The sequence below is a fragment of the Passer domesticus genome, chromosome 7, assembly GCF_036417665.1.
Source record: "Passer domesticus isolate bPasDom1 chromosome 7, bPasDom1.hap1, whole genome shotgun sequence".
Classification (NCBI taxonomy): Eukaryota; Metazoa; Chordata; class Aves; order Passeriformes; family Passeridae; genus Passer; species Passer domesticus.
The window spans coordinates 47778334-48011062 of record NC_087480.1 but is presented as its reverse complement, the minus strand read 5'-3'; the positions used below and the strand labels follow the sequence as shown (position 1 = coordinate 48011062).

Genomic DNA, 232729 nt, shown 5'->3' with positions numbered 1-232729 from the left:
GGAAAGAAATATCTATGGAGTGTGTGACTGTGCAAAGGTACTGAACTTAGCACAGAGCTCTACCCAAACTAATTAGTCTTCTGAAATGCAAGCATGATTAGCCCACAAACAGCAGTGTGTTAGTAATTGGAGCTGGCATCCATACACATCTCATACACAGTGCAGGAATTACTGTGCTGCCACAGTGTCACCAGGGCAGGTACCAATTTACTGAAGGTTACGGAAGTTGTAGGAAGGGATAGAGTTAAGCCCTTATATTCTAGTTGTGAGGATATCCCATATCTTCATGGAGCACTTTAGGGAGAGTGTCTTTCTTGTCACAATGCAGATACTGCAGCAGTAGACTAAAGCAGGCATTTGAAGATTGAAAAATATGAAGTTTAATAACTGTAGGTGCTCTGCTAAAATGAGAGAATTGCTTACAAGCTGTTTAGGCAATGACCAGCAAGTCCATGTCCAACAAAAGCTACCAAAAGATGGTTCTGATGTTTTCGGAAAAGTGGGAAATGCCCAAATGTGAAACCTGAAGATATTTTGACAAAACCAATGAAACTGTCCATCAATGCTTTCAGAATACTTCCCCCCCAAAATGAACTCAGGTATTTAGGAGTAAATAAGTGGCTTTAGAAGGCAGGAATTGCTAATTCCTAAAGAGTCCAGTATTGGAAGAAAGCCTGAGTACAGTCTGTTGGAGATGTTTTACAGAGAGCACATACACCAATCAGAGATAAGGGACTGAGATTTTTTCCTTGCATTGTGTACAAAATTCTCCACTGGTGTAGGATATAGTCTCCTCTATGTACACAGGTCTGTAGGTGAAATATAGAGGAAAAGCTCATTTCAGGCTTAGTTTGCTGTAAATTAAAGGGCTCCTGTGAGCTTTGGTGAGGGCTGAACAGCCCTGGTAGCCTACTGATAGTCTCTCTTTACTCATGCAGCTGACATCATAGCCAGGGATTTATACGTGATGGCTTTAAAAAGCAAATTGGGCAGGATTGGCCTCATCTTGTATTTTGTGGCATGCTTCAAATTTTACAAGAGGCTGACATGGGCTTTCTGATTGTTACAACATACCAAGAATATATTGCAACTCAGAAAACAGAAGAGCAAATGTAAAACTTGTCAGGACTTGTGCTGGCTGTGTCTGTGCTGTGTACACACCTTGTCTGGGATTTCAGAACCAAAGGTATTATTCACGGTTAAAAATTTTGGTACTGGTGTCCACATAATATCATCAGTATTGATTGGAATAGCTGAACTGGGTCTCATTCTACCTTGAAAGCTGAGGGGGCTTAAAAGCTGATGTTGTGAAATGGATCTTTGGTCTGGGCTTTAGCCAGGTACTCCAGTCCTGTGAAGTTGAAGGAGAACAGCACTAGGCTACTTCTTCCTGCTTGCATTTTAGAAGGCCCAAGAATTCACCATTTCAGTGTTGTAGACAGGCACTTATGAGTCCACAAAGTTGAAAGACTTTTGAAGCAAATGTTTTTTATTCAAAACCCACCATATTACTTCTCTGACTCAAGTTTCTGGCAGGAGTCCCATAAGTAATCTTTATGCTTCCACCTAGAATGAACAGGCATAAATATTCCCATATGTATTCAGTGTAAAATACTTGAGCATAGATTTTCAGTTCCCCAAAAATGTAGATGAAATTGTCAATGGAAGGTAGTGAAGCTGTGTGAAATTCTGCAGTGCAACATGGTACCTTTTAATCCCTCTTTCAGAATTTGTGAAGTTTCTCTACCTTACCATGCAACTCCACATGAGACTTAGAGCAAAAGGATTTAGTGTTTAAATGCCTTATCAGTAGTTATATTTGGGCTTCCCCTTTGAATCCCAATTCAAAGCTGGTCTTTCAGAGGGTCAGGTAGTCACCTGGTCTGAAATAAATACTTCTGGGAAAGGGAATAGGGCTACGAAGCCCCATGAGCCATAAATAAAGTTCTGGAATCCTGTGCAATGAGAACTCTCATGAGAGTTTGTACCCTATAAGAGGTGATGGCAAATTAGTCACTGGCACTATGGCTGCAAGTCCTGTCTGAACAAGGAGTGCAGAATTAGGCTGCCTTATTTTCCATGGACTGCCAAAGGTATGTATTTACTCAGGCTCACAGTACTGAGTCCTGTGAGGCTGGTGTAGAATCCCTCTATCTCAGACCTCCTTGAAACTGTTTTAGTTTTTTTCTTCCATTTCATTCATCTCAAGAATTTATGAACTGATGAAAATCCTTGCTTAAACTCGGCCTGCAGCCCAATCCTGATTCATTTTCTTTAAGCAGAATTTCTGGGTGTTTGTTCTAATATAATGGGCTGTAACAAATTAATCACACAGCTATTAATGGAAGTACAAGGCAGTACACTGCAAGCTTTTTAGTTTGGCCATGCAAATTTGTGTTTGGTGAGGATGCAAAGAACATCGGTCAAGCTGACAGACAGCCTCAGTTGTCTTCTGTGCTGCTGCCCTTACCATTGAGCCGTGACATGGAGCATTCAGGGTGGCATCTGGGCGGGAGAAACCCCTCCAAGCTGGGTAACTTGATGAATTCTGTACCTTAGCTGAGAGAATGGCAAGAAAATGTACCATGAAGGCAAACACTGAGCTACTGTATGAATGTTACGCCTTTTAAAAATAGTTTCCTGCCAGAAGTGAACGACAGAAAATACATTAGCATGGGGAGCTTACGTGCAATTAATAATCTAAACTTTGTCCTCCTGACAGCACAGAATTGTTTTATAAATTTTTAAATACATGAAATAGATGTTTGACATGAGCAATTAAGGAAAGCTATTTGGAATTACAAAATTAATTAATGCCTTAAAATGTCTTTTCACAGTTAGAGACAGAAGCAAAAGTACTGGAAATAGAGTAATGAAGGAGGAAATTGTTAGAGAAACATTTGAAACAAGAAATCTTCCAGTTTTTCTTCTGAATTAAATTGCTTTTAATTTTAGATGCTCAACAGTGATTTTTGTATACATTGGGAGTCTCACAAAACCAGGGAGGTTTTGTATGTTAGAAGTCTTGAAAATGTTCAAATCCCCTTTTTGGAGGTATTGGGGAGTTATGTTTTATCTATCATTGGAAAAGGGAAGTGCATGTGTCACTGAGGCTTAATTTCATGTTTCCCCACATCAACCTTTATACGCCTTCCAATGGGAAAAGCATTGGTTTTTCTCCATTGGGAGTATTGAGCATTTAGGAGAATTTCTAGGTCTCTAATCCTCTTCCTTGTGCAGGGAAACTGTTCATTATTTTCAGTTTAATGCCTCCATATTGTTGATCATAAACTTCCCTTACAAAGGTGAGTGTCATTGTCTGTTTACCTGGGAGAATGTGCAGCACAGAAATGGGGGATGATTCATCCACATCATCTTAGTGATCTGGTGATTGAGGCTGCTGTTTTCCTGATGGCTTGTGCCTTAATCATATCCTCCTGTAAAGGCTGGCTCAGACATGACCTCTCAAGGGCTCTGCTCACATTTTATATTAATAACAAGAAGAAAAAATTACTTTAGATAGAATTCTTTCTCACTTGTTGGAATGAAAAGAGACCCTAATATTACTTTATAATTTTCCCAAACTTTCATTTTGCTCTGTTGTTTTGTTTAGCACCACTTGTGAGAAGGTCTGGCAGCCACTCAAGAGAATACAGAAATAGACTGAGTCCAACCTGGATCAGGTCAGACATATTTTTGCCCTGTGCAAATAGAATCACTGCTGGCATCAACTTAGTAAGGATTTTCTTTTCTTTGTCAATTCAAAGCTTTCTAGATATTTAGATTTTAATATTGAGATTTTTTTTACATCTTTAGATTTTAATATTAAGATACTTAGGGAGGCAAGAGTATTTCACTCCAAAGCAGTATACAGTGACTAGTGCATCAGGTGAAGCTACCATGGCTACCCCAAGGCTTTTGCAAGTCACCCGTGGCTGACCTCAGGCCAGTCCTGCCTCGAGCTGCTGCACTGCTCACAACCACAGCCTGAAGTTTCCCTGCCCCACGTGTGCCACAGGAGACCTTCTCTTAGAAGAGCAGATTCTTCTTTCCTCCAGCTTCCCAGACAGGCTCAAACCCTGCCAATATTCCTGAGCAAGAAGGTAAGAGGTTCTAGGCTATGGGTGATGGGAAATTGCTGATTAGAAAGCCAAAATCCCCAGCTGTCAGGGTGCAGCAGGAACCCGGTGGTTCCAGCTGCAATCCCAACTGGGGCCATTAGGTAGCATGTGTTCACTAATGTGCTGAGAGGTTTGGAGAAATCACTGGTAACAAGGGCAGGACCTAAAGCTTTTCAATTGTTATGTAAATCCTGTAAAAAAGTGTAGATCACACATATTTTTTTTTCCTCTCCTTTTCTTAATTATATAATTTAAAGACATGCCTAAGGATAAATAGTGTTCAGCTAAATTTGGCATAAATAAGGAGACTGTTTAGAGGTGAGGGGGAGGCTTTCTGTGTTAGTTCTTAGATAAGTGTGATAGGCTAGATTGGAAACTTACTGTCTTTAAAGCATTGTACAGTTGGCTGGAGAGCTATTTAAGATTTGGTGCCAAATGACTTTTCAGCAGGTGTGCAGGAAGCTTCATTGAATTCTCAGAGTGACTTTGATTGCTGTGTGTGAGACTTGCCTAGAGAGCAGCTCTCCCTAGACTGCACACTGCCAGACACCTTTTGGCCCAAAGCCCCTCTTCTAGCCCTGTTGCTTCTCTGGCTGCAGAGGACTGGAGCAGTGGCATTCGTGTCTGTACTCCACTGAACTGCTCTCAGCTTATGCAAAATCCTGTACATTTTGAAGCTAACCTTTATTTGCTCTAGTTTAAAAGAACACTGATATCTCTTCTTTGCACTTGCAAGGGACAGCATTACCAGTCTGAGTCCAGCAGACCTTTTAAATGTGCCCTTGTGAGTGGGATAGTTGTACCTCCAGCTTATGGGTATTTGTAAGGTGGAATTAAATGCTAGCTGCCTTGCAGCAGTAACTATCTGAAGAAAAAATAAATGGAGAACAGTGTTAGGCTAGCCAGTCTGGCCCTGCTGCCAGGTGCTGAGTCAATGGTGATTACTGTAGTTTGTCATCCAATCAGTTCTGCAGCAAATATCAGTAACAAATATGCTAATTATACTTTTTAATCCTCACAGTAGGATCCTGAACAATGGTGTCCTGCCTTAAACGTACATCTGAAAGGATCAGGCAGGATTCTTTGTCAAATGTATGGGCTCAGGGAAGGGAATCTTGGACTGGGGAGTTGGGAGTTTGATTGCCTCCCTTAGTGTTTTGTGTGCTTTTGATGTGAACCTCACACTTGTCCTTGCTTAGTGTGCATTGGTTTGTGTCATTGTGTTCTTAGTAGGTGGTCCAGGTTCCTTTATTGTGAAATGAAAGTGGGAGATGTTTCCTAGGAAAACACCTGGAATGTGCTATCCTATAATATTGGATTTTCAGCACCAGTTCTTTGGCTCTGTACATCTCTCCCTTTGTGCTACACTTGTGTAGACTGGAGGTCAGAGACACCAAAGCAATGAAAACTCTTCTGAAAGTCTCACAGCATTCTGAGCTTAGCTGAAGGTTTTTACCTGAGTTTTTAAGTCATTCTTGTAAGGATGCTGCTTTAAGAAAAATCACAACTTCTGCTTGTCTCACAAGCCTTGGCCTTCTGCACATAGGCAAACACCACATCACTTCAGAAGGTTGCAAGTGTCTGCCCTTCTTGCTCTTTGTCCCAGCCTTTTATCCCCTCATGTTGCTGCACTGCCCCTGTGTGCCCTCTGCTCCCTTTGGTGGTCGGTCAGTGCCCCTGGGCACTCCATGGCTCATTGCTGCCAGTGCTGCCCACCTGCTGCTCACAGCTGTGCCTATTCCACAAACTGTGTACCTACAGGGAGATGTGACTACGTGTATCTTAAAACCAAACACACTCGGGCTCAGAGAACCTGTGAGAGCAGAGCCCTGGCACTGCCTGTGTGAGACAAGCAGCAGCTGGCAGCCTGTGTTCTGCTGAGAGCAGAGTTGGTCCTTGTCACCACATTCCCATCCATGGGGCAGAACATGGCTGGGGCATGGTCCCAGAAAAGGTGAGACATAGGGTAACAAATGCTCTTAATATTACTAAATTCTGTGACCTTCCTTCCAGTGCTTGTACCTGCATAAATGGTGAACAGCAGCATTGCTTATGTTAGGCCCACGGCCGTGTTTCACTTCACGAAAATAATTTATGGCAATCCCTAGCTATTACAATGATAAATGGCAATCAAATAGTTTCATGGTGAAGAATCTGTCAGCAAACTAGGAAAAGGGTGAGCCAGGGAGGCTACAGCTGGATAGAGCTGAACCTGTGTGCCTGTGTGAATGTAGGACAAGGAAACTCACCTTATTTTATTCAAAAGACATAAGTAGGAAAAGCCCACTCTTACACCCTTCCTGACATGATTGTGTCTCTCAGGTCCCCTTAGGTAAACACTTCAGTGCAGTGCTGACAGTGGTGCCCCCCTCTGCTGCAGTGGAGGCTGGTCCCTGTGCAGGGTCAGTGCGGGGGCAGCCAGGACGAGCGGAGCTGGAGAACAGCTGTGCTCTCCCTTCACTCCTACCCAGCTCCTCGGGTGGGTGTCACCTGTCCCCCAGTTTCTTTGACAGCAGTAAGTGCTTTTTGTTCCAGTGATGCAGAAATGATCTGTAAGGCTTATTTCTTGGCCTGGCAAATCTGTTTTGAGGGCTGGTGACAGCTGCCATGCTTTTCTTCAGGAAGCCTGAATCTTTGCCACCAGGATTAGGAAGTAAAAGCTCTGTTTTGATTTAGTTTCTCTGCATTTGCTGTTCTGGTGGGCTGTCGCCTCTGGTGTGACAGGAATGGGGAACCAGTACCAGCTCCAGAGGGAGATGCTGCTCTGGGGTCAGAGGTCCAGGCTGAGCTGAGGGGTCATGGGGAGACTGTCCCATGGCCAGTGACACACCTCTGACTACTGCATGCAACCAGGAAAATCAGGTTGTGGATCTTTTTTGTCACAGTCCCTTCAGCAGCCCTTTGGAAAGGTTGAAGGTGGCGCTTGGCCGATGCCCTGGGGTCTTGCTGCATGAGGTGGCCCTCCACAGGGAGGCCAAGTGTCTCGTGTGAGGAAAGCCTGGCCAGGCTCCCAGGGAGGCGTGTGGCACAGGAGGCCCTGGAGTTCAGAAATGACAGCTCATAAAACTTGATACTGTGTGACTGATACAGATAATTGAATAAAGAATTAGCAGGACTCCACTCTGGAGACAGCTGCTCCAGCTGGGCACGCCTGGCTGAGCATGGTTGTTGCAGCATGGATGTGGGTGTTTCCTTACTGCTGAGAGTGGAGGGAAGCTGTGATTGTCATCTTGTTACAGCTCTGCTGTCAGATCCCAGAGGGGAAAAATCCAACCTGGCATTATTAGAAATCACAGTATGACTGGAAACTCCACAGGTTGGAGCCTACCTGCACTGAGAACAGAGGCTTGAGGTGTTTCACCTCAGAAGATGTGTCTGTCATCAATACCTTTCCTTATCAAAGATCAGTGCTTTACCAAAAACTGTGCCTAAAATCTAGAGTAACACTGCAAAACCAGGTCATTGAATGCAGGAGTAAAAGGCAGAGCAAAAATATTATCTAATGATCCTGCCCTCTGCTTATCCTCCTGCACCAAACACGTGTGTTTGCCCATGGAATTTCCTAGTCAGGAACAGTAGCCAAGAGATAGGTTTGACAGACATCCTGCCTTGAAATGACATACATTCTGCAGCAGAAAAAACCAGCAATTTTACTGTGCTCATATTTAAGATGAAGAATGCTTTAGTCTGTCCTACAAGTCTCACTTCAATTTTTAAGGGAAGAGACAGAAAGGTGCCTAACTAACCTAGTTAAATCCAACCTCAAAAGATCATTGTAAAGAGAACATCCCGGAGTATCTTTCCTGATTCTCCTCCCATCCCACTGTGGAAAGCCATGTGGTACTTCAGCTGCCAGCTGGGCTTAAACCATGACAGCTTGACAACACAGCCAGAGAGCAGACAAAATGAACTATGGCTCAAAAGCAGTGCTGGCTTGATGCAAGAGTAAATAATGGTCAACTCTTTTGATCACAGTTGCCTTAGTAGTGGGAAGTGCTGAGAGAACTCTTCCATGTCCCAGGGTTCAGACACTTGCACACTGGTGCATGCATGTGCTGAAGTCAGGCTTTCACTCTATGAGGGGCAACTGAAACACATTGTTAGATACCTTATTCCTTGGACAGCAACAAAGCTGATGGGCATTCCTGAAGATGAAGGCAGCCTATTTCAGAGCATAAAGGATAATCAGGTACTCTTTGAGACAGTCTGTGTTCACTTGGTGCTATGGTTCCAGTTTACATCAATAAATACCAGAATACTCTGATCATTTCTGTGACTGTCTCCTGTCTCAGCTCACTAATGAGTAGTTTCATAATGTACTGCCTTCTAACCATCCTTCATGACCAATGATAGGAAAAAATTACTGATGATATTCTCCACTACCTTCTGCTTAGCCTTTTTATAACAGTGCATTTAGGAGTGAGGCTGTGTTCTGAACCAGTGTTCAGTAACATAGCAGCAGGCTGGCTGCTCTGTCTCCTTGGCTATCTTCTCCCTTGGGTTCTTCTCTTAAGACATCACAGCAAATTTGTTTCAAAGTAATTGTGTTGAGCATTAACAGTAAACAACTTAAGGAAAATCACACAAGTTCAGGAAGTTTTCTTTAGCTGTTTTGTACAGAAATACTCTTGTTTTAGCATTTCATGGACCCTCCTCAGGCACACAGTTGACAAATTTCCAAGTCCATTTACTTTAAGTGACCAAAGCATCCCTACCAAAGAATATTTAATGCTTTGTCTGACCTTCCTTACAGAATCCAAGAACTGGCAAATGCCAGTTTTCCTTGCAAGGCACTCTTGAAAACCATCTTGATAGATTTCAGCCTGCTTACCTTTATGCATAGAATGTAGAGAAATGCTACTGCAGCTCTTACAATCCAGCACCCATGCTAATTAAGTAGAATGACACCTAAAACTTTTTTTTTTTTCCATGAGGTGTGGTGTCTAATCTCCCTGGCTGAACACTGTAAGATATATTCTGCTTCTGAAAGCTCAAGTTCAAAACCAGAGACATTCTCAATAGGCTCAGGTTTCTGAACAGTTTTTTTGTGTGTGCTTTTCATTAAGTTGGCTATCTGTTCTTGTTCTATCTGTGCTGAAACAATAAAACAAGTACAAAGTGGAATACTTGCTTTCTTCCCATGATCTTAATGTCTGCTGGAAGGCTTCCCTTAGCTCTGAAAGAGATTTTTTGCTTGCTACAATCATGTTATTCAGGTTCACATTACAGGAATCTATGACTAAGCAAGTACCCAGGAAATTCTTCCAAGTGGTTTGTACACTATATTTCAAGTTCCTCTACATATCATATATATGTGTAAAATGGAGTGTACAACACACTTTCTTCTTAAAAGCACAGACATTCTCTCCTGCAAAAAGACTGCTTTTTTTCCCTTCTTAAAAGATAGGAGTCGTAGATGGACAGTTCAAGTTCCAAATCAGTCATGCATGCTTGCTGCTTTTATTTGTCCTTTCATTAACTCTGAAGATTTGGCACAACAAGAGCATTATATAAGATTAAGTAATTCTTACATAAGTCTGAGTGAATGCCTTTCATGAAGTACTGGGTACTTATCATGGCTATAAGTAAAAATGAATCACTTCCTTTTTAAACTGGAGCTTTCAACCTTGTATTCTGTGTGGTTAATTGCCACAAACCAAAATAACCTTTTGAGCTCTATGAATTTTCACAGCTGCAGACTGGAGGAAAAAACCTCTCACCAATAAATAGAAACTTAAGAATTTCCAAAAGAAATTATTCCCCACTCTAATTGCCTCTTTTAGCAAAAGCCCAGCTCATTTATGCCAGAATGTTAAATGTTCCTAACAGGTCTGTAGAGCCAAGAACCTAAGTATCATCTAAAGGACAGAATGAGAAAGAATAAAAGCAGGACAGTATGAATCCCACACTTTAGAGCAGCACAGAGCACAGCCAACAGGTCAGGAAGTGTAGGTAATTAGCTTTTGCTAAAAGCTGCAGACTGAGTAGGATCAGGGCTCAGCAGCCCAGTAACAGAATCAGGGAGAACTCTGACCATGCCCCTGTCTATAGGGAATTACAGGAATGTACCTTGTGCAAGCTTTCAAACTATGGGAATATGAATCCAAGGCCAGATTAGTATGTGGAATAGGAATCAGCTAATCAGGAACCTAGGAGGAAATTGGGAGAAAGGCTTATTTCCAGTGTCCTTAATAGAAATACTTGAGAACCAGTACTGGAAAAGGTCAAAAGCTGCAGAAACAGCACTGGGACTCTGTTGTAAAACTGTTATGCTGGAGGAGAAATTCTTTGGCCTGTCATCCTTCTCCACTCTGGGAAGGTCATCTCCTGGTACAAGAATGAGTTCCTTGCTTCTCTAAAAGACAAGTAAGAGCAGCCAGGACGGATCTGGTGTAGGAAGACAAAATCTGTGAAGTACTGGGTGGGCAGTAGGAAGACATGGAAATAAAAGGGAGGCTGAAGGTCAGAAAACCACTGGCTGTCATGTTAAGGAGGAGGCAGAAAGAAATAAGGAAAGCAAAGAGAAGTATTTGATAGATATCAAATGAAGCAAACAATCTCACTGAGGAATGGTAAAGAGAACCTAAAGCTGGAGAGAAGAACCAGGTTAAAAATATTCTGCTAAAACAATGTGCTAAGTCATCAGTACAGAAACTGTTGGCAAACACAAGAATGGCAAGTCCTGGATATAGTCAGTATATTAAAAGACCAGTGGATGGCAGCATATTTTTACTACCAGGTTACAGGGTTGTCATGCCACGTGTTTTGGTTGTAGCTCATCTACTGATTAACACATCATGTGTCCCACGAAAAAAATCCATGTTTGACTCTGATAAGTCAGCACAAGCTGCAAAGATTTGTGCTTGTTACGTGCAGATCGTGCTTCTCCCAGACAGTGGTGACCACTATTGTAGCTGTCTCACACTGAGTCACCTGGAAGATCAGGAGCATATTCACAAGAATAGGAGTCAGCTGCACACAATCTCTATGAGTTTAGAAGAACATTTTGGGAATAAAAACTCCAAATGCTATGCCTGAATAATAACCTTAGGGCATTACTTCTGATAGTTCAGTGTGGTCTCAGTCCCAGGTTTACTGTTCTGCTATGAATCTGATGATTTCTTCTCAAAAGCTGGGAATAAAGTCTGTAAATTACTGAGAACTTTTTTGAGATATAAATTATATATGAACACAAAAACTGTGCACCACTTCAGGTCATAGCATAACACCCATCCAACCCAAATCTGGTGACCATAAAGTAATTACAACAAACACTGATTTACTAATTAGACTTAAAAAAAAAAATACATTATTCTTGATTACCATATTTATTGACTCTTACGTGGAAAAAACCCAACAAGTCTTAATGGATTTGACTCATTACCATACATACTGTCTGTATTCCCTGTTCACATAAATTTCAACTGAGAAAGAAAAATATACATTTTAAAAGAACAGTTTCTAAATTAATTTCATAAACAAACTTCCAATAAACTTCTGAAAGTTGGAAGGAAAGCTTTTTCAAGAGTTATAGCTCATGTTTTCTGAAGCAAAACACTTGATGTAAAGCACACATGACATCTGACTTCATACACCTCAGAGGTTTTCTATGTAGTCTTCACTAAAGTGTACTTAATAAATGTTTTGCAGTATCAGAGCATGAGTTCCTCCATCAGCTTTCAAACCTGTGAATTAGGTACTCACTGTAAACAAAGCTTCTACAAAAGGACAGTTCAAATACAAATAAAAAAGGGCATTAGTAGCCAAGTTTCTTTGGGAGATAGATTGCATTTGGTTCTAACTTCCTTAAGAAAGAGCAGCAGACAAAAAGCATGGTAATCATTTCTATTATTTGAAGTTCTTCAGTTTTAGGAGCATTTGTAAAAACAGACCTGATTATAACAAACTGAGATTTGCATAATTAACTTTGAAACAAAGCATTCTTAATGATAAATGCATTAAGAGCTGAAATAATAATGTTAAGACAAGCTATTGTTTGTCAACTTGTCAGATATGTGTGCTGAAGCTTCCCTTCTAATTACAAGATGTAGTACAGCACAACAGATATTTTAAAACTAACACATATGCTGGAATGTTTCTTCAATTGTAGTGCACTTCATCTGGGAAGATTACCATGACAAAATATGAAAAGGAAAGAGGACAGAAAGCAATGATTTATAGACGTTCTAATTTTTCACTTAGAAATTCTTCCACACTATCTGTATTCCACTTGAGGATGCTCAGTTCTTCTGCAATGTTCCCACTGTCGTCCAGCAGCTTTAGTACAGGGTCAGAACCACGCACATACTGGGGGGAAAGAAGAAAAGTCAGTTACCTTGGCTGGCAAATGCATTCCCCATACTAACACTGCCCCTGCTCTCAAGTGATTTAAATCAGTTCAGGCTTCTGACTTGCATTTAATGTCAGAGAGAGGAAAGTGGAGGAACAACTCAAATGAAGGGGGGTGGAGGTGGGTGTCAGAAACCCCTCCTCATTCTCCTTGGTGCCCCACAGCAGTTAATGGCTGTGCAGAGGGGCACGGCCATTGGCCTGGCTTTGAAGGAGGGTTTTTTTACTCCAACTGTTTTAAGTTACCAAAGCTAGATTTTTGATGATGAATTATTTTTCTTATATGATCAACAGCCTTTTTACCGTTTGAGAAATTCTGGGTCACTAACAGGTCGAAGTTCTACTATCAATTTCTAATGTTATCACATTCTTTCTTGCTGTGTTGTATCTGTGCCTACGATGCTTTGCTGGTAACATAATTTTCAGCACTTCTCAAACTCACTAAGTTCCAAATGAGGTAATAAGCAAATAAAAGCTTTTAACAGTATCAGAAAGCTCTGACCATTGAAGTTTATGGAAAGATTTCCCCAGTTAGCTGAGCTAACCTAGTTGGTTTTACTTAATAAAGCTAGTGGCACCTCTATCAAGTTTTCCAAAAGTCCTGTGAAATAAACAGATTCATTTGCACTTTTTTTTCCTGGTAATACTTGATACCAGTTGTAGCCTAGATTGCTTTGATGTCCAATAAATCTACAGAGTTAAAAAAAAAAGAAACAGACGTCCAGAAGGAGAGAAAGCTTTTGAAAGAAACTGGAGAACACGGAGACATGAATGTGTGAGACAGACAGAGGAAATCTGTTTTACATAGAATCTGCTGCTGAGAAGACAAATCATTTACTGCAGCCATGCATAGCTATGAAGTGATTCCAGATGGTGCCATTTGGGCAACAGAGATGGCAGGCACAAGATGTGAGAATCAAGATGGGTATCTTTGAAGTACACTTGAAGTTCACACAGGATTTTAGGAAGAAGGTGAAGTCTTAGATTAGATCCTGAAACCAGAGAATTGTTGGAGCTTAAGGCAGTGCAGTTTATGCAACTTTGCATATATGCAAGTCATAAGAAACACCATTCAGTATATGCCTTTTTATAAAGCTGGATGTCTGAAGTATATAGAGAAAAAACAGCACAGTAGAACACAGCAAGAGAATTCTGAGAGGGAGAAGAAAAATCCAAGAATCACTGAATGTATGGAAATGGCAGCTCCCTAAGAAAACTAGGGGAGAATAAAACAGGAGAAACTATGACAGAATAGCTTCAGTAAATCCAAGATATCTATAAACTAACAACATAATATAAACATTTCTCAGATTCTTTTCCTATCTGCTATAATAATAATAATAGTAATTTTTCTTGGATTAAAACCAACCAAACAACAATAAAATAAACCAGAACCTCACCACCACCAAAGAATTAGTACCAACAGTTACTGAGCAGTAAATAAATCAACATTACTAGCAGGAACTTGTAAAAGATTCACACTGGCAATGCAAATATATGTCCTCTACTAAAGGATTACTTGATCAGCAAATAGGGAACAATCCACAGAACTGTCTCCACCAAACACAGTTCTTCTTAACATTGCAAACAAAAAAAGTTAGGCTACTACTTACCTTGATTTGCAGCCCCCTGAAGAGTTTTGGCTTATCACTCCTGACAAAAGCTACAGTTTGGAGAAAAGAAAGAAAATTAAATTCTTCTCTACTTGCGTAAAGTAGATTTATGTCAAATTAGTATTCCCCAATTTTTTTAAAATTATGCTTTAAAAGATATTTTAAGGTTAAAATCTTAGTACCTTCACAAAATTAATAATACTAAACTTACTATGCCAAAGGAACACCTATTTTTGCTAGCAATCCAAACAGGAATTCTGTCTGCTTGGAATTTCCTTGAATTAGTGCAACTGTGTAAGGCAGTTTATCTGCAGGCACAACTGACAGCCTTCAGCAGACTGGCCCATCTGCTGCTGCACAGCACATGTGAGGAAAGCGTAGGAGCGACCAGAATCTGGCTGAGGATCAGCTCTGGGAGGGAGGCTGAGTGTGACTCCCATCTCATCAGCACTCCCACTGCAGCCCTGCGGGGCCAGGCACGCAGCAAGCTGTGGGAGAGGTGTTATTCTGGTGAACCAGACGGTCAGTCTTGTCTTGCAGAGATTCTGAGATTATGTATTGAAAACCAGCAAGAAAACCAAGGTAGAAAACAGGAAGAGAAGCTCGGATTTCCTCTTCTCCTGACACTCCTGACGGCAGTCGGTGTCAAGGCTCCATGGAGAGAAGGCAGGCCTGAGGAGGGCTGCTGCACCCCTCAGCTGCAGCACCTCTCAGCAGGTATTCACAGCAGCACATCCCTACAGCATAACCCAGGCCTTGCATTAACCTTAACTCTGAAAATATGAACTATTTCAGGACAAAGTGTGAGCATAATCCCCTACTTCCTAGCACTTCACCTTAATGAATGTCTGAATTCTAGAAATATTTAAAATTTATTTAGAAAATAACAGTTCTCATTCTTCCTTTTCACATGCTAAATTTAGTATTTATATTGACATTAAGTGGATTCAGGATGCTCCTGTAGTATGTCAGTAGCATTTCCCCAAGGATGAACCCTGTCAGTACAGACTGACTCCTACAAGGGTGCCAGCTGCATGTTAAAGCTGCTTTTTCAAGGTTAGACAACAATGAATCTCTCACAAATTGCAGTGCATCCAGCTGGTGCATGGAGATGAGTGCAACCTCAGGACTAATGTTTCATACTGCTTGACAAAGTGTAGTGCTTTCCTCAGTAATTGCAGAGATATCCCCTGGCATCTTTGTACTTTGTACTTTATCTTTACATTACTGCAGACAGCTACCCTAACACTCTCTCAGCATGGTTATCCAGACTGGCACTTACTTTTTTCCCCTCTTTCACTGAGCTCCCAGTACAGATAAAAAACATATACACTGCTTGCTGCACCAACTAATAAACAATATAAACAAGTTAAAAAAATACCAATGGCCCATGGAGCTGCCAGATGTACCAGGCCCCTGAAGAAAATGAGTTGTCTCATTCAAATTGTCTTTATTCCTTCTACAGACTATGCACTGATGCCATTGTAAGCTGTGTATAACAATTTCCAATAGCACAAAATAACCAGTACTTGCTCATGTACTGCAGTTCGATTCTGATTTAAACTCTGATGTATTTTCAACTTCAGTGTTTCCCATGCCCTTGTCACATGTTGTCTTGGTTGTCATCACAAGTAATGTGCAAAAAAGCAAGCAAAGATATTTCTCATTATTTGTTAAGTCCACAGACTGTTGAAGTGTTTCTGGAGGAATTTTTCCATATTTTTCTTCAACTTAAATCTAAAGCTGAAATCAGTCTCTAGGGCTTTTTATGAAAAGAAGGTTGTAAGAAGCAGTCAGTACAGTGGGTAACTAATTGCAAAATGGTAAGAGAGCATAGTAAAAATGGATAAAGTTTCTGAAGCAAATGTGAACTCTGTAACTTGATTGTAATAAAAAATTGCCTTTGGGAGGGACCTCAGGTTACAGCACTTCAAGCTTGTAACAGGTGTGAGGATTTGTTACTTGAGTGATAGATGAAAGCTTATTTGGACATGAGAGGCTGTTCACTGGTTGCAGTGTTGGACTGAACAAGCTCACATACAGTAGAAACAGCATTAGGTGGAAGAAGAAAGTATTCTATAGGCAGCATTACATTCTGCCACATAAAAAGTAGCTATTACACACTTGTATCAATGTCAAATGTCTAAGTTTTCTGACAGCTGAAGCACTACAGAATGCTTTTCCTGAAATTTTAGACAGCTGGAACAAAATTAGTTTCTGTTATAGCATATTTATTTCTAATGCTGATCACAGTGACTTTCTGCATCACTCACTTGAATTTGCAATGCAACAAAGAAAAACACTCAATGTACAAATAACTTAATTTGTATATTCTGAATTTCGGAAACTAAAACGAGAAACCCGAATACTGACATGCATTAAAAACACAGATTATTCCATCAAACGCTTTTTTTTTTCTTTCCCCAAAATCAGTCCTTGAGTTGAATTAGTAACCTTTGAAATGATGAAGTTAGGAAGTCAGATGCAACTACAGTGCACATTTAGGGACATATCACTGCTTGCTTATCATGGGATGTGGTGCATATGCTCCACCTTTGCATCGCTCCAACAGGTTCCCCTCTATACCCTGACATCAACATTGCTTCTTATGGTTGTATCTCTGATTAGTACTTGCACATCATCTATACACCATTATTTAGTAGTTTGGTGTTCAATACTAAATCCTATTCAAGCTATCTCCCCATTTTCTTCTCTCTGTAGCAGCTTTAGAAATCACACACCCAGAGAAACAAACCTTTCTCTAACCTCTCTGTGGATGAGCAGGAGAGGCATTTTCCACCATGACGTCTGTAAGATGAAGCCTGAGCTCGGTGCCATGACACCGTGTTGGGTGAATTAAACCCCAGACCAGAAGTCAGAGCTGTTCTCCAGACAGCTTTGCAAAACCACTTCACCTGATGCTCCAGTAAGTGATGAGCAGTACCACAGCCCTTCTGTTGGAAGGCACTCCTGAGGTGATCTGAAGAGCAGACAGGACTGCCCCACAATCAATCAGCTACAACTACAGGGTCAGAGAAGGATCAAGTGTGTACCAGCATTTTAAAGCCTGGCCCCCACTGAACAGTGCTTTCAAAGCCCTAAAAGCAGCCTTTACCTACGAACACAACAGACTGGAGAACTCACTGCTATTGTTATAATGTCCATTTGTTTAGATACAAAACATAGAGGTGTAATAAGAAAGTCTGTGAAAACTAGTTTGTTGGAGTTAAATCCCAGATCCCTAAGTGGAGACTGTAAGAATCCAAGAATCACTGTGGCCAAAAGGGCAAGTCTGTTTATATGCCCAGACCTGCACTATTCTCTGAGGTGCAACAAGACACAGCATAAAAGAACTTCCTGACCCAAAATGGACATGAAACATATCCCCAAGAAGAACAAACAGTTGTTCTGAGTTAACTTGAATAAACAGAAAGCAAGTGTAATGTTACTTCAGATAAGCTAAAGGGTAGTCTGCTTGCTTGGCCATGAATTATTAGACACAAGCCATTTGAAAGTAAGAAATTTTACTGGAGACACAAGTTAGTGCATAATGTTGCAAAATTTTACCTAAAAAAGGCACAAAGAACTTGATTATACAGACATGACAATTTTGTACCTGAAATTAACTTGAATTAAAAAACATTTTACTGAAGCATTGCCAATTATCAAGTGTTAAATCCATGAAAAAGAAAAGAAACCAAAACAAAAGGTAGAGTAAGTAGGGCCATTTTATGAAGACAGGAAATTCCAACATTTAATAATGACACCAGTAGTAAAGCATTGCTAAAACCATTGGCAATATTTGCTAGAAATGTGAATATGTAAATTACTGGGCAAGACAAAAGCACATGTCCCCAAAACTGCCTTCCCTCAGACAGTTTTGGGGACGAATACATGCTCTGCAGTTTTGAAGATGGTATGAGTCTGCTTCAAACCATGAAAGCTGAGCAAAAAGACTGAACTACAGCACACAACAAACAGTTATTTACATTTTAATGACTCGGTACCTTTTGGACACCTCAGTTTGAGACAAAAATTTAAATTTAAGAATTCATATGGCACATCAAAAACTACTATTTGTAGTCTCTTAATCAAGTTACAATGCAGATGTCCAAGGTTTTACAAAAAGCACCACATGCTTCAGAAATGAACCCAAGACAGTGCTCCAGTCAAGCCTAAAGAAGAAACTTCAAAAAATCCCAAAGACAGAGTACTCTGTATAAGCAGTTGGGCAAGAGACATTTCTAAATCAGAAGGGAAGTATTGTTTTAATTTGTGTGTCATCTATTTGCAAAATATTATGATAAAGCAATGCATGTCTCCCACTTCAATATCCAAATTTCTTAGCAAGAGTTTTAGTAATGATTTTATCTGTGCAAGGTTTGTATAATTTTCTAACTTTCTTTTGTCAGCACTTATGAATTGCAGATTAAAATAATTAGGAAATGAGTGATCTTGCCTCATACAATACAATCCCATAAGAAATTATATTTTAGTAGCTAAAAGAATTCCCTTACCACTTGGAGAAGTTGGGTGATGTAATAGTGCTGATTGTCTGTCAAGTCAGAGGATTTAATGTAGCTGCACACAGCATGAGTGCAAGGACTAAGGACCTTTTTTCTAGAACAGATTTGCTGTGAACACACCCATTTCTTAACTCACAAGGAGAGGCGAGAATTAGTTTATTGAAAAAAAGAAAGAATGGAGAGAAATATGAAAGGAATGTTCAATGAAAAAAACCAGTCTGATTCAGTTTTTTAAACAAACTGGAGAGAATGTAGGAGTCTAAACACCCATCTCCTATCTCATGGTGAACAGAACACAGCTGCCACTGAAAAGTCAACTTAAAACAAATACACAAGATTAATCACTGACCCAACTAATTCATTATTCTGTTCCAGAGCCTCAGTTTTACGGATGTCTGCCAAAAACTGTCGTTGTGTTACCTGGTATATTAAGGTATTGCTTCATCTATGAATTTGTCACTTAGATTTTTAATATTCTACTTTGATGAAGTGCTTTTAAATGACAAATATTTAAGAAGAGTTTTATACAGAACAATTTCAAAATATATGTAATGTAGGAATTAATATTCCAGTACAGCATTTATAATAAAGCACTTTATTTTTAAGGGAAACTTATCAGTAAGAATATTTCAGTACTGAATTTAAAGGAGGCATACAGAAATGTGGTCTGTTATCAGACTTACCACAGACTGTATCTGGAAAACCTAGCAGACATCTTTGCCCACATTCACAAATGCCAAATTTAGTAGTTTGGTGTGACACTACAAACAATAACATCCAGTTCAAGCTGAGATAACTTGCTGAAGTCCAGACTTTTCCATCCTCTTGCTGAGGACTAGATTTTTATCATCACTTCTCACTCCTTTGCCTTCCTAGTATATACAAATATATTCCATATGTAATGATTCTCACATTTCAGGCACACAGGTGGACTGAGCAACTGTTTTTAGCTAAAGATTATATAACCAGTAATTTTGAAAGAAACTTTGACAGAGAAAGACTGAGCAACCCACAGCTTCTTCCAACTGTGTAACTTTTACAAACCTTTATTAATTCAACTTATTTCAATCCTTAACTATTTTAATACGTGAATCTTGTAATAAAAAATTCAACCACAACAAAAAAACCCCAAGAAAACAACACTGGTTATCCCTTAACCAAATATAACATAATCCAGATGTAGCCTGAGACACATCAAGTCTGTGGGACTAAGCCAAGTGACAAAACAATTTACACAGGTAGTTAGAGGTCAAGACTTCACAGTTATTAATCTCGGAATACAGTAGTAACATACACTAATCCATGTAATTCTAATATGTACAAAGTCTTGCAATTAACAATGCCATTTTGTGTATATTCTGGGGAGAAAAACCAAACTCATCTAAACAAACTCTAACAAAACCCTCACAGAAGCTATGGGAAAGGATGCAGTTATTTGTGATGAGACACTGTCAGTGTCAGGCTACACAGCTGAATGAAGCCTACAAAGACAATGCTTCAAAAGCAGCAGTATGACCTTAAGGCAACCTAACTTCCATAGCAAATGTCCAAGTGAAAAGCTGAAAAAAAACCACTTCTTGAATGTAAATGTCTTAAGATGGAGACATTAAATATGTTTCTGTTAGAAGTTAAAATAAAGGAGAAAATCTGGGTATGCTGAGATTAATACTAGTGTGAAGACAAATACCAGCTGAAAGAATATATTCTAGTGCTTTTAAAAAATTAGAAGTATGCTTTTAATACAGATCCCATCTTCCAACCTTTCTAATACCCTAGCTGTAAATTTGGTTAAGTTTAAATTGAGTAGCTGCAGAAATTGGTGATGAAAACACAAAAAAGAAATTTAAGTGCACTACTCAGTCCTTTTTTAATTCTTACTGTACCAATCAAAACTGGTGGTCAAAACAGAGATCCTTTTAAAAAAACAATGAAATGTATCCAGCCACTTTAAAAAGTAACCTATATGATAAATGGAGTGTAAATATTTGAGGAGGTTTAGATAACCAATAACTGAAAGGGAAAAACAACTAGTTACAATTTTCAAGTTTTTCCTTTCGCACCATTCCAGGTCTTTGGAACATGTTTCAAAGTGTGCACACAGCAGGAATTGAAGGTCCCCTTCAAGGACCCACACGTGAAGATAACTGAGGACACCGTGCAGGCTGGAGTCAGGCTAACAGGTTAACCTTTTCCTTCAAACCTATGGCTCAAATGAGCACTTTCATGTTACAAATCCAGAACCATAAAGCAGCTGAGTGCATGGGTAACAACAGTAGAGGAGGTTTTTAGTTTGCTAAATTGGAATGGTCATGGAGGTAATCCGGACTCCTGCCTAACGAAGTTATCTCCTCACACCTCTCAAGTATGACAAGTCATTTAAAGAATTCTCATTTGGACATTTTATACAGTGGAAAAGAGAAAAGAGCTTTGCTCTGGCCTTGTCATTCAACTCAACTGTGTGGGCAGAGGTGGCAGGAAAGGATATAATGCAGTACAACTTATGTAAATTGTAACCTGTTTTAAAACCTTTTTTTCACACTTTGTCAGCCAGGCTTCAAACAGGGAGGTATTAATACTTCCCAGAGTAGATGGAGACATACTGTTTGTGCAATTTTAAATTCTAAACCTAGATTAGTACTTATGTCTATGTCCAAAGTACTGCATTAGGGAGTATGGTATTAGGGTCCTCATTACATGAAAAAAACCCACAATAAACCATAGCACTGCTATCATCTAAGCTCTTCCCTACTTTATAAGAAAAGTCCAATTTGAAATTTCTCACAGACTTTTTTCCTGCAGCTTCCTCCCATCAGACACTGATGGTACTGATTTTCCTTTTCCTCTACTGTATTCCATTCCTGTTAGTTGACTGTCATTATCCACTGATAAAACAATTATATGGCAGGATCTGTGAAAATAAAATCATTCCATAAGTGCACAATATACTTTCATCTATCAATTACTGGAGACCGGTTCTATGAGTTTCAGGTCAATGCAACCAATAATATACTGAATTTATGACTAGTAATGTACTTAAAAGTACCTTTTGTCATTCAGCTGTGACAGTATTTCATATTTGAAGGAATACTAGTGGCTTTACTTACCCTGGACTTGAGGGAACCTTCCCAATTTTCATCCACATACTTCTAGGACAGCTCCTGGATAAAGCTGTAGTAATAAACAGAAGCTCTTAATGACAAAAGTAATCAAAATTATTAGTTTATTTATAGTGTGTCATCTGTGGAACTATTTTTCTCTGAGGAGACAGTATGTTACTCTGTTGATGCTAATTACAAATAAGATCCTAGACAGAATCCCAGTTCCAGACCTGTCTCTGATTATGCAACAACTGACCATTCACTCACGGTACATGATAATTTTCATTCATTATACTAAAAATGTAAAAACATAAAAAACAATCATTTGAGATATACTGTTGGTGTAAGCAAAGTTTCATTTAAAAATGCAACTAGACATGTTACAACAGGAATTATGGGTTAGTAATAGGAAAACTATTCCTTCCTTCCCAAAGATACTAACAAAATCTCATTAAATGAAATTTTAGTTTCCACTTTAAACCTAACTTGGACAGTCAAATACTTGTAATAAAGATAAGGCAGTAATTTTAAATTTCCCATTTGGGCTACTGGTTGATTTTAGTTCATTGTGTTTACAGAAAGAGGACAGATCACATTAACAGGCCTTAGGTGAAGTAATATGTACAGGCTGAGCTAACTTTGATACTTGCACTTAGATGTCAATCACTTCTGTCAGCTATGCAAGATATTCAGATTCAGTCTCCTTAAAATATAAGTCAAATTTTATATAGTATCTATAAAAACTGTTCACCTAATTATCTTGTATACTGTCGTATTTTTAGACTATCTTGTGATTCTTTTTGCAACATGTAAATGATTCTATAGTTCGGTGAATCTTAAATAAATTGACAACATATTTTCCAGCTACTAAAATAGAACTTCATACTCCAAAGTAAGGCATTTTAATATTACACATAGTGTATATACTATAGATACATAATACTGTATACCAAATCACATTCTTCTAAGCCTTAAACCCCACTGTTATAGATTAGCAGACAGAATGAGTTTAACAATTTTTAATTTAATTCATTACCTTTCAAAGACAATTAAAACCTCTGCTTGCATGTTCTTTTAGACAGAGTTTTCATAACAAATGTGCAAGTCTGACTAATGAAAATATAACCTTACTGAAATTACATAAATTCATGTTTCACTCAAAATATGAACTGTGAACACAAGTAATTAAAACTAACCTTCGTGAACCATCTGAAAAAGCAAACCACACATGACACAACAGAAATCTCCAAGACAATTTTATTAACATTCCGTCACCTCTTGCATGGAGGCATTATAGACAGCCAAAAATACATGTTCATTTCTGAGTAGTCAAATTCTGATTCAGGGCCAACTCAGTATTTGCTTCAATACTATGAATTAGAACATAACAAATACTCTAATCATTTGCAGGGAAATTACAACTTCTCTCTTGGCATGAACTAATCAATAATCATTACTTCCATGGGAACCTGAAAAGAGAATGCTACACTGCATTATCTGTTCAGAACAGCATCTCAGAAATTTGCCTAGCTACAGATACATTTTCAACTAAACATTGTATTTAAGATAAAAACCTAAGATTTGACTGTTAAAACTCAGAAATATTATGAAACAATACTCAAGAGATCATAAATACTAGACTTTTTAAAAGCTTTTTCACCACCCAACTCAAGGTTTTAATTAAAAAAGGCAGTGATAAACAGCTCAGATACTAGCTTGCATAATTAAAATTTCTCTGGAATTAAAACATGAAGTAATTATGAAGATGGAGGAAACATGGCACAGGGTTCATAAACTTCACTTACCTTGTCTCTTTTATAAAAAAAAATTCAACAGTTCTATCAGCAATCCTAGATTTAGATATTCCTTTGCATATTCATTAATCCACTGAACATTTATTCTGACACTAATTGTTATCTGCATTTTTCTATCAAGAAGTCAGTAAAAAGTACAAAGGAATAAATAGCCTTCTATCTAGTTAATTAACTATTTTATGTAAGTCTATCACAAGCTAAGTACACTCAAATTTAGGACAACAGTAAAATAAACATTTTTGAAGTCTTATTACTGCAAATTATTCTTGGTCTTTTTCCTTCCAAACACGAACAAAATCACTGTAGAAATCTAAAACATGTAGACAATTTGTAATACCTCACTATTCCCAGCTTGTAACTCCTGACCAATATCTTATAGAAATTTAACACAGAAGACAGCTCCATAATTGATGTCTAAATTGAATTTGTAATTCTGCCATAATTGAAACCCAAATGTTCTCAGACAAAAAGGTTTAGATTCATGCTGGGAATAACAGCTGCTTTCTCGATGGCTAGACCAGAAAAAAAGAAGAATCAACTGGCTTCATTTATAACTCTAAACAAAGGTGTCTTTTGCAAAAAACCCAGGTTTATTTGCATCACTTAGCCCACCACAAAAGCCTAGTTGTTAATATCTACCATCTCATTGTGTCCAGAGCAGATGTTCTCCAAATTTCCTTGTGAAGGCAGTCACTGTGTTCAAGTATTAATAAGAATGACATGTATCACATGGAGGCACACAAACATCTCGAGTCAGTTCATTACACAATGCTTAACTCATGAGTTAGTTCATTTTAAAGTAATGCTTCACTTGTTTTAGTGCTCATGAAAGTGAGTTTAGTACTAGAAGCAATGAAATAAAGACATTCTAAACTATTACTGGTGTCCATGTTAACATCCAAAACAAGTGCTGATTCATGTCTGCATCTATAAAAAGAACTTAGCTTTTTTTATAACATTCTAACAGCATGTTTTCTAAAGCTACTGTGACAATATCTGAACTTCTCTCTCATCTTTTCCAAAGCATCAACTTGAGTTCAGTTTATTTCAAAGGCTTTTGGAAAGCATCTGAAATTCTTGTAACAGTCCATACTGTTGCAATCAGGACGACTCTTCACAAATGAAAAGAGCCAAATCACATTATTGGTCACTCTGCTTTCATTATGAAGGAGAGTGCTAATTATATCAGAATAACACCTTTTTGCTTAAGGATTGTGTTAGTTAAAATACGCATTGTAAAACGAAGGAACTTTAACTTATATCAAAGAAAACATTTCACCTGCTATTAGGAAGTGAATTGAAGCAATTTCTGCAAGACACAATTCCAGCAGTGCTTCATTTATGCATTGATATGGTATTGTTATCACAGTTACTCATGGTGAAGACTCCAGAAGAAAAGTGACATTCCTGCTACATAACCATTAATGTTTACAACCAAATAGGAATTCAGACCAAACTGAACTGCAAAAAGTGGTATTGAACAGAGATTACTCCTTGATTGTAATAAAATTCTGTTAGATCAAAGGTGACAAAAAAGTTAAATAAAATACAACAAGTTATACCTAATTATACTTCTATGACATTTATCTTTTGCCCACTGCTTTTTTCTAATTATTAATTCCAGGTGACCCTGCCTGACACAGGTTACAAAGTGTCATTCAGGCTGGATCTGTACAGCTGTTTGTAATCAGCTGACAGTACCAGCATATCTTAAAACATGGAATTAAATAGGCTGTTAAGGCAGAGCCACAAAAGGGGCAATAGCTACTTCATGGTACCCAGATTGTCTCCAATATGTGCATGCTGTCCTCTCCTAATATCAAACAGTTTCAAAAATATAGTTAAGTTCAGAGAATAAGCAGAAAAGCAAACTTAAAACTACAGCTAAACCTCTAGAAGTTTCACTTGCCTCAGGTACAAGATTATCTTCCACTAAATACTTAGCAACAACTCTTTTTCCAATGTAAGCACTGTTTTTATGAAATTTCACTGCAATTCTGATTTCATATCATGATATAAGCAGATCTGCAGAAGACAGCTCCTCATCTCCTATTGATTTCAAAAACCTTCAGGAAAAATATGGATGTTATTATTCTTAGTGGCCAAAGTTCCTTAGTATATGCAAAATGGTACTGTTGAAAAATAGGGTAAATTATCTCTTATGAAAGCATACAACTTAATTTTTACTATGTTCCATCCACACACACAGAAAGAAAAACAGGTTAATTAGTATTTGTTCTTCCGAGAAATTTACAACAAAAAGAGATTTTGCTGAAGGTTTCTTTTGCTTTTTTCCTAAACTCTTCTAACTAGCAGTTCATTTGTGACTTCCACTAGAAAACTTCTAGTTTAGTCTTCTAAAATAGAAACCTTCCAAAGAATTCACACTGTGATACAAACTATAAAATACTTTCTATGGGAGAGAAGGCACTTATATGGACAGCTCGAGGTTTTCAAAATCCCTCTTGTCTTTGCTTTTCCTGGAGGCAGAACATGAGTAAGAATCTGTGGGTTAACAGGGAGCAGTCAGAAAGCCTCACTTACAGGAACATCATGAATTACTGCTCTATAATACAGCAAGCCAAGAAAGTCATTGCTACACACACACATCATTCTGAACAGATGTCATCAGTAAATTTAGCAACAAAGCAACTTCTACCACTGACAGCTCATTATCCTGTGAAGGGAGATGCCTAACTCTAAACAAGAGTGTGGAAACAGAGTCTAACAGTCAAAAACCACTTATGTGAATCACTGCTACTCCCGTGATTAGTGATATGTATTACAGGCAAACTGTTCTGAACAAAGCTGAGCAGAATCTAAGCTCTCATTTTTTTGTGGGGAAGGAAATTCTGACTGAGTGTAAGGGTGAAAAAAAAAATCACAATGATGGTGTTTAAGCACCGAGGAATTTACCAAGGAAGACTGTATAATCTGCATTCTTGGAGATCCTCAGAACTTTGAGGTCACTTTGAGTAGGAGATTCAAAGGAGACTTTTTATTCTGTACATACAAAATATAGCTGTGCATTGCTATTACACTCTTCAGCATAAAGGAAATGTGCCATCCACCACTACCTCTGGTGTCAAATGATACCCTCATTGAAGGATTCTATAAACATTTATGCTGTTTAAATCCAGTAAACACCGAAAAGCTCCAAACCAGCTTCTGCTCCTGGCAGCCTGTTTTTATTAGCTTTGGTCTCTGCAACGTTTGGTGTAAGTTCATGTGAGCAAGAGATCTGGCACAAGGGTGAGAGAGGGAGAAAATGGAGAAGCTGAGCAACCACCAACTTTAGACCTCTGGAGTAGTCACTTGGATCAGGTGGTGTGAATACCCAGTTTGAGTGGAATGGAGAAGGGTGGCAGAGAAAGGGCTCCTATGTACAGGCTCTCACTTGGACCTAGTCAGAATTATGCAAGCAGAAGAGCACAGACAGAAAGTTAACAGGTCAGGTTTCAATTCTGGACTACAACCATCTGATTCTATCTACTTACCTCTAGAAGGAGAATCCCTGCACATCTCTTTTATTCTCCAGTCTGTGCTTTTGTTAAAAAATAAAGCATCTTAGAGTTGCAAAGAAAACAGCAAGAACAGATCTCATGAGATATTTATTTGACCTTGCACATTTCATTAACTTTCACTTTTTTGAAGTTTCTTCAACAAATGTAGAGTCAAATGCCAGTGCTTTATTTAGATGAAGGTCAGCCTTAATTAGCTAAAGCTATTCCACTGACCAGCACAGATGCACATCAACAACTGAAACTCACATTTAGCAAATTCACATTTATAGTTTCTCTAAGCATTTTTTTTTCACTGATAAGATCAGATAGAGCTTTTCAATGGGTAAGGCTTACCCTATTACAGACAGATAATGTATTTTATCTTAGTTTATCTGACAGAGATGAACACTTGGTGAATCTGAACCAAACAAAAGGCAGTAAATTTCTGTCTTAGGCATTGACTAGTTAGCTGCACCTTCCTTATCTAGGACTACTTCTTGTCAACATTAATTTTCATTGCCAATAACATCATGTACAGAGGGAAGGGAAAGAGTGTACACGGTACAGTTCTTGAAAAGGACATCCATTGCAGCACTTTTAATACAAGGAATGGTTGTGAATAATATTTTGAAGCAACAGTACTGGTAAAGACTTTCTCAATTAGAGAGAAGAGTATCATCTCAGGCCCCCTAAGTTCCACATCAATATAGCCCATAAAATCATTCCTGTATGAACTATATGGGACACTTAGTTAAAAGCAAACTTTGAAAGGAGATCATATGACATATAAGTCTTAATTAGAAAGTTCTGATTATTTACTTGAATGTTAAATGAAATATGCTGTCATTGGATCACACTATTGTTGAAGTCACATTTGCTAGAAAACCAATGAATTTGGACCATTTTTGTGTAACATGTTAGAAATAAGGAACTTACAGTTTACAGTTAGGTAAAAACACAATTTGATTTTTTACAAAGTATCAAAGAGACTTTACAGTACACACCAAAAGACAGAAAAAGATGTGGGTTTTGAGAAACAGCTAGAAGAAGTAAACTAAAATTCTAATTAATTTCTGTAAGTATTGATATGACTCAGACTTTACATCTCTTTGAGATGTCAATGAATTCTAAGTAGCTCTCTGTTTTTAACCACTGAGTTAAAAACCAGAAGTTCCAAAGAGAGTGGACCTATTCATGTTAAGAGCCTCTGGCAGAACAAGAAAGCAGTCAACAGCAATTTGAGTGTAGCACTCTAATTAGTGTAATGAAAAGAAAAAAAAAATAAACCTGAAAAATGAATGTAAATTGGGTCACACAGGAGTTACCAGAAGCATTAGAAGCACTTCAAGTTATTCTACTTCCAGCAATTATTGTGAGTTTTATAAACTAACTTTTGAGTTTTAAAAAGTAAGTCTGAGCAAGAATGTCACCTTATTCCTCCTTATCATTCATGAGAGCACATTTAAGAATAATACACATGTAAAAGGGTGGAGTTTTAAGAAAACTTTCAATTTGTTTTTTTTTGTTTTTTTTTTTTAAGAGAAGAAGCACACAGTCATTACAACTGGTGTTATGTTTTCTAAATCACCAAACACTTTAACATTACAATATGACAAATACCTCACAGCAGAAATTTAAAATGCTGAAGTTCAACACATATTAGTGAGCAAAATATATTTTTCAAAGCTCCATTTAGATATATTGATAACTTTTATGGGTTGTAGCAATGCTGCACAGTGCAACTATAAAATTTAATGTATTGCAAAATTTATCATCACAGACTTGATTTTTAAAATCAATTTGGATTTTGACACGCATACATTGCTGAGATAAATCTAAGATTATAATATACAATTAATGGAATATGCTCACAGCTATGTCTGAAATGATCACACAGCCTATGTGAAGCTGCAGATGGAGTGCAGCTATTTTCAGCTACTGCAAAATATGGACAATCTCTCCTGCTACTACAATTTCACGCACAGTTAGCTTCACCTCCATTTCATCCTTCTCTGTTTTACACACCAGCAGTACTCTGCATCTGACAGACTGAGGCTTAAAACTTGCAGCTGTCTAAAGCAAAACTGTTTAAGCTGGCTTCTGAATTAGTGTCAGACTGCATACAAAATCTCTAGAGGAGGAAAAAATAACCAAAACAATTTTCATTTTACCCACAGTCCAATTATGAAGTAATTAAAATATTTCACTGGACAGGTGTCAGCAGAAGTTCAGAACAAGACAAATTTTGTGTAACAAGAATATCTCACAGCTATTTTCCACAATGTCAATTCACAAACTACTGGACCAATAACAAGAGCAGGATTAATAAATACACTTCTTTCAAGGCTATGAAACAGTTCAAATCTGTAAACATCTCATGTGAGGTTGCACTGATACTATGCAGCATGAAATATTTTTAGGCCTGAGGATATTTCACAGACCATTTGTGAAAAGCAGCAATTATGTAAAAATTCTCAGATAGATGTGCTATTACCTTTAATTTTAAATTCTCATTTAGAACTCGGGCACAAGTCATGCAATAAACTAACTCTTGCTTTCCCTATTTCTAGTATTTGCCACATGACTGCAAAGACAATAAAATTAAAATCCTGAAGCATGTCCAGGAACTCCAGTAGCTGCCAAGCCTGCTTGTAGCACAGACAAGCAAGGGGCTGTGTCCCTCCTGGGAGGCAGCAGTGGCTCTGGCAAGGAGCTGTGTCACACACTGGGATGGTGGCTCAGAGGAGGGCGAGTCCTGCCTGGGGGAGGTTCCAGCACAGAGTCACAGCTTCAGCAAAACCCAGAGCAGCCCTGCTCCGGAGCTCAGCAACACGCCAGGCTGCCAGTCACACAGCCAAACATCTTACACTGAGATGCAGGTTTTCAGAGTAAGATGAAAAAATCTACGAGCAAGAGGGTAGGAAAAAGAAGCCTTCAAGAACTTTCAATGTTCATTCACTCTTTGCTCTCAAATTTTCATTAGAAAGAAGATTTCTAATGTGGTAACAGGAGAAAAAAAACTGGGAAAAGGAAAAACTATAGCAAAAGGCAGCATTCAGTTTTCATAGTCTGCATACCTAGCATGAAAATTCTTGTTTAGCAAGAACTACTAAAAATTATATTGTTAACTTTTATGTAATAGTAAAAGCTCAAGCTCAATTACAGACATCTGTTACAAACAGCACTATGTTAAAACACGAGTCAATTCAAAATGTGACAATTCTGAATACAATCTGTTAAGATAATTTTAACAGTCTCCAAACACTAATTTTCCACTGGCTAGTCTTCAAGAGAAGTTACTGAGTATGAGCTTAAAAAAAAGGTAAAACCTCCAATCACCAAATGTGAAATATACATTTCTAAGCAGTAGTACCAGTATAAAAAAACTCCACTTTCTGAAAGAGCATTAATAAGAAATAAAGAAATAAGAAAATTAGAAATGATGCTATAAGAAATCATAATGTTAGAACAATCCAATATTTCCATTCATACAATGGAAAGCCTGCATTCAAACTCAGATATGAAACTGTAAAGAAAATGCTATCATAATCACTCCCATATTTCAAGCTGATGCTTACCATATTAGCTCCAAAACTCAAACATAATTTGTATTACATTTCTTCAGAAATATCACAGAAATAAGGAAAGATAAAGTAATAATCAAAATCTACATTGTCCACATTTACTACAAAGCCCAACCCCAAGTGGGTAAAACACAAACAGATTAAAAAAACAACTTACAAGATACAATTTCTTGCTTCCTGTGAATATACAAGGAAATCTGCTCCACTATGAAGGCATTTGTCAAACACCCTTGAGACACTGTCCAGCTCTGTGCTACTTATTTTACTTCATTGATCATGACTAAAAAAGTTTCAGACTAATAACGTTTACAATGTGAAGTCCTGACAGCAAAATGGCATTTGCTTATCCTCACACAGAAAGTGTAATTATCCACACAATGAAATCTAGGTCTGATTCAGGAAATTAGGAAGACTCTCTATTAATTTAATTTCTGTTATTTGATCTGAATTTTATTAATACAATGTTCACAGTACAAACTAACTTACATCCTTAAGTATGTTAGTGACAAATCGTTAAGACATTTTTTCAGAAGTTACATTGACAGAAATGTAACATAGTTCCTCTAGCTTATTTTCCCATCAAATAAGAAAAGAAATTGTCCTGCTCCATAAGTTCTTTTACTACATGTTATGCACAGAGGCAAAACTCCAAGAATATTACCTGAGCAAATTAAAGCATCCTCTCTACACAAGGACACAAATCCTTGCTGCTGCTGCCAGCACAACTGGTACTGAGCGTGCTGGAGACCCTTTCTATTCTGCCACTCCCTGTTACATTTCATTAGACTTTATTCTGAAACCTCAGGTTTTGTGTTTGCATATGTACAGATATGTACATACTTATATATATCTGTATACACATGTAAAAGAACTGGAGCTTTCCCCAGAGACAAGCTTTCCTTTATAAGGTTCAGATATTTAGCAAAGAAAAAGCCTTAGGTATCAAGTCCCATAAGGATTGTATTGAAATATTACTTTGTTAATGCATAAAATTTACAACTTAAAGTCTGTCAATATTAGGAAGCTACTAATTAAAATATGAATTCTCTGCCAATCTCAAACATATGCTACTTGATACTTAATATATTGTACCTAACACTGTAATCAGTGGTTTTATTAAAAATTAAAGGCAGACTTTCTTTTTTAAATATTAGGCTGAATTTAATTGACAGGAAAAACCTGCTAGATTTCCTCATTAATTTCATTATGTCAGTTATTTCACTATCTCCTAGCCATTAAAAATAATTTCAGCACCTCTCATCCTTGAAACCTCTACTTTCTTGATGATTAATTTGTCTTTGCTACATTCTGGAACACTTATATTGACACATATTAGAAAACATGTATTCTTTTCAAGAACTCTAAACATTCTTCATTGATAACATACCTTAAGGAACACAGGTATTTATTTACTGCAGAGAAAGGAAATGTTTTGCCTTAAACAGCTCAAAGCACAGTGTGAGCTCTTAGAGAGATGCCAGCAGTCTCCCTGCTGCAGGATGGAACAGGGCAGTCCTGCTTCCACCAGGTTTGGCACTCCAGGAGCTGCCCTGGAGGCTGCAGCACCTCTGGCTGCCCAGGACTGAACTCAGCTCTCCTGGCCATTGTGCTACGGGCCAGTGACCAAGGAGCTGTCATCAAGCACCACTCTCCTTATCCTCCTCTTCTGCCCTCTTCCAATCCCATGGATCTTCCTTTTGAAAGAAGCTGGAAATAGTTCCCAAATATGGCCACACAACACCAGAGAAGGGCTGCCAAAGAACCAAAGACTCCCCTATGGTACAGGGACATTATTTCACAGCAGTATGGCAACTCTGCAAACCTAGACCCTGGAGATGTGCATTGGGCTAGGAATAACTGCTGCATTTTCCTCTTGAGATGATAACCCAGATTCTCATGCATTTTTTTAAAATGAAAAGTTTCACAAACATGACATGTTAAATTATTCCACAAGGGATTTGGTGTAAAACTCACCTTCCTGGTTTCCAGCTGAGCTTCTTCTTGGCAGCACTCCCTGCAGAAGGGATCCAGCTGATTCAGATTGAACTGCCCAAGAAGGTTGCAAGAACTGCACAGCAAGTTACTGGAGAATCCCAGCTCTCTGCAAGCTTCTGATGACAACTGTGCTCCATAAACACTTACCTGAAAGTCAATACAATGTTACACTTAGTATTAATTTCTTTTTAAAATATGGTTTTAAATGCTGTAAAGATTAGAAAGAACAAGTTAGTCTCTTGTGACTGGTTTACAGTAATGCCTAAATGGTCAGCCCAAGGGTTCAAAACATCACCCTGCTGAGGAGGGTCTTAACCTACCAGGGAATTCCAGACACTCGTCACATGTACGTTTCAAGGTATCAGACCTGCCAAAATTAATTTATACACACTTCTGATAGCTCTACTGCTTTCCTATTGCTAAATTCAAATTAAGAAGGAAACCCAAGGGTAATGAATCAGCTGAAATCATGGTTACAGCCTTCCAAAGCCTCCTCTTGAAAGACAGTTCCAGAAAGTTTTGGATCACTGAAAACACTCATGGAAAGTAATGCAACAGCTAAGGTCAGGAAAAACAACCAGAAAGTGATGAAATTAAGCAAAGTGCTCAACAAGACATACAGGTAGGATTTTAATTTCATGTTTGCATTGATGTTACAGGAAAATTGCACATACTATTAAGTGGAAGTGCAGATAAAACCCTGCAATTCTGATTTATCAGCAACACTTTACAACAGGCCATTCAATTACATGGCTTCTATGTAAAACACCAGCTCTGCTTTTTATGGGCAGCAAAAATAATGCAACCAATCACAACACTTAAACGATATTTGGGTTTTGTTCTCATAGAATCACTAAGGTTGGAAAAGTCCTCTGAGATCATCACTGAGTCCAATCACTAACTCAGCACTGCAGTGATCAGCCCCAAACCTTGTCCCAAGTGCCACATCCCTGTGCCTTTTGAACGCTCCCAGGGGTGGTGATTCCACCACTTCCCTGGGCAGCCCATTCCTGACCACCTTTTCAGTGAAGAAATTATTCCTAATATCCTATCTAAACCTCCCCTTGTGCAAGCTGAAGCCATTTCCTCTTGTCCCATCACTTGCTCCTTGGCAGAAAAGGCTGACCCCCACCTAGCTATGCTCTCCTTTGAGGCAGTTGTAGAGACTGATGAGCTCCCCTGAGCCTCCTTTTTCTCCTGAATGAGCTCCCTCAGCTGCTCCTCACAGAACCTGTGCTCCAGACCTTTCCCCAGCTCCACTGACCTTCTCTGGGCTCACTCCAGCCCCTCAGTGTCTTTCTTGGAGCAAATTCACATTCCCACTTTTCTACACATGGATATCTCACACCTTGGCTAAAACCTTCCCTTCCAGCTGCCTGCTTTGGAGGGGAAAAAGTGAGAGAGGAAATGAAGAACGGAGAGACAGAAGGTGGCTTTCCCAGCTGCTTTTCAGCCTGGGTAAAAAACCCCAGGCAAAACCTCCTACAGCCCAAGCACTCAGCACTGTGCTCAGAGCTGAGTGACAGCACCAGCAAACTCGAGTGGATGGAACCAGGCCAGGACTCAGAAGAGCTGTGCTGGGCCAAACAGAGAACTACAGAAGAAAAACTCAGTTTGTCATTCAGCAAAACCTCTCCTCACATTCACCTGCCACCTAACCCATGCAGCACACCCAAGTCAGGCAGAGACAAAACCCATTTCCTCTGCTGAAGTGGCCAACTGCAGCTGAAGGAAAGACATGTCACTTTTGTGACAGAAAACATCATGGACTGAGGATTGGGAGAAAATACATTAGGTGCCTCATTGTTCTATTTCTCTGTATCTGCTAAAAAGTAAGAGTTAGAGCATGAACAGAGAAGTATAATACACAAAAAAGTTACTGTGAAATCACTATTTTATCAGGCAGAAAGCAATTCTTCTTCTTCCTACAGGGCACTGAGGCAAGCAAAACTGGAACCCTGTTCTCCTGGAATAATTTAGCCTTTTTTATCCTTTTAAGGATATTTACTAAGGCATTTAGTTCTCAAAGTATTTAGTATTTACCCTTTTCACTCTCCTGACACCCTGGCCCACAGATCCCCGAACCATCCGGGAGTGCAAGGCCAGTGCTCTCCTGAGGATTTATTTTGGGTTGTGTGTGTGAGAAAGAACCAACCAACACTAACAGTGTGTGAAAGCCAGCAAAGGCTCCATTGCATGATAATTCCTCACTCAGGTGGTTTTGGTTACAGAGCAAGCTCAAAACACCTTGAGAATAAAAGCACAGAGAGATAAAGGAAAAAATATAGATAAGAAAGTCTCTATCCCGAATATTTTCACTCAATTTTTAGTATCTTAACTATCATATTTTCCTGAAACAATAAACCACTAATCACAATAAATGTCTCTGATTGGGACTGGAAAAAAACCCTCAGACTCCAGAAAGCAAATTCCCATCAGAACATGATAACTTCAGACACTTAGTAAGTGATGGGCCTCATTTCATCAGTGTTTTCTCCTTAACAGCTTTGGCTCCAAATACACGCTACACTGCTCTGTTTTCACACAAGATAATTTACTGTACTAAAAAAAAAAAAAAAAAAAAAAAAAAAAAAAAAAAAGGCAGCAGCAATATAAACCAATATAAACTGTTTAGGAAAGAAGGCAGAAGTAGAGACCAATCTCCGACATGGAAAGCAAAAGAGGCGGCCACGGCCGCAGGAGCGGGAGGAGACGCCCGCGCCTCCCGCCCCGGGACACGTCTTACGCCGCCTTCCCCGCCCTCACACCCGCTCCCTCTCTCAGGAAGTGCAGCCGCGCTCAGCCCCGGGCGCGAAGGCGCCGGTCCGGCTCTCACCGCCTGCAGCCCCAGGAGCCAGCAGAGCCAGCGCCGCCCCAGCGCGCCCAGCTCGGCCGCCGCCGCCATCTTGGTGCCGGAGCGCCCCTGCCAGCGCCGCCGGGGGCCGCGGAAGGACCTCACCGTGGCGGGTGACCGACACACCGCCTGATGCGGGAGAGCAGAGACTTGCTCCCAGCCCCGGCACTGCAAGCAGAAACTGCTAACCCAGAATATCTACTGGAATTCTAGAGCAAAGACATTCTAGTCTGTTCAGTGCAGTGCTTCGCAGCGGGGCTGGAGGAACTGCTGTTCCCCAACGCTGGTCCGGCATTGCGGAAACAACCCCGAATAAAGCCCTTTCCCCTTCCTCGGGAACTGCCAACCGGCACATCGGCCCCCAGCCCGGTGACTGACAGCCGGCCCGACCAATAGCATTGCGCGTTCCTCACGGGCAGCGGTGCCTGTGCCCAAGGAGGCTGGGCGGGACTTCAGGCAGCGCCTCCAATCAGGAAGGGACGCATGTAGGCGGGACATGGCCCCGCTCCGGCGGCTCAGCGCGGCGGGGGGGGCGGAGCGATTCCCGCGCCGGGCCAATCGTTCCGCGCGAGGGGCGGGGCCGCGGCAGCACCGCCCAATGGCGGGGGCGCGGGGCGGGGCGCAGCGCGGGGCCCGGCGGCGGCGGCGGCGGCAGGGGCGGGGGCGGGCGCGCGGCCGGGCATTCGGTTGCCGAGCAGCGCGCGCAGGGCGGGCGGGGCGCGGCGGGGGCCGGGCCGCGCGGGCGGGGCGGGCGCGCTGCGGGCCGCGCGCGGCGATGTGAGAGCGGCGGCGCCGGGCCCTGTCCGCGCCCCCGGCCGCGCTCCCTGCGTCCCTCCTCGCCCGCGCCGTCCCCGCGGCTCCCGCCGGCCCCCGCGGGCCGGGCCCCGCGTTATGTCGTGATCCCGGGCGGGCGGCGCTGCTGCTGCTGCTCATGGGGCTGCTCAGGATTATGCTGCCGCCCAAGTTGCAGCTGCTGGCGGTGCTGGTCTTCGGGGTGGCCGTGCTGTTCCTGGAGAACCAGATCCAGAAGCTGGAGGAGTCCCGCGGCAAGCTGGGTGAGCGGCGGCGGGCGCGGCCGGGCGGGGGGCGGCGGCGCGCTGGGGGAGCGCGGCCGGGCCGGGGCAGCCCCGGGGCCGGGCTGTGCCGTGCCCCCGGGGCCGGGCTCTGCCGTGCCCCCGGGGCCGGGCTCTGCCGAGCCCCCGCGCCGCGGGACCCGGCCGCTCCGCAGGAGGGGCTGTCCGCGCTGCCCTGGCCGCGGAGCGCGTTTGTTTGTTCTGCCAGCTCAGGCGGCTGCGGGAGGTCAGGGCTGGGAGCGCAGCGTGTCTGTGTGTCCGCAGGGGCTCTGTCGGAGGCGCGCTGCTCACGGCCCCGGGCACGGCGGCCGGCCTGCCCGGGCTCCTCCGGCACCTGGCGGGGGAGCGGAGCAGCAGCCGTGTGCCCAGGCTGAGGCGGCTGCTGCTGCTGCTGCAGCGAATTACCATCTTCTTCACATCCGATCTCTAATTCAGACGTGTTATTAACGCTCGGCACTGTAATGGAAAGCACGGTGTAAAGAAAAGAAAGCTAAAGATGCTGCTCTTAATGACAGATGGGTAATTCGTTTACCTCTCATTTAATGTGGGATGTTGTTTTCTCCGTTCACTGAGTGTAGTTAGTGATTTCCTACACTGTCACTGAGCTGTAACTTCAATGAATAGCAGTGAACTAGAAATCTCTTGTGTAAAATTTCTTGTACTTTTCCTGCCTTAAAAGGAGCTTTTTAGAGTAATATCTGCCTAGCGGGTAACATCTTACTACTTTGTTATCCATAAGGCTGCAGAACTTGTAAAGATTTTACATTGCTTAATTAAGGGTCTCCTGGATGTGAAAAAACACCATTCTCGACGTGGTTTGTGGTGCCTAGGAGTTGTGAAATCAGTGCACTGAGACTTCTGGTGTGTACAAGATAAGGAACTGGTTTGCAAACATTGTGGATTTTTGCTTTCTTCTATTATTTGACTATACTGAAATATTTACATTATTAACAATAGTTAATAGTGTAAATTTAAATTTGTAGGGAGAAAAGTGCACATTGGGTTCCTTCTGGTGTTAACAGTAGAAGTGGATTTGACTGACACGGGAAGTTTAACAATGAGTTTTTAACAGAGTCCACATAACTTAATGTTGAGCTGTATGAATGCCATTGGGATTTTACTTCACAGCATTTCTTTTCCACTCCACTCTCTGAACTGCATATTAGTGATTAGGACCCTGGAAATGGCAGTGGTTGACTGCTTGAGTTGAGGGAGCCCCTTACTCTGCATACTTTTCAACTGAAAGTTCTTACCAGTTATAATCGAGGCATTTTTTGCAGGGTCTCAATAACTGTAAACAAACATTTGAAGAAGAAACTGAGTGAAATTGGAAGGTAAAGCAAGCAAGTGTTGCCATTGTGCTGAAGGTTCATTGGTACTTTGTATACACCTGCTTTAAAGTGGTTCATAGCCATGGCTTCAATGCTTCTGTTGCTGACAGTGTGTGTTACTTCAGGGAAATCTACCTCCTGGCATTTAAGGAGTAACATAATGTGTGTGACAATAAAGAATTTTGCGGGTAAAACTTCTCCCTCCCGAATATATACGGAATGGATATGTTTAACTTACATATTTAGAGGATTAAAACACCCAAACTGCTTTGGGACAAGAATCTAATTACTATCCTCTGTGATTTTATTTCTTGAGGAGAAGGGAAAACTATTGTGAAGTTTCTTGAAAGTAACATGGAAAGATTTGCTTTGTGTACAGCTTACTAGTGGCTCTCCAAAACCCATGGAAGGAAGGGGAAAAGGACTTTTTGCAGCAGCTTTGAACTCAGATTCCAGTTTTTAGTGTGAGAGCTCTTTTTTTAAAAAGCTTCTAGCTGTCTGAATTTCTCCCTTATCACATGTTTGGTATGTATTTTATGACTAGCAAATATTAAGATTTCATTATGGCTTTTTTTTTACCATCACGATTGGTTAGAATTCCACTGAGCTGCATTATGGAAAATGGTTTTCTCCAGAACAAAGTAATTAATTGGCCTAATGGACTTGAATGCAAGTTTTCCTCCCTGCCCCCTAAAAGAATGGTGTGGGTGTGTGTGGATTGACATTATGATTTGAGGGTAAGGACAAAGTAGCTCTTTTGGTCTTTCAGGTGTGTTTCAGTGGGTGCTCTATGTCAGAAGTCTTGTTACACCGTGTTTGGGGACTGGGTTCTGAGCTGTGCCGTGTGTTTCCATTGATACATCATCTGATAAACTGTCATCGTGGAAATTTCTTGTTAAGGAAGAGCTAAGCATTGGCTAGGAAAACCAAAAATTACTTCAGATTTGATAGCAGAATAATTGTGCAGTCTTACCAGCAGTTCTGGAAATGTTCAACTGTACTTTCAACAGAAAGGGCTTTATCAAAATCCTTCACATATGAGCAACTCCAAATTCTGTAGTGAACAGCTGGGGGCCTTAATGTCAGTTTAATAACTTGGAATATCTTGCCTGTAAAGTGAAATTGGAGTGTGTTTCTGGATGAAAAAAGAATGGGAACTTCTTTTTTGTCTGTAAGACTTTACATGAGTAAACTTGGTCACTCTGGCAGACTTATTTGAGAAGTAGAGGACATATAAGCAAATGACCATCACAAATGCTGCTGCTGCTTTTTGTGACAAAATTGCTATGATCCTTTAAAAGGGTATTTATAAACCTGTGGGCTTTTTCATATGAAAAATAACTTCCTAATTAAAAAAGGTAAATAAAAATATTAACTTCTTTGCAGCTCTGTACAAGTAGTTTGTAGTGGTGAGATCACAAGCAGAGTGTGCACAATTGGAAATATGTGAGATTTCTACCTACAGCTATTAATCTTTCATATTATTTTCAGGTTTACATGCTAAATGAGCATGCTCTCCATACTAAGCTGTCCTTAACTGCCAGTGAGAACTTTAACATTTTTATTTAAGCCTGGTGTAGGTATTTGCCCATTAGCTCTAGGAATGCACAGCCCTAATAGAGAATATTGCACATGAAATACTGCAGTGCATGTTGAGGTTTCACTGTTGTTCCTGGAACAGAAGAACAGAAATAATGTCTGGCTGCCCCTTTTGTTTTATTTTTTTTACAGAGTGCAGCTCTCTCTTTGGTATAAATTGACCTAGAATTTTACATGTTCCGTGTGCACCATGCCATCTCCTGCATTGTCATTAGTATTTGTGGTGAGTTGGATCAAAAAAATTATCCAGCTGGATAATTAGGGAAGATAGGGATTCATCCCTATCTTCTCTTCCCTCCCCAATATTTTGTAATCTATTTGTGGGGAGAAGGAAGAGGGAAGTTATTATGTGTTCTAGTTCTTCTGTTTAAATAATAGTGTTTTACAGCACCAAGCACCAGGAGCACTTCAGGTTTGGCCAGGGAAGTGGGAGAAGACAGTGTCTTCTTTGAGGATAGGAGATGGAGAAGGGTTGCTCTTTGGTGGGGGGGGGGGGGAATGAAACAATAATGCTGCTTTAGTGATGTTTCCATATTGCATTGGAAAAAGGCTTTATCTGAGAAACAGAATATACCATAATAGGGAATGCAAGGATTGAACCTGCTTCAGATCATGTTGAAAATCTTCATAGCTGTAATGTGGGAGTGTTTCCTCTGTTAAGTGATAAACAAAATAATGGCTCATATCTGTTAATTCAGCACTTTGAATTCAGAGTATAGAAATCTGTCATTTAAAAGAAATCCTTAATATTTTACATTTTCCTTTTTTTTTTTTTTGGTGTAAAAATACTTAAATAATTTGAAAGGCTAAGGCTCTTTTCATTAGCCCAGGAAAGAAAATTTAATTGATGATTTATTGCCAGATTAACAAAAAAAATTAAGGTAGTTCCCTAGCATATGTGACCCTTACTGGGGTGGTATCTTTCTAAGTACTGTGTGCCTAATAAACCACTGTTCCCTTGAAGCTAAAGGATTTAACTTCCCAATGATTAAGTCTTATGCTTTATGGACATAAAAGACTTTGGGATGATGAAATGATAGGCATTTCATGTTTCCTTTATTTAGAAATAAAAAATCTCCTGTTGGTAGGCCTGCCTGTTGCATGTTGTTAGAAAATCCCTCAGAAAATGTATTAAGTTGTCAGTTCTAGTATAGCACGCATGGTCCCTTAGCATATTGTTAGCTTTGTAATTGAGCATTTATAAAGAGGGACACAGAACATTATAAAGAGGAGTTTGTGATTGTTGGCAGGTCTGGCTACACACAGCTATGCAAATAATTTTCTAAATTTTTTTTTTAAAATATGGCCCTGTTACGCAGTAGTCATTATTTGCTGCTGAATAGCCCAAGGCATTCCTTCAGAAGATGTTTTATTGTATACTGGGTTTTCTGAAACAATTGTAATGCTGCTCCCTTAGTCTATCCCCATCCAGTGGAACTTTCTTCCACTTTGTCTTGCTGGTTTTATCACACTTTTTCACTTGGTTCCCTCTTACTGTTCCCTTTTACCATGCCTCCGGTTGTCCCAGATGGTTTCAGAATAAATTTTAAACTACTTTCATACTACAATTGCACTTCCCACTGAAAACTGTGTTACTGAGCAATTGTATAAATTTTGTTCTGCTTTTTATTTATGTTGTTGTTTGTGGGTTTTATATTTTTTTATAGCTTTTTGGGGAATAAATGTTGCAGCTGTTGGCATTCTATGTTCTATTTTCTGTGAAATTGGTAATGTGTGAACTTTGACTAGTGCAGAACTGTGCACATTCCCAACCACACATCAAGGCAGCTCAGACTTGCTGATGGGATCTGTGACTTGATCTCACCCCCTTTTGCTGGTACCCCAGCAGCTGGTTCTAACAGTGGAAATAAGAGGCACAACTTTCTAAAATATCTTTCCCCTTCTGAAAGGCTGCGTGTGAGAAACTATAATACTGTTGAATCTACTTTGCAGGCATTGTGCTTTTAGTGAAATAACTTGGAAATCTGGTGATCTGGCAGGGGGATATTTTTGTTAGAGATATTTTGAGGGCAGTTGTGAGAGATTAAGTGGACTTGAGAAAAAAGATAAAGTACCTCCAGCCATGGGCAGTGGATGAAGTAATCACCAGGTAAGGCACTCAGTCTTGCTGGGTTCTCCATTGAAAAAGGCCAAATTTGGGCCAGTACATATCTTTGTTACTTAGTGAGGCACAAATTTAAGCTGAAGAGCACATAGACCTACAATACCATTCTCCATGGAAATCCTGGCAAAGAGACATGTTTGCAGTCACCTCTTTAGGACAGAAAAGGCTTGTGGGACTGTCAAAGGAATGTGGGTACTGTGTTCTTCTTCATTGTGAATTAATGCAATATTAAAAATTGGTAAGGATAGCTCTGAGTTCAAGGCTGGCAACTTCAGGAGAAAGTGTTCAAAGGAGTTCTGCATGCTGTTCTTTCATATCATTGTTTTTTTACTTGGGGAGATAGATTGGATTATTTTAATAATGACATACCTGTCAGGTTTGTCTACTGTGCTTGCATTCTAAAAGGAAAAGTGGTAACACTACTGGAAATTAGAAAAAACCCTACATTTAATGCCTTTATTTACTCTGTGCTAAAGCAACTAAAACAACAGCATTATGGCATAATGGCATGCCAGTGCTCACTTTGTTTTTCTTGTCTATTTTCTACTTCTGATCATGGCAAAAGTAAGTAAAATTTTCATGTCTGCAATATACCTTTGAAATCCAGTGATTGGAAGTTCCTATGTCTTTTTCTTAGCTCTCACTGGAGGCTAGTGTGTATATATATACTGCTTGTAAAGGAGACCTTGTAAACTTGTAGACCTTGGGTTTAATACAACAGATGAAACCATTGCTTTCCAGTTTATTGTGGTTGCCAGGGGAAGTTAAGGATGCCCCATCCCTTGGAGTGTTTAAGGACAGGATGGACACCTCCCTAAGCAACGTGCTCTAGTGAAAGGTGCCTCTGCCCATGGAGGGATGTTGGAACTGAATGATCTTTGAAGTCCCTTCCAACCCAAGCCATTCTGTGGTTTTATATACGTGTGAAGTTGTGGATAGATAGAAGGTAGGAGACTAGAGATAGTGGTGAAAGTAATTTCACCCCTAAAGAGTTACAGCTCTGCTAATTATCAAGCATTAAGAACAAGCCTGCCCTTAATAGGCCACAGCTGGATCCAATTAAGAGGGGTATTATAAAAGAGCAGGTTGGTTGGTCCAGAGGTGAGATGGAGTTTGTTGGTTGTGCTGAGAAGAAGAAAGAGTCAGTGCTGAGAGGAGCTGCCCCTGAGTTATCTCCAAGAAGGTACGAAACCTTTACAATAAGATGACAACATGGAGTGACAGAAATTGTAGAAATTGTTTTTCTTCCATATTTCAGAAGACTGACATGTTTGAACCTGGATTTTTTTGTATTTGCATGGCTTTGTATTGCCCCTGGGTGTTGAAGTTCGGGGCATTTGAGCAGTTCATGAAGAAGTAATTTCCATATCTACTGACTGGCAACCATGAGTCACTCACTGGCCAGACTGGTCTTGTCCTCTAATAATGAGCATCTTCTCTCAAGTTCTTGCTTCTCCTTAGGAAATAGATGGCTTTTGCATATGGAATCCTCCATGTATTATCACTTCAATGGATCGCAAGACAGTCTTTTTGTGTAACTCTGTGCAATCTGTAGTTTTTGTCACTTATCTAAAATGTATTTAAACCTTGTCAAAGCAGTATTAAAATAGTGGTAAGAGCTTTGCTTGAAATCTGTTTATGTATCTGAAATACTAGCCTGGCAAGCATAATGAGAGTTCCATGCTGTAGAAAAATAGCTGAACTAGTACGTGTATTTGCATTATTTTTTCAATTGGAAATAAAAGATAAAAGACTGAGTGAAAGGACTCTGGTGTTGAGAGAAGTATCTGAAATTTGGCCAGCTGGTTGCAGCCTTTCATAAATATGTACAGACTTAGCTGCAATCTGGGGAATAGGCAGTATCTTTTTCAAACCCTCAGCTTCATGTGGTCCTCAAGCCCATCCATTGTGCTGGAATTGGCCACTCCCCTGAAAACCTGTGGCTCTGTGAAGTTGTTGTGTTCAAAGCCCAGCATCTCGAGAACAGTGGCGTTCAGAGAAGTCTTCACCCTCTTAGGAGAGAAAGGCAAACCTCTTTCCTTGCTGGAAGTGGCCCAGCTGGTTCTTTACTCACACCCCAGCTCCTTGCCACTTGACCTTTTGTGTTCTGGAGAACTCAAGTCCCTCCATTTGGCATTGCTATCGCTAACTGCCTTTATCAAAATAACTTCAAATGCTGCTCATAGTTGGTATGCCCAGGCACTTCCCTAAAGATACCAAGTGTCAATACTCATGGAAGCTTTGCTGTGGCACAGATTTGTGTGGCTCTGTGTTGGGAATATGCTGACAACCAGGACATCAGTGTTACTGCAGGATGTGCCTGTGAGTGTCAAGGACTGGCTTCATATTGATTGTCTGCTTGTTACCAAGGGATGATTTCATGGCTATAGGTAAACTTTTTATGGCTGTAAATTCAGAGCATACTTTTACCATACAGGTAGTGTTTGCAGATGTGTCCGCAGAGAACCCAACTGCGTCCACATGTCTTTTTACTGTCTCTAGTATTCAGCATATTATTGCTGTCCTTACTTTGCAATATCCTTGTGTCATGATGGTTTCAATAACATTACTGCTGTAATAATTATTTAAGTTTTCTGGTACTGGTAAAATGCATCATGAGTGCATTAAGTCTTTCACCAGGGCATTGAAAGCATAAATAAGATAATTAATTTACAAGAAGTATTTGGAAATAACCTTTCTATAACTTTGGCCCAGTCTTTGTCTTTCTTCTTCATGTCCACTTTCTCTATCTGGTTAGAGTTTAAAATGACAGCTGACATCCTTTTTTTTCATCAGTTTGCTGTTTAATTCTGAATACTGATTTGTGTTGAAACATATGTAAAACTTAAGTGCTGTTTTGATAAAACAGCTTTTGATGATTTTGAAGTGTTTATGCAAACCTTGTGCATAATTGCTGTAAAGCTGTAAAGAGTGTGGGGATGGGTTCTTAGGTTCCTTAAATTAAAACGCATATATCCTTCATTTACTTCTGTAGTGGCTTTTCTCTCAGATGATCTTATTTTCTTCTTTTTTTCTAATATATATATAAATACATAAGTGAGAGAGAGTATGAAGTATACACACTTATCATACATATAATCCTATGAAGTATAAATATGATCTATGTATATATTCCTCACCCTCATTGTCTATATTTTCTGATGTTGTAATGTAGAACTGATCTTTCTTGCACAGCAGATCGAAAGGCAGTAGCATTTCATGTCACTTTGAAAAAGGTGCAAAAAGACAAGCAATTGGGCAGACGTTATGCTTATGCATCTCGCTTTCTGCAAAATGAAGGGGGAAATCCAGTTTATTTTTTCCCCTTGAATCTTTTCCCTGTGTATCTTTCCTCTTTCAATATTTCTATTTTCTTTTTTTCTGGATATATTGTTGTTGAACATATTCAGGATGATTGTATGAATAGCAATCTGTATTTTCATTGAAATATTTCCATTTCTTTGCATTAATTCTGTCCAGGACTTGGGAGGAATGAAAAGTCATTTTTTGCAAAACATGGAATTTGCAATTAATTTTAATATACAAAATCTTAATCAACAATTGATTATATTAGAGTTGATATTGATCATTCATTCTAAGCAAAGGATTTCACTAATTCTAAGAAGGATTTAGGAATTTAGAATAAAAGCCAAAGGATAGGATGTGAAAATGATAGAATCTTATTCTGACACATTAAATAGACAAAAAATTGCCTTTCTTATGAAACAAAGCACTAAGATTTTGGCTCCTTCAGTATCTGAGTGACAGATGTCAACTGGGGAGAAGACTTTTTTTGAACTATACAATTTAAAAGTTTTTATTCTTTCAAGAAAAGTGGATTAATATTTACAAAAGCTGAGTCCAGCCATATCCTTACATTGTTTGCAGTAAAACTAATATCTCCCAGGGTTTTATTCCCAAGCTGAAGCACAAAAACCCTTGACCCTGTGTCCTGACCAAAACACTCTTGAGCACAAGCGCTTGATCACTTTCTGAAGATGTTCTGAAGATTTTGTACATGGCACACAAATTAGCTTGTATGAGGATCTGAATTTTTTGTAACAAAGCCATAATGTCAGATTTTTTGTATGCTGGTGCTGAGTGAAGTGTTTCATTGGTAAAATCTTATTTCAGCTGCACTCCCAGTGAGAACTTCAGAGGCAAGGTTTTTCAGCATCGCATTTGTCGGTAAACCTTCAGCAGTGTGTACTGTGAAAAATTGTGGAAATATATTTTCCTGGCAAAATACCTACAATATAACAATATTCTTGATACATTATCCTATGAACTGAGATGACCATAGTACTAAAATGCTTTTCTGTAATCTAATTTGTGCCTTTGGGAATATTGAATGCCTTAGAGTTTGCCGCTCTTTTCCCCTTCCCCTTTTTTAAAAATTTAAACCAAAGACCCTTAGAAAGCCTTTGTTCTTATCTGAGAATAATTTAGACTGTTTTAATAGATTTTTAGTCAGAGTAGCTATTTTGTATTAAGTCTGTTGATCCTGCTAACAAGGCAAGCTTTTGAAGATAAGTACCTAATAAATAGTTTGCTGTTTTATGATGAAGTGATAGATCTTGATGTCCAATTTGATGACTTCAAACTATGTATAGTGGGATTGGACTGAATATGTTTTTGAACTCCATTTCACTTCAAAATATAATATTTCAAGAGTAGATGTGTATTTGCTGTTTGAAGACTTCCTGCCGTAAGTGACGATCAGTGCAACTTTTGCATTTGTGAGCTGCCCACAGTCTTTCTGATCCCAACAAAAAGCCAGTCAGTATAGGGGAATATGCTTTCCTTCAAGGCTGGCTTCACTAGTTTAACACTCCAACAATGTACTTGCTTCTTATTCCTATTGCCTTGTCATTTACCTTCTACAATGCCATTAAACCCTTCTTTCCTTTCTGATATGAAAAACCAGCATAAAACTGAGTTGTTGGTTTAGCACAAAGAAATTATAAATCAAACAGCAAAGCATTTAAATGTATCCTCTTCTGGTTTTCCTGTCTGTGCTTTCCAAACCATAACCTGAAAAATATGGTCTCGCTGACATGCTTGTGGGGCATCTTTCTAAACCTCTGTGGTTGCTGGAACAACCCAAAGCATTGTTTCCACTGATTTTTTATGTGCCTACTTAAGTGTGATTGCATAGTGCAGATGGCAAGGCAGTCTTAATGGGAGAATTAAGAAAGAGTAATAGATTATAAATTATTCACATATCAAGTTTAAAGAAAAAGTGTGTGAAGGAAGAATGAAGATACTGAAATCAAAACAGGGTTTTTTTCCTTGTTTAAATCCATAATAAAAAGCCCTTGGAAACTGAGTCACTAAGGACCATTAGTGGTGATTTTGTGGAGGTTTTAAATATATGCCCACTTTCGGGATGGAAGCTTGTGTCAAGGTTGCACTTGAAAACACATATTGTTTTGCAATAAGTAATTATAAGTAATAAATTTCTTAAATTGGTGCTATAAAATACTCATACAAGATACTTGTTTTGATGGAAATGATGAGAAAATGTTTTAAATGTGAAGTGAGATTGAAATTGTAGTTTTCAAGAATGAATCTAGGAAACTTGCTTCTTCTCATTATATATCTGAAAACAATGTGGAAATAAAAATAACAAATAATGTGCTTTTTAAATATGAGAACCTGCTGAATGTCTGACAACATGACACTTAAGCAACAAAATCTGTCAAGTGTTCATATAGCAGCAGGAATATGAAATGAAGTGATTGTTCCTCTTTTACTTAATATATATTATTTGCATGTAAACATAAACATGATATGGCACTCCAGAGATAATTACTATGCAAAAGAAACGTACATGAACATCTTCTCAGATACCCAGGAACTGAGTTGGATCATTTTTCTGGCCTTGATGGAATTGGTCCAAGTTATCTAAAAGTATTGCAACATTCCTTGAAAAATGTGGCACTTAAATTATTACCAAATGCAAAGTTTTTAGGGGGTCTGTCATCCAAGAGTTGTTAGCAAGTGTCAAAGAGCATATCAATTAGTTGTCAAAAGCATTCTTGGAGAGTGTAGCTGTTTTTCTGTAACAATTTATTTAGAAAACAAGTAAGTTTGCTCTTTTCCAAACTGTGACTAAGCTTATTACAGTCATTGCATATCTTAATGCTCTTTATTTTATTATATGCTGCTCCTTGACAGCAGTAGTGATCTTATAAAGGTAAAAGTTGGTTAGGCTTTGATTTTTTTTTTTTAAAATAAAAAATAGCCTGATCTAAAACAATCATCCTAAATGGCACGTCAGTACTCACTAAGCATTCTGTCACTGTAACCTCCAGTACTCATCACAGAGTGATCGTTACATGAAGCGGTTGTGTTTCCAAACTAGAATCAGACTCACATTTTGTATGGGGTAGTAGTTAAAGCATTAACAGGATTCTTAGTATTCTGAATTTGATTTTCAGGTAGGCTTGTTTCGTCTGCAGGCTTATTTCAGGTGAATTTAGAATACTTTGGGTTTTTGGGTTTTTTTTAAATAAAAGGATTGTTGTGACCAGAAAATGTCAGTGTAAATGTCTTGTACTTGAGAACTCTGTGTGGTAAATGCACATATTGCAGATTCTAGTGGTAGTCTTGTGACTGGGGTTTTATTTTCTAATAGTTGGAATAAAACTATGCAGTGACACTGTCTTTTATGATTAGTTGATAAAGGGCTAAACTTTGTGTTGGTGTAGTAATGACTGTTGGGTTTGGTGTTTGTTTTTGGAGTTGTTTTCGGATGGGGGGGTGCGTTGTCTCTGGGTTTTTTAACATGGACATCCAAGAAGAACATTTGCTAATGCCAACTGCTGAAGTGAAATTTTCTATGAAAATGTAAGATTTCTTGCCTTGAGTGGTCTGACAACCGCTGGATCAACAAAGAGCACATGACTTTCCTTGTTTGTGTGTTTTGTGAAAATGTTCCTTTTTATGCTTTGTGAGCCTTGGCTACGATGCTAGAATGAAGAACAATTTTATTGAGCTTTTTGCCTTTTACAGGTTGATTTGTGAACCACTGACTGAACAGGACAACTTTTACAGACTGTAAAGGGCAGCCTTTAACATGGAGTAACAATCAAATAAAACAGAGTCTGTTGGGCAGAGTATTTTTCCCACATTTTAAATAGTCTGTAGGTGAAGCAGGGGGAAGGTTGGGGCTGCAGGCCTTGGGGTGATTCATGGCAAGACAAGTGATGATGTGATGGCAGGAGGTTACTGCTGATGCTGTGGGTCACTACAAGGCCATCAAGCAGGGAAGCCTTTAGTAGCTCTTCTGCCTCTACTCTCCTCTCTGTGCAGTCACAAGGATGTAGCTGATCAGCTTGTGTGTATGTGTAGAAATGACAAAGTCTTTGTATTTTTAAAATACCCTAAAGAACCATCCTGATACAGAAACAATACAGTCTATGTGTTTGATCCCTGTCCTTCACAAATGCATTGCAGGTATGTGACATTACAAACAGCAGCTTTTTGTACATATACAAGTTTGTATTTATATTTGAGTTTAAACTTGGTAATACTTCACAAAATTTGATAAATGTTGCCATGGAGAATAAGCTGTTCGTATCCTTGTGCCACCTGACAGAGACCTGCTTTGTCTCCCTCACCCTGTTAAAGCTTCATGAATTAGGTGTGAATGAGGGTGGTTACTTGGGCACTGCAGCCTCTCTAGGGGCATGGACTTGGCTTCTCTAAGCCTGTTTCTGACCAGCTTCTGATCCACAGCTCACTTAGGCTTCTGAAGTGCTGCATTTGTGATGTTGGTTTAAGCATGAGTGTTCATCATGTGTGTCGTCCTGAAGTGACTACAAATAGAGATTTACAGGTCTTCTGTATCATTTGTTCCACTTCACATTAAATAAGGAGAAATTTCATCCCTTGAAGTCCTATAGCCATCCTTGTGCCGAGAGAATCTTTATAGTTGGGCTTAAATGATTTAATGACATATTTTTAGTAGTCCATATGGATTGTTAATTATTTAATTAATTATGCTCAGTATGCATTGAAATGAGACCTTTATAGAGTTAGGTATTTTTTATATTAATTTGAAGTAAGGTTATTAAACTAACATTTCAGAGGAGAGTGAATGTTGAGAAGACTGATGACTGCTTTGGAGACAGTGTATAATTTCTGTACAGTAGCTCATAATAAAGTCATGCTATTAAAGACTATCCAATGTTTAATGTGTATATGGACAAATATGTTATGTTTATTATTCTACTCCTCCAATAAGCAGTAGTCTGACAGTCTTAGGAGCCCACTGGTTATTTCAGGAATTTAACCTCCTTTTGACACTTCCATGGCTTTTTCCTGTGAGCAACTTGAATGCCACTTACTCAGCAGTTAGTAAAATAAAATCAGCTTAGGAGAACAGCATATAGTATATGTTGCTGGTAACAGAAAAGGCATGTAAAATTGCTTGTAAGATGATAACATTTCATAACATTCTTGAAAACAACCTCTCATATATTGATTTTTTCCCCACATTTTTAATCCCCCCCCCCCCCCCCCCGTGCAAATATGAAATGTAGTCTTTCAAGGAGTTTTATTTCTTCGTTGAAGACTTGCTGTATTGATCTGATACCATAGAACTGAAATTGATCATATTTTAACAGTGTTCCTTTTCTAATGCCAATATATGGCCTTATGTGTAAGTGGAAATCTTGCTGCAGTATTTCTGTCACTGGAATTTGTGGACCATCCAGGGAGGGACTTCACTAAAAACCCCCTTATGAGATACTGCAAGTGAAGTACTTCACTGACACCTGTGTGAATGGATAGCAGACCTTTGTAGGCATGATTCATGGAAGCATACTGCCAGCTTGCTACAGAATAAAGTGATGGGAGAGGAGAGATACTGAATAATCCTGTATGAATGAATACAAATTTTTGTGATTTCTTTTGGTCTGGTGTTTCACTTACCACGTGCCAACTAATGAATACAATTCTTGTTAGTGCAACTTTAGGTTTCTCAATTATGATAAATATAAGAAACTTACCTCAGAACAAGAGACAATTTCTCCTTCTCTCCTGCTCCTTTTGCTAGATGATGAAATTAAAAGCTGCTGTGTATTAATTATTCTCCATGATAACCATGTTGGGGTTGTTGCAAAGCCTTATTGCTACTCTAAAAACATTGTAAGTTTAATAAAGTCAGGACTTAAAATTAATGAGAGAACTTTTCCCTCTCTGAAGAAACAGGTGAAAAATTTCATAAGAAAACATACAAAAAGGCTTAGGGTGATTTTTTTCGAAGTCTGGTTCTGAAAACAAAGGAAGTACAGAAGGTCAGAATAACAGTGTGGAATTTTTGATGCTTTCCAGTCTCACTTGTCCTTTTAACTCTACTGTCATAAACCTGTTGCTTCAGAACATGGCAGTGTGTTTGAATCCCTCAGAGGAAATGAGTTCCAGTTACAAATACCATCTTAAGCTAATTTGGCCCGGGCACTCAAACACAGCGCTGTATATGCAGTAATACAATTACTGTATTTTTAGACATAACAACCTGCAGGGTGAGGATAGACAACTGAAAGATGCCAAGAGTCTGTGCAAGCTTGGCTTTAGGGAAGAATAGGAACTCACGAGGTCCAAGTAATTTAGAGCCTGTTAAATTTACAGTCTCTGAACAAATTTTTCTGTTTTGGAAACTACACAATATAAATTGAACATTAAATCAACAAATAATATAATTGTAGTCGTGTCTGCATGAACCATGTTTTTAAATTCCACTGTAGTGAAATTTATGCTAGGAAAATGGGCCTCTAATCAAACAAACAGAAAAGCTATTATGAAAAACTCTGCTTGAAGTTCTGAAAACTTTAAATGTGCAAAATGGTTGTTCTTATCCAATGCACACAAAAACCAGTTGGTTAATAATTTCACAAATGGCTGGGAACAGAATGAGTTCAGGATGGTGCACTCTTGTGTATCATAAATTCTTGCAGAAAGTGGTGTTATCAGGAGAACATAAACCACTAAACAGATGTATTGTTGCATACAAATTATAAAGTCAAGTTAGGCACAGCTTTACTGAAATGAGATAGGAACTGGACAGTGAATTTGATATTTCTCCCATTTCCCATTGCCTTTGTGCTGTTGCTGTGTTCATCCCCAAAGAAATTGTTATTCTATGGTTTCACAGCACTTTCACTGAGGAGGACAGTGTTGCTGCCACACTGACTGACACTGCCTGGTCTCAATATTTTAACATCTCATAGTAAAAGTTATTCTAGCTATAGTTTCAGCTGTAAAAAACCCCTGTTGCTTGACCAGTCTTCAATAAAGCTACATGGTAGGGTTGGTTTAAATCTGGGGGATATGGTGTCTTGTGAAGAGTAGACAGTTGTTAATTGTGAAACTGTCTGGAGTATCCTTCTGCAATTAGATTCCTTAAGTTTCTAATATAGTCACACTGGATACAGTGGTACCCAGGGAATGATTTTGCATTTTATTCAAGCGTATATGCATGTTTAAACTTAAATTCTGAAGAAGTCTCTTTAAAAAACCAACCAAAAAAAGTGCTGTTGTTTGGGAACAGTTTTAATGTATTTTGAATAGCAGAGTTTAAGTCATTGTGTGCTGGGGCTGTGTGGGCTTTTGAAAAATAACCACATAGTGTGACCTCTGCAGGTATCTTCTCATTTACATGTGATTTCTGCTCATTCTAATGCTTTAGAGAGAGGGCTGAATGGTAGCTGAATGAGATTTGTAATGTTTTTTTAAAGTGTTTCTAGGTTGTTAATTAGCTAGGAAAAAATCTGAATCTTTTGAAGACTGTGATTTGAATTGTTACTCATATATTTTACTGAACATTAATTCATAGTTTGAACTTGTGATATGTACTTTCTTGTTTGTTGAGAGATTACTGTGCTTTGTGTGATGATAATGAGGTTTGCAGGGGAAGAATTTCAAAATACCAAGTGTCTGGCAGGTGAAACTTGTCATACCTAAATATATTAAGAGAAAAACAATCCCAAGTTTACATATGTTAAATTCTGAATTGACTCTCCTCACTGAGGCAGGAGTTCTTGGGGTTACAGAAGTTATGTCTATGGAAACTGCTGGTAATTCTCAACAATGGTCAAAAATGCATGTTAAAAACAAATTATGAACCACTTGAGAATATTTTGTTTTCTATTGTATGCAGCAGTTCTGCTGTGTTGGCCTTTCTTGCCCTTCATCATGGAAAAGGTTATAGCGGACTTGGAAAATATTTGTGACTGCTGAGAATAATTAAAGAAATGAAGCATCTCCCTATATGGGGAATGATAAAGTAGATCAAGGGTCACCAGACTTGGGAAAACATCTCAGGAAAGGAATGGTAGGAGCCTGTAACTGGATAAAATGAGCAAGGAATCCCTATTATACAAGCAGTAGGAAACAATCAAAAATTAACTATTGCTCGGTAGCCTCAAAAATGCTGAAATAAACTGGTGAATTTTGGAACACAATGCCACAGCATGAAATGATCATTGAAATGCTTAGAAGAACCAGGGGTAGAAAAAAATCATTCATCTGAAAATTCATTAATCTACTAAGTTGCCAGTAGGTGGGTGATGTTAAGTACATCAGGAGCATATAACCTTGTGCTCGACCTGTTTTTGGCTTCTCCAGATGTCAGTTGGCCTTTGTCAGAAACAGGGTATTAGAACCTTGGTCTGAACCAGTGAAGCCCTTTAGGTAATGTGTGCTCCAGGACACTTCCCTTAAAATACCACATGTCCCTTAATGTCCCCATTCATCCTTTTCAGGGTATGCCTGACAGCTCTTCAGCATTGTGTAGATTTATAGCTTTTACCTCTTCTAAAGGCATATAAAGACTTTTGTTTCTCATTAGTCACTTAAATTTCAAGTCAGATTTAGGAAAAGTTTTGTTAATCCGTTTCTTCTAGGAAGGCATGTAGTCTTGCTTTGAAAATGTCATCAAGAAAGGGAGCATTTTCCTTGTTAATTTGGAACCTTTCAGTATTTTGAAATAAAACCTCAGTTTCTTAAAATCTGGATATGGTTGGTCTCATGTTAAAGCTACTGGATCTTGCAGTGTTTTCTATGTTCTCTCCTCACCACCCTGCAGTATTTTTCCCCTGTAAAGGTACTTATATTCTCCAATCATCTCGGTTCTCAACCTCTCTGAGAAACTAAACACATTGAATTCCCTAAGCCTCTCATTGTAAGGTACCTCTGATTCTTGAATAATTTTTATGGCACTTCTGCACCCTCATAGTTTTCCACCAACCACTTTAAAATATGGACAAAAATAGTATGGAATGTTTCAGCAGCAGGATCCTCCCTGCCCTGCACTTCATTGCTTTTCCTCTGTTTTGCCCCCCATACCCATCAGTGGACGCTGTTTGTGATTGCTTCTGCAGCTGCAGACATGGCTGAAGTGGCTGCTTGTGTTAGCAAGGTGCCATGTTCTGACATTTCCCAGTTTTTACTGAAATCGAGTAGAAGATAGAACTCTGATAACAGCAGCATTATATGAAATTGAAAGCAGGGAATTTATCATATCTCCAAACTAAAAATGCCAACAAATATTTGCCTTCAGTTTATTTGCTCGATAGTAGCAACTTAATTTGTAATCAAGATACAGAGCTTTTATAGTGTGGAGATAATAGTATAGCTAAAACCCCCAAACTCTTTGAAGAGTTGTTACTTGCAGTTTTCAATGATTTATTTTACTGGTAGGAAAATCTAGCATCTACCATCTATCAAATACAGTGAATATATTTAATGTGGAATTTATAGTTCCAGTCCAAGGTATAGTTTAATTGGTGTGGAGCCGTATTTGTTCAACTGTGCTGCATTTGTTTTTGAGTTGTTTTCAGGTTTGTCCACATGATACTCAGGGATTCAGAAGGATTTCTTTATAGGAGGCAAATCAGGAAAAAAACATCTTAATTTTAAAGGTCTAAGTAGCATTTGGAGTGTGTGTAAATGTGTGTGAATGTATTTGTTTGAAACACTGCATAATTCCCAGTGTTACAACGGTATGAAACGTAAGAGAACACGTTTTAGGATGAGCGATGGATTACATTCTTAGTGTCCTGGTGGAATAAATAACATATTAAGATAACATGTTTCTTTGCAGTTGCACAGTGGAAGAGAAAGCAGCTCACACTTTTGTCTCTCAGGTTTTGATTTTTTTTCTTCATATTGCCAGAAGGAAAACTGTTTCCCTTATTTTTCCTTGAGAAAGTACTGCGGCTTTTTAGATTTTATAATTGACCAGTCATACTTCTGATGTTTGACTACATTCAGTATTTGAAATGTAATTCCTTCTTGAGAGGAGAGCAAGTTGCTTTCCTGCCTCAGTGTTTTGCTTTCTTTTTGTGATGTGCTTAAGCTGGAGATGGAGTTGTTTGTAGCTTGTATGTTTGTTCCATAGCTGGTATTGTCTCACATTAGAGATTGGAAACCCTTGTGGTAGTATCTCTACATTGAAAACAAGTTGTGTATTGTAGCAGCTGCTTTACACTAATATTTGTATTTATATTTGAGAAGTGAGCTCTTTTGAATTTTAAAAATTGTTCCATGGCATAGCAAATTGCTGTCTTTTGTCGCTTCAGATGTAAACTTTTAGAATTATTGGTGGGGTGTCTGTGTTCCTAGCTTGAAAGTCAAGAGCTTGAATGCAGCTTAGAAAATAATTGTCAGCTTGTTATAAAGTGCTCTCTGTTTTATGAAGAAATACTGTTGGAGTGCTCTTTGCTTGGACTGAAGTTGTGACTCTGTATTGAGGACCCTGAGAGATAAAAGTGGTTATGCTTTGTCCCTCTGGTAGCCTCTGTAGATTTGTTGAATGAAGAAGTAGAGCAGCTTATACTTCTTTCATTTTTTATGAAATTGAAAGTACGGAAACACTACAATCACAGTTTTAATGCCAAATGTGAGAGCAGTTGCACTGCTTTATTTATGTAACTGTTTTGTTAAAGTTAAGCAGTATTTTGTGATCTTTGGGTTCTTTGTTTTTCTGGCATCCAGACCATAGCTCAATCCTTTGTCACTGGGTATTGAGGGTTTTTTTTACCAGAGCATGTATGTCTGATGTTTCCTGTAGCAACCAGCACTCTGTGAGGCTGACTGCATTTCCTGTGCCTCCTAAGGCGTGGTGGAGGACCATGCTGCTCTGAGTTCAGAGAGACACAGGCAAAGCAGCTGGGATATTGGAGAGTCTGATGTCTGCCCAGCAGTACCCCTGGTGTGATTGGAATTGGAACCTCTCTCAGCTATTGTTAATGCAGGACTAATGCACAACAAGCAGTTTGCTGTGTTAATGAACAAGATTTAGCCAATCATGGCTTTATCAGAAGAACAGAGCCTTAATTTTCCAGGTGAAATCTTGTAATAAATGGAACTGTTTGAGCTGGAGGAAAAACATCAACCAAATATGTGGTTAAATTTGTGGTTATTCTGGATTGCAAGCATGTTTCTCCACAATGAGAAGTACATAGCTTGCGTTTTACTTTAATGTTGAAATCATTCAGTTTCTCTTACTCCTCACAGTTTTAAAGAGTAGGAATAGGTAGAGAACTTAAATGCATGCAACATATGGCTGAAATATCACATATACAAAAGATCTAAAAATCAAAGTTGCTGTCTCCATGACAACTGTAGCTGAGCCAAAGAGTTCTTTTCATAAAGACAGCAGTCATGCACAGTGAAAGTTCAGAGTCTGGGAACCTGACTCCTGGGATGCTTTGGGATCCACATATAGATCTACAGGGAGGTGCTATTTATGTTTGTATCCACTTGGAACTTAAGAGTGTTACTTGTTCCCAGCTTCTGCCTACAAAACACACTGATGGGAGTAGAGTGTTTTTGTGATATCTAATTGAGATGTCTGACATGTTGCAGATGGGAATAGCAAACTAAGAAGTAATGCAACCTTGGCAAAGAGGAACTTTAAATGGAAAATGGGAGGATTTCTGTCTTTAGTGTTGTGAGTGAAAAATGATGAGGGCTTTGACCTCTGGCTTTTGCTGATCAGAATTGTTTGTAGGAATACTCACAACCGGCCTCTTTCTGTGCAAAGACTCTCTGATGTTGATTACTGGAAAAATTTGGCTGTTCAACTTTTCACTCTAGTGCCACTATATTTTGGTCATGTCAGGTGGAAATTTAATTTTTCTTCTCTCTGATGCTAGTTGCTCATGTCGCAAAATAGGAAAACTGAATCTTGATCACATATAGTAAAAATACTGAAAGTGAATGAACCAATATCCTAACTATGGTGAGTTCTGTATAAACACGGGGTTGCACTGGTGTATTTATTGTGCTTAACTCCCATTTTGTTTGGATTTTGGATTGATAACTGAACAGAAATTTTGTGAGATTAGTTACTATTTACCCTATTTTGAGTATCCAGACATAGAGATAAATAAAATGTGGATTAAGCAAATCTGTCTGCAAGTCATTTTCTTTCCTCCAGGCTACCCAGCAGAGAAGCTTTATTTTACCCTATTGAAGCAAATATTTCCAGTCATTTTTGGCTAGTTTCCAATTTAATCAAAATATGTTTAGATTGCCTGTTTTATAATTCAAAACTAGATAAAAGCCCTATTACTTAAAAAGGGAGGATAATGATGATGCTATAGGATACCACATAGACCCCCACCCCCCCAATTAAAAAGTAACACTTTTAATTCATGAAAACTCTTAAAAATGTAATTGAACTTTCTATAAACCCATTACTCTAACTCGTTGCCATTACTTTGATTTGAATAGTTCAAACCTTTTCTACAGGGACAGCCTGTATAATAATAGAACTGTTCCTTTTTTCTGCTCTGGCTTCTCTATATTAATGTATCTCAGTGCCAGTAATGGAGTTTGATCATCATATTTCTGGAATACTAATTCAAGAAAATTTAATCCCCTGGTGATACGACTTAGCCTTTCCAAATGTGCTGTTATAAATCCATGTGAGAGCTGAGCTGGTGGTGGTTGGCAGTCAATGTTAGCACAGTGGATGGAAGCTAAGTGTTCAGAAATCCAGTGCCTCTCCCTCATAAAAGAGCTCTGATTCATATTCCCAGATTTTGCTGTCTTGGTTTAACTGATTCTCTGCCTCTTGGGCCTGACCTTCCAATCTGCGTGGCACAGATGGTAAAGGGACTTGCACCAGCTCATGGAGCCATTGCACTGACACTCCTCAAGCTGGACATGAGCTTCAGGCTGGAGCAGAAGCAGAGCCCCAGCAGAAGGAACAGCACTGTACATGATCATCAGGCTTTGCATGGGGCACTCAGACACATCCAGGCAGTTCCACCACTGACTGCTTGTTAGAGGGGATTCAGGATGGAGGTTAAGAAGGACTTGACAGTCAGGACATGGGCATGTAAAGTGTCTGACTAGATTTCACCGGTCTGGAATTTCCAAATACAATATGAATTCATAAATAAAGCTGTATTAATGAAAAAAACCCAAGAAAATCATTAAAATACTAGCAAAGCCTAGCAGCAGATTTTCTTTTGCTTTCCACAACTTGAAAAATGTGGACAGTGTCACTTAACCCTGTTCTTGAATCTAGTGCTTTGTGTTAGCAATGAGGGCATCCCTCTTCATATAATGCATGATAGGTGAAGATTGCCATAGAAGTTTTAAGTTGGCTTTTTAAGTGACATTGCTTTTGGGGACATAAATAAAAATGGAGCTGTATTTCCTGACAAATGGATTTGTGGCTAATTTTTAAAATTATTATTACTTGAAACAACCAAATATATGTTAGCTTCTGTCATTGAAGCCTTGGCTCATGCATCAGGTTTGGAAATCGAATTTGTAGATGGCACTCTTGGAAAAAGTGCCACCCAAATGAAACATTTTTCTTCTGGTTCCTTAAGTGCTACACATGTATCACAGGCTGAACATAAATGTCACCAAAGCAGAATTCTTAAATACCATTTTCAGAAGCTGTACACTGGAAAATATGATCTTTCACTTCAATTTTTCTTTACTTCCAAGTCCAGGTGAAATTCCTCAATTCCTGTAAAGTATATAAGACCACATCACAGCAAAGTTGTAGGTTTTCTGAGCAATGCAGGATTTTAGATTGTGCAGACTCCATCATCCATCACAATTCTGCAGATTCTTGTATAAAAGAGCATAATTTTTTCTGTTCTTTGTTTTCAGTTTTGCAAGATTTCAAAATGGACTTTTCATGACTGGTTTCCCATGCTCTAGTTTGCAGATCAAAAGTCTTTTGAGAGTATCTTATCTTTTGTCTTAGCAGACAATGCATAATTGATAAACATCCATTGAAAGTAATCTTTAAACATAGAATTTAAAGATCTCCGTTAAATGGTAAAACATTGATTAGTAAGAGACAAATCCTCTTACCCAGGCTAAGTCGTAAGTGAGAGGGGTTGCTAAGAAAGAAGTTATTGGCATTGACAACACTGTTAGCATTGGATTTAACTACTGAAAGCATAGATTGGCCTGAGTTGCTGTGTTCTGTTGAACCTTCTTTGCCTGGGGTTCTGTGTGTGCAGCATTTTCCCTTTTCTGAGGTGTTGCTCTGCAAACCACTACACCAGCACATCTGATTGTATGATATGTATTTATTAAATGTATCCCAGCGCTCTTTGTACCTCTAAGACTTCCATACCCTTCTATGGTTTTTGTGGGGCCTTTTTTTTAGGAGGTTAAGGAATGGTTGGGGGTGGTTGGGTATTTATAATTATGAAAATCCAGCTGTTTGACAACTCCACTGTTCAATTACCAATGCTTTCAGACATTCCAAAAAGGTATTTTCTCCTGGGGGAGAATGTGAGTGAGAACAGCTCTTAAACCTTCCACATCCTCATTCAGGGTGTCATTTAACACGAGGAATTGCTTTACAATTTAGAATCTATATCTTTCTAATCAGCATTAGTGAAGTCTGGACAAAACAATTTAAATTCAAGCTATGTTTTTGTTCATTAGAGGTTTAAAAATGCAGGATATCTCAATTCCAGACCTGTATTCTACATTATAAACTGAAAGATAAATAGAATACAAAAGCTTTCTCTTCTGTAGTTTCATGAAGCAAACATATTTGTTGGTTATCTAAGTGGTTGCAATTTAGTGTCTTATTTATAACTGACATTCACACATCAGGTTGCTGGTATTGATGTAGTTCTGCCAACCACCACATTGTACAGTGGGGTCGTGGTGCTTGGTACATTAGTACTAGGAACAGAAGTTTTTTTTTTGTGGTGTGGAACTTTATAAGAATTCTTTCAGTAAATTCCATCAAGCTTCAGTTGTGACCAGAAATCTGGTGATAATCTGATTCATTAGTTTTAAAGCAAGTCAAGATTAGGTGAACCATTGAAAAATAAATTACTAATACACAGACTTATATAGTGAATGCTGCACATTGATTTAAGCTGGCTGGAAAAATAAATGTTGTAATCTTTGGCTTTTTGCTAAAAAGAATCCTTTACACAGATGTGGGTTAACTGTTTCATTATTGGCTGGTATAATCGGTACAAGTTTGCCAGTTCTATTTTGGAATTTGGAAGTCTGAATGGGACAGATACTTTGAAATGTCTTAGAATAGTTATATTGTCTATGCTGATTTTAAATAGCAATTTGATCTTGGCAAGATTATCCTGGGGCTTCCTGTAGCTAAGCTTGAATAATGAAATATTTAATGTAGTGATAAATTGTGAGGTTTCTAACAATGGTCTGGATCAATCAGAGATCAACTTTATGCTTTGTGAGTTGTTTTCTAGTGGTGGTCACCATTTAAATAATGCACTAACTTGGCCATAGCCTTATGCCATGTGAGTTTATGTCCTGGTGGAGAGCACTGAATGAAGCTTTCAACTTTGCGGGCAAAAGCTCAAAAGTGCTAATGCTTTGAAACCACACTGGATGGAGCTTTGAGTGGCATGGTGTAGTGGAAGCTGTCCATGGCCAGGGGTAGTACCTAAATAATTGTTAAGGTGCCTTCCAACCCAAACCTCTCTGTGATTCTGTGGTATTAGTTAAATCATTGAAACTAACTGCTCTAGATGTAATGTTAGGACCACTTAGGAACACATTGTGCTGTGACATAGAATCCCCTTCATAAAAAACAAGGATTCATAGCTCTGGTGTTGTGTTGCATCACTTTCAGTAAGGACTGTCCAAGAAGAAACAGGAGAAAGGGGTTAAGGTAAACACAATTCGTCTGAGGAATGCTTAACCCTTCCTTGACTAGTCTAGAATGTGGTTTTAATTAGGGGAAATAAGTACTTGTGAGCAAAGAAGAGATTCCTATTAATAGTATTTGGAAAGGAGGATATTGCAAAATAGTTATCCTGAAAATTCTCTGCCAGATTATTTCCCCTTCCTTTCAGAGCAGAAATTGAAAATATGAAGTGTGCTTTTCAGATTTCATGCTATTCTATGGTGTCTGACTTGATGTCATATATGTTTTTAATTTCTAGTTTAGGCTTTACAAATCTATGCTTTAGAAGCAAAGAGATGAGGAAAAGAGACATTTAAGTCTGCAAGTACACCAGACCAACTTATTAACAAAACAAATTTTGTATGTTTGTTACTACTAAAAATCCAACCCAGCTCATCATCTCATGTCCACTTCTGTGGTCTTCCTTTGTTATTAAATTTTTGGCTAATAAAATATGTACCATACACAGTAAGTTTGTGCTTATTTTTATTTTTAAGATGTCACAGTAATAATCTGTACAGTGTCTCCACTCTCACAGTCATGTATATTTGAAATAATTGCTGTACTAAGGCATTAATGTGCACTCGTGACTCTTGTTTTTTGGTGATACTCCCACTAAAATATAAGTGTAACTTGCATTACCTGCAGAATATTGCTTAACATTTGCATAAACATACATTTACCAAATTGTACCAAGAGGGAAAATGAGGCATAATCATATCATAATTGCATAATCAATTCACTCTGATTATATTTTCTCCCTTGATGCAATTTAGTAAATGGGAGTTTGGGTGAATATGAAACAGAGTTTCTTGCTTACTCTGATGTGTTCAGTTAGTTTTGGGTGGCTTTTTGACTTCAGAAGTTGTAAGAAATATTTTTATGTTTAATTCAGTTTAGGACACATTTCCATAATGACTTTTTCAGATTGTGCAGGTATTTCCATGGACATTAGATCTGTTTGTGATAGTTTAAGTGTCTAGAATCTCTGTTATCCTAGATATTATTATAGAATCACAGAATGGTTTGCATTGGAAGGGACCTCAAAGATCATCCAATTCCAGTCCTCCTGCCATGGGCAGGGACACCTTCCACTAGACCATGTTGCTCAGAATCCCATCCAACCTGGCCTTGAACATTTTCAGGGATGGAGCATCTCCTCTTCCCTGGGCAACCTCTACTAGTGCCTCACTGCCCTCAGAGGAAAGAATTTCTTCCTAATATCTAAACTTAATCTCAGTTTGAAGCCATTCTCTTTTGTCCTGTCACTGCATGTCCTTGTAAAAAGTCTCTGTCCATCTTTCCTGAAGGCTCCCTTCAGGTACTAGATGGCCACAGTTAGGTCACCCTGAAGCTTTTTCTTCTCCAGGCTGAACAATCCCCATTCTCAGCCTTTCCTCACACCAGAGGTGCTCCATCCCTCTAGTCATTTTGGTGGCCTCCTCTGGGTTTGCTCCAACAGATTGATGCCCTTCCTGTGCTGGGCACCCCAGAGCTGAACATGGCACTCCAGGTAGGGAGCACTGCCAGCTGTACGAGGGTACTCCACATGAGAGTAACCAGAAGAATATGGAAAAAATCCTTAGTGTAAAGCTTCTTTTCCATTGCTATTAGTTGGATAATTCAGCATTATTAACATTCCTTTACAGTACCAAGTGATGTATGAAAGCTTTGGGCAGAAAAGGTGACAAAAGGAGTTAGAGATCTGAAAGTTACTTTTGGTGTGTGGTGAAAAAACTATTTCCTAATTTAATACAGAATAAACACAAGAAAATAGCTTAAATCTTGTGAGTAGTAGTATGACAAAAAGGTACTTGTCAGGTAGATTATCTAAGTGTAGCTTAAATCTCAGTGTAATTTTCTTAGTTCTGCATGACATAGCTCAGTTAAGAAATATGGAGTATTACTGGCTATAATACTGATTCCTACACACTTGAGTGTATTTAGAATTTTGCAGCATGTTTGTATAGGATAGGGCATATATTCTAGCTGCAGTTACTGTAAGAGGGATAGATGTTCTTATGTGGGCAACTAGCCAAAAGAGCTAGAACCCTGTCATGAAAGTGTTTTTGCTATTTCAATGAGGTGTAATCATGTGGAGGCGGAGGAGAGGAAGTAATAGATATGTAGGTATCACAAGTGCCTTATAAATTAACCAGATGCTCTTTACTTTGAACTGTATTGCTATTTTAAATTTTCAGTTTTCACACAGGGTAAGATTCTAGGGCTTGGTATATGTCAGTAGGTGTCACTGAGAAGCTCTACCATTAAAAGCAGACTACAAAGTCTGAATATGGAGTAAATCACAAGACAGTCGTAACTTTACGGCTCTGATTAGTAAAGTGGGGAAAGTGGGGAATGCAAGCTCTGCCCTGAGAAAGGCAGTGACTAAATACATAAGATTGCATGCTCAGAAGGGGCGTATGAGTGCTGAAAAGATGCAGTCTTCCTTAAGCAAGGACACACTTTGCTTCTCTTTATGCCCTTAATCTTTTTTATCAGTCTGAGACTCCTAGCCAGGTCTTCTTGAACTGTAAAACGAAACAGTCTTTGGGTGCTTATGTAGCTAATGGAGAAGGCTTGGGACAGGAGTCCCTCTCTGGACCTAGCTGGCTTAAAGAAGCTGCTGCTGCTCAGATGGGGGTTGCTACCCTTGCAGTTTTGCTTTGACAGAAAATGATTATGTACATGCTTCCTCATGTGTTTTAGGCTCCTGGTTTAATAATCTGATAAAGGCTAATAAGACCTAACTCACCTGACTTCCCTTCAGGCTGTTTGTAAACCTTAAACATGATTTTTCCAGAGGAGAAGTAACAGCTGATAGCGGTCAACAGTCAAGAACTGTAGAGATTTTAGGTAAATATGAGTTTTGGACCCAAGGAAAACAACCCAATTAAATTTCTATAGAAATAACTGGCTGCAAATTAGGTTAGGCAGATATAATCTGATTATTTTCTTCATTAGAAAAGAGTTAAGTTACATTATTTTTCAAGTCTAGTTTTCTCTTCAGTGAATCAGCAGGTGCTGACTGACATGTTTAACAGGCAAAGGCATAGCTCTTCTGAGTGTTCTATTTGTGAATTTTGCTCTTTACATAATCAATATTTATTGCAAGAAATTGGTGGTTTTGTTTGTTTTGAGCAAACACATCAAACATCAGTGTCTGCTTTGTTAGTGGTGGACAAAATTAGACTAATTTTGCAAGCAAATTCTTTAACTTTTACACAGTTTATTCCTAAAAAGGTCTTAACACATTTTTTTGGTGTTGTTGCTAGCATTATTTGATGCACAGGATATGTGAACCTCCCCATCATACAAGATTTAACAAAAGTCTTACCCCCGAAAAAAGTGAAAAAGAAACCCCAGAATTTTAATATTTCCAGTAACAAATAATTTGAAATGTGACTAGTCTTGTACAAGTGAGTGAAATTACTCACTTGCTTAATTATCTTGCTGACTTGGAAACTGAGCCATTAGTAGTCAGCTAGTACAGGATTAGATATTTATCTCTCTTAGATACAGAGGTCTAAGAATTCAACTCCTGGGGCATAGTGGTGAATGTGTTGTCTCTGGGCTCTCCTCCCTTTTTGGAAAACTGAACAAAGCTTTTTTTTCTATAGGTGTAGCTTGCAGAATTCCTTTAACTATATGTTACTGGTTTAGTTTTCTAATTTTAGGAAGTAATGCTACAAAAATCTTGAAATACAGAAATGAAATTTGCTTACATTTCCATTAAAATGTTTCTCACTTATGTAATGAAATGGTTTTCAGTTTTTGTTAAGGTTTTTTCCTGAATGTTGAGTCATATTACACTGAAATGAACAAGAATTTTGTTTTATATCATGGCTTAGGCTTTTTGTTTGATTTTTTTTTTTTGAGCGTGGGGGCAGTTGTAGTGTTTTGTTTGGTTTCACTTGTTTTTAATTAGTTTTGTTAAGATGTCTTAACTTTGCTATATTCTGTTTCCAGGTATCCAGTAATTTATATTTAATGTTACAGTGAGGGAGAAGAGGATTTGAGAAGAATGCTGCTTTTCTGAAAAGCAGGCTAAAATCCAGACCTATTACTTATTCATTCCTCAATGTTCTAGATGTCTTAGGGATGTTCTTTGACATTCATTATTTCTGGCAGCAATGCTGACTTAGACCCCATTACTCCTTCCCCTGGTGCTCCTTCCAAATCTGTATAATCTTTGTGGGATACAAGAGGTAAAGTGAATTAGACTTGTCTGACCATGTACCAAAACTGGTACTCAGAGGTATAGGACTGAAAGAGCAGTGGAGAATGTGGATATTGCATAATTATCTGCATATTGGTGGTTTTTTGTTTTTTTTTTCTTTTTCACTCCTTTATTTCTCTGAAAATAGATACTTGGACATAGAAGCTGGCTCCTGAAGTATTGCTTCTGGACATTGGGACAGGAGATAACATAGTTGATCTTACAGAAGAGGTAGCAGGAAGAAGATAAAAATATATATCCTGAAAGTATTTTAAGCATGTATGTTCTGTAAGATCAGATTCCCCTTCACCACCCTGTAGAATTGAACTAAGGAGGGCATGGTAGAAGCTGTATGTGGTATAGGAGTTCTAGTGAAGAGTGGTAGGTAAAGGGGATAGAAAAGTACCAGGCATTGATGTTTATTTCTAACTGTCCTTTGAAATGGTCACGTTGTTAGTCACTGGATTCAAGACCTCATGAAAGCTCTAAGATTGAAGTTCAGGACTCAGAAAAAAGCCTTAATTGAGCTACAGTGTTTTCATTTCACTGTTAGGTGTGGGTTATTCCATAGGCCCTGTTTCCTCATCTGTGGAATGGATTCATACATTTTGCTGCATTATCACAGCTGCATCCTCCATGGTGAGTGTTCTGTGGGAAGTCAGTAGAGATGCTCTACTAAAGCTTTCCTGTCCAGCTGTTGGATGAACATTCTTTCTCTTCCTAATATCTGAAGAAGATAGGGGGCTGGAAAGCTGGCTGGCATGCACTTCAGCTTCACTAAGGACAGTGATGGTTTTGGGGAAAAGGTTCAGTGGTTTTAGGAATTAGTTGGGCTGCTTACCTGGAGGCCTAAGGCCTTCAGCTGGGAAGGGGCACTGCGGTCTGAGCAGAGAGAGATGTACTGCTTGTTCTTTGCATAGCCTGGGTAGCCAGGAAAATAGATTTGTCTCCAGCTGGCCAAGCGATTGCAGCTTTTCTTTAAGGATTTGAACAAAACTGCAGGCATCCATCTTTGTCATCTTTAGACTTGATTGCTATAGCACACTTCTTCTTTACATACTTTATGCCTGACATTTTGCTCAAATCAGCATTTTCAAGTGAAACTGGTTGTAATTGGGCTTGCTAGACTAACATGCTCTGTATTTTGCATTATTTACAAGTTTTCTTTTGGAATTGCTTCATATTTGATTATCTGCCATTTCATGTACACGAAGACTGACTTTATGAAGCATATATTGAAATATATCTGGGCACACTAGCAGCCTACTTAATTCATGAGAGCCTGAATCTTACTGTATCTAAGTCTTGATACCTGGACCTGAACTGTCTCTGTGGGTTCATAACTTTTTTAGCCTCCTTGCTTGAGGAGGTTCTGGAAGATCTCTTCCATCTTGTATTTTTCTAGCTTGAACAAAATTTCCTTAGTTTTATTTTGCATCTTGCAGCTGGTAATCTCTTCCAGTTACATATCATTAGAATCATACTGTTTTCAAGCCTCTGAAAATATTTGAAGTTCTGCACTTACTAATAAAAAAGCCTTAAGTTTAACAGCAATAAAAGTAGAAGAGCACAGGGATTGTATCTGATGCTGCTTGCATTACTTAAAATTATGTTCATGGATTCTTTACACACACTTGCTTTCACCACCACACACATTTTCCTCACCCCACTGCCAAGAATCTCAAACCAGGTGTCAGTCTTTGCTTAGCCTTCAAAATTTCATAAGGTGTATGAATACTGTGACTGCCAGTGGAAGAAGAAAACAGCCAATTTAACTGTTGATACTTTGAGTCCTACATCCTTACCTAGATAGCCTGAAATACCTTTACAGCTGTAGCACTTCAAAAGGAAATGCAACAGTACAAACAGTGTCTGAGGACATAAATAAATAGCTTGCCAAATAGTCTGCTTTATTTATGGTCTGACAGCTTACTTGTGCAGTTGGACATACAGATTTAGACAAGCGTATTTGAGGAGGTACTTCAGAAATATTTCTCCACACTGGCTCTATAGAAAACCCATTGACCTGTAAAAGGATGCTGCCGAGTGCTGTATGTTCATCTGGATGGTAAAAGTATTTTACTGGTAAAATGTAAATGTTATATATTACTGGCCCTAGCTGTCCTGAAGATGTTTTAATGTGTGCTTTACTTAACTCATGTTTTCCTCTGTGCTTGCAGTCAAATGCTACTCAGTTTTCATCTGTTTAGGGTAATGATAGCAAAGAATGGCCCTCAGCATTTGGTTACAAGAATGAAGATACAGAAATTGTGAAAATAGCCTCATGCAAATAGTGTCTGCATTTGTAGGATGGTGCTTTTGGTTTAAGCTTCACTTTTAAATGTTGATAATGGGAATGTCCCTGACCTTTACCTTCCCTTGGCTGAAGCTTGCCACATTTTTATCATTATTTCTCTGCGTTTTCTTTACATGTCACATTACTGACTATTGTTTTTAAAATCATATGAACTGATTCCTTCAGCCTCCAGAGAAAGTATATTGAAAAAAGTTCCCCATCCCATCTTGTAACACAGAAACATTTCTGATGCATCTATTGGTAAGAAACAATATGGAAGACAGATCAACTATTGAAATAAATCATTTTTCTGGGGAAAAAAACCCCTACAATATAATGGAAAACAAGGAAGAAAGAAGTAACTCCAGTTTATGGCTATAAATATCATTCTACTTCAATGGTGAGCAGGAAATTCCTGGTAAGGAACTGCTTGGCCACTGCAGAGTAATTAGATTTGAACATATCTATGAAAGAGATACTCTGGATATTTGCTGCAAATAGATGAGTGGCCTCTTACTTCTGACTGCTATTGCAGCTTTTTCTCATTGTTTTCTGTGACTAAAATGTCATCTTTTCCTGCTGACACATTCACGATTATTTTGCCTAGAAAAAGTGGAAAAAAGTTTTGAAAATTTATTATCAAATATAAATGGAAATATGGGGGTTTGGTATTGATGTGAGGGAAGAAGATATGAATAAAAATATTCAGATCGTATTTGCTGTGGAGTAACACTTAAATTCTTAATAGAGTTTTGGATTATAAAGTTAAATTCGGTGGCTCTTGCACAAAATGAGATGATAGACCTTTTGTTTTACTATGAGCTTCAATGAAATTTCAGAGTACATTGACAGGGTTTTCAGTGCATCAATAGGGCTGCACTAAAACGCTGTTTTCCTTGGGGTATTTTCTGTTATTTGAAAATGTACAGTAAACTAGTCATAACAATATTTTCTCATGAGAATAGTGGTGAACTAAGGCCTGGTTTTTACATTGACATTACCAACTCAGCTTCTTTTTGCTGCCAGAGAAATTCAGTAGAGTTTATAGTGGTATTTCGAACTATATTAGAGCTGATTTGTTGGTATAGTGCATTATAATACCATTAAATTCTTAATAAAAAATTAATGTAAATAATTTGTCTATACTACTTAGAAGTCTAGTGGGGCTGATTTGTATAGGCAGAGGCTGCCTGCTGATTAATGGCATTCATTCCAGTAATGCTGTATTTGTTTTAAACAACAATTGAATAATTATGTGCAGAATGCCAGGTATAGAAAGTGATTCTCAGGCAGATAAATTGTAGTCCTTCATCTCATTGATTTGGTCTGCAGTGGGACTGTTGATTCCTACTTGTAAATGTTTCCTATCAGGATTGTAGAAAAACCTGAAAATGGGGAAACTGGTTATAAACTGGTACATTCCTCTAAATATGAAGTATTAGAATAAAAATCTACTTTTGGGTCCTGTAGTTTCAAAACAGTGATTTAGATTATCACATTCTTAGAGCAGTAACTGTTTGAGAAAGCTGAAGGGTTACACAGCTTTTAAGGCACTGTAATGAATGTGGAAGCTGGGAACAGGAGGGGGTTATCTTCCTATCACTAGACCCTGGAATATCTTGAGTGATGAAATACATAGTTTGAGAGAGACCATGTAGTTCCAGAACCTAAACTTCTATGATTTCATTTTATGAGAGTCTGATTAGTTAGTATTCTATAATTCATTGGATACATGAGATTACAGATTGATGGTTTCTTATTCTAGTCAGCAGGAGAAACGTACTGATTGATGATAAAGTGTGGTTAGTATTCAGCATGTTTTAAATTTTTTATTAAAACTCTTAATTCAGTTCTTAATTCTGTGAAGGGGGAATGTACAATGGTATGTGGGTGTATTTTTAAAAAAGGTATCTAATGTTTAAAATGTGATTTTACTCAATGCCCCCAAGAAGAAAAATCACAATATATATGTGATAGAAAGAACAGATCATATTATCATGCATTGAAACTACAAGATGCAAAGAATTGTTTTCATGTCCAAAAGCACAAAGTGATTGCAGTATTTTTTAAATCAGTTTTAACATCGAGTATCAAAGTGGAAAACCCAAGCTATAATGAGCTTAAGCCTAACAAAATGGGTGCTTATAAAGGCCCGAAAACCTACCTCTTCAAAACTAGTTGCTGTCGTAAAACAGGCTGAGAAATATAGCCAGGGTCTTACTTAGCACTGCATCTGTTTTTGAGGCTAACACTGTTGATATTTTCCTTTGGAATTTTGGCATGATTTTCGCCTGACAAGGACTTCTTTCAGGGAAATAAAGCTTCTTCTTTTAAAAAGCAAAATAAATTTACTGTTAAAGGGAATGTTCATCTCTTACAGTCATATACTTCCTAATTAAAAGTACATACAAAATCATTACATAATTAGTATTTGTATTGGAGGGGAGGGGAAACACATCTTGAAAGGATCTGCCAGAGCTTCTTTCACCTACTTTATTAAATCAGGACTGATGAAGAGCAATAAACATCACGTGGTGCCAGACCTTGCAGAGCTTGCACATCTCAAGGGGCCCACAGAAAAATACATCAAAGTACATGAATTTGGTATATGTACAGTCACAACTGTGCATTTGAGGTAGTCTGCTACTCCATTTTTCCACATGGGAAACCATGTTTGTGGAATTAAAATACGAGGATGAATTCTCACGTAATTGAGATAAATGGATAATGTCTAATTGCAGCATAGGACAGCATCACTGATATCTTGGGCCTTACTCTCAGGGCAAACTGCAAGATATCTAGGTAAGGTAAGTGTGATAATTACAATTTAAAATTCTGTTGAATTAAATTTGTGCTTGGTGGAGTACCCTTCATGAACAGATATGCAACAATCTTTCTGTGTCTTTATACAGGTACTGGCAGCTTGGTCCCAGTATACTCTGAAAACCAGCTATCCTTTTTTTCTCAAGGGGCTGAATTACAACAGTAAAGTTTAACTAAACACAATTCTCTTAAACTGTAATTAGTTTGGAAAGTGTCATTTCTTGTCAGACCTGATACTGCAGGGAGTGGATGCTTGCTCACCTGGTTTTCTACCCCCAAGTATATAATTTTGTGTAATTTGATACACACCAGAGAAATGAGTAGGGAAAGGTAAACTTTTAATGGCTGATTTTTATTTTCTTGATAGTTGTATGTCTGTTGTCATTCTTGAAGGACAATGGTGACTAAACAGATTTTGATAAGGTATTATACTTAATTCAATAATGTAATAGAATTATCTACACTGAGTAGATAATTCAATGCTGTCTTGACCCTTTGCAGTATGCAAGATTCAAACTTAACACAGCTTTTAATACAGCTACCTCAGTGTCAAGTGCCCAAACAGGTAATTTAAGGCATATTAGGCAACTGCATTAGTAGCAGAGTATGGCATAAGATGATGCTGCAGCAAAATAAATCCTATCTAGCTATTTGACAAAACATTCTGGTGAAGAAGTAGTGTATGTTCTGGTGGGCAGCTGAAGTAATTCTTCTGAGAAACAAACTTGAATAAGATTTCAGGACACCCTTTTTGAAATATCAGCTGCTCTTTTGTGTCAGTCACAAGACACAAGACAGAGCTGTGATACTGATACTACAGCTGAGGTCTGAGCCAAGGATTTATGCAGTCTGGCTTTAAATTCTGGCTGGGGGCTACGTGTGTGCATGCATGGGCAAATGGCTTCTTTGTTCTATGCTTCCTTGTGTATAAAATGGAAAAATTAATTTTCCAGTCTCTAGGGAGTTTTGGAGTTTGAATCCATAAATTCTAGAGGCAGACAGGTCTCATGGTAGATGTGGTCATTGTGGTCATCCCAGAAACTTCAAAGATTCATGAAACCACCACAGACTAAATCTAGGTGCTCACATTACATTAAGGACCAGTGTATAGTAGTTGGAGACTTTTCAGAAATATTTCCTTTTTTTTTCTTTACTTTTAAAAATCTTTCATACAGAAAATACTTCCTTTTAGGAGTGGTCCAGCTTAGATTCCAAAAGCTATAGGTAAATGCAATGACACTTTCTTGGTCAGCAATGTTACTCTTTCTTACTAGTTCTGTGAAAAAGTCTCTGTTCAACAGTACAAACACTTTCCTTGCTAGGAATTCAGGCTTTGAGAACAATATACATTTAGTAAATAGTTGCACTAATTTCTCAGTTTGGTAATTAAAGTGTGGTGTAATTCACAGAAGTGAAAGAGAAGAAACAAGACCAGATTCCACAGAGTTTAAAACAGCCCTGTTACAACATTCCAGCCCTTTGTGGTACTCCAAAAAGGGAAAAAAGAATCACCGTAGGCTTGGAAAGATGTTTTTAGCACAGTTGGGTGTAACAATATAAGAAAGATCTTGTTAGAAAGAGGCCAAAGGAAGGCTATGAAGATGGTGAAAGGCTAATCAAGCCCTTTGAGCTATTAGAAACTCGGATTTGTTTTGCAGAGAGTAAAGTTCTAACCAAGTACATTCCCTCTTATTATTCCCCCAGTTGTGGAATCTGGGAGGGTAGCTGGAGGAAGGAGCCTCTGCTTTATGTTGGCCAAACAAGAAAACTTAGTGCCATCCTCATGGAGCTTCTTTAAAAAGTATTCATGTAGATTCCTTTGATGTGGTAAATGGCTTCTCTGATCACATCTTATGAAGATTTTTACAAGAACCAACATCAAATAAGAACCTTTACTTATTTTTCTGTTACTTTGAAATACCTGTTCTGCAACTGGCATTCTCTTCTTTTGATGTTCATTTAAAGCTATGAAAAAGCATATTGTCTATTTAATCTTTATAAGCACATTTGCTACTTTTGATTTCTGTTTCCACTGCAGAGTAAACACTGGACTAAACTCTAGCAGTAGTACTTTTACTGTTTATTGTGTAAAAATGTAAATATGCAGGAGTTTTTATTGGAATGTTTTACAAACTTTTGACTACGTTAATATTGTTAGTGGGGAACAGCCAAAAAGTTCTATCTTATCAAATATGCCGTTTCACAAAATATAAATCAGACCATCACTAGTCATGAAACTTTATGTAGCAGTGTATTAAAGTTACACATTTAAAACCACTTAAAATGTGAGTGTTCCCATCATTTCATCCTGCTTTGAGCTTCACATCTATGTGTATTTATTGTCATAGAAATCTGTGTTAATGTAGTTCTTGACTCCTAATGAATAATTTGCAAAAGAGGTGGACTGACAGTTTCTTAGCATATTGTGTTTGCATCCTAATGAACATTTTCTGCTTGGTCATGATCAAAATAGGAATGCATTTACATAATGTTAATCAAGTACTTGTTCTTAACATTTGGAAAAGGGCAGGTCTTAAATTTAATTTTTACTGTGTGCACGTCTAACACAAATTTAACAACTAGTTTAAACTACAAGCTGCTGTCATGGTGGAAACTGATGTTAACTATCCCTAGCACAAGTTCTATATTAAATGTTCTTTTACAATGTAGATTTATAGATTGATGTCTTATAACTCATTCTTATTGCTAGCTCCCTAGACATAAATCTTATCAGAACTTTCCCTAATCTTTCTCAACCTTTTTAATTTAGAGGATCACTTTCCATTTTTAGCTGTTCATGGAGTCATAATTCTTTTCTCCTGGTTTGGTACCACTTTTTCTTTGGAGCCAAAAAGTAACAGGTGCTTATAAAGATCATTGAAGATTTTTGACTTGCATCCTAAAGGAAGCAGGTTTTTTTGTTTGTTTTGTTTCCTCTCTCTGCTGTTAAAACATTGACTAGAAACCTAGTCAGCTTAAAGCTGAAGAGAAACAGAGAAATATATATAGAGGTAGAAATAGTTATTTTTAGACAAGGTAATACCAGACCTCATTTGTTTGCTGCCTCTGTTCCTTGTAATGGTATTTTGTATAAAAAAATCTGGAAGGAGGCATAAGAAAATAATTTGTGCCACTCTTAATTAAAAAGAAAATGTCAGTCACAGGCAACCTGTATTGGCTATGTTTGTTGGTGGGGTGTTTTTTATGATGGATTAATTTTTGTGTATTTTGGTTAGGTTTTTTCTCTTCATATTCTATGAGTGTCTTGTATTTCTTGGTTTTATTAATTGATTGCCCAAAAGTTAGCACTCACATTTCTGGAATCAGGAGTGATTATTTTCACTTTGAAATCAGAATTCTAGTGTCTTGAACATGTTCTTTCAAATATACAGGAGCATATTTAATTTTTTTTACTGACAAAATTTTTTGCCACTCAAAGTTCTGATTTTGGTGCCATTACATATTCTTCTGGATCTCTGCACTTCAAGGATGGAGAAATTGATCCCTTAGTGTAAGTTTCATTTGCATTAGTATGCTATATCTGTGTTGCATAATTATAGACCACCAGTACAAGCAGCAGATTATTACATATCTGGAACTTGAAAAAAACCTTTTAATTTGACATTTTTGTATTTTTTGTCAAGGGTTGGTTTCATTTTACAGAATAGTTGAATAGAGAAATGATGATTGAAGTAGAAGCTTTTCAAATGCGTAGTCTGTATATTAGTCATCTGCCTGTTGCTATATCAATGTTTTCTTCTATAAAATAATCTTTTATTCTCCTTTTTTTCTTTCTGCAGCAAAATATAGGTATAAAAATGCATATGACTAACTTGAATTGAGAGACAAATCTCTAAAAATACAGCATGGAGCAGAAAACAAATGCAAGTGAAACAAACCCAAATAGTTTCATTTGCCACGGCATAGTGATTATCTAGACTTTGACATATATGAGAGAGCTTAAGAAGAAATACTTCCAAATGATTTCTGTTTGTCATTGTCCACAGCTTCTTCAGGGTGAAAGTGAAGTTTTTTCAGGAAGTGTATATGGTTTCCCAAGGTAAATGCCTTGTGAAACATTATTGTGGTTATAGAGAAAAGGGCTGGAGTTTCTGGCGCTGTTTAATTCCGTACACCGCGGGTGTGGTGTCTGCAGGAGGCAGCTGGAAGCGGAAAGGTTGGGCTTGAGCGTGGGCTGTGCCGCCATTGGGTCAGCCTGGTGGACAAGCCCTTCTCCACAACTGGTGCCTCCTTCTCCTGGCTCTCTGAGCTGCAGGTTTTGTGCTGAAAGGCAGCGCTGGCGAGACAAAGATATGGCTCTCAGCAAGAGGAGAGGGAGAGGCGGCACGGAGCCCAGCAGAGCCGCGTGAGCCCGAGCTGCAGCTGCTGGAGCCGCAGCCGGAACACCGAATGTTCCAGTCCTGCTCCACAGAGTCAGGCCAGGGAGAGGCCTCAGCTGACTTGTTCAGAGCCCTGTCAGGTCCCACCAGGTTCTGCCTTGTCCCTGTTTTTCTGGTGGTTTGGGGCTGGGGGATCAAGCCTTTGTTTTCCCATGTACCGCAGGCCCAGCACAGGGCCAGTCACCATCTTGCCTTTGGGAAACCACACTGGGTGCTGTCTTTAGAACAGGTGCTGTCTTTTTGGTTGTTCTGTGGTGAATCCCCCTTTGGGGGTAAAACACTCTTTTGTACACTTTGGTTAGTATTGTTGTGGTTATTGCGATTTTTCAGTAAATTGTGATTGCTTGTTATAATCTCTCCCAGCGCTTCCTCCACTATCAGAAGGAGGCAGGGGATAGGGGATGGCTTGAAGGGATTTAATTTTCCTGCTGGGTTTTAAAGCAGAATAAACTTTTAACAAAGTTGAGGTAGCAAATTTTGGCTAAGGGTTAGAATTTGTGAAATGCAGACTAGAACAAAATTCTTAACTGAAATTAAAAAAAAAATAATTGTTTTTTTTCTATAGGTGTGATTGTCCTGGGGGAACTGTCTTTCAACTGCCATTGGCTTAATCTGGAGACTGTTTCTGCATTCATTGATAAATGTGGATTTTCTCAGATCAGAATAATAGATCCTGTTACTGTATTTGTCATTGTTAATGGAAACTAGGCAACAGCAACTTGTCTGTGGGCATCTTAACATTTGGGTGTGTTTAAGACAGAAGTAGGAGCTTCAGAGGATTTAGGAAGTACTGGGGAGATTTGACACTGGAAACTGAACAGCTGCAGGCTTGGTGCTTAAAATGACACCAGTGAGAGGTGACAAGGTGTGTTTGAGGAGACACTGATAGCTGTGAACAGAACACAAGTAGGGCTGTCATAGCTGGAAACTCATAAATGTGAACTTCATTATGGAGTACTTGGCATAATCATTTACTGATCTGCAATTTTTGGTGTTGGTGGCAGGGAGTTACTTTGGGTGGGTTTTTTTTGTTTGGGATTTGTTTTAGGTGTACTACAATTGAGTACTAGGTCCTTTTTCTCCTAAAAGTAGTGCTTTGTTTTTCCAGTGGCAGAACTTTGAGAAGAAAGGAATTGGATGCTATATTCTTCCCCTTTAGTTCACAGGTCTGCAATCAAAAAACTTGTTTACTGTTATTTGTGGCTGCCAGCACAAATACCAAGTGTGTTGGAAGAGCCTCTTGTTCCTCACTTGGATGTATTGCTGCATCCTAGTAAACCTTCTCTGGGTAGACCAGCGGCTCTGTATTCTTGGTTCCTATTCAGTCTCTAATAAATGGACAAAGAAATACCTTGAGTAATTTTATAATAATAGGTATGTTCTGTAGACCAGAAGTTTGTGCTTGGAGGGAGTTTTAGGGAAGCTGAAGTGATGTCCCCAGTGCTCTCAGCCTGTTCACAAGCCTTTTGAATGTCATGTTATATTACCTCTGAGCTGGAAGATACTAAAACAAAATCCATTAGGACAAGACCTGACGTTATCTCAACAGCCTTACATATAAAAAGATAAATGAAGATTATTCTTCCGATAGGGAAAGCCACATGTCCATTCTCCTCAAATTCCTGCGGCTCTATAAACAATTATTTGTGTTTATTCTTTGATAAAGCATCCATAGAATAAAGGCTGAGGCAGTAGATTGCATAAGCCTAATGGTTGGAAGATGGGATCCTCAGGCTTTCTGGCCTCAGAGTGTTCCTATTTAAGTCTACTAAAAGCTACCTAAAAAAAACTTTTAAAAGCTTTTGAAACTGCTGGATTTGTTTGTTTGTTTGGAAGTAGCACTACTTCTTTACCTCCAGTGCATCTGGTTAACCATCAAGAGTGTCTGGTGTTATTTCATTGTAGTATACAGGAGTATATTTTTCTACTCCTTGAGGTGGTTTCCCACCTTTTTTAGTGTTTTTTAAATAGCTATTTTTATTTTAACTTCACTTGCTATAACTCTTAATGGTGGTATTCAGTAAACCTTCAGTCTCCTTCTCTCCAGTTTGGGTAAACAGACAAGTTCTTACTCAGCTGCATAATGTAAAATAAAAGGAGAACATTGTTAATTATGAATGACAAGGCTTATTAGCTGTGTCCAGACAAATATTGCAGAATTCTGGTGCCCTTCCCAAGGGTAAGTTTGAGATAGCTGTGAGCTGCCAGGTTTACTTTGTGTAGACTATTCCCATCTCTCAGTAAATAGTAACACAGACTTTTTGAACTTTTATGCAACTGTATATGAATTTATATACAAATAAGAAATTCTGAGTTTAGTGTCGTCTCTTTAGTGGAGTGTGGAATAACACAACATACTCTAATTGATAGCCAACTTATGCATTATTTTTTCTTTCCAATTAATTTCCTTCGTCCCCACATTTAATGCAGTTTGACCTCATGACTTCACCACATGAAATGGGGAATTAAGTAGGTTGTCTTGGTTGTGCTTGAAAACCTAATTGTTAGCCTGGAGTAATTAATGGCAAGGCCCTCCAATATTCAAATCCTTTTGGAGGTCATTGGTGATCTTGAAGGTTGGTTTGTCTCTAAGACTATTGAAACAGAAGGAAGTCTGTATGTTCCTTTGCTTGTATTGTGTTTGTGCAGAAAGAAAATGAAATTAAAGAAGCTGAATTTGTAGAAAAATAATATTACAATATTCCTTGGTAAATCTATGAAGAAAATAGCAAATTCAGTCTATTCAGTCTATGTGCAGACTAAATTTATGCTACTATTGACTTATATGCAGAAGGAAACATTAATGTGGTACCTAATGTGTTCTGGTGTTTTATAAAATAGTATTTTGGAGATTTTTTTAATTTACAAGTGGCTGAAGTTATCAATTTTATCAGTTGTAAAATACAGCTCCCATGACCCAGATGACAGCTGTACCTTATCTCACATACTTCCCATTCCTCTTGGATGGCATGTTCAGCAACTGATGATCTCTGTATTGTGTTTTAATAGCATTAATATTTACTTTTCTTTTTAAGTCCTGGCAGTGAAGCAGAAGGTTTTGATTAAGGGTAATCCAAAACAATACTGTATTTCAAAATAGTCACATTGATTGCAACAGCTGACATTACTTTGCCCTTAAATGAAGGAGCAGTTTATTTTCATACTAATTTGGTGTTATATACATTAATCTTTGCAACTTGAGTTTCTTTCATATCTGAATTATATAAACAATGTGTTTGCTATTCTAGTCAAGACAGTTTATTACAGTTTATAATGGGAAAGTTTTTGGCCTGTGATACAATAATCAGTTCTGACAAACCTGTGAAGCTCTGTAGTGCTTGAATGGCTTCTGTTGGTTTTCAGCCAAAAGAAAGAATTCAAACCTGAGAAGTCTTAATTTTTAACTGTAACTGAAACGTGTGTATGTTCTTTCCTGGGTAGTTTATTGGTTTTGATCCTATATTGTGTGCCTAAGGATAAAAACATAGGCATAAATAAGATTATCTGATATGTAAGGAACATGAAAAGATATGGATTAAAATAGGTTGCTGTTTCATAGACATTACATGGATGCCTCTGGTTTTTTCAGTGATTTGATGTTGGCTAGTGGAAAATGTTAAGCATATTTCCTTCTTTTCTTTTTATATAAGTTTCTGACAGGAAATCTGTAGCTAAATATCAGTTTATGATTTCCATCTGTTCATGTATAATAGTGTCTTATAATGCAGTCCAGATTGCTGCCCAATGGAAATGTCCTATAGCAGGAGATAGGCTTTCAAGTGATTGTTGTACATACTAATTATTTTTGTAAATTTGTACTTCATATAATTTTAAAGGCACAGAACTCATTTTAAAGACAGCTTTCTTGATGCAAAAATTTCCACTAATTAGCAAAGATAGTGCCTCATCTTTCTAGTGACAGTATTTTTTAAAAGAAAGGTTTGCATAGTTGTACTACTATGGTAAAATAAGAAAATAAAATACATCCTTAGATTCAGGTAGGCAACAGAAACAGGAAAATTGCTGAAATGTTTTTTAGTTACAAACCTCTTTGATCTCTGCATTGTGTTTCTCAGCTAGTGATGTACTAGATTAGGGAGCATTTATTGTAACAGATATAATTTTAATTCTGAGAGCTAAGGTGGTTTAAAAACTGTTGAAACTCTAGCTCTTGAAAGATGTGTCTCAGCTGTTTTACAGTGAAGATTTCCACCTTCTCAGCTGGGAGGAAGGACTTGGTAATGGGACCCACGTGTTCCAGTGTGGTGAGAAAAGAAGACGGCGAATAAAAGAAACCTTACCTGTGTTATTCATGCTTTTCATCACATCAGTTGTGATTTTGCACAACTGACTGTAAATCATTGCACGGGAGTTGGACTGGATGATCTTTCAAGGCCCCTTCCAATCCAAATTATTCTGTGATAAATGGTAAATTTATTGTTGCTTTTCTTTATAAACTTTGCAGTCAAGTTACCTTAAAATAACTGTACTGCCTGAGAGTTTCCTTCTTTCACATGTAATGATAATCTGAATAATGAAATTAATATGATGAATAATGTAAATATTTTTCAGTTTAGGACTAATCTAAGGACAGTTGTATTGTGTGTTAAGTGAGCCAGGATGCTGTCTGTGACTTCCAAATTGGGCTGGAAGCTCTTCTGAGAGGCAGAATGGTGCTCAGCCTAGTGAGGTTTAGCTTTGTAATAGCCTAAATAATTATTATCAAGAGCTCTGACTTCAAGAAAATGTGTTTCATGTCCATGGTGAATTTCCTTTCACCAAGGCAGTTTGCTGTAGTTGTTTTAGTGGCGTGAATGTGAATTTCTATGGGTTTTTGCAGCTCAGTTGTTATCAATTCAATGGGTAAGCTGATTTCCTATGGTTTGCCTGCTGTGGCTGTGTGCTTTGCACAGGGTGACCCTTCACAGAGGAGCTGGGGGTATTCCATCTCAAGTTCAGAAGCTGGAACCAGTCACGCTTGTAGTCATGAGTGCGTCTCTATCATTTTGGAAAATGAAAGCTATTGGCTTCAACTGCTTTTTTGATGATTGTACTGGATGAGTTTGTATCTGGGCTGAAAGCAGGGGTTGTTCTCAAGCTCTTCCATCCACAGCAGATGTGCAGAGCCAGCCAGTCTGACTCCCAGAGCGCGCTCTGAACTTGCATCGGTTGCCGGCGCAGCGCGGCAGCCTCCCGCTGCTGGCAGCAGATCTGCCGGCTCTGGTGCACAGTCAGCTTCCCCCCTCGGGGAGCAGCAAGGAGAAACTCCTCTGCTTCCAAGGTGTTGAGAGGCATGATTTAAAAACAAAACCTTACAATACCTAAACCACCTCTTTTCACCGTTCTGAGCAGCTGCACGGCACAAAAGCAGAACAGAGCTGTGGCGGCTCTGTGCGTTTTCATTCAACAGGAAATGTATTTTGAAATAAAATTTACTCTGTAAGTAATTGTAAATACAGCTTTTAGAAGTCAATATATTACAGAAATTGTACTTCAGAGAAGAACAAGTTAAAATAGTTCATGGGGCATACAAAATTAAGTTCCAGATACTTTTTAAGTACCACATGTAAAGTCAAGTGGAATTTCTACTATCTGTTGTAGTTGCAGTCTTGTGGCATTTACTATAGAGAGGGGCCTTTTCCACAGCCTCTGGAATAAATGGCTGCTACTTTAACAAAATTACCATTGGGATAATATGTTCACATTTGGGCAGGAGGCCACTTGGACAGAATAAACTCTTCTAATTTTTACATAGTTCTGCTGAAAAAATCACTGTACTTACGTACTGCGGTTCACCATGTATCTTGCTTAAGAGTTCTCTTCTCAGTTGGTTATAGGCCAGTAGTGTACAGAGATGTGAAGTCCTGATCTACAACAATATAGATACAGAATTTTGCTTTGATGAAAAGTGACCTATTTTCTTATTGATAGTGTGATGTATGAAATGTAGTGAGAATTTTTACCCTGAGTCAATTTTAACCCTGCATATTGATGTCAGCCCAAGATATCCTTGCCTTGCTGAGAAGAAGATAAGTTGGTATGAACTAGGTGTCAGAAGAGGCGTGAAAATATTTTGAGGTGGCTGTTGGGAAACTAAGAGAAGTTACTTTAATCTAGGAATGAAGCAGTAATAAGACTTCAGAAATTATTTTAATACGCACAAGGGAGGTTAGTGTTTACAACTTACAGCCATAGTGTTTCTGCCTTAAAGATAAACTGTTTGGAACAGAATTGGAACAGAAGATAAAAATGATGAAGTAGATATAGAACAGTAACTGAGGATTTGAAGGATGAGAGTATGCACATTTTCAGTGTTCACTCATCATGGAGCTTCCTTTGCACCACGTCACACTATAGAGGGCTATTGCCTCTTGACCTTCCCTCTGTCTTTTCTGCCCAAACTTGAGCATGAATTGTTCCCACCATAATATGATGTCTTCTGAGCACTGTTGTCACATGGGTGAACTTCATACTGTGAAGTTTCCACAAACCTTTTCTTTAAAATAGTGTTTTCACATTGCTATTCATAGCTGTGCTGACTGGGTAATATTTCTTTAAAATATCATCAGTGCCTCGGTATTGACAGTTCAAAACACTTCCACTCTCAATGGCAGCAAAAGGATTATTGCCTTATAGAGCTCTGCAGGTTTCAGCCTTATTAGAAATGGGTTAATGCTAGATTTTAGCCTATTGACTATTGTTGGAAGCAGATTACTTTGCTTGTATAAAAAAATCTGACCACTGAAAGTCTTAATGTCTGCAAAAGATAATCTGGCCAAACATGTGGGTGTTCCTAGTATTTGGTTTGGGGTGGTTTGATTTTTTTCTCAAGACCAATCAACTGCATACTATGCAATTCTGACTGCTAACAAAGCAGTGTGTAAAGCTAAACACACTTTCTCTTCATAAAATGAGTATTTTAATGAATTTGAAATGCTAAAAGAGAATCTTGATTCCTCTTTTTCTCTGGTCTTACTCAGAATTCTTTTTGTCTTTTATTTCAGTGGCATTGCCTTACCCAGCATAACATTTGGCAGTTCTGATTTTAGTAAGTTCAGTGATGTCTTCTGATAATGAATAATTGTGCTGTATTGTGGTTAGGAAGCATTGGTAGAGACTGAGGAATACAAATCTGTTGTAGCCCTCACTACTGTGGGATCAAAGTGCTGAGCTAGAATTGTGCTGGGCTAGAATTGTTTTTAGCTTTTTGTAACAGTTACCTGAGATGCAGTTGAAGGAATTGTTTGTCCTTTTGTTCTGGACACATTTTCATCAAATAGTCCATCTTGTTCAAAAAAAGATCTGGGAGAAGATCAGAATATTTCTCATGCATGTAGGAAAATAATTCGTTTTAATTAAAAAGCTTAATCCAATCTAAATCAGGATTAACACCAAGAAGCTTTCAATGAGCCAGCTGGCTGTCCTGCCGGAGGGAAGTTTTTTGTACAAAACCACCTTACTGTACACATCACCAGTCTGGACTGTTTCTGTTTTTACCAAGCACAAGAAGCTCTATATCACACTGACATGAAATGAGGTCAAGATCTCCCTTTTATAATTTTGATTGTGCCAATCAGTGTCTGCTGCAAAGAGATTTTTAGTTGTGATGTTGATATGCAAGTATTTGAAATGTAATTGCCACTGTTTCTTAGCATGGAGAAGATGATTCTGGAAGGTTTGCATTAGCTGCTAGTTGTGTCCCAAATGTTCTATAATGCATGGTTTCAAACTCAGTAGGGCCAGGGAGGGTGTGAGTTGAGAGGAGTTTGTGATGGTCCCTCTCTGGACTCCTTGGGTGCACAGGGCCTCTGCTCCTTTGGATCCCCTCTGACAGTCAAAGGGGAAGGGCTCCCCTTTAAGCAGTGATTATTTTATTCATAAAGGAACCACGTTGATACTGCCTGTGTTTTTATTCCTAGTTCTGCCTGAGAATAGCTTGGACTTAAGTGTAAAGAGGTGAAGGATTCAGCAAAAAGAGTTTTCCAGAGATAATTAAGAAGTTTTAATTTCGTGTTTGTTGTAATTCTAGCATTTAATTAAAAATAAAGGGGCTTTTGTACTTTCATTTACTTAAAATGGCTTTGATGTTCCTGAAATGTAACTTTTAAGTGGTCTGTGTGTTGTTAGAGCTTATCTTTATTCATGCTTATCTTTTTGATCTTGCAGACGAGGTCTTTGGGCTGCAAACCTTCGACTAGAAAAAAAGATAAAGCAGTATTTTTTATCTATGTTGATATTTTAGCTACATGAATAGCGAATATCTTGATTAACAATTCACATTTTTGAGGGAAAAATAAAACTTACTTTTGATTTATGTACAAAGCAACCAGGGTATAGAATTAAATTGACGTTCTTAAATTAAGCTAAGACCAAGATAAATGGTTTCCATAAAGAAAACAACAAATATAATCAAGAGCTTATCTAATCAGCATTTTAAAAATGTAATTAAAATTAATTCTGTAATGACTTAACAACCATGGTGCTCATGCAGCACGCAGGCTCATTTCTGTTTTTAAAAAACTTCTTTCAAAACTTCTGTTTTACACGAACTCCTATAACAACATTAAGGTTAGAAATCATGTTTATCACTGTAAATGCTTTATCTATACATAGCCAGTGTCAATTCAGCAAATATCACGCTCTATCTGCTGGTGCTACACAGAGTTCTTGTAGGGTTATTCTTGGCACTCTGACTTCCTAAGATTCCTAGTAAAATGTTTAGCTCTTCTACCTTAACCACGTCAGCTGCCGTTCTGATCAGAAGGCAGTGCTGTTTGCTGTCTTCCTTTTTTTGGCTGTTAGACCAGATGGCAATAGCTTGTTTTCCAGATTAGGTTAGTTTAGCCAAGATGTGTGAAGACAAGCAGGGGTATAAGTGCAATATGTTGCAAATAACAGTATGTCTTAGCAATTAGTTTTATTAAACCTGATGCAACTTACAAGAATACAGCATTGTATAGGCCTTTCAATGATTTTAACAGATAGTTTAGTGATTGTTTTTGCTTTTTGGCTAGTCAATATCCTTTTTAAAAAGTAAGTGATTATATGGCTGCAGAAAGGTCATGTCATAACATAAAGAACAAATATATATAGATAAGCACCAGTCTCCAGGCTGCCTTACTGAATAGAGTCAGACACTCTATATTGATCCTGCTTTTTTTCACTGTTTGAATTGGATTTTTCTTGAAGGAGTGACATGCATATTTGTATAGTGGAGTGCCTGTGTATGTGTGTAGAAAACAGTTCCATTAACTTCTCTTGCTAACACTGGAGACTTGCATTAAGGTATTAAGGCGCTGTAAATAACAACAAACTCTACTGTTACATACTCAGCTGATGTTTTATTATTTAGAGAACAAATCCCTGGTTTGAAACTTATTTTTCTTTGCTCTTACCATAGTCACAGTGTTTTGTAAGAGTTTACTGACAGTTTTGGCATTCTGAAAAGTCACAAACCTTTTCCTTGTGTGATTACATCATTGTCTTTACAGCTATCTGTTTACTTGTCCCAAAGAAACAAGAAATTGCAAGTGGCTGGGAGAAAACAAAAACGAATGGTGACTGTTGTGTTTGTTCTCATGCTAATTCGTCAACTTGAAGTCAACACTTGGGTCATGCAAAACAGTTAAATCTGAAGTTGGAAAGCTTATGGAGCTGCTTGACATATGCTTATTTTTAAATATACTACATCATGGTGCCTAAACATTTTGCTTCCGTATATCTTTACCTCACTTTATAGGCAGCATTATGTGCAGTATTCAGGAGTCATGGCAGTGATGCTGTAGTTAGAGCTGAAGATGTGTTTTAAGTATGCACCTTCTGTTTTAAAGCATTTACAGACTTTTGAAAATTCTATATTTGGTGGAATTAAGTCTTCTGTTTTTTTCTGTTTTATTGGATGCTATTTTGCCAAAGTATTTGCTATGAGCCTTGTTGTTTCTGAGAATAACCATGCTTGTTGGGGTACCTAAACTTTGATTAACATATGCATTTCATCTGATATCTAACTTCCATGGGATTTTGTCTAGTTTTCCCCTTCCTGGGACAATTTGAGATGCAGGCCCTTACCTGTCCTACATGTTACTACGAGACAGGTTGACTAAATAGTACATGCACTGTATGCCTGGCCTTAAACCCAAGAAGAGCTACAACATAGTCTTCAATTAAGATATTTTGTGCAGTGAAATGCTGGAAGAAAAATATATAAGGCTGTATGCTAACTATAGTCTTAAGAAAAAAATAAAATAAAGAGAGCAAGTACTTGGTCAGACCCTAATCTCTCTTCCTTAAGAAAAATTGCAGAAAAATAAGAAACGCAGGCTCTGATGTTCAAAGCAGGTTGGATGTACATGTAGGTTAGTGATTTCATTGCAAAGGTAAACCTTTTGTCATTTAGTTTAAAATCAAAGTCTTAACAGTATTATTCACTAATCAGTATGCTTCTACTTAAATGTTCAAAATAAAGTCCTGGCAAAAATGCTGTCTTGAAATAAAGTGACAGATATCAAATGCCAGTGGAACTGTAGCAGGCTTTTCAGAATTGCTACTTCTAATTTTCAGGCAGCTGCTGCATCAGATTTCAGTTAACGCTCTCATGCCTGTGTTGGGATTTCTGAGAAGGGCTATTTTTTCTTTCAACGAGTTCCATTGAGCATTTGTTGGAGTTTAAAGTTCGGAGTTTGAAAACAAATCTGTTCTGTCTGGACAGTTCTGAAGTGCAGAATAATCTTTTCCTTCTGTTCTGAAAGTGCATTAACTACTACAAAATAAAATGTTTTGGCAATATTAGTGACTTCTGTTTGGTCACTAAACTATTGGGGTTTATTACAAAGTGCCTTTTATACCTATTTCTTTTCATGCATTATTGGAAAAGAAACAGGTATAAAAGGCACTTTGTAGTAAACCCCAATAGTTTAGAGTGGGTTAAATTTCTGAAATTAGGCAATAGAATTTCTTGCTGCTAAAGCAGCTGAATTCTTAGAAGAGGAAGAGAACATGGGGTTTTGACCTGACTGAAAAATGTTTAAATTACTTTTCTGGTATTATTTTAAGCATTGTACTCTGTTTCCATCCTGGTTTGTGCTTTGCATGTGATCTTTACTTCCTATAGGTCAGAACTGGGTTCAGAGCACATATGTGGTAAGACTGTCCTGAATTTGAAGACTTTTTAAGGGTAAATGCTAAATTAAAGGTTTTAGCAGGTATTTCGTAGGCTGATTAAGACAGCTAGACTTGCAAATGAGACCAACAGTATTTTTTGTCTAAAATGCAAATAAAAAAAATACCTTAAGGGTTAAGATGCTTTTAATTACGAAAGTTGTTCTGAACTACACAAATATCTAAGAAAAGAGGAAAGCAAAAGGTCCAAGTGACTCTTTTAAATAGAATGAGTTATGGCTACTGCATAAGGCAGTAGCAGTGCATCCCACAAGTGAGGCATGAGTGGTATTGTTGTTAGCCAACATTTCTGAAGTGATTGGTGGTAGTGGGTGTGAGGGGCTGGGAATGCAATAGGACCATCTACCCTCTGTCTGAGGGTGGTGGGCTGCTGCTTGGTACCAGTGTTCTTGCTGTGTGACTGAAAAAAATTATATTAAATTGCAGTTTTGTTTCTTAGAAATCTCTTTTATTTTTTTTGCCCCCAAATACATGTTGGTCTTTAATTCATGAAGTTTCTAGAGAACCCATGGTGGTTCTGCTCTTAGTAGGACTTAACAACTCTATTCTGCTCTAGTTTTATTTATAAAAGTCTTTGAAAAAGTTGCTGTGTTAATACTGATGCCTTGCACAAATTTAACCTTTAGGCACTTTTTATTAATTCAATCTATATTTTTCCTTCAGATTTTATTTGGTATAGTGACACAAGTTCTCCATGGCCATAAACTGTCATAGTACCGTTGATTCTTTCTCTTCTGCTCTCCATCCCTGAAGTATTGCTATCTCCATACAGCTGCACTGTGGTTTGTAAGTTGTGTGCTGCTAAGCAGCTCCCAGAGGAGACCACATTTCAGTGATGGGTGAAGGCTGTGTGTGTATGGTGGGTGTTGAAAATGATTCCGAACATCAACTTTGCTACAGATTTATGATTCTGTTTTAAGCTGTTATTCAGTTTTCCTTCTTCATCAGAGGAGAATGGAGTCCATCATGAGTAGGTTTGTAGTCCTGCTCGGGTTCAGTATTTAGGCCAATCCTGCATTTAAGGAAGCTTTTGGGCAGGGAGACAGCTTGAGAGCTGCTCCATGCCTCAGGCTACCAGCTGCTTGCCTAATTGGCCTGGGAGCACAGTGGAGAGAAGGCTGAGACACCAAGTCAGCTGGCTTCCCTGTTGCTCCCAGCTCCAAGCCTGTTTATTGGGCTAATGTAGTGTCCAGTAGTATAAGTATGCAGCAACAGTTTGCTCAGGAGCAGTGCTATCAAGGCTAGCTGTCCAGTTCCTTCTCTTCAAGCCAGTGTGACTGAAGTTTGAATCCATATCTGTTTCTTTTGTTGGGCAACACTTGAAGGCTGCTGAGCTAAAATTTATTTTAAACTGAGTCTTTCCTTATCTGGGTGGGCACTTTCACAATGAAGCATGGCAGGCACATAAGACAGATTGAGGAGAGAGCCTAAATAATATCTGTAGATACATCCAGAAGGAAAATAGATGTAGAGGACAAAGAACATAGTTTGGGAAAGTAGAGTTGGATGCTCTCAATTATTCTTCCAGTTACTTGAGCTTGATTTTGACAGCCAGCAAGGCTCTAAAGGTGTCTTCCATCAGGAGTGGTAAGTGCTAAGTTAGAGGGTAAGGAAGAATTCCTGATTTTGATAGATTTCTTTGTTCAGAAATCCCAGGAGGTTCTTATGCTTCTGTGAAAAATGTGAGGAATTTGAAATGTTTGGTTTTGTTAATCTTTAAGTTGTTAGAATCCATGACACACTATTTTCTTTGGGAAGATTTTGTATGCAGTTACGCAGTTAATTCTTGGATTTGAAGTAAATGCTAATAAGCTTGTTTTACCTAAGACATTTATCTGTTTGAATGTGCAAGGAATGTAGACTAATAACTGCTTATGATCCTAGTAATTTGTTTCTATAATTATTTAAATATTGTTCATTTGGTTGATTTGTTTCTGTAGTTATGTAAATATGGTTCAGCTGGGTTTTCAAACATTTTTAGAAGTATTTATGGGTCTACTGCATTTTCACAAGTGATTTTATTAGTTGGGATCCTTAACCTGTCCATTTCTCTCCAAGTGTTTGTTGTTAGTAACTTTTGAGCTTGTTGAGAAACTGCTTTGTCTTGAAAGGGCAGTGACGTTGAAGTGATGGCATAGGGATGAAATGTTGCTATTAGTTCTTCTGCTGAAGAGGATATAACTTGCCCATTATATGTTATTTTCTGGTAGCATGTGACTGGCAAACCAATTTGTTGCTAGCCATGATATTTTGTGGTTTATTGCTACAAGAGGATGGCTCAAGAAGTGTAAGTCATGCCAAGAGGCTGAGTTACAGAAATAGGATGGAGGCTGGTTTAGAAGAACATGTAGACAAATGGATGAGAAAGCAAACTTGTTCTACTGTTTACAAAGCAGCTACTTCAGCCAACTAAGGATTTTCTGCAAGTAATTCATCTGCTGGTAAATAATCAGTTCAGCAATTGTTACTACACTGATCATATTGGTAGTGCCTATGTGCAAACTGTCCTTGCAGTTGATGAAAGTTTGCGTGCAGGACAGCTGCAGATGACAGAACAGAGTTTATCCCAAGGGTATAGCAATTATATTGTGTATTATGGGGAAATTCAACAAGCAGTAATAAAAAAGTGTGAGACAGAATATTTTATGCCTTAAAATTATCCTGTATTATAGTTTTATGAAAACCTGTCTTGTACTCAAATGTATCACTTACTTAAATGCCACATATCTTTTAAAATGGGTGTAATTATGTAATGTGAAATTTAGAGTGTATGATCTTAACCCTGTTTAAGTATTTGGCTCTTAATAATTTTGCAAAAGTGTTTTTCCTACAACACAAAGTTTAAATAGAATGCAGTGAAAGCAATGAGACTGTAGGACATTTTGTCCACTGAATCTCTGAGAGGAAAGAAATCACCCATCCTGATTTTTAGAATTTTTTAAAATTGTTTTCAGTGAGACCAGTCCAACCATATGTAGACAGGTTCTTGTAATCAAAGTTGTATTTACAGGGCTGTCATCTAAGGAGATGTTTTGGTAAATACAATATATTTAGTAAATACACCTCCCTGACTTCCACATGTAAAATGTCTTTAAAGCATTGCATTTTCTACCATATTTCTAAACACATATAAGTATTGTTCATTTTTCAGCCATCACAGGGCTTCTACTTCCAAGGTTATTTAAATTTTATAGAAGAACAAATGAAGTAGTTAATCAAATGCACATTAACTCCTCAAATTCTCTAACTTGTGATTACATAGCTATCCCAAAGACTATTCTCAGTTGTGTGTTACCATTACTGGACTTCTTCCTCTCTCCAAATAATAAATTAACTAACATTATAAAAAAAAAAATTATATGCATCATTTTAAAAGTTAAACTGACTTTTCAGTAAGCAGCAGAAGAGCTTACTGAAGAGTTTTTCATAGGAAAAACTGCCAACTGTTTGTGATTGGGAAAAAATGTGCACTTTTATGAAATTGGCAATTTTCATTTCTGTATTACTCATAAACTGGAATGAAATAGACCCTCAGGATGGCTGACCAGGTCAGACACTTCCAGGCGCTTCCTCTCACACTTCAGCAGTTTATATCCTTCACTTCATTTCAGATTTTATTTTTTAATTATTGCAGTTATTTCAAAAAGGTGATTTCAGTGCTTCATCTTAAAGACCAGTTTTTGTTTTAGTTTGAAATTTAAAGCCTCCCTTTTCTTTTTTTCATAATAGGACTGTCTGTATACATCAGGCTTGTGAAGGTTCTGCTCCTTACCTGAGTTCTTGCTTTCCCCCTTGCAATGGGAAGCTGGAGGTGGTTGTATGCAATAGCCTTTCTGCTAATTGCATCCAATCATGCAGCTTTTATACCATTTACATGGTCTTTAAAGTGCCCTTATCACACTAATTCTTGAATCATCAAGGTTTAAAATACCTCATTAGAGAATGCTTCTCATCAATCCTCTTGCAAATCATGTCTCTTTCTCACAAATGTTTCTCTCGCACATAAGCGTCATCAGCCCTGGCGTTCTGTGCAGCTATGATTAAATCTACCTTAGATCTACTACTCTGGTGTAGAAAATACCAATCTAATTTGTTTCATTTCAGCTTCTCTAGGTGGTATTCACTATCCATGTAGCCTTGGGCAGCCACATGGTTAACTGTGTTCCCTACCGAATGCTTCCTCTAATCTGTTACTGGCAGGAAGGGAGAGTCGCCAGCCCCATGCTTCTGTAGCCATCTTCAGAGAGATGAAACCTGAGTCTGTTGCTCATCTCCTTCCAAAATAGGACGTTTGCCAGCATTGATGGGAGAGGTAGCAAATGAGAAAGGAAGGAGCAAAAACTGTGACTGATGTAGTGGGGAGCAACAGATGTCATGTGGAAAATTGAGATACACTCAATAAGCATTTCCTACAAACATTCTCCTACTGATGTAACTTAGTTATGGGGTGTGAGATATGAGCATATGAGAGAGTGAGTGAGTTTAAGCTTTGAAGCATTTCAGACAGATGGAACTTTGTGGTTTAAGACAATTTACGTGGAATTACAGGGTAGGCTATTCACAGCTTGATGATTCTGCTTTAGAAATGATTTTATGTTATAATTAAAGAGATTTGGTGAAAGACAATAGAAGAGGCTGGGCTAGAGAATCAAGGGAAGTAAAGGTCAAGAGCTGCTGCTGCTGTTAAAAGTATATCATCCATAAAGAGCTATACCCTGTAAAAGAACATAATACAGAGAATTACAGGTTCTGGTATCACTCTTGTGATACCAACTTCAGCTTACACTGTTGATAAATTCAGATTTCTTTGAATACATTATTAAAGGCAGTATCACCATACATGAATGAGACAAAGTGCTTTGACATCTGTATTGCAAATTGTACTAAAGTATATACTTATCTGGAACAGAAAAAAACCTGAGTCTGTTACCTGTTTTGTAAGCGCCTCTTGCTTCTATTCTTGTCAAACTTCAAATTAATAAAATCTTCTTCCATTATAATTTTTAACTAGGGGTATTGTAGAAATTGTGTGATATTTCAGGGATGTCACCATTTTCATAGTGCGTTATAGACTTTCCTTTAGAAATGATGACTCTGAAGACAATGACATCAGTGTGAGTCACAGAGTATGGTCTGTGTTCCCTAAGCATACTGTTTTCTAGGCTTTGTGTTCTGTGTTGGACTGTCTTTCCTTCATTTTTATTGATGAAGTTTTGTTCAGATATGTCAGAAATGCATAGTACAGCTAGTGTTTCCTTTATTGTTCAGGAGTTCTGCGTTTCACCAGATTGTGTCCTAAGGTTTGAACTTCAGAATTAGTGAGACTTCCATTGAAATTTTATATTTTTCTTCTTTAACAGAAAGGGCTATTGCAAGGCATGAAGTCAGAGAAATAGAGCAACGTCATACAGTCGATGGTCCCCGACAAGATGTGACACTGGATGAGGAAGATGATGTGGTGATTATTTACAACAGAGTACCCAAGACTGCCAGCACATCCTTCACGAATATTGCCTATGACCTCTGTGCAAAGAACAAGTACCATGTTCTACATATCAATACAACCAAAAATAACCCTGTTATGTCCCTGCAAGATCAGGTAAGCTGCCGAATTTGGGGTGTCTTTATGAAACCAGGGAAGAGCACAGGAAAAAACATTTGCTATTGTAAACTTGGGTGATCTGATGTATTTAACTTTTTCATCACATATTCCAATATGAATGAAATCTAATGCTTTCATATTTTTTTTGTAGAGAATTAATATTATTTCTTATTAGATTGAGATTTTTGCTTGGCTACTGGAGGTGGTAAGTGTCTGTTTATTGAACAAAAACAAAGCTGAAAAGGGGCATAACTGGGGTAGAAATGACCTTTGTTGTTATAACTATTTTGGCTGTGTAATGCAACTTGCCTGTCATCTCCATCTGCAGTGAATGCAGTCTTAGGCAATTTGGTCTCTGAGTAGTGCAGGCACTGTGCCATGCTGTCAGGGCTAGACTTGTGTCTTTGGTACTGGGGCTGGTCAGGTCTCACAGGTGATAAAAAACATACAGAAAAGTGCTTGTAAATAGCTTGCTCTGCAAAGGATGGGTCACTTCGCATCCATTAAAATGCTCACTAAAATCACTGCAGTACCAGACTAGAAATGATCATGGCTACTGTATTTTAAAAAGATCATGAGGGTTCAGTGCCGTGTTTTTTATTAGTCTGGAGTGAAGAAGTAGCTTTATTGGTTTACTTTCATTAATATTTCCTTGGCTGTCATGAGTGCACTTGCAGAGAATGCAGGTTAGAGATCTGAAACGTCACTGTCATCATCCCTGCCTGTAAAACAAATGTTTCCAAAGTCTCTACTGCCGGTTGTATGCTGATCACTTAGGTTGATATGCAGCAGAGGCAGGAGCTGCTCTGCATTGCAGCATGTCAGCACTGAGCCTTCCAGCTCCTCTGAGTGCATGTCTGCAGGCTGAAGCAGCTCAGCACAGCTGGACTGGGGCAGGAGAAGCAGATGCTAAAGGCCCTTCCCTTCCTCTTCTGTATGTGTGAGAAAGATTGAGGTAGGGATCTCCATGCAGAGGAAATAATGGACTTGGGTGATACTGGAATCTGTGTTGTGATAATGGAGTTTTGTTACTGTGGAGTATTTCCTCCTAAAATTGTAAAATTGTTTCCTACATATGGAGGTGGTAGTGTCATACATAATTACTCTGTTTGTAGTCTGGTAGTCATCACTATACTCCTGTCCACTGCATAGAACAAGTACTAAAGACTTGTGCACTAAAGCAGTGTGATTTTTCAAAAGATTTAATAAGCCTATTAATTATTAATTAAAAATGATACTCAAGTCAGCTATACCTAGTACTGCACTTCCCACCAAATTCTGTTTCTGTCAAGGTATCTCTTGAAATGGAGGTCTGTCCTAGAGGATAGGAGAGCAAGTCATTGAATAGGTATAAATTAAACACAGGCTACCTTAAATTTCTACTTCTGTTTGAACTTAATTCAAATAAAATTTGTTCTTTTCTGGCTTAGTTTTATAAAAAATTTTATCTTCCCTCCAATAATATTCTGTTGAAAAATGAAAATCTGTCTATGCTGAGCATGTACACAATACTGTCAGTGCTACCTCCATTTGATACTATGCTCTTGTCCAAGGTGGTAAATGATTTAGTTTAATTGGGCACTTCATAACTGTTTTTGGTGGCCATTAACTGGGAGATGCTGACAATTAAGAACTTCATATATTGCATAGTTGTTCAAAGATGCAGAAATAATTATTCATCTTCAATACATGGAGATAACACCTTGCCATTTTAAGTCATAGTGCATTCAGGAGATGGCAGGGGTGCTGAGTGGTAGCTAATGATGTTTACTCTGCATGGGCTTGGATTAGCATGGCATTTTCATATGCCACCTTCACCAATATAGCTCATTTGGGTGAATTAGGTGTATATGTGCCAGTAGTGAAATACATAAAAATATCATAGAGACAAAATTGTTCTGTTAGTGATACTGTTTGTTAAAGCAAATCTACCTAGGTAAGGTGAAGATTGTTTCAGGCCTGGTAGAAATTTGGAAATTAGTGAGTGTTCTTTTGTGCAGTTTTTCTGCTGTACTTTTTCCAAACTACTGAAATTCTGTAACAGATTCTAAGTTCTCAGCCCATATGTGAAACCTTTACTTCTTGAATGCAGTATGAAAAAAATGATATTTAAAATCCACTCCAAATATAGTCTGTATCTGATCTGAGATAATCCGATAAGAGTTCCTAACACCCACTTTAGCTTCAGGTGTAACTTGTCCCACCCAGCAGTCCTCCTTTCTTTTGCAGCATCTCTGGCAGCAGGATCCTGGGAGCTGCCCCCCTTTCTCCAGGCTGGGACTTTTCTTTGCAGCAAACTACGTGCCATGTTGCTCACGTTTGCATTTCTGAACTGTGTGCTTTTCTTAATTCAGAGTAGTTGGTTGAGTTTTACTTGCTGATTGCATGTTTCAGCAGTGACACTTTGTCCATATAAGAATGCCTGTATTACAGCTATCAGGAGGGCATGCCAGTCACACAAACTTTATTGCTGTTGTTACATGATGAAGTTGTCACTGAAAACACTTAAAATTAAATTACTGTTCTGCATTACAGCATGTGTTCTTGATATATTATTTTAAAAGTGTGTGTGAGAACATTCTCTATACTGTTATGAATGCTACAATTATCCAGTGTTTCAGTCCCTCAGTTTCTGTTCCTTGGTTTTTTCTCCTTCAGTTTCTCTCTCAATTTTTCTCAAAAGAGCAGCATGAAAATATATCATCTTTCTTCGAAGTGCATTCTAAAACAGTTGGTCTCTCAGAGGACTGCAGTCGTAGTGGCTTTAGTGGTACTTATTTCCTCTGCTAATGCAGGTTTCAGTGGCTGTCAGAAGTGGAACACGTGAAAAGCTTGCAGCAACTCTGCTAGAAGTAGAAGTACTGTCATGTGCCTGTGAATATTTAAGAATTTTTCTTTTGGGGTTAGATGGTCTACTGAGTACAAGTGCTGCATGTGTACTGATTGTACTTTTCCTTCTGAGAAAGAACTACTAGTGCAAGGCAGGTATCCTGGCTGTACTGTGGCTGAACTGGTGAACTCAATCTTTTCACCATCTCACAAAACTGATTGTCAACTGTCCTTGCCTTGAGCTTGCTTGTGGTTGTTGATGGCATGCAGCCAAAGGTGTGCTGCTTGCCTGTTTCCAGCATTCCAGACCCTCTGGTTCAGAGCTAGGTCAGACATGCTCACGCACACTCAGACACACTCTTGCACACTCAGACACTCACCCTGAGACAGAAGCACAGCCACATGCACACACCACAATCACACACATGCTCTTGCACACATGTGCACACGTGTGTGTGTATGCATGTGGCTGCATGCGTGTGTGAGTGTGACTGAGTGTGTCTGAGTGTGCAGTCAGGCTGTAGAGAAGGGGCACTGATGGCTGCAGTTAATGGACAGAGATCAGAACCTACAGCATCACTTTGGTTTGCACACATGGCTTTTTCTCAGACCAGGCGTGCTGGTTGGGTTTTTCCTTCTTTTGGCTCGCTGGGACTTGTTTTAAATTCCTGCTGTCCTAGAAACGGAATGTGTTTAACTTACCTTTCAGGACAGCTTATGCCCCTGGAGTACCTTTGATCGAGCTTTTTAATTCAGTGAACCTCAGCTGATTTCCCATTTACTGAAGGCTGTGAAGCAACTTTGTAGCTGATTATATAAAAGCACCCTGAAACAACTTCACAGGAATTCCATTCACGTCTAGCTGAACTTTTAAAGTCACCTCAAATTTTATTCAGTTGGGCTCAGGTGGAGAAGCTTGCTCTGTCTCTTGAAAGCTACAGTATCTGCTAAGCCCTGAAAAGAAAAGTAAAATTGATCATATTTAACAGTATGAAGCAGTGAGCAATATTCATCTCTGACCTAAAATGTGTGAATCCAGACTCATTAGGCTGTCCGTGACCTGGAACAATTCTGGCTTTTGGAATGCTGCAAATTGTGGGAGAAAAAAAATCTCTTGCCTGCAGGCTAGTTATAGGTGTTAAAAACTGTAGTTCTCAGGGGCTCAGCATGTTGCAGGTCCATCTTAAGACAGATGTAAATGTCACAGGTTATAAAACCTTCCTAGCCTTCTCTTAGCTTGGCTGGTGTTCGAGGTTAGACTATCCATCCTATGTTCATAAAAATTATTTCCATAGCAGACAATAATACTGTGCGACAAAGGCAATAAAGGATTTTTGTAGCTGTTACTGAAACATCCACAGTTTGATGCCAGATGGCTGGCATGGGGATCTAAAACAAAAAACTTGGGATTTTGTACTTAACATTATCTTATGTTTAGTACAAGTCTATTAGAAACTGAAATCTAGATGATACAAGATTTCAAAAAGCTCATTCATGGAAACATAAATGTACACTTTAATATATGGGCTGCACTGCACATCCTCAATTGCATAACTGGTTTACTTGCAGAGTTGTATCAACCAACCATGACATTTTGGGGTTTGTGGGTGAAGGAAGGAAAATTGATATTTTATATTTGGGAAATATCTTTGCCAGGTAAAGAAGTATTTATTGCTGATGCTCTCAACTGAAAATATCTTGTCATTACTCTTGGAAAGATACAGTGAATGGAATTGTGGTTTATTTCAGTAGCTGTAAAGGCAGAGGTAGTTCAACTGGATTCAGAGTCCCATATTATCAGTTTGTGCTATGGACAAAACCAGACAGGAAGACAATGCAGTTTATGAAACACCATTGTGTAACATTGTGCAGTGCTTTTCAGCTAGATTTGCCATCATTTTAATGTGCAATACATACTTTGAATTTTGTAATGCCACAGACTGTGAAACTTGTACACTAAAAAATTAATATTATTAAAAAGTAGTATAAATTTCTGTTATCTGAGAGTCCAAGAGCCAGTGTTTAAATAAATAAGGTTACCAACCTCTTAAATCATAGACCATGAGTTGCACAATTGAAGAAACAGCAGGAGGCCAGTCTCACCTCTTAGAATCTTCAACTGGTAGGTTATAATAAATAGTAAATATTATGGTTCATGACACTCTAAATCAAATTGACCTTACAGAATGGTAGTTAGTGTGTTCTCTTGAGCTCTCAAACTTTCCTTTTTTGTCTCTCTTGTCTCACCTTAGAATCTTTGTGGTTATCTGTTTGTCTGTTTAACAGAAAAGATATTGCAGATGTGCAGAGAACACTATCTTTTAATTCACAGCCTCAGAAATGGCATATCTTTGTCAGACAGCTCAGGCAGTACAAATTTATCATCCTCTCTTTATTATCCAATTCGCTAGTTTTGGAACAACTTTCAGTTACATGCTTTGATGTTAAAATATTCTGTTCATCTAGTAAAGCCAAGCTCGATCAGGATTTGCATGTCCCACTTAATTTGATCACACTCTCTGGTTTGGGGCATGTGTCTTATTTTGTTCTTTGAAATGTAAAGCTATTGCTATTTTTGTGAAGTTTGCCAATAAGTGCTCTATCAGCCCTCATTCAAGGGCTACTTCATGCTTTAGCATGAAAGTTGCACTGAAATGTTGGGCTTAAGATGACTATTCAAAATAGCAAACTATAGATCTGATTTACGTTGCATGCATTTATAACATTTCTGGATTACTTGTGCATTGCATTTTGGGATGGAGGAGCAAACGAACCATCAGATTTGTTTCTTATGTCCCAATGAAATGGTTCTAAGAACATGCTGTAAATCTGATACACTTTTATTTGAGGGACTGAATATAGATCAGACCATTCTATAAAATAGGTGCTTGCATTTCTACTGAAAGAATTCTGCATTCCTTTGCAATTACAAATAAAATGGTATGACAAATATATAAATGTTTGTTTTGCTGATGTTTTTGTGACAGGTTTCCTTGGACTGTCCTTCTGATTGCTGTCTTCTGCTTTTGTTAGTTTCTGATCATTAAATTCTGATGACATAAAATTAGTCATCTACATGCTGCAGGAAAGCCTATTTTTTTATAATACTCAAAATAGACTTTTTAATCGAATGCATTATAAGATTAAAAGCCAGAAAAGACCGTGTATGGGTAAATGTAATGAGCCGTACAGAAACCCTTTTTGTTGCCCGCTCTCACAGGTGCGGTTTGTGAAGAATGTGACTTCGTGGAAGGAGATGAAGCCGGGATTCTACCACGGCCACGTCTCGTACCTGGACTTCGCCAAGTACGTTGTGCCCGGGCTGGGCCGGGCTGCCCGCGCCCTCCCGCGCTCGCGGCCCGAGCGCCGGAATTTGGGGCTGATCGGCACCGAGTGCTCTGGTTTTCTTGCATGATGAAATGTAGCCCAGTCTCATTTAAAAAAGAAAACGTTTATATACTGGGATTAGTATTCCTTGTGTAAATTCCAGGCTTGTTTTGCTGAAAATCATGGCTTTTCTCTGAAACACTGGCGGTTCTGGTTTGGGATTGGCTTCCCATTTGGGGGAGCTTAACATACCGGTTCTCAAAAATGCTTCATAAGAAGCAGGTGGTGTTACTCTTTATAAGTTATGTAATTCTTCTCTACCTTAGTATCCCTTTACCCTTTATCAAAATATGAAAAGTTATCTTTTGAAGCAAGTTTTCTGATCTGTAATAGTTTGATTTGCTAGCAAAAACATGGAAGTAATTATTGTGAAGTTAAATGCTGCTACTTCTAAAATTAAATTAAATAAAATAGCTTAAAAATCGTCCCACTGACTTGAAAGGTTCAGGATCATATCTTTATTCCCACTTTCATATGTTTCTTTTCTTGTCTTATTTTTGCTTCTGGATCTAAACCTGTGATCCTCAGTAGCTCAGTCTTCAAACCTCCCCTTGAACTGACAAGTCAGTTTTGCTTAAGATGCTTACTAGGTAGTGCTTCATCTTGCACTTGGAGCATGTGGAAAATGATTGAAAATGAATGTGGAATTTTCAGATTTCATTACATTTGACTGCACAAACGATAGTAACAACTACTTTTATCTCTTGCTGATGGTCACTCAGTGTTTCTATGTTTCTGTGCGTTAAAGTATTTATTTAAATTCTTTTTTGTATGTAATAATTCCTTTTGTTTAGTCATTCCTTTTAATTACTCATTTTGTCATGTACACTGATTTTTAATTTGGAGTTTTTATTACAAAGAATGAGATGGGGAAGTGAGACCTGTGCAGATTCCCAATATAGTACATTTTCAGAAAATGCTAAAAGCCACAGTAGTAGCTGAAAATGACCAGTGGCACCAAGTTTACAAAAAGTAACAGGCAAAAAAAGTTACAAATCAGTAGATCAAATAAAAAATATAAAAATTCATTAGTTTCCTTCCTGCCTTTTAAAAATTAAAATGCTTCAACATTAATAAACACTTGAACTGAGTAACAGCTTACTGGTGCAGCAAAGCTGAATGTTATTTTATACATTAGTTCATAAAGCTGAAAACATTTTCAGATACTGGAACTCTTAAAACTAAAATATTTTACATCTAGAAAGCATCTAAGCAATTTCACAGATTTCTTTCATCTGCATCTTCCCTCCGGGACTGTGTTATCCTTGTCTTTGTTGTTTGTTATCCTTTCACCTGAGTGATTTTTTTTTTCCCCACAACAGCTTGCTTTCTCATACTTTGGGTTTTCATTATTAAAATAATATCTTGAATACGCTGGTTGTGCTTGGCAAGGCCCACACCTTTAAGGCTGTGAGGTATGTTCTTGTAATGAACATTCTTGTAGTTAAGGCATGTAAAATATTTCAGAAGTCAGTGCTTCCTTATACATGGACATCAACTTAGGTCCACTGTCAAATATCAGAAGTACCTCTTAAAATATGCTGAAAATTAAAATACTGGATTTTACTGATAACTGACAGTATTGAGGACAGGTTATTGTAATCCATCCATGTAGAAATTTTGCTAATAACAGTTTAAATTTTTTCCCTTTTCTTTTTGTCTTTAAAATTTCTTATCCACTTATTCTCTATTTTCTCTGGTAAATAGTTGGGAAAAAAAGTTCTTTGACAATGCAACTGCCAATTCATTGTCATTATTAATAAAGTTACAGTAATAACTTATGTTACTGGTAGGTTTATGTTACTGTAACTGAGGCTAGTTCTTCAAGCTTGTGTGCAAATGCAGGGGATTGTACAATCCAGCACAAGCATTTCTAAGGACTTGGACATCTGCATTTAACCCACAGAAATGTGCTGTTCATTGGCTGAGTCTGCTGCTGTGTGGAAATGGTTTGTTACAGCTTCCCCAGCATTTGCAGCAGTCTGTGGAAAGGGACATGCATGTCTCATGCACTTCAGCGGAGCTTAAAGAGGGTGAAGTTCAAAGCCTGGACTTTGCATCAGAATGATTGAAATATTCACACCCTCTCTACTCTGCAGACTCTGGGAAGTCAGAGCTGGCATGCAGACAGATGTCAGCAATTCTGCCTTAGAGTGCTCCAGTCTGAATCATTGGTACTCTACTGGCAGCACTGGAGAATCAATTGCTCTTTCTGTAGCCTTTAACAATTTCTCTGTCTGTAGTGCTTGTTTTTGGCAAAAGCAATGCCTCTTAATTTTTTTTTTCCTAACTTCCTCCTTTCTGCTACTTTTGCTACATTTCTGTTCTTCAGCTTTTCAGCTTAATTCCTCATATGCACAATATCTGGTAGTAAAATGTACCCCTTTAAAAATCACGGTACTGCATCTTAAAACTATGAGTGCTCTGTTTTAGCCAAGCTAGGAGGCATGAATGGCCCTCTTTTGATAGAGAACGCTTTCCCAGTTTGCATAGGAACAGAAGAGAACTTTTTTTTCCAGCTTCTAGCTTTACTTCAGGGCACTTGACACACTTGTAATTTCCGTTGTGATATAAACTCTTTAGTATTTGGATACCATAATTAATTGCCGCAGCATGTCTCAAATGGAAAAGAAAATAAAACTGAGAAATGTATTGTAAAAGCTGACTTGAACATAGATCACTGAAAGGTAGCATTTGCACAAAACAGTTTGGTGGTTTGAATTTTTCTCCTGTGTCGTCAGGCTTCTGTTTGTACTGGAGTGCATCAAAATTTGCTTAGGGTAAATGTCTGTGGAAAAAATTAATATCTTTATATAGAAAAGTTAATATGGTTACAGATACTATCTTAGACTTATATTTAATAAGCATAGCTGTATGCATCAACCCAGGCAATGGATGGGCTCTGAGCTCTGTCTTCCTGCTGTTAATGTCTCTGACTACTGGAGACCTGCCAGGAAAACCACTCACAGCATTGCAAAGCCCAGTTCACAAGGGCAGGAACTCAATATCAAACTTCCTTGTACTTACTATAAACATGTATGTGGCTGCTAAACTAGTTAAGGCATTTCTAGAGTCAGGATGGTCGTGTAAACATTTTTAGTATCTATTTGTGTGACAACATGTCTGTTTTGTTTGTTTCTTTAATAATAAACCCATAAAATCATAATCTTAGGCAGACTGAAAGTGAGCTTACTTTCACATCCATGTAATGCACTGGATATGAGGATGAAAAGAGGTGATCATGAAGCTTCCTCTCAGTATCGTGTATTGTGTGTATGGATTTAAGTTGTAGCAACAAAGGCAGGCTTTTACATATTAGATGCGAAGCTTTGATTTGTCCTTTGAAAGATGTTTTTTCCTCTTTTACTTTAGATTTGGTGTTAAAAAGAAACCAATTTACATAAATGTCATAAGAGACCCTATAGAACGCCTAGTTTCTTATTATTACTTTCTGCGCTTTGGAGATGATTACAGACCAGGGCTCCGGAGGCGAAAGCAGGGGGATAAAAAGGTAAAGTACACCTAATAATATGTGCTGAACTTTCTAAAATCAATGTGAAAACAATTTTTAAAATTCCCTGATAAAAGCCGAGTCCTTATTTTATCAGTCTTTGGTGACAGTGGTGACTTTGTAAGTTGTATTCTCCATTTCCTGTCCATACTGGAGCAGAGCATGATATTAGGAGGTTGTCTGTACCCTTATAAATTCACTGTATGTTGCAATTTGTTAAAAAATTAAATAAAATATTTTTAAAACTGTTACTAGGTATCCAGAATTATAATTATCAGATTAGGCTTATCCTTCTATGTAAGAGGCTACATATTTTTTGTTGAAGACTGATGACATATTTTTTTCAGCAAAAGCTGTAGAACTGCTGATGCTTTGGCCTTGTTGATTATTTTCATATAATTAGCAACCCAATTTATTCTGTTTTTTTTAAATGTAAACATTGCAATGTCTTTTTGGAAACTGTAGTATGACCCATAAATTTCTGTACTTCCTCCTCGTGTCTTAGGTGGCTGTAGACAAGTTCAGGTTAGCACATTCAAACATTGACTACTAATACAGTTTCAGCCTCATTCAGGCTCCATAATGGATTTGTTCCAGAAAGAATCTATACATCCACTGTCATGGTTTGCAGTGTGACCTTCCAGGCATGTTGATTTGCATTTTTCTTATATTGGGAAGAAAAGCAGGGCATAAAATATATGAGTATGGTTTACAAAACTGTAGCTTGAACAGTGTGAAACCCTACAAAATGTAATGAATTTTTGTATTTTAGAGAGTCAAACACTTTATACAGTTTCAGTGATGATATTTTCTTAAACTGATGCTATTTTTCTGTAATGTTGACAGTTTAGTGTAGTGCTGTGTGGGAACCAATAGACATTGAAAAAACAAGCAAAAGTCACACAAAATATACAGCTCAGTCTATAAACACTATAACAACTAATAATCGTGAGTAATCATTTTGTGTGCTGTCCCCATCCAAATAGTGCTTTTTAAATATTCGGGGCAAACCATTCCTCTTTCTTTCCAGTTGGGAACTAACTGGTCCTCTGTTATTTAGGCTTTAGCGCCATCTTCAGTTACTGCATTTCAGTTTGTCCAGGTATGCTGAAGCACAGCAGCATAGGAAGAGGAAAGTTTCAAGAATATATTGAAGTTGATCTTGAAAATTCTTTATGGAAGTGGCTAAACAGATGAACAGGTGATGTGGTATGAGATCATAAAGGTGTTTTAAAAAAGAGAGATAGGACCTCATCTTTTGTAGCCTGTCTTTCTCTTTCCTGCTGGAGATCAGTGACTTGGAAAGCTGAGCATGCTGCTAAGTCTGAGCTGTTTCTAGGACATAAAACTTACTAAAAAAAAAAATTAAACATTTAACAGTGTTTATTTTAATTTTGAATTATAATCCAAACAACATGGTTTGGTAGTCACTGGGAAACATGCCAAAAATCCTTAGTGTTGCTGCTTGGTAGACTGCACTGTAAGCTTTGATTTGCTGGGAAAAGGGTCATATGCATTTCTGTTTAGAATGCTTGCAACGCATTGCATTATTAATTTGATGTTTTTCTATTGAAGGTGCTTTTTTACATTTTGTCACTACAATACCACTTCCTTTAGATCTGAGAGACTTAATTGTTGTTGTACAGATTTAACATGTTCTGTAAGCATTTCAAGTTCATTTCAATTTAAATTGATTTACTGTATCAAGCTTCTGGCTTCTTTCATGTAAATCAGGTAGTACTATTTTTCCAAAGTGTCCCTGGGGAATTGTCCATGTATAGATGATGTAAGTTTTGCATACATTATTTACAAAATTCAGTAAGCTCAAAAATGGATTGAGCCAATTGAAGTGTCTTTATTCTAGTATGTTACAGTAGATTAATGAAAAGCTCTTCAGCTGAAAAGTAGGGAAGATGAGAAATTACCTCTAGTGAAACTCAGTTGTTCCTTTGTTAGTAGAAAGGAATCTCTATGTGTTTTATACTCCTGTCCCCTCCTAGTCCATACCACGGCATTTATATAGAAGAATTCTAAACTAGGATGTTTTCTGTATCCCTGTGCTTCCAGTCATGGTTAGCTTGGCTCCAAATGCAGGGTCTGTAGAGGCAAGGGTGTCCTATAATAAAATCTCTGGATGGAGCAGCCAAGGTAGGTGCATAAGAGGAAGTGTGGAAGGAAGTCTGTCCTATTTCAACTTACTTAGAAGACGGCGTGCTTCCTCTTGCTTATTAACTGTAAAATAACCTGCAGGTATAAGCAAAGAAATCTTCCTTTGTACAGATGCCAGTTCATTTTTAGTATAAACATTCATAATTTAGGAGGTGCATTTAACAATAGATCAGTGCAGAATTTCCCTAGAGAACTATGCTAAGGAAAGCATATCAATGTCTTGTTTTCCTCCTTAAGCTGCATGTTTATCTATGATGTGTGACATGTACAAGCTATTCTAAACTCAGAGTTCAATGTGAACCAAGGCACCACAGTTTACCCCTTGCTTTGGCATAGTATCAATAATTTTTTCAGATTATCTCATAAACTTCACCTCAAAATAGAAGCAAATTATGTCTTTGTTCTTAACCCCAAATAATTACACAGATGTGTTTTTACTTAGTTGCTTTGAACAGAAACTTGTAAGTATACTGAAGAAGCAATCTAAAAAGTTGTGGGATCTATTTTTTTAATATATCTTAGATACATGCCTTATATCTTGATTAGAAATATCATATACACTTCCTTTATGGTGACACAGTAAGGCATTTACAAATTCGCTGCAGTGCTAATGGAGTTCTTATTGTTACTGTGTTACTGCAGTTGAAACTCTGTTACTACACCAGTGTATCCACACAGAGGGCAATATTGTATGGAATATTATTTTGTGCTGTGAACAACTTCTTTTCAGTTCTTCTGATTGCCAAAACAAAATTAGCCTCTGAAATGGCAGTTATTTGTCATTATTCAAAGGTAATAGAAGGTTGTTTAATCTAAAACACAAAATGTACAATGTTCTCTGTTAAAAAGATCCAGCTGTTGCAGAATCACACAATTCCTTATGGCATGTGATGCTGTATTTAGTGACTTCTTTTGTAGGGGAAAATAATTATACTAACACTTATTGATTATTTTTGCTAGTTTTGATAAATAGCCTTTGCTGAAGTTATTTCAAAGGTATATCAATGTATTAGGTAAGATCAATTGTTCATTAGTTATAACCATAAAGGACTGTCCAAGTACTATTTAGCTGAGACAGTAGATTGTCCTAATAACACTGTGAAAACAAGGCTTGACATTTTTTTCTAGAACATCATATACGTGTTTTTCTGTCCCCACTATATTTAGCAACTAACCAGTTGGAGATGTTAGCTACATATATGAGATTTTAAAGCTCAGCTCAATTTTGTCTTTGTTCCAGACCTTTGATGAATGTGTGGCAGCTGGAGGTTCCGACTGTGCTCCAGAGAAACTTTGGCTTCAAATTCCATTCTTCTGTGGCCACAGCTCAGAATGCTGGTAGGGAGATAAATGTAGCTTGTTCGTCAAGTACATTAGTGCTGAAATCTAAACTTTAACAAATTTCAATATGTAGTCCAGTTGATAAAAGTGTGAGGGACTGAACAGAGTGAAGCAGTGGGTACTTGAGTTTTTTCTGTTGAAGATGGATTTACTGAAACAGTTTTGCACTTCTTTAAACTAGCAGTATGTTACAATACTGTATCAGCTGTGCTGTGAGGGAAAACATGTTTTCAATTTGAAAAATAATTTCTGCAGATTTAGTCTTGCAATTTTTCTCTTATGTTGTATCCTTCTTTGGGAATGGAGATATTTTAGTTCAACCTCCTAAAGTTCTTGGGGAGTACACAATAATTGAGATCAGGATAAATTTATCTTTTTAAATGCTTACTAGATATCCAGTAGTCAATGCTACTTAGCAGAAACAGAAACAAAAGCAAATAGTATCCATATGTCAATGCAAAATATTTTATAATAATGGCAAAGACTTTAAAAAACTTTAGCAGAAGAACAAAAAAAAAACCAGACACGTAGAGTTTTTGAAAGATTCTGAGTGATGGCAAGGGCAGTTATTCGTCAAAGGTTTTGTTCATTCAAACACAAGCAAAGTAAATGGCCACTTGGGAGCTCCTGTTTCAGTGCCTGTTGTTCAGACCTGTCTACTCTCTGGCCATGTGGAGAAGCACAGAAAGAAAGAAGGTGCAAAAGGGAAGGTATGTTCTTGCCAGGTTTCTGGTATCTAATGTGAAAGTAGAGACAGAGTATTAATATTGAGACAATGTAAATCCTTGAAAGATTGCTTGAATAGAGGCATTAATCATATACACACACACTGGGTGTTTTTGTTTAGACTATTTCATAAGTAGAGGAGTCACATTTTTAGGTAAGAACACAAATGAGAGGAACTGGAAAGGGAAATGAAGTTAGGAATGGTTATAACTTGGAATAAGTCTTGCCTTTCCTATACAAATGTCCTGTTGTGAAGTAATCTCCATCTAGGGACTAAGGATTGTTGGCTGACATCAGAACTTGATATAATTGTTCTCTGTCATTTTAGGAATGTGGGAAGCAGATGGGCTTTGGAACAAGCCAAATACAATCTGATTAATGAATACTTCCTAGTGGGAGTTACTGAAGAGCTTGAAGACTTTATCATGTTATTGGAGGCAGCTTTGCCCCGGTTCTTCAGGGGTGCCACAGAACTGTACCGGACAGGTATTAAAATAGTTGATTTCCATGGATTTTTCATCCACTTACTGCCTTTTTTGCCTGAATTCTTTAGATCTAGTTGCATAGTTTTGAGTCTCTGCCAGGTTTGCCTCTCAGCTGGATGATGCTCCTATAGAAGAAACAAACTCATTTTTGAAGATTCTCAGTTCTCTCTCTCTCTCTCTTTTTCTCTCTTGGGGGTGATGCTAGTCCAAGTATCCTTCTGCCTTACACAAATTATAAATATTTAAGGCTGGGATAAAGGTAGGTGTGTAGGTATAATGCATGTAACATTGTGATATGTTTGTAACAGAATATTTTTTTAAGGTTTTAAGTGGCTTCAGTTTTTTAAAGTGGCTGATGTGGCAGATTTCCATTTCCTCAGGAGCCCTGCTGGAATTAACTGTGCTCAATGCAGCCTGGTTGGCTGAGCAATAAAGCCTGAGGGATGCAGAGTCCCAAGTAGATGTTTATCTTCCTGGGCTCCTAGCTACAAGAAGTAGCTCAGTTTCTAGGAGCTGGCCATGCAATTTATGAAGAAAATATCTATCTTAGCAGGGCTTCTAACTGCAAATAGCAGAGCCTCAATATGTAGTATTAACAAGTTAATTACAAAGCAACAGCACTTCTTAGGGAAAATCTGGTCATCATTTTGGTCACCTTTGTCCCAGAAATTCTGCAACAGGGATGTGGCTTATGCATCATTTATGATAAGACTATAGTATCCTATTTAGATGGGAGAATAATGGTCTAAATGCTATTAGTAGATGATTAGAAATAGACAATTGAAATTATGCAAAAACAAGATTTTTTTTTCTCTTTTATGGAGAGCTACAGAGAGCTAGACCAGAACAGGGAGGTTTTTGGTAGTCTGAGTTGAATATAAGCTTCCCTGGAGGTATTTAAAAGATGTGTAGAAGTGGTGGAGGTATTTAAAAGACACATAGGTATGGCACTCGGGGATATGGCTGACTGGGACTTGGCAGTGTTAGGTTTGTGGTTGGACTCGATGACCTTAAATGTCCTTTCCAACATAAATGTTTCTATGATTTTATGAAAGAAGTCTCTGCAGTTTCTAAAATTCTTAACATTTGATAGCAGATCAACATCTAAATAATTAATTTTGAAAGACCAGTTTTGCACCAGGTAGATTGTATGGAGTAATCTTATTCCTTAAATGAATGTTCATTCCCTGGGTTTATTAGAGCAAACAGGAAGAATTAAAAGAATGGATGCAAAATTCATAAACATTTAGTGAGAGAGGCTGCAGTTTTCCAACTCTGCATGTTGTGTTAATAAATTTTGGATTAAAGCCTGGTTATTCTAATGCAGTTTATCAACACACTGAGAGCATAAAAACTGTAAATAACAAAGGACTGTAAACATTTTTTGAGCACGTGAACTTGAAAGTGAAGTTATTGCTTTCATTTTGCATTTAGGAAAGAAGTCGCATCTTAGGAAAACAACTGAGAAAAAACTTCCCACAAAAGAAACTATTGCCAAGCTACAGCAGTCTGAAATCTGGAAAATGGAGAATGAGTTCTATGAATTTGCACTGGAGCAATTTCAGTTTGTCAGAGCACATGCAGTTCGGGAAAAAGATGGAGAATTGTATATTCTGGCTCAAAACTTTTTCTATGAAAAGATTTACCCTAAATCAAACTAAGAATGCTATACTGTTAGATTTATGGACCTAAATCTTTGGCCACATCATCATCTTAGTCCTCAACCATGGAAACTAGATTGCTTGTAGGCCTCCAAGACATTTCTTTATACGAGAAAAGTGGGTTGTGGATCACCTCCAGGGCTTTGGATATAGCTGTGTTGGTTATCCAGAAGCAAAGGCTTCATTTCTTTTATCTAAATAATATTTTCCGTGGGAGTCAATATCCTTAACCTGAAGAAATCTACACTGTAATTTGGAGCAATTAATACACGGCAGTTCTATTTAAAAATATAAACAATCAAAAAACCGCTTCTGTTAATGCTCTTTTTAATTTTCAGAGCAATTTATTTTCATTTGTACTTCTGTGAAGAGGAAATAATTTTTCCCCAGCTTTCAACATGGAAATTTTGGTTGTATGAGTAGTCCTAATAAGTGGTTGACATCTGTGCTTTGTTTTAGTGAATCATGTCACATGATATTAATTGGGATGGTTAATCATGTTCTGCTGAGAAATGCTGCTGCTGCTGGAATTGCCCATATTTATATATGTGGTTTTATTAAAAAATTATAACTACTCATTAGTGTTAAAATGTCATTTTCACATTAATATTGTAAAAAGTTTGAATTCTTTAATCAGAGCAGTGGGGTTTTTATTTTTGGGTTTTTTTTTTTGATCACCACTACCACTGACTGAGGTTGGGAAAACGACAAAGAAATTTGGTATTGTCTGCAGTTCTAGTTGATCCTTACACAGTGGTATAAAAATTGTAAATTCAGTAAGTTTCTCCATGGATTCTTTGTAATAATTGTAAACTGAGGTATTGGTGAATCCACATTATGACTCTACTAGTGAGCTGTGGTATGGCTAGGGTTTTCCTACTACTTCAATACTTTTATCTGTAGAATATTTTTACTGAGGTGCTTTATAACGTGTTTTAAAGCATTGCATTTACAAAAGGAGTAAAATGCTGTAAATACTGCTTATTTTATGTATTTGGACCAAAAGGTTTAAAGTAATTAGTTTAAAGTGGGGTTTTTTGCACCGGTTCTGTTATGTGTGACGTGAAAAACATCACATCTACTTCCTGGTTGAGTTAACTGTTGGACATTGCTGAAAGCACTTCAGTGACCTCTCTGACTTCAATACCAGAATGTTTTCCAGGGATTCTCTTTACAGAAAAGTAGTCTTCATCCTTTTAGGGTAAGAGAACAAGAAGAAAATTGTCATATGCAGTCTGGTTGGGAAAGGTGCAGTGAACTTGATTGACATAATTGTATTTATGTAACTGCCTTACGTGACTGTTGTAAATTTGTGAGTTGCAATTATTAACAATGTGAAACACCTGGCAAATGAAGTAAATTGAAATTTGAGAACTGATGTTTGGGGCCACTGCATTATAGCAAATGGCCGTGGAGCACTGCAAGAATTTTTCCTATTGAATTTTCTTAAAGATACGAGTATTTACACAACTTCCACCTGCCTTTTCTTAAAAGTGCTTTTCACAGCATTTGATTGGAAAGGCTGAGGAGACAAAGGAATGGTCGGAAAGGTTTAAATTCTTAAGGTATGATGCTGAAGGTTTAGTTTAAAATTACCAAGTGGAGTTTCTTTAACCAGCTTGTTCTTGTAATGAAAACAAAGGAAATGGAAAATGGTCTGTGAACTGGATGTCTGCAGCCAAAAGCAACAGCCCAATTACAGAGAGGATAACGAGAGACTATCAAGTACATCTTGAAGTTTCTTTGTTTTCTTAGATTTTTCCCTTCTGATTTTAAAAATAAATCTCTCTTTGTTCTTCCCAAATAATCAGGGAAGTTCCTTCTCATAAGTTACCATTTATATAGCATGAACCATGCATAAGACTTCCTGTTCTTGTTCTTGTCTGTTGACATCAATAATAATGCCAACATGTTTGGATATAGGATGTGTTAGGTCACACATGAAGACATGTTTCCTAGCTAATGAAAGGAACTGAGGAGTCATACTCAGAAAGTAGTTAATGGAGACCTAAAAGTTTTCATTGAAAAGCAGACACTTTTTAACAAAGTAAAATAAATATTTATAGTCCTAGGAAAGACTTCCGCTCAGTGAGAGTTTTATGTTAGATTTTTTTACTATGTTGTTCTAATTCAGATTAATTTATCTTCTTGAATCTCCTTCAGAATTTTTAGCAGAGCACCTCTAAGAGAGCTGAAGAGCTTGCTAAATGAAAATGCAAAATATTCATCTAAGTAGGTATGTAGACAAATACTTCTCTATTGACAAGAAAACAATAGACAAAACTTCTACTGATTTCAGTAGGGTCTACAGAAACTTCTTCTATTCTGTAAGCAGTTTTGAAAGTTATGTTTCTTATTTTTTCCTTCCAGGATTTAGAATTTCTTAATGATGAGTCTCCAATAACAAAACCAATAGAAAATGCAATTTTTTTTACTTTTAAAAGAGCAATATATTTTTCATAGTTCATGTAAGATAAAACATTTTATTTAATCAGATATAATTCCCTGTTCTTTGCTGTGAACTGTGAAAGTTGAGACAAATAAGAATTTTAGGAATATTTTTTAGAAATGCTAACAACAATTGGAGCAGTACTCATTTCAGATGTACTCAGAAAATGTGATCATCTCTAGAACACAGAAGGAACCAAGACTCTCTAGTTTTGTATCTAGTGTAACCATTAAGGACAACTGTGAACTTAGAGTAATCTGAATTTAGAACTATCAAATTGGATTTCCTAAAAGACAGTTTAGGAAAAGGAGCTTTATGGATTTTTAATAATCTGTTCTACTTGTCTTCTGCTTGGAAACAGAAACAATCCTGTTGCCATTAAAAATATTTTACGGTATATAAATATAATTTATCTCATGTATTTTCCCTTGATGACTCCTAGAGGAAAGCAGCAATATGTGAATCTTTGTTTTTGCAGGCTGTATGATCAGTAAACTATGATGCAGCCTCCTGAACACAGATCTTTTAACTGGAGTCACTGTACTCTCTCTCGAGGAGTGAGATTGGCTTTTTGCAGGGCTAAGTTCATTTGAAAGGTGCTAAGATGATCATATATCTACATGTAGATGAGTGTAGATTTTGTGACACTGTTCTGTACTTTCTGTACAAAAGTACCACCCAGATTTTGTGCAAAACTTGAGCCCTGTTGAAACTCTTGATGTCAGCCCAAGGTGCAAGGTCCTGCTGTGCAGGTGACTGCACAGCCTGTGCCCACAGCTTGCCTGGGGCACTTGTGATACTCTGGGCAGCACTGGCAGGAGAGCAACAGTGCTCTTAGCTCCTTCCCTTAATAATTCTGCAGCCACACAACAAGAATTTCACTTTTATTTTGTTAGTGCATCTATATGGCAGACCCAAAGCTAGGATGCTGAATGTCCTCTGTGCACATTCCTGCTTGTTCTGGGTGGATTTTCTAGCAGTCTCTTTTATTGATATATCGATCATGGTTTCATTTTCAAACACACGTTAAAATTTCTAGCTATACAATGTAGGAGATGGAGAACCAGCCCATCCTCATCATTTGAAATGCCTTTTCTGGGTATTTAGTTTTTCTGAAGATACCTAACTATTTTTACATTACTGGAATAAAGTTTTGCTTATTGATGATCTCAGAGTAATTCTATCTTATATTGGGAAAAATTCAGTTATTTTCTTTTAAACTTCTGTTAAAATTTTCCATTAAGCTTACCTGGCTTAATGTGTATCTGTATACTTAAAGGTGTATGTGACAAAAAGGTGTGTGGATGATACTGTCTGACCTTGCTGCTTAAGCAGTCAATGGAAAAGCCTGATTCAAGTGCACTGCCAATCCAGCTCTTCAAAATCAGAGCATATTTTATGACTACTAGAGATTAAACTTAAAGTTTAAGGCTGCTTAGTTGGATGGATGCTTCCTCTACTGTAAGCCTATGCAACTGTGTAACCTTTGCAGCAGTATTTATAGAAAGAGCATCTCTTCCTGAGACTTTTCTGGAGCATAATTATAAATGTTCATACTCTTGTACTGTCTGATACTTACATCAGCAGCTTTCCGTAGCTTCTGCAAAAGAGACAGGTTTGTGAGCATTTCTAAAGCAGTACTGAATGTAATTTTGAAAAACATGGATTGTGCTTCATGACCTTTTTATTTTTAAACACACACACAGCTAAATAGTGCCTTTTTTCCTCACAATCCATGTTGAAGATGCTTGCTCCCACTCACCCTCCGTAAATTGATTCATTTGTGCAATACAACTTGAAACAATTTTGTCACAGCTGTTTGAGAAATAATCTCCATTTTTCCTCACTGTGCTGCCAGCTTTCTGTTAAGTGTTTCAGTTGATTACCTAATGCAAATGCTATAAAATAAAACACCCATTGGGAAGGGGAAAGAAAAGAAGTCTGGTGTCCTGTCTTAATATTTGCATGTCACATTCACATTGAATGCTGTTTTTTTGAAGCATGTTGTTATACAGTATTGTGAACTTTGTTGGCAGCTATTGTGATTTTGGAGGGGAGAGACAAGCTGGAGTGTAGCTCGTCTGTAATAATTTCATACAGCTATAACCAAATATATTTAGAGGCACTTAGAACTTGCATGGGCTTTGTGACCAGATATGTTTTAAGTTTGTAGGGGGTATACATTGTGCTTGAAGGTGTCAATGAAAAGTTCTTGATATTAAACCCAAGATTGGTAAGAACAGAAAACAAATTAGAATAGAGGATTTATACCTTTGTGCTTCCATGCCTGAAGAAACAAATGACCAACCAATTCTTGTGGTATGGGAACAGCCTCAGTTACTGCAGTGCTGAGAGTGGTGTAAGAACTTGAGTAGACTAGAAATGTCATTTGCATTTGTAAGCAAGGACTTGTAACAAGAAAATACAGTGAGCGTGGGTATGCTGCTGTCTAGGATTTCTGAGGCATACTGAAACCACTGCCCTATAAAAATCCCTGGCTGTTTGTGCTATGGAGGAGCATCATCTGGCCCTGCCAAGCTTCTTAATGCAGGAGTTCCTAAATATGTAGTTATCAGCCTTGACAATTAAGAACCATCATGGAATTACTCAGGAACTTCCACTTGAGGATTTTGATGGCTTTTAAACACCCCTTTTGTTGAAAATAGACTTTTCCTTGCTCCTGTGAATGGAAGTGATAGGTGTAATTGTACACAGGAAACAAAGTCTCTCTGCTTTTATCAGCTGGGGGAAATGGAGGAAAAATGCCTATATAGAGGACTTCCTAAAGTCTGTACCTGTCTCTGAAATGATGTAATAAATACAATGACAGCCAAAATAAGTTGCAATACAACAAAAAGCTTTATTTAAAATGACAGTAGCTCCTCCTCTGAAAGACAGAATGACTAGTGTATGTGGTAGGTATTGGTTGAACCATTTTTTAACCGATGCTGCCATTTGCCCATGTAATTAATCTCAGCAGTTGGAATTCATGGGAGCGGAGCAATGGAAAGGAAAGGTGGTTTTTGTTCCAACCTTTTTTTTTTCAGATCCTGTATTTTCATTTTATTTATTGTTTGCATCTTGCAGTTGATTTCAGTATCATTTCCTTTTTTTAATAAAACAAAAAAAGTTGCTAGTGAATGTCAAAGCAATACCCAGATGTTTTCTTCAAGCACAAGTCCCCTGCTATGACCTCCTCCCCCAGCTTCATTACCACATAACACAGATGTGGTAACTTTCAATAAGAGCTAATTTAAAGGACTAATAATTTTCTTTATTAAAAAAAACCTCTACAAAGAACACCTGTGGCCTAAAAATGAAGGCTTTGAGACCTTTAACCTTGTCATAATAACCAACTGCATCCTCATAAAAATGGAAAATACTGTGATAAACATTCTCTGGCCCTTTTCTGCACACTTACAAGGCTGATCCTGAATCCATTCTCGCATTCGCTACACACAGACATTAACCTTTTGTAATAAATATGACTGTCAAAATAATTGCACAGAGAATAATCTTTCTATTGAAAAAAAATTAAAATCTGGGAACAAAATAGGTTAAAATGGTGATTCATGGGAATTGTGGTTATAGTTCAAGTATACAGGTATTGCATTCCTCTGGTGTTTTAAGAAATGATTCACTACTGTGCTGTATACATGTATGTGTTATTTCAAACAGTTTCAGTATTAATAATGAAAAACCGTGTTCTGTTTTGAAAGAGAAACATACCTAATTTGGTATGATATTTGAATGCTCTGACTCTACCAGAACTCTGAGTTTGATGCAGCAGTTACTGGAAAATATTATAATCTGTCTCTTTACCAAAAAAAGAGAAAAGCTAGTTTAGAGAATAATGGCCTAGAGAGCCTAAAGGCACTATTACAGTCTTGACAATTATTGATTGCTGTTTTTAGCACAGAATAGAATTTGGAATCCTTAATCTCCTTTATTTAGAATTTAATAACTTTAAAAATGTTGTATGACTTGGAGAATTGGCAAGAGGAGAAGGAATGCTAGAGACTTGTGCAGTTAAAGTCTGGCTTTGTCAAGACTGCCTCAGCAGTGAGTAACAATGGGTGTAAATACGGGCAAACATCGTGCAAAGCAGTTGGTATGGAAGGAGGAGTGTGTTTATATCTGTGAAGACAGTCTGTAAAGAACAGAGGAAAGTACAGGCAGAAATATAAACCACTATATATTGCAGTAATTGCTTAAATTAGCAGCTATGATGGCTGTCTCTGGCCTAATTATCTGCTTTGGATCTTCAGTGCCTTCTCCTGACTGAATTAATGAACTTAGAGCTGCAGCCATCGATGCTGCTGCTATTATAAGTAAGGCCTGTACACCACCAAATGAAATGTCTCCTATTTATAGCCCAGACCATGTACCTACTTCCCACACTGCTCCAGTACTACTTACAGCAAAGCTATAGATCTGGAAAAGTAAATTACATTGTCTGGTAGGCTCATGTGCTCTGCATCTGAGGTCTTTACTTCTTGAAGATAAAATAATAATTGCATGATAGAAGTCAAATCCATAAAGCCTGGGAGAAAGCAACTTAACGTTCAGATTATGTGGAGCAAAAAATGCTGCACGTTTTTTTTGTGTCCATTCAGAATGAGTTCACTGGCTCAGGCAGATTCCAACAAGACATCTGTTAATACTAAAGGCTACTTCAGAGAGACGTTTGGAAACATGAGTTTTACTGTCAGCAAAAATGGCTGTAAATGTTTTCCACAAAAGTTTTCAGCAAGGTTTTTGAGGGTTTTTTTTGTAAGGCAAACAGGGAGTTTTCCCCTTAAAACAGAGCAAAACAGGAACCTGTCAGTGCCTTCCCCACACCAGCAAACATTCTTTGTCAGTGTCCTTTTATTCTTTTGTCCCCCAAGCGTGTGGAAAAATATGTACGAGTGTATGACATCTGTGTTCAGTCTCTCCCTTTTCTCAGCTGCTCTATGAGATAGTGTGCTAGGTTTTGTTCCTGGACAAGTCTTATCTTGCAGGTATTGTTGTGGGACATGAGATCACACTCCAGCATGGAGTTTATCAAACTTGGTGTTTACTCAGGGTCACCTTTGAGACCCTGGTGGCAATGGAGGTCCCTGTCCTTGTGTGTTGTGCTGCATTAGCTCGTGTGTGCTGCTGACAGCGCTAGGACAGCTTGGATACATCTACCCCATGTATCTGGCAAGGATACTTCACCTGGGCGGGTATTTTTTTCTTTTTTTAAAACTTTGTGCAGGAAAAGTGACTGACAAGATGAAAATCAGGCTGCAATCAACAGGTTTTATTGAGCAAAGCTTTGCAGTAAACTTATGTCTGTCTTTGGTTCTATACTGCCTCCTCCCCCACTCACCCAACCAAGAATGTTCAAGAAAAATTAAGAGTGAATTACAAGGCCAAAGGCAGCTTTTGAAAACAAGGTTGAAAACCTTGTAAGTAGTCAGAGGCACAGGCAGATGTGTGAATGTGTTTTCAAAACCCAGCTTCTTTGTGTCTCTCAGCATCTGAGTACAGTTGGGGCTGTACTCCGTTCAAGTACCTAGGAAACAAGTTTAAAAGAGCTTTCTGCAATTAAAGGTCGTGATGCTAAAGCTTGCTCAGCACTGACAACAGTGTTTTCCAAGGCAATTGTGTACCTTGTGACTGAGAGAGGAGGGAGAAACCCTGATGTCATCATGGTTTATCATAGATGATCATTCAAATTAATTGCATCATTTCATGTCTGGTTTGTGTGTGGTAATTTAAACTCTTTCTTTGTCCTTTATCATATGCCTGAAAAAGATGTGTTTAAAATCCAAAATAGACTCTCTCCCATGCCAATCTCATTTTGTTTATCCAAATTCAAATAATGATTGGAGACTGGAAGTCTTCCTGTCTAGTTCCAAAGGTACTGCAGAAGACTAGGAAATGGGGACCTGGGTTCCACAGCCACACTGAATGTTCTGAAATTTCTTGAAGTCTGTGTACTCCATAACTAAAAGCAATGAAAACTAAATGTGATATTTGACAGTGTTTGTCAATTTTTCAAGTGTGGAACCTGACTTTAGCTATTTCTGTTAATATGTAGTTGTGTAATAAATTGTTCATGGTTTGTTTTCTTTCAGGTCCAGCAAGTATTGTAACTTTCTAGGAAAGCATAATATCTAGTTTTTTGACAAGGTAATAACATTGCAACACTCTGGCATCTGAGTTTGTAATTGTTAACTTTATTCTTTTAAAACCAGCCAGAAAATTGGTTTCTTGTTTCATGCCTTGTTATGAAAACACATATATACATTTCTAACATTTTTTTAAAAATCATTTCCTCTTCATGTTCTCTTCTGTAATCACATCTGCAAGAAAAATGTGAGTTAGAAACATTAATCATTTGGGAGCCTTGTGTCTCAGTCTTTGAAGACAGAGTGCTGCTTCTGCTGACTGTGGACTTTTGCCCAGGGTGGTTTCCTCTTTCCTATAAATCAAAAAGCCCCATACTGCTGTTCTTCCCAAATCAGGTGGGGGCAGGGGAAACCTCAAGGAATAAATAGCTGGTTTTCATGTGATGTTGTCATCACAAAAAACAGGCCATCAATAGAATTTTAAAGGATTTTTGAGAAACAAAGTTTAAGCAATGTAAATTAAAAAGCCAAAGTTTCACCCTTCCTAAAGCTGGTACAAATCCTTACCCACATCACTTCAAAATGTATAGGATTCCACTCTCTGAATGTCCTTTCAGGTGAGGAGGGTTTTTCGTTTTAGTTCCTTAGTGTTCTGCAGATTGGTTTCTAGGCTTCATCTACTGATGCATCAACTCTCTCAATAAATGCATCAAATAATGTGATTTATTAGCATTTGTTGGTGTCTCTAATTCCCGTGAGGAATATCCAAGAGATGGTAGAAAACTGACTGCTGGCTGAAGACTCATCTGTTGAAAGGCAGGAGAAAGGTTAGTTGTAGGATATTGGTGTCAGGTTTTAGGAATTATGATTTTCAAGTCTTTTAGATGACACAGAGCATAACTGAGAAGTTTAAGTAACTTCCCCACAGTTACTCATCAGACACAGATGTTTCTTCCTGTATGTGCAAAAGCAAGTAGACAAACACAGGTGCCAGAGGTGAATTGCTGCAGCTGGCACGTCTCATCTTCCCACTCATCTCTGGGCACCTGTTGTCATCATCACCTGTCCAGCAGAGGAAAGTCTCTCCATCAGGTAAGCGCTTTCTTTACCTATTTTGGGGCAATATAGATGCTTGTTCTTTGTAGATCAATTAGATAAAAAGCTGTGTTAGTATTACTGCACAGAATATTTCTATTGGCACTACTGCTGCAGATCCAAAGGAACCCTGTGTTGGTCAGAGGTATTGCCGTGTGGCTGCCAGAATATCTGTTTATTACTGGATAGTATTGAATAAAGCCCTCTTATCCTTTACAATGCTTTGGTTAGAAAATCTGGTACTGTTGTCCTGTGTCAGAAGTAAGGCACTGAAACTCTGGTGGGGTTTACCTGTCTTGGGAAGCTGCATCTTCTGATGGCTGCTGCTGCCTCGCCCAGCTGCAGCGCGGCGGGCTGGTGCCTCGGCAGGGCTGCCCTGCGCCCGGGAGGGAATGGCTCGCTGGATCCCCCTCTCTGCTGGCAGTGAGAACTTGCTGCCAGCTGTCAGGTACAGCAGCCTGGAACAGTCTGGAGGAATGAGGCCTAGACCTGGTGGGTTGTTTTGATACTGCCTGCTGGGCTGTTTTGATACTGATGTGTGCTGAGATAACAGCAAGATTGGGTTTTTCACTGCACTCCTAAGCCAAGAGTGTGGTGTCTGCAAATATAGCACTGGTGCTGATATATGTGAATTGCCTACAGCTAGGCAAGAACATTGTGGAGGAGCCAGGAATTCAGACCTCCTGAGCCCTGCGCTGGCTGCTCCTATGTCTTTTCCTTAATCTCCTTCCCATATAACTTTCTACCTTGGCATGACTAATGTTCCTAATTAATGCGTACTAACCTCTAGCATTTTAATATAATAAAGTAATAATTTATGTCTTAATACGGAATTTAATTTTTGTACTTGCCTGTCATGTTTCAGGCACCATGAAGGGTCAAAAAACAGGTGTAGGTGTCAGGGGAGCTCTGTATTTGCAGCACTGCTCATGAGTTATGAATCCCTCGAACTTGCTGTTGTTGGCCGTATCAGGAAGCAAGATATTGTTATTTGGGACTCCAGAATTAATCCTAGGCCCTGAAGTGGGAAATAAAGCAACATACAGCTACGTTCTGAAATTTGCAAATAACTTGTTTGACTGATTTGGAAAAGAGTCAGAACAGGAAAAGCTGTCTGTGCTGGTAGCATTAGTGGATTACAGAGCAGCAATTGCACCTGCTTTTCTCACCCCAGGCCTGATTCTTGCTTCTGAAGGTTTGAAGAAATATCACAATTACCTTCTTTGTTTGCCTGCTATATTAACTATTTTAAAAAACAAGGAGAAAAAAGATCAGAGAAGGTGATCTGATCCTTTTGGACAGCTGTAGCTGTTGGGAACAGTGGTGGTTCAGAGCCCTGTCTTGAGCTAGCCTTGTGGTGAAGTATGCAGCTGGTGGAAGGAATTGGAGAGACACAAAAAGCAGCATATCATATAGAACTTGTGCATTTTTGTTTTCCCAGACTGAAATCCCTCTTACCCAAACCCCATTAATATTTAACAGGTAAAAAGAGGTTAATTTACTGCATTTTGAAAAAGAAAGCAAGCATCTTTCCCTGCCCTAGTAAGGACTAGTCATACAAAATGAAAGCATGAGGATATTGGATTGAGATCATGCAAAAAAAACCTTTTCACTTTTTACTATACATTCACACCTGTGTCTAACTGAAAACAAGCCCAAGAGCACCTGTGCCCTTGCCATGCAGTGATGCTGTCAAAAGGAATATTACTTCCCCCTACACTCCAGAGAAATACCAGTGGGCCATAAATACATGCCTGTGCAAATTGGGGGGTAGAACATCATATCTGTTTTAGAGAGCAGAGCTCCTAGAGCTTTCCATACTGGACCACTGCACACTTTTTTGGAACTGTAGGCAAGTAATAGATTTAAACTCTGCCCGACTATTGCTGCAAAGGCCCTCTGTAGCGACCTCCCCATCCCTGACTACCCACTCTGTACTTTGGTTTTTAAGGGGAGACGTGCTCTCACAGCCTCTGAGAACTCTCCCCATCTCCAGCAGGGCTGGGGTTAGGCACCCTTCACAGGGCAATAACTGCTTTAAAATTAACACGTGTCTTTGCACTTGCTGCAATTATTTAGAAACCTCCTTGTCAAATGACCCACGTTAAGCCAAAGAGCATATTACTAGGGGTGTGCTAACAGCACCAGTGCACTAAACCACAACTGACAGCCTGACCCGCTGCTGTGCTTTAGAAGGGCAGGGCCACAGCGTTGGAGTTGGAATTCTGCTTTAATTAGGCCATTACCTGACCTTCAAAGCTGTATTTTGTTCCTCCTCTGCATGCTATGCTGGAGGAAGGGCTGCTGGAGAAGACAGGAAGAGCCCTATCTGATCGTTATCAGGAGTGGATGAAAGCCATGCATTGCCTTTTCCTTTTGACGTGTGCAATTAGTTTGGCTTGTGTGGAAGAAGCATGTCAAGGTAAATGGCCATCTCTGTCCTTCCCCCTGCTGATCCCTGGCAAGGTCCATCATGCAAAAAGCTATTCAATCACCTGTTGACAGTGGTATCCCTCTCATAAAACCTGATTATACACCATCATGAAGTACCTTTGCCCAGTGGTGGCCTGACACTACCATGGGCTGTTTTACAGGCTGAGTGCACTCCAGTTCTCCTCATAAAACTTTGTTTGAACCCATTTGTTTCTACATCTCTCTGCTCCCCTCCCCCTGCCCTTCAAAATAAGTTTTTTCCATTTTTTATGGGGATGGAAGAATCTTTGTGCCCAGGGCACATGATATCTGTGGTGGTCACCAGGAACATGCTGCCATTACCCTCACTTCTGAGCAATCCCCACCCTGCCAACCCAGCAGAATCCCATGGTTCTGCTGCCACCTTTGGCCTTCTTGTTGAAGATGTGTGTCTCCTGTGCTTGTCCTCTGTTGTCTTAGGCAGAGATCTGTGCTAATGCACTGACCTTTGGGAAACCAGTGAAATCAGTTCCGGCCTGGAACTGCTGCTGGCTGCCACCAGTGCTCAGTACACACAGGGGACACACCCTCCATGGCTGTGTGTTGCGGATGACACTCACAAAAGGCAGAAGACCTGTTTAATGTTTGTGTTGGGTTTTTTTTTTCCTAATGGGCATAAGAATTTATTTTATTTTTAAAATTCAGTTAACTAGATTTAAGTAATGCTCTCCTTGGGAGAAATTAAGTCCAAAGCAAAGAAATCCGATTGAAGTGCTTAGAGTTCACTTTAAATTCACCTCTTAGGCCAGTTGCAGCACATTGCAGATGGGTTATGCCAAGGAAAGGCATTAAGCTCACTGTGTATCCATATCTCAGAAGCATGTGCATGTGCCTTTCCACCACTGCTGAAGGGGTGGCCCCTTGCCGTGCCCAGCGTGAGCCGTGGTCACAAGTCTCCGGTCATACCCTCCATGTCACTGCAGATTTCCTGTGTGGTCACGGGAAAGTCATTTTGAACTCGTGCTATCTCCTTTGCTTTGACCAGAAGTGCTGCTAATCCTTTTCCTTCTTGTGAAGTTGACTGTGCATGAACACAGACTGTGTGGCAGGCCAGTGGCTGCCAAAGCAGCGTCTGTCCCAGGAATTCAGGATGGTTTTATCTGTCTCCGTTTGGTGCTGCACCTCAGCAGCTGGTGATGATACCAGTGCTCCCTGGTGTCACTTAGATCACAGTGGACAATGTTTGAGAGAAAAGTGAGAGAAAAGCTTACTTGTTTAGTCACAGAGGCTTTGTTTCCTTCTTCAAGCAATATTCGAAGGGTGATGGAGTAGCAGTTGAGTTAATTAGGGGACAGAAATTAGATAATGTGTTACAAAAGGAGGTATTCAGAGATGGAAACAGCACTGGATTTTTACCATACTACTATATGGTTAAAAGAAGTATTTAGCTCTGGTTTATAAAGGGGGAGAATGAGGCATGGAAAGATCCAGCAGCTTCCTCAAGTTGTGACAGGAAATTTTTTTTGTTGGCACTAACATATGGAATGATCTAGCCAACAAATGACTGAAGTCCTGTGCTGCCAGAGAGCCCTGGAGGGTTGTGTCTGAGCGGGATGTGGCCCTGGCCTCCGTGCTCAGACCCCCTCTGCAAACAGGGGCTGAGGGCGGCCGGCCGAGGCCGGGCAGCAGCGGGAGCAGTGTCCGTGCTCAGCTGCCGTGCAGCTCACGGCTGTGCAAACCCGCCGCGCTGTGTGCAGGCCGCTCGCTGCCCCCGCCCGCCTTAGGAGGTGACATTGCTGGGAATCACAAAGACCATTTGTGCTTTTTATCACTTTTATCGTGTAAAAGCTTAGTCTTTAACCAGATGATGTTCTGCGGTGAATCTGAGGACAGATAAACTAGTAGCTGCTGAATTCAATCTTAGTGAGGCTCTGAAGTGGTAGAATCGCCATCCCTGGAGACGTTAAAAAACGTTTAGACCCTGAGGGCCTAACGTTAACCCTAACACTGATCCTAACTCTAGCCCTAAACCTAAGGCCCTAAGCCTAACCCTAGCCCTGATCTAACTCTAGCCCTCACCCTAAGGCCCTAAGCCTAACCCTAGCCCTGATCTAACTCTAGCCCTCACCCTAAGGCCCTAAGCCTAACCCTAGCTCTGATCTAACTCTAGCCCTCACCCTAAGGACCTAAGCCTAACGCTGTCCGCCGCGAGATGGCGCCCGAGGAGCGGCCATGCCTCCCGCCGCAGCGCGGCCCTCAGGCGGCCTTCCCGCGCTCGGCCCGCGTTTGCAGGAAGGCGGCTGCTTGGGGTGGCTCATTTTAGTGCGAAATTGAGCCCAATATTATAGTTTAATGAAGGGCTGCTTCAAGTTAAATAATGACCCCGGCATTGTATTTATATGAATGAAGAATTAACCTTAAAAGGTTGCCCTTCTCAGAAAATGGATTGCGTGCTTGGCTCTCTCTATTGATTAGCTTGGGTATTTAAAGTGCGGCATTTTATCTCTCCGGCCTCCCGGTAAATTTGTCATGATGATACTTAAAGGAGCAAATTTACGTTGTTTATTTTCACAAACCTTTTTGGCATATATCTGGGGCTTCTTATGGCACCTTTGAGCTATATAGTATTGTGTGAAAGAACAGTGATAACCCTTCTGCTTAAATAAGCATGACAGTCTAACATCTCTGTTGAGCTGAAATGCCACTGAGGAGGATGCTGCAGTGTGAAATGTGTATTGCATTGCAGCTGATGGAGTGGAGCGAGCAATTCAGAGGAGGTTTTCAAGAGGTCTGGAGTCTTCCCATGTCCAGTGACTGATGGGAGGGTTTGTCAGAATTTCTGCTCACGCCAAAAATTGGAGTTCATCTCTCCTTGGAGGCTGCCAGACAATGGGAGCCATCCTAATAATTGCAAGGTACTTTAATTCTGAATAGTGTTAGGGATTTTGAATGCAATGTGCAACTAAGCAAAAAGAGACAGGACTCATGCATGCATTTCTGTATTACGATTTCTGAGGAAATAACAGGATGATTAAGGTTTTTAAGTTAAATATGGGCATCTCGTTTTCCTACAGAAGTTTTTAAATATTTTTAAATTTACTCCAGAAGTTATGGAGAAGTGGGAGGATTTTATGCTGTGATGCTGAAAGTCATTCCCCTGTGTACTGCTACGGGAAGCACCACTAGCTGTGGTTGTCCCCCTGAGCTGGGCTGTCTCCCCACTGGGGCTCAGGGAGCAGCCCCAGCACTGCTTGTCCCACATTGCTGTTTCTGGGGGATGGTTGAGGGCTAAGCTGTGGCTCAGTGCCCCCGCAGGATGACCCCACTGGTGCCTCCCATAGCAGTGGCACGGGGAGCGTGGTGTGGGTGCCCTTGTTGGAGAGCAGGTTTTGGGCCCCTGTGGCGAGGCACAGCAGCATCTGCACTCCGCACACTGGACCAGGGTCCAGCCACCCCCGTGGGGCTGCACTGCCCAGGGTGTGTGAGGGCAGCCAGCTGCCACCAAGGCTCCTGTTCCCACAGCTGTCAGTCTCTAGCCTGCTCCTTCATTTACTCTCTGGTTTCTCAAGTTTACAGATCTGCTTTTGGTCTCTGAGTGAGCGATTGCCACCCCTTTCCTAACCCCATATCCTGGCTGGCAGTAGGAATATGCACACCACTTAAATTCCCCAAACAAAGTGGAAATGGAAAGTCTTGGGTTTAGTTGAAAAGAACAGCGAATTCTGCTTGCAATCTGTAATGCAATTAGTGTTATTTGACTTGGCAGCCAACGGAGGGCCTGCGTGGGCTGTAGGCTGTGAGGGCCTGGAGTCAGCCTCCATCTAGGAAGAGGACTTTGGAGGAACTCTCAGTAATTTTTTCATCTGAAGTCTCTCAGTGGTTTCTCTCCCCCATATCCTCTTCCCTCCACCCTCAGCATTCAGATGCAGCCAGTCCTTCTTTCCAGCTGGGAAGGGGTGAAGTCGGCTGGTCCTCCAGCCGCCGCCTGCTCTGCGCCCCCACCGGCCCCCCGTGTGTCTGCGTCCCCCCGCCCGGCCAAAGGAAAATAATTCTGGGTCAAAACTCACTGAGCCATCTGTGTTTCTGAGGCTAAAATATTTCTTACAAAGGAAATAGCATTAGGTCGGTGTATCTGGCTGCTAATTGCTTTAACTGGCTGAAAAGATTTCAGTCTGTTCCTGAACTGTTTGTGCAAACTTAACGGAATAGTGTTACCTTCAGATCCTGCCCCAGCCGCAGCCAGAACATATAAACAAGTCTTCTGGTACGAAAAGCAGCACAAAGTTTCAAGCTATGCTAGCAGAGGTTATGAGAGACAGGAAGTTATGGGCAAATTGATTTCACCACTGGGAAACTCGGGATTTTTTTTGCATCCCCAAGTAATGACTGTAAAGCATGCTAATGCCATTCAACATTAGTGCATTAAAGTGTAGCCTTATTAATTTAAGGCATAAAGGCAACAAAATAAGCTGTTAAATTTAAAATATAATACATATATATAATGAGAAAAAATGTGTGAAAGCTTTATTCAAATGAAAATGCAGAATTGTTTGAGCTAGTGAAGTATCTTTTGTGCTGAGTTTTGAGCATATGTAATAGATTTAATTATTAATTTCTACATTGTTCTATGCACACAGATGGGGTTCAAGGCACAGTCATTCTCTGGCTTTCATGGATCTAATTTGTATAATTATTGTCCGAATAAAGAACTACTCTGATTTCTAGTTCACTTTTTGCCTCTCCTAAGTACTACCTTGCTGCTGCTTTCCAAAAGGAGAGCACCTGCCAATTCTTCAGGAATCAGCTGATCACTTCCAGTGATGAGACACGCTCCCAGTGACATTCCTTTTCAAGCCTTTTTGTCTAAATGAATTATTGTGCATACTTTATAATTTTATTGAACAAATTAGATTTGTCAAGGTCTAGCTTTGTAAATAAATAGCTAGAGACACATGAATGCATATTGCTGCTGTTCAAGGTCTCCTGTTCTATTTATGGAAGCCAGATGAATATGAAACAAAAGAGAAACTTTTCTCTAAAAGCAATTATCTTTCTGCATTCCCATCAGTATAATTATATTGCAGGGAATTTTAAGAAGTCATACAAGTAGAATTGAATACTTAAAATCATGGCTGAATAGTTATGCAAAAGCTGAGTGGAGCGTCTTGCCTCATGCTAACAAAACATGCCTGGCTGTTCTCTTACGCCTTTACACCTGGCATGTATGTGGGTATTCATCATAAAATGAGATCCCAAGATCCATGATATACATGAAAAGTAGTTCTGGTGAGAGCTACTGAAATACTCTCAGTTTTGTAGTAGTAACATTAATGGGTTGAATTATTTTGTCACTCAGGCATTTAAAAAGTTATGGCCCTTATCTGTGAGCATCTTTAATCATGAGTGTTTTCTCTGATTTTGGAGATGCATTGTGTTGTTAAAACAGGGCATCTTCTTTGTTTACGGAAAGGTCTTCCAGATGGTAAAAGGAATAAGGCCCAAGAACACACAGCGAGGTCCAGACTGTCTTGGTAGTGGGGACCAGTAAAAATCATTATGTTGACTGTGCTTAAACTTTTTTGGAAGCTGCAGTACTGACACATGATTTGTAAAAAGTCACATCATTCTGGGTACAAGAGTAGACAAAGCTTGCCTAAGTAATTAAAAAATTATCAAATTTTGGGACCTTTTCTTAAAAATATAGTTGTCTTTTGCCTTTAATTTATTCAGAAAATGCTGTCAGACCACCAAAATAAAAATGATGGGGTTGTTCTATAGATTATTTTGCACTCCTGTTAGAGCAGAAAGCTCAGCAAGAGCAGCTGCAGGGGTACTTCTTGAGGAGAAGTACCAGCCATAAAAAAAAGCACAGCTAAAATCCTTCTTCCAAAGCAAAGCAAAGAGGGTTCCTGCAGGAGGGATCTGCTGCACCACAGTTCATCTGTCACCTGCCTTTGCAAGGAGGTGCTTTGGAGAGGCAAGGACATGATAGTTCAATTAAAATCCATTAAACAGTCCTTGTATGAGGAAGTGAAATGTGGCACAGGATAAATACATGGTATTTCCAGATTTGAATGTGTAACCTATATGTTCAAGTGTATGTTTGCATTTAATACTTGAAGTAGACAGATGTATTCTTTCCAGATAGATTTTTCCCCTTACGTCCGTCCACTCCTGCTGTATCCAGGGTTGCTGACTTTTTCCTTTGCTCTGCTGCCTCTTTTTCCCTCTTCCTGGCTTTTTATGTCAAACAGAACCATGTAAATTAAACATTTAAAACTCAGTTATGAAGAAATTATATATTTAACCTGACCTTGGCGAACAGCTTTAGCAAGTCAGGAAATGTAGGGAGCTGCCTGTGCCATGGCAGACGGCTGCAGGAAGCTGCACACCGAGAGGTGCCTGTCCCACAAGGGCCAGCTCCGTGCTGCACACCCACAGCAGCTCCATGCTCCCTGCTGCACACCCACAGCAGCTCCATGCTCCCTGCTGCACACCCACAGCAGCTCCAGCCCAGTGTTTTCTTTTCTGTGAAATCCATTTTGACTGCCATGTGTTTGCATTTATTTCCTTTCCGGCTCTGTATATGACTCATCTGCAGCAGGATGGATGAGCCAGGGCAGAGCTGGGCTGCCCAGGAGCTGCTTTCCTTATTCACCAGCCCTGTTTTGGGCAGCTTTCTGGAAAGCTGTCCCATGCAGAGGAGCAGTTCTGCAGGCTGCAGGAATGAACTTGTGCTTGTGTCAGCTGGCTCAGTGTTGCTTTGCAGGGCAGGTAAGCAAGGGCTCTCATACCCTTCCTGTACAAGAGACAGAGATGCTTTTCCCTCTGTAAAGTGATGGAGGCAGCTTGCATTTACTCAGGCTTTGAATCTTGCCATTCTCTACAGGTTACCCACTAAGCATCCTGCCACAGGTCTGACACTCCTAGGTTGTAGTTCAATCCAAACGTAATCTTTTCTTTTTCCAGAAGTCCATTTCCATCATATTGGCACCAGAGTTTTCGTGCATTTTCCATGGGCAGGGTTGCAGTAAGTAGTTTCCTTTCTCTTCCTTCTGGGACCCTGTGCCAGGGCAGAAGCTATATTTCCATGTGAGTATTCCTCTTGGGAAAGAGTCTTACTTTTTGTAGGGGCTATACTTGAACCATTATGGTATTTTAAGTGACTTTTGTATTTTAGTAAATTCTCCTCCCCTGTCCAATAATCTGCAAATCTGTTACCAATCAGAATATGATACGTATCCTCAGCCAGTTTCAATGGGGTTTATTTCTATTACATCTGGCAGTGTGTCCAGAAGGGGGGAAAAAACCTCAGCCAAAATTAGCTGCACTCAAATCAGCTGAATTTTGGATGTGCTCAACCTTTTTGGCCAGACTCATTCCGGTTCATGAGAAGTAATTATCTCTTGAGCATCACATTAATATTAAAGATCCATAGGCATTACCATTTAGGCAATATACCTTCTTCCCAGCTCCAAAAAAAATTATGTGGGATAATTGATCTGAACATGCTCCAAATGTGCATATGTCTTTATTTATGAATTCCAATGTGGATTGTTTGGGAGGATAAGATGGAAAAAGGAAAAGCAGGCAAAAATGTTGAGACCTCTTCATCTCTCTGGCCATTTCTGTTAGGAGTAGTTATAATCCACTGAAAATGAGTTGTGAAAGCTAACAGTATGTAAATAGCATATGTTACAAACACTAAATCCCTTCAACTGGTACTCCTGATTTACACCTTTCTCTGTTTCTTAGATCAGGGAATTCATGGTAAATGCAGTTTGTGTCTGCCGGCAGCCAGGCCACTAACTGTAGAACCAGGTTTGGGCACTTAAAGATCTACTTCCTAAGGATGGCATGAAATTGCACCCAGCTTCTGGCTGCTGAAGGAAAAATTACCCCTGAAGCACCCAAAATGCTGTCTTCTGCAGGTTCTCCATCAGCTGACATGCATCAAGTCCCAGACATGGAGGTGATGGCTGTGCCATGTCCCAGGACGTGGTGGCCTCAGGTGTTCAGGCGCTGCTTGCAGAGTGTGGCCAGTCCCGTGCAGGTGGCTGTGCTGCTGGCCTCGAGCCACTGGGCACCCCACGCTGACAGGCTCCCCTGCCTTCCATTGTGTCTGTGACACCTGGGCCTGTGCTCAGGTGTGCTCATGGGTACATAGCTCGTGTTGCATTGCTCGTCTTTCCACTGGAAGAAAATTCGAGTACTCCACTCTAGCCAGCAATGTCATCACATTAAATAGAGGGGGAACATTTCCCTTACTGAATTCTTCAGTGTGTTCAGCTTCACTCAGTAGGGGAAAACAAGTCTATAAAATTGCCACTAGCTTGTTTTAACTCCTGCATGTGCACCCACCTCATTTTCACGCCCTGGAGAGGGGTGTCAGACGCAGCCTGACTGCCCGAGCAGTCGTGGACTGGCCCCATTTCCTGCAGAGTGCCGCGAAGGCCATAGGTATCAACTTCAAAGGTAAACAATTACCTTTTATTATCACACATGGTTTTAGCTCTACCAGTTTCAAATAGCACATAATCACAAGTCTGTGATAACATTTACTCCTGATGAGAGAAAATTCACCAAGTACTAAATTGCTGCTGAGATGACGGGAACATGAGCCAGGCACGAATTAACTGCTATGATGAGTCAGCAGACGTTAATGTCTTGCACCATGCTGGAGACATCTGCTGAGCCGTCCACTGTGGAATCATCTTAAATATTTCTGTGTTATTACCCCTCCAGGAGCAAGCATCACAGAACTTTTGTGTCTCTGTATTATATATGCATAAGCTATTTTAAAATAAATATATACAGGCACATAACAAGTGTATGCATTTAGGTATATAGGTAATTTTCAGCTAAGAGAAGGATGAGCAAGTAGCAACTATTTAAAGTAAAACATGCATGGAAATGCTGATAGCAATTGCCCCCATTTGGTTTGAAAAGTGATAGCTTTGCTTATTTGTGGGTCTAATGAGCCTGGGAGGGTGACCTCATGTCTGTGCCATACACCCTGAACCTTCATGCAGACCAGCCTGTCCAAGTTCTCAAAGGAGGAATTACAAGTTTCTAAGGGCTTGCCCCATATTTTGAAAATTAATTCCTCCAGAACAGCTGCGGGGTGCTGTGCTTAAGTGTATCATCACTTTGGCTTTTCCCAGGTATTTTCCCATATAACCAGAATGTCAATATGTGGTTAGATAAATGTAGTAACTAGGCACTATCAAGAGCATCAGATTAATCCAGTGGAGAGTTGCAAATGCCCTCTTAAATGAGATCTTTTTTCCCTGAAGGCCCTGCAACTGTCCCAAAATGCACTATCCTCCTTCTGCAGTGGATCTTCATCCTTAGTGGATACTAAAGGCAGTGGTGTATTACTGGGGGTGTCAAGGACTGTACTTTGGGCACTGTAATCATTGCACAAAAGAAGAGCCAGAGCTTTTCTTTGGTAAACCCTTTGTTGCATTCAGGTTAACTCACTGCAACCAAACAACACCCACTTTTTAAATTCAGAGTATTTTAAACTACATTATCTGTTCTGGCCTTAATTTAAACTTTTGCATACATAATTACCCAATTGTATGCACATGAGAACTGTAGTAATTCAGTGCACATTGTGCAAAGCTGCATTTTTTGAAACTCCGGCTCTCTGAGGTCTGGAGGTCAAAAGTTAATTCTAGTGAGATGTGAGCGTTCTCCATGTTTGCCAAAGAAAATTGTTATTTCAAGCATTCTGCAGTCTGAGTGTCACTGTTCCAACTTGTTTTAAAGTTTCTCCACCCTCTGAATTTTCATATGCAATCGAAAAAAAATACTGTCCAACCCAGAGAATGTTTTAGGAAGCAGAGTGACAGCAGGCGTGTCTGTTGCAGAGGGGACATGGAAAGCACAGCTGACAGTGGAGCTGGTGCCTCACAGTGTGGCTGCGGGGCAGTGGGGCAGACAGCCTCGTGGTGCCCATCCTCCCTCTCCTGGTCTCCTCCTCACTGCTGCTGATCCCAGGCCTAGCACACCCTCAGGCAAGCCCATGGCTGGCTGCCATCTGCTGGAGGTGCTCAGAGACCTTGTCCCCCTCTTCCTGGGACTTGGGATGGCTGCAGGTGCCTGCTGGTCCCCACTCATGAGCCAGAGGACATCAGGTCTTCTGGACTGATTAATTGCTAAAATGCTTAAAATAGCCCAAAGGAAATGACATGAACATCCCCTGCATACTGCATTTTGCACTCAAACACTACTTTTCCCAAAAATTAGCTCTAACAACTCGTCTTGAGGTGCCCTAAACTAACAACTTAGTATTTAATGAACATTAAGGGGAAATTAAATTAATCTAAACAGTAGCTAGGTTTCAGACTTCTCCGTAGTGGCTGCACAAAAGTAAGGCAGTGTTTTTAGAGCAAATAAGAAATACATCCTTTGAGGATTGGTTTACAGTCCTCCAGATTTTTCCGTGAGGTTAATAACCAAGTGAAATGTCCTGGCAGGAATGATCACATTCTTACTACTACCCAGTCATTACAATGGTACATCAGGATATTTCAAGTAAATCACACGATTTTTCTGCTACTGTGGAAGACAGTGTGTCTCCATATTCAGTTGAAAAGCTTTCTCCCATTTTGCTTTGCATTCTGAACTTCTTGGGCACAGTGCATTAACTCTTCTGTAAGTACAAAATGGAGAATAGAACTGCCAGAACATTTTTGTCAATGGTTTCCAAAAACTATGGAATTTCCTGCCCAGCTAGATCAGATCAGCCAACAACTTTGTAATTGCTAAAAACAGCCTGTTGATTTTCCTCCCAAGTGTTTCAGCTGGCCTGGCTGAGCTTTCTCTTTTCCACTGTCTTGAGATGTTTCTCTCATTGTGCACTGTACTGTATTTTTATGGTCAATATATCCTCTAGCAAACAATTTCAGGCTGATGGCGGAAGGGAGATTGGATTCAGGTTAGAGATTTGAGCCCGGGACAGGGAGCCAGGAATGCCTCAGTTCCTGAATCAGATCTGCCACTAAATCAGGAATCCACATAAAGCAAAGCCACATGATGAACAATTGTATGTTGATTTGATTTTCTGTGCAGAGGAGGAAGTGAGCCTTTGAATGCAGTTCTCTCCTTGGCATGCCCGCTGCAACTGAAGCTGTGGCTACAGGTGGCCCGTAAGCAGGGGGCATGGAGCAGGTTCCTTCCAAAAGGTTGGTGAGGCTGCTGTCTAACTGGGGACCAGAAGTTTTCACCAGAGTGGTACTTGGACTGACATCTCAGTGGTAAATGCAAATAAATTAGTTAAATACGCCTGCATGAAATTTTCCTGCTGAAAAACTCATTCTATAAAAGCATTTATACTGTATTCTTTATTGTCAGCTAATCCAGCCCAAACTCATTAAATGGCAGTGTGTGGGTTACTCGCTGTCAGTGAAATTATCAAAGGCATTTTTCAGCTGATGCACTGGGAAAGCATGTGCTTCAATGCCAACTAAAACAATAACGAGGAAATGTTATGATCAGACTTGACCAAATGACCTTTCCCATTTTAGATTAGTTCTTAATTTCAGCACAAGGGTCATCCTGTGAGAATAGTTACAATAAGTCACTGCTCACCTCTCACATGAAAAAGAAGTGACTTATTAGAAATCTCACTCTACTCATTGCAGTTAATGAGATGTGGAAAGCTTTATAATTTGATTTGCTGGACCATATGCTGTAAAGGGATACTGCTGATTTCATTCCTCCACATTTAATTTAAGCAGTATGCAATGGCTTCTTCGTATGGCTACTTATATAATAAAAATTAACTTGGAGCATAAAAAAAATAGACCATTGTGGGGTTTATTACTCTATGTGGTTGAGTTTCAAGTGTTTTTCATTGAAACATCTGTAAGTAATGTGTAGGTCTAATTTTAAATCCTGGCAAATATTTTCCATTTAACATTTGGTTTTACTGACAGACTTGGAGTGGTGGTTTTCAGAGCTTGTCAGTAACAGATACGTATTTTCAAAGATAAACAGTTTTTTAATTGAAGATAACTGTAACCCAATACCTGCTTTTCCTCCCCCTCTTGTATTTTAGTGGTTGCAAGCAGCAGCACAGACACTCATCCCCTGTCCCCCAGACCCTGGCCATGGCAGCAGCCCTGCACTGGTGCTGTCCCTCGTGGGCTGTCCCAGGCATGTGGAGCCATCTGGAGCCACACAGCTTCTGGAGAGTGAGTGTGGCCCCAGGCATGGGCTCGCCAACCCCAGGGAGAAGGTGGCAGACATGAACTCCCTGAGACTGTCTCTTTCAGAGTTGTTCCCTTAGGTATTTTGCAGGAAAAGTGACCCCAGGAGGGTGGATTCGGGCCCCAGGCGGGGCTTGGCTGCCCGCAGCCACTCAGCAGCACGCACTCCACTGTCAGGGCCAAGTGTGCTCGCTAGCACCGCAGTGTCTCACCGTCACAGCTTTACTCCAGGATATTTGAGTTTCGGCTGCAGACAAAATGAAACAGCTCGAGCAGGCAGGCTGGCTGCACGGCCCATAAAGTGGAAACCGCGCTGCCTTGTCAGCGGGCGTCGCCTGGCCCGGCGGGGCTCGCGCTCCTGGGCCTTCGTGTCAGAGCCAGGGATGTGGCCGAGCTAAAGGTGGGGGTGGAAATACCCAGCGTGAGGCAATGAAAGGTCAGTTTGGAAGTAAATGTTAAGATAGTTTTCAAAAAGTCCTGAAAGGCTAGAAATGTGGGGGAGTCACTGGTTTCACCTGAAAAAAATGCCACAGCATTATTTTCAATTAGTGCCACAATGTCCATAATCTCTAAATACTAAAACTGTGTGTGCTTTAATCTAACCTGGTACAACTTGAGATCAGGCCAAGAAATCTTGTGTATTTGCTGCCCTGAGGCAGGCCATGGCGCTGCAGCATGGCAGGGCTCCATCAGCTGCTGAAACACCATTATGTGAGGTGCTTGGTGGAGGGATGGCACTTGTTTGTGTCCCCCTACTCTGTCACTCCCTCTTTCTACTTTTTACTGTTTCTTCACCCTGATTTTACAAACAAGTTTAATTCAGCTTTCCATGAGAAGTAATAATAATCGTATATTATTCCCTTCAGAGCCAGGCTGTTGTCTTACTGAACTCTGAACTGCAGCAGCAGAAAATGGGATTTTGGTGCAGGGGCATTAGCCATGGTGTGGGTCCGTGGTGTGGGATGCTGGTGGGAGGCCAGTGAGGAGCACTGTGGCAACCAACAGGAGCATAGGGACCTCCAGGCTCCTGCAGCCCTGTGCTGAGCCTCCAGAAGAGAGTGTCAGTGTTAACTGATTTAACAACTTCTCATTTAGAGAGAAAAACATGTCTTTCCTACCAAAGACAACCCATTGCATTTAATTTGGAAACTGCCTTTAATGCTTTGCAGTGGTCTATGATGTGGGTTCCACAGCTGAACTGAAGGTGTGGGCTCGAGCCAGCCCTCTGTGGCTCGTGGGTCTGAGTTGTCTTGGTGAAGATCCTGACAGGGAATGAATTGCAGGCCTTCCATCAGTTGACCTCCACATTAAAAATATAATCACAAAACCAGGTTTCAAATTTAACACATCCCTGTTTTCTTTCATCAGAAGTTCTGAAGTGCTTCTGAGGAGGCTGGTGATAGTCATAATCTCAGCCACAGTGGTTTCTCATAAACACTGAGAGAAACTGTAGCTTTACTGAATATAGTGTCTGTTTTAAATGGCTGGTGGTTCACTTGGTTTTAATATGAGTACGAGTACAGAGGCAAGTAAAATCTAATGAAAGTGCTTAGAAGATTTTGTTTGGATACCCCACAGCAGCCATGGTTTATACTAAAAGGGAAAAAAATTCTTTATAGCCAGGTCTGCAGAAGCCAGAAATTTAATTTTGCTCCACAACTTATTTTATTGCATTTTTAATTTTCTCTTGCATTACCCTGACCCTTTTCTATAGCTTTTGACGCCTGGTGCTTAATTACTTATCATTAGCAATGTACATGGGGGCCTTCCTGCATATTTATAAATGTGATCATTAGTACATGGGAAGACAAAGACTTCTTTAAGACCATCATTAGTTATTCTGTTTTCATAGAAATGTTCATTAGAGAAACTACCCACCTGGTTAAATAATTATAATTAAGAATTGGTAATCTCCTTTGCATTTTTAACTTGATCTTCAGGATGCGTGTGCATAGCTAAAGGAGCCTTGTTTGGACATCTTACTTCTTTTGTTTTTGATTTAAATTGTCAAGCAGATTTAAATTATGTGTTTTGGAACTGTGCACCCTATAGAATGATTTATGGAAAGATAGGTTATTAAAAAAAAAAAAGCAGAAAGAAAGAAATCAACCCTGCAATTATCTCTGAATTCATTAACTGTGCACTGGCAGCAAGAGGTTGTGTAAGCCATTTACTGTAATGCACAGTATGGAGTTAAACAAAATGTCACTGGAGCCTGATTTCCCTTTCCTATCTGTGGCACTCACTGCAGACACGCAGACTGCAGGAGAATGCTTGCAGAAAGGTGCCATTTCCATGTCAGGGCTGGTGTTACTGGGGAATGCCAGCAGTAACTGGGATGCTGTCAGTAGCCCTGCTCCCAGCCATTGTGGGAGCTGCAGGGAAACCTGTCCGAAATGTGTGGGGGAGGGAGAGCATCCCCCCCATGCCCACCATGGGGCACAGGGAGGGCTCACCTCCGACACCAGGGCTGTAGGAAGAGCTTGTCAGTGGCATAAATATCATCTGTAAACAATTAGGCAGCTACTGCTCATTCAGGGCAGTTCTGAGAAGCAAAGGAAGTCTGCAATCAGTTATATCTCCAATTACCATAAAAATATATTAGCCATTCATTCATTTATTAATGATTCATCAGTTAACCACACATAATGAGCAAATAATTAGCAATGCTGTACGGTTGCCAAAATTGAAGAAGTGTTGGCATTTTAAAGATGAAAGGTTGCATTTATGTAAAAAGTCGGGTGGTGATAAAGTTAATACAGAAGATAATTATAAAAGTGGCTGTCCTATTTTAGAGGCTGAGGTCCTGCAAAACTTGCCTAATTGAACCAAAATTAATATTCTTCAAAAGCACGCATGTTACTGGTTCCTCGCTGCTGCTTTTAGTGGGAGATCTCCCTTCAGTAAGGTACATCACACAATACAAGTTCATAAAATGCCAGACAGCAAGACTGCGTTCTTTGTTTGCTCTGTTCAGGGCCTTGTGGAAAACAATAAATTGCATTCATGTCAGCCGAGGCCCATCCCTTTGCTAATTACCGTTTGGTGCTGAAATGACTTCTGTGAAATTGGGAGCATGAGGAAGCACACAGCCGTACAAGGGAGGCTTTTCAGGCAGCGGCAGTAAATGTGAGATAGGCCTTAGGCACACAGATGTTGAAACAGTGAATTCCCCTACAGATTACACTAATGGAAACCCTGTCAGCGTAAGTCAAATCTGGGGTCTGTGGTCAAAATCTAATTAATGTTCCTGTACTTAAAAAGAATATGAATGCCTGGAGGTGATGGAGAACACATAAGAAACTTGCTTGTTTGTAAAATTGCTGGTGTGGACAGCAACCACCGCCGAGCCCTTCCTTAGGAGGTAACACCTGCTACAGGAGCTGCTTGCACTGATTGGTGCAGGGCTGTGGGCACTGGGCTCAACCTCTCTTGCAAGTCCCGCACAAAAATGGCTCTTGGCAGCTGGCCCACGGGGAACATGGACAGTCATCGCTGTCATTGGACACCTTCTCTTCGTTTGCACGGCTGCCTAGAGTCAGCAGTGCTGTTTAAGAAGTACCTGTAGCTGATGACATAAGAGAGGACCAGCTCCTCTTTGTGCAAAAACAAAGGCTCGGCCATCTACTTTGAGCTTGAGGACATTGCCGGGGCTCTTACAGCGCTTTCACAGCTGCACTGTGCATGGCCTGTGCAATAACAGAGGAAATGAATTTATAATGCAACAATCTCTTCGTTTTCACAAGCACAAAATTCCCCTAAATACTTAAAATAACACTCAGAGTGGGACAGACCTTAAATTTTAAATAAATGAAACCCTAATCCAGTGTGTTGCTGAAACAAGCATGTTATTAAAGAAATAAATTTGAAACAGCAAGTGGTTTGAGAATTTTGGATTTAATTATTTAAATCTGCTTAAGATAACTCTCTAGCACTGTGTTTGGGTTTCCTGTTGAGAGCATGTTTTCTGGGAAAGGTATTCCACCCAGAGTCTTGGAAATACTAACTTTCTCATGCAACAGTGGTTTAAGCAGTAGAGACAAATAATTACTATAATAAGCAAGGTATTATATAGCAATTTGGTGGTAGTTCTTGGATGCAGCCTGTCATGAAAACTGCACAGAGCCAGTCATGTTTGGAGAGATCACCACTGTCCTTGGCTAAATGGTACAGGGAGTGTGGCTCCAAACACTCTTCAGGTAAAAAGTGATTCCCTTAGTAATGTTATCTACTCAGCTATGACCAATGAAATCTGAACTAGCAGATCTGCAATTTTAAGCTAATTTCAAGTATTATATGCTATTTAAGAGGTAAGTATTGCAAATCATATTTTGTTCATTACTGTTTGCTATACTTTAGTTAAAACTACTACTTCATCTTTAGCATATAGGATTATCTCTTAATGCAGCATAGATCAAGATGGCAAAATCTTCCTGAATCCAGACAAGAAATGTATTCAAGGTGATTCAATCTGCACAAAACCTAGCAGAGGGATGAGAACCAGGGAGGTGTTCCTCATCCCCAGCCACAACCCAGGCACGTGGGAATTCAGCTTCCCCAGCCAGGAGTGAGTAGGGGAAAAACCTCCCGCTCTGAATCACATTTCCTTCCCCTGGGCTTGTGCTGGGACAGAGGGATACAGCCATCCTGCAGGCTGGCTCAGTCTCAGCACTTGGCTTGGCTCCTGCAGTGCAAGCACACTACATATTCTGCGAAGATCAGGAAATGTGGTTTTGTGCTGAATATCCTCAAAAGTAATCATTTATGTCTTCAAGGCAGAATGCTCATCTTAGCCATTTTCTTTTGGTGTGTTCTCTGCATTGTCTGTTTGCAGTACAGCTCTTGCAGGTGTGTTACATGTTAGTTTGGGGCCAGACTGTTGCTGAGCATTGCCAGCATTCACTCTGTCAGTCGTGTTGGCCATGGTGGCTCAAGCGCCACTCTCAGTAACTGGGATGAAGCCCTTTTGTTTTCCTAATGCTGCTGAGGTTGCATTGATGTGACTGAATTTGTCCCTTCTGTCATGCACATGAGTCTAGGGGTCTTAGACAGTGTTCAGGTTTCTAGCCAAAATCTGTGGGCATGAAAAAAGGGCAAGTCCATACTTGGTATTAATCAAGTTAAATGAGCCAGTTGCTACTCAGAGGTCTGACAGTCAACACAGCCATCTCATTGTCTGATTGCAAGAGCACCAACCCACGACTCAGGAGCTGCTGCTCAGTTCAGCTCCACGTTCCCCAAAATTCACAACATGTGGAAGGATGCTTTTCAACCAGACCCCAAAGGATGCACCTGGTTGTCCTCATTCAAGCATGCTCACTGCTCTACCTAGTGGTTTTGAGCAATATTTTCTTTTATACATGTTTTTTATTTTCAAGAAGAGGTCCTACAAGTACTTTTTTTCTTAAGCAGTAATGTCTATGTGTTACATGAGGCAGATGTTGATTTAAAGCTTACTTCTTGCTTAAGATATTTTTCAGTCCACTGAAAGGGGTTGATTAGTGTCCCTTAGCTGAACCATTTTTTCCCTCTGTTGCTTTGACCCATTGATTTAATTAAGGTCTAATAAAGAGAGGGCTGAAAGATTGTTAAAAATCCTTTTTCTTTCTTTCTTTTGTTTTTTTCCCACAGATCTGACCTATGCTGGTCTGTCAGTGCAATTTGACTCGCACATGCCCCCTTTAATATGTGAGCACACTGATACAGAGTTTGTCTTCTTTAGATTCAGTTGGTTTTTCCCTCAGTGATAGGTCAGATTTAATTTTGATTTTAACCGAAGCAAATGCTTTCCTGGAGACCTTCTACTTCAGTGAAAATAAGTAATGAAAAAATAACCAAAACAAGTCACAGTATCAAAAGGAAAGACCTTAGAAAGCTTAGTGGTGACCCTTTCTTTCTCTGTTTCCTTTCCCATCCTCCTCTTGCCAGCATGGAGACAGAGAAAGAGAAATGAAAACTCAGGGGTTTTTTTTTTCAATTAAGTAACAAGAATGACTCAAAGTTTAGGAAATGTGGGGTTTTCACTGAAAATGCTTGCTACTTTTCAACTTTGTCTCTTGCCTAGGTCAGTGTTAATGCTCAAAAAAAATACTTCACAGTACTTGTCATATTGCCAGACTCCTGTTTTCCTTTCCCTTCTCCTCCCACCAGCTCTGCAGTTTGCTACTCTAGGGTGAGAAGAGCTGTTCCCAGCATGCTAATTTTGCTACTGAGCAGGCTCATCTGTATATTGTAAAAAGGAGATTACCATGAATGTAAACGCTCACCCCACTCTGCTTCTCTGGTAGGAGAGGACTTCTGGCACTCCCAGTGCTATCTCTGCTGATTGCAATGATGGTCTTCAGAAGAATAAAAAAGGAAGAAAAGCCCCAGCTGCAACTTCAAGGAATGGTTCAATGCACTATTCATGGCTTGAAAGAACAGCGTTGCCATCCATAGTGGCAGTTTGTGTCTATGAACCTTCTTAGATGGCTCTCATGCTCAGATTTCTCTGCTGCAGCTCATTAGCAGGAGAGCTGCCTGTGGGGCTGCAGCAGGTTTGTAGTACAGCAGGATGTGCACTAAAATAAAAATCCGGTTAGGAGTGGTGTTAGCCCAATGCTGCCTGGGCACTGGCAATTAAACCTGGATAAGAATAAGACACCTGGACTTTGGGACTCGTGGGATGAACAAACTGCTTGCTGAGGGCCGTCCCTGCCCAGGAAAGCACTAAAACAGGTGTATAAATCCTACTGTGTTCAGTGGGATTTAGGCACCTGCTTAAACTTAAGTGCTTGTTTAGAGAGTTTCCTGAATGAAAGCCTGACAATTGTGCCCGAGAGTAACTTTTAAATTAGTTTTAATTCGTTCATCATAACCAGCTGTCATGAGTGTGTGTAAAAAAGGGCTTGATTCTGGGAAGATGAAAGACTTCCCAGGCCCTTGGCTTTTACATAAGCACCCTTGCTGGATGGCCAGCGTGCTGCTGAGCTGAAGCAGCTCTGCTCAGCTCTGCTTTTATTGTGTGTTGCTCTGTGGTCCCACTGGGACTGCAGTGCCAGCACAGCAAACTGCCCTGATGGCAGCTGGCACCACCCACTTGCACCTCACCAGCAGGGTCCCATCAGAGGCAATCTGCAGGCTGCAACAGAGGAGAAGTCCATGCTGTATTTAGTATGTGAGTGCAAATGAAGGTTAGTGGATTGAGAGAGGGGAAAAGGAGATTTGTGTCCAAGTGAAAGAGTCAACTGACCCTCCCGCTTGGAAACACAGCAGTCCTTTTGTGCCACAGGAGTAAGAAAGCTTCACAAGCTTTTTCTTTTTGGATTTTCCCCCCACTCTACAATCCCTTCCTTGTTACAATAGAGTTTGAGGATAAACTTGAAAATAAATCTAATGTTACATTTACACTAGTCTCAAAGGAAAAACAAAATACAGCAAACTCAAATTACTACTTAATTTTATATATGCACATATTTACATGCATCATCTACTTAAGACAAGCAGGACTGTATCCATGTAGCTGAGAGTTATTTTATTTTTTTCTTTAAATATGTGGTTAATTATTCAACGGATGATACCACTGCTGTGTACTCAGAAAGACTAAATTTGCAATTAAAACATTTTAAAGGCTTTCTTTTGTAGAGTCCTTAAGTAATTAAGCTGAAGTGCCAGACCATTTTATATATAAATGTACTGGAGCAGTGGTAGATGATGTAGTAGTTAAGGTCAGGTAGAAACCAACCTTGCATTTAAAGTCTTTTTTTCAGTATCTCAGTTGAAACCTCCCTAAATCTAAATTAATCTTCCAGAAATGTATGGGAAATTTGGTTTATGAAGGGAAAAAAAGGTCTTGCATTATTACCACAGTCTATCAGTCTTCCCTCTGCGTGACTCCATTCATTTTGCAATGCATGGCTGTTCAGCATTGCCCAGAGCTCAAGTTCAGAAGAATTTTTGCTGAAACAAAGCATGTCATGGGAACAGTCATGTTGGGTGCCCCCAGCAAGGCAGGAGCAGGAGCTCAGCCCTGCCTGGCTGCAGCCCAGGGGGCAGGTGTAAGAGAAACCTTTGTATGGCCCTCAGCAAGGGACTTGGGGACAGCATAATGCTCAAGGTGGCAGTGACAAAACTAGGGGCAAAATTGGCTCAGTTCTGTGTCCTGCTGCAGTGCTGCTGTGGCCTGTTCTGCTCCCCAAAACCCTGCTTGGGCTACAGCTCCCCTCTTTGCCTCCTGAAGCCGTTCCCTCCCTTGCAGTCTTGCTTCCTCTCCTCCTTGCCAAGTACACTGACTCCAGCCTGATTGAAAATTAATTTTAACAAATAACATCTTGGACCAAGCCAAGTTAGGATCTGGAGATAGGACACACTGTGGGAAGGGAGCAGGGTGGGGTGGAAGGGAGCATGAACGCTCAGCCTTGTAATATGTGTGAGAGCTGATGCTCTCTGAGCAATCGAGTGCTTATTATTATTTCTCTTGGATAGGCCACCTGGGAGTGGAGGAATTTTTCATTTTAAATTAAAAAGAAATCTTTTATAATGCTCATTTCTGAAAGAAAAAAAAAACAACCTCCCTCATCATGGAAGCAATTAGATGGAGGACACATTGAAAGCAGTGATTAGTTGTTAATTTTTGAGCTGTTGGCCCTGATAGAGGCGGTTTTTTGTCAAGGATTTCTTTTAAAGGATGCCTATAGTCCAAGGTTACTTCTCATTCAATAGCAATTACCATATGTCCATTACATGCTAGAGACTGCTTGAGGTGGATGCAGTGGTCCCCATCAGAGCATGTGTCAAGTCAAAGTGCCAGCAGCTGTGTGAGCCATGGGATAATTGTTCCTATCTGTTTTTTCTCTTTTCCAAGTCCCAGTAAATGTTCTAGGGAGTAACTTCCCCCTTCCTTGATGCAACCTGAAAGTGCAGCCCTCCAGTTTGCATTTCAAGTTCCAAGTCAGCCGTGTCAAGATTTGAGCAACAACCAAGAAGGATAATGGCTCAGATGTAAGTAAGAAGTAAAACTACTGGTGAAATAAGTTTGTTTTCTTTCTGCCCATCAGATTACAAACCTTAGCCCCACCATCACTTAAAAAAACTAATCTGTAACAGCAAACCCTGCATAACTGCTCTATTGTATCAGATGGAAACCAACTATCTAGATACTACAATGTAAAAAAAAAAATACACACATTGTACCTCAGAAAAATATGGTGCTGAAAACACAGGAAAAATGCAGTCTTGTTAAAATGTGGACTTGGTCCAATAATAGAATGAGTAGGGAAACTTGAACAGATCAGAGTCAAAAATCACTCTGCTTAAATCTTGAGGTTTTTTATTTGCCATTCAGCTTACATCAGTGTTAACATCTACTGAGAAATGCAGCCATTTACAATTTGCAGTTCAATGTGTTACTTTAATTAGTATGAAAATTAAAGGGCAACTATAGGCCAATGTGAATGATTATGGAAATACATGTGCATCACATGCTATGCTCTCATTTAATTAATCGTCTTGTAAACTATATCAAGCACTTTAAGTCAGTTGCTGAGTATAACAACTCTATTTTAAATAACCACTTAATACTTAACAGGATGTGGAGAAAACACTAGCACACGACTGCTTCTCAAGTTTCAGTGTCTGAGATTTTTTTAAAGCTGACCCAAGTCAACCCAAAGAATGTTTAACACCCTGTGTCTGCACACAAGAAACTCTGTGATGTACAGACATTCAATTACATTTTTTAAAAAGTGAGAAACATTTTGCAAAATAGTGACTTTAGAAAACTAATTGGCAGCAGCAAACTTGAGAGTCAAAAGCCAAAAGCTAGAGGGGACCTTTTACTACAGTAACTCTAGTCAAGGAAAATTAAAATAAAGGCATCTTTGTTTCTCGGTCAAATTAGCTGATTAAGAAATAAAACATTTTAACATACTTTAAATGCAGCATTAATTATTTATATGTAAAAAATTAAAGCCAGGTTCCATGAATTACACTTTGTGTGTGAATTGAATGTTACGGGAATACTAATCCTTTTACATTCATGCCTTACTTCATTAGGCAAAACTAAATATTAAGGGCTCTATTCATTCAAAAAATTCTTATGCATTCAAGTCACACCTTTTCTATGGCCTTTTTTTTAAAGAGTTTAAATTGTAGCACTGATTTTTAAGTATGATTCAAAAAAATCTGTCTACTTCTACAGGATGGGCTCTAGTAAATAGATATTTTTACAAAAGGCCAAGGATACAGTGGTGGGTCTTGCTTGTCATTGGTGAAAAAGTCCAAAGTAATATTGTATGATCTCAAAGCTGGTGTAACATAGGAAATCAGATGCATTACTAGCAGGGAAGCTCAGAAATCTCTGAACCTTTTTTCCTATAGTTTGGTTAGTAAACAACTCTCCCCCTTGCCCAACCCTGCCCCCTGAATTTATTGTTTCCAGTGACTAGGTGGTGCTTTATTCAGGTGAATAAAGAAAATAGGTGATTTACTCATGCAGATGTGTTCAGGGATGTACTTTTCTCTTGTCCATATATGTCCATTTTGGCAATGGTGTATCCTGTGCTTGGCTCCCTGGGGGGAGAGTCGATCCACTGAAGCTGCACTCAGCTGTGGGATGTGGTTAAACACTCACTAGGACTGAAGCTGGGACCATCAAAGTCTGTTGTCTGCTTTTTTTGAATGCAGACCCGTAAGTTATGGAGCTTGTTTATTAATTAATTTTTTTGCTAATACTTATGTGAATAGAAATAAGAATTGAACTCTGGTTTGTTTCAGCTTCTTTCCTTGGGTGTTTTGCTGTTGTTGTTTTTTACTGACTGAAGAGAGGAACAGCTATGATGAGCATGTTGATCTTTCAAAATAATTAGAAGATTCACTTAACATTAAAGTAATAACTTTAAAGGAGAAGGGGCTTGGGGGAGGAGAGAGAGAGAGAAAGGGGAGGGGAAGGTGGGGTGGAAAGCAAGAAATTATAAAAAAAAGGGTTGCCCAGAAGCTTGCAAATTGTCAGCTGCCTGAATTTAAATAAACTTTGGGGAAACAAAATATTTGAAAGTAGGACAAGGTGTCAGATGGTTGGGTAAGATTGATGTATTTAATAGTTTAGTTAATATGGGTCAACATCTGCCTTTAGTTACATCTGCACAACCCCCTGACTTCAGCAGTGTTGTACTTTTGCAACCAAGTTTGGACTGATGTTTTTAAATAGGCCCCAGTGCAGAATATCTGCAGAGAGCCTGCAGTGCTCAGTGCTGGTGTAATCAGGCAGCTCTGGAGAGAAGGGGTAATACAATATGTTATTGTTTCTCACGTAATTTTTAAAATACATGGAGGAGTAATATATTTTTTATAATAGGGTGCTCCCTGTCTCTTTAAGCAACTGTCAGATGTAGGATGTCCTCGTGCCAGAATGCTACGGTCTGCTCCCTCTGTGCAATTGTTAATTAAATCCATCCCTTATTGTAGAGCCTGCCTAGTCTCTTACCCATTCTGCTTATCTGTGATGCCAGATGATGCTCAGTAATTCATGGCCAACCTGCTCCCACCTTCAATAGGGCCTCCTGTGCACTGACCTTAACCAGCTTCACCTTTTCATTATTCCCAAGGAGAACAGAGCCCCGAAGGTAACAGTTTTATCAACTTTTCCTATTGACCAGATGACGGTTCAGTGATAAAGAAATGGAGTGTGCTTGAGCTGGAGGCCTCCCACACGCCATCACTCCCTGTCCTCTGGCTCCTGCTGCCTGCCCGGACACAGAGCTGTGCAAGGAAAGGGGACTGTCCTCAAAGGGCACCACAGGCTGCACTGCTGCTGGCAGGCAAAAAGCACCTTTGCCTATCCAGGTAATGCTACTCTGCCACTCACCCTATCAGCTGAAAAGTTTCTCAGCTTGCTATTGGGCTATGCCACCTGAAAAATCTCTTTTTCCCAGTGGTAAGGCAGATATACAGGAGCTGGTAGGACTTTTTTCATAGCTGACAAGCTGTTTCCCATGCACAGTGTCAAAGATTTAAAAGCCACTTCTGCAAATAGGACTTTCTGGCAAATATAGTCTAAGCAAATCTTCTATTATTACCACATGACTAGAAATAGTCCTAGAGTTCTCCTGAAAATGGGTACTGTACCAGCAGAAAGCAATATTCTCTTGGCCTGTACATTGCCTCAAGGGTATTTACTATGGTAATAAGATCAGTATTTCATCTCCTAAAATCACTGGGAGTACAAATGCTTATTTAAGTAGATGGTATCTTGATTACAACTGAGCTGGGAGAGTTGTTAAAGCCTGTTTAGGCTACAGATCTTTTAAAGGCAAAGGGCTGGTAAGCACAAGAACATCATGTTTCATATCTACCATACATTTTCAGCAATTCACAGTAGATGCACAGCACATCCCTTGACAAAATGGGCATGTACAAATAAGTCAGGAAGTTATGCCTGTTGAATGTTTTTTTCCCCTTTTTCTTTCCATAGAACTATAATGAAAAGAGAGATAAATCTCTCTCCATATCTAAATGGTTGGCTAGAATGAAGGAAATAGAGAGAAAACCACACTCTAACAGCACATGGGGCCATTTGAACCCCATTGTCCTGGGAGATGCAGTACCAACATCAGTTAAGACACAGAAAAACAAAAAGGGGAAAGATCTGCAGGTATAATGATTTGCTTCACCGCAGAGTAAGCCAGTGTCAGAGAAGTATCCTGTGTTCTTGAGATTCTTGTAGCCTACCATCTGCTAGCTCACAAACTCAGCAGGCTTCTTCTCTGGAAGTCCTGGAGGCAGAAGCTGCCAGTCTTGCTCAGCTGCTTTTTTTTGTTTGTTTACAAATCTGATCAAGAGAAACCATGGGTTTATGACAAAGGCATAGAAATGGAAGTTTAAAGATGAAGTTTCTAATCCCAAACTCCATCACAGGAAATGTTCACAGAAAGGATTATGTAGTTTAGAGATACAGAGATTCACCCAATTGGTTTATTTGAGGAAAAGCATAGTTTGATTTCTGCAAATCCAAAAGCAGTGCCCAGTAAAGTCTCAGGTGGTCCATAGTATTTCACATTGGTGATGTGGCATTGGAGGTGAATCACAGGAGAACAGAGCTAGAAGTTGCTAAAACAGATGTTCTCTAGTTTGCCAGGAAGCCTGAGCCCTTAATGAGGACATGTGACTGAAATGGAAGGCATTAGCAGTTTCCCTGCCGAATGTTGTTCTGTACTTTAAATTCATCGATACTGCTCCTTCTTTGCACAGTTATTAAGCTGAATATCACGGAGGTATGTGCATATTTGATGAGAGAAATAGTTGTTTGTGCTCTTTATATATTTCAGAAATTAAAGATTTTTCAGCAGGCATGATTCTGCCTTATGAGCCAGAATTTTCTCTCTAATTTTTTCCGCAGTCATGGAGCATAAACATTTGAAATAACTTTCACCAGCTTGATCACTGTTGTCAGACAGAGTACAAATGCAAATGAAACTAATAATTTTTGCTGAAGTTCTCTAGATTCCACCAGAATGTATGGAATTGTCTTTCATTAGTTAACAGTGCTTAACACTTATGTAGCAATTTCCATCCTTGGTGACAAGCTTATTAATCAATGCAACACCTCTGAAAGGAGTATTGCTATGTATTCCTATTAGAGTGTGAAATTTAAAATGTATGGATGTGCTCTGAATTGCTGGTCAAATAGCCGAAGAAATCTTGGTTTCGAATTTTTAAGTTTGTGGTTTCTTCCCCTGATTAGACCATACTCCTTTGACACACAGACTCCTTTATGCATTTAACAGATCAAGCTCCACTGGGTTTAGAGCCACACATCAGCATGGCCATACTCTGACTTTGAAATGTGGCGATAACAGAAACGTTTTCTATAATTGCTGCCTAGAGGACCTGAGATGGGGATACAGCACACTGCTGTGATTTGCTCTTTGCAGCTTTGTTAAGAGTCACGGGAGCTGGAATGTGTGTTTCCAGTGCACAGTAAAGAGGGTTGTGTTAAATGACCAATGCCTTTTTTCATGCTAATAGGTGTGACCCTGTTAGGCTAACAAAGAAGTCAATCCTGACATAGCAATGATAATTTTGTCTGGAGTGAAATCCATTGGATTCCCTCACCTCTCTTCAATGCCTGCTCTTGTAGGACGCTTATGGTACTGCTGATCAGCTCAGAAAGTGTCAGATGAGAGTGTTTTCTGCTTGCTACATCCTAGGAAAAAAAAATGTATTCTATCCAATAGGCTTGGTTTGGGAAATAAGTTTTGCTCAATGTTACCAGCTTTGCAGAAGCCACCAGGCAAATGCAGTGAAAAAGGCCTCCTATAAAAGGTGTAACAAAAGACGAACCATTTCTGTTGGTGACTAGAGGCATATCAATAAAAATCAACTCCTGCATATATCAAGTAACTGATAGCAAGTTTGAAAGCTTTTCCACTTCCCTGTTAGTGTCATTCAACTGCAATAAAACACATGGATTTCTCTACTACCCTTACACCTTACAGATACCAACACCCCCCCCCCCCCCCCCCCCCCCGCCCACACTCCCCATACTGCATGTAAGAAGAGCTTAAAGGGTTTTTTAAAAAAAAGGTACAGGGAAATTTTGGTTTTAAGTAGCTCAGTCCATTGCTTTTAAAGGTGAAATTGTCTAAACTGTAGCAGGAGGGGAATGTCTCATTGCCTTGCACTGTTGGTAGGCAGCCTGTGAGACTGTCAGCAGCCATGCTTAAATCATCCTGCTCAGGGGTGACAGCCCTGATGTGCTGTCAGGCAGGAAAGGAGCTTTTGGGATGTCTGAAGAGAAGACTTCAGATGACAAGAGCTACCTAAAAATTCACCCCTCTGGCAAGTCCAGCAAGCATTGTCCCTCGCTGGGTATCTTGACAGGAGAGAGCAGGGCTATGGCCAAGCAGTGCAGGTTCCCACATGCCTGTGCAAGGCATAGGCTGCAGTCCCATTCTCACTGTCTCCTCAATAGGTAAGTAGCTTGGTACTGCCCATGGTTTGGGGCTGAGGCTTGCAGCTGCTTCAGTCCCTCACAGATGCTGAGTCTGGCCCCTCAGGGCATCTGGTGTTTGGTCTTGTGCTGTTAATAGGAACCAGTTGCTCCTGTCGAAAAGGACTCTGTTTTGAGGATTTGTGCATCCAGACATTGTGAAACATTCATATCTAAAAGAAATATATGAGTTTTATGTTAGTTTGAATGAGAAGTATTTTATGGGTTTTTATGACCCAACCTGTATCTATTTCATTGCCTCATGCTCATGGAAGTCTTGTGTCAGCTGTGGGGAGCCTACAAACCTAGGAGAAGTTAAGGGTCTTCTAGAAACTCTTTCCAGGTTTAATTTTATATTTAGATGCTGTTCCTTCTCACAAAAGAAGGAAATCCAGGTTCACGAGACTTCAAGACTTGGGAAAGGACCTAGAAAATACCAAGGTTTATCTGCTTTGTCCACACACATACTGTTTTTGGAATTTGATTCCAGCTACAAGGCTTGGATTTGGATCTGGGTCCAAATTGTCCTTAATTCAAAGGCGAGACATTTATCCTACTGATGCCAATGTGATTTCTGTCACTGGTGTAACTGGATGAGGGTTTGTGCTGTGTTTAAAACCACAAATTTTTAGTTTGACCTATAGGTAACATAAAGATAGGTTTTAACTGGGAAGTCTAAATTTCTGGAAGTCTCTCTCTCAGTAGTTCTTATTAAATTCACTACCCCAGTGTAAAGTAGCTTTCTGTTCTAATCATAGCACTGCTGTACTTGGGCATGGCACATCAAAGGGGTTACCTTGCTCTCGTAGCAGAATCCTCCTCAGATTCGCTCACTCTAGGGACCCACACCAGATTTCCCCGGTTCTGCACACAGGCCAGATTTTCAGCTCCCTTTTAATCTCTGACAATTTGAATTTATATGGAAAACTTACAGGTGACAGTCTGGCTATGTTGAGACAAGTAGGATAGAAACCATGTCAGAACAGTCCCTGAAAGTCCTACGATGTGCTTAAAGCATTTCAAGAGAACCCTTGATCCAAAGTATCAAAGGGTTACAGTAAGATCAAGAAGAATTAAAACTGATGGTGTGCCAGAAATCACGTGCACCACAAGGTCATTACTCACCCTCGTTAAAGTGGTCTCAGTACTGTGGCCTGATCTGAAGCTTAATTGAAAAGTTTCAAATCATGCATTATAACGAAGACAAGACAGCCACTGCCCATTCCACGACCCCTGCTAAAAAAGGCAGATCAGTAATAGGGCAGAAATCTAAGCAATTGCTTGAGGATAATCAAGGCCTAATGAGGTATCCACTTCAGTCTTTCAAAGGTGGAGGAACCTCTTCCTGGCACTGGAGAGAATGCAAGGGCTGATGTGAGCAGGTTCCTGCATCCAGGGAACAAGCCATCTGACCAAAGTAGTCACCGGTGGGAATTCCGAGGGTGACACACTATCTGTGGAGCGGGTTTGCAGCTCTACAAAAGGTTACTGCCATGGCCAGGCAAGCCTCTTCTCAGCTGCCATCTTTTGCAATCATTTTCTGTTACCCCACACCTTGGCCCAAAGTGATCAAAAGGAGCCCATCAGGTCTGAATTATTAGCTGTGTTAGGAACCAAGAGAGTGGTAATGGGAGATATGTGACTGCTGATGTTATCAATTTTCCCTAAAAATTCATAAAACCCCCAAAATTTCGTTGATGTTCAACGTAAGTGTGATAACAAACTGCAAGTCACTATGACCCAAAGAAATCAAGTATCTCCTTACCATCTTCCTCTTTTTTTTTGTTCTATTATCTGTTCTAGCAGAGAAGTCAGGGCCCATATCCACATGATTATCTCCACATCCAGCTGCCAGGTTGTGAAAGCTACTCTTCCTGGGCTACTGCTTGGGCAGCTGTACTAAAGGGTTTGCATATGCCTCTGCCCAATGAGCAGTTAAGAGTGTGGAATCACCTTTCAGTCTGCAGAAGCCAATTGGTTTTTCAACTTTTTAAAATAGCCATTTTAACCGATTTTAAACCATATCTGTAGGACATGCTTTTGTCAGGAGAGGGTGTCTCTCCGGATTCATATCTGTTTGCTGAGCATGTTTGCTTGCTGTTTCTAATCTCTCCTGTTTTGATAAGATCTCCCTCCTGTCTTGAAATACACTAGCCATGGAAAGCTAGACTAGATAAAAATATTGTGCAGGTTTTTGGGTTCGGTGACAGAGGACAGCCTTTAGTGAAAGATTTGCTTAAAAGCATCATACTCAATGACAACTTACAAAAATTGTTTAGCGATATGGGACATTTTCTTTGGCCTTCAAGTTCCTCCCCAGTTTTAAGTACCTTTAAAATCAAAGTACCTACTTGCTTTGCTATGAATCCTACTTTAATTTTCTTTTGCTTTTTCATGTAATTTCCTTCAACTTGAAGCCTGATAAAGAATGCTAACATAAAAGAAAAGTTATAGTAAAATAATTAAACCCTATTTGTGCAACTGTTTGGATTGCTCTCTCGAAGATCATGAGAGGTGCAACTGGCTTCACTGGGACACCCTTGGATTTAGCATTAAACCATGTGTTTTGCTGATGTAAGACTTTTAATATATGACATATGGCATCAGCTCTATGAAATATTACTTCTTGGCTGACAGCCTTGCTTCTGTCTGTTGCTTGCAAATTAATACTGTAAGTCTGTGTGCATAAAAAGGTTGTCATCACCAGTGCCCGTGGTCACTGCAGGCTGCACCCACCAGCCTGAGGACTCTGCATCTGTACTTTCCTCCTGAGGTATTTGTGTGTTAAGCTGCTGGTGCTGCCCATGGAAGCAGTGGCTGAGCAGGCCTCCCTGCCGAGGAACCGGTGCCACTTTGTTTCCAGATCTCCAGGCCCTGTGCAGGAGGATGGGGTGCTGCCAGCTGCTGCATGAGGGCTGGAACCAACAGTGGGACCAGCAGTGAGAAACGGGCTGCCTGTACCAGGCTGAAGGTACAGAGCCGAGAGGCATTTCTTGATATATTGTTTCTTGTTAACAACCATTGATTGATTTAGCCATTTACAGAAATTTTTTTTACTCAAAAATGAGGACAAAATACAGATGGAGGGATGCCTAATGTGTCTCAGGATCAGGTACCTGCCTACTCCTCTCAGGAGTCTGCAAACCTCAGCTAGGTCTGATAATTTCAGATTCAGGGTTGCATTTTCCTCATCTGTTCCTGGCAATGTAATCGCCTGCTCTTTCCTAGGTCATTGCACCTAAGGAAAGACAACTCTCCAGGTCTCACTGCAATACCTTAGGTTAGGGATAGTTGAGCCTTAATTTGTCTATTCTACAGGTATTCTGCACGTGTGCATGCAGTGTGTGTGATGAGCCATAGACATGGACTGGCCACTGCTGGTTTGGCTATGAAGGATAAAAAAACCTTCCAAAGAACTTGCTATGCAGGAGCAGCATCAAAGTGAACCTTGTGACCAATATGCAAACCCCTATGTTTGCTGAGTTTTAAGTAATGGGGGGAAGAAACTTCTGATTGTTTTTTAAAGTGTAGATCCTGGAATCCATGTAGCAAAAAATAGGGCAGCTGAGTTATCAGCAGCTGATGAAAATATGAGAAGACTAATTATTGTATAGTCCTATTAATAAAATTGTACTGCGGCTCAAAAGGAAAAACAGAAAGTTGCCAGAGAGAGCCCAGTGAGTTACTTCAGGCAAAAATAGCTTCTATTATATGAATCAAAATATCAGCTTGTGTGCTTAGCAGAGAGCTCTGGACACTTATGGAAATTCAAAACAATTCCATCTATCCCAGTCCAGGATGGAATTAAAGTGTTGTAAAGCTTCCCTGGAAGCCAAAATTTATCTATTATGTAAGCATATTTAGATTTCATTTTGAAACGGTTGTTAAAGGCTATCCTTTGGCTGCACTCTATCCTTCTTTCTAACTTTTTTTTTAATTGTTGAACTCTGGGATTTTTATGCTAAAAAGAATGTACTTTCAGAACCAGATATGTCTGAATGACCAGTTACAGCATGTACTAACCCTGAGAGATATCCATTGAATCTGCTCCCCTCCTCCAATTTATTTGCTGTTTTTACAATCATGCCTTGCATTAATGTTCTACACTTAGCTAAACTGTGTGTGTTATGTTTTAGATGTATTTTTGTTTTGTCTAAAAAATTTCCAAATTGGCATTAAGTATTCCAGATGTAACCCCTGTAGCAGGAAACTAGTTATCAGATTCATATAAAATCACTGGGCAATAGAAATAACTCTGAGCAGAAAGCATTTTTTTTTCCCTTAGAATTAATTTAGAGGGAATTTAATGCCTGTGAAAGGTGCTGGATTGCAACATCAGAGAACTGAAGCTGCTATTTAACCACAGAGCGGTTACAGGATGGGAGATGGCTTTACAAGATTCCCCATGAGGACTGACAAAATATTTGTCTCAGGTTTGGTGCCTTTCATCTAGCTGGAACAACGAAGCTTTCATGTGTTGGTAACGGTTGCTCTCAGGTTGTTAGCTTTCACTTGGGTGATGGAGAGAGCCCTTGTATAAAAAAGGAGGGGATTTTGCTTTTGTGATATCTGGCTAACATTTATAATATGATTAAACCTAAAAGACTAGATTTACTACAGCTGAGTTGGTGCATCATTGTAAGGAACTGTTGTGAGTAACAAATTCAAAGCACCAGGTGCATCCATGCTGTCCCTGCCCTGTGCCGCAGAGGCAGGTAGAAGTGGAGGGGAAGGGAAGGAAAAGTCAGACTCTGGGACCTGCACCCCAATTCACGCTCTGCCAGCAACCCTGCAGTGCCCCTGGGCATGGTGCCACTGTGCTTGGACCACTTCAGAGGGACTCTCAGACCTATGTTTGCATTTTTTGCATTCTCTTGCACCTGTTTATCAGAGGAAAGATGAGAGTGGCAGGCTCTAAGCTGTCATTATTGGAACTATGCCAGGTTCAGAGTCCAATTCTCATCTTTTCTCTTTTTCCCCCTCAACATTTCCAGAACAGTTATCTCTGAAGGCCATGTATGGTGTCCATGGTTTGGGTCGTAGGTCTCAGTAGTCAGGTTGCTATTGCACAGGTTCAGACAATATCATGTGTGCTAACTGCTAGTCTTGCCAACTGCAGAAGACCCTGAAGACCATTTCTCATGATACAGGATATGCTTCAATTTGTATTTTCTACTTAGTTAAATTAATATGTTAGGTGTTGATGGTTTTTACTGACTTCACAAGGAGGGAGAGAAGGTGGTAGCCTCAGGGTAGTTCTAATTTCACACAAAGGGAGAGACTTTCACAGTACTGCCTGCCTCCCCTGAGCTCAGGGAAAGCAAATCACCCTTTTGATGTGTCCCGTGGGCCCAGTCTCACAGACCCACGTGGAACATGTAGCAGGCTGTCCACAGCTCTGCTGCTCTCACAGCAAGGCCAGCTGGAATACATCCATGGCTGAATGCACCAATGGACTTGTTACTGTAACACAAAGTCAACTTATGCATAAGCCCAGTAGGAACCAGTTAAAAGTTTTTTTCCTGGGAAGCCACATTCTTCTGCTAGTTGTGGTATGTTGGACAGAGGCTGCATTCCCTCATACTGGAATTTTCTGTATTAGCACTGCACAGGAGTGGGTTTATTTTGTAGTCCTTGAGATTTCTGAGCTTCATAAGTTTCACAGCCTTTATGCACCATGAAACCAAGATCTGGTTTCTAATGAGGCATTGCAGAAAGGATGAGCATCTGCTGACTTGTTGGTCTTCTGAAAACTGACGCCCTCCAAGATCAGAGGTGAACCAGTCTGGGATCATTTCACTGAAGACTGAGGTATTAGTGACACAGCTCACATGTAGCTCACTTATGCTTTTTGCACTAATTTTTAGAGCTAAAAGAAACATTTTCCTTTTCTGTTGTCAGTTTAGACCCTAGCGTACTGCTGAGAGAGCTCATATTGCTTCTGTTTTTGCAGAAATATGGTGGTTACAATCTGTAAAACACTAAACTAGGCCAAGTGGGCACCCTGCTTCAACATCTCCCACCCTAAACAAGCTTGTCATGTTCTGGGATTGTGGGCTCAGTACCATAAAGGCAATGTTTTAGGTTCACTTTGTGATGGAAGCTTTTTAAAGAGGCCTGTGAAATCTCTCTTTTGTCTAATTTGTGTGACTCCAGCCCAGCTGTGCTATTCCCCCTTCTTTATTTCATCAGAATTGCATGTCATATATACAACCCCCAAATTTACAGCTTTATTGAAATGGAGACAAGTTATGTCAGACTTTCTGCATTAAAATGTGTAATAAGTTACATTATATTGAGTTTTGTGGAAGAGTGGAAAATATCTGTTTAGTTTTGGAAATACTTTATAGAGTTATTTAGATGCCAAGTTTTTCATTGTTCTACTAATATCTTCCTGATCTGCAAGGTTTTAAAAGATATAACCAAGAAATTTTGCACTGTGGTGTTGTCAGATCTCAGACTTTCACAGGAAATAAAGTGGCAGATGTGATTCTGTAGAACAGGTTTCCTAAAATTGCCCCAGCCCAATGCTCCACCCCTCTCCTTTATGTACTTTCCCACCTTAAATTGCTCTTACTGAGTCAGTTTGCCAGGGATTCTGAGTAACTGATGAAGTGGACTGAAATATTCAATTTTTCCAGTATTTGTACTTTATGACTAATCTACATTATTGGTTTAGGATTTTTTCAACCCAAGGATACTTTCTACCTTAATTATATGGTAACCAACATTTTTCTTTTGTGGAGGATTAATATTTGGTAAACTGTAGGCCTTCCTCAGCCATCTCTTTCCTATACCTTCAGCCCAGAACCAATTGGATTTTTTCCCCAATGTGACTCTTTGGCTTCTCAGCAAGCCAACATGAATTTTCAGAATTGTGACAAAACTACAAATAACCAGTCAAACTTCCCCCACCCAAACCTTCTCAACAGTGTCCTTCTTTTATATCCTTACGTTCCTTTTTATTAAATTTGCCTTGGAAATCAATATGTCCTAAACGTGTAGAGTGTCTTGGTGGGGAATTTCATCAGCATCCCCCTAAAGGAACACTGCTCTGCTCTTATGTCCCTGCTGCAGATCCCTGTGAAAGTGGATGCCAGAGCACTGACTGATCTCACCTCTCCCAAGCACTAATTTAATTTGCAAAGTGTTGTGGTTTTTTTTCTAAAGTGTGTGAACTTTCCTTACTCTGTGTTCTTGAAACATGAGTCAATGCTCTGTTTTCATCTGTGTGGCCTCAGTATGTATCCTGCTTTTGCATAAAAGCCTTCAAAGCTTTGTGGCAAAGATGGAAAAGAAATAGCTTAATTTCAATGGCAATGAAATTAAGTTTTCAATGGGTCCTACTGATCAGAAGTTTGCAGTGGTCCTTGCCAGTGACACCCTTATTGGTGCTAATGGCCAAGCCACCACACTTGGGTGGCTGCGTCTATTGTCTGTCTTGATCACTGAAAATTATCTGAAAGCAAAGGTGAGCAGTGGGAAACAGCTGAGCTGCAATGCTCTGTTCACTGCAGCTACAGAGCCAGGCCATGGCCTGTATGCTGAGGCAGGGGGCTGGTGAGATCCTGCTGTGTAAATACAAACAGAACCATGGAAGATTATAGTTTTCATTGAATTCTTAGGGGTTTTTCCCTATCCCAAGTTCATTCTTATTATTTGTGTTTGAAATCATCTGGCCTTTAAATAAAGAGTTAACACTGCTCTATGCATTATGCTGGCCAAGCTGGGGTTTGAATTTCTTGTTTGAAATTTCCCTTGTTTTATCATTTCAGCTGAATAGTTTTAATAACTTCTCATTGTGAACCCTGGTGCTGTACAGTAGGCTGCACATCACTGAGAAGCTTCAGTCTAGAGGTAGCTGCATTTCAATGCCAAGGGAAATAATAACTGGATGGATGGAAAGCATCTGGGATTGATGTGGTTTAAAGGTGCTGTTCATGCAAGCTATTATCAAAGAGGGAGTTAGGGATGAGATTCATTCTTAAAATGCAGGTGCTCTCATGCTTTCTCTGACAGATGTGTTCCAACAGTGTTTTGAATTCTGTTTAAATTTTGAAAGAGCTAAACCTTCAGGCTCTTCTCTTCCTTTCTCAAATTCATTTCCCTGTTTAGATGAAAAAGAAACATTTTGCAACTTACTTTAAACTTTCTTCAAAAGAACTGCTGAAAATAGAACATTTCATGTGAAGCACATAAGCTATAAATGAGTGTTAAGCACGGGAGAAGAAGCGATTTTAAATGTGCTAATGGACAGACATTACACTGTAGGAATTTACCTAAGAGAAAAACTGAGATGTGGAGGGCCTGCCAGGTGAGGATAAAACCCCAATAAATGAGCCAAATGATAGAAAAGTATTACCAGAGTAAAGAGTTGTACATGTGAAATAAATACTGAAATGGGGAAATAGTGCCAGCAAAGATACTGAAAGATGGAGAACATTTTGGTTAAGTGATGCAGGAGCATGTACACAGAGCCCATATTGAAAATGCAAGCTCTTAGGGAGAGATATCTCTCTCTTTTGCTCTCTCCCTGCCTCATTTTGACATTTTTTCTCCTGCTCATGATGGTAACATCACACAGTTTACAGCATTAATGGGCAAAGCTTCTTCCACCTAAATGTGCCACAGGCTTTTTCACAGTGCTCTGTCACTCGTTTTCAGGTGTGTACTTACCTCAAAATTTCCAACAAACTCTTTTCCTCAGATAATTTTTGATTAATTTTGTAGGTCTCCTGGCTGGTGATTGGTTTCTCTGGCTGTGTGAAAGTAGCAAAGCAAGTGGGTTGAGGTTTGCATGATTTGTGAATATGAAGGGGAAAGAAAAGGAACAGACTAAGAAAAAGAAAATACCCCAAAGGAAAGAAATAATGGGCAATATATTTCCTTTTGAACTTTTTCAAATCAGCCTCTGGAAAAGGTGTCATAAAGCCCCCAGAAATGAGTAACAGCACAGGGACAAAGAAAACTCTGTTACAGATGTCCCTGCAAGTCTATGAGCAAATTGTTTTTTCTAAATAACTCCAGAACATTACATGGCCTTAACAAGTTTCCCAGGACAGGAACTCCTAGTTTATTACTTGCTCACATTGTCATCAAAAATTAATTTTGTCCCTGAAAGACAAATTGGCTGGTAGCTTATGAAGTTAAATGGAAAGAACAAGTGAGCATCTGTTTCTTCTGCATTTTGTCTCCTTGGTGTCTTACATATAAATGAATCAGAGTGTTCAAACTTAAATTAAGATCTTTGGCTAGATAAACAGTTAAAACTGGTTCCCATAGCTACCTCTCACACATAGCTGTGATTGCATTATAATCCCCTAGTAATCAGGTCTAAATGAAAGAAAGATGATAAGGGTGCTATTTTCAGTTTTCAGTACTGATTTTTATTAGCTCTCAATCAGATCAGGACTGCTTTGCCTTTCATCACATTGTGGCAGTGTTTGTGGAATCATTAGAGTAATAAAGTGTAAATCTTACCAAGGTGCATTTTTCTTGAGGTGTTTTATATAACGAAAATCTGAAGATTACATTGGCAGGTACAGGAAAGATTTGTTTCTGCAACTAAAGTGAGGATATAATGTATGCTATATTCATTTATTCTTTACCCAAGCGAATATCTAATGAATTACCTTGCCGAGTAAAACAAAAAAATAAAAATATCCAAAGAATCAGCCTGTCTGAACATGGTCCTAATATACTGTATATTGCCAGTACTGAGTTTAGTAGTTTTTTTTAATTTGCCTTATTATCTTGTATCATATCTCTCCCTGTGCATTACCATCCACAAATGAATTACAGGCAGAACCACAAGCACTGCTATTACCAGCCTGCTGTTTTTAGTAAACTAGTGCAGCCCAATAAAACATCATGTTGCAGCAATATATAAGTATTTATTGTAGACTAAATTTCAGCTAAACAAAAGCACACAGGGAGGCCTGATCCTGCTTCGAGGAGAGGCAGTGGCACAGCTCGAGTTTGGCTCAGACATCGTCTCACCTGCATCCTTGATTTGCAGTATCCTTTGAGGTAAATTTTACTTAATGACTTTACTTTTAAATTGTTCCTGACTGCCAAATTTAGAAAAGACTTTATCCAACCTCCAGAGGTGTTCCTGGGTGTTTCTGCAGGCAGAGCTATCCTTTAGCACAGAAATTGCTTTGTGTGGTGTTGTAGGATTGTTCACAGAGTTTGCAGGTGTGCCCCACATTTGCAATTAACTCCCAGTTTAATACTGGAGTGATTTTATTTTCCCACAGAGTTGGTTTTTTGGGGGGGTTGTTTTTTGTGTTTGTTTTTGGGGGTTTTTTTGGGGGTGTTTTTGTGTGTGTGGTTTTGGGGTTTTTTTTTGTTTGTTTGGTTGGGTTTTTTTTTTTTTTGTTTGTTTTTGGGGTTTTTTACATCTGGCGACTGTTACTGTAGCATAGCTATTAAAATGTCTCCCCATTTCAAATATTTGAATTTCATATATTCTGTATTTAAATGAGTAGTAAACTGTCCAAGTACTACAGTATTAGATAGTTACATTCATACATACAACTGCAGAAGTATCAGGTAGCAGCAGCAATTAGTCAGAAAGTTGAAAAAAGATGTGCAAACAGCTCTCTGGTTTTCTGATTGTTTTTAATGTACCTGATATTGACTTTAACATATTTTACTTACTTTTCTATAAAAGGTGGATCTGTTCAGCCATCAACTAATGGTGTTTGCATAGTTAGCAAAGTGTAATATAGCCTCAGATGTTAGGACATGGAATACTTTAGGACAGGGACCATTTAAGGTATACAAATTTATACCTGAAAAATTAGGTACTGGCATTCACATCAGGCAAAAAAGGGATAAATCAGTCATATGATGTTATAGATAAGGAAACAAAATTTATGTTTCAAATTTTAATCTATTAAGATTTCTAAGATGCAGAGAGGTTCTCAGTCAAAAATGATTCATTTCCTACTAATATTTTAAACTACAAAGAGCTCAAATTCCAGTGCTTTTTCAAGGAAAATAGGCAAAGATAGCATTTTGGTCAGGAAGGTTTTATCTGTGTTTGTATGTTGACACACAAATGTAATATGTCTGGAAGATGTTGCTATGGCTAATGACACAAAAGAGAGTAAATTGTAGAGCCTGATTATCAACAGATAACAAGACATTCTGTATATAAATAAATGCTCAGCATCAAAATCCATTATTGGATTACCTATATAATCATGTTTTAGGCTGTAAGTCTGTGCTGACAAATGAACACTTTTCATTTGGCTCAAGGTCCTCATCAGCAACGGAACTAATTTTACATTCTCACCCATTAAGTGAATAAGATGTGGAAAAAGCTGTCTGCTTTTTGAAGTGTAAATTTGCTGCTACAGGCTGTGCAGACCAAAGCTCTTTTGAAGCAGTGAAATGAGATCATCTCTAGGGACATGTGAACCTGACAAAGTTTAGGTCATTTCTGTGGAAGGTATGGTGGAGGGGGGGAGCAATTTGGATGTGGTTTCAGTAGTAACTTATATGGGGCAATTTGGAAGATGCAGAACTTTACAAGCTCTTTGTTCAAATTTGTGAGAGGACTTGAACTAGAAGCACAGATGCAAACTTTCAGCCCTCAGAAAGAAACCTCCATAAACATCGGAACTGGGTAGTTAGCCAGCACAATTTGGGAGTGCTATTAAGCAGGCTATGTCTGAGTCTCTCCTTCAAGTCACTTTTATGGGTTGGATGCTTCCCATGCTTTCCCCTACACATACACACATGAATACAAATAGAGATCCAGGACCTAAAGTGGACCATTTTCTTGAAAAGAAAATGAAAAGGCACTGGAGGTGAAGGAACTGGACCATCACATCTCACTTTCCACCCTGGGAAGTCCTGTGGAGAGAGGAAGATCACAGGTCTGTACCTCATCTGGTTGACAGCCCCATAAATTGCAGCCTGGCACCAGCTTTGCCCTCTGGAAGCCCCTGGGCAGGGGCTGTGCCTGTGAAAGAGAAGCATGGTGGGCAATGAGGGCAGTGTGGACAGAATGGGAAGGGAAAGGACTCCTCAGAGAGCTCAGTAAGAATCCCTGTGGTCAGCAATTGTAGGGGGCAGGACTGCAATAATATCCAGGGAGCAGGGTTGTGATGCACCACCGTTCAGGCATGGGTGATAAAGATGTTGCTGACATCAGCTTAGAATAAGAATCTCATGAAAATCATTTAACTTTTAAAATTTCCAGACATACAAAGCACTGTTTAACCACTGTTTAAGATCATGACAAAAATATCCCCAGGTTAGGCTTTGTTGTATGCCTAACCACAATGCTTTTCATTTGCAAACCAACAAAAAATTCAGATAGGTTTGATTGTTCATTTTTGAATTTGATTCCACCGCCTTTGCTTTGTTTGCTTGCTGTGGAACGTGCTTGCATGGCTTAGGCTCTTGGTCTTCCTTGGAAATTGTGCAGTTGTTTCATACACTACTTCCTGATTTCTCGTAGCCCACCAGTGATCCATGGACCACACGCTAAGAAACACTGTAAAAATCCTGTACTCACAGTACTGGGTGGGTATAACAAAACTAAAGGAAATTAGAGGAAACCCAGGCTGGCATATTTGCGTGCAAAAATAAACCTAGCCCATGATATGCCCCTGTGTAAAATGGATTAGTTAAATCTTAATCCAAGCACCTTGAGCACATGGTTTTGAAATTGTTTTTCTAAAAGTAATGGCTATCAAAGAGTAGAGGTTTGTCAGATGCTTGTATAAAGTGACAACTTTTCAAAAAGTGTCCTCTAGGCATACAGTTGCACTGCTTTCACCTTGGTGTTTTTTGGTACTAATATTGTGGAGGAACATCTGACCAGCAGAACTGAACTGAATCTTAGGGTGTAACCTCTGTGGAATCTTCACCTAAAAATTAAACTGCATAAAGGGAGCTGAAAGCCAGGTTTTCACTTCCTCCCCTGAGCTTTCCAGCCTAGCTGTTGATAGTGCTGTGCCCACCACCAGGCTTCATTGTCTGCTTGCCTGGACACATGGACAGAGGTTTTGGCCCTCAGAGCAGCCCCTCTGGAGTCAGCACCAATTATGCAAGACCTCTCCTTCCCTTTCCTTATCAAAATAAAGCTATAAATACTTCTCTACCTCACTGGCATGTTATGAGAGTTAATGAGTTGATGTCTGAAAAAGACTTTCAAAGTATAAAATGGTATGGAAGCTCTGAGCACTGTGTTGTGAAGGTCTCCCTTTCCCCAGCTTAAGGCAGAACGAGTTAAAGTTAGCCAAAGGGGATAAGAGAAACAAGAGAGACTTTATGAGTCTACCAGGGGAAAAGGAAATACTGGAGAGAAAATAGACCCATTAGCAAATGAGGAAGGAGATGAAGTTAATTATGATTTTAAAATGGATGAGCATCAGAGCTGCTTTTTTTAAAAAGAAAAATAAAAGCAGTCCTGAACAAGAATAATAGGGACTGACAATTAGGAAGAAGTGGAGGCCTTGTGAAAACAGGGGTTTGATTAAAAAGTGAGGGGGAAAGAACTTGTAAAACACAAATATGTGTAAATGAGCAAGTCTAGATGAAACTCATCTATAGAACAATGAGAAGCTAGTGGATTTTTCCAAATATTTACCCATGGAAGATGAGGAAAAAGTCATATCAGGAAAAAAAAAAGCAACAATAGCCTCAAAAAATGCTAATGATGTTTGGGAAAAGGATTCCAGTGATTACCTGCCAGTAAATATTCATCTGTACTCAAAACAAGAAGCACAACTGGAGTGAGCAGGCAAGCAACATATCTGTTGGGTTATGAAGCCAAACATCACATTTTTTGGGTTATGAAGCCATGCTACACTAATGAGGTATCGTTATAGAGTTTCAAAATACACCAATGAGAAACCCAATGCCTGCTGGGTCAGATCCAGAATTGCTGCTCTGCCTCTTTACACCAGCAGATCTATTTGCAACATCCGAACTTGAGTAAATCATTTGACAGAGATACCTTGCAAACTTGTGTTTGAGAAAATAAATCCAAATTGGCTTTGATAGGAAGGGTGTCATTTGGGCTGAGAATGGCAGTATGAGGCCACATAGAAAGTGATCTGAAGACAAAAATTAAAATAGACTCTGGTTGTAAATATGTTATGATTATTTCAGCATAAAGAATGATTAAGACATAATTATAAAAGAAAACAAGTTACTGTGTGAGCAGCAGAACTAGGACACCCTGGTTCCTGATGTATTTAGGTACTTTGGCTAGGTGGCTGGCAAGTTTCCTCTGTGACAGCCCCTCTGAGGCAGGGGTGGGCTGGCACCTCAGTGGGGCATTGGTAGGAGTGCACTTCATGATATCTGTGACAGGCCTGTGTGTGTGAGTCCTACACAACCTCCAAATGCACCTGGGGTCAAATGGCAAACTTTTCCAGAAGTTCTGAGGAGGGAACTCAGAGACAGTGATCTCATTTGCCACAATCATTTACTGGGAACTCAGACTTTAAAATCTTGAAAGAGGACAAATTCTGACTGAAAACTGGAATGTCACAAATTAACAAAATGCCCTGAATCTTGAGACCCTGCTCCTCTCCTTGCTATTGTTTCTACAATACCATGCCTACATGGATATAGAACATAAAGATGATAGCTGTAAAGATCTTCTTTTCATACCTACTTCTCAGCTATTACTTTAGAAGCTTCCCATCCTCCCCTGCCAAAAGGACAAAGCATTTTTCCAAGGTGCTATTTGTTCCCTTTTAGTGTAAATGGTTAAGAAAATAAGGAGTTTTTATACCGATTATTTTGAGATATATTATTCTTTAAAGCCAGTCTCTGACTGTTGAACATGTACACCCAGCTATGATCAATAAAATTGCTTCTTGCAGAGAATGATGCTTACAGAACTTCAGACAGGTTAAATTTGCCTGTTCTAGGGAGGGGATCAAAGCTCACTTACAGTTTATTATATTCAACCTTCAGTATAAAGCTAGGCCTGCAGAACCTCCTGAATATCATGTCTCTATCTGTTGCTGCACTGAGAACTGAAGTGAGGACAAGGGCACTATTTCTTGCCTGTTATTAAAAAGCATCACTGAGTTACATGGGTCATCCCAATAGATTTTTGTATGACGGCAGAAGGATGCACCTCTTTTTAAGAATAATGTTATGGTGATTCCTTTTCATGTCAAATTACTATTTTATACTTGTGAATAGGAGATTTTGTAACAGCTTCTAGCCTTGTTATATTTCACATTTAAGAAAAAAAATGTGTCCTACATGGTTTCACACCAGTAGACAGGTCACAACACACATGGACTGAGAAGAAATCCCCCTAAACAGCAGGAAATGCGTAACACCTCAAATACGGTTTTGAGAAAAGTGACTTAGCAATTTTCATAGCTGTAAAGCTGGCTCACAGATCCAGGATTTCAGAACCCAAAATGGAAAGTGCAAAAGCAATGGTATGAAACCAGAGCCAGCATATGTTCTGTTAGAGCAGCAAGGCTCAGAGAGCCCCAGTGCCATTTGTAACCAATCTTCTTCCCACGGCTCTAATACAAAGTTACATTTGGAGTGGCAGTTTTATAGTGGGGAGAATTAGGGTGCCCAGAAATTCTTCCTTCTCTTCCTCCTCCCCTTCTACCACCTCCTCATCCTCCTCTCCTTCGGGTCACGTATCTAGGGAGCACCCATGACCCTCATCTGCTGCTGGATAATGCTGAGCTTGAGGATGTGGATTGATACACCCTCATTCCTTCTGTCTTCCTTAAGGTCCTGGTTTCCCCCTTCTCATGCTTTCCCTTGCAGATTTACTTATTTCTTAATAGTCCAACATAGTGTATTGTGCATTTGCTGGGAGCCTAAAAAAGCAAGACAGATTTTATCATTTGGGCTGTAGATATTCAATGCCCATTATGGGCTGACTAAATTTAGTAGAGTGGCAATTCACCAGACTACTAAATTTAGTTAGGACATCCGGTCATATCATTTTACTTAGCTTAATATTGGATATCATAAGATAGGGCCTATCAAACAGTATGGCTCCAGCTTCCCCAGCTGCAGATTATATTATCACTATAGCTTTTCAAAACATTCATGCTAAGTTTTTTAAAGTCTTAACATTTTTCAGTTTGTATATTTTGTTACAAGTTTATAAATATGGTCAAAATTAATTTGGTTTTCACCGTAAAGATCACTGTTTAAAAAAAGATGCTGCTGTTTTCATTTTAAGCAAAACCTTTGTCTTTCTTTGTTTAATTTCAGTTAGAATAGGAATTTTATCATGAAAGCTCGGTGGACAAGGTGAAGTCCCATTTGGAGAGAAATTTTGCACAATGATTTTCATTGCCTTCCTGTGTTTCTCTTTGCTATCAAATTTCTGGTTTGTTCCAGATAGGAAAGAAAAAAGCTTTATGAGAATCCAGACAACCTGGCCTGTGACAGCAAGGGGTACTCAGTGCTGAAAATTCAATCTTGTCTTGTGTAGAGTAAATGGGAAAGAGATCTTGGTAGATCCCATGCACAACTGCTGGAGTTATGGCAGTGGGATCAAGTATGACTAACAGAATGGCACTTACAGGCTCATCAGCCCCGCTATAATTCTTATGTTATATGGCAAGAAAATTGCAGTAGCAATATTTTGGGAGTCTGTGCACTTAATATATGGAAAGAAAATTGCAGTTGCAATATTCTGGGAGTCTGTGGACTTAATCTTTTGTGGGAGGCCTTGAAAGGGAGCCAGTGTCTCTCCATCCCGAGTCAGTCATTTCCTATCCAAGTAAACTGGACTGAGATCATCTAGATTCTGGTCTTAGTTTCTAATGAGCTTTCACAGTAAAACAGGAAATAATAATCTTGAAAGGGGAAAAAATGGTCAAAAATCACTCAGAGAACATTTAAAGGTTTGTTCTGAACAAGCAGGGCTAAGAAAAAGGCCTGAGAAAAGTGTGTCCTGGGATCACTCACAGTTAAAGCACTGATTAATTAAGCAGAGGGTCATTCTTCAGAAAGACTCAAGGGCAGTTTTGGCCCCGCGGCTGTAATTTGGACACTTCTGGAGTTCTAGATACACTGAGCTATTCTGTGCAGGGCCTGTGAATATGTGCATTCTTCTGGCTGAACAATGGCATCTTTATTCAAATGGGAGCCACTAAGTAAGTGGCTGTCTCCTAATATGGGTGGTATTTCTTCCTGCTCTGCCTCAATCTCTGCTGCTTTCCCGTGGCCTTATCAGTGCTTTGTAGCACAACTTACAAAATGAAATCTATTCATAATGTTAAAACCCTCCCCCTTTTATAGACACAGGAAAAAAACCCCAAACGCTTACATATCCTCCAATTCTATGGCAGGGTGTTTACTTTTTTAAATGCAATTCTGCTTATCTGACGCTGGTTTGGAAATTAATAAAATGGTGCCTGGCTTTTATTGTTTTGACTATGGGAAGGAAATTAATCCACAACTATTACAAGTGTTTGATCCAAATAAGCAGAGATAAAACTACAGTTTCAAGAAATGTTGTTCCCTGTTTGTCAGGTATCCTAGTGCTCCTGACATGTCTGATTTATTCCTGCCTTGTTTAGCAGCAACACTGTCCAGGTAGTTGATGCCCATTTATCTTGCTTTGTGTAGGTATTTCTTCAGGGTGCCTTTATTTATTATGCCTTAACTACTGTTCCTTCTTACTCACTAGGTTTGGCTCTGCCAGCGGTAAGAAAAGACATTGTTTGTCTGAAGAGACAAGGGTGTGGTGAAAATACTCTGTGCCAGCCAAGTGAACCAAAACACTATCTGAATTACTACACAGGCTGGAAAATAAAATTTAATAACAGAAGATCTGGATGCCTCCTGTGCTGAGAGACGGAGAGAAAAAGAATCACAGGAATTGCTATGTACAGTTGGAGGTAAGTCTGGAGAGGGGGACTGTGTCCCTCAAATCCTCTCAGCAGTTCACAGCAGAGGAGGATTTATAGCATTATTGCTTGGGGAAATGTTTATGCAATATTAGTTGCTATTGTTAATAGTTAATTTGGTGACAGCAGGCTTGATGTGAAACTGTACTGCAGAAATCTGTGAATTCTTTTATCAGGGAAACAGGGCTGTGGAATCACTCAGACCAGACCTGTCCCAAAGCTCACTGAAAGTGACAATGGCTGCTGGAGTTGCAGGGACTGGAGTGTTGGGGCAGGAATGTTACTTGTTTCTAGCAAAAAGCAGAGCCTAGGCATCTTCAGCTGTAAGTGTCTCCAGAAATTGTACTTCCTGAAATACTTCTGAACATCCTAGATCTGTATAACCACCAAAAGTTACTGTACAGAGGGCTGGTTTGGTATTTCATACAATTGCAATGTAATATAAAACACACCATCCCTGGAGTGGAGACCATCTTTGTCTTCTTCTGTAAGAGCCCACCTGTGTGAGTGGGCAGCTGCTATCCCTCTTCCCAGAGGCTTTTGCTCCACTCCACCATCCCACAAGCACCAGGCAGACCAGCAGCCACACTGGTGGTGCCAGGGCAACCTGGCAGCTGTGGTCCTTGCTGGAGGCGTGACTCCTCACAAACCACGTGGCTACCATCTAAAGCTCCACCAAAACACCTGGCAGTCTTTGGGCTGGGGACAAAATGGGAGGGGAAATGACTGCCATCATTCCTACATTCTGCCTGACCTGCTAAGCAGTGTGTCCTGGGAGAGAGGGCACTGCGTGGATGTGTCTCCCCACGCCTGTGTGGGGAAGGAAGCCATGAGCAGAGCCTTGGAGGGCTCCAGAGGACAGAAGTTTTGCATTAGCCATGAGCCAGAGGCAGTTATTCGTATTTAAACAGTACCAGACTCTGGGGAAATTCAGATGCAGACCTGAAATACATGGCTTGGCAAAAGGCTTTTGTTACTGTCACATGTCTGACCTCTGAAAAATAATATTAATTCAAAAGTTAAATGTGTTCAGCTGACAGTGATAGAGTATTTGTGTTAAGGAGGAGATTTTTCAAAGGCATAAAATCAACTCAGTGTTGTGTTACAATTGCTTCCTTGACGTCCTAGAGAAGGCCTGAGTGCAGCAGGTTTGGGGGACTTTCAGCTGCCATGAGGCACTCATTGCACTGAGGGGTGTGGTTGTGGGCTCCCACTAAAAGGGTTGCATTTCCATAGGTAGTTCTGAAGATTCATGATCTTTCTGGACACTTTAAATGCAATTATTCAGGATATTACTTCTCCTTGCTTAGTTTCCAAGCAGGCAGTTAGACTGAGCAACCACAAACATAGATCTTGTAACCAGCTTTGATGTGAGAGCAGCATTACCATAATTCTGGAGATATCTCTTTCTTTTCTGAGCTATATTGGCAGCCCATGATACCAGAATGTCAAAATAACATTCACTCTGTATTACACAGTGTATAAAAATTTGTGTTTACATTTTGTCTCCTTTGCCCTTTTCAATTTCGCTTTATTTTCTTATAGTTTTGTAACTTAAGCTGTACATATTTGGAGATTTTTTTTTTTTCTTTCCTCATCCAGTTTTATAGCTTGTTCTGGCTGAGATGTCCTTACATGATTTGATTTTACAAGAAATATAGGCTAACATATGTAATTGTTCCACAGTGAACCAATCTGTCCGCAGCACTGGGGAAAGATATATATTAAAGTTTTCTTTCATGCTATTTACAGAATGTATTGCTGGCTCTACAAATGATGCAAAATATTAGGGACTGAAACAATAAGGCCTGGGCTAGTTAGCAGGGAGCATAAATGTATGGTGGAACCAAATACTCCTCAGAGTAATATTTTCATCAGAGACAGCAGGTACTGTAACCAGGGGAGATAAGCATGAGTAGGCAAAACTGGCTATGCTTAGAGCCAGCATGCAACAGCAGCTACAAATCACACACTGCTGAGTGACACCTGAAAATTGAAGCCTGATTTTTCTATCAGGAAGAGCCCTTCCTGCTCTAAGTAGGGTGTGAGGCAGGAGCAGGTCATAGGGACTGCCAAAGTGTGCCAAAATGCATCCGTGGCAACAGCACAGAGCAGCTGTGACAATAGCTAGGAGGGGAGGCCAGGCTGTGCTCAGCCTCTGGAGTCCTGCCACTTGGTCCTTGTGCTGGTGGCAAGTGGCCCTCTGATAATGGAGTGTTTAAGGAAGTGTCACAGAGCCAAGTGGATTGAGAGCAGGGAGTCATCATGGAGGAGCCCAGTAGCCTTTTCCATGCAAAGAAATGTCGAGGACTTTGGTGTTTCTGAGCAGGAGAGCAGTGATGAAAACAGCCAAGAATTGTTGCTGAGGTGGAGTAGCAAAGCTTGTTTAACACGGGGCGCATTGCAGTGGTATCAGCAGTGTGGAGTCAGTCTCCAAGTGCTGCATAGTAGGACTTATTTAAAGCAGCTATTGTAAAAGTCTTCGAGCCAGTTAATTACCAGTTTTTGTTATGTCAGGAACTCCTTGAGTTAAAGCAGAAAGAAACTATTCATGAATATGTTCCAGTTCTGTAGTTTAATGGGACAAATTAAAAAAAAAAAGAAAGAAAGAGAGAATGAAACTGATAAAATGATTTAGTTCATGGAAAGATTGAAAAGCCTTACAAAAAAAGCTGAAATTACATATTGTGCCCCATCTACTCTTGCATAAGCCATTGAAATTGCTAGAGCCTTAGCTGGACTAATCGTCCATTGCAGTTATGCATGAGCCTTAGGGAGTGCACAAGGTGCATATAGGTCAAAGCACCAGCCTATGAAAGAGAGGGAAATTATCCAACAGCATTTCTAAAAATGTAGATGTCCAGGTATGAAAAGCCAAGAGGCTTGGCTTGCATTTAAAAAGTATTAGGAGCAAGTGAGAAATTTAATTTAATTTATTCACCAAATGGACTTGAAGAGGTGTGAAAAAAGGACTTAAGTTGGCCAGGTTGGGTGGGTCTTTGAGCAGCTAGCTCTTATGGAAGGTGTCCCTGCCCCTTGCACAGGGGTTGGGACTAGATAATGTTTAGGATCCCTTCCAACCCAATTCATTCTATGAAGTGATGTTAGGCAAGAGAAAACTTTCAATGGAAAACAAAAATCTACAGCAGACATTAATGTAGACTCTTTCCCTTCCTGCTTACATGAGTTTTTCCTTTTGCACCTCCTTGTTTGCTGTGAAGTTACTGATGCACCATGGCTATCAGAAGCAGATTTGGGCCTAGAAATTCCATCTGACCAGAAAAAGTGATAATGCATGCTGCATATTGAATCAATCTGCAGATATTGGAGTAAATGCCTGTTTAGAGCCTGTCTCATACCATAGGTATTCTTCAAACATCTACTTTGCTCCTTAGAACACCCTGAAAATCACCAACACATCTACTGAAATGAGTTTTAAAAACAACTCAGAAACAAAAACAAATCATAGTTTTTGGCTCTGCTGCCAAAGAATACTGTTGCCAAGGGTGTGCTTCCTGCATGTGTCTGAGTACCTCTAAAATGATCTGTCATGTATATATGTGTCCTGGTTTCTCCTGGTTGCAAGGAGAGTTTTTTTAGGAATTTAGCCTATCTCTTTAGAAAAGAAATGAGTCCAGCTTACCAGAATACCCACCTTCCTAATTCTTACCATTCCACAACTGAGAACTCCCCAGACCAGCTCATGTATTATGAAGCATCTTGGAGGAAGCTTTTTTGATTTTGTACCTATAAATGCAATAATCTCTCAGGATATGGAGAAAGTGCAGAGGATATTGAACACAGTTTGTTAGATATTTTCTCTTGGTATTACTTGTATCTTTTCATCCATGGTAAACTTCTCTGTGCTTGGCTTTTAAGTCCCCAAGTCTTACACCAAACACCTTAGGTAATGATACTACTGTAAGGTAGGGCTGACCACACTGTAGAGGTTAGCAGCCTTTCAGTGGTGCTCTCTTCCCAGGGCTGATTTCCCATTTGGCATGCTACTCCTCACTTCTCCCTGCTCCTGCTCCCCTCCCCTGCCCAAGGGCTTTGTTCTGGGTGTAAGAGCCCCTCTGATGCATGCTGAACTTACAGGGTTCAAGACATGAGGCTTTTGCTGTGTTGTTCTTTAAAGTGCTAATTTGGTTTTACTAATATATTTTCAATGTTTGGGATTAGCAGAGCTTGTAAGAACACATCAGACCTGCCAGGTTTACAAGTCCACTCACCACCTTCACCCCCTTACATATATTTTAATATAGCTAATTAGGAGATAATGCCAATGGAATGAAACACTGTCATAAGATAATGATCTCACATCACTATAGAAATGGTAAGTGGAAATGTTTATTTTCAAAGGGAAGGAACACTGATCATGTGCTTAATCCTATATTCTTAAACAAGTAAAATTCCTGTAGATTTCAGTAGAGCCTGAGGTGACAACATCCTATTACTTTGGTAGTGTTTCTGGATACCAAATGGCCCTAAGTGATGTAGTTATTTTCTTCAAATGATACTGGTGCAGTATTGGAACAGATGTTTCCCTTACCTTTATTAGCCTGTTGTATCTTCTAATTTGGAGGACAAATTTTGCATGTGCTTCATTGCACCAGCTTAGACAATTTTTTAAAAGATGTGCTTTAGGAAGCAGTGAGCTGTGGTTTGGATGAAGTTATGCATATTTTTAACTTACTGACAGTTCATAGTGGTGATACACAAGTCTCAGTTGCTACTGAGGCTCCCTTTGGTACACTAAGGATCCTCTCTGTTTAAGTCAAAGATGGCCTTCCTCCTGTCCTTATAGAATTCTGGAAACAAGGGTTGTCTTCAGTTCACCTTTCAGGAGTAAACCACTTTATCTTTGTGGTGGGGTGAGTGACTACTCACAGGTAACAGGTACAAGTGCATTAGCTCTTCTGGCCCAACTCTTCCTGTTTCCCAGTAATAGAATTGAGGCAATGTGGAGCAGCTTTACCTTTCACTCAGGCTCATCCTTGTGTTTGTATTTCCACCAGCAGTGCTGCTGGGGACTGTGCTGTGCAAATGCTTCCACAGATCACCTTCCAGGGAGCATCTCTCTGCTATGAGGTAGCAGTAATGGGGTGGCTACATTCACCTTTACTGTCTCCCCCAGGGAGGCCTTCCTTCCAGTGCAGCTCTGGACTCCAGATGCAGGGCTGTCTTACAGACAGGGGAATGCTGCAGTGGAGACTGGAGAAACTGCTTTCAGAGAAAAGCCTGACAGAAAAAGCACTGAGGTTTATCCTGGTAAGAATTAACTTGCACAAGTTGTCAGTGCTTCTCCATGGAAGGTGGCCACTGGTTTTCAGAAATTACTGCTGTTTTCACTATTAATGAAGCTTCATCTTTCCATTGGATCATCTCTAACCTGCTGTAATTGTTCTGATTTTTATTTTTTACCTTGTTCACCAGTTCATGTCTAAATACAAGAAGATGTTTATATTGCATACATTCAGCTTTAATTGGCCCTTAAAAGAAGGTGTTGATTAGAATCTTCTCAACATCAACAGCTCGCTCGCACAACATTCTCTAATTACTGTTTATTAATTTAGTTCAAGTGGCATAGTTGAAAGCCCTGCTCAGATGGGAGAAGTAAATTGTCACTGGTATTGAATATGTAAATTATGTGCCATGTAAGTTTCCATGAAGAATGTTTAAAGTTAAATGTTACCCACATAAAGCCTTCCAGTTTCATCTAAGCCAGCCATATGACAGCTTTGCAAAAAGTGTCATGAAAATTTACCAGCCCTGGCAAAAAAAGTACTTGCCTATCCTTTACTTTTTTCTATTAACATAATCATTATGATAATAATTTATTTGCCCATCAAAAAAAAAAAAAAGTAATCATTCATTCTGGCTGGCTGGAGATTTGCAAAGCTGCCAATTGAATCTGAATTACATGTTGCTACAGTATAGACATTCAGCAGCCTGGATTTCTTGCCCTAGTGCAGTAACCCTCCCTTCTCTTTAATTAGCTTATAAAGTCAGAATTTCTTTAACAAAGTACTCATTAAACATTGCCTTGTTACATTACTTTAAAATGCAATTAAAAGTTTTAAGAGTGTTGTGGAGTTTGTGTGCCATTGTCAGCATCCATGTCACTCACTATCAGTTTCCACCCACTCACACAGATCAGAGGCCTCCTGTTAAATATAGATGGCACTTCATAGCATTTCTATATAGACTAGGCAAAAAACAATATCCTGATGAGAATGACCTGACTGCACCTTATAGTTCTGGGCATAAGAAAGGAATGGAAGGGAGGACATTCAGGATGAAGAAGGAGCTCAGAGTATTCATTGTCCTTCCACCTCTACAGTTCTTTCTCTGTAGCCCTTTGCGTGGGAGTAGCTGCACATTGTTGGTAAGTGTGCTGCTTCCAAGTCTTCCCAGACAAAGCTGCATGGGAATACCACATAGTTATTCTATTATGCATCTGAAACAAGAGAGACCAGACATTGCGTTGAAAGAGAATGAAAAATATCCAATGCCTGAATGCTGCCTGGGCCTTCACCCAGTCCTCACACTCTCGCTGGCTGCTGTTATCATGAATGGCACTAATCAGTTCCAGGAAATCTCAACAACAAACATTATGTCACATATGATTACGTCATTCTCTCTAACCTCTAGGGCTTCCTGTTGACATCTCTGGAGCTCTTCTACTACCAAATGGTACTGGAAGAAATGCCAAGCTGTATTTTTATCCATTTCTGTCTGCCAAAAGGAATTCAAATGTTTCCCATTTGCAGGTTTCACCTGCTGGGTCTCATCTTTGCTTCTTAAAATGAGCAACCCTTAATGAGCCTTCTCAGGGTCTCTCCTGGTGTTTGCATAAAGGATCCTAAGTGCACGTGAGGGGTTATTGAGACAGAAGGGGCTAATGCCTCTGCAAAATGTGTTTATTCTTAATGTATAAATGGTAATTCTGGATTACCAAATTGCTAATCCAGCCTGTCAGTTGTGTAATCTCTATTATAAATTCCACCCCAGGAAGCTGTTTCTCTTTTTAATTCTTAATTCTTTCCTAGTAGATGCTGCTTGCCAGGGTGGGCTATGTTTCACCCTCTCATTGATTTCAAGCATTGTGCTGTTTGGCATTCCCCTTTCTCCTTGCAGGGCAATCTCCAAAGTTAGGAGCCATTTCCCTCATGGAACAGACAGTGACACCCCATCAGCTTCTCCTTGCAACCCCCACTTACCCAACTGCTTAGCTGAAAAAAGCAGGGCTCAAAGTCTTTCCAGATCTAACGAGTAAGATTTTTCCTTCTCGAAAACTGCTGTGCTCCTTGGTTTGGGTGTTTTTTATTCTTATTATTTGTCTGGTTTATACCATCCTTTCCTTCTAAGAGTTTTATTTTTGTGGCTGTTTCTGTGTTTATTCACTGCTGCAGTAGGTATCAACAACATGATTAAATTCCAGCTCTGACTGTTCCAACATAAGCGCTCTGCCTTCATTATCTGCAGTGCCTAAAACTATTTGATCTCTAATAAGTTCACCTGCAAGTGTGCCTCATTTGCATGATGAGGCTAACTGGTGCAGCCTGGGTGCATATTGGTCTGTAATTTCAGTTTCTCTTCGATCAGATGCATCAAACAGAAGGAGCTATTAGAATTGCCAGCGACTGTATTTTTTTGTGTTAATCATGCCAGAATACTAGGAGTCCCAGGCAGCCTTACCAGGCTGGAGAAATCCAATGATAAAAAGCACGGGAGTGCTTCTGATGTCAGATCACATACAAAACAGTGCTGTGCTGGGGATAGTTGGTGTGGTTTGATGGCACGCAGTGTTAAGATCATACCCAGCTCCTGAGCAGGTTATTCAGTAGCCTCCTTTGGCGAGTTGCACATCCCATTTCCCCACGCCCCAGCAAGGACCTCTCCCCAAGCTCACAGCTGGAGGTGTCCTTCAGCATCTCTGAGGGTTCCTTCCTGAGTGTCCCCAGATCACATTTATCCTGCACTTAGATCCAGTTGACATTTATTTGGCAGTAATACCAAGGGTTTTACTGCCCAAAGTATGTAGGAAGAAAAAATGTGTTCTCTTACACCAAGCTTTTAGGAACCTGAACCTTTCTTTGCGTCTGAAACGGAAGCAGCAGACTTCAAAGCTAAACGTAAGAAGAGAACAGCAGCAGCTCAGTGATTGTGAGATTCATAGCAATAGTGCTGAAAACGTGTCAGGTTGCCTATTTCCTCTCTAGATGAAGCTCAGGATAGGCCTGTGTGGTTTACTGTGTTCAGCATGACTTTAAGAAATGTGATTTGCCCCATTGCAACATCCCTTACTTCTCTAATTTCCGATTTCACCTTCTTACATTGCATTTTCATTCAAGACAACTTTTAATTGAGCTGAATGATCTCTGAGAACATCAAAATGTCCCTCATTGCTCCGAATGGGTCCTAGACTGAGTTTGCATTTCATACACAAAACCAACTTTTCTTTTGCTCTTGGGCTCATACAGCAAATAAAAAAACTAAACCAAGCAGAACCAAACAAAAGAATTCTGAGAAGCTCATCAGCAGTATTTGCTTTGTACAGAACAGTAATTTTTCCCTAGCACATACTTCCAAGAATTTTTTAAAATGTCATTCATACATCATCTGCCCCAACAGACAATAGTTGTTCCAGAGAAGCTGTTGCTCTCTATTAGGTCAATGATCAGTGAACTAAACATTTTCTACTTAGGCCCTCATATGATAAAAGCCTAAGAGCTTTGAAGGAGCCATTACAGACTATTGCCTAGAAGAAATATCCATTTGAAAATTCAGCAATTATGTACTTCTATAATAGCGTGTAAAAGGAGCTCTGGACCCATTATGGGTTATTGAGTAAATAATGTATTTTTAAAAGTGTCTAAGTAATTTATATGATAGCCTGTATTGGCAGCAAAGAGTGATTGTAGACTAAACATTCTGTCTTTCTCTCTTTTTAAAAATCTCATTTAAATCCCTAAATAGCAATTAAAGTAAGAAATCCCTGATGCAGTTTCAGTATTTCTATAGTAGTCAATAGCTAATGGCTCTGACTTTGCTGCACTGAGGCTGCCATTTTGTGCTGAGACAGTTTTCTCTGGTCTTTCTTTTTTTGTCTTGATTGGATAAGACAGGAGGCTTCATTATCAAATATAATATAGAAGTGTCCAGAGGCCTCCTGGAAGTCAGACTCAGAGTCATCAGACCTACCCATAATCATGAACAGCCACTAGTCAGAAGAGCCACCAGCCCAGCGAGAGAAGACAGGAAGCTGTCAATCCCTATTTTGGGGAAGAAATGAGTCTTGGAGAGAGGAAATATGTTGTTTGAGATCATGCAGGGAACAAAGAACCTCTGCCTCCCAAGTCCAAGTTTAGTTTCCCTGCTTTATGTGTGGACCTTCCACAGAGAGGCACAGCCTGAGCTTCTCGTTGCTGTGCATCTTGAGTGCTGATGCAAACTGCTCCTCTGTCAGGTGACTCAATAGTCTCGCTTCAGACCACTGCATTCAGCCCTCTCAGGCACAGGTCCTGCTCAAAGCAGATAGGAAAACACTGCAGTTAAAAAAATTACATTGTAGCAACAATGCACTATGAAACATTCAGGAAAACAAACTTGTTTTCCTCTTGTAAGCATGGAGTAAGTTTCCTTAGTCCTCCCATTTATTTATCATACCGCTTCCTTCCATTGCAGGTACATAGCATAATCACCTCTTTAATAATTTTCTGTCAAAATTTGAGAGAATAAATTGAAACAATTTTTTTTTTTTTTGGGGGAGGGGTTGGTTTTTTGTTTTTGTTTTTGTTTTTTAAAGAAACACTGGTGCTTGAACTGCTCTGAATTTTGGACATTATCTTGGGATCTCCAAATATCTGTCAGACCAAGCAGCCTTCAGTGCTCCAGGGACAGTACTAGACTTCTGTACTACCTATACCTTACAATATTGCAACTGAGGCAACAAAAGTAAAACAATTTTCTGCTGATGGTGATGCTCCATCTCAACTCTTTTTGATGGTACTTTATCTGGCATAAACTTGATACAAAGTCTCTTTGGTGCTCTGGAACCTGCAGGTCCAGACCTGTGTTGTAACTCATTTTGTGTATGAAACACCTGCAGCCCTCAGGAAGCAAGCATCTGTTTCCCATGTCTGCCAGGAGTTCTGATTTCCCTCTTCAGAGGCTGTGTAATGCCTGCTCCTTCATACGTGTGTTCAGAGCACACTGTGCACTTCAGTCATATCTCAAGAACATCACCTTTAGACCTGAATTGACTACATCTGTTTAATTCCTCATTGTCTAAGGAAGGTGGTTCTGATGCAATGAATAAAAGTGCAGTGTGACATCTCCTTCTGGGAGATGTCAAGGGATAGGTCTGTAGCGAGGCTGCTGGCATGTGAGAATTTGTTTTTCATGTAAGTTGAATTTGAGCAAAACATATAGTGCCTTAAAACACCATTGGTCTCTCACAGTTAGACTGTATTTGTCACTTAGGAAAGGAGAGTTATCTGTTGGGATAATTGACTGGAGTGATGATGAAGTACCTGTCACTGGAGCATTTCTATGACAGAGTAGTCAAAAATCTGGGGAATGCTGCCAGCTATTGGATGAACCCTTTCAGATCTATCTTCTGTGATCTCAGCATCCCATAATGCATGAGGGGGAGCTGTACCTCAGTTGTGTCATCATGGAAAACCTGTTTCTGATGTGATCATCTCCTCACCAAAATTCTCTATGATCTCAAAGAGTAAACAAGGCACAAATTTGGAAATGAAGTCTAGGAGGAAAATTAATATAGAGGGGGGAAACAAGAAAAGGAACTGGTCAATCTGCAGACAACATTTTCTTCTGACCTACGGACCCAATTCCACAAAACTTGAAATTTCCTCCTCATACTGAACAGCCACATTCTGCAACAAATACCTAATTTGGCTTAGATACAAACCCCAAGCCCTCACAATTTGAGTTAAAAAAGCTTGGGGGTCTGTCTTCCAAGAACAGAGTTATTAATTGATCTACTGTGCTTCAACCCTAAATAATTCTGTTCTCCCATTCAAGGAAAATTCCTTCTTTATTCAACCAAAGTCACACTTATGAAGTGATCTGGGATTATTCTAGACTGGTGATTATTTCTATTCAAGCCACCAGTTACCATCACTCTATAAAACAGTGAAAAACAGGCTTTTAAAAGTAAAGTCTGGAGAGGCATCAGATTGAGATGAAACAAACTTTCATTCTCCCATCATGTGGAGTTTGTCAGGGCTTGCCAATAGGACCTAGCAAAGCCAAGTATGCTAATGTCAGTAGTCCTCCCTTGCAGGCAGGAGACTTGGATTGCTCCAGTACATACACACATATACAGTATAAGGAGGCACAGGCCTTTTGAGGTGACCACTTCTTCCCCACACAAATCTGCCCTGTGTTCTTTTTTTTACAGTCTGGGCCACTGAGTACAATGCTGGTAATTGGAGGAAACTGCTTTTTTTTTTTTTTTCTCCTGACAGTACTTTAGAGACATTAGATTCATTATTTGAGGGTGTGTATGAGATTCTGGAAGTAGAATTTATGTCTGCTATGCTGTGAGATCTTTGGTATGATATTGACTCACTCATTGGCACCTGAGAGAGGCTTGGGGAATTCAGCAAGTTTTCAACAATCCAGTTTAAAAGATTAAACAGAATTATAGCTCACTCAGGTTTGTCCTAATTTTATTAGATTTTTAGCATTTCTAATTGCATAAACATATGCAGCCAAGTATGCAGGTGGGGACTGGGATGATGTACAAGGACACTCAGGCTCCATAGGCAGCTAATTGGTGGAGTAAGCAATAGGGCACTTGGAAAGACTGGTGTTTTTTCAGAACATTCTAGGATAAAATCCTGTCCCCACTTAAAATGAGACAATCAAGAGAGGAAAGATTTTAGCTATAGATTCTGTTGGAACCAGAGAAAGAGATGAGAGGAACTATCTGATGCAGAAAGTATCCAGGATGAAGGTGGTTCTTGTGGGCAAGATTCATTACTTATTTGTCTTGGACACAGGAAAAAAGATATAATGTCTCAAGACCATAGAACTCACCTGATAAATATGGTGATAGTGGAAGGTTTTTGATCAGGGCTAAACACAAGACAAGCAATGGTTAACAATTTCAGATAACAGTAGGTCAAATAAGAAGTAATTTTGTGTGAACATTATTATTGTAGCAAATGTTAATCTGTAATGTTTTCAGTGATATTTCATATTTTGTTTTAGAAAATAAATATGTTTTTTCTATGTATAAAAAACATAATTTAGCTTGGGGACCTCTTGAGCCCCAAGCTAAAGTATGCTATGGTAAAGTGACACCAGCTGAGGTACTGGCCTGGCTGTTTATGTTGGTACTTTCTCATGAAATAATATTGCTGCTGTTGACTTATTTTCTACAATCAAAACAGAAAGAGGAGTAGGAGGGAAAAGTCTACACTCTGGGTTTTGCTCTGCAGTGTTCTTTATCTCTGATACAGCATCTGCACCATGAAGTTCACCCTGAATCAATGGACACTCAGATGCCTTCACTTCCAGCAGAGAGGACACAATTCTCAGGCTGAATTAGGCCCTTTGGAGAAGTTTACCAAAATCTCCATGGGTTACAGACACAAGACTTTTCTCTTACACTGATCTGGACTGAGCACTTGGTGAGTAAGTGAAATTTTACTTTTTTCCCTTTTGAAAAGTAGAATAAGCCAAAGAAGTTGATCACGTATTTGGACCTGGACTTCCCAGCAAAAGTTTGCAAAATCCTCTAAAAATTCAGAATATTTAGTAAACAGATAATGAAATATTTTCTAGCAAAAAAAACCCCAAAAAACAACAACAAAACAAAACAAAAAAAACCCACCAAAACAAAAAAACCAAACCAAAAAAAAAAAAAAAAAGAAACAAGAGGGATTTAATAATGCTGGGATGAAGTTTTCTGTTAATGACTTAATTTTCTTCCTCCTGTTTAGGCAGTAACATGCGAACTTTGACCACATCACCGGTGTGAAATTGCTGATTAACCTTTTGACTCTGACAATTGGGACTTCTCTCAACACCAACTGGTAATGCAGAAGACCATTAGTAGTTAATATTGGGACATCCCAGCTCCAGATGTCAAAAGGTTAATGAAAATTCAAGTATCTTGCTTTTGCTGGGGAACTTGGAAACCTTCCCCCCAAAACAGTTCATTTTTTCTGATAAATAAGCCAGACTGTTTGAGCTGAGAAAGACGGGTGTTTTGCTAATGTGTACAGCTGTTAATTGAAAAAGATTTGGGTATGCTTGTTCTTCTGGATGTAGATAAAAGAGAGATTTGTTGGCGAACTTAGTTAGTCTTGAACACCCCTTTGTTCAAATGCACTACATAATAATAACGCTTTGTTCTTTCTGTAACAGCCATGGAGGGATTTTGAGTGGAATACTCATTTTCTTTAAGCCATATCTGCCAGTAATCATTCCTGGCTTAAGACCAGCTGCCATTTATGTGTTTTATGAAAATATAACAGTTTTACACTCAAAAGTATTTTCTTTTTAGGTAAAAGCTTCAGCACAAGCTGGTTCCCTGTATCTACCATAAATGCTATTTATCACAGATTTTGGTCTTTAAAACAGAAAGATAATGTTAAAACATTTTGATTACCCTTTCCTTGCTGCTATCATTCACAACCCATCTTTTCTAATTATGGTATTAGGACATTTACATAACCGGGAAAAGGGTCCTTTAACTACATTTCTATTATGTTTGGCACTTCTGTGAAAGGATATTATATTCATGTGCATTAGAGATTGCTTATAAAAGATCAAGACAATAATAGCAGATCAGACGATAAAGGTTCCCTTTTCTCCTCCCAGACAGGCTGTCTCTGACAGAAGAATACAGTTCATCAAAAGTGTCTGCAGGTTGTCAAACTCAGTGAGATTTGGGGACACTCGGAGGCTGTCATGGCCAACAAGAAGATTTTCTGTAGGGTTCTGCCATCATTCACCCTCAGGAAATAATCACTCACTACATTCTGCATGCTCTCATGATAGAGGTCTATTTGAGAGAAAAGAGCCATTTTATCAAAGGACAATATATCCCTTCTCTTGGTCCATGTAGCTTCCATTATCAGACCATAATAAATCATATTTATGTTCTCAGTTAATAAGACTGATTACAATGCAGGTTACAGGCATGGGAAAAGAAAATCAGGTGAAAAGATGTTTTAATGAAAATATGATAAGCAAACAGCTTCTTGTGAGCATTTTAGGCTGTTATTTGTAATGATCACAGGCAATTTTTGATACATCTTCTTTAGCAATGGTTTAAGCTGCATAAATTGGCTTGCCACTTTATACACTGAAATAGGAAGAATCCCGGTGTCCTTCTTATGTTGTCTAGAATCATTATATACATTATAAGCATAAAATGAGTTTAATGTATGTGCTTTGAAAAGAAGGGGAAAACAGAAAATCAGGGAAGACTGATTTTAATGCTGCTCAGAATGATTTTGAAATTTTCTACTCATCTTTGTTACTAACGGTGCATTTTCCATGAAATTTAGGAATGACATGTACTGCTTTCATCTCCTTAAAATTAATATACTGTGCTCTCTGTTTTTCTCAATCTCTTCAAAGTTCCTCTTAGAGCACTGTGCAAAGAGACAGGGAGAAATTCTCCACTCGAAGTGTAAGCATATCTGCTGTTAATGCTGAGGGGAGTTAAGTGTCTGCTTCTACAGGAGAATAGACCCCTGAAGTGTTCCTGAAGGGCACCCTTTTAAAATGGTACAAGAATGTTTAATTTTGGCACATATGATGCATTCAAGGGCCAACTTCCACAGATTTTTTTAAAGTGATTAAGGCAATCTTTTATTAGGGTAAATATTATGTTAGGATTTCAGCATATAAGTGTATGGAGAGAAGAGGCTGGTGGACTGTCTTGCTGTCATCTTGTGAAAAGTCTTATTTTGCTATTATGTTCAGCATCATCCTTTCAAGACAAAGTTAGAAACTTAAGGAATAATTTCCTCCCGCCAATAGATAATTTTGACTGGGTCTCTGAAATTCTACAGCACTTGCAGAACAATGGTGACAGAGACTCCTTGGTGATGTGTCTGCAGGATATATTCTTCTCTCTGGTATTTCCCTAAAATAATTCTTAAACAAATTTTAAAGCTTTGTATTTGTCCTGACCCTGGAGAATGGCCACAAAATTACCTTAACCCTTTTAGGATGTTTCAAAAGAGCAGTACCCATATAAGAAACAGCAGACTGCTCTTCAAAGGCAATATCCTGATATGACAACAGATGTAGATAATGTACTTCATGATAGAACTGCTTGATACAGAGAAAAACATGCTGTAACTGCCTTCACCATGAAAGAGGTTTAAAAACGCTGCCTGCCAACTCCACAAAAACCAGAGCTGCTATTTCGGTTAAAGGCCAGTGGATTGTATTTTTCACGTCAGTTTTCACTAACCTCAAACATCACTGTTATGACAGACTGTCATCCAACCAAACCAGCATTCTGTTGCCATTCAAGCAAGCAGGAAAAAAGCAAACATGAAGGAAACTTAAAAGTCCAAGTAGTAATTGGGGGGTGTGTGTGAGTGAACTACTTTTGTGTAACAATACTGATTACTGAAAATGAAACACTTAAAAGAAAATAAACAAAAAGCAGTGCTTTCTGAGCCAGTGGTGTTTTCTTGCCTGGCAATTTCTCTTTGTTCTATTTCATGACACTAGGCTCAATGGTTGAAGGGGTGTTCTGGGCCAGATGTCAATCACAAAGTCTGACATAAACAAAAATAGCTAAAAAGGCATGCCAGCATCTTCCTTTTGTTTTGCCATTAGCTCCATTTTTCTTTTCATAGGCTGACAAAAAATTACTGCCTCCAAGTGAATTCAGTAATGTCACTATATATCTAATATCTAGGAGACCTTTTGTTTTAGCTTTACTGGGCTTAACCACAAAAGACACTTGACATTGACAAAGAATCTGTCAAACATACAATGATCAGTGCAATGAAACCTCTCATGACAGAAGGGCACTATTCTGCCTCCCCCTTGCCTCCAGCAGCAGCCTGTCTGAGCAAAATATGCTGGAGCACATGTAGCAGCTGAACCATTACAGAGCAGGCCAGAAGCTGAGATGTGTCTTGTTTAAATTGTCATAGCATATTAGTATAATTAAAACTGCCAAAAGAGTAGAAAAGATAGATGGAAATGTTACATTCCTTGTTTCTAGAGATTAACCCCCAGCCAGAACTGAAATAGAGAGACATGTTTTGGATTTCTTAGAGCTCTGATATGGAATAAAACAAGCCCAATAGTACATCTCTCAAAGTGCGAGACATGAAGTCATAGTTCCTATATTTACACCAAAAAAAGCAGAAATAGTGTTTCAGACAGACACTTTGTTTCCTCTGTGATTACAGCTCCGTTGTGGCTGTGCTCTGCAGAGCAGTTGTATCATCTCTTAGCTAATTCCTTTCCACTCCCCTCTGCCTTTGTGCCTGCAAGGTCTTGACACCTCTTGGGCTTGCTGATGAGCCCATGTCACCCCTCTTCGCCCTGTCCCCATCTGTAGCCTTGGCTGGTGCTGCAGGTACCCAGCCCCACAGCAGAACATGGGGAGCAGGGTCCAGGCTCTGGGCCTCAGCAATGCCCAGCAGCAATGGTCAGGAACTCATCCTGCACAGGTTTCATCCTTTGGGCATGCTCATCCCTGGGGAAGAGAAACAAATGTCTACTGGAGGCAGGCACAGAAAGACCAGCCCTGAGACTGCTTTTGAATCCAGTTCCCTTGTGCACAAGAGAGCCAGAAAGGGAAGATTTAGACTGCTTTGCCTAAGATGCTTCTGCTTCTCATTGCAAGGGAAGATGTTTGAACAATGGCTTCAATTTAAAATCTGACCTTTCAAATGCCAAGCTTTATGCTTGTTTCTGTGTTGAATGTATAGATAAAACATATGGCTTTCTAAAATTGACCCTGACAATAATGTTCTCTTCAACAATGAGATGTTTTCCTTCCCATGCATCGTTACCTCTCATAACTATTCAGGATAAACTAGTTATGATCCCAATTTATAATTATGCTGAGTTATATCTGGTAGTGAGAAAATTATTTAAAACCTGTGTGTTCATTCAGTTGTAGATGTTGGAACTCAATTTATCCAGAAGCTGGGGATGACCTGAACTGGGTCCAGCCATTCTGAAAGAGAGAAGAAGCAGCACAACTGCCCTCTAACAAAAATGGTACATTCAAGGGGAAGCTTGAGGATTCAGGTAGGACTCATGCTCATTTCTTCTAGTATTAATGAACTTCACAGCTTTGCCTCATTTGCTGACTTGCTTGAAGTAGAGGAATGCTAAATATGAGGCTTTAATTTTAGATTCCTCCATATTTCCTGTATTTCCAAAATTTAAATCTTAGTTAATAACTTCTCCATATAGGGTCCATAGATGTGCAAAACTAGTGAAAAATATGTTATCTGCATTTAGTGTTGGCTTTTGGAACCCCCACCGCCAAGTCACTTCTCTACTGCACCTTACCTCCCATGCATTTCTGTGTAGTGCCAGGAGAAGAATGGAAAATAGCCATGAAGTAAAAGCAGATTCTGCTCCCATTAAAGGCAATGAAAACTGTGCTTTTACTTCTAGTTACTCATAATAGCGGAGAAAAATGAAGTGGAAACAAGCACAACAAAACACCTCTGCCAGCTATCTACAAGCTAACCAAGGCTTCCACTAATGAGGTGCTCTGGCATTTTAAGAAAGACAGGTTCTTCCAGAAATGGAAAAAAATACACTGAGTTTTTCCTTCAGCTCTGAAAGGCTAGTGAAAGAATAACAAATTGTATTTCAAAAAAGGGATGACAGTCAAACTTTTAATGCTGTCTGTGCTATTAAATACCTAAAGATGCCCATACAGTTTCTTGTAAATTAAATGCTTTTACATACATACTTGGCAGCTTATTATATTGATACTTACATACCTCACCTAATTATTGACTGTATTTACAGGGTCCTTTAAATGACCATAACATTTTTGAGAAAGTTAGTAATATCAAATTACAATAATGGAGTAATTTTCAGGTCAAATTTTCTAGACAAGTCTATACCATGGACAATCACATAGTCTATTAAACAGAACAGTACAGTTTGTGGAAAAGATAATACTCCAGATCATGAGATAGCACCAGATTTCACATTATGATTTCCAGATGTCTTTGTGAGCTTAATGCATACAGCATTGGTTTAAGTCTAATCTGCATGGCAGAAATGCAAGTTGTTCCAATTTTCTCCTCTCTGGGGCTGTATGGAGAAACAGGAGGGCATTGTTCTGCTTCTTCACAGAGAGCAGTTTACCTGAAGGACAGGGAAAAGTCACACCTAGCAGTGTCCACGTTCTCATCTGGGTGCAAAAAGCTGGCAAATCTGCCCCTGACCTTTATCTTCCCACCTCAGCAGCCCTTTTTCTGCATGCTTGTCTCCACACTGTGTCTCAGTCACCCCAAGACATTGGACAGAACTAGCCACCCTGTCCTGTCCCCTGCCCTAACCACTGGAAGCATCAACATCCTCTTTTGTTTAGAATGCTGGAAAGATCAGAGTTACAGCAGCCTGTCACAGCTGTCAGGCTTCTGTCACAGCCTGGTTGTATTATACGAAGCAGTGTGTGCTTGAAGGGAGAGAGGGTGGAATTTGCCAAACTGAACATCATATATACTCACTAGAAGCTCCTGGAGTGAGTGTCTGTGCAACCAGAAAGCAGCTTCCCAGCTGTTTCCAGGGTGCAGCTTTGGAAACAAAGCTCCCCAAGATCCACTGTAAAACAGTGTACTGCATCAGCTTCCCAGACCAGGGACTAGGAGAAGTCACAGCACATCAATGGCAGCCTGGGGGATTTACAGCACTTTGCAGGGCAGCCCAGTATCCTCCTGTGGCCAGAGAGGCTCAGATGTCCAGAATTTCTGGTGGGCCACACGTAACTATAAACATGAAACAGAATTTCCTCTGCTACATTTCTGCTGGAGAGCATTTTACTTGTACAGGTAGGTGGGCTAGATAACAGTGCAAGGATCTGACAGGACATTTGCTTTTCAACTCTAGCACTGTTGGGCTGGGAAGTGAAAAAAAGCTCTGCAAACAGAACAGGTGTCTGACATAGTGCAATGGGAAAAAGGCTCAAGGCTACTTTTTCTCTATGGAAATCTCTACCAAAAATTACCAGTTTGGGGCTTTATGAATTTCTCTCTGGAATCAAATATTCAGTGTGAATTTACAGTGTATGAGGAAGGAGTATTTTGGCTCCTTCAATCCTGTGTACAATACCTCCCAGGGTTTCAGTGAGGATTTTAGCATCTCTTGCAGTCTTCAAATGTTATGCTGTGCAAGGATGTGCTTATACATAATTTTGTAATTGGAATGGCATGTTTACTGTTCTATTTCATGCTTGATTGTGTTTTTTAAACACCTTTACTCATGCTGTTAGAAGTGGGATTATAATTAAAATGTCCTGTTGAACACCTTGTTCAGTTCAATGAAGGCATAATAGAAGTATAAATACTTGTTCTCGTTGACTCTGTGATGTCAGCAAAACAAATGCAGTAAATGTCATAAAACAAATCTCTCTTTCACCAAAGCATCTGTCAGAAGGGAAGGGAAAACAGAATCTGTGACTGGGCAAAGAGGGGCCCTCCCCTCTGGAAAAAGGAAATACTTTGAGATGTTATCTATGATATAGATGTGTTAACTAAGGTATGGAATGATTGATTGATTGATTGATTGATTTAGCCAGTTATGAGGCAAAAAAAAAATCAGAGGGGAATTTGTTCCTCTACTCACAGTCCCTTGGCCTAAAGACTAAGTAACACTTTCTCCTACACTTGCCATTAGGAAATGTTGAGTCTGCCTGTGAAGTGGTAAGGAGCAACTTATAGTTCTTAATTATATATATAGCAACTATATTTCTTATATTTCTTAATATTCCTGTTTCTTTAAAATATATACAGATATGCAGACTTCAAGTCTTGATGGTGGAGTGAAACTACAACATAATGTCCACACATTTCTAAGTCACTGTCCAGTGGCTTCAGAACTTTTGCATAGCAATAATGGTTTCATTTTCTTCGTGTTTTCTCTTGCAGTCTGAGTTACCACCAAGGATGTGATGTCTAACCTTTCTGGCAGGCACATGTTCAGTCTTAAGGAGCTTTAAGTTACTTCACAGCTTGAAATTCCATGTAAGAAGGGATGTTCCAACATTTAGCCTAATTGATGCTTTCTTGGGCAATTTACTTGGATACCTTGGCTCAGTTTCCTCCTCTGAAAAATGGGGAGAACAACATCTGTGTTCCTTACATAGAGGACAGTCCAGTCCAGACCAGAAAAAGATTCAGCAGCAGCAGGGATTAGGCTACAGAACATGCAGGACAAAATGGACAAGAATGTTGTCAAGTAGGATTGCAACAAAACTTGGTGTATTTGTTTGAATGCCTCATTATATGTACAGGTGCAGCTCTACACACCCACACATGCTGCATTTATTTGAGTGTGTGATCATATAAATGCCTGCAGGTGTGATACAGAAGAGATACCCATGCTGAGGCATGAATATGGAGTTCCACATCTCTATTGGCTGCCTGGCTCACACAATGAACTAGTGCTGTCAGTGAGTTCAATTTCCACCTCCTGTATGCACTTCAGAATTAAAAGCAAAGGAAAGTCCATCCTGGTAACCACATTTAACAGGATGTTGTGGCACAGAACTAAAATATGTGTATGGGAGAGTCATCATTACCTCATTGTGTTGCACATTCTATACAAAATTAGGACGAAACTAATTTCAGATAAAAATGGCCACATCAATTAAAGGTATGGAAATAAATCCATGGCGTTGGAATTTACGGGTCTTTTGGGACACCTAAAACTTCAGCTGGGCTTCAGTGCAGTGGCTGGTTTCTCACTTCTGGCACACCCAAAGATGGCTCCTTGTCTATAATACTGTCAGATAGTCCACAACACATGGGGTGAAAATCGTGGCTGCTGCAAAACCATGCTTCTGAATCCACTGACTTGCTTACATGCAAAAAAGTCTCAGCACGGCATTACACTTATGCAGCTGGTTTCATTAAACAATAACATGATGCTAACTACCTGACTACAAACACCCTCCTTTCAGTGTCAAAAATGTAAAACAGCTAAGGGATATAAACTGGAGGCAACCTTTTGCATGTAATTGCTGCCTGCAGAGACTTAAGGTTGTCAAAGTTTCCTACCTTTTATAAGGCCTTTAGTGATAACTTTTGTTTCCCAAAGAGAAAAATAAACCTACCAAACTTCCTTTGAACATTTCAGCAGCCTTTCATAGTGTTAGCTGTGATAGTAATGGTGTCACCTTCCTAATAAGGATGTGTACAAACTGTGTTTTAGGAGTCCCTGCTGCTTTCTTTGTGGAAATTATCTCAGATGCTTTGGGATTATTCGGCAGTAACTTCTTTTTGCACCATGATTTCACAGAGATCTTCTCTGTAATCTTCTCTTCAGCACATTCCTTTGAAGATCTAGGGAGAAAATGTGGTGCTTGAGCATTCAGTGAAACCTGGTTTGCATCTCCATCTAGCTAAAGTCTGGGCTGTCCTGTGACAGAAAATGTGAAGGGACCATAGTGCTCAAAATTCAGCAGAAACTTTACTTAGTGTTGTCTAGGCAAAAGGAATAATGATAATATGGGCAATTGATATTTCATAGGAAGCAAAGGAGGAAAGAAAGCACAATTTTTTTTCAGGACTAAATGTCATTGCCTTGCCCAGAGGGACCCCTATGGCTGCCATCCACAGCTCACAACAGCAAATGTACTCTGTGCAGTGACACAGGCAAAGGGAACACAAGTGGCTGGGGCAGGGGCAGAAATAACACCATGCTAATGAAGAGTTTTGTGCAGGCACATTTAACTCCCTCAGAATTAGCCTGGGTATCTCTCCATGACACATTTGTTTTAGACTCTCAGCATGTTGCAATTTTTAGGCTCTGGCAGGCTCCTGTGTAGGAACTGTGTCCAAGAGCCTTTATTTCATCTGCTCCAATTGGGAAGAGCATGGCAAGTTCTTTTGGTTGAGACTTTGCTATAATGATCTGAGCTTTAGTCACTGGGAGATTGGCCCTCTGTAAAGCATTCACTTGGTGTTACAACCAGAGACAACTGAGCTCCAAAAGTGAGTGCAGGCTGTGTCTACTTATTAAGTAAAGGAGCATGTGGAGAGCCCATTACTCAGTAATTGGTGTTTGCTGCCAGTTAGCATTCACCAGGACTTCCAGGATTTGTATAGACCTTACAGTCCAGAATGGCCTGGGATTGTTCCTGCCTTATTTGCTTCCACTAAATCAGCTGGTGGCTCTCTGCTTTGCAGAGCTACCAAAACCAGCCTGATCAGACTGAAAGGCACCTGGAAGTACAGGATGTCCCCAAGGAATTCATCGAGAGGGACATGCAGGTCTGAGAGATTTTGTGACTAAGGTTGCGTTCCAGTTTTGTGAGCTTGCAAGTTTCTTCCCCTGCCATGGAAGAGGAAAATGATGGGACTTGTGGGAGGTGATACAAATGCCTGCCTGATTGTGTAAAACATTAAATCGGTCTTTAAAGATGAGGCCCTCAAGTGTCATGTGACTCTTTAGGTGCGACAAACTGCACTTCAGTATGGGGAGACTTGAGAGACAGTGTGGTAAGTCTTTACAGAAAAGCCTACAGAGGCATTTGACAAAAACACAGCTCTGTGGGGTACATGGCACTTGCAGCTTTGCCGTGGGGAAACCTTTTGTTGGCCATGTCCCAAGTGCTGCTGTTGCTCCAAGGAGATGGCTTGGTCAGGTTTTGGATAGGTGTCCACAGCCCCTGGCACGGCTGGCGGGCTCAAGCAGCCCACGCTGTTGCCCAGGAGATGCAGGGGGAAGAAAGGGGCTCATTCATACGTCTATTCCCTGCAATATTGCAGTTATTTATTTATTTATTTACAGTAGAGGCAGCGTTAGCCCCAGAGGCTGACAAGGCGGTTGAATGCATGCACACAAGCTGCTCTCCCCAAGCAGGCGGGCTCTCCCAACACCCGAGAGGTGAAAACCTGTCTGCGCCGCAGGTCAGAAAGCAAATAACGCAGGGTGCCGCCGCGGGAGTACTGCTCGCTAGCGGGACGGCCGCAGCCCCGTCCTCTGCCCCATGCGAGGGCGACCCAAGGCCCGGGGCCGGGGCAGGGCCCTCGGGGCCGGGGCCGGGCCCATGGCGGCCCCGCGCCGCCCGCCCCGCCATCGGCGGCCCCGCGCGCCGTTCGCCGCAGCGTCCGCCAGGTGGCGCCCTTGCTCGCCGAGTGGCGTGAGGGCGGGCGGGCCCGAGAAACGCACGGCGCCCACCCCCCTGCCCGCCCTGCAATTTCGGCAGCATTATAACCAAAGTGTTTTCAACTTATTATTATGCATGAGTAAAAATTCCATGAATGTGTAACATTTTCGCCTGTATTTCCCTCTTTTATAACATCATTTAAATTCCTCATTAATAATTTAGCAACGCTCTGGATTTTAATCACTTTTCTCATCCCCGCGGTCTCTGCCCGAGGCAGCGCTCTCCTCCCCACCTGAAGGTGACACGGAGGCAGAGCTGGAGCCAGGGGCACCCGCCACAGCGCCCTGTCCGGCTGCACGGTGTGCCCTTCATCCAAAGTTTACCAAACCTAAGGCTTGAGTAGGTTACCGTTAGTGAAAAAAGTATATTTTTTTTCATCTGAGTTTAATTATGGTGGTATTTGTTTGATAGCTTGTTACTGTAAATAAAAGAGATAAAAGGAGCCCTTCACTCGAGCAGCTTCAGAGTTGTGAAATATGTACCTAATTAAAACTATTGGTGTAAGAGGCTAATAAAGCACATGTGCCTACTAGATGTCTTATTCTAATGAATCTCGGCTAACTTACTCTGAGCGATGTATTTTGGTGCTGGTAGTAAGAGCTGAGTAATTATGGAATTTATCATGAGGTGCTCATGAAGAACCATAGGGGAGGGTAAGGGGAGGGAAGGAGCCCCAGCCCCACGGTGGGGTGCAGGAGGAGCGGAGCCCAGGCTCCCCCCAGGCACAGGGGCTGCGGGCGGCCCCCAGGGTGGCGGCGGAGCCCCGGGCCGGGCCCCGCGGCCTGCAGCTGTGCGGGCGGGGCGGCCCGAGGGCGGCGTGAGGCGCTGGGCCGGGCTGGGCGCGGGGGCGAGAGCGCTGCCCCTGGGCGCTCCTCCCAGCCAGCTCCTCGCCCCCTGCTTTCCCCCTTGTTTTCGCCTGGCACGGGTGAGGAGCGGGCCACAGCATGCGCTCCTCCGACTCCCAAACCCAGTGCAGATGGGTTGTCTAAAGCATTTCAGATGGAGTTTTGGTCTTGTGCCAGCAGCTAATCAAAGTCTTAATTCTGGAGAATAAAAAGGCCGGGCTTTCCAAGCTTCCTCCAGCTGGTTTGTGCCGGGGCTGCGGACGGCCGGGGCTGCTGAAAACCCTTTTGCCGTGGGTGCTCGCAGCGGCACGGGCGGGGCTGCATGCAGGGCGGGCACCGCTCTCGCTCGCCCCGTGCAGCCAGGCTGGCCTGGAGGCCACTTACCTGGCCCGGCTGCAGGGGCCAGCTTTGACAGGCCTGGGGACTGGCACCCTCCCATCCATCCCAGTTTGACCTGAAGCGAAGTCAGGCACGTTAAAATGTGTGTGTCGGGAAACCCTGCCTGAGGTACGAGCTTTGCCCTTTGGAGCAATACAGGCTTGTCAGGAGAAAGGGTATGTACCGAGAGAAGCTGGGCAGTAATAAAGGGGCTGGTTAAGCAGAAAAAGAGCCCTCAGACTAGCACATATTTTTATTGCTTTTTTTGCAACAGAGCAGTGAAAACATCCCAAGGCGAAATGTCTGTTGTAGGCTTTCGTGTAGTCCCCAATAACAAGTATTTAAACGCTTGCACGTGTGAGTGTGTGTCCGGCCGGCGTCCCCCGTGTAGCGGCACTGCGGGCGGCCGGCGGGGCTGCTGCGCCGGCCTCTCCCATCGGAACCTGGCGCCCAGAAAACCTGCGGGGCCCCCGCCACGCCGTGCCTCATCCCGCGAGGCTGCCGGGCTTTGTGCGCAGCCGAGCCATCTGGGCTTTGCTGTCTGTCCCACAGTCAGATCTGATGAGTTCAAATGACTCTCTGCAAGTGTGTGGTAGCTGCAGCTGCTGAAAGCGCTCCGGCAGTTTCTGATCTGCACATGAATTTGGAGGTTTTTTACAAGTGCTGCATCGGCAGTTTTTCTGCAGAATGAAATTTTCACTATTGCTAGTATCAGCTGGAGAGACGGGTGGAACTTGTTATCTTCCTTGCAAAAATCTACCTTTTCACAGGGAAGAGATCGTTTTTCATGGTTGTATAATGGGGTAGATTGAGAATAAGATTGGGAAGAACTAGTCTGTTTCTGTCTTTGTCCCTGACTTACTGTTTGACCTTAGTAAAGTCTCTTGGTCATTCTGGAAACCCGGTTTCTCTATCTGTTTAAAAAAAAAAAAAAAGGCAGCAATAATAGCTATATCAAAAGAGACAGTCATCAATATCTAGAAGTGGCTGTGAAATTTCAGGTGAAAGTGTCATACAAACAGTGTCTGTTCTGCTTTCTCAGAGACCTGTAAAAATCTGGTTTTTCCTGCTGAAAGAATTTTTTCCATGTTGCTCAATCAAAGATCATTTTAATATATTTTTCTGCCTTTCAGATATATCTCAAATATTTGTGTCTGTACAATTTTCATGGTCTCATATCTTGTCTCTGTATAAAATGTATGTTGTCAGCTAAGGGGAATGCTTTTTTCCTTTCAGTTTCTTTGTAATTACCAAACATATTTTTAACCTGTTAAAATATTTCTGTGTTGTCGGCATGATGTGGTATGGTATTGAAACCTCATTACTTTGCAACAAACCTTCCTGTCCATTGTGTTTACCTTCTGGTAACATTTCAAATAAGGAACCACCAACAGAATGAGGGGATACTGTTGGTCCAGTGTGACTTTGCATATGAAAATATGCACTCTCATGTAGCAAAGAGAGAAATATAATCAAATTGTTTCTGCTGGCTTTTCTTCAAGGCAGAAAACCTCTGTGTGTTTTCTAGACAAGCATTATTTGTACTATGGTCTGGGACCTGGCAGCAGGGATTCCTCTGCCCTGTGCAGAGGAATTTTGGTTTCAGCATGACTCCACCAAGAGACCCCAGCACAGAGGATTACCCCCTTTTAGAGGGCAGTGAGCTTGGGTTCCCAGCAAGGCCTAGATTTGAGGCACTCTGAACTAAAGTTATGGATAGAACCAGAGCAAGAAGAGCCAAACTCAGTTACTCTAACAAAGACAGAGGCTGAAGTAAACTTTCCACCAAAATCAGGTTTCCTAGATGTTGATAGCAGATGGCCCTCCCATGCCATCCCACAGGCTGGGGGTGTCCTGACATTCCACTCCCAGTGTAACTTGTTCTCACATCACAGAAATTCTGATTTTTTTTCTTTTTAGTAAGTATGATTTGATAAGCTAAGATAAGCATGCATTTAAATTAATTTCAGGCATAAATTACTAATTCTGTTGTTCACATTCTCAGAATGGTTTTATATATAGATATATAATGGTTATATGTGTATATATATATATTATGGTTAATGTAGTTTTGCTTTTCCTTTCACACCTAAGCAAAAATCTGACATTGGTTTCATTCTTCTTGTGATAGAGAGAGGAGTGTAACCATAACCAGAGGTGACCAGTACCAGCCCTATCTGAATGTGCCTTGCAATCTCTGCTTTTGTATAATGAATTGATGTTCCAGCAGCATTTTGGTTTTCTATGCTGTACCCATATCCATTGCCTTTATTTTGCTTTTTCTTGGCTTTACCTTGACTTTCTCTGTGAAACCAAAGACACCTGACTTTGGTAGTCATGATTTTAAGATTACACTTTTAAGATTACATGTTTTTAAGATGCTCAGGAACATCTCAGGGAAGTCTATTTTCACTATTTTGCACTCTGAAAGAACAGCTTGGGACTGAATGAGTTGTTGCCTGGACAAGTCTTTGAGGAGAATTGGTTTAGACTGGTATTGCAGAAGGGAGCTGTTTGTGAATGGACTCAGATGCACGGAGGTCTGAGAATGATAAATGCAGGGCTTCATCCCTCTGGGTCAGTGGTCTGAAGGACAAAACAGAGAGGAGACAGGAGTTGAGGAGACACTGCTGTCTTGAAGTCTGTTTTTGAGGTCACAGTCTTGTCGGGTCAACAAAAGTCACACAATGTGAATGGTGCCAAAGCAGAATTGGTGGCTGTGCATGAATATTTATCCTCTGTCTTTTTATTATAAACTTCATTTTGCATTCTGACAGAGCTGTCATTACACACCTTTTTTGAAGACTTACTGGGGAAAAAAACCCCAAATGTGCTTTGTTTTGTAGTACCCTAGGCAATGAGGGAAAATGTAGGTCTGAGGAAACCTTTTTGTCATCCTCTTCTTGGAATTTTCTTCCAGATCTTCTGTGTTGTACTGGATCCAGCCCTTTCCAGCTGAGCTGTAGTGACCCTAGACATTATCCTGAGATATGTTTTGGGGCTGCTGTCTGGGCTCTGGTGCTACTTGCAACAGCTCTTGAATATCTTCAGCTGATCGTCAGCTGGAGGTTATGGATGGTGCTTGAGCCCTGACGTGTCTCATACCCTTGTTTTAGACCTTGGTGTGACTGGTGGCCCAGACTGCCTTTCCCCATTCCCTTGAGCTTATAGATAGTTCCTTGGCATGTATCCAAAACTAATGCAGTATAGAGGGAAAGGCCTTCAGGTTCCCAGAGTACACACGTGTGGTCAAAGCCCCAGCTCATTAAATTAGTATGTGCAGTGGAGACGAGCTACTGATTTATGTTTTCATCTACGCAAGGTAAATTGGATTGAAACTTCACACTGTTTAAAAAGGAGAGCTGAGATTCTTGCTTACCGTTGAGTTCTAAATTAGCAGGCACATGGCTAAGCTTCATGGACCTGAAGAAGCTGGTTCTGAGTTAATATGATGCCCATACTGTTGATTTCACTGGAGCCTTTTGTATCAGAAACCACATGTACACAGCCTCACATTGTGAAGCAAGATTAATTTAGCTGTTGGCAAATTATGTGCTGTATAAGAATGTTCTGTGAACGACTTGTATTGCAAATTCTACTGCTTAATTTTTGCAATGCAAAGTACCAGTGACAGGAACTACTGGTTTCAGCTGAACTTTACAGAAATGTGAATGACAGGCAGCCAAAATAAGGAGATAAATGATAGAAAACTAAACAACATAAGGCCTTCTGAGTCAGGTTAAGGGCCTCAATATAAATGCTAACATGGAAGATGAAGTTAATGGCAAAAGTTTTAGAGCTTCAGACCCCTTAAAAATACAGGAGGGGTGGCCTCTCAACAAAACGTGTATTTGTGATTCTCAGCTATAATTATAGGGAGCAACACAGGGGTGACTACTGAGAATATTTCCATGTTTAATATGTTATTTTAATGTTTCTAAAATCTCTCCACTTTTAGAACCAAAATTCTTGCTCTCTCTCTTTGAATTGTTGTAGGAATAGCTGAAGTGAAACAAACTTCCCATGATTCACCTACCTTGAAGAACAGAACCACTCTGGTAGGAGTAAATTATCGGTAGGGAAACTTAGTTTTTGGTGTGCTTCCTAACTCTACCAATTCACTTGATGCCAGTGTTCCTTACTCATATCAGTGATATGGAGAAAGATGACATTTTCTTGCTCTCTGTATTTTATATATATATATATGATATATATATATATATATTCTATATATCTGATATTGAGTTTTATTCAACCTTAAGATTGTATTGGTTCCAGTCTTCATGTTTATGTGTTCACCTAGTCCAAACAAATATCTTCACCAGTGCCTTTAGACACCCTTTACTAGCTGAAAACCACACCACATTTTGCTGCTTGCTCTGGTCCCTCCCCATATCTCTGCCATCAGAAGAGGCCAAGCAAACATTCTCTAATGCATTACAAGTAAAGCCAGCCTGGTTAGCTCATATCCATGTTCATCACCAGGTGAAATGACTCTGGCTGCCTTAGCTTAAACAGATTAGGTGATTTGTGATGCCTTTTGCTAATGGAGCAGTGTGTTGGGTTCTTGGAAGACAGCAGCAAGCACTAGAAACAGTGCTGTCATCTCCCAGAGGAGCTTTCCTATAGTCTCAGGTTTTCACAGCACTCCCATCCTGGAACCCAATCTTGCACCCCTCAACTTCCATGTTTTTTCTACAGATGTTGCCTTTATTTTCATTTTAGCTGCCAGAACTAAAGATATATTTAGACATTTTAAATGAGTCTTCTCTGTTCAGCTTGCTCTGCCTGTCTTTATTAATTAAACTGGGGTCTTCATATTAGGCTCCTTCAGTGCATCTCTTCCAGTTTCAGCTCTTACTTTCCATTTGCCTTTATTATACTTTGCCATCCTTGAACTGCACTGAACTCTTCCTCATTTCACATATTCCCATACAATATTCAGATCTGCTATTCCTCTGTCTAATTTTACCGTGGCTGATGTGAAAATCATCTTTGCCAGAGAAGCAGCAGTGAGGAGACAAACCTTTCTTCTCTTTGCCACATTCGTTCATGCTCTTACATAAAATCCTGGCTGAAAAAAGGGCATTCTCATCTGTGATCATAACTTCACATTCCTCTTTTTCCTGCTGCTCTTCCATTTGGAAAACATTTTAATACATTCTCATCCATGAAAACTATACTGTTTATGTTTGCAATTTTTCAATGTGCTTGGAGTTGATGTTTTTCAGATGAACGGTGTATTAAGATTTAATCTGAACCTAGTCAGATAATATTGACCTGCAATGAAAAAGCTGTATGAATGAGATAGCAGCAGACAGCTAAAAGTGCTGAATGCCAATTGCTGACTGAAAAATGATACCCAGAATTTGGTGGTGGAGAGTAGATGGGACATTTATGAATGGAAAAGCTTTCAGATTGCTTAAATATTGTGGGGTTTTTTTAAGTTTCTCTGTTTTTTTCTAACATTTGCCAAAATTTGCCTGTGCCTATAGAGTGGTGCAGCTGCAGGCTTCCAGGACGTGCTTATCCCTCTGCAGGCTACCACATCCTGATGTCAACTCAAAGGCCTCTGTGTTTTGCCACAGTAGACTTCCCCAAAATTAAAACAAAGAACTGAATATAAGCCTGTGGATTCCTGATGCATCTCTGTGTGCCCATTCCAGCTATATTTCCCACTGTTCACTGCTAGCAGTCATCAGGAAACATGCACTTTGGTTCCAAAATCCGGATCTCCTGAAACAAATCCTAGGTGTTACAGTATTGCCACATTGTGTTAGGGCCACAAACAATGAGTTAGTCCTTGCCCAAAGCAGCTTTTAATCCAGGTCATGTATATGGAAGAGAGGCAAGTGAAGCTGATTCTGCATATATTTGAGTTGCCTGGGTTAAATGTGGTGAATTATTGTAGCAAATACATTCTAAACCCTTCCCTTCAGTTTTTCACAAATTCCAAATGTGGATGCTGCTCTAAATTAAAAGAAACAATTAAAATGCCTTTCTGAATGCATTTGAAATGAAGTAAGTTACTGTAATTTCCCTGGGCAAGCCAGCTCTTTGGAGGGGGCAAAAGTTGCAAATGGAAAAACAAACAAACAAATGAGTGAGTAACTGGAATGTGCTGCCAGAGAATCAGAAACAAGCCTGGTAGAATGGGGAGGGAAAGGCTCTTGTCTGCCCTGGGACAATTTGTAGAAACCAAAATGTGGGAGAGAGTTGAAATGAACAGTAGAAAAAAATTCCACTGACTTTTTTTTTTTTTTTTAAATCCAGATAATCAAGTTACCAGGACCCATGATGCTGCTATGAAAGACAACTGACTTCAGGCCTTTGAAAAAGAAAATAGAAATTTCCAATTTTGTTGTTCAGGTTTTTCCTTTACAGATGAAAGGAAACTAGGAGGTGAGTCCCTTGGCTGCAACTGTAAAGGGGAAGACTGAATAACAGTGCCAGATGCCCCAAATTAACAGTGAGTGAGAAAAGCCTGACTGCCAGCTGCCTTTCTTGCCTTCCAAATCTTAAACCAGTGAGAAATGGAGACGTGGTTTAGGTCAGTGTGCAGGTACAGAGCATGCTTCACCTCCCATGAACTGGGCATGGGGGAGCGCAGGGAGGAGTGTGCAGAGCTGCTGACTGACTGCTCTCTGCAGACTTCCTGGTAGGGAGAATCCTCAGCATCAGAGTGCTCAGAGCTGCTGAGGCATGCAGAGGAGCTGCAGATGGGGCTGAGAGTACAGCTTGATACTTCTCTCTTCAGCCACCAGTTACAGCATTATCAAATGCTCACTAGAGGTGGGTACCACGACTGCTGGAAGGGCTGAAGGCAAAGCAGGAGGTCTGCTTTTAATGAAAAGGTAGTTTATGGACAGCATTTTTCTTACTATAATGATAAAATGGATATGAAACAGTTACACTCCAGACCCTTACTTTTTTTTTAGTGCTTTATTTTTTTTCAGAACATTGAAAACAAAACAAGCAAAAAAGGGGAGGGAACAAAAAAGGAAAAAGAAAACTCCCTTCAGACAACAATCACCTTTTGAGTTAAATTCTCATGCTTGGTCTTAGCCCAGAGGGATTTGTCTTGAGTGAAGTTCGAAGAAAATCCTTTCAGCAGTTTCTGAGTTACTTAAATGTAACCATGGAAGTTTGGATTCAGATGCTTTTTTTTACTTATATAACTCAAAAATAGCTTTGCTTTAAAACTTTTAAATTAACCCTCCTTAACTTTTCAACTTGTCACCTATCCTACTGTATGGCTTATAAAATTTTAAAGCTAATAGTATAACAAACTCAAATAATGATACTGCAGATGTTCAAATGAATCTTGGGAGAAATAAATTATAGGAGTTACAGTGGGTTGTTACTGAAGAAAGAGTGGCTGCATGCCTTAAACCATGTGTTCTTTCTGGTCTGAAAAAGGCTCAATTTTTTTTCTACTATTAAGAAGCATAAGTGTTCTGGGTGTGGATTTTAATACTTGGGTACACATACAAAATTAAGCATATGTCCTCTTCCTTTTTTTCCTCCTGATAGCCATGATTTAGACTTGTCAAAACATTTTCTTAAATTTTCCTGTTCTCTTTTTAACACACTCCCAATCAACAGGACACTTAAATGTCTCCTAAATATTTATGGACTTCAAAGTCACTGAAATGCTCTGTGATTCTCTTACTGTTATTATTTTATTGCCAGCAGATTGAGGCAATGAGAGGTGAAGTGTCTTGGTAAGTAATGGTTTTTTTTTTCCAATTTCATTGTCCAATCCTCCTGTTGCTCTCTGATGTTTCTTCCTCTTTGTCTTCTTTCCAACATTTCTGCCTCACTTACTAGTCCCATTCTCACTGTCTCCTATCTATCTTTCAACCATCTTTCTCCATTTATTCTTCTCCAACAATTGCACTGAAGAGAGCCCATGATAGAAATTATTTTTACTTTGGCAGCCACTTTTTACTTTTATCTTTTCCCTGAATGTCTGGGATGGGTCCAGGCAGCTCTCCCCACTTTCATCATCTCTTTACATCCCTCGTGACCCTGAGCTCTCGTCAGCAATCTGATGTCTGCCATGAGAGCACCTCCCATTATCCAAAGCCACAATCAGACTAGGGTGTTGTAACACTGTGTGCTGCTTTCCTTACTTACCACGCTTGCTCTGCTGCTTTCTAGGAACTGCACACCTGTGCCAGGTTTTTCTCACAGAATAATAATGACAGCACTGTCGCCTTTTGCACGTCTCTCCTCCTGGCTCCTGTGCCCATCTTCCTCTCCTGAGCTTTGTGGTTCAGTCTCCTGGCTGGTGCAGTTTAGCCAGGATATGGGAGACTTGTATTTAGGTTCTGCCTGAGGCAATTTGAACTTGAATCTCTTGCCCCCTGAATTTGCACCCTACCCAAGAGATTATCAACTCTTCTGTAAGGAGGGTGACCTGAGTCCTTCCTTTGAGTGGGAAAGCTGGAGCTTGACTTTTCAGTCTTGTACTGGAGACACTCACCTGGGCGGGGAAACCACGTCTGCCAGGGCCTGCCCCAGTCAATACTTAAATCCTGGGATGGAGGTATTCCCTGCAAGACAGTAGCAAACCCCAGGTTTCTTGCTCTCAGTAGTGCTTTGACAACAACCACACAGAACAATCAATTTAATCCATTTAATTATTCCATATGAGCTGGAACAGCTCCAACAGGATGGACTGGAGAAGGACCCTGCTCAACAAGATCCTTTTAGAACTGTGCTGAGCTCACTTGGCTGCCGTGGGTCAGTTCCCTCATGGCCCAGAGCAGCCATGGAGCTGCCTCAGCACCACTGATCTGACACGGGACTGGGCGGTGAGGACGTGTGGAGACTGGAGGGGAGGGAAGGGAAGTGTGCTCCCGCACTCTGTTAGCCATGGTGGCAGGTTTGTAGCTGTAGCTGAAACACACATCTGCCAGAGCTGCCTCAGTTACCATGCTGGACAGGAGTGGCAGCAAATATGTGGTGGAGGGAAAAGAATTCCATTAAAAGACAGGGCAGCACGCTGGAGCATTACAAGGCAAATTGCTTTTAAAGGTGGAAATACAATAAAAATAGACTAAAGAGTCTTAAAATACAAAATCAATGCCAAAACACAGAAAGCCAGAATGACTTCCAGAACTCAGCTATAGGCAGTTGTCCCCCAATATAAGCCAGATACTGTCAGTGTGTGGGAGACATCCAGGAATTTTCTCTCCTACAAAAATATTAGGGACATTGTATGTTTTAACTGTAATGGAAAACTAGAGCTGTAGTGCTCAGTTCCAAAGAAGAACACTAACCATTAGAAGTGATGTGCTGCAGGGTGTGTGTGTGTGTGTGTGTGTGTGGCTGCTCCTTTTCTCCTCGAGATTCTATAGCTTCCTTCATTCTTCGCTTCTCTCATATTACAGAAAGAAGGTAATTTTTCCTGGCCATTTACTAAAGCTCATTAAAGACTGAAGAGAACAAACAATGCTATTCCTTAGAGACTACCATTCAAAGTCATTCTACAATTCTCTGTTCTAATACTTGAGACAAATTAATTATTCCTTAGTGAAAAGTGTATAATTCCTATTCTTCATTTTTGGGGTGGGGAGTGGGGAATAATAATAGGAAGTTTATATCTGAGTCAAAAGCTGTCTGAGCTGAAGGGAAATGAGAAAAAATGTGTGTTCCAAGAAGAGTAAAAGCAATTACTCTAATAATAATTCTAGGGATATTAATGTCTTTTTAAAGTAAATTGCTTTCAAATAAACACCAAAGTTGAAGGCATAGGAAAGGCTGGTTTATTTATTAATCATTCCAAAAGTGCATTTTTCTAAATGAACAAGTGCATGAGCAACTTCGCTGGCACATATTAAATTTAGTTAAACGGCAACTTGTAAATATCTAAAAACTTCTGTAACCAGAGACTAATTTGTTTAACGTGTTGAAAATGTTCTGTGGATGTGAGGAGCTACATATTAAACTTCAAAGCAAAATGCTCCAGAGATTACACCATCCTAAAGACTGCATATTGGAAAGGCCTTTATACATTAAACATAAAGGACTTTTAATTCTCTTCTATTTTGAATACTTGTCAATCTGTGTGACTCATGCTTAAGATTGTAAACTATCATTTTAAGGTGTGATGTCCAAGTTGAGACCTGGACCATGATTTGCAAGGGGCTGGCTTTTCTCTTTCATCTCTATTAATTAATCCTGTTTCAGTTTGCCCAGCGTACACTTCTGTTGACATCACCTTTTCCATATACTTTAAAGAGTCCCCAGAGAGATCTACTGCAGAACAAAAACTGGACAGAGAATACATTTGGAAACCATTTTATTTCTCAATTACCAACCAAAACGTATGGAAAAGATTTACACTCTATCTGATTTACACAATAATTATACTTTGAAAGCTTAGAAATAAATGGCTTGATCCCTGAAATCATTAGTTACTATACCAAATGTAATTGGTGTAAACTAATGAGTTTACTGGATGGCTGACCCTTAATTACTGATTATAGTTAAACTCTAGCCAATCAAATTTTCGTTTACTTATAAAAGTACAGTGTAGTATTAACAAGCATTACATTTCCAAGCAAGCAGCTTTATGATTAGTTGTAGCACACAACTCAAGCCTGTTCAGGGCTATCAAAAGCAGCTTTTTAATAACAGTGCACTAAGCAACCATCATTCTCTTACCTCAGCTTCTATCAGACAAACAGAAAGGAACCACATAATTAATCATCTCATGCAATAGAAATAAAGCATCTGGGCCAGATCCAGGTGGGATATACACAGTCTCCTTAGTTCAAAGAGCTGCAAGAGGCTGGGGATCTGCCTTAGGACAGGATAACTGACATGGGGAATTCTGGCTCTCTTGGGGGAGCAGTATGGGGTATGGAAATGAAATACTGATTGATTGGGTACAGTCCCATGTGATGTGGAGAAACCTATCAACAAAATACGTTTAATAATTCCTTAAATTGAGGAGGATTTCTTGGGCAGATTCAGTACGTGGTGATAGGACATATGATTTCTGTACTGGCAGTCCCAAAAATCCAGAAGTCACGATTCCCCACTGTTTATTAAATCAAATGGAGAATATTTTTTTAAAATAGAATACTAAATGGAAATGAATTATTTTCATTTGTCTCTGGTTGATCTTTAAGAACTAATGTTTTGCCTAACCAGGAAGACTCAAAATTCCTACTAAAAAAGTTGAAAGCAGGTTTCTATTTAGACCACGATTCCAGAGTTGGAACTTTAAACAGGTACACCAAATATTGTAATAAAATCATAAGACTTTACAATGCTTACAGTCACATCCTTGAAGGTACTTAGGTAAATTACTCCAGTGATTTAAGGATGTGGAAATTCTCCATCTCTGAGATCATTCCTGTGAATCCTAAACTTCAGATAGGAGATTGATAGCAGAAGTCACAAGCAGAAAATCAGGCACTATGGAGATTTAGTTGGAAGAATATGTGTTTGCTGGAGCTCTGCACTGTGTGATGACCCAACAGACTTCACAGCTACAAGGGTTAATTCTGTCACGATTGCAGATCTCTCCTATTTCTATTTTTCTCTATGAACCTTACCTGATGGCCCTTTGGAACAAGTACTGTAACACTTGCCCAGTTGTTAGTATAACCATTTTCTTAAAACTCAAAAACTTAAGACTGAAGTAGTTCTCAGAATATCTGCACATGGTTTAAAGTGAAATTTTTGTATTTACTGAAGTGCTGTTTGTGAGATGTGTCTGGGGTCAAGAAAAGGTTAAAGTTGTTTACTGCCTTCAAGCTCTGGTCTTAGAAGTTAATTCAGAACTGTGCTTTGAGCAGCTACAGAGAGCAGTAAGTCCTTGCAGCAGTGAATTGCTGGTTTGATGTCAAGGTCCGTGGGCCTTAATCATAAAATTAGTTTGTTTCTTAAGGAAACCCTAGCAGGGACTTTAGGGTTATATAAAGTCATTATACTGTTTTACAACACAACTTTAAAGATGCTTCAGAATGATCAGAGATTGTAGGAAGGGATCATGTTTTTTCTTATTTGTGGAATATCCTCAAGCTGTCATAGCTACAGCACTGCCACTTGGAATAGCTGCTCCACAGTTCAAAAGAAAAGACAAAGGATTTGCTGAAGCCTAAGTCAGGCAATTAGGGCATATCTGTCCAGAGGAAGCTCATTGCATTGAATGGATTCCATGTACTTCCTGACAACTGACTCCAGTTTTGTAGGAGCTGTATATTTGGGGCAATCAAGGTGTTTTATTACAATTCCACAAGAGCAGATAGAGGGCCTATGAAGCTCTACGAGCTCTGCTTTTCACAGTTCTCTCTTGGAGAATTCAGGGGTGAGTAATTTTGAAAGTCATGGAAAAGGAAGAAGGCAAATTTTCCAGAACCTCGAGATCCTGTGAATGCAAAGACAAAGGAAACACTAGACTACACAAAAACTTTCCTGTCCACCCTCTGCACTGGTAAGAACAATCCTGCCATTTCTGGTTTGCTGACACTGAGATAACACCCTGCAATGCAGAGGGGAGACAAGGAACCATTGATTTAGGAGGAGGGGAACACATTGTAGACAGGTTCCCTCTCCCCAGCCTAGCATTCCGCGGGCTTCTGGAATGACTGGTGGAACAAGCACCGAAGGGCCCCACTTTCCTCCTGTTCTGAGAACCCTGTATAACTCTTTCTGTGAAAGAAAGCATCAAGCCCCATCTTGTTCACAGAAATACAACATATTTGAAAGCCGTAGTTAATGGATAAACTGTTTTCTGATTGGATGAGCCACACAATAAATCTCTTCCCAAGCCAAGTGCAATGCAGCTTATTCAGTTACAGTGAAATGAGCCACTGTCACTTTGCTGCACTTGCATACATCAGGCAAAATGCTTCCATCTTCATCAGTCTCTCAGTGAAATAGAAATAAAACAATTTTAACAGAATGGTGTCACTGGATCTGTGGCACCTGCTTTAAAAATAAATCTCTTAGCTTTGTCTTCACTATTACTTTCAATAAATGTCCTAGCATTGCCACAGCATTTATCTAGCAGCAGGAAACCATTATCCTATGACAACAATCTATTCCATTAACATTAGCTCTTAATTGTAAGATTGTTTATAAGACAGCAAAAGCTACTGAATCATACTAGAATGATAAAAAGAGTTATGGTCATGGAGTATAGTAGTCCCTCCAGTTATGAAAAATAACCTAAGAGTAGAAAGCTATATTTTTATATTAAAAAATAATGTAATATTCTTACACAATATAATATTTTTCAATAATGGATTACATCAGGAAGGTAGCTATTAAAGAGTTAATGTTAAAAACTGTTACTAAGAAACTCTTTCTTTGATAATGGTATGGCTGAAAAACTAAATAGAAAGCTTAGAAACTCTTCCTCTTGCTTTTAGCAATGCTGCACCGAGCCAGAGAAATCTTAATAACAGAAACACATTTGTCTGGTGGAGTGAACAGAAGAAATGTTGCAGAATTGAGATAGAAGAACCTCACTGCAGACTAGAAGGAGAACTGTCATTCTGATTGTTTGTCATTATTGTTTCATGTCCAGTTAAGTGAACTTAAAGTGACAGTTGTGTCATAACTGCTGGCATCTATGTAAATTTCAAATCAAATACGATAGAGGCATTTCTGCCAGACAGAAGTCACCAGGCTGCTCTTCCTCTTCATTTCTGTAACCCTCCATTTTCTCATGCCATTGCTGGTAGCCCTTAAACTAAAAAGACAGCTTCAACAGGGGATCTCTGTGATGTGTGTGTTTCAGTGCTCAGCCCGTACTTTGCTTTCTCTCAGCTTTTTGAAACAAGGCCCACTGTCAAATTTCCACCAGAAACAGTCACTACAAGCATCTAGATGGATTAGCTAAACTGTGCCTTCCCATTAATGTTGTATCCTACAACAAGACCCTATGAAGTTCTAGGCTGAGCATGTCCCCCGAGGACCACAGAGAAAACAGCTCGAGCAGATGTTCCTCCATTGGTTCACTGCAGCCCGAGCCAGATGTCTTCTCTGTGGATAGGAGCAAAATAGGCAGAAAACATTGGTCATGGACCTTTCTCTACATTACAGCACTGTTCAGAGATCATGGGAACTTCATAAAGATATCAGACGTACTCCTCCATTGCAGTGAGCTACATGTAAATAATTAATTTCCTGGATACACTCAGACAGATATTCTAATTACACAGGATTTGTGACTGGACACACATCTTTGAAAATAATTTCAATGCAATTATAAAGGTATTTTGTGTGGACAACACCATGAAAAAATATTAAACGTGCTATTTATTCATTCGGGGATAATATACTATTTTTTTCTGCATATTTAAAGTTACTTGGCTAATTAATTAGATAATACAGGCTAGAGTTAAGTTTTCATTTTTCATTGCAACACATTGCATAAATGATAGTGTTATAAACATGTACCTCTGCATTAGGTAAGTGCATTTTGGTCAGCTGATTGAGTCAGATTTTTATTTTTGTAATTCCTTTTCAGTTGATCTTTCTTGTACTGCAAATTTAAAGGAGCTTGGTGACTACTTTTACCTATAATTTGGGCCTTCCAAACAGCACCAAATTGTGCTGTCCCACCCTTCCATTTGTTATGGTGACTAGTGAAGAGAGGCAACATATTAATGCCAGTCCTGTAAAAGTATCTGTGAAGAAAACATTTTTTTACCCCAAAGGGTAAGTTCTATATGAGTTTATATTAGGTATTTGTCAAAGGACTTTTTTCCCTGTTAAAGATGGAGACATATGAATCATAAAAATATTCATATTTGAGACAAAATACTACAGATATGTCACCACAAAAATCAATTGTCAGTGTATGTTTAAGAGAAGCAAATCAATGTTAACTGATTTGCCTAAAAATGCCTATAGACTGTGGAATGTAAAGCCCTCTTTCAAAATTCACATAGTATTTCCAATTTTTTTTTTATGTCGTGAACTTGTTATTACATACAATTACATTCTAGAGGCCTTTTGAGAGTTTTAATTTTAAACAAAAATGGTATGTAATTTCAAAGTCTGATATCTTGCCTGTAGTCACAGAGCCCACTTGCAGGACTTGCTGCTACTGATGGCTTGTGGTAATGTATCAATTTCTCCTGACAGAAATGTGCACAGGACAAATTGGTGAATGTAATTTCAGCCATATGACGTCATTACAAATACAGCCTTAGCTCTTCCAAAAGTGGACTTTATTGTTAATATAAATACATATCTGTAATTACTGACATTTATATTATTTGGCTCCTGTCCTAAGATACAGATACAGTGATGATAAAAGGGTCTTGCAAGCCCTTACCTAAGCAAACTGTGCTTACTAATTACCTCCCATGGTTCTGGGTTCCTGTAAATAAACTTACTCATATATTTATAAGCAAGTCAAAATCTATACACATATTTCTAAATGTAACTTATCTTACTCTTTTGGGCAAACAGTACTGTCTACTGCTTAGAAGAGAATGCTAAGAGTGAAGCCATCCAGGATTCTTCCCAGCTTCTGCCAGGATGTGATTCTGCCATATCACTGGATATCCGACTTAAATACTTTATCCAGTCCCATTTTTAAATTGATTGAGGCCTGAACCAGAAGATGCTATGTGAGTAAAAGGATGCATTACTTTAAAGTAAGGAATGGCTGTTGATTTTTCATCACTGTTTCTGGACAGACTGGGGTCAGAGGGTTTGTTTCAGAATTTTGTTTGTTCAAAAGGTGTAGCTTGCAAGACACATGGATTAGCACAGTGCCACATGGAAGATCTCAAAGCAGCAGCCTCAACATTTCTCCTTAATGAGATAAGGAAAAGCAAGTCCCTCAGGTATGCACTCTTCAGGGAGAGAACCTAGAGGTCCCATAGGAATGCAGTATTCAGGGAGGGAACCAAGACTCTTTCCCTGAATGGAGACATAACTCTGATGAATTCTGGACTACCTGGTATCTTAGGGGCACATCTTGGTTTAAGAATTATATGGATCTCAGGCTGTAACATTTTCCAGACATTCAGATTGCAACTACTAAGCCAGCAATTTTATGCTTTCCCTTCCCCGACTCCAACAGTACCGCAGTATAAGCAGCCAGATTTTCTTCTGCATTGTGTTTTTTATCCATTCAGCCAAAATTAACAGTCTTCTAGGATAACGTATGCCAAGTGAATTTAAATCTTGTGGACTCAAATCGACCTAAAGTTGATGGATACATTCATGCCTACTGCTGAAATCTACCAATTACACAGAACTATGTTAACTTACCATAGAAACATCTCATCTAATAGCACAGATGATGTTGAACTAACTAATTACATTATGGCACATAGACAATGAAAAACATAACGAAGATGACAGCACAGCAACAGCAGATGCTGCACAAAAGAAAAATTAGAAAAATATTGCTCTGCAAAATGCTCTCAGTTAAGGTTTCCTCTGTTAAAATTAATCACAAAAATTAGTGATGATCAGATTTCAGAAAAAGATATGAACATTGTAATGCAATTTGGAAGACATCATTAAGCCATTTAAAACTCTGCTCCTTGTGAAGGTAATTCCTGTTTTTTGTATCGCTCTCATTTTTAAGACTAGTAAACATTTTAGTGCCTATGGCAGAGTTTCTTGGTAGAATATCTTTTCCAATAAGGAGAGGTCCTAATGGCTCTCCCAGAGTCTGAATTTGGTAGCTTCCAGCCATTACAGGCTAAGATAATTAGACAATGTAGATTTTATTTGAGCTTGGCATTTGCTCTGTTCTTGTGCTCTTAACTGTCAGAGAGCTAAAATATCAGTGATTGTTGATTATCTGTAGCATGCCTTGTTGCTTTATATATTTTAAATTGTACCAGATCCTACATAACAAATCTAAAACTGCTGAGTATGTTTAAATGTAATATGTACATGGAGATTACATCCAGATGATATATTTCATAGACCTATGCTAAAAAAAATTTAACCATAACACTGGTCCTCTCCCCTTTCCCTGTGGAAGCTTTCCATGAGCTCCCAAGTCTGCTTTAAGCAGACTTTGGACATATCCCAGTCTATGGAGAAACACAGAAATAGAATTTTCTCCCGTGTTTAAATCATACCTGTGGTGCCATTCAGATGTCGATATTTTATTTTCTATATATTTAGAAGCAAAATGTATCTTCGCTATCCTACGCTTTCCCAAGTACATTTCTCCCAGGCAGACGATTTTCCTTTCAATGCTAAACGATTGCTGGGCACAGGGTTCCGTGCCCGGCCCAGGCCGGGGCTGCAGGGCTGCGGGAGCCCCACAGGTGGCGGTGTGGATAAAGCACACCTGGGCTGCGCCTGCCGGAGCGGGCTGGGCTCACGGCCAGCCTGTCCCCGGGCGGGCGGCATTCCTGCGCCGGGCGCTTACGCGTCAGGAAGCGCTCCCGGGAAGAGTTCCGTGTACCTGTGCGGGGCACCGCGTCTGCGTTAGCCGCCGGCAGGGGCAGGTTTAGAATGTTTTGCTGTCTCGGACACGGGGGGCGCGCACGGAGCTCGCAGCTCGGTCACGCTGCCACCGCCGCGTACCGGGCACGGCAGCGCACGTGCCCTGCCCTGCCCGGGCTCGTGTCGAGCGGGCCCGAGCGCTGCTGCCGTCCGGCCAGCGCTGCATTGGCTGCGGCTTACGTCAGCGGTCTGGAATCGAGAAACTCCTGCTAGGAAGTTTTTCTGTCCTTCAACAGATCCCGGCAATGTGCCGCGGAGGGGGCTCCGCCGCTCGCGCGGCCGCGGGGTGGCAGGGGCCGGGCGGGCCCCGTGCCGGGCACCGCGGAGCTGCGCCGGGACACTTGGTTATTCCGGGGTGTGCTCCAGGGATTCGCGGCTGTGCTTATCCTGTGTGCTGCACTTAGGCCTCACAGGCGTGCAGTTAATACCTAGTGGGTTTTTCACAGTTTTAAGCGTCCCCACTAAACATTACTTCTTCCGATTTGCCGTCATCCCCGGGCTTGTCCCTCAGAAATGCAGCTGCCTGCTCTGCTGACGAGCTGTGCCGCCAACTGCGGCTGCTTAACCCACCGAGACCTCCACCGGGGCGGCCACCGCGGGCCGTGCCCGCCTGAGTCCCGCAGCGGAGCTCCCGCGGGGAACGTGTGACAGTCGGCGGCTCGACGCGGCCCCACCGCTCGCAGGGCGAGCCGGGCACGGCCCGTCGCCGCCTCCCCCCGCCCCAGCGCGGGATCCCAGGACGGGGTGCGGGCACCGGGGCGGACGCGGCAGCGGGGGGCGCCACGAAGGCGGCAAGCAGCAGCGGCGGCTGCGGCCGCGCCTCCCCTCGGCGCCTCCCCCGGCACGGCAGGGCCGCGGTGGCGGGGGAAGCGCCCAGCGGCCGGGAAAGGCTCCGACGGACATCGCTCCCCGGGCGGAGCGGGCGTGCCCTCGGGGACAGCCGGGATGACCCCTCGCCGCCAAGTTTCTCAACTGGTGGCCGGGAGCTGGCGGGCGGGGCGAGGCGGGACGGACGGTGCCCTCACAGCCGCGCGCCTCCCCTCAGCGCCCGGGCGGACGGCGCGGCCAGCGCTGCCCACCTGACTCCCTCCTTCCTCTCTCCATTCCCCTCCTCCTCCTCCTCGCCCCCTCCCTTCCTCTCTCTCTCTCTTTTTTTTCTTTTTTTTTTTCCTCCCCTCTCACTCATTCCTTTGTCTTCCCGGGGATTGGCAGGTTTTATTATTCCGCCTGAACAAGCCGGGGGCGGATTGGCTGCGGCGGGCTGACGAGGGCGCCGAGCCGGAGTGTAGTTGGGATTCTGCTCTGTCAGTAACACATGTGTGAGGGCAGCGGGCACACGCGCACCGTGCGGGCACACACGCACTTGCAGCCTCACGCTTAGACGGGCACAAGGGCCGCCCCCCGCGCCCCGCCAGCGCCGCCGCCGCCGCAGGATCCCGGCAGCAGCTCCGCGCCCGGCCCCGCTCAAACTCGCCGGCTCCCGCCCGCTCCGCTGAGGCGCTCCGGCGGGCCGCGGCCGGCCAGCTCCGCGCCGCGGGAGGCTCGGGAGCCGCCGCAGCCCGGAGAGGGGGCGGAGGTGGGGGAGCGGGGGGGAAGCGGCACAAAGTGAAGCCACATTGCCAAACTTGCCCGGCGATTGCAGCATCGAGCGGCGGCGGCGCCCTGCGTGTGCGGCTCAGCGGCGGGGACCGAGCTCTGCAGCTCCCCTCCCGGGAAGCGGGAGCTGGAGGAAGGACCCGGGCAGACGCCTCTCATAGCAATATCTATATTTTTCCAGCCTGGGCTGCCCCTTGCCGGGCGGGGGGCTCCCTCCAGCCGACGAGAGGGCGAGCGCTGCGCTTATTTCTTTGCAAGAAGATCTCTTCAGGCACCCCGAGCGGCGCTCCCCGGCCTTTTGCAATATAGAGGGGAAGCAGGTAAGAAGTGCCGGTCGCTCCCCGTGTCTCGCGGCGTTCGTGCGCGCGGACCCCGGGCATTGTCGCGGCCCCGTACAAAGCCCGGCGGCGGCCGCCGCTGGAGCGCCTTGCCTTACCCCCCTTCCCAGCTGCCGCCGGGAAAGGGCTCTGCCTGCCTCGGCTGTGAATGGAGGGGACGGGGGGGTGGGTGGGGGGAGGCTGGGGCACCCGCTTCCCCTGTAGTAAACACTGTTCTGAAACAGTGGCAGAAAAGATCAAAGTGAGCTCTGTATTTCTCTCCTCTCCGGTTCCCTTCCTGCCCCACACACAGTCTTTTGTTTCAATCCAGGAGAAAATCGGTGAATCACCTAATTAAAACCAAGACATGAATTAAGCATCCATTTTTGTACTACAAATTTCCAGCTCTCCGCTTGTCCCTCCCTCGGTCTCCATTAAAAAAGCGCCAGAGACGCTGTTAAAAGGGGGGTATTTTGCCTCTAGCTTCTAGCTCTGCTTTCTATTTCACTGACTCCTATCCCAGGACCAAAATTGCTTGGCTCTGTAATTACTAGAGTAAGCCTATTTAAGTTAAAAGCTTTCCCCCCCCAACTCTAAATGAAACTTGATGAGGGCCCGTCCTTAGTTATCAAGGGAGTCACTTTCTGGTCAGTCCTCTTGATTCATCTTTTTAGATTTAATCAGCATTAAGGTATTGCTTGTCCTTAAGAGCTTTAGCTTAATGGGGTTACTGGATGGTTTTCTCAGTGTAACGTTTCCCATTTTATATTTATACATATTTGTCTTCGACAAAGACAGGTTAAGGTGGTGGCATGGAGCCTTTTTCTTTCTTTTAAGAAATACGAAGTGATTTAAAGCGTAGGAAAACGGTTTAAAGACTCGGAGCAGGAAATGCAGATTCATTAGGCTGTAGCTGGAAACTGTAACAAAAGGCAATTCCTTGAACAAATGCATCAGAAATCAATTTACATAAAGGTACACGATGCGTTCGGATAAATGCAATGCTAATGGCTTTTAGAGTGGTTTTCTTTCCAAAGTCTCGGGGTTTTTGTTACAGCTTAATTGGTGCAGTTCTCCTGGTTTATTGTGCGGTCACTGGACATACCTCCAGGTACTCTTTCTGAGGAAATGTGTGTTTAAATCGGCCTCAGTTCTCCTCCTGCAGCCGAGTTGGGCCAGTGTCAGGAAAAGTTCGTCCTCGCTGCTCTGGACGTATCAGTCTGAAGGTCCTTAGCAGATAGCCAGATGCCTCGGCATGAGCACATACGGCTTACAAAGGACAAAGACAAAACATGCTGCTTAATTGGCAGTAAATAACTTGATCTTTTTATAGTATAAGTGACTAGAGGAACACCGGGAGTTTATTGGACCCTGGATTGAAGGCAACAAATTAATCGGTTTAGAGTAAGCTTTATGAATTGATTCCTATATTATCTCTCGGGTGTCCTGCTTGCATAAAGCATTTATTAGAAAGTGAAAAATGCCCTTAGTAGCAGTTTCGGGGGCGGCCAGAGTAACCGCAGCCGGAGCGATGCACTTCATTACTCTACTGCTTTCCTAGGGTCGGTAAACTTTTTTTTTTCCTTTTTTTTTTTTAAGTAACAAAGCTTTAGCATTTAAACTGCTGATCAAGGGCAGATTAGCGAGACAAAAGTTGAGTATGTTTGTGTAGGAAGTTAACAGGCGTCCTAAAGTTCAATGATCTATTATTCGGGCCAGTGTCCTCAATCTGGAGTGTTTTCTCGGAGTGTTTTAGTTCTCCAAAATAAAACTACAGAAAATAAAATCCCAAGGCCTCGAGGGCCGGTCCGGAGCCCCTCGTTACCGCCCCGAGCTGCGGAGCCTCTCCTAGACTGAAAAACCAGTTTCACAACTTTTTTTTTTCCCCCTCCACTCTTCACACACTTTTTTTTTCATAAGCAAAACAAACCCCGGGACTGTTCCTGACTTGTGAGCTGCAGCTGCACAAGCCCGGAGCGGGGGGGCTGCGGGTTGCGCTCGCTCTGCCCCCCGCGCCCGCCGCTCCCCGCCAGCTGCGCGGCCCTGCCCGCAGCCCTGCCCCACGGCCCTGCCCTGCCCCACGGCCCTGCCCCACGGCCCTGCCCTGCCCCGCAGTCCTGCCCCTGCCCCGCAGGGCCCGGCCCGGCCCGGCGCTGACCCGCCCCCGCCCCTCTCTCCGCGCAGGCCATGGTGAACCCCGGCGGCAGCGCGCAGCCGCCCCCGGTCACGGCGGGCTCCCTCTCCTGGAAGAGGTGCGCCGGCTGCGGGGGGAAGATCGCCGACCGCTTCCTGCTCTACGCCATGGACAGCTACTGGCACAGCCGCTGCCTCAAGTGCTCCTGCTGCCAGGCCCAGCTGGGGGACATCGGCACCTCCTGCTACACCAAGAGCGGGATGATTCTCTGCAGAAACGACTACATCAGGTGAGGCCACGGCCAGGCTGGTGAGGACAGCTTTCCCCTTTTCCTTCTGCCTTTTTCTCCATTTTTCTCTTCCCCCCCCTCCCTTTATTTCTCGTGGTGGGTGTCTGCAGGGCAGAGGGGTGGGCTGGCTCAGGATGGCTCCTTCCTGAGGAGGGAGAGACGTGCGGGTGCGGATGTTAGCGCCTAGCCCAGGGCGAGTTGCGACTGCCAAGTGGAGGAAAGAGTTGGGGGGGAGCTGAACGACGACTGTAACTTTAAAGTGGTTTGTCAGCATAAAACAAGTCCTAACTAAAAATAAACAGCAATCAGAGAGGCTAAATTAATCTGCTTTGTTGTAGTGTTGAAGGAGAAGTGTGCATATCTGAACAGTAAATGTTAAAATCGTAGGGCTTAAATAAGGCTGTGGCAGAGGTGCTAAATAATGAAATGCCTGCCTTTAGTATCTGATTAATTATGATATTTACATAAGCACCTTTAAACTCCTTTGAGTGGAAACAGAATGACTCATTCTCTGTTCTCCTTGTGAAAGAGCTGATTAACCATCAGTTGGAGGGCCATGGACTCTACTTATAGCAAAAAAACAGTGGTATGATGTTTGTCTCAGCATTGTTACAGAGAAGCTTTGAACCAATATTTCTCTTAACTTCCAGTGTAGACAATTCAGGAGATAGCAGAGGAGGAATATGCTCTTGCCCTTTATTTCTTATCTCTTCCTCTTTTGAAGCTGTTTGCTTTAAATGCCACAGATTTGGGTAGGGGGAACTAAGCCTCGCTAATCTCGCATCTGTTGGGGTACAGTAAGATTATGCAGAGTGTCCCTTCCAACAAGTTTCCAATATAATTAATAGAATTCATGAGGTCAGGTGCCCGTACGATCTTTTCAGGTGAACTCAAGCTACTTAAACTCATTAATTTAAAAGGAGGCATTTTGAAGGATTACACATTTAATTTGAGTAAATGGTTTGATAGACTGATGCACATGAATGCTTCAAGGAGGTGTTCTGTTTCAACATTCAGTAATTAAAAAAAACAACAAAAAAGCCCCATACCTTCCCAGCATCACAGAAACGCTTAGTTAAAACAAATTGTGTTCTGTTTAAATGCTTCTGGCTTCTCATTAATAGTAAATGTCAAGAGTTAACCCAGGATTTCCCTTCTTTCTGATGGCCAAGAAGTGCCGCTTTTTTTTTTTCCTTTCTGAAGGAAAAAAAACCCTACCAAAAGCAGCCATCAAATGTTACAAGTTTGATTATGTTGTAAAACTTAGGTTTGAGACGATGCGGATTGTGCATGGGACCTCCGTAGTTGAAAGGATGGAGTTAAGATTTGGTCACTCTGATAGTGGAGTCTGTGACCTGGTACATGGCCGTGGCTTCGTGTAGTGAAGTACATGAAACAGGTCCTGTGCTAGGTCTGAGGAATCCTTAGCTTTGCTAGTTTCAGAGGTCTTTTTAGAGAGAAATGCTAAAAAATCAGCACATTGTGGGTGCACAGTGGTGCTTTTTGGTCATCATCCTAAGCAACAAGCCTAAGTTTGGCAGAATAGTGATTAAATAGAGCAGAACAGTGTTAGGGAAAGAGTCTTGTTTGAAGTGGAAAAATTGACACTACTGTTAAGATGCACTGAATAGTAGAGATTCATCACTCGACCAACACCATCAAACAAACCCTCATGTCTGATTGCTACTAATTAAAAAGAGAAGATGCGTCCACTGTGTCCCAGAGGCAAGTTCAGGCAAGCTTATCACAGTCCTCTGGTTTTGTGTTGCCAAAAATTAATACTCGTTTATTTTAATGTAGGCAATTATGAATAGGATGCTTTATCAGATGAGGGGTTTCAATTGATCTCCTTGTCCTGTCGCCTGACTTCTCTTTAGATCTGTGTAATTTGACTTGCAAAAATAACTCTGACAGATGCTTGCTGAAACTTGAACTGGACACTGTACACTCAAGGTGGGGTAGGATGGCCTGGCACTGCCAGGGCTGAGTAACTTGGAGCTTTCCCACTGGAAATGGACTTCGCAGGCTTTGTCGTGGGTCAGGCTGGCATGAGCGAAGCCCTCGCCCTTGTCGTGTTTGAAATGGTTACATTTGGTTGTGGCGGCAATGCCGCTCTGACAGCGAGTCTCAGCTTCCCCTCAACCATCCTTGTCCCCTCCTGGTTTTCCGGCGGGCTTCGGTGGTGGCGCATTCCCTTCGCCAGGCAGGAGCCGCGGGCGCAGTTCTCAGCCGGGGATGCGGGGCGCTGGACATGACTGGCAAAATGGGAAAGAGGATTGATGGGCCCGGCAGGCGCCAGGTGAAAGGGACTTGACTTCTTCGGGCCAAGACCACAGGGCCGTTCATTAATGAGCCTTTTAGCTGTCTCAGACTGTATGTGGGGTTTTTTGTTGTTGCTTAAACAACACAACATTCCCCTTTCCCTCCCTCTCTCCCCCCAAAACCCGAAAACAAATTGGCCGTAGAGCTACAGCTGCAGCTTTCAGTGAAGGCCAAGGTTCCTGGGAAAAGAGGGAGGTGAAAACCCCGCTCCGTTCCCCTCCCTCCCCACTGAGCAACGCGCTCAGGGAGAGGAGTGGAGCGCAGCCCTCCCAACCTTGAGATGCCAGATAAAGCAGCAGCGTGGCAGCGAATCCGCACAATTAAAAGCTTTAATTAGTGTCTCCTCCATTTTCTCTTAGTTCTGATGGGTTTTATCTAATGAGATCTGGTCGCTGGCTTAGATCTGCTCGGAATGACGTGTCCGAAATGAATGAGAGCCGCGTCGCAAACAAAACATTTAATTAACAAAATTGGCCTCTAAGAGAGAGCAGGGAGTGGTGGGGAAGGGGGAGAGGGGAAGGCTGCCCGGGCGCCTTTTAAAGGGGCAGCGCCCGGCGCCCTCCCCGGGCGGCCGCTCCGCGCAGCGCGGCGGGGGCGCAGCCCCGGGCGGGGGCGGCCGGGCCCGGCCGCGCCGCAGCGAGCCCGCTCCGGGGAGGGGGCCGCCGGGCAGCCAGTTCATTTCCCTGGTAATCAGCGGCAAGCTGCTATATTCAGGGAATGCTGTCCCTTTAATTGAACAGGCTAGGTAATTAAATGGCACTTTTCCAATAGGACGTGCTAGGTAAATCTAATAGTTGGTTATTTAATATCACTTTGAAGTCTGCCCACTCAAGCACAATGACAGCACAGGAGCATGTGAACTATTAGCTAGGAAAAAAAAAAAAAAAAACAGGATCTCAAAAATTAATTAAATCGCATGCAATTTAGGGGGAACGTTTATCTTGATTTGTCATAACAGAATTAATTCAAGGCCTCCAATTCACTTGGGGGCAGATCTGTTACTCTGAATTAACCAAGCGTAATTTGGCTGGTTTTTTTTTTCCCTTTTTTTTTTTTCTTCCTCTTCTCTAATGCAGCACTTGCCATTATGCACAGCCCCCCTTTTAAGTATCAATAGCTTCTGGTGCTTTTAAGGTGCTTGGTCTCTAGTTATTCTGAAGTACCTTTAATGGACTTGGCTTCAGGCATAATTTCTGTGTTGCCTTTCTTTGTTACATTTAATATAGCTGGTGCAGAATTTAGATTAAATGTGGGCAATGTACAAAAACACTGATTTTTTCTGGATCACTAGGTCTGGATGTGCATTTCTCTTTGCTAGGGCTTGGATATATGTATGTGGACACAAATGTGCACCATGTCGTGTAAGAATCAGAGTGCTTAAATCTGTCGCCACGATTTTGGAAACCTTACTTTGTTCGTACAAGTTGCTAGAGACATGTCTCTGCTGATGCTGAATTTTGAGCAGCAAGATGGGAAACTGGGTTGAGAAGATTTCTTGCTGTTTTCGTTCCCACTCTCCTACAGAAAGTTCTGAAAAAAAAAACACCAGCAAGAAAAAATAGAAGCCTTTGGGGGTACGGGGAATGCTGTTTTGGAACCACACAGTAGTTAATTTAAGGTGGCTCAGTAAAATGCTGCTAAGTGTAGAAGAGCTGCCTTGTCCGTAAAGGGAACCTCTTGATGTTTGTGATTGATTGCATTGCCCAAATGTTGAAATATTAATGACCTTCTTGGACTGAGGACCCAAAGAGGAAACTGAAACCAATTCTGTCATCACAATTAAAGAGTCCCCTGGCTTTAATTAGCCTGACCTGGGGTATCTCTACCCATTGCTGCAGTTAAAGAGAAAAGAGCCCATTAAAGTCCAGTCTGAGACCGATAGCTACTTAATTGAGCACCTAAAGCCTCAAGCCTTTTAAATCAAATACTGTCCTGGACAGTCCCCCTGGTTAGATAATTAGCTCTCCAGCTTCCCAGAAACCATGCAAAACAACTTTTTCAGTAAAGAATAGTTAATGTGGAAGACTTCCTTTGCTGGTAAGAAGAAATAACATTTTTTTAAAAGATAAAACTTCTTCCTGTTAATGGCATTAGAGAACAAAACCATTCATAACAGTAGATGTGGAAAAATAAGTTTAATTTTGTTGGTAAATAATAATAAGCAGTGGAAAGATGTTCTGAGTTTGTAAGTAATTTTTATGAATTTTAGCAGAAGATTCAGATGAAGTGGCTTCCCAAAGTAGTGTTGTTCTGGGAACACGCCTGGGGAAAACTTAGGATGTGTGGAAAGCCTCGGGATTAGTTTGACTCCATTTATTAGAATTCACAGACATTCGAGGTGTGGGACCACTCTAGTTCAGAGAGAATAGTATAACGAATGCTTAATGAAGACAAGCAGAGCAATGAGATCAGCATTCCGAAAGCTGTGTTTTCAGTTGGGTGCTGCAGTTGTACAGGGGGAAGAGGGGGGTTGTGAGAGACAACTCACCACATTCAGATTCTGCTGGACAACTGACATCGTCTGTCCATCTTTGCCCTTCTACCCAGCAGTGCCCTTGCTGCCACTGCCTTACTCTGGATTGTTGGATCTTTGCTCTGGAAGTGCAGCAGCGCCTTTCTGCCTCCTCTCACAGCCGTTCCCCGAGCACTGTCTCTAGTGCCAACTTCATTCCTAGGAATGATGAAGGAAGAAAAATGCATATTGCAATGCTTTGGAAGTAATCTTGGCATGTCATGTAACTATTCTGAACTGGTCCTGGTTTGGAAGATGCCCTAGCAGTGGACCTTTAGTTTCCTGACAGTTTAGTCCCTTTGGCGGGGAGGTCCTGGCAATGTATTAGTTCAGCTTTCCCTTTGTAACCGCTGTGATTCTGCAAGAACGTGTCAATGTGTCGTGGATCTCAGACTAATTAGTTTTGAAATGGAGTTTTGATTGAACTCTTCAAATCGATGCTGCTGCAAAATTTGTTTCTCAGCTTCCTATTAAAAGCCATCTTAAGGGGCAGTTTTACTACTCTCTCTGTCGTTCAGTCGATACATTTAATAACAACTTACAGGCTATTTTCAATAAAGTGGCGACAGCAAATTAGTAGTTTGAACATGACAAGCCTCCTCTGCAAGCTCAGATTCTGAAAATTCAAAGCAATTATTTTTATACAGAGGCACACTGCAATCATTCAGATTACGGGTATTCTGTTGTAATGTGTGTCCTAGGTTGACACAAACAGAATTTTATGACTTTATTTGGACAGGAAGGAGATGCAAATATTAATATTTATTATGACACCAATACGCTAATTTGTAAATCCTATTGCTGTGTTTTACATCGTACAGAAAAGTGGGTCTGTGACCCTGCCAGCTAGTTCAATTCCCTTTTTTACTGCAAAATGAATTGTGGTAGTCTTTATAAATATTTGTGTCTATTAGAGACTCGCGCAAAAGCAAATAAAGGTTTTTCTAATTCTAGCTAAGGCAGCCTGTAAAAGTAGAACTCAATAATCATTACTGTATTATATTTTGAATCGATGCGTTGTGCCTTTAAATGGATTTGAAGAATTATGTATATATTTTTCTTCACCACTCTTCTGCCTATTCCCCCCTCCCCCCACTGCGTGTGCCCCCCCCCAATGGCAGATGTTGTGGTCTCATTTGATTGCATAGGAAAACTGCAGTGATACAGCAAACACCCAGAGAGATATGATGACAAATGGGTCCAGATCCCGGTAAATTACTTTCTGCTCAAATCGAAATTTCATTCAGTTTGTTGCTAGCAGAGATGAAGTAATCTAAATTGTGGACTCAGGAGCAGATAGAGGGAAGTTGGAGCAAGCATTTCATTATCAAGAGAGAGAGAAGGTTAGGATGAAAGAGATGAGCAGAGGCAAATCTAAAGTGTTGACACCATGATTGAAAAGGTTAACCCATACACATTATATATCAACCTGGATAGCAGAGAGTTTCTAATGGAAACTCTGCACTGATGGAGGTTTACTGGAGTTTCAATACACTGAGCATGATGTCTTCTTAGATATACAATCAAATCCTCTTAACCCTTTTGATGACTCATATCTCAAGATATGATTAAAGTACAAAAGAGTTCTTCATATAATTTCAAGGACACAATGCATTTAAACTCCAGTCATGAATTGTATCTTTTTTTTTTATGATGAACCCAGTAATCTGATAAAATGTGTGTAGTACAGAATTGTTTGTGTTTCTAGAGGTGTAAGTCAATATTTCTGATTAAATCCTGTGTAACCACATCCAAGGTAAGGTGAAGCTACCAGTTGTTACACAAAAATAAACTTTTTCATATTATGAAACATAAGCAAGTTGGAAGACGGGGGTCAGAAGTCTAAAATAGTTGTGTAATAAACCGTGGCAGTGATGTGCAAAAATGCCTAAAGCCTTCTGTGTATTAAATTATTCATGATCATCACCTCTGTTTCAGGTTATTTGGAAATAGTGGTGCTTGCAGTGCCTGTGGACAGTCCATTCCTGCTAGCGAGCTGGTCATGAGGGCACAGGGCAATGTCTATCATCTTAAGGTGAGGGCTTTTTTCTGTGTACTTTCGTTTTTAGCAGCTGATTAGTATTGCCATGCCTCTTTAGAGTAAAACCTGCATCTGCTTATGAATGAAATGCAAAATAATAACTGGAAGAAGGAGTACCTGTTATAAAGCTTTGCTCAGTGCGTAGCTTTGTTCCCTCATAATGGGTAAAACTCTGCTTGAGTTATGTACTGCACAGTCCCAACAGGTAAGACTAATGCCATATTTGGAGATACTAGAAACCAAGCAGCTCCATATCTCAGCTGCACTTGCAGTCTCTGAAGTGTAATTTTCAAACCTGCAGCATACTTAATTTGTGCTGTAGTTTCACGTGCTGTCTCCTTCCTTTCCCAGTGTTTTACATGCTCTACCTGCCGGAATCGCCTGGTCCCCGGAGATCGGTTTCACTACATCAATGGCAGTTTATTTTGTGAACATGATAGACCTACAGCTCTCATCAATGGCCATTTGAATTCACTTCAGAGTAATCCACTACTGCCAGACCAGAAGGTGAATACTCCACAATTACTAATAAGCTTTCTTAGAGCTAAATGAAGATCAATTTCTTTTCATTCTAATAGTGGACATTCCCTGCCCCTGCAAAGAGACCTTTAAGTAGCTGAACTTACCTTAAGTTATTTAGGCACAGGGTTTGGGGAGAAAATAGTAACCTTTTAAATATGACTTACAGGGTGAGCGAGTTTATTTTGGTTTGGGCACGTGCATCTGTACAGGTGTTGAACTCCTTTTGTACAAAGCAAAATGGAGAGCATACATTAATACAAACTTCTAAGAAAGAGAAGTATCTTATAATCTTGAAATTAAGGGCTACAAGAGAGCAGGTTTCTGAGGGAGGCAAATTAGAGCCTTTAATATGGAAATAAATGCCTTGTGAAGAGAAGGTTCCTGGACTAAACTAATATATTTTATTTTAATATTAAAATTTTAGTTGAGGAAGGATGCTGGGGTACTCTTTCAGAAGTATTTTCTTGCCTGTTTTATGTGTCGTAACTCAGATTTTAAAACCAAAGTGCTGTTTACGTACCATTCTGTAACACTGATATCTCAGCTAGAGATTGTGGATCTCTGTGGTTGATAGTTTTGGTTTCTAGCTAAATGAGAAAATGATGATTGCACAGATCGTAGAGTGAAGAAGGGAAAAAAAAAATTCTGATCAACAGTTGCCTTGTAACTCTGAAACTAGATAGTTTTAGATGTATTTTAATCTTCTTAATCAGTCCTAAAGCTATGCAAGTGAGTGCATTTTGATAACTGCTGTGCCTAATTTGTAACAATTACTGTCAACCTTGAGTTAAGAGACTGTTCATTCCACCCTGGTCCAGAAAAGAGTGGATGTATGACTCTTGCACATAATTTTATTCACATCATATTTCATACTGATTATGTATTGATGACATTGATTCATTTACTCTTTACAGCGCCACTTGCATGGATATTAAATCTTATTGACCACAGATGAATTTTAATTTCAGATTGGTGATAGATTTTTCCATCAGCTCTGATAGTATATTTGACTTTTTCATCATTAACCCAGGCAATCACACAGCACTGAGTTATTGCAATGAAACAAAAAGTGCACACTTCAGTTGGTAATTCTTTATAGATTTACAATAGGAACTTCATTAATGTCTGTAAGGATCACAAAAAATAACATTTATCTGCAAGTAGGAATTCAGAAGATTAAAAAAAAATCTGGGACAAATGCTAGACTGATCTATTCTGTAGTGTGCAGTGTATTTTGTAGTGCTTTTAGTCAGTGGAGAAATATATCTGAGAAAACAGAAACTGTTCTTTATTTTACTTTTTTTTTTCGTTGTGTTTCTGCATTTCAATATCTGTGTTTGCTTTTTTTTTGTGCATAAATTTACTGATTAATTTTAAATATTCTTTCCAGTCTTATACAGTGAATGTAATTACATCAAAATAAAGCATGGACCTTTTTTATTTACTTAATTTGTCAATTGAGGTGATGAGAGAATTGAGTACAAAAATGCTACATAGTTAGGCAGAACAAAGATAATTAAGATTGGAAGAGAATGTGTAGCCTCTTCTCAAGGAAGTACAAATACAGTTAAAGATTCATAGATTTATACTGTTGTGAATTTTAATGAAACAAATCTGTAATATAGACTAGCTAGCAGTGATTCTGTTAAATGAATATTTATAGGTATCCCATTTCAAAATATAGGTAAAACCATTCATCTTTATACACTGCAGTAAAAGGTTTACCATTCTGAGAGTGGTTTATCCACTTGTCTTCTACGAATGTAAAGTTTAATGTAACTTCAAATAGGTGTCTAAATTGTCATTTAGTTTTATCAGTTTCTTTCTCTGCCTTAGCAAAACATAAAAATGATTTAGCTGCAATAAAAGCAGCAGACATGATGAGGAACAGAGAACATGGCTGAGAGAGCTCAAAGGGGACGGGGCTGGCAGGGCTGGTGGCTGGAGCTGCCTGGTGGGGCTGAGGGCAGGAGTGGTGGCAGCAGGGTTTGGTCACTCTGTCACTGGCTGGCAGTGGCACTGCTGCACCAGAGCGAGGCACCTGAGCAGCTGGTGGGAGAAGGTTGAGGGGACACAAGTTTGAGGGGTTTTTTATTTACAATACAATATCTCTGGAAATTGTTCTACCTTCTGCTGTTTTTCAAAGGGAATTGCAGAGCACCGTAATGCCAGAAAAGAAACACAATTACAGAAATAAGTTGATAATTCATGTATTTGTCAGGTTTCTGAAACTTTGGAAGCTACAGGGGCTGTTGCTAAGAGAGTTGTATTTTATAATATATTTATATATTTTTTTTATATTTTATTTTTTTAATAGTTTTTTATTTTGCCTTTTTGACAGTCTAAAAATTTTACTATCAGAGATGTTTTACAGGATGCTGCATGTTTTAGGACCACTGATTTAAAATATTCTTCCACTGTAACACAGTTGGCTGTAACAGATACTTTTTATTAAACATTACAGATCAATCATTTTCCACATTATTCTATCACTAGAGATTACAGAGATAGCAGAATATCCACAGGTTTTTTTTGTTTGGTTTTTTTTTTTTTAATTTAACCAAAGAGATTGAGACACTCCCAGCATTAAAACACATTTTTGTTCTGCATATGAAGGTGACAGTGATGAACTTACTCTTGTCTCACTGCAGTTTACAGGTGACCAGTGCAGGCAGGAAAGGTTGCATAGTATAACATGGTTTAAAAACTTGGGTTTGTTTTTTTTAAGGAGACAAATGCAGGGATGTTTGCCATTCCTGCCTTTTGCTTCCCTGAGGCAATTTACACATGTAAATTATAACTTCCCATTACTTGCCCTATAGTTTAAAAAAACCCCTGTTTTCTCTAAACTCAGTACTGCTTGCCTGCTGAGTGCAAACTTAGTTTGTGATGTCCTGTGTGCCATTTCATTTGAAGGGGCTGTATTGTCAGGAATGCTCTCTGCTTTTTTTGTACTAGTAGTATTCCTGTGGTATTTCTTGTTTGCAACACTATTACCACCTACTGAAAGTGTACATTTTCCACTGGTTGGCAGTGTTCGTAACAAATGTTTGTCTTCAGCTTCTATACTTTTAAATAAAGTATGAGTTACATTACATCTCTTAAAGAAGATCTTAAAAATCTTCTAGTTTACATATCACTCAGCAATTCCCTTGTAGTTACATAATTGGTGTTGTCTGTGTCCATAGTAGAAGATATTTGATGCTCATTTATTAAATATGCTTGCTGGCTGCTCCCTAATCTTTGTTCTGGACAGACAAATTACCTTTCTCACACTGAGCTTCAGCTCTGGGGAATTAAACCTCCAAGCTTCTACTACTTTAATTAGCTTGAAAGTGGGGGGTTGCAGTTACTAATAGACCTCAGGCTTTTAGTAACTTAGAGAAAGGGTGAGAAAAGAACTTCCTGGGAAGCGCAAAATGTCATTTAAAAGCCATAAAAATCTAATATATATTATTTCATTTTGGTAATTGCAAACAGATTGTATTTGAGGACTATGGATGATCATTCCTATTTTATCCATGAAAGTTTAGATTTTTATTGAGTTAGACACTTTTAATTATCACAATTCATTAACACCAGTATGAAAGCACATGTTTGACTTCATATATTAAAATGTTTATGTAACATTAACTAACATACCAGATGAGGAATTTAAATGGGAGGGGGGAATCCTGAAATATCTATATTTAGCTCTTGTGCAATGCAGCATATTAACCAAAGTTGCCTTGGGAGGATATTGGCTGTACTTCATATTTGCTTTACACACTATTTCTTCCAATTACAAGATTATATTACTTGCTTCTTCAAAGGCATGGCATAATGGTTCTCCCCTTTCAAACAGGGCCCAGAAAAGCCACCTTATTCACTGTATGATTTGTTACCAGAAAGTACACATTTCTTGTTGTAGTCTTTTTTTCATGTCTGCTTTCTTTAGTAGTGAAACTGTAAAAAATGTTTTCTTTTTGCTGTTTAAAGTTGAAACGTTAGCGGTATGAATGGACAGTATAGAAAGCCTTAATCAAGTCACAGTTAGAAAGTAGTCTAATAAAAAAGAGATTAGTGAATAGGGAAAAACAAAAGCAGTCATGTTATAGTTTCCTATCTCAAATTTAGCTAAGATACCCATTTTTATTTCTTGCAGGTCTGCTAAAAGGTCAGAGTAATGCAGAATGCGTGCCTTCATCTCAAATTTTGTTCATCACAGATGGATCCCATGTCTCCAAGTAGACAAGTCACCTTTGTAGCTAGCATCAATGCCAGCTCCATACCATTGCACCTTCTTTATTCTTGATTGCCCTTCCCACATTTATTGGTGTATTAAAATGACTGAATATGAACATTAAGGACTCCATGAACCTGGGCTAATGGGAGACTGTAGAGAAAATGAAAAAAGATCCACCGGAGGACATCTTGGGGGGGGCGGGTGGGGAAGATGACTAATGAAGCTAATTAAAAGAAGCATTGAAATCTGCTTTCTACCCTCATTAACAATTAGCAGGGCACTGGCCAGTTTGTACCCTGTGTTTTACCTTAACAACATTCTATTTGCTCTTTGTATATTTAAGTGTTGTAAGGAAATGTGTTTCAATCAAACTGAACATGAGATAAAGATGTGGCTTTTGTGATATTCTATCACAAACACTTTTATTGTATCTCTGTAAAATACAATGTATGTATGCATGTAAGTGTTTTTGTCCTAATGTTGCTACTTCCCATGGCAAAAGAAAAAAGGAAAAAAAAAAGAAAAAAAAAAAAGTCAGGCTCATAGCAGCTACTGTGTAGAAATTTTCACCTACTTCTAATTTGCTGAATGAAGAAAAATCTTTTATTTGTGATATTTTCAGAGACATTTGCTCTAGTATGGTGTATTTAAATAATAAAAAGTAAAACAAAACCGAATATGGGTTTTAGAAGCTTTGCTCTTTTTTTTTTTAATTACATTCAAAGCATTCTGCAACTTAATCTTACGTAGTTCTCACCTTAACTGTCAATTACCTTTAAAAGTAGGTTTTTGGTTTGGATTTTTTCTTTTGTCTTATGCCAAGAAAGGCTCTGGTAAACTACTTGACTATGTTACCTGTGACAAGGATAATGAGTACTACTTCAATTTTTTTTTTTTTTAATGGAGATTCTTAATTCTGGTAACAACAAGTACATTATAATTCCCAGTGCAGTGAATTACAGCACAACAGAGGTACTGTGGTTTCTTTCTTTCCAGTTCCTTCTGTTTTGAGGATGTGCCTGTGTCTCTGAGCATGCAAGCATAAGAGGGTATGAATATACCATAAGAGGTCAAAAAAAATAAAAGCCAATGAAAGGTCTGTACCTCATGCTGGGCACTAGAATTGAGTATTCATGAAAAGGAATACAATAGCTATTCTGATCTGCACAACATAAAGTTGTGTTTGCTGTGGTGAGACTTTAACTTTTCAACACTGATAATCTTAAGGAAAGAAAAACCTGTTTCCTGGGCTGTTTCTGAGAACTAGCTGATCTCAAAATATGATCTGTTTTCTGAAAGCAAACAAACAAAAACCACCTCCCCACAAAGCAGCAGAGCCACCTCTAAGCTTACAAAGGGAACAACTTCATTTTGCGTGTTTTTACCATCAGCTGTTTAGTTGTAGATTTGTGCAGAATACTTTGATAAAAACAAAATCTGACTTTTTCATGTTTTTAGCAAGAATACTAACATGGATCTGTGGCTGTCCACTGTATGCCTTCAGTCAGGAACCTGCAAGCAACGAATCTGCCTTTGCTGCAATTCAAAGCAAATCAATATTAAGAAATACTCTACTTTTATAGGAAACTAATGCATTCATAACACACCATTATTTTGTTTAATTCTGTTTTTTAGAAGGTGTTCAGTGCTCAGCTGCTTGGTTATAGAGTGAGCTTGACTTATTTTTGTTGTGATGCCAATAACACAAAAAGCTGATTTATAGATTTATCTGTATAAACAACCAACAGCAGATATTTTTGTTTCAGGTTCTACTTCATGATATCTAGTACGTTGGAGGGCTGCTGAATTTTTACTTTTAACACGTCAGTGCTTGAGGAAGCCCAGTTTCAGAGGAAACAGCAATGTACAGTATCAGACAGTAAAGACAAAAGACTAGTTGCATAACATATAAAGCACAACATGACTGACACTATGTATGACTTTAATTAAATGCACTTGTGGGTATTTTAAATAAGTTTCTAAGCTTTTTGATCTGGCATTAAAGTCTTCAGAGTCTGTAAATTGTGCTGCTTCAGTATCTTTGAAAAGACACTTGAAGTCATATGAATATAGAATTCAAGTATTAGTGAGACTGTAGACATCTTTTTATATTCTTTCAGTATAAGCACTCAAGGTACAGTATTTAAATCTAACATGTACAGATTTTTGGTTGTCCAATATAACCTAGAAGTGCTAAGAAGATAGCTAATAACTTATAGTAAGAAATGTAGTATAGCATTTAGTGATGTAGAGGTTGAAGTTCATTAACAGCTTTAAATAAACTATTATATGACTCATTTGTAAAGCACAGCTACCTATTTAATAGCTTACTTTAAAAGCATTTCTTAAGTTGCAGACCTATAAGATTACAAATGTCACTCATGTTAGCATAATCCACATGCAAGTGATGAAGCCTTTGCTTTGATGTGCTAAATTGCAGGAGGACTAATGGAGCTATGAATATACAATAGAACATATTTAAGTAGTATTCTTGCTTTAGGTAAAACACTTTCTTGAAACCAGAGGCATTTCACACAATGAAACAGGCTGTAATGGGGACGGTAGGTGTGGGCAGAAGGCTACTGGAAACACTTAGGTTTGTCCTTATGTGAAAAATCACTTCTTTTTTTTTAAGGAGATCTGTGAAGAAAAACACATACTTGTTCACCTTTTATCACATGCATTTGCTGCACTGAGGCTGAAATACACCCTCTGCATTTAGTGCTGCTGAAAAGTCAAATAATCATTCAGTAAGAGCTTCCCTTTCAAAAATGAATGCTATTAAAAAAAGAATCAAAGGAAATATTACTAATCTGAAATCATCCTCATGAACCTGGATAAAATGCACTGTCTATACTGCATCTAAACATCTCAATCATATAAATTGTCACTCTTATTAATGAAACAATTTTGTAAAAAGATTGCCCTCTAAATGGGTTTAATGTTTTTACCTATCCAGCTGTCTAGTTATGAGATTTACGCATCCTGGCAGGCAGTGGGACATTAAGCCTTTCCAAACCAAATTCTTTTTGCAACAAGATACTGTCTTTTCAGTCCTACATGATTTATCTTTAAATATTTTAACAGGTTATGCAGTATCTTATGAAATATAAAATGAGAATGTCTTAACAAAATGAAGCCTATGAAATTAAGTCACATGTTCAGAATATTAACCGCACTGAGTTTGTCTTCCTTTTTCCCTGTTAGTTAACACCAATAAAATTTGCATCACATAACATTAGGGTAAATACTAAAAAACCCCAAAACTCACACAGTGGCAGAGTATGCCTTGTTAGCAAGGCAGTGGAGTCACTGCTCCTGGAGGTGTTTAAGGAAAGACTGGACATGGCACTGAGTGCTGCAGTCTGGTTGACACGGTGGTGTTCAGTTTAACTCTATGATCTCAGAGGTCTTTTCCAGCCTGATTCTGTGATTTCAAAATATCGTTTCAATTTAAACCTTTAATCAAAGGATTTTGCTGATAGGTGTATGTGAAGAGTGCAGCTTTTTGCAAGTATCTATTCTGAACAGCTCTATTAAAATATAAAATCAAATTGAGATTAGGAAATGTATACATTTTTTCAGGTGTTACATTTAATCAGTGTGAACTTGTGTTTTGGGTTTGATGGCACTGCCTGAGACTTCTGTACGTGGAGTACCAGATAACCCTCCTTGCTGCTTGCTACGGTTACTACCAGGTGTGTGCGTGTTGTCAGTCCAGCTAAGCCACACACAAGCTTACTGCAATTAAATAGCAATTTGTTTCTATGAAACTGCAATTAAAGTATTACTGATCAGCCATTTTAGATTGGCAGTGCTGTGACTGCATGTTACAGAGAGGAGCTCTCGATTCCTTTCTGCAGTTGGAGAGGCGAGTATCAGTGAGGTGTAGCACGCTCACCTCTGTCCCTTGTCAAGCTGGAAGTATGAGTCCTTGGTGGAGTGCTCTGATCTCATCACCAGCACGCTGAGAGCGATGACAAGTCAGGGCTCATCTCTGTAAGTTGAACTTGCAGCTTACAGGACCTGAAGTTATTGCTGTTTCTGTTCCTGTATAAGCAGGGATGTGTACGCTTCCTACGGGGATGTTTTCAGCTCCAGATTGATTCTGTTGAGAATGGACAGCAAGTTGTGGGCCCCGAGCCAATAACGTTCTGCAGGTCCTGACTTGTTAGAGCTGTGTAAACAGGGCTACTATAGCTCCTTAATCATAACTGATAAAAGACTAGAAGAAAGCAATCAATTACCTTATAGGTTTGGTTTGTTTTGTTTTGTTTTGTTGTTTTTTTTTTTTTTTTAATAAAAAGCAAAAGTTTATCTGACACTGTGATTATTTTCACGCTCATACAAGGGATGAGAGATTAAAGCAATCCGATGGGTTTACCTGTGTGCACCTGGGGTTTGCTGGCAACTACATGCTTGTGATATTCTGGGGAAGCCACAATGCTCCTGCCCCTAGGCCTTGCAGAACCCACCAGCCACTGCCTGGAGTCCCTGAACAAGCTTCTATCATTCCTGGTTGACTTGAAATCTGAAATGTAAATTTTGGGTGCAAATTAAAAACTTGTTTGTAAGAACTCAGAGAGGAATTAACTTTGTAGTGGTAATTTTGTTTTTTAATTATCACCATATTTTAACAAAGTCTGAGACATGTTAACTTTAGTTCCTGCATTTTTGTGGAGTAGAGGCTGTAGACATCCTGGTTCCTCTGCCAGAGGGGATGACATCACACCTGTGGCATGCATGAGATAAGCATTGCTTCATTTAGGCACAGGTTCTTGGCTCTGAGAGATGTTCCTTGTGGGGGTGAAGGCTGGGGTCCTGCAGTGTGACCCATGGGGTGGGTGATTGCTGCTGGGGAAACTGCTGCAGGTTTGCTGGTCATGTGGCACATGGATAACAAATGTCACCTGAGCAGCTCTTGGCTCCTGGCAAATGGCAGGTAAAATGCCTGTGCTTAAACCTAAAAGTGAAAATGGCCCAGCTGACAGTAATTCATTCACCCTGGTAGAGCGGTCTTATGTCTGAGCCCAAGGCCTGAAAAGAGCCCTGTTTACTGGAGACAGACGCTGCTGTGTTGAGGAATTTTTTTTCCTTCCTCTGTGGGTATTTTTTAATGAGTTCTGTTGTTGTGTTTCTTTTCACAGTACTTCTAGCATTAAGCTTACAGAAATGTTTTTGGTGTGCAGGAGGCTGCACACTTCAGAGAGGGAGGCATAGCAGGTATGGGGATAGTTGGGGGTTGCTCACCAGAGGCTTTTTTTACCCCACTCACCTGTAGCTCGCCCACTGAAGGAGGGCAGTATTGAGGAAGGCTCTGAGGGGGCTCAGGCTCCTGAAGGACCAGAAAAGGGCCTCAGCTTTCAAACAGCACCCCAGAAAGGCTGGACGTTTTTAATAGGTGCTAACTTTCAGCAAATGTAAGCTGAAAATTCTCTCATATTCATTGTCATAATGGAGACCTTGTAGACTGTTTTGCTGTTTTGTTCTCATGTGTAATATCGCTCTTACATTTTTGTGATAATTTTATCTTCCTAAATCAGTTCTCTGTTATATTATTCACCTGAGCTTACAAATGCTAAAGCTTGAATTTTTTTTTAATTATCAAAATGTTTAAAAAATATGTTTTGCTTTTTAGAATTGTTTTTGCTATTGTGTATTTACCTTTAAAAAACCAAAATCAAAACAAAATCCCTCAGCAATTTTGTTGAAACAGTCCTACAAACTGTAGCATTAAGACCAAAATTAGGCCTGAGACATGCCTGCCCCAAAATAATTTTTTTTTGAGAGAGTATAGTGGAGATAAAAGGACATTTTGAAAGAAGTTGTTCTTCCTGGTTGGGTGCTGGCCCCAGTGAAGCTGCCTGTGAGGAGGCACAGCGAGATGGGCAGCATGAAAGGAGCCCCCACAGACAGAGACTGCCCCGCCACCTTTCCCAGCACTGGTGACAGGTCCCCTCTGGTGCCCATCGTGTCCTTTGCTTTTAGTGGTGGCTGCTGAGCAAGCCAAAGTTCTCCCTGCGCAGTCAGATTCCTCTGCAGCTAAACCAGATGATGTTTCTTTCTCACATTGTTGGAATATGCTGTTAATTACATTTTGAAATATCCATATATTTTTCCTCTTAGGGGATCTTATGAGCAAGGTTCTCGCTAACAACTTCTGTGGTTCACCATAACCTCTCAGAATAATCATTGCTTCCATTGAACCTATGCCAGTTGTTTTGTTAAACTAAGTTGAGAGAACGGGGCCTATATTAATTCTCGAAAGGCAAGAGATTGCCCTGTGATTTGGGGAAATCTTGATTGCTTACAGTATGAATAAATGAACAAGGCAGATATTAACTTTACACCTGACTTCAATTTCTTTGAGCAGTGAAGAAATGTCCAGTAGGAGGGTAAAAATCCAGCTAAAACTCATAAGCCAGCCATTAATAGGCTAACTTTATTGTGCTGTAAAATCTTCAGCAGCTTATAGAAAACAAAGGGGCAATGAATGCAGTATTTGTCTTTTATTCTTAGGAAAAAACGTTAAGATCAAACAGTCCCTAAAAGACTGAGCTGATATGCATCCCACTTACATATTTTTGGATAACGTCTGATATTCATTCCACTGATGTATTTGATAGGTAATTACATCAGCCATATCGAGATGCTGATACCAAATAGTGCAAGACTTCAGTGTTTTGCCATAAAGCTTATACCCCTTGTTACTGAGCTCCCATTGCACTTGAGATCTGCAGCAATCATTTGAAAGCTGTAGTTGGTATTTTTGTGCTTATGCCACATTTAAAAATTATTATTCTTGCTTCATCAGTTAGTCTTTTTAGCTGACTTGAAAAAAAAGCATATTGCAAATGAGCTACTATTCTTATTTGTTGTTTTAAGAAGGGTAAGCACTGAAGTATTCAAATGGAACAGATTATACCTTTAATTACATCCAAACAGGATGCTGAGCTGATTTTTCTATTTTCCGTTTAATTGCTATAGTTCAAAAAGATATTGCAAATTTGTAGATGAATTATTTAAGCATAGCCTTCTGGCCTCTGTGTTTACGGGAGAGACCAAACGGGGCGGGGGGGGGAAAGAAAACAGAATTTAAAGGGAAAAATTACCACTTCCTTCTTTAAGAAAAAAGCTTGAATAAAACATCTTGGGGGAAGATTTTTTTTACCTGGAGAGATATTTTATGCTTCATGGGAGCATCTTCATTCTCCATGGGATTTGTTTGTATCCCACCAACCACAGCGGGTGCCTGGCTCCTGAGGGCCCCCCTGTCTCATGCCTTGGGTACAGAAGTGCTGCTTCTTCTCCAACCTGCTCCTTGGTGACTGTGCTGCTTCACAGATGCAATCCCAACCAGCCACCCTTTTCACGGATGTGCTCGATCTCTGTTCTCCTACGTACAAAATGAGAATAATGAAAGCAAGCACAATTCATCAGTTCTTAAACTAAATATATTTCCATTTTCTTTGCATGTGCATGTGTATATATCATTCACTGTAAAGATTTTGAATATGTGCAATGACATTACAGCCAGTGATAAATCCTACTCACTTACTATATGTGTTATTTGCTGCAACATTAAACTCAGTAAGAATTTTATATGTAACTTATACCAAAACTAAATATATTGTGAAATTCATGCACAGCTGTAAACAAGTACATCACTCCCTGCTTCAACACAGTTGAAGGTGGCAGCTTGTGTGGCAATTCTTTTGTAAACAACTGTACACATTCCAAAGAATAAGTCAGTTAATTACATTTTTAATGATGTTTTTAGAAAAGAATATTCTTGGTGGGGGGGGAAACCCCCAACTCATAAACCAACAAGAAAAGTAAACCTAAAGCTTGTACTTTACAAAGAAATGCTGTCAGTGAAAAACTGGACTCTGCTGGGCGCAGGTCTTTTGCTCCCCCCACGTTATTTTTTTCTTGTGCTGAACTTGCCTGCGTAAAGTACTTTTTTATAGCTCTACTGTGAATTCAAAGAAAGATGACACTGGCACAATCTATTCAAGTTTTTTGGTGGATTATCTCATTTCATTATTTTCAATGCTACTAAGTATGTGCTACCCACTTAGAGAGCTGATGTGGTGCATAGCAAAGCTCAAGATGTCCTCTTAAACACACAAAGCTCATGCAAGGCCGTGACACAAGTAGGTTTTAAACTTCAGCAGTGTTGGCAGCTCTGAAGGGCTGATACAATACAGCCTTGCTGACACGTCACAGGTTACAGGGAGAGATTGAGGAAGAAACTGAGCTAACCAGAGTAAGACTAGGACACAACTTTTATTGATGGAGTTCAGGGGAAAGAGGCACCGGGGGCAGCTGTATTAATCCCATAATAACTTGAAATATAATCAGTACATTGCTGCAGGGATGGCTAGGAAGGCAGGGAGGTGGAGGTGTCAGGGTTTAAGTTCACAGGCATTCCCAGTTCATTAAAAAGTGAATCAATCAGAAAAACAGGCTGGCTTTTCAAAGGGCTGGCACTTGTGAAGGGGCTCTGGACGTCGGGAGGAACACAGATGGTGAGCCCGGCCTCGTGCAGGGGCTGCTGGAGCTCACCAGCCATTCATTTGAGGAGACGGCTCTGTTCTACCCTGCTCAAACCAGTAAAATGTGTTATAATGTGCTAGGGGAGATTCTGGCTGCATTCTGAGAACCTAAAAGCTAGGCAGTGTTGGTGCTCTGGGCCATATTAAGGTGATGCTGATAGATGTTTATAAAGGGAAAAAAGTTTTGTTTTATAATTTCTAGAGTGGTGGTTTAACCAGCAGGCAAATGGGCAGAAGGAGTCTGCCTACAGGACCCCTCTTTGTAAGCAGCTGGTATAGTAATTAGCTCATTACTATTAATTTTTGCCATCCCTGGACTGATCAATGATGTATTTAAAAAAAAAGTGGAATCTGTGTATCTGGATCTGGCATTTCCTACATCCTTTTGATGAAGCTGGTGTACGTACACAGACCAGAGAACATCCTTAGAGAATGAGCTTACTCACACCCACAGGCACTTGAAGGTTTAGGACAGAATGCCCTATATTTAAATAGGACTCATGACTTTTTAATTACTGCACAGTGCAACAGGGCTCAGTGAGAACACATGGTTGTCCAAACTGGTGTGCTGTGATTGCTCACCACTGGTATGAGAGTGCATTTAATCAGTGATCTGTAGCTCACCTGAGATTCAGCACCCACCACAGGCACAGGTAGGAACACTGACAGACAGTATTTCCACAGGAACCTCAGTCCTGTGTTGGGAAGATGGTATAAAAGAAGCTCTGTCCTATGGATGAGTGGTGCAGGTTGAAGAACATCCATGTTAGAAGGCAGCAGTGTCACTGGGACCTGATAGCTCCTTAGAGGGAAGCACATCCTTCTGTGGACATCTTTGCTGGAATGTGAGCCCGTATCTTCCTCTGTATCTGCCCTCTTTCATGGATCCTGCCATGCTTGCAATGGGCCAGGGACTGACCTCAGGTTAATTAATAGTTCCACTGATTGCTGGAGGAGCTGTGGAGAAGGGCAAAGACATACTTGTCAGTGTTACAGTTAAGACAGGCAGGCTCTTTTTTTGACATTTCCTTTTAAATAATTTTTGCTAAGATGTTTATAACAACATGAACAACTCAACAAACCTATTATTCAGCAAATATTCACAGCAAATATTTGGCAGGTGCATATTTTAATCCTACCTTCCCACCTTCACTGTACATTACTTTGGACTAGCAAAAGACTTCCTTGGATATGATTAGCCATAGCACAAACCTCTCCATATCTCTACAATGTGGTTTAAAGCACAAGACAGGCTGATTCCACACCTCTTTTCTTGCATTCATAGGTCTTTCCAAGCACTATCCTGAGCCACAGCCTAAGGCCAGTGAGTAGAAAACCTACCTGCTGGTTTAATTTTATTTTCTTGTTTAGTGTCAGTTTCAAGCCTTCCAAAAATGGTAATTTTTCTAAATGTTAATTTCCTCTTCCAGTCTCCTTTATCCCAATGCCTGGCTCAGCCTTGCTCTGAGGACTCACGTTCAAACGGATTCAGCTGGAATGCTAACGTGGCTGGGAGCTGGCACTCATGCAGGGCTTGGGGCAGCTCATAGTGACCTGACCTGTTTTTACTGAATCAGTTCCAGTTCAGCAGAAGTGGGTCAGACTACCTTCAGCCATGTCAATCCAGAGCTTCACAAGA

General features: G+C 40.0%; 4 protein-coding genes and 4 long non-coding RNA genes across 17 annotated transcripts in view; 4 read left to right on the top strand and 4 right to left on the bottom strand.

Annotated features, from left to right (window-relative positions):
- The first annotated feature begins 2899 nt into the window (after nucleotides 1–2899).
- LOC135305122 (uncharacterized) lies at nucleotides 2900–21481 on the top strand. Its single transcript, XR_010366415.1, has 2 exons — nucleotides 2900–4103; nucleotides 18985–21481. It is a non-coding gene; the product is annotated as an uncharacterized LOC135305122 (long non-coding RNA).
- SELENOF (selenoprotein F) lies at nucleotides 11431–35617 on the bottom strand. The gene is made up of 5 exons (XM_064428413.1): nucleotides 35440–35617; nucleotides 32583–32750; nucleotides 21714–21777; nucleotides 14084–14133; nucleotides 11431–12428 (listed from the first exon to the last, which is right to left on the bottom strand). The coding sequence occupies exons 1-5, from the start codon at nucleotides 35506–35508 to the stop codon at nucleotides 12297–12299; spliced, it is 483 nt and encodes a 160-aa protein (XP_064284483.1). The 5' UTR covers nucleotides 35509–35617; the 3' UTR covers nucleotides 11431–12296.
- A 562-nt stretch (nucleotides 35618–36179) lies between these two features.
- On the top strand, nucleotides 36180–107964 carry HS2ST1 (heparan sulfate 2-O-sulfotransferase 1). The gene is made up of 7 exons (XM_064428370.1): nucleotides 36180–36512; nucleotides 91036–91274; nucleotides 97327–97412; nucleotides 100866–101004; nucleotides 104414–104511; nucleotides 105569–105726; nucleotides 107160–107964. Exons 1-7 carry the CDS (start codon nucleotides 36389–36391, stop codon nucleotides 107384–107386), a joined length of 1071 nt encoding a protein of 356 aa, XP_064284440.1. The 5' UTR covers nucleotides 36180–36388; the 3' UTR covers nucleotides 107387–107964.
- Nucleotides 107965–121695: 13731 nt separating this feature from the next.
- LOC135305115 (uncharacterized) lies at nucleotides 121696–179123 on the top strand. 2 transcript variants are annotated; one of them, XR_010366406.1, is made up of 6 exons: nucleotides 121696–122358; nucleotides 140504–140640; nucleotides 143295–143481; nucleotides 164286–164496; nucleotides 177003–177173; nucleotides 178369–179123. It is a non-coding gene; the product is annotated as an uncharacterized LOC135305115 (long non-coding RNA). The 2 variants fall into 2 exon arrangements; XR_010366407.1 differs by lacking the exon at nucleotides 178369–179123 and adding an exon at nucleotides 177486–177828 and having other exon boundaries at nucleotides 121697–122358.
- On the bottom strand, nucleotides 173875–175131 carry LOC135305116 (uncharacterized). Its single transcript, XR_010366408.1, has 2 exons — nucleotides 175044–175131; nucleotides 173875–174032 (listed from the first exon to the last, which is right to left on the bottom strand). It is a non-coding gene; the product is annotated as an uncharacterized LOC135305116 (long non-coding RNA).
- A 21450-nt stretch (nucleotides 179124–200573) lies between the features above and the next one.
- On the bottom strand, nucleotides 200574–207306 carry LOC135305117 (uncharacterized). Its single transcript, XR_010366409.1, has 2 exons — nucleotides 206202–207306; nucleotides 200574–203127 (listed from the first exon to the last, which is right to left on the bottom strand). It is a non-coding gene; the product is annotated as an uncharacterized LOC135305117 (long non-coding RNA).
- Nucleotides 207307–207711: 405 nt separating this feature from the next.
- LMO4 (LIM domain only 4) lies at nucleotides 207712–223209 on the top strand. The gene is made up of 5 exons (XM_064428371.1): nucleotides 207712–208490; nucleotides 210672–210910; nucleotides 217683–217779; nucleotides 218137–218292; nucleotides 222452–223209. The coding sequence occupies exons 2-5, from the start codon at nucleotides 210675–210677 to the stop codon at nucleotides 222458–222460; spliced, it is 498 nt and encodes a 165-aa protein (XP_064284441.1). The 5' UTR covers nucleotides 207712–208490; nucleotides 210672–210674; the 3' UTR covers nucleotides 222461–223209.
- Nucleotides 220834–232729, bottom strand: part of LOC135305114 (uncharacterized) — a 494456-nt gene continuing 482560 nt past the window's right edge. For all 9 annotated transcript variants that reach the window (XR_010366400.1, XR_010366401.1, XR_010366402.1 and 6 more), the window contains 4 exons: nucleotides 231715–232047; nucleotides 229704–229928; nucleotides 226917–227063; nucleotides 220834–226640 (listed from right to left, as the gene is read on the bottom strand). The gene's annotated coding sequence lies outside the window, so the exon portion shown is untranslated. The remainder of the gene's footprint in view (nucleotides 226641–226916; nucleotides 227064–229703; nucleotides 229929–231714; nucleotides 232048–232729) is intronic.

Excerpts from the sequence above, each read along its gene's own strand:
- HS2ST1 (XM_064428370.1), top strand. The coding sequence starts at position 36,389 with ATGGGGCTGCTCAGGATTATGCTGCCGCCCAAGTTGCAGCTGCTGGCG. Across the intron at positions 101,005-104,413 it reads GAAAGCAGGGGGATAAAAAG|ACCTTTGATGAATGTGTGGC; the intron begins GTAAAGTACACC and ends TCTTTGTTCCAG. Across the intron at positions 104,512-105,568 it reads GGCCACAGCTCAGAATGCTG|GAATGTGGGAAGCAGATGGG; the intron begins GTAGGGAGATAA and ends CTGTCATTTTAG.
- LMO4 (XM_064428371.1), top strand. The coding sequence starts at position 210,675 with ATGGTGAACCCCGGCGGCAGCGCGCAGCCGCCCCCGGTCACGGCGGGC. Across the intron at positions 210,911-217,682 it reads TGCAGAAACGACTACATCAG|GTTATTTGGAAATAGTGGTG; the intron begins GTGAGGCCACGG and ends CCTCTGTTTCAG. Across the intron at positions 217,780-218,136 it reads GCAATGTCTATCATCTTAAG|TGTTTTACATGCTCTACCTG; the intron begins GTGAGGGCTTTT and ends TTCCTTTCCCAG.